Genomic DNA, 288358 nt, shown 5'->3' with positions numbered 1-288358 from the left:
AGGCTGCTTCGTTCCTGTGACCTCTCCATGAGCACCATGGCAGTGGAAGGGTATGGAAAACTGCACACAGAACCTTAAATGCTTTCACCTAGAAATGACAGATCACTTCTCACATTTCACTGGTCAAAGGAAGTCACACGGTCATCACCTAAGTTTAAGGAGTATGGACGCAGAAGGAATGGGAAAGTGGAAGTCTTGGGGAGCATAAGTAACATCTACCGCAGGGATCCATTTGCCATAGGGGGTGAGGGGTAAGTCAGGTGGAAAGCAGTCCAGTTATAGGAGGTAATGAGCATACAATACCAGCTGGAGGAAGGTACTTGGTTGTATGTGGAGTCTTTGGAAAAGCACTGCCATTGTTGTTATTATACAATATTATTATGTAGAGAGACACTTAAAAGTGAAAAATTCTGTCTGTCAGGGTCACTTTATGATTTAGCCAAGGTCAGGCATGATCATCTGAGCTCTTCTGTGACACAGCAGCAGGGAAATATCTTCCATCTTGATCATACCCTGGGGACACACCAACCACTAATAAGTAAGGTTTCATCAGCACAAGAAAATTTGCTGATTTTGCTGAAATTGATAATCATTCTGTGCTTGAGGAGTGAATATGTATGTCTATGAAAATGAAATATTTCAGTAGATCAAATTGTCCCATATTTTCCCCTATAATTGTCTGAATTATGCTTTTGACAAAGAATTTTCTTGTCTTCAAGGGAATGTTAAAATGTAGCCTAATGAGTAAAAATCAGTACATAAACAATCGGAAACAAAGCACTCATATCAATGTGAAAAAAATAAAATCATGGTTTTCAATACTTTTGGCTTCTTTTTCTAACAAGCAGAGATTCTGTCAACTAAACTTGCTTCTTACCTCTCCCAACACTTCATGTACTTAAAAGAGATAAAAGTATTGATGAATGCTGTTAGCTTTAAAATGCTATACAGATATAGAATATTATAATGTGTTGCTGGACACTGAATAATGCTTTTCATCTCAACAATTTTATGTGACTCCGCCCACATCCATCAGTGACATCCTTTTAAAAACATTTACCTCTCATAAAACTGTTCCCAAATAAATGTTTTACATAACATCAGCATCTGCTTAAAGCTAATATTCTGAGAGCCTCAATCATAATTTCCACAGATATCTAACATGAAGTATTAAAAAGGAGAGCCAGAGTTTATCAATTAATATTTTAAACTGTATGCTCAAATACTTTTCATTTTATCTGATTTATTTTTAGCTCAGAGTACTTGCTAAGCTGTGATACCCCTTAAGTATAAATCATAACCTCAAGAGATATGCTGCAGTGAACCACTTATGAAGGTATTGTAATACCATGTAAGACTGAGAGGAAAATGTTTATTACCAAAATATGATAGCATTTATCAAGATGAGTATTAAAGGTGGCATAACAGCTTCACAGGGACCATGGCCTTGTGATGATTCAAGTGTCTGGTCATGGAATAAAACTAATACCACCTTCAAAGCATTGTTCGAGCTCTTCTGAGTAATACTTGTGATTTAGCTAAAAAGTATGTTTTTATAGATGAAGTTAAGAAGAGAGCTTAAATGACTCAACCAAGTCCTAATTTCTAGCTATGTTCACTAGCAAAAACTGCTTCCTATAAGGAAACAGACTAGCAGAGTGAGAATACGCTTATTATATGATATATATTGGTGGATACATCATAGGCTATGCTTAATGTACAGCAAAAGGTGCAAAATGTTACCTTGGCTTATGCAAATCCATTGTGAGATAGTAAGAGTGTGATTTTATACCACAATGAAAAAAAATCACATATAATGAAATTAATTAGACAAATATTTATATATGCTGCTTAGAACAAAGAACAGTTTTAGAAGAACCTACCATTTCTATAATCAGTATTTATATTTTTTAAAGGGTGAAGCTACCTCCAAATTTACCTATTCAGTCTCTGAGGCCAAGAGATGAAATCTGTTGAGATTTTCTATTGCAACTCTATGGAGCTAAAGCCCAATAGCTTTCTGTGGACCAATGGGATCACCATCGTCTCACCTTGGGATCTTGTGGGAGACAATGCAGCCAATTTTTTTTTTTTTTAATATATCTTTATTGATTTCGGAGAGAGGGAGGGGGAGAGAGAGTGTCATCATTGATCGGCTGCCTCCTGCATGCCCTGTTGGGGATCGAGCCCGCAACCGGGGCATGTGCCCTGACCGGGAATCAAATCTTGATCTCCTGTATCCTAGGTCAATGCCCAACCGTTGAGCCACGCCCGGCCGGGCAATGCAACCCATTTTTGAACTGAAAGGTATTCTTGATTTATTAAACATTACTTGCCAATTTTGCATTTTCTTTGCAGGTCCCTATATCCTGTCCATGAGCTGGTCAACCAGTGAGAATAAGAGGTAACTGATTCCCTGTGCCTCTTCAGAATCTTCTAATGGCCTTTGATTCTTCAGCAGGGATTTGCTCTTCTTTGGCTTTTCTAATTTTAAAATTGCTTCAGTCTTTTTAAGTTGTAATTTATTTAACAAAGAGTTTTGTGATGCCTTCCACCAGCACTTTCTTAGGTGCTGCAATTACCCAAATGGTCTTTGGTCTCAAGGGATTTGCAGCATGGGGGAAGATGAATGTGTGCATAGTGTGGCTCCAGGGGTGTTAAAAGATATGAGCAAAGTGCTAAGAGAACACTGAACAGTCAAGAACATCAGCAAAGAGCTCTCATTTGTGTTGGGTCTTGAAGGATGAAGAAGAATGTACCAGGTAAGGATGGTTTAGGGCACAGTATTCCAGAAAGGGAATGTGAAAGCAAAGATATCATCAGAGATTCGAGAATGAGACAATGTGGCTGAAGGACAGGGTGTGTGGAATGGAGAGGTCTGTGGGGATAGGCTAAGAAAGGCCTGGTGTGTCCAGCTAAGATGTTTGGATGTAACACATTGGACAGTGGTCTCCAAAATGGGTGAGAATACCCTAGAGTTGTATGAGATGACACACTGGGGTGTGGAAGGAAAGTGTGAATACTTGGATTTCTATCTGAAAATATGAGGAAGTACTTAGGCTTGACTAATAAGTAACATGTGGACTGACACTGGTGCTCTTGCTTGGTCTGTATGTCAAACAAAGGGACTTATCAGGTATATCAAATCCTAAGGGAGAGCTGAGATCTGTAACATTGAGGGGTTATCCCTAAACCCCTTACTCATCCTTAAAGAAAACTGTAGCTTGTTAGCAGTTTATGTGTACCTGGTTACATGGATTTATCATCTTATCTAGTTTGACTAATCTAAGTCTCACAAAATGGAGAAATTACTTTAAAAGATTGAAGATAACATGAATAATAAAAACATGAATTTTCACAGAAGCCCTTGCAAATTCATGGGTGATTTTGAAAAATGAGTATCACAATTTCATAAGCTCATCCAATGACAGACTCCCTCTGTTTGTATATGTGGTTCTCTCTGAGATGTATTCTGCAGCACTAACAGCCATCAAACCAAACATCAAAACAAACTGCACTTCCTCTTTGGAAAATTTGTTGATTCCCGCCCCTCCTTTAATAAGAGCACTAGAACCAGATTTTAAATTACTTTATCACAAGGTGACAGAAGTTTTAAAAAATGATGGAGCATATTCAACTACATTATTCTCACTAAGTAAAATTTTAGTGATAGCAAAAGATTTTGTTTACCATTAAGAAACAGAATATAAAAGTATGTATTTCACCTTTATCTAGCCCTTTAAAATTTCAATTTTTATAGTACATTTTTTATGTATACAATATATTGATGCAGTTGTATATCTATATAATTTATAAATGAATCTGTATGTGTGGGATAAGAAATGTTTTACTTACAGGAGTGTATAGGCAGAAGGAAGCCAAAAAAAGATATTAGAGCAAAGGTATCTATGATCAGGTTTGTTTTTTGGAAGATGACTTGGACAACGCTGTGGAGTGGAAGATGAGAGACCAAAGTCTGGAAGATTAGCCAGGTGGCTACTATCCTGATTCAGAGGAAAGCTGATGAGAACCTGGTGATGGAGAGATCACCAAAGCATGTGGTTTGGTTTTCAGTAGGGTGTGTGCGCGCGTGTGTGCGTGTGCGTGTGAGAGAGAGAGAGATTGATTGATTGATTGATTGATTGATTGATTGATTGATTCCCAGGTTTGTAGCTTGCCAGTCGGAGCGGATGGTGGAACTGTTACTCAAGATGAGGACACAGGATATTGAACAAGATACAGAGTTCAGTTTAGGATGTGTTAAGTCAGAGGTGCCCAAGGGATTCCCAGGAGATGACTAGTGGATATTTTAAATATAAATTTCAGGTTCAGGAGAGCTTGGAGATACAGATTTTATAGTAGCTGAAATTTCTTGATCTGTAGCTCTTTCTATAACTGCTGGTCTTAAAAAAATATCCTTGCATTTAAAGACAAATTAACACAACAGCTTAACATTTATAATTATTCATAATATAATAAAAATGATTAAGAATTGCATGATGGTATGACATAATCATCAAACAGGCAATCTTAGAATTTTAATTGGACATTTAGGCTAGTTTACTATTTTGTTATTTTTCAAGTGTTATCTAGACTATGATTTACTGTAAAATAGTTACTCTCTCTTATACCATGTTCTGTCTTTTCACACCTAAAACCTTATTGTTCAAGCCAATCATTTATTTTCTTTTACTACACTGTAGAAATTGTGAATGTTTTCTAATTCTGCTGTATACACATGTCCCTTCTTCAGGAATCATGAGCACTGTAAAACCGTGGTGTAATGTCCTCCACGTTATTTATTGACCGACCTGTCAAAGCTTGTTCTTATGAGGATGCTTTTCATGCCATGCCTTTCATGCCGTGAATGGTATGAAATATCCATTCATTGTCTTTAATGAAGGGATATCATACCTACTGAGAATCTGAAGATAATTTACCAGTTTAATTTTCAAGTTTCATACAATTCTATTTCTAACACATTTATCTCATAAGATACTGTAATTAAATAATGCTAATAAAATGCTAAATTAAATTTGCAGTTTCTTATATCATGGTTTTGTGGCCCTGTATTATCACCTCAAGCACTGAAGCAGTCTTCTGTATTAAAATGGAATTACTTTAAGTGCAGGGGTTTATCTCTCTCCATTTGAATGGAAGCCCCATGAGGGTAAGAATTTTTGTCCATTTTGTTTACTGTTCTATCTCCAGTGTATAGAACTGTGTCTAGGACATGATAGATTATAAATAAATATCTCTGAATGATTTAATGAATACATAAATAAAGGAACAGAAGAGACTCGTGAATGTCTTAATTTGCATCATCTTCCTTTCTATATTTAAAAATTTAAATCTTACTTCTCCAGGTCCATCCATACTGTCCCAAAGGGTGCGAAATCCTCCTTCTTTACAGCTGCATAGTATTCCATGGTGTAAATGTCCCACAGCTTTTTTATTGACGCATCTACTGATGGGCACTTGAGCTGTTTCCAGATCTTAGCTATTGTAAATTGAGAAAGACAAATGTCACATGATTTCGTTTATATGTGGAATCTAAAGAACATAATAAACTGATGAACAAAATAGATTCAGTGACATAGAAGCATGGAAGAGACTGATGAATCTTAGAGGGAAGGTGGGGGTGGGTGGGTAGGAAGAGATTAACCAAAGAATTTATATGCATATATGTGCAACCCATGGACATAAACAATAGCGTGGTGAAGGCCTGGGGCGGGGAGTGGGTGAGGGGTGGAAGGGGTCAATAAGGAAAAAAGGGGACATCTGTAATATTTTCAACAATAAAGATAAATTTAAAAAATACTTCACAGAAAATTTTTTTAAATCTTACCATATTGTTTTATCTGTAATTTAGCAACTCCACATATTTTTTAAAACTCAGTTTAATATAAGTTTATTGTAATATAGTTAGTTTGTTACATACATAAAGTTTTACTTTTGCCTGGCTGGCATGGCTCAGCTGTTGAGTGAGCATCAACCTAGGATCCAGGAGATCACGGTTCAATTCCTGGTCAGGGCACATGCCCGGGTTGGGGACTGGATCCCCAGTGGGGGCGTGCAGGAGGCAGCCGATCAATGACTCTCATCATTGATGTTTCTATCTCTCTCTCCCTCTCCCTTCCTCGCTCTGAAATAAACAACAATAACAAAAAGTTTTACTCTTTCAGCATCTAGGAGAAGTCCTTTCTTCTTTTAGCTTACAGATATAGGAAAGGCCACAAACATACCTTATATGTATCCTAGAAATATTTAGGTAGGAAGCTTTAAAAATAAAACCCAGCCCGGCCGGGCGTGGCTCAGCGGTTGAGCATTGACCTAGGATCCAGGCGATTGGGGTTCGATTCCCGATGAGGGCACATGCCCGGGTTGTGGGCTTGATCAATGACTCATCATTGATGTTTCTATCTCTCTCTCTCCCTCTCCTTTCCCCTCTGTGAAATCAATAAAGATATATTTAAAAATAAAAAAATAAAAATAAAACCCAGCATTCATAAGCAAAAGTCCTCTTTAGACTATGGCAAATAAATCATATAAATATATATTAAAATAATAGAACAGGAGACCTAAAAATCAATTTCTTGAAGACCATAACTATCTGTACCAGTGAAGCACTAACCACATGCTACATTTCAAGGCATAGCTAAAGAAGCATTTAACCAAATCTACAAATTCTTGCCATTATTATCACCATTTCACAGTAAGTTTTATCTCCATCTATATTCTGAGAAGAGTAACTGGGGAAAATGCCACTTAAGCATCTCAGAGAAATCCAGCTGCTGGGAGTATCTACTGGCTCTGGGGACTTGGACCAGACCTCCTTACATAAGGATAATGGATGGAAAGTGAAATCTGCAGTGGTGGGAAAGTCAGGCCCAGAAACTCCCCAGACAATTGGGCTTGGGAGAAATGCTAACATGGTTTGCCATGCTCCCATGTGTTTCTTTGTTCCCCATGAACATCCATTCTGTTCACCACTCATGAGCACACATTTAGTCTTACCTCATAATTAGAAGTGTAAATGAGTAAATATAAAAATGCAGAATATGCTCCTATTGAGAGTCCACATAGGCCCCTTCATAACTCTTTTCCCTCCTTCTATTTTCTTTGTTGTGGTTTTTTCACTCTTATGAGGGCCCTTATAGGATTAAACAAATTTTGGACAAGTCACAAACATTTCATGTTACCAGAAAACGAATGTGTGTTCCTAATAGTGATAATGACATAGGAGCAGGGACCAGGAATCCATATCCCTGCCACAAAGACCTTTACGGTGGGTACAGATCTTCGTAGTTATCTCCAGAATAGTGATTATTTTTTTGATGCCAGGTCAGACTCACTGTGGCTAAAGACTGAATTGGCAACATGCTCTTTATTCATAATGAGCTCTAGCCTGCATCAAGTGGAACCAAGTGCAAAACACAAAAAATTTATGTTTAATGCACACAATTTGATGAGTTTAGAGATACTACTTTTGATTCTGACTGGCTGAGATCTCAGATGCCAGAGGCAGAGCCCTGCTGGCTTCTCACATCAGAAGAGAGGGCTGTGTACTACTTAAATAAAATGAACTCATTTTTTAAAAAAGCCCAGAGACAGTCAAATAGTTAAACAGATTATGGTTTGGTTATGTGATGGATTTTTTGGTACCTGCTGAACAAAACCACATTAATATATTTTAGGCTATGGAAAAATGACCACTTTAACATATTAAGGGACAAAGACAAGATTCAAAAGTTTTGAAATCTTATAATATCCAGGATGATGTCATTTGAGTAAAATGTTTCCATATGTTTCTATGCATAGAAAAGTAAATAAATAACGTTGGAAGAAGTATTTTAAAATGGTAGTATTCCTGAACTACAGGAAATTTCTGTTCTCTTTTGTATGTATCTCTGTCTCTGTCTCTATCTATATATCTAGGGAGAGGGCAAGGGAGAGGGAAGGGGGAGGGAGGCAGGGAGGGAGAGAGGGACTTTAAGAAATTAGTTCTTCTTCTTGTAGGATGACTGTGGGGGCTGACAAGTCTGAAATCCAGAAGGCTGAAGGCTGAAGAGTTGAGGTTGCAGTCATGAGGCGAATTCCTTCTTTTGGGAAACCTCAGTCATTGCTCTTAAAAGCTTCAACTTATTGGATGAAGCCCACCCACATTATGGAGGGCAATCTACTTTAATCATATCTAAAAAATACCCTCACAGTAACATCTAGACTAGTGCTTGACCAAACAACTGGGCATCATAACCTAGACAAGTTGACACATAAAATTACGTCACAGGTTTCAAGCAATTTCCCCTCCTATCTCTTATTTCTAGTAATAGGCAGATTTTTCATTTAGGCATTAACTTCCTTCCCTGTTCAGTCCATGTACTTTTCAGGTATATTTTCTTTTCCTCAGCAACAGTGACAGTCCAGGTGAGGTGAGATGAGATGACCTGGACAATCTTAGCAGTGCAGGTGACTTTTAGAATTCTTGCGTGGAGTGCTGGGTAGAAGCCCTATTTCCAGTGTAGAGTGGGTTACAGATGGAAAACCTGGACCTGATCCCACAAAAGCAGCTTATCTTAGGAAGGCTGACACCATGGAAGGCAGAGCAGAGACAGAAAGAAACTGCTCTTGAGATAGCCTTTAGTCCTTGAATTAAACCCTAACCTCTGTCCTTCCTCTGGATTTTCAGTTACACAAACTCTTATTTTGCAACCACACTTCTTCTAAGACACAGTTTTTCCCCAGTTTTTCAATAAATAGGAATTACTTTTTTTTTCTTGCTTCAACTGTCACTTCATTGCAAGATGGTAGAATTAATTATAAATTTAAACTATAACCTGGTAGTCTTTAGTCACGTACCAAACTTCATTAAAAGCAGACTGCTTATTCAAAAGTGATCATGGAACAACACAAAATGCAGAGAAGAACAAATATTTCACTGACCAATAGATTGTTTTAATTCTCTCACTAGATGAAACTCAAGCTTTTCATTTTTATTTTTCATTTTATTTTCCATCACCATTTATCGCCCCTATACACTCTTCCACCTCCCCCAACCTCCTTGCCCCCTGCAATCACCACAAGCTTTTCATTTTTAGGTGGGGCAAACTAACTCCAGTAGACGGCGATACAGGAAGGTTGTGTCACACAGCCTAGTTTCCATTTAGTCAGTCTACTATTTCTAGTCGGGATAGATGCATTTACAGAACTGGCTGTGCTTGAGTCTTCTTTGCAGCTTTAGATCTGCAATGCACTTGGCAACTGTCTCCTTTCCCTGCTGTCCAGAGATGCTCTGCATCATGTGCCTCTCTGCCCATTTCATCATGTGCTCTTGTTCCTTTCGATGCATCATATTCTGCACAGAGATATGACAGGCGATTCTTTTTTACTTCTTTGTATAATCTATGCAGCCATTCTAGTAAGTAACCTTCCAGGTCATAGCAATGTTACTCCTCTGGACAAGAAAAAAGAATTGGTACTTTTGAGCTGGTTCCTCTGTGACTTCTCCAGATCAGTTGTATCCTGGATGTTTTTCATTGGAGCCTGTTTTGCCTCTTCTAGTTGGGAAATTTTTTGCTCATTGAATTTATCAGCAAATTTCTCAATAGAGGCACCATATTTTTTAATTACATAGACAATCAACCCTATTGTTGATATGGCAGAGATAGTCTCTGGAGTAATCACATATATTTCTTTGGGTAGAAAATATAAGATAAGCCCAGTTCCAAGCACACAGGGTCCTGTTACACCATTTTAGGATAACAGAACTGAAAGAATTCCTCAGGGATCAGCCCATGATGAACTTTTCCTCCAAATTCAGGAAGAGGTGGTACAGGGGCAAGACTTGGCTGCCCAGTGTGAGAAATTCTTGGTGCCTGCAATACCCCTGGATTGAGGAGGGCTGCATTAGTCACAGAGGGAACTTTCTGTCGTGGTAGAAAGTACCACCTGAGATAGCATGGTCAGCGAGGGTCTGCTTGGCGATCTTGGTGTCCCAGTGACCTGGATGGGGCAGGAATAAGATGGTCACTCATAAATCTTTAGGGATTACTTTTTATAATAAGAAAATAATTACTATATTCATTGATTCTAAGAAAAACTTTTTTTTTTTTTCATTTTAAAATCTCTGAAATTAGATGTGTCATGGTATGTCATAGTTGAATAGAACTTATTTGTAGTGTACATAAAAATGGTATATCGTATTCAATAATGTTTTAGACTTGATGAAAACATGTTTTAAACTTGATGTTATTTTTTAAAAATATGTTTTTATTGATTTTAGGGAGAGGGTGAGAAAGAAACACTGATGTGAAAGAGAAACATCTGAACTGGCTGTTTCCTGCACACCCCTTAGAGGGAATCGAACCCAGGAATGTGCCCCGAGCGGGAATTGAACTGGCATCCTTTTGGTGCATCAGATGACGCTCAACCGAGTCATACCAGCCGGAGTGGTAACATTTATTTTTAAGGAAGATGGAATGTAAATGCCCAGGATCTTTAGAAGGATATGACATATACTCCTGGGACTATGTGGTGACCTGGATGCCCCTATATATTTTGAATGGTCCAGGAAGAAATCGATAATCTAGAATGTGGCTTTGTTGTACTATTTAAGACTCATATAAACTAGTCTGATGTAGAACACTTAGTTCTCCATATTGAAAATGGGAGCAAATCTTTTCAAAGAATCTGTAGATCATTATTTGAAATGGCCTAGCAATGAATGAGTTTTTAATGTCTTTCTTTTTCTTGGGCTCTATGGTTTTGTATCACTTTGTTTCAAATGGCTTCAAAACCAACTCCCCCAATTGTGCTATTAAAGGCTCTTGCACATGAGTATTACACTGACAATAATATCATGTATTGTCTATATGTAATACTTTAAAAAACTTTCAAACATTTTTAGATCTACTATGTGATTTGATTCCCATAATATTTATGTGGGTTAGGCAGGTTATTATGAGCCTTTTAGTATTCAAAAGACTTACTTGCTGTCATGGAATATACTTAGTGGTAGAGGTGAGACTTCCAGCGGACTAGAAAGGGCTGATAAATTAAGTTTTACTGAATGAATTTATGATCTGTGTCATTAGCAAAGATAGAATACAATTGAAGAGTCTTTGAACCCTGGTTCAAGGTTATGGTGATCGATTCATGACCATCTTTCTCTTCACATATATATTCCTATCATTAAAAATGGTCATTGGTGAACTGAGGCCATTGTGATAAACTTGTTTTTAAGAAGCCTTCTTTATTTTGTGCTAACTCACACCATGCTGTAAATAATTTAACAATGAACAACCCCAGGAACTAAAGGCTAAAGCATGATTTTATTAGCTTGATCTGAATTTTAAAATGGTTTTGGATGTATCTCACATTTACATTTTCCTGAATTACAATAGGTGCAAGGTAAAGACAATGGGTAGGGGAATAATTAAAAATTACAAAGTAGTTAGACTGCATTCAGGGTAAAAACCCAGGTAACTACATCTTTTGCTTTCACTTGCTTTTATAAAGGGTCTGCTCGCCCTGGGAATTACAGTCCCATCTCATTCAACTACATTTACTATTTTTGTTTTAATTAATTTTTTCCACACCCTCCTCTTCACTGGACTATGCATTTCTGGTGTTAATATAAAATAAGAATATTTAAAGACTTTTTAAAACAGAATTTTAAACAGCCAGGCTGGTATGGCTCTGTGGTTGAGCATCAACCCATGCACCAAGAGGTCGCTGGTTTGATTCCTGGTCAGGGCACATGCCTGGGTTGCAGGCTCCGTCCTCAGTAGAAGGTGTGCAGGAGGCAGCCAATCGATGTTACTGTTTGTTTCATTGATGTTTCTCTCTCTCTCCCTCTCACTTCCTCTCTGTCTAAAACCAATAAAAATATATTTAAAAAACAAAACAGAATTTTAAACAAATTAAAATTTCCAAAATTGCCAAAGCCTTTTAAACAACTACAAGGCATTTTCAGAGTGCTGGATAATAAGTGTGAATTTTCCAGATAAGATAGATCCGCTACGCTGACCTATTTAAGCTAAATTACTTATTTTCACTTCTGCTAATAAGACTCCAAGATATAGATGTGAAGAAAAAGAATAGATATCCTTCTTGGATTGCTAGAGACAGGAAAGACTATGAGTCATGTGCACATAGACAGTGAGGGATCTGTTTATATAGAGGAATTAGCACTGTGGAGCATTAATATACCTGTTTTAGAATAAGTAAATGATCTAGCATTGAGGGCTGGGACTTTTCTGGTACCATGAAATAGTAACAATGAAAACAGAAACATTTTATTTTAATATTTAGCATGACTGAATTAAGTTTCTTTTTTAAAGAACACATTTGGTAGAGATTTAAGAAGATTATTACTGATAATATATGAACAAGGGTTGGTCTTGTGTTAATATGATGACCATACTGAAACTTCTGGCTATCTAAAATTCTGTACACCAAAGTCTAAAGTGAGGAGCATAAGTTGTTAATAAAACTTCTTAAAACAAAATTTTATGTATAAGTCACTTTCTAATTACACACATAGTTAAAGATTGGTAGGAACGCACAATTAACTGTGGTAAGGTATTCTAACTAAATAGCAGTAACAAGATATTTTCTTTTTGTGTAGAAAAGCAGAATCAGTTCTTCTGATTTCCAAAATCACTTGGCAATTTTCATGATCATATATAAAGCATTAGGTTTTATATTTACTGAAATTAATGCTCTCCGTTGTCATCTATTATGTGCAGTATTATTCTGGGCACTATAGATAACGCAGCCAAGTTCCACAGTTGCTGCCTACTGGTTGCTTGTGGACCGATACGAGAGAAGACTCCAACTCAGTTATAATACAATGGTGACTTTTCAGATCTTCATAGAGAGATGTCGCCTGTCTTCAAAAGTGGGGCTAGTGACTCCACCATAAAATTAGGTGCTTAACAAACCTTTACTGGCTGCTGAAAGAAATGATTGGCTGTGAATGGTTAGAAAAATGAATGTGAACCCCTGAGAAGAGCTTCTGAGTGGTCCTCTAAAATATGAAGGCTGCAAGATGGATACATCCCAAATGGAGTCCTCTTAGGCAGGCAATGCTTTTTTTCATTTGGAAAGAAGCTAGCCTCCCTTTCACAGCATCTCTAAGTGGCTGCAGATGTGGGATAGAGATCCCTAAGAATACTCAGTAACACTGAGTGCATTTTGGCAAATATAAACTCTCTGAAATGAATTGAGTTTCTGCTGATCCTTGGTCTGCATGAGACCAATTTATATGAGCCATTAGTTGTGATTACAGTTGACTGTCTTGGCCTAGTTGCATGGTGGTAAGTGGACAGACCTGCTTTATTATCCATTTTCTCAGATCAGTAGAACCACTGGGGAGTCAGTAGTCCTGTCCAGCTCTGTGTGTGTCATGATATTAAGTAGGTGGGCAGCAAGCTTGGAGGAACTTCTCTGTATGGTCACCAAAGTCACCCTGAAATCCTCTTTCTGAACACAATCCAGATCTAAGACTTACACTTTCCGTTGTCCCACACAGAACCTTAGAAAGCAGAGAGCAAATGGATCTTACTGAACAGGCTTTCAAAAGAGTGATAAACAAAGCTCAACCTGATTCTAAGTAAAAGCTAACATTTGTTTCAGTTCAGTTTCTGGGTATGAATTTTTTTAAAAGGCAAACACAAAACCCCAAACCCACACCATAATTGGTATTTGTGCCTTGACTGTTAGATGAAACCGGCCAATCGGTTAGTACATTCAGGGCAGAAGAGAGCCAAACTATTAAATTGATGAGTCTGTTATTCAGATTAGAATAAACTAATTGGTGTAAAAAACAGGACCAATATATTTTAATTTTCACTTGGAATCAAACCCCGGAGCCTATTTACATCTTCAAATAAACCGATGTGGGTCCACAAATTTGAGATGGGTGGTCTCCAAATACTCTTCTGCTTCATATGCACTGACATTATTGATGTGCATTTGCCTCAAGCTGGTACACATTGGGCGAAACAGATGCCTTGTGGTCTGCCTACACTGTCAGCCTCTGGGCCATGCCGGACAGGTATCACCTTCTTCTCCCTCACAATGTACGTATTCCTATGGCTACTTTGCCACATTGCTATAATTAACTGTTCATCTACTGTTTAGGAAAATGTGCTTGTAGCCCCTACAAAGTATGAGGAAGAGTAAACCATGACAATACACTGCTGCCTTTTTATATTCTATGCATATTTAAGTGCACCTGTCATTCAGAAAGTGGTCTTCCCAGGTCAAAGATCAAAAGTTTAAATATGTGCGGCCCAGTATGTTATGTACTTAGGCTTTTAATGTTGATTTAATAAACTTAACTGCAGTTTAGACAATATCAGGCATGTATATCAGACTTTCCTGTGTGTAAAGCACTATATTAATTAAAGTCATAACCACATCATTCTGTACTTCAGGATTTTAGATAATTCTCTTGTTTCTTTTGTCTGCTACCAGTTTTAATGTAGTCCACTGATAAATGTTTAAGAACATGTGCTTTCAGTGTTCTGATAAAAATAACCCTGAAAATGTTAATATACTCTGCAATTCCTACATATTACATTAGTCATTATTACAGGAAAAATGTGAATAATTTATTGGTGAAAAGTTTGAATTAATCCACTGCCAACTTAAATCATGCTTAATAGTTCCTAAGGGTATGAGGCTTTGGGGAAACAAGCCATGCTCTTTGTTAATAAAAAGAGTGACTCCTTGAAAGACCAAGAAAATTTCACCTCCTACAGAAAAAGTCAGCACACAGCATCTATTTCCTTATAGTATAATCATCTTGGGTAAACATTGCTTTTCCCATTATATTTATAGCTGTTTGGTATTTTTAGTTATACCAATGTTATGTGGATTCACCCATACATACGTAATAAAGTAGCATAATTTGTTAAAATTTTATTTTAAAATGCACTTATTTTTAAAAGATAAGGTTTAGATAATTACATTTGAAAAAATATTTGGAGTAAGAAATAATAACCATTAAAAAGTACAAGTTATAATTGGATTGTTTTTTGGTGCTGAGTTTTAGAAATTCTTTATAAATTTTGCATATTAAGCAAATATGTTCTCTCATTTAGTGGGTTGCAATCCAAGGGAGGCAACCAATCAATGTGTCTCTCTTACATCAATGTTTCTTTCTCTCTCTCTGCCCCCTGCCCCCTCTCCCTCTCTCCCTTCCACTCTCTCTAAAAACATCAATGGAAAAAATATCCTTGGTGAGGATTAACCCAAAGAAGTTAACATGTTTAGGTGGTAGGGACATAGGAGTCTATAATTTTTTCTATTTTGTAGAACATTTCTGTATGCTAGAAATGTTTCAAAAATAAAATAAAAATGAATAAAAGCCCTTAAGTTGTTTACTTGCAGGTTAAGAGACACTAAATATTTATGATCTTTACTATTAAATTACACTGAACTGGGCAGTCAAAGGCAGAGTGCCCCACCATCCCAGAGATGGCTGAATGATGCTCTTTACTGTTTAAAATGCACCAGTGCTTTTATTAATAACATAAAAAAATAAGAGAGTATAATCTACCCTGAATGTTTGGGTAGGTGGTGGATGGAAGATGAACAACATTTTCCCTAAGTCTCTTTATAGGCATGCTGTTCCTTGGTACATGTGACAGAATGAATAAATGACCTGTATGGCAATTTTGAAAAATTTCCCGATGAGTTTAAGATAATAAGAGCAGGCAAGTGAGCTGACTGGGAGCTATTAGCTCAGCAGGTCATAACTGCCCTTCAGAGTCAAGTCACAAATTTTATAGGTTTTCTGGGTTTAGTTTGCTGATGGGTGGATTACATTTAATATGTTCCCTTTTCAGACCTCTTGGTCCCTCTCTGCCACCTGATTAGGCCCTGGAGACTTAATATTGAAGTATAAATATTAATAGGTTCTAAAAGTAGAGGTATCTGTCAAAAAGGTACAGCATTTTAAATTTGTACTTTATAGTGGTGTTCATGTATAAAGTGAAGCAGAGAATCAGGGCAACCATTTAGATTATTCAAGAAAAATTTTTACAAGGCTCCAATTACCTGGACAGTTCAGGGCAAATCTATTTTTGGTACAAAATATTCTTATAGTTACTTCATTTTGCATAAACTGATTATGTCAAATTGGACTTATTTGTACCCTAATACACACTTTTACACATACATTTTTATTCCCCTCTGTAAAAATAAAAGCAATACTTTTGCTTGGAAAATTTCCCTAATGTTGGAATCTTATCTGATCTTGTACAAGCCTCTTAACTATCTCTGGATCTCCTTTTCCTTGGCTCTAGAATGTGAGGTTTGGATTTTATGAACTTTAAGCTATTTTTTATCTTCATGCTTTTAAATAACAATCCTTTGAAGTCCCCTCTTCCTTTTATAAACAAATAATTTTTCTTAAAGCAGTTAGGTTCACAGCAAAATTGAGGGGAATGTGCAGAGATTTCTCATAAATCCCTGCCTACACACATGCCTACTGCCCCCCATTATCAACATCCCTCACCAGAGTAGTGCATTTGTTACAATTGATGAACCTAAATTGATACATAATAATCACCCAGAGCCCATAGTTTACATTAGGGTTCACTCTTCGTGTCATACACTCTGTGGGTTTGGACAAATGTATAATGACATATATCCAACACTGTAGTATCAAACAGAGAATTCACTGCTCTTAAAACTCCTCTGTGTACTGCCTACTTATCCCTCTCCTGCCCTCCTCACAACATCCAACCCCTGCAACCACTGATCTTTCTACTGTCTCCAAAGGTCTGCCTTGTCCAGAATGTCATATGGTTGGAATCATAAAACAAGTAGCCTTTTCAGATTGGCTTATTTCACTTAGTAACATGCATTTAAGTTTACTTCATGTCTTTTCACAACTTGATAGCTCATTTCTTTTTAGCACTGAATAAAAATCCACTGTCTAGATTCATATTTTTGCATGTGAATGTTGTTGTTCTAGCCTTATTTATTGAAAGGACTGTCTCCACTGTATTGCCTTTACTCCTTTTTCAAAGATTAGTTGACTATTTCTGGGCTCTTGATTTTGTTCTACTCATCTATTTGTGTATTCTTTCACCAATACTACACTGTCTTGACAACTGCAGCTTTATAGTAAGTCTTGAAGTTGGGTAGTGTCAGTCCTTCAACTTTGTTCTTCTTCAATATTTGTTGGATATTCTGAGTCTTTTGCCTCTCCATATAAACATTAGAATCAGTTTGTTGATAACCACAAGATAACTTGCTAGGATTTTGATTAATGTTACACTGAATCTGTAGATCAAGTCAGGAAGAGCCAGCATCTTGATAATCTTTAGCCTTCTTGTCCATGAACATAGTCCATCTCTCTATTAAGTTCTTCTTTGAGCATAGTTTCTTCATATAGATCTTGCACATATTTTATTAGATTTATAACTAAGTACATCATTTTTGGGGATGGCAATATAAATGGTAATGTGTTTTTAATTTAAAATTTTACTTATTCATAGCTGGTATATAGGAAAGTCATTGACTTCTGTATATTAACCTTGTATCATGGAACAAATATAAAAGGTGGGATGCCTTTTCATCTTAGACTAGAGGAAAGGAGATTAGGGAGTAATCAGATGAAGAAAATTTGAGAGGAGGATTGGGATCAGCAGAGTTGATGAAGGCCAAATTCAAGAAGGAGCTGAGGTCATCTACTAAAGATGATGTGGGGGTTAGTAGAGAACTCAAGAAGAGTGAAAGAGTTTTAGAACAGCCACTGAGAGGAACTCAGCCTGAAAAGCAAAATGGTATTTACAGTGGAGGAACAGGCACCATAATTTTAGTTTATGACTATTTTCAACTAAGGCTATGTATAAAAGGGGGGTATATAAATATGTTCCATGAGAACTATTATACAGCTTGTTAAAAAAGGTAGAATGTTCTCAAAATAATATTATTTTCCCCAAGCCTTAGCCCAGCATCTAAATTGAATGTGTGGTGGCAGAACTATCATTTTCAGGCAAAAATTTTGTGTTCTTGATACTAAAATTGTTTTTGTGATTTTCAGGTACCAGTCCTTATATTGTACTTTTGGAGTTATCCCTTTAGCAGTAATTGACAATTATTGAGTTCTATTAGGTGACAGGAGCATGAAATACATAATAAATGAAACATAGTCACTGCCATGAAGAACCTTTCAGCTAGTGGGATATATTGGGAAGTGAAGGACAGGGTGGAATGGGTCATTGGGGAGAAAAAGGGACATTTGCAATATTTAAAAAAAATTTTTTTAAAAAAGAAGAAATTATGTGCTGCAATGGGATAAGTGTAATTGTCCTGGGAGCAATCAGGAAGCCGCACACCCAATCCTGGAGGTTTCATGACAAATAGAACTTGGCTGAGACAAGCTGGCTAGAAAAAGCTGGCTGGAAGGGTGATACTTGGTGGTGCAAAGGCCTAGAGATACAAACTACATAAAATTGCTTGCTAAAATTAATATTGAAATATCTATTCTATTATGTGTTGCCCTCCATTTTTAAGGCCTGTGTAAAGTTTTATGGCACAATTAACATAACTGTCATTTAAAATGTCTATTAAAATATTTTAGAAGCCTCAAAAAGATGATTTAAGAACATATTTTGTCAGAGAAAACGAATTTGGGGTGAATTTTTATTTAACATCATTATTTACCAACTTTTCTGAAGTGGTTTTTGGTAATTCTTGGGTATTTTTTATAAGCTGTTATTTTTCTCCCAGGCAAAGCTGTTAGAAAACTTTCAAGTAATAGCCTTAAACTTAAGTATTCTGGCAAAATTTGACATTATATACAAATATACTTTTTGAGGAATAGAGCTTTTCTATAAATATTCACTCTGGATGACTACTCTTCTTGGAAGTGTTTATTTCAACTTAAATAAAATTTGCATTGGTTTATCTGTCTTTTGTTTATGGAATGGGAGATATAAGTGGTTTAAGATGTGTTGGGAATTTTTTTTTTGTTCTTCAACTGATTTTTACTTAACTACCAGCTACAGAATACTTACTTGCAACTAGTCTGTTTTGCTGTAGGCCAGTTTAAAATAGTCTAAATGCTCCCACTCTCCCGATTTATTTTTTGAAAGCAGTTTGGGGCTTTTTAGAGAAATGCACACGAGTTATATGGTCACATATTTCATATTAAATTAGTCATTTCTCTGACCTGTGGACTGGAAGTGTGTTGCTGTGAACAAATGGAGAACAGTATTTTAAACATATGGTCAAAATAACATTTGGTAATTATAGGAGCTTGTTAAGGGATTTTACATAATATTAGATGTCTTTGCTAATTTATTGTTGATTTAAGGACTATCATCATGAGTTTTTTTAAAGATAAGCTCTTAGAATTCCTAGAACTGCATAAGAGTGTCATAATTCATAAGAAATGTGTTATTAATGTCAGAATATTTTTACTATGCTGCTGTGGTTTCAATTTGATGACATAACAGTCATAAATGAGTGTCTGGGATAATATTTCTTAAAGTCATTCAGTTGATATATTTGAACTGAAGTGCTCTCTTTTTCTGTTTGTTATTTGGATTGGCTGCAAATGTTTGAATTGTTGGTAGAAGGCATTAGGTTACTTAGTTTCAAGAGGGTGAATGGGATGTACTATTAATGAAAGAACTTAAGTTATTTTTAATAAGTAGTGTCTAGAGGAGAGAGAAAAACTACCAAATTATTATCTTGATATTTTAGATGTGAATTATTAAGTGGCTGAATATGAAAAGTTTATACCACAGAATTACAGCCAAGAGAAAAATTATATTTGCTTTAGACCAAATGTAGCAGAAAATGAGTTTCAGAAATATTCACCACAGCTTACCCAGAGCCATGATTCCCAACCTTTTCTGTTGTGATATCCATGCCATTCACATATGTGACTGTTTCCCATGGGATTACCCAGATGTTAAAGAAATTCTCAGTATTTTCTCACACATCATAGTGCATAATTGGTACAACTATTAACACTTACTGCCATGGTGGAAAACTGTGCACTGCTAGTTAGGATAAGTTGTGGTTATACATGGTCCTCATATACCTAAAGCAAATGAATGAGAAAGACATTGGATATGCTTGAATTCACTTTATATTTTATCTAAAAAAAAGAAAATAATTTTAAAATGTTGATACTTTATTGTTTGAGCAAATACACTACAGCATGCCTCATGCTTGACAGTTGCACACTATGTTCTGATAACACATTTGATGACTGCTAGCCTAGAGAACCCTGGTTATGGAGAATACCCAAGCATTATGAGTTAATAAGATTTTACTACTAGGGAAGTAGAATTCAAGACCTGAATTAATTGCAGCATACTGATTCTATTGGAGTGAGCTGTTTACCAACAGCACTATTGATTATGTTTCTGAGAGAAATGCTATGATGGAATTTTGAAATCAATACATCTATTTCCATTAGGACTTTAAATCATTTGTCATTTTCATGGAAGTGATGGTGACCCATCTGGGCATCTAACTTGATAAATTATGGATAAGAATAATGAATGGATTTCATTTTCATCAATTAGGATTTTTCAGCAGCTCTGATTGGCTATTGTTTCTGGAGAGTCTGGAGATTTAGAACTCAGACATATTTGAATAAATATTATATGCCAGACATTGTGCTTAGGCAGTCTATATACATCTTTGTTAGAAATAAGAGAAGGGAGAAGGATTGTTTTTCTTTTGCAACTAAGATGCTGTTAAAGGTTGTAAAGGTGTAGTTATATGCAATGACATCAATTACAAGATAGGCAAAATGGACAAGGTAAAGACATGAAAGACAGTGGCTCTTAAGTTTTTCTCCTGTGGATAAATAAAACAACCACAAAAGATATTTAAAGTGGACAAATGTTATTTTTTTAAGAATGACTGAATTAAATATTTTCCTTTCATGTTAATTAAAATTTTACAAAAGCAGGGAACAATAAACCAAGGTAATGATATCATGTAAGCTTTATTTGAAGCTTTACATGAAGAAATCATGTAAGCTTTATTTCTTATAAAACATCTCTAGGGCAAAAAGAACCTTTTAGTGAGGCACTAAGAAAGAAAGGAAAACCCTTGTGTAGATAAAAGTGATGTGTTAGGTAATTTAATGTACAGTGTAGAGACGCAGAACTGGCTTGTTTTGTAAACAATGAAAGAACTGAGTCAATCTGATTACTGTTCTCTCAGGTAATACCTCAAATAATAAAATGAATTTATCTGTATTTCTAATAAAATCAATTTAATTACCAGAATGGAGTTCTGGTAGCAGACTTCTGGGCTGTCTTGCAACATCATGAATAATCTGTACTGGCTCTACCTAAAGAGTACATCCATCCATCCATTTATTTATTTATTTAAGACCTATTATTGTCAGCAGTGGTACTAAGTCCTAGGGGAGCACCAAAAAAAAAAAAAAAATTCAATGATTTCTCAGTCTATACTAAGAAGAATGAATCTAACTAGTAGAAATCATTCAAAAGGGGAACATATTGCAATAGCACTTTCCCCAAAATTAAGTTTCTTAAAATTAAAAACAATTATAATATAGCTGAATACTTATGACTGTGCAGAGACACTGCTCTTCAAATATACATATACTCCCACAAATTCCCAAATACCCATATAGTTAGATAAGGTCATCTGACTAATTGTGGTCATTGAGTTGTGAGAAGTAGAGTTGATGTGGGTCACTTCTAGGTCAAAGCATTTACTGACAGGTGTGTGACTCTGCAGTTCTTTCTTTTCAATTGTGGTGACCTGGAAGCCATGTGTTCTAGAGGGCTTAGTTGTAAGGGGGAATTAGACTGTGTCCCCAAATCACCATTTTGAAGGGAGCTGCCTGAACAGCCTCTAGACTCTTGGCAGACTTGCTATGTGTTAATCAACTGAGAGGTCATCATTGGTCTTATAGCATAGTTCATCCTATGTTGATTAACAGCCAGTATCTGACATTCCATTGCTACAGCATTCAGATATCCTGAGATGAAACTCCTAAGGCACATTGACTTTGTTCCAGAAAAAGTTAATGCCAACTTTTCCCCTCCATTCTTCAATTCCATAGCTTATGAATGAACTATAGGGTTTTAACCTTAATTTCATCTCTCTACGCCATTCTCTTATTACAAAGTTTTTACTTATGGCCTAATATTTTAGTGGATAAAGAAAGTGTGCTAGACTGGAGTAGGTTAGGTGATCATTATTCATGCTTTACCTTGGTGCTCCTGGATTTTTATTAAATAAGACCTCTGAAACTTGAAATGAATCTGTTGAAACTAACAGTAACATCAGCACAGGCAATCACCACCTAAGAGAGACTGAAGCTGATAAGCACTCTGATGGTGCCTGTTGTCTAGATCAGGGCCGAGGAACATCCAGCCAGGGGCCATAATTTTTTGGTCTGACCCTGCTAAGACAACTGCAGGTGGGACTTGAAATTCAATAAATCTAGGGGCTTTTTTCATAGCTAATTTTTAAGTCAATAATTTTGCATGGCCAACGAATGATGTTATAAATATCCAAATGGCAGAAAAAAGGTTCCCCGCCCCTGGTCTAGAAAATGATGACAGCGTTGGTACTACTAATATCAGCTAACATTTCTATGACACTCACTGTGTACCAATCAGCGGTCTAAATCTTTTCTATATTTTTACTCATTTAATTATTTTATTTATAATTAATGATTTTTTCCATAATTTCTACCTATCTTACTTCTACTTGTGAATACCCACCTCATTGGAACTTTAATGCAATTTTTACTGCAACAGGTTAAATTCAGGATCACTGATGGGTACTCGGACTTTCAGGCAAAAGGAATATCTCATGAAACAACAATTGAACATTCCTTACTGTACTGTCAACTGGAGCAGCATGAAAGCTCTGTGACCCTGTCTAAAAAGAAAATAAAAATTTTTTATTGCTACATTTAGTAATAGTAGTAACAGACATTTACTGAGTCCCTGCCATGAACCAGGTAAGCTGCTAACTCAGTACACATTTTACCTTTTTAACTCCATCCAGCATCCTTTTGAGAGTTGTTCTATTATCTCCATTTTACACATGAGAAAACTAAGGCACAGGGAGGTTAAGTCCATTGTCCATGTACATATGTTCAGTTATTAAGTGATCCTAAAGCCCAGTAGTTAACCTGTACACTACACAGGCTCCACATGAACGGAAATGTGGTTCCCCTAGTTCCACCCCCCTCATTATTTCTGAGGTTAGGGGACAAGCTGGATTACTGCAGGGCTCATTCCATTTAGCACTTTTCCACCAAAAAGACTTTTCCTCAGTCTACTATGGTTGGTCAGGAGGCTTGAAAAGCACTACTTTTTCTGAGAATCCTTCACAACCCGCAACTCCAATTTGTGTTATGGCCTAAGGTTGGGAAGTGGGGGCTTAACTACTCAATTCTCCCTATTCAAAGAGGAAATGTGAGCTGCACTGCCCAGATATCTCATATATAAATTTTTCATGATTCTCTGTGTGATGACATTTTAAAGAGACCACATGTTTTGAAGCAAACATTTCAAAAAAGGAAGGAGAGAAGGAAAGATGGAAGAAAGGAAGGCAAGCCAGCCAGCGAGTCTGGATTTCTACTTAGGTTTAGTGAGTATCTGGAACTCTTTCCCAAAAATGCTTTCATCACATGTGGTTGGCTCATATATATATATTTTTCAACAGCTCTTAGGTGCTTATACAGAACTATATAGAGATTTCACCTTTGTGGTAGATATAAGTAGGGAGCTCTACAACTATCTGAGTACTGATTTGTATCAATAATAAAAATAACAGATATTTTGTAACTAAATTTTGATATTATTTATATAACTTACAAAGTATTTTTATTAGTATATTAGATTTATAGAAACAGTTTGTGAAGTACAAAGAGTGGGTGTTCTTATTAATTCTTACTTTATAGATTAGGAAACACTCTCTCGTTAGATTAAAGGACTTGACCAAGACAGCTGGGGACTCACATTTTATGCTCTGATCTAAATCTCATAGTTGGGGTATTTTAGCACTTGACCTTTTAACTTCCGTGATCCAGCTCTGTGGCCAGACTTATTAGCAGATGAAGGAGAATGGGAAGAAGTGGAGAAGAGGGCTAAGTAACATTTTTATAAATAACTGAAAGTTAACTCATGGGACATGGAACCTTCAAGCGTCAGAAACAGAACTGACATAACAGTTTATGGTGTAGTTGTTGAATAGTTCTACTCATCTGGCTTCAATGACTGAAGGCTTTCAATTTTCTCTCTCTCTTCCTTTCTGGAATTTGCTTAGCTATGGTGACTCATGATTCATTCAATAAATATTTATAGTGCTCTAATCCACTTGCCTGAAAAATCTTCTTCCCCTAATACCAACCTGGACCCGTCTGGATTCTCACCGTAAATCTGAAAGGAGGAATTACAGCCTTGTGTATATTACTGTTAGTTCAGTGCTACCTGGTTCATTTGCTGACTTAATTGGCATTATAATTGGAAGCAAAAATTCACATTATTGTACATATGCTATGGGTAAGGCACAAGCCTTTGGGGTGAGTAGAAAATAAAAACGCAATTAAACATTTTTAAAGGAGCTTTTTATCTAGTAAAATAGTTTCTAGGACTAAAATCATGTGCCAACTCATAGTTTTCCTCTTAAGCAATACAGACTATTCAGTATTCAAGACTTAGTATAATTAGGAAAAAAGATGTATTCATTTATTTAATAAACAGTGGGTGCCTACTATGTAATCAGGCCATATCCCAGGCCCTGTGGGTGCAATGTAGCCTGGGACCACCTTATCCTTGCCTTTATTCAAATGGCGAAGTAATTTAAAAAGTAAACACAAATATTAATAAAATGGTGCAAATTGTGTTAAGTGTGATGAGGCAAAAAAAACACAAGGGGCTAAGAAAGAGAAAAACAGATTTGAATAGAAGACCTTTATGTTGGATGTTCAGGAAAGCCATCTCAGAGGAGGTGCCATTTAATCTGAGATCCAGGGGTGAAAGGAGTTAGTCTTATGACGAGAGAGGGGAGGGGCATTCTAGGTAGAGGGAATAGCATATTTGAAAATGCCAGTTCAAACTAAAAATAACTGGAACTATCTAATAAAACTACGTATGCATTTAACCATTTATCCAGTAATTTCACATGTAGGAAATGACTCTAAAGATAGCTCTCCAACAATATGGATATACATGTGCAGAAGTTTATTTATTGCAGTATTATTTTAATTATAAAACATTGGAAATCATCTTTCTCTTTTTAAATTTTCACTCAAGCTCTGATCTTTGTGACTCAGTTGATTGTTGTCCCATGCATTAAAAGGTCACCAGTGCGATTCTCACTCAGGGCACATGCCCAAGTTGAGGGTTCGATCCCCGGGAGGCAACTGATTGATGTTTCTCTCTCGCTCCCTTCTTCTCTAAAAAAAAATCAATAAAAACACATTTAAAACAATTTAAATTTTCACTCAAATCTAACCTTAAGTATCTTGTGATTTACTCTTCATTTCTGATATGATTTTGAATTTCTTCTTCTATTTCTTTCCTGAGTTCAATCAACTCTCATTTCATTCCTTCCTTGCCTGCTCCATTTCTTAGTTTTTGTATTTGGTTCAATATTTTTTTTCATATTTACAAATGGTTGTGTGAAAATACTTAATTTGGTTTGGAGGGCTGTATATATCATAATTTCTTCAGCTGTGCAGATTTCGGGCTAGAATTTTTTATCAACTTAAGTGTGTTAATTTTCTAAATTTTAAAATAGTTTTTCATGGGTGTGGTCTGCTATTTCTGTTCCTATTGATTTTGTAGTCATTACTCCTAGTTTGATAATTCTATTTTCTGAAAGTTCTGCTTTTGTGTGTTGCTTTTATGGTTGGTGATGGTAATGATGTTGGCAAGGTGAGATGTGGGTGTGGTTTGTTTCTCTATTGTTTCTCTAATTATGTTTCCTTTTCATTTCTTACTTCCTTCTTTTCCTTCACTGCTATGTTTCCAAGGATTGCATTTCCTTCTCTGTACAACTTGTTTCCCCCCTGAACAATGCTTCAGACTGCGGATTCTGGTCCCACCATCCTCAAGCTCCTTCCCTGTAGCTAGTGCTAGTAATAATCAAGTTCTAATTTGTGGTCATTGTTTGCTGTCAGACTTTCCCTTTTTAGGGATGATTTGGTTAATACCTGTATAAGCCCTCTGTACCCCTTCAATATTTTTATGGAGTCTCTTAAGACCCCTTCCTCCACTTTTTGCACCCACAGCCTTGCAGTGTTGAGTAAGTAGTAGGAGCTCAGCTGAAATTTTATTTCTCAACTTACAGGTAATTTAAGTATCATATTTTCTGTCTCACAGTACGATTAAAGGAGTGGGTTATGTATGATTTCTATTTGCTCTCTTTGCTGGTTTCATTTTTACCTGGGGTGGAAGGTGAGTGGATAAATTCAGAATCAGCCAGTCACCATTAGCTACTTTTTTTCAAATTTTAACATCTCCAAAATAAAAATGTATCTTACAACTGATGTAATGAGAAAGCATTGTCATAGTCCAAATGGTATGTTTTTTTCTTTTGTATATCAATTGTGTTAAAAAAATATTGACGGTTTCAGAGATCTGATAAAATATAGTATGTCTTAGAAAAAGATAATTCTTGCTGCTCTGGGGAGATGGTTTGTAAGGAGCAAGTGTGGAATTAGGTAAACTGGTTAAGCAGCTTCTGTAGCAATCTGGGTGAGATAAGATAGTGGTTGGTATTAGGGAGACAGAAAATAGAAGTGAACGGAGAGGAAACTTTTTGGGGGGAGGGTTGGTAAAGTCAATAGGATTTGCCAATAGGAAGTGAGGGGAAGTAAAGAGTAAAAAATGATTTGAGTTTTTGGATTTGAGAAACTGATGTCATTTGCTGCGACAGGGAAGATTAGCAAAAGAACAGGTTTGGGAAGGGAAAATCAGGCATTCTGTTTTGGCCATGTGAAATTTGAGTTGTCTATGAAGTTTTCAGATGAAGCTGTGAAGGAGGCTTTGGTATGTGGGAGTCTGGAGCTCAGAAGAGCAGCTTCAACTCAAGATACAATTTCAGGATCCTCAGCATATAGCCACTAGAAAGGATAAAGTTGTCTAGAGAATGAATGTGGTGAGAGAGAAGGTTCAGGATGGTCTTAAGGTGTTGCACTGAAAAACATTTGGGTAGATATTGAGAATTCAGCAAAGTAGACTGAGAAGGGGCAGTGAGAAGGTGGGAAGATCAGGAGAATGCCATGATGTGGAAACTAAGAAAGTAGACTATTTCACTGATTCAGGGGTGGACTCTCAAAAAGATGCTGGATAGCGAGAACAATGGACACAAAGACACAGATGTGTACTCTTACAACTCTATCAGTTGAAGATGGATTTGAATCTTGAAATACTGGAGAGCACAAATAAGTTGGGAGAGTATAGGGAAAATAATGTCTTGTGGAGCTATGCTTCTTTGGAACCATTTTCAGAGAACATTTATTTATTGCTTTATCCACAAATGTCCCTGTAAAGTGGCAGGTCAGGTATTGTTATTACCATTTCATTGATATATAAGCAGAGGTTTGGTGTGGCAGAATTTAGCAGAAATGTTTATAGCAGTGTACCCAGAATTCACACTTTCCCTGGTTGGACCATATTTCTTAGTCCCTAGCTCCTGTCCTTGCAATCAGGCATGGGTACATGACTGGTTCTTGACATAGGAGTAAGGGTAGAGATGAGATGTGTCACTTGTAGGCCAGACTATTACAAAGTGGCTGGGACTTTTCTATATACTCTTTCCCTTTCCACTAGCAAGAAGCACAGAACTTTAATTCCATCATGGATGGAGGGGTTTTAAAAAAGGATGAGCCTGGATCTCTGAATCACCAAGAAAGCTGTCTGATGACCAGGAATATTTGCATTGAATTGTCCAATGAGCAAGAAACAATCTTTTATCACCAATGAAATGTTGGTGTTTGATACATGACTAGTGTTAACTTAACTAATATATATCTGGAAATATTAAATGTCTTGCACAGTATCCCATAGTAAGTTAACAGTAGGGTGATGACTAGACCCCAGATCTCTTAACTCCTTGTTGTGTTCTGATGGTCTCTATTGTATATAAGGTACCATGGGATCTGGGAATAGAAGACGCATTTTATAGAAAACTCTAAAAGTAGGTAAGTGAGTAGTACACCAAATGTTCATTTAAAAAATGTTTGAGATTTTGAAATAGGTAAAATTAATATATCCATCCTGGTTTTCTTATATATCTTTGATTTACTGAGAAATAGCCTCGTTAGTCATATATTTTTGTGGTACAAAACTGAAATGCACTTCTAACAGCAGACACCAACAATGTGCATAACATTTTATCCCAGATGGCTCTCTCTTTTGCCAATTTTATGTGGAAATCAACAGCTTGTCTGAAAGAATGCCTAAATGCTCTTCCCAGGTCAAAGTTCTCCTCCCATAACAAAACACTCATGTGTTTTTCCCTAAGAGGAGAGCTGCATTGTAAGGCTAGAATCATTCTAGATGAATATAATTAGTCTTTTCTAAAAACCCCACAAAAACCCCATTCTAACAAAGTATTAGACTTCCTTACTCAGGGGTTGATGATCTTATTCATGGATAATGATCAAGAACTTATTGTTACCAGGCTTTTGGTTAGTGCTATTTTGGTTAGTACAATTTCTAATATTTTCTTTTTAAATAATTATCCATCACTGGAGGAAATGATGCCAAAATTTCTACAAGTAGCTTGCCATTTTAAAAAAAGACTTTCCCTGTTGGCTACTCTCTGTCCCTATCAACAGTTTGCAGCTCTCTCTTGTACACAGCAGAAAACTGTTGCTATTTTGAACCCGATCCCGGGAAATAAAGTTGGAGATTTTCCTTTTAACTTGAAAAACCTCTCAGCAGGTTTTCCGTGGTAAATTTGGTGACTTGGGCAGCTCTCCACAGCACAGAGAATGAGTGGGTGCACAGAGTGCAGCAGAAAAGCAAGTGCAGTGTCCTATGACAACTTCAAGAAATGCTCTTGTCCAGTCCTACAGATACATGCTGGTGGTTCCTCCTCAACTCCTTATTCCTCTGTGGTTACAGGTGCTTTTAAGTGCAAAACCACATCTTCTCTTTGTTGTATGAGGCAAAGTCTTTCCTTTGCATATGGAAGGGTCATGGTGATGAGCACTATGCATTTATCACCCCCCTCCTTGCAGGAGTTGGGGAGACTGAGGCAAAGTCTATCGAGCCCTGGTGTGTGTATGTCTGTGAGGTTAGAAAGGAAAGCATGGAGTCCAGGGGAGTTTGTTGGGACTGGAGGAACAGGCAAAGTCAGAAAGGGTCCAGGAAAGTTTAGGTACAAAACCTGAAAAGAGTCAGAATGAAGCTAAGATCAAAGATGAGCACTGAAGTTAACTGTGTGAAATCAAGTGCTCAGAAGGAGGATACAGTATAAGCAGAGCAAAATTGAGACATAAGCAAGCCGTTGCTTAATTACCAAAGTTAATTTGCCTATGTTTCTAAATGATAGTTTCTTTAAAAAATTTTTTTAGAGTTCCTAATTCTCTTTAAACTTGTATAGTCTCAGTTTAGTTTAGTGAGTATGTGTGCAGATATTTCCCTATAGGGAGTGAGGGGGCAATGGCATTTGCCACCCCAAAATATGCCTGATTTGAATACTGATTATTTTAAACTGGTTATTTTTGAGAAATAGAAAAAACAACACCACACCAAACCTTTGACCTCCCCCATAACTGTTTAAGAGAATTTAGATAAAGGACCTGCTCCAGGAAGGGAGCTATTATCATGAATCACTATAGTTTAATATGACCTAGTGTGTGGCAGACAGGGAGGTATATAGCAAGGACTTTTGGATCAAAATACTCTCTGCAAACCATTGTTCAAGATGACCCAGCAAACATTTATCTACCAAACATTTACTTTTCCATCTCAGTGTGAATTGCCTTCCTGCCCTTTGAAGTCCCAAACTACTACCCCTCCTCCTTCTCCTTACCTCAAGATGGCATATAAACCTTAACTGCATGATTTGTCTTCAGGTCCCATATTCTTACAGAACACACACACACACACACACATATATATACACACATATACACATATATATACACACATATATATGTATATATATATACACACACACACATACACACACACAATAAATTTGGTTGTCTTTTCTTGTTAATCTCATGTCAATTTGATTATTAGACTATCCAGAAGAATTTAGAGATAGAAAATTATTTTTTCTCCCCCACAGGAGACTCTTTCAGGGTTCCAGAGTGAGATGCCAGGAAGCACTCTCTCTGACACAGACAGGGCCAGGATTTGCTCTGATATCCCTGGTTCCTTCTTTTGGCAGTGGGATCAGCTTGGGCAGTTGTAAAGCAAAGCACTGAGGATTTGGGAATGAGGAACCAAAATTCTGATCAAAGAAATGCTTTCTGCAGTTGAAGAAGCCCTAGGAAACCGGGTAGAAGAAGCTCTCTACAACAGACAAGTCTATAAAGGTAGCACAGGAGATTTTGAAATTAAGATTTGAGATTGCTTTGCTGAGGGTAGTGTCTCAGAAAGGAAATGAAATTAAAGGATCCTAGTCTTAATTAGTTTAACTTTCTTATCCCTATATGGCTACCTGGTGTCAAAGAAAGAAACATCCAGACCTGTATAGAATTTTTATGTTTATTTGAGCCATACGGACAGCAACTGACTGGAAGTAAAATCTCAACTGATTGAGAAAATACTCTGAAGAACGGAGTTTTGCGGCTTCACACATTAGTCAATGGAGGAGGAATAAGGAAGGTTACATGAAATCAATTGGTGGTAGGCTACGGGGGCAGGAGAAAGCAAAGCGGAAATCTCTGGGACTGGATAACAAAATGGAAAGACACATACTTCTTTTACATTGGTGGGTACAGGATAGTAATTAAACATTTACAGCACACAGAGGTGGTATTCAGGGAACAAGATAACAATGAGGGGTTCTGTGGTCTCCTGCTTTGGTGTGGTGGGGGTGCCCGGAGGAGTCTGGAAAAGATTACTCTGATATTTCAAAGGCATGTTATCTTAGACGGAAAAAACAGTAGACAGGCTCACTTAAGGTAAAGATTGACCTTTGTCAAGGAAGCTACAGGCCTAGGACATGACTCCCCACCATGACCCACTTTTAGTTAGGAATTTTTATGTTCAGACCATCCTATGTGGCTACTTTCAGTCTCTGTTTGTAGGGCTCACCATGCTGGCCTACCCTGAGCTCATCAGGTTTAGTATATGGCCCCTTTTTCTTCCACACAGGAGAAAAAAAATTTGTTTTATTTAACTACAGGAAAATCAACCCCATAAAGTCTGTATCAGTTTCTACCAGTTTTTTGCCTAAAAAATTCATTAACCGATAGTACTTGACAGAGCAGCTCAGAGCATAAACAGAAGCTGACTTCAAAAATGATGATACTTGACATGACTGGTTGGGCTCATAGGCAAAGGGGCAGATGGGACATGTAGGGGTTTCTGAAGAGAATTCCTAAGAAAAGAAAGATAACAGAAAACTGGGGGAGGCATGACTTTCCTGTAGGGAACACTGGGAAGTCTGTGATCCTATCCAACCACCTGATTTACTTCCTTGGTTTTTGAAACTATTTACAATCAAGTTTAATTCAATTTTACTAGACTATTGTGTGTGGGGAGAGAGGTTAGTTGTACAGGGTTCTGATTTTACTGTTGTGAATGAACAGTTAATATAAACAACACAGATCACCTGGATTTACACTTTAAATTTGTGAGAACAATTTTGGAAGAGACATGTTGACTTTCTAGATTATGTTTTTCACCACAAAATGATACTTAAGTGATATTCCTTGCATCTCCTAAGTGAATGTTGTTCTCAAGATTTATCCTTTACTCTTTGCTTATGCTTTTCTATTTTCTTTAGTAAGGGCAAAACTCATAGTCAAGCAAACAAAATGAGGCCTAGTCTAAAAGGAAGTGTTTAGAAGAGTTCTAATAAAAAAGAAAGTGATGGTCTCACCAGTTTCTTTCTTCTTCAGATTATTGATGTCATTGCTTGAATTGTGAATTGTTACCCCACCCTGTTAATTACAGGACACACCTAAGGAAAATTTTGTTGACTTAAAGGCCTAGGCCCAAAGATGTATTAAACCTACATCACCAATGATGACAAATCTAGCAAACATTCAGATTTTTTCCCTCTCATCCTCTCCTGACATTTTGTTTTGAAGACTGGAGTTTTATCTAATGTGAAGTTTATCTACAAGCGATAACTTGTCCCTGCTCAGGCCTTTGAATACAATTAAATCTGAGGAATCCTAGCTCATGGCTGTGGTTTGGGGCCTGTTTTCTTTTGTTCAAATACTGTCTGGGGAACAATAAATGGAGAAGTCATAAAATGTACACAGAAGAATTCATAGTACAGAGGCTTATAGCACAAATAAGAGAAAAAAACCACGTTGTTCCTAATATAAATGACTAAATAAGCAAATAAGTAAAAAAGTGAGTGATTAAATAGGTAAATAAATAGTATGCTGAGAATGATTTCAGATAATTCTCACAGTGACCCAACTCTCATACTGTGAATACGTAAGGAGCTATAGTTTGGCATAAAATAGCTGTTTGAACTTGAAGAAAAATAAATGTGTTCTTAAGCCTCAATAAGGCAACACTATGTCCATGTATACCAGGTGGTTTATAAACATTGTATTTTTCCTGGTACTCATATAGCATACTTTACTTAAATGAACATTAGATTCATAATAAGGAGACATGGGCTTGAATCACAATTTTGCCACATTATTAGCATGGAGTTAGTAAATCACCTCATTTTTCTAAGACTTAATGTTTTCATTTATAAAATGGAATGATAATACCCTCATAAAGATGGTTTTGGTGATTAAGACTAATAAGTCACTAAGGTGTACTGTGAACTGTAAAGAACTACAGAAATAGAATTGTCAGGTGTTGTAACCATCACTTTTTTCACACAGATAAAATGTTCATTTCACATTGAGTGGCATTAAATCCATTAGGTTACTGTCACTAATTTGGAGGTGACAGAAACCTGGTAATGAATACCAATATATTTATGCTTAACTAATTTCTCTTAATAACTTACAACACTTATCTAAGCAAATAATCAGAATTAGAAGTGTTATAAAAATAAGTTAAAATATTGGTATACAATTTTGAATCCAATTCTTCTCATTGAGGTTAAAAATCAGCAAAGACCACCTTTGTGAGATTATAAGGAAAGAGTTAAGAAATAAGTATCCCCAGTGTTTAAATGCTTCTACAACAGAACTTTGCAATCCTAATGTGGAGGTTCAAAAAAGACAATGTCTAGGGAGGAAGTGAGATCCATGACCAGACACCTTCTTATTTCGGTGGCTCCTATGTCTACACTGAGATAATAACCTGTGGAAATACCTGAGATACTCACCTATGTTAGAGAATTTGGAAGCTGTTTTAACTGCCAAACAGGAAGGAGAGTAAAAAGATTACTAGTTTCATCTAGTAAAGTCAATTACTGCTGCCCTTAAATGACATAAAGGCAAAATGATAAGTACCAACTACAAAAAATTAAACCTACAATGAACAAATGAAGTAGGTAAATCCTCAGTCCCTCGAACTGAGTCCATTACAGAGTGCACGATTAAGCTATTGTCACTCAAACAAGTAGATACCACTGAGCATACCCCTCATCAAACTACCCTGGGGCTTGGTCTGCAAACTGAAAGTTTCATATACCACTCCTCTAGCTTCAATAAACAGATGCTTCTACAGCAGTAGGCCAGGAGGGGAGGGATGGCTTGCTCTCAAACCCAAAGGGGACACTAGTCTTGCTTGCAGAATGAACTGGGCTGGGGTGTGGCGAAGAAGGCTCTGCTCCTAGTCCTGGGGCTCTGGCTCTGAAACACTGAGACCATTGTCTGTAGAGACAACAAAAGGGGTTGTTGAAAAACCAAGCTTTAATAGAAAGCCAAAAATCTGTGCTTGTCATTTTGTGTTTATTTGGCACTCAAGTATGGTAGTCATTCTCAGCTCTTGCTGCTGTTTATATTTAAAGGAAGCCCCATATCCATGGAATGGGAGCCAGTTCTCAATATCTCATTCTTAAAAAAACAAAAAAACCTCTATCATTTCTATTCATAGGTCCCTTGAGTTCCTGTCTGAACCTTTGGGGCTAGTGAATGGCAGGTCAGCAGGCTCTGTAACACTGGAACCTGCTAACCCTCCTGGACAGTTCTTTCATAATGAGATACACATTTGCATTTACTTGGAAGAGGGGGACAACATTCCTTTGACATTGAGTCAGATTTTCCTGTGCTATCAATATTGTGTGTGTGTGTGGTTTTAGTTGGGCAGTTACTGTCTAATTGCAAGAGGAGGGGAAATGTAATCATTGTGAAGTTTGTTTCGGCTTCTTGGTTAACAGTTACATTGGGTTTCTGTTTTATGGGAAACAAAGCTAACTTAATCTTGAACATTAGAGGGAACTGCTGCAATTATGTAACCTTTACCCTGTTTAATTGAAATGAGAACTGGAAGGGAGGGTGATGGAGTGGTGCTGGTCACTTGGCAATAGGCAAGGGTCACTACCATGTTCATTGGTATCTACAGAGCAGACCCGTTTTTCTATGGTGATCAATTTAAGAATATTGCCATTCATTGAAATGAACCAATGCCCTTGACTTCTTAGAAGACATGATGGGAACTGATCACAGTAAGTTGTCTGAACATTAACTAAGATAAACCACTTGAACTGATGTGTGTAATATCAGTACCTTATATTTGAATGGTAAATTATACTTTTTCATATGCTTTTCATTCATATTACTATAAATTACTTTATGGTTATAGTAATTTATATTTCATTATATCCCTTTATTTGATCATCACAATGAATCTGTAAAAGAACTGAAAACAGGCATTTGTACTCAGTGAGAAGTTTGTTGAAAATAAGTTAAGTGATTTGCCTAAGGTCAAATAAACCAGCCTACCACCCAGATCTCCTGATTCCTAGAGCCGCATTATTTTTCAGAGTATCATCTGACTTCATGAAATGTTGATGAATAGTCAAAACATAATGATTTAACAACTGAAATATAATAAAATGATTACATGTCATCCTATAAAAAATCTCTAAGGTACATCCTGGTTTTCCAGCTCACCCAGTTCTGACATGGAAAAAGAACAAATGCTGGGGAGAGTTGTTACTGCTTTCTGTGTGCCCGAGTAATAACACATGGCCCGTTCCTCTCTATTCTGCACACTTGCCCCCTGAGCCTGTAGCCCCCCCTTCTGTTTTTGGCCATTAAAATTGATTTCACTTGACTTCACTGAAGCCTTTCACTTAATTCTGTTTCGAATTAATTTAGGACAAAGTCTCCTTATCCATCCACTCTTAACTTCAAAAGAGTTGCCTTTCTTAACCCATTGTTTTGTAGATTATAACCAAACCCAAATGCCATCTCCTTCTATTCATATTAAAAATGTTCACAATAATGAATCACCTCAGTCAAAAGTGGTTGTTGGAGCTGCTAGCCAAGGTAACCCACTCAGAATCTTCTCTTAATCAAATTTCTCAAGACCCAATGAAAGCCGATGCGCAGAAAGTAACTACAGTATCCTATAAAATTCCAATTAGACATCTAGATGTCTGAAGTATAACTTCTGTGAATAATGTGGACCTGCCTTGCGTCAATAAAGAAAGAGCTGGTGGCTCCCTATACCTGAAAAATTGGTTATTAAATAAATATCTGTTGATGGTAAACAACAGGACTGGAAATGTTTCTTTTTGGAGTTTTATTTTCCCAAACATCTTTACAAATGGCACATTTTGTGGAATGTTGAATATAAATATTTAAAAGACTCAGTAAAACTAGTTCTGAGTACTTCCTGCTTCCAACCTTTTGTTTGTTTTTTAGTGAGAATGTATAGTAATCCATTTTAAACTCTGGCTTGTGTGGATTTAGACAAGGCTCCCCTGGAGGTAGGAATGCCAGAGCAAGAATTAACCAGACTGTACTCTTTGTGCCTGGCAGTCTGACATCACTTGTAAACTCTGCCAAAATTCCTTCGGAAGCAGATGTTCTTAGAGGGGGAATGGTAATCATTTATCCTCTTACATTTGTTCAGTAAATGCTGACTCGTGGGAAATACAAGATTTAGGTTATGGTTACAAACAATTCACTAGGGATGTACCTTTTCAGAGAGAATAAACATGATTATTTTAAAATATTTTTTTCCTCTCTCCCAGCATTTTTCATGTTTTAATTCAAGCTTTCCCAAATATTTACAGTCGGGAAGGAGTTGTCATATATTTGCCCCACTTCCTGCATTAGCTTCTGTGTTAATCTGTGGGTAATTTACAGATCCTAGTAATATTTTCTAATCACTGGTCTAAACATAAACTTCAAGTCCTCCTCCTTATTTTTGTAAATTATCTCTTTCAGCCAGAAAAAGTAGAATTAAAACAAAACTCCAGCCCGGCCGGGCGTGGCTCAACGGTTGAGTCGACCTAGGATCCAGGCGATCGGGGTTCAATTCCCGGTCAGGGCACATGCCCGGATTGCGGGCTCGATCAATGACTCTCTCACTGATATTTCTATCTCTCTCTCTCCCTCTCCTTTCCTCTCTCTGAAATCAATAAAGATATATTTAAAAAAAACACACAAAACTCCAAAAAGGCCAAGTTTGTTGATGACTTATAAACAAAGAAAACTGTGGGCACCATGCCAGCACTGTGATTACAATGGCCTTTGGTTACTATAATGAATGGGTATGTATTGATATGTGTATCAGGAGATTATTGCCTCTGATATAAAAATAACAAGATTTTTTTATTTTTGCATTCAAGAAATGAATGCTATTTGGTACATAAAGCTGAATAAAACTGATGCAGGACTGATTTATACTTGCCTAAATTTCTAGCCAAAACTTACTTTATTGGCAGTTACTACTGACCTGAATGAGTAATCAACTACTGGTAAGTATGAAAGTTTATTCAGAGGTGAACTCTTTAGGTGGCTGCTGGAGTATCTTACCAAGGAAGTTTGGGGACCTTTTATGTAATTTGTGGTGTGTTCTATCGTTTTGCTGGGTCACCAAAATTTGCTTATTATGCATTTCAAACCCTGAATTATCTAGACAATTAAAAAGAAAATGTGTTAGAATAAGTTTTCTCCAGAAAATGCAGTGTAGGGGCATTCTATACTGTCATACATAGCTATTCCAGCAATATGAAGATGGTACTCTTCTTTGGTCATTTGAGAACACAAGCCTTTACAGCATGTATTCGATTCAATAAATGAAAACACCGCTAAGGGCCAGATTGTATGTTCCCTTGAGGGAGTCCTAGCTTACAGTATATGTTTCTTTCCAGAATCTGTTCCAATACCCCATAGAAATCATAGTGTATGAGAATAGGCACTGGATAGAATACTGAAATAGTAAAAACAGAGCTGAGTCACAGCCCCTCCCTCTTTGAACTCTTGTTTAAAGAATTTGATTCTGCTCTTAGATGAACTGAATAATGTCCTCTCTGCAAAGAAATGGGAAGGCAAGTTAATGACCTAGTCAAAATTTCTGAGGTAGCCTCAAGAATAAATTCTCATAGTTAACCACTATCTTAATTAAAAAAAGCTCAATATCAGTTATGCTGAAATTCAACTTGATATTTGAAGACTCTCTTTAGCATCTAGATGTTTAAACAATTCTCATCCACAGGTAATCTCACTGTAGAAACCCCAAAGTGAATTCTGCAGCTAATATCATCCTGGCAGGATATCAGAATGTCTCCTGCTAAAAGTTAAACTTTTGATTTCAAAGATACATTCATGGCAGAATAAGTATTTTCTGTTCTCCAAAGTCCCACTCTAGAGTAATATCTTACTTGCTTTCATGCAGAATTTACCTGAGATTTGTTACCTACCGGAGAGCTTGAGGGTCTCTGCTTGCTTTCTGGGGGGCAACCAATCACTCTGGTTTGATGGGGACTGAGGCATTTCTCAGGACTCAGGGCTTTCAGCGCTAAAAATGGGTCATTCTCAGGCAAACTGCTGAATAACTTTCTGAGAAAAGTCTCAGCTCTGTTATCAGGTATTTTTGTAGTCTGGAGGTCAGAATACAAATCAGTGTCGCCACTTGTCAGAACAAGCCTCACTTCTACCTAGCTTTGGAGCAAATGATAGCCTCCTCAACCTCCCACTTGTAGTGCTTACCAGAGTTTATTCCAAATAGACTTTTATTTATTCCAAAGCTTCCATTAAAAATTCTGATTGTGACTACTGATATTTAGAAGAGTAGCCTGAGAAATGGTGTGTTCTCTTTATTTTCTTCATTTCTTCTATATTTATCGCTCAACCACTTTGCACCAGGTATTGGGTAAGGTGATGTTCTAAATGAAGGCAGACTACAGCTCACCACAGGCTTAGAGTCTGGTAAGGTAAGTAAGTAAACACACCATTATTTACAAAGCTTTGTCCCTTCCTCAGGCCAGGCCAGGACAAAGCTATTGCACTGAAATAAACTCTGTTAGCTTTACACTAATTACGGTCACAGACTTGCAATTTAGCATTATGCTAAGTGGTCATATGCAGAATGACTCTGTGCTTTTCTAGAAAAAAAAAATCTAAGACTATCCCATACACCATTCAATGCTTATAATAGACACCTTCACAATGGTTGGAAAAACATGTTTCTGCCACTGAACAAGTATACTTGTTTGTAGTGAACAGTGAGAGTCAGGAAGCTGAGTTTTACATTAGTTTTCAATATATTTTCTTAGCCTTGATTCACATTTTCTGGTGAAATTATTACTCTTCTTATCTTGTTAAAATATTTGTATCTCTCTCTATCAAGGAGACCTCTTGGATCTTTTTGCCATAGAGGGAAAATATTTCTCTCTTCTCATATACTAACCCCCCACCCGCAAAAGGCAGCATTTTAAAAAAAGCGATAAAGGATTTTGCTTTTCAGAGGTCCACTGCTCCCAAATTGGCTATGAACCAGGGAAGAGGTTCTCACCCCCAGCTTCTCCAGTGTTCTAAAACCAGACCTGCTCCATTACTCCTGACTTATGCTGATAAAGTCTCAGCAGAATATTCTGGGCAGGGGGTAGTTCTTGGAATACATCACATCCTTGCTTCAAGGTCTGATGTCTTAGGAAAAAAATTGGTACTGAAAATCTCTTTTCACCTTTCCATAGCCTCCAAGTTTTCCTTTAGCAGTTCAAATAATGTTTAAAACAAAAAAATTCTAAAGTGTAATATGTGTTGCTAGGGCAACCAGAAGACAGAAGCAGGAATTAAATCAAAGTCAAGGAACTGAGCACAACTCCTTGGATGAATCTTAGTGCTGGCTGATGCTGGATCTAGAGGGGCACACTGAAGTCCACTTATCCCTGGATAGAGGGAATAGCCTGCTTTCTGCAACTCCTCCCAGAAGCACACCATTTTTTTATAAGTTCGAAATTTCTTGTGTTTTCTTTTCTGTGTCTTGTTTGATAGCATGCCCCATCTTTTTCCCATTTCAGCCTTGTCTGCAGGTTTTTTGTTGTTGGTCCCCCCCCCCCCCCCACAGAAAGGACAACTCTCTAGGTTATTCTTCTGGAAGATTAAGCATTCCTGAAATGGGTATTGTGAGGATTAAATGTAAATAAAACAGTTTTTGAAAGTTGTACACAAGGATTACACAAATGTTAGTTATTTCCCCCCAATATCTGGAATTTGGGAGGAAAGAAAAAAAAGAGGGAAGAAAGGGAAGAAAAGGAGAAGGAAGGAGAGGGTTATGGATTTTTTACCTTAAGATGCTTATAAGTTTGTGGTTGGAGAGGCAGAATAAATGACCTGAAATGGTCCTGAAAAAGGGGGAACTTCAAACATATAGTTAAGGCCCCGCTGAGTGTTCTAATTACTAGTCAAGTCTGCCTTGAAGTGGTCCTAAAAATTACAATCCTTAAGAAAAAAAATAAAAATGTAAGAAAATGAGTGGAGGAAGGCTATATCTGGTATTTTTAAAAATAGGATCCAAATACATGCACGTTTTCTATCAATTAGCAAAATAATTTAACCTTTTGAAAACTCATCTCCTGTTTAAGTAAAATACAGATAACAATTAAAAATTTTTCCCACTACTTAAAAATTCCAGTTAGTTTAAAAGCATTTCACATTTGATTCTTACAACTTTTGAGATAGAAAAACATGTAACTCCAAAACTACCTAATATTTCAATCATAAAAGTAACCCATATTTATTTCAGATTATGCAGAAATACAGATAGGAGAAAGAATATTTTAAAAATTGCTCTAAAAAGCCACCGCCCGCTGGGCCAGCGTGCTCAGTGGTCGAGTGTCGACCTATGAACCAGGAGGTCAAGGTTCCATACCTGGTCTGGGCATGAGCCCGGACTGCGGGCTCCATCCCCTGTAGGGGGCGTGCGGGAGGCAGCCGATCAATGACTCCCTCATCAATGATGTTTCTCTCTCTCTGTCCCTCTCCTTTCCTCTCTCTGAAATCAATAAAAACATATTTTAAAATAAATAAAAGTCATTAACCAAGGACAATTACTGTTAACACTTTAAAGTATTTCCTACCATTTTTCTTCTTAAAAATAAAAATTATGCTTACTGAGTCTAAAATAAGTCACTTTCCCTAAATTCCCTTTCTCGGGAACAACTCATTTTTAACTTTTCTTTTATAGTCTATTCCTTCGGTAGTTACCTCTGAACAACATGTTGTATTCGCCGACTGACTGCAGAGTGTGGTGCTCAGCGCCACTGGAGGCCAAAGGGCTCTGCCCCCACGCCGCGGCGGCCCCACCGCTGACCCCCGCTCCAGAGGCGGGGCGGCGGCCGGGGGCCGTACCCCTGGCACTGTCTAGGGCTGACTGCCAGCGAAGGCCTCCTCAGGGGCAAGTCGTCCCCCCTTCCACCCCCGCTGGCCCGCACAGGCCTTCCCAGGAGGCACGGCTGAGGTAAGCGTAGGGCAACCCGTGCGCCGGCCTCACCCGGCTCGGCCAGACTTTGTGCAGGAGCCCACCATGTTGCGTCAAGAAAAGGCAAAGGCGGCCAGGCCAGCACAGCACAGCACAGCACACAAACACACCCCGTCAGGAGTGACACCGGCGCTGGCCGCCAGCCAGCCAGTCCCGGACCCCTCCCGTTCCCTCCCCGCAGGGGCCCACAGGGCACCCAGCCCTGCGCGGGCAGACGGCGAGCCTCCCTTACCCACTAGACTCCTGCTCCTCAGTCACACCACCTGGCTGAGACTCGAGGGGTCGCTGGAATCAGAAAAGACACCCTGCTCGGCCGCGAGCACTCGAGGGACGACCGGAAGCGCTCCGGGCCGCCTCACAGCCCCAGTGGAGACACGCCCACGCGCCAACGGCCCGCGTGGCTGGGCGGCCGCGCCTCTCTCCCTACAGCTCTGAGTGTTTCTCGCGAGAGATGGCCGAGAGGCTCGCGAGACTGCCCGCCGCGAGAAGAGCGGGGCCTGGCCTGGTGCGGCGCAGGCCTGCCTGGGCCAGCGCGCCGCCGCCGCGCCGATGGCTTCTCGTTTTTAAGTTTTAGGCGTCATCTAGGGAAGATGAGTTAGCTCTCCCCCCTCCCATGTCCATGTTCACGGCCCATCTGCTTTGTCCCCGATACAGTTCTGTGTGGCTTCGGTTGATCGGGGTTCCTGATTTTGATACGCAAGCCGCGGAGGTGAGTCACAGCTGAGCTGCTTGTCCCGCTCCAGGTGAGAGGGACCCGAGTGCGTGGCGCACCCCCCCCTCTGCTCGGAGGCCCGCACACACTGACGCCTTCTTCCTTAGCCTCTCGCCCGATTTTGCTCACCGCCCTGGTGGCCGGGAAAGGTGTTTGCCAAGGAGAATTCCAAGGAAAGCAAAAGTCAGTTTCTCTCTGAAGCCGAGAGCCGGTCGAATAGGCCCTTCCCCAGATATTCTCAGGGGGTAGCTGTTTTTAAGCAAGAGCAGCCTCTACAAAGAGACTTCAAGACAAAGCGGAGCGCCGGAGGGCCGCTTACCTGGAGCCATTTGTGTCCCAACAGTTGCTCTTGCTCGAGGCGCGTGTGGTCGCCGGCCCGCGGGGACAGCCGGAGACTGGCCAGTGAGGGAGCCGGGCGCGGGGAGCTGGCGCCGGGTGACGCGAGGCGGCAGCCGCAGGCGCGGGGTGCGCGTGGCCGGCGTGAGTGGCCTGCTTGCTGCGTTTCTACCCTTTTGTTGTTGTTTTTACGGTGCCCGTTAGGGTTGGGAGGAAGACCAAATAGTCTCATTATTTAACTTGACTCATCAGCCTCCAATATTTTCATTAGGTTTTCTTTAAAATAAAGCAAGCGAGAAACAAGATGGAACTACAACCAAGATCGCTCTACCCAGCGAAGCTAGCATTTAGAACGGAAGGTCAGAGAAAGAGCTTCACAGGAAAGAAAAAGCTAAAGGAGTTCATCACCAGCAGACCAGCACTACAGGAAAAGTTGAAGGGTCTTCTTTAAGAAGAAGCTAATGAACAAAAGAATCTGATGAACTAAATAGACCCATGCAAAAGACGATCATATTTCAGAGGGAAGAGGGAAGGGGGGTGGAGGGTGGGAAGAGATTAACCAAAGAAGTTATGTGCATCTATGCAAAACCCATGGACATAGTCAATAAAGGGGTGAAGGCCTGGGGAGGGGTCAGTTGGGGGAGGGGAAATGGGACACCTGTAATACGCTCAACAATAAAGAAAAAAAGAAAGAAAAACAAACAAAAATAAAATAAAATAAAGCAAGCAAACATGTTTCCCAATGCTCTTTAGAATAATAATGCCGCTGAGCATCTCTACAGGCAAAAAGAGAATCCTTTGTTCGCTGAAGGCACAGAAAATTCTCATTGTGAGGCTTGCCCTTCCAAGATGTTGGCCAACTCAAGCGGCCTTGTTACCAAATCAAAGAAACTGTCCAACCCAAGTGTTTCGTATCCATCCACCCATCCACCCATCAACTCTAAATATTTATGATAGGGAACTTGGAATAGAGTAACATGATAAAGAAAAAAAAAATCCATTATCCCATGATTTAGGTAATCAACTTTTGGTATATATTTTTCTGGGTATTTTTCTGTGCCCAGTTACTCAAGTATTTATAGCACTTGGACCATTCTTACACTTTTATAATCTGATTTTTGGGTTGACATGTAAATATCTTCCATGTTGATAAACTTACCTCTGTATCATCATTGTTATGGCTTCTTAGTATTCCAGCCTACCGTATCATGGCATACATAGTTTAAGTGCTCCTACGTTATTGTCCATTTAGGCCAGTTCTAACTGTATATGTATCCTTGGGGTTTCAAGTGTGTGTGTGTGTGTGGGGGGTGGGTTGGGGTGTGCTTCATCCTAGCATAGTAATCCCAGTGTAATCTGTGACATCATAGACCCAGAGGGCAGGATCCCATGTTCCCAAGGTGCCCACAGAACCTCTTCCTGGGTGCCTCAGTAGCTGATATACTCTGCTGGAATGATGAATCTGAAATGTTGGCAGTTTCTCTTAACCCAAATTGACCCTATCTATCCCCTTTGTCAATCTGCTCTTCTGTGGACACTAGGTGAGTTTACTCCTAGAGGAGACAGAGACCTCAGTTCTTGGAGCAAAAGCTTGTTCTTTGGCAGAATCCTTAAATCCAACTGTTCCAGTGCTCCTGGTATAGTTTAACTGCTACAATGTTCCCTGAAAGGCCCAAGACAACAGAGCTTCCATCATGTTCATGTCCTTAGACTTGAGTATCTTTATTTGCTATGCACAGGAATCCCCAAAGGTTAGGGATAGATTATTGGACCTTGTTTACCAGTAAGAAGCTCCTCAGAATTTGTCTCATTTAAAAGAACTTTATAGCCTTGCACCTCAAGTGTTGTCCTCAGACAAGTATCAGCTTCCCTGAGAACTTTTTGAACTGCTTATCTTCTTGGGCCCCACCCACCATAGAGTCACTAAATCAAAACTACAAGCTCAAGAAGCACTGCACTATCCTAGCTGAAATAGCACCCCTGGCTTGTTATTCTGTTCCCCAAGGACCCAAATGATCCTAATTCTGCAGAGCTACAATTAAAGCTGAACTCCAGGTCAGAGCTCCTTAATAAGGTGCACACAAATCCCTTGGGGATCTTGATGAAATGCAGATTCTGATTTAGTAGTTTTGGTTTGGAGCCTGGGGTTCTGCATTTGCCACTTGCTCCCAGGTGATGCTAATGCTGTTGGTCTCTGGATCACATTTTGAGTAGCAAGGGAATAGCATTTCCTAAAACGTGTCAAACCGTAAGTATCACCTTAAGCACTTATTAAACATACAGATTCCCTGGCCCTACTCTAGACTTGTTATATCAGAATTTACCAACTCCTTGGGTGACTTTTCCAATTAGATAACATTGAGAGATGTTGAGAGAGGGAGCTCAGAACTAAATGTGGTCCCTAAGAGAAGAAGGGATGAGGCACCGAGATGCAGCTAAAAGAAACTGACAGGCATCGATGGACATGCCCTTGTCTCTCACCAAAGGGAAGGAGGATATGTGTTTGCTCTAGTAGTCACATCAGGTCAGGGTTTGCCCCTGTAATTGATGCAGAGCCTCTTAGGTTTCTTTCTCTGGTGCCTCTTATGTACAGCATTTTCATGGACTCCGAATCAACCCAGACTATGAGCACAGACTTGCAGCACCACTCCAAATCAGAGTTCCCCAAAATGCCATTCAGGAAGTGTTGGAGCCAGACTCAGGTTCTGTTAATGGTTCTGTAAAGGAATTGACTTGTTGAGCAAAGAAAACACACAACACTCCATTGCATGGGAATCACTGAGATTCTCAGAGGAAAACTTAGAATGTAGGGAGTGGCAACGCTCTGTTTTTGTCCCTTTCTTGGAACTCTTGCGTCTGTTGCTATCATCATATTGACCTCCAGGGCATGCTGATTCTCCTTTCTCACTAGGTCTAGCACAAACAAAACAAAAGCCACTAATTCATTCATTCAACAAATAATTGTTGAACATGTGATATTTTCCAAGTACCTGGTTAGACGCTGCAAATTCAAAGGATCAAGTGAAGTAACATAAAGTGCTTATCTTATAACAGTGTCTGATATAAAGTAAGCACTAAATATGTTAGCTGTTAGTATCTCAAACCCACCCTCATACTGACCATAACAAGGCTTTCCATAAAAAAAATTGTATCCCCAAAGTTGTGATATTTTGCCTCAGATGCTTAATACTCAATCCACAGGTCCTGCTTCAGGTTGCAATTACTGACTTGTATTTCTCCTTTGAACAGACTGACTTCATGTTACCTTAGGAAAGATTCATTTAAACAAAGGGATAAAATACACAAGATATAGTGTTTTTAAAAACATTTTTTAATGAAGAAATAATTCCATTCCAAAATATAGACACACAATTAAATAGTTTAATCACTTCAAAATATAACATGTCCCCAGGAGGTTCCAACACACACACATACACACACACACACACACACACGCACACACATACACACAAAACAATACTTAACAGCAATACAAAAACCCATACAATAGTAGTTTTGTTACAATACCAATGAATATTGTGAAATCTTTAGGGTCTCTGAATTGGTTACTTCAAATAGTGTCAAATTACAGTAGTCACAATTAAAAATGTTTTCTAGTTAATTAGCCTCAAGATGTAACGCTTCTGATTTTTTTTTCCTTTTTGGTTAAAAAGTAAAAATGCCCTTTCTTCTGAGGACACAGTGGAGTTCTTGTTTGTGGCTCCTTGCGTGGAATCGAACCAAGGTGATTCCAGCAACCAAAAGTTGCCGTATTTACGTTTATCTACAGTTAACAGCCAAGAACTAATCAGGGTGGACAAAGATGACCAAAATAAAAGCAGACATCAGTGCTAAATTATGATGCAACAGTTTGGCTCATGCATATAAGAAAATACATAGTATATCACAACAAAGGCCACACTCTTATGCAATTAAGTTCACATTACTACTTACAAATGAACCTTCCCTGCCTTGTCATTCGAGAATCCATTTTTCACAATCTCCAGCACATCTCCCTCTGACCAACCGAACTTACCCCGACTTCCGTCCTGACCAACCACAACTGATTCCTGAATCCCGTACAGTAGATTTCCCCCCTCCCCCTCCATGAACATGGTGCTGTGGAGGAAGGTTGGCTGTGTTAGACCAGTGCTCATTAACAGGCCATCCTCTCTGATGGAGATGGATGTGCAATTCATCGTGGAACAAGAAAGAAACACCCCCCGCAAGATATAGTTGTATCTGATGGACAGGCCAGGTACAACCTGCTGGGTTCGCTCTTAGAACAGGCCCCAAAAGTAAATTTGGAGAGCCAAGGAGAGAAACCCACCAAAAACCACAAAAGCCCAAAACAACACACGCCATTTTGTCTCGATTACAGGACAGGGGTGCTTGAGTCTGGTCTCAGTGCTGACGTGGAGCTAAGAGAAAGAAAAGGTGGCTGGTTAGTCAGGAATTGGTCATTGGCAGCAGTTTCCAGAGTCCTTGCAATGGCTTTGTACCATGGTAGGGTATCAACAACTGTGTGACGGAGTTGGCAATGAAAGCTACGACAAGGGGGAAGATTATCAGCAAAACAGTTCAAACCCTAGACAAACATTCTAATGTAGAAACACAAAGTGACAACAGACGTCAGCTCCATCCAGTCAGTGGCTGCATGCCACTTGCAGGGTCAGAGTTCTGAGTTCAAGAACTACCTGGCTATGATTTAGAGCTGACAGCAATGTAGGTAGCTGGGATGTAGTGGTTTTAAGTACTGAGTATGAGGCACCAGGGACCACCTGCTCCATCTAGAGAGGTATGGTTTCACAGAAGATGGGCGGTGGAAAGGAGATGAACATTAAAAGATAGCAACAAAACCCGCAATAAAATCCATCTGTGCAAAGAAATCTGAGAACCGTGCAGTCGTGCCACTTTGGTATCAGCCTGTTCTCAGGGACATTTGTCAGGCTGGTTCTCCGGAAGGAAGTATGATTAAGGACATCGATGGATAGAATGGGCTCCTTACTAATGCCAACCAAGAGCTTTACATCCCCAAGGCAAGTGATTTTGTTCTCAAGGGCAGCCAAGGAGATGGTTTCTGACCAAAGGCAGAGATAGGAACATCTTACAGCCCTCTGGAGAGGGAGCTGGAAGATGTCAGGATGTCTGTTCTCAGCTGGGCACCCACCAACTACCAACTATGTGGGGTGGGAGAAGGCTTCTGCCAGCCCTCGAAGCAAAATTAAATTGCTGAAGCTTTAAGGTTGACACAGAACCTTTCTTGTTTATTCTGAATAAGGCTTTTTCAGAGATTTTACTATTCAAGTTTATTCTAAAGCAGTGGTTCTCAACCTTCAGTGTGCATCAGAATCACCTTGAGGGCTTATTGAAACACAGATTGCTGGGCCCAACCCCCAGTTTCTGATTCTATAGGCCTGGGTTGGGGCCCCAAAATTTGCATTTCTAAATAAATTCCCAGGTGATACTGATCATTTCTGGTCCAGGGAACACACTTTGAGAAGCACTGTTCTAAAATGATGTTCTCTTCTTTCTTTTAAAGGAGAAGCGGGAATTCCAGAAAAGCTGCCAATTTAAGTATAATGTATCTAATATGTTGCAGGATTTTTATTTCACCAAATCTTGAAAAAGATAGGTTATTTTTTCATTTCCCAGGAATCCCTAAGGGAGGTCATTAGCAATCCCCCAAAAGGGTCCTTATAAAGGACCATCAACAGAGTCTTTTATGCTCACTTCTTTGACAATTCTTTTGCACACCAGCTTTTCCCTGAGTGCAAAATCCCAACTCAACTTAGAAGAGCCTGTTTCCTTTCACATGACCACAGAGGCTGCATGCAGAACACTAAGGCAATAAACATTCAGAAATCAAAGGAGAGCGGGCGTTTTTTGCAAGCGCACTTTAAGCCTGTACAATTAAAGCTGAAGGCCTCCAAACAACCTGATAGGGGAACTTGTGGATGAGCGGTGCTGTTAGAGACATGCTCCCTAAAGCTAAAATGAGAGGAACAAGACCATGGAAGAGCAGAGATCACTTTAGTCCATTTGGGGATCTTATGGCACCTGTGGTTTATAAACAGCTTTAGTAACGAGTATTTCAAAACATAGTTCACAGTTTTAAGAAGATCTGTGCTGATTTTAAAAACTAGATTCTATATAATTTGAATGTTGTCTTTTTTGAATATGATTATCTATTTGGAAAAAATATTTACACTAAATTCTATGGCTGATTTGCTAGAATATCTTGAAAGAAAACAACCTCAAGTTGGAAAGAAGCCCCAAAGACTGGATTATCCTGGTGTGTTTGGTTCAAGTCACTGCTCACAGAGACTTGGAGACAATGGCCGACAGTGCAGGCCAAGGACCTCTGAGTCTGTACACTCAGGAACCAAATCCTTCGGGGCCAATGAATAATTGCAAGTGGTTGTTTTTCCCCAATTGCTGTGGAAAAAAAAAAGTACATTGTATAATAAACTGTTTTGCTAAAATCTCAAAGAATTCAGAAATCAAACTTCTAGCTATAAACAGTATTAATATTGTCATTGTAAACTGAACAGGTTCAATATCATGTGCAAAGGTTTAAAATGCTTATTAATACTGCCCTCGTGAGTAACAGCAGCACGGGTTTTCAGCCTGTGGTTTTTCTGTTTGTTTTGAACCAGGGATGAGCCATGTTACAGAAGATGTAGCTGATAAGTTAGCTTTGAACAGAAGTCTTTTTTTTTCTCCTTCTTAAAACACACACCTACGAACTACAAGTCTTAGAACAAAATGTCGGCTGCACTACAGTCAGCAGCACGTGTCTTGGGGGTGGGGTCTGCCGGGAGCTGCTGCGTGGGGTGGGGTGGCTCCTCTCCGGCGGGGCTGCTGCCAGGCTGCTGTCTTCTCCTCTGTGTGGGTGGGTGCAGCGCTCCCCGTCATCAGCAGCTCTCCTGTTACTTTCATCATCTGTCTGACTATAGTTTGCCTGGGAATAAGGAATGTGTAATATATTTTTTTTAAAGATGAAAACTGTTCTCTAAATCAGTATTAGGGAGCTTAGGACCCCCCTTTCCCCCCGACACACACACACACACACACACACACACATACACACACACACACACACACACACACTCTCTCTCTCTCTCTCTCTCTCTCTCTCTACTCCCTTCCTCTGACAATCAGGAATGAACGTCCCGGGACACTGTGTGCTATTTATTTTACCTTCTGAAAGAGAGGACAAGAATCCTCATGTTGAGTCTCTTGCTCAGTGGGTACCTGAGGCATCTGGAGGGTTAAAGCAATGCAAAACGGTCCTTTCGACAAGGAGCTAAGAGCACTGACTCACCATCAGAATGCCATGCTAATTAAAAAAAATTTTTTAAAAAAATCCACTTTTTAATTTCAAATCCCCAAATTTCTGAAGTTAGGCTGTGGCTGGCCAAGGAAAGTGAAATACTATGTGGCCAGAGGGATGGAAAGGGGACAAATCCAAGGTTTGAGTGGGCCAAAATGGAGTTTTGGTGGACTCTTAAGTTGAATGCTAATCCTCATGTATACTGTTTCTTTGAAAGTGGCTAGTTGAAAAGCAGTAAACCAGGTTTTATTGTTTTTTTGTGTTAATAAGTGCATACTTGTCTTCAAATAGGCCTAAGGCTCTTTTTGAGCAGAGGTGGGGCTTCCACACCTCTGGTGTTCCACTCATGTAGGGCTCTGTCAGTAGGAGCCTAATTAACTTTGAGCTAATGAAGTTGGCTAGCTTTAGGACCCTTGGATAAGAGATACATATACTTTGGGATAACTTCTGGTCTTGCAGTACAGTCAGAAAGTCAAAGAAATAGATTTGAATACCATAAAATGCTCTACAGTTTCTTGGCTACATCAAGAGAAATTACAGTAGGATAGAACTAGCTGCGAAGAAAAGCCACTAGCTTCTGCAGGGTTCTATCAGGTTTTAGATGAATTTTGCCTAAGTGGCTGATTTAGTGACAGGCTGGTTCATGTTTAGAGTCCTATGGAATGCCAGCTAGGTAGGTACAGGGTGCATTAAATGGCAGAGGCCTCAGCTGTGCTAAATTTTTACTGCCAAATTTGTAGCAAAGATAAAAAATTGCCTAAGAACTTTCAAAGTACTGAAATATTTGGCTTGTAGGTACAAGAACCAAATACCACTTTTTATCTGGGTTTATGTCAAGGACAATTTATTAGGCTTTTAAAAAATATATTTTTCTAAGAAGTAACTACTGATGTTTAAATAAAGTGCAGAACAAAAACAATCAAATTGCTGGAGCTAAGAGAAAGAAAATGCTATTAAAGAAAAAACCTTGCTCCCTTGGGACTAGTTTTGTTATAACTGGAGCGAATATTTTCAGAAACAGCTCCTGAGAATTTTTTTACTGTAGTTGTAATGTATCAGGAGAGCCTGTGGTGTAGCATTCTTCAATCCAAGGGTGGCAGAATGGAACTGGGTCAATAAGATCCTTCCTTTCACACCAAAAGGGGCTCACAGCTCCAAAAGCATATTTTAATAGCAATTATGCCATGATTTTTATTTGCTTAATCTTAACCTGAGGACTGAGACAGGAGGTGTGTAGTGTTTAAGCTGGAATGTACTCTTCACTAATTGATGACATTTAGGAAATACATATATATTATATCCCTTTTTCAATTTAGCAGCCTGAGTTGAGTTTACTATCAACTGCACTATAGACCTATGGGATTCCACAGTTGGAAAAGACTGTATAACTACAGTAGATACAAGTCCTTGGACCAGTGCAGCCAGGTAACTATGAGAGAAGTATTAGCTTCGAACCGTAATGAGGAACATCTAAGTGGCCATTAGCTGGAGCCAGAAAAACCATCTAGACTTATGGGACAGTGGAGCTGAAGATGTATCGAATCATTGCACATAACTGAGTCCTAGCCTTGTTTATAGAAAGTAGGAGGAGCAAGCTAGTTCTGAGTCCCAGGGCTTCCCTACAGCATAACTACAGCAGCTCCCAGGGAGTGAATCCCTTGTAAAGCACCGAGCATGGTGCCAGGCACATTATGAGCGTGCTCATTAAAATTATAGTGTGCCTGCCACTATGTTAAGATCTTTAAAAACTGTATCTCAGTGAGGACAACTCCTCTATGACGTAGGAATTATCATGTATGTTGTACAGAGGGAACAGGGGGTCATAGAGGTTTAATAATTTGTCCAGGTTATGCTGCTATGATTTGCTGAAGCTCTTATTTGAAATCAGAGCCTACGCTTCAGACCACCACACTTCAGTGGTCCTGCCAGTCAAATGCTGTTCTCTCTCCATTAAACATTTACTGAGGATTTTCCATATATGTAGGCAGGTCCTTGGGGGGAAAGGATCACGTGCCACATAAATGATATTTTAAATTGTTTAAAATATTCACAAAGGATTTGTGAATTCCACAAAGGATTTGAACTAGCTATTCCAAAAATGAAAGGCTGCAGCAGTTTTCCTGTATGTTTTGCTTCTTTCATTTTTGCTTTTGTTTCGGTTTTGCTTTCTCTTGTTAAGGACACCTCTTTGAGCTTTTGGGCCCTGAGCACAGCATGACTAAGGAGCTGACCCATCTCTGGAAGTGCTGAGCCAGCCTGGACTGTTCCTTCTCAAGTGATAGAGAAGCTCACACTTGGGTGCTGTTACGGATTGGTGATGTGGCTTTATAGCCACAGAACATTTCAGGGGTATATCTAGTGTTACAGAAGTTTCTGTGCCATTTCACCTCATTAACAGAGCTAAAAAGTCAACTCCCAGGGCTGTTTGCCAAATCTCCACTGGGTTGTAATGGAATGCCCCATAGATTGGGATGATTCTTTCACAAAAGCAGGGAAGGAGGATATTTTCTCACATAGAAACACCTAAGAAAGAGTGATTGTGAATTCAGGTTACAAGTTATGAGAATTCAGTGTATAGTGCCCACATTTCCTCCTAAATGAGAGGGTACTTACTTGAGAGGAGAGTGATAAAAGGATATTGTATTCAACCTTGCAAGCTGACCTGTGGGTGACAAAGGACACAAACAAGAAAGGTGACATGTCAAGTCTGTGATGCAGTCAAGCTGGTGAATTATTTGGTTGGAAGCCATGCACAAAGACAGAGAAAGAGAAAGTCCGATGAATGACAGTAAAGCGTTCTGATCCATCAAACAACCCTATGCTCACAGAGCAGTCAAGGAAAACCACCTCAGTGCTCTCCAGGGCATGTCTTGAGTGAGGACACACAAGCCTGTTATATTCTCCTTTGCCTTTCCCTTGAAGACACCAGGCATGGAAAGGAAAGGAGAGAGAGAAGAAGCTTAAGATTTACCGAGATGGCAAAAGCTCCAACTGGATCTTAAGCTATTATTAGAATTTCCCTTCATTTTATTCATATACAATTAAATTCCTAATTCATGAAAACAAATAAAAATCTAATATTTTATATGGAATGGCTGCCTCCCTTTAAAATAAACCCTATAATTTCAGCAACTCTTGCCACCCAAACCCAGAAACTGATATGAGTTCCAAGAGAGAGACCTAACAGGCACTTCTATCAGCATGAACCAGAATATTGATCATTTAACCATATCTCTCTGTCCCTCTATGCAGCAGAATCAAATGAGATATGTGTAGACCATCCCTCAGAGTTACCAGAGACACTCTGGCAGCTTCATCCAGGCTAATTTCCTTCTGTGGATGGGCACACAAATCGCAAAGAAAGAGCCTTCTCCATGGGTCTGTACTTTAGGCGACTTTGTTTCTGCAGCGTTGAAGCATGGCATTACACATATAATCACTGTTTTGGCTGTTCTGTGTATGACTAGACCAACATTTTACTTGCTTCTGAAATGTGGTTGTTAAACCAAAAGGGCAAATGGAACATTCCAAAGAAGCAAAACTTTAGTTTCATAGTGTCGGGGGGGGGGGGGGGGGCTGGTGGGCTTCCATTTTCCTCCTGCTACATTCTTCTTGGGAAAATATTTCAAAATTTAATCTATAAACACATGAGAAAAGAATATAATTTATTCTCTCTGCTTCTCTTTCTTTCACTAACAGAGTAAGAGAGAGCCACTGCTGACCTAAGAATGTGGAAAAAGTTCTCTGGCCATTGGACAGAAAGCCTGCCAATAAAATAACCCACTGGGGCTGGGGGCAGCAGGTCTCAGACAGGCAAACATCACTGAACTCCCAGAAGCCCAAGAAAACAGGGTGGGTTACAGGGAAGGGAAGCCTACAAGAAAGACAAACATAGCTGTAGAGCAGCCTCCACAGGGGAAATGCATCCACTTTAGGATGAGTTACTAATTACATTTATTCCCAATTGTATGTTTTATGGTCAGTGAATTCTCAGATGGATTAATATGGTCCAGTATATGTGACAATCTGTCCATCCACACTCTGCGGAACATGGGGCCTACAAGTCCCCTCAGCATTTCCCGGTGAGGTCTGTCACTTGTTTATGATTTACATTTGACATGAGGGAGGTGGTGAGGGAAACTGAGGACAGGTGTTTCAAGGGAGGAGAAACATTTATGCGCATTCAATTTCCTTGGGCCTTGTTCTCAGTATCTTTTCTCATCTATGAGAAAAAGCATCTTTGCTGGTGATGTTGGAGGAGCGTGGACTTTTAATCACCACGTTGCTGCTACTGTGACAAGGCCTCTTTTCACTTCCCGGGTCAGAATTTATAATACAGGGTGAGTGACAGCTACAAGAAGTACTGAGAATTTTTAGTGTCTAGAATACGTGGACTGAGTGTAGCCAGAACATTCCCGAAAGGGAGGGTGGAAGGAGGGAGAAGGCTCTGATTTTTTCTAGTAACGTAAAAGACCCAGCTGCTCCTCGAGGGGCGGGAGCAGCGCAGGCGGGCGGCGTGGGCCTGGCGCCCGGTACCTGATAGGCTTCGTCCTGCAGCTTCTGTTTCAGGTATTCCTCCATCTGGAGCTCGTTCTCCAGCTGCCGGACCGAGTCATTTTCATAATTCTCATCTTCAGGCCGCACGTAGGGATCCCCATCTTCTGTAACCCTGGGGATAAACCACAGACGGAGTTTGGGGTCAAACCCTGAAAGGAAAGTCTAAGTGAAATTCACGGGTTAGCTGCAGCGTGGGGGGCACATTTTCTTTGCCCTCCAATTCACTTCTTCATTTCAATTCACTTCAATTCAGTGTTTTCTGTTACCTAAAAGAAACTAAAAAAAAACAAAAAACCACACAAAAAACTTCAGAAGTTTAGGGAAATATATGGTCAAGGTATTCTCACATGCGACTTTTCTATGGCACTCCGGTGATCACTGGCCAACTATATTTTTCTATGGTTTACATTCACAGGAATGAGTTGCCCTTTAAATGTTTGTCTATCTTAAAAACAGGCAGGCTTATCTTTCAGGTGGATATGGTTTTCCCAGCCTGAGGTTTTGGTTTTTCTTTCTTTTAAATGGAATCCAAGAACACTTTCTACAAGGAAAGTGAGCCCTCTAGTGAAATAAAGATTAAGGACATTTGTTCATAATTTAACCCTCTCTGTGTTATGCACGTGTGTAGGCATGTGCACCCATGTGCTTTATTTCTATAGTGGAATCAAGTCTCAGAATATCAGCTAATCAATGTCAGGAATACTAATACTCTAACCCATGGCTCTTGATAAAAATATATACTAGCTATAAATCTAAGAAACCCATTTAAATTGTCCAATTTCACTATAAAATAGATAAGAATGACCTCATTCACTAATGTGTGACGGTCTCCATCTATTCATCCCAATATGTATAGAGCTCTCAGAGCATAAGTTCACTACCTATATTATGGGACTAAAATATTCTCAGGGTAAAACATAGGACATGTTTAGATAGCACAGATATTAAAATATCCCCTAAAAAGAAAAGAGCGGTTAAGGAGAAGTTTCTGGATGGGAACTTAAATGCCATTGTTCATGTTTAGTTATATCTGTACAACATGTTCTTGTTATTTTTAGATGTTTGGGGCCAGCATAAATAGGTTTCTGAGGCCTCTATGAGCTTTCTCCCCCCAATTCCTACGCAGTGTTGGTAGCTGGAACTGTGGCCAGCATACCAGGGACAGCAGAGGGGGGGTGGCTTTAGCTACAGCCTTGGATCTTAGGATCAGAACAAAAAAGTATTAAGTAACCACCATGTAAACGCTTAATCATAGAAAGTCAAGTGGATGTGTTTACCAGGCTAAATGGATGACAATTATTACTTCACCATTTTGAATAACAAAAAAATTAAATAATTCTGAATTATAGTGGAAAGGACAAGAGAGCAAACGAAAATTAAAAGCAGCAGCCCACTGCCATGTTAAATTACATTATAACTGTTTTGTTCTGATCTTCTCTGCCTTTTCACAGCTGGCTTTCAAAGCATAGCTATTTATAATTCCCCGTTATGACTGGTCTTTTACTCACTGCTTGGACTGGGAGCCAAAACACCAGAAAGGTCTCTGTTTAGTTTCTTCTTTGAGTCTTTAAAATAGCCAGTTTATTTTTGTAGACTAGCCTGGGGTACTTTTTACATTAAGCACCATCACCCTTCTGTAGTTTTTTGAATGGTTAGCAATTCCCTCTTCCAGCCTTTTGGCGAACCTCTGCCCACATTGCTCACAATTCCGTGAGCCTGACTCTCCTAAAGGCCCACATTCTTACCTTTGTTTCCCTCCCAAGCTGGGCTCTGCAGCTCTGGCCTAGCTTCACCTTTGTTTCTCAGCTTTGGTTTTCTCTGCCTGACTACTCTGAGTAGAACCAGCTTCACAGAAAGTCTTGTGGGGACATCACTGATTCTGCTGGCTTCCATCAAGGTACAGAAGTTTAACTGGGTGAAAACCTTTGCAAAATGTCTTTCGAGGGTCAGATTTATACATATTCAATAAGTCAACCAAATTGGATTTCTTTATACTGAGATTTTATGCATTTATAGTCATGCGTTGCATAAGGACACATTGGTCAAGGACCAACAGCTTATACGACTGACAGACTGACATCGTAGCTGTTGTAACATCAGAGTGCAACACATTACTTGTGTTTGTGGTGATGCTGGTGTAAACAAACCTCCTGTGCTGCCAGTCATATAACAGTATGTAGCACATATAATTATGTACAGCACATAATACCTGATAATGATAATACATGACTCTGTTATCAGTTTATGCATTTACTAGATGTTTTAGTGTTATCTTGTACTTATAAAAAAAACTTGCTGTTAAACAGTATGCTGAGTTATGGTGGCAGCAGCCCCAAACATCTCGTGTTTCCTTTGTATCTTGATTGCATCAATTCTTTTGTGCTTGATTTAATCTGATGTTTTCTGCAGTGACATGCAGTACAGGCTTGTAGCGTAGGAGCAGGAGGGTACACCATCTAGCCTAGGTGTGTAGTAGGCTAGACCATCTAGCTTTGTGTAAGTACATTTTATGATGTTTGTACAATGATGAAATCACTTAGTGATACATCTCTCAGAACATATCCCTGTTATTAAGTGGTGCGTGACTGTATATATTTCAATTCCTGTTGCTTATATGAAGTTGATCCCATTATGAACAGAGGCCTCCAGCATCATGGGGTCCTTCAAGTGCAAATACAGAAAACTCAGAAGATAGGGTAACTTATTTCCTGAACTAGTCTGTGAGTCCTAGAAGGCTGGGAGTGATTTTTTAAAAGTACTATTTTATATCAAACTAGCCCAGTGCCTTGGGTGAGCCAGGCTCTCAATAAGCACTGGTTGGTTTTGGTTATTGACACTCTCTGGAAATTGTGAGGGGGGGAGTCGCAATGCCAAATTCAAATGTAGCACCTTCCACCTCTTCTGTCAGAAAAGGAGGATGCATCATCTCTTTTCAAAATAAAGAATGAAACAACCATGTTTTCATTTTCCTATGCTCCCTACAGTGTCCTGTTACTGAGAAAATACCCCCAAGCAGAAGATACTCACACATCGCTGCGCATGGTGCTTGGGGTAGCTCCACCGTGAATGTACCCGGGTTTCCGGGCCTGGATTTGCGCTAGAAAAGCCTTTTCAGAGGTTGGCGATGGAACCAGATCCTCAAACTGAGTCCTTGCAAACTCAGAATCCACATTACTCTCCGTTTCACTCCCCACCTCTATTAGGTACAATTGAAGAAATAAAGAATGAGTTGTTAAAGTTTTTATGGTCAGCAAATAGAGGGCTAGACTCAACATAAACTAACCTGCGCTGCATAAAATATTAACCAATTATTGTATGCAAGTCAAGTGTTTATTTCAACTCTTAATGAGAATTGAAACTTGGCATGAATTACTATAAAACTGTTTGGTATATAGTATTGTCTTTTTTTAAAAAAAATCTCAGTAATGTTATGAGGAATCTTTTGTGTCTTAATAGATTAAAACTCCTGTTTTTGCTCCTTTATAGAAGTCTTCAGTAAAACTGTCACTTTTGCTTAATATTACTTTAATTTAGGAAATACAAACTGAAGTATTACATTCACTTAATATTTCAAAGTATTATAAGAGTATAAACTAATAGTACTTGAGCCTTCTATAATAATAATGACATCTTTAGTAATCACTTGCTAAGGCAGTGGGTACCTACCATTAACCATGGTGTATTAACTACTGTCATTTTTATCCTATTTAGCAATCTTAATCTAAAATAGCAACAATTTTCATTACTTTAATTCTTATTATAGAGGTTGTAAGAAAGTTTTTTAAGAAATTTAAATCCAGATTTTTAAAAAATATTGAAGTTTCATTTCTTATAGTTGTAATCTCAACTACATGACACAGTCCTGCCAGGCAAATACTTGCTAAATGTGCTTTAAGGAAGAGATGAGATGCATTAATAAATGGTAAGATAGTTATTTGAGTATTCATGCTGTTCAAATTTTTAAAACTCTCTGTAGCATTATTAGGATAAAGAGACTCTCACAATTTTGTGCTATTTATATTCTGGGCAGAACTTTCTTTAGAGATACTGTAAAGGTAAATTTCAGGTAAGCCTCATTCAAATAGCCATGCATTCCAAATGAACAGAGTCTAAATTAGTCAATAAAACACTTGACCTTATGAAATAACTTCAGCATCATGGGGCATTGGATCATGATAGCTGTTTTTTTTTGTTTTGTTTTTTACAGTGACACTTTTTACTTTTTCAATAAATGAGATACTCAAGCCTGTGCTGGTGGCCTCATTGCTGGAGACATGTGCCCGTCCCAGAGGGGCTGGGCCCGGGGCCGGGGCTGGGGAGCAGCGCAGGGAGCCCGGGGCTCTGACCCTGTGTCCCTGGCCCGCACCGGCTGTCACGTCCATGATAACTGTTAACAGTGACTATCTTTGGCTACTTGAATGATAAGTCAATTTTAATATTTTTCTCTATTCTTTTCTACATTATTAAACTTTCTGCATTAAGTGTGTATTAAGAGTCTTCTCATCAGCAAATATAAGCCTTAATTATAAATCTGAATATACCAACAAAATATCACATTGATCTTTTAAAAAATCTTTTCAAATTCGACAATGAGCAGATCTCTAACAAAGGTCCCTAGTACTTTTGGGTTCCTCTGTAATGAGCAGACAAATGAGAGGGGACCAGGACGCACCGGAATTCAGCTCTTTCACGAGGGAGGACATGGTGTTAGTGATGGAATCCGCTGCCACTAGTAAGTCATTCCTTAAATTTCTTCTTGAACCTTAAGAAGAAATGACAATAAATAAAAAAAACCCCAAAGCTTCTACTTTTCCCAAAATTTTAGGCTTTTATCTAAAATTTTCATTGCCATTTTAAAGCAAGAAAACTTCCAAGACTTCTCCTTTTTAGACATTCTTTGGTTCATTTCCTGAAAAAAGTACACTGTGCTTAGGGCAGTGGCCTCTGACGTAGGAAGACATGGCAACTGATGGGGGTTCATTGAATTGATTGTCCAAATTGGGAAAACTCTGTAAGTGAAAGGGGGAGGTATTAATAAGACTGGTGACCTGGCATAAATGGGGCTGCTACCAGGTAAACCAGTACATGTGGTCGTCCTTCTTAATAATAATCTACACAGATGAAAGTCTGCTTTTGCCAGGAGAGCTGTGCCTTCCTAGCTGCTACTATTTCAGCCATTACCTGCTGGCTGAGTCTATCTGATTCTGATCTCTGTCACCAGAGCCCAGGTCCAATCAGGCCTCCCAGAGCTCTCCCTCCCATTATAGGTACCTCTTGGGAATGGGAATGCTGTGCACTGAATGCTCCCAGAGTATGGAAAAGAGGCGAGGATTCTTGCTTCAGCTGCTAAGACATGGGCAAAAGATGTATGTCTGGTACCCCAAACTGGAACTTAGACCATGTTTCTTCATGGTAGAGAAAGATTAGTATGTTTCGGGCACTCTAAGGGTTGAATAGGTATTTATAGGATGGCCCAGGAACCAGGCAAGTTTGAGATGGAGCAGGGGGCTAATCCCCATAATCTTTGGAAAAAAAGGGCTCAAGGTTCCAAATACCTGACTTACAGATGAATTTATGCAGCACAAGCTCTTTGTGAGCTAGGTGACATTTCCTTCTGTCATTTCTCAGAAAGTAACACTAAATAAGTAAACTAATAAATACATGAAAATTTAAAACATCAAAAGAGTTAGATAAAACAGTAATTATAATACAAGGTTCAAACTGATTTAAAATTTCTTTAAAATAAGATTTGGGGAAAGGACATTCTTCCTTCTAAAAATTTTTTAAAAAAGTTATTTTGTTAACTTAAATTACTTTCTTTTTCAGAAGAAAAAGCCTATCATGGATTTTCCCTTTTCCCTCATAACAGACTCTCTCTGTAAATTGTAAGATCTTGTCCCCCATACACAATAGGTGAGAGGGCCCGTTTCCTTATACTTTTCCATATCTGGATATTACTGATGGTAAAAAAGTTGCTCTTTAAAAATCTGCTGGAGAAAAGGTGATATTTATTAAAATTTGTATTTCTATAATGATTTGTTAGATTGAACATCTTTTCATACTGTTACTGGCAATTTATATTTCCTCTCTGGTCATATCCTTCACCTGTGTTTATTTTGGGGATGTCTTCTTACTGATCTTTAAATGCTTTACGACTGAAATTATGAAACTGAACGGCCACATATGTAGGAAATGGTTTACTTGAGTCTAGTTTTGGTGTCTTTTGACTTTGTTTATATTTCCTTTTGCCTTCAGATAAATTCCCAGAAGTGGAATTGCTGTGTTTCTTTTTTAAAACTAGTAGTCAAATATGTCTCTTTACCTGAAATCTATATATAAGGACCTGGAAGAATGCCATGATAAATTGCCAATTTAAACAAAATGCAAATTACAGACCAAAATAAGCATGAACTTATTTGTGTGAAAAATAAAGGGTATGTGTTTGTAAAATCACACTTAAACATATATACTTATATATAAGCAAAAAGTTGAGAAGGACCAAATTATTAATAGTGTTTACTTCTAGGAATGAGATCGGCAGGGTGAGGGTCTGCAGGATTTTTTTTTCTAATTTTCCCTAAATTTAAAAAATAATGGCAAGAAAAAGTTTTAAAAAGTGTCAAAATATTCCCAAATGAGTAAAATCACTTGCCTTGAGATAAGCCCATCCCCTCTCCCCAACCCTGTGTGTGTAATGGGAGAGGCAGCCTGTTGGGAGAACGCTGTTTGTCATCTTCCTTGGCTCTTTGCACTCCTCTGTTAACTATGGAGGCCTAACCAAGTAACCCCATATTCTGGAAGCAGTGATTCAACTCTTAAGGGCATCTGTAAAATGACGAATGGTCCTTTTTGATCAGCTCAGGCTAAAGAGCTGAATTGTTTAATCTCAATCTTGAGTTTGCTTTCATGTAAAGAGAAGCAGGAAATAAGGTCTTTGGGAATTTTAAAATGGATTACATTTATATTAGTGAAAGGATTTCCCTTCCCTTAATGAGCAAAGACTCAAAAAAATGAGGCAGGGCAACAGAAGCCAAAGGAAGGTAAGATCGGTGAGCCCGGGGAGTTTCTGAAACAGCTCCTGGGCCAGGCTCCCACAGAAGCCACGGAATAACCTACAATATCCACGGCTTTAGACCACTCAACAGACCGTGGTGACTTATCTGTCACATAAAAGCAGAACACAACAGAAAGGAAAGCCACTTACTTTGTGCAAAGGCCTCCTGTACATCTCCCCCTACCCCTGTGAGGGAGTCCTGAGGAGTGTGAGTCGGGGTGGAGCAGGCTGACGCCGACCGCACGGGCATGGGGATGGGCCTGCTGACGGTGTGGCTGGGGGAGGAGCGAGGAGAACCTGCCCCCTGGGTCTGGAGAGACAATGCAGGTCATCAATTTGTTTTCCCAAGAAAAGGCCAAAGGCCATCAATCCCCACTACCTCAGTCAAAAGTTAAAAACAGTCACAATGAAATTTCAAAGCAGGAGGAAATCCTAGGTCATTGAAATGGTCGTCCTAAGCCTGGGGTGCAGGTGCAGGTAATTTAGGACCTTATTTTACATGATCTGAACTTCCTGTTACATCTTGAAAGCTCAGAATATTAGTAGAGCATTGTTCGATAAAATACGAGATGTGTCCCCTGGTAATGAAGCTACTGTTAAGCTGCGATAATTACAAGGCGTGTCTATTTTCTCTTTGAAGAAAGTTCCACGTAGAATAAAAAGACATCTAAGGAGAAAATTTTAAGTATAAACTAGGAGACTTCGGGGGGATGGGGATGGGTTGTATGCTTTCTAAATGTTCAAGCTGTCTGTCCTGGCATCATGTGTAAAGGATAATTTATAGTTAAGTCATGCACGCAATATTGTGCACAATAAGTCTCAAATTAAGAACCAAAAGTGGCATACATTTTTTGATCTCTATTTTATCGTAAAATTTGACTTTGTCAAATTGCTCTGTGCATCAGAGATTCCAGTGGGGGAGAGGAAAAAAAAATCTTAGTTTCTAATTTTTGGCTACTATTTTCCTGTAGGAAATGCCTTTCTCTTGGTCTACAAAACAGCAGTATTCTAGCAGTAAGAATAGTGGGATTTAAAATGAGTGAAGAAGGCCCGGCTGAGCGTGGCTCAGCGGTTGAGTGTGGACCTAGGATCCAGGTGATCGGGGTTCGATTCCTGGTCAGGGCACATGCCCGGGTTGCAGGCTCGATCCCCAGTCGGGGGCGTGCAGGAGGCAGCCAATCAATGACTCTCATCATTGATGTTTCTATCTCTCTCTCTCCCTCTCCTTTCCTCTCTCTGAAATCAATAAAGATATATTAAAAAATAAAATAAAATGAGTGAAGAAAAAGGTAGAAAACAACTAAAAGCCATTTATCTCCGAGACTGTCACACCTTGAATTTCACACCTTTGTCTCTACAGTGAGGTCCCTTGGAAACATTTTCTCTTTTTAATAATTAGTTTACAGAGGAAGTCAGTCACTCACAAATAAGAAAATGCAAGGAGACCCACAGTGCATACACAACACATTTAGGTGCTCACATACATTCCACTTCAGTCTGTTGGGTCTGGTCACGAGAGTGAGAGCTCTGCCACAGCAAGGCCCAGAGAGTCACCACCAACCCATTCAAACCCCGAGACCTGCACCATGAGAGCAGTGCTCTGGGACATTCGACTTAGATCTGTGCTGTGGGTTCAGCTGCTTGCAGTTAGAACACACAACATCAATCCTGTAAAATGCCATGCTGTTAGCTTTCCCGGGCTCAGTATCACACATACAAGTCAAATCTATAAATTGAGAAAAATCCAGAATCACAAAAAGAGGCATAACAGAACAAAGGACAGAAAACAACTTATGTGATGCCCAGTGGGCTGAGGATTCCACGCTTTCACTCTCAACAGTACCTTGGAATGGTCTGTCCGGGCCCAAGGAAGAGAAGTTTGCCTGCTGGCGATGCTTTGCAGCCTGCTTGCCCCAGCCCTCTTGGGATGGGTCGGGTTTTCCCCAACAAACTTTGGCAGCTCAGTCCCATTACCACGAAACTTCTGCTTCTGAGCTATCATGGTATCCCCCTGCTTCTCATGCCAATAATAAATGACTTCCCACTGGAGTTGTGCTTTGCCACGGATCAAGGGTTTTCGTGTATATCCTCACTGGTTTCTCTCTGTGACCACTGCAGTAGGTATCATTACTCTAAATGTGCAGTTGTGGCTCCCAGTGCTCAGAGAGATGAAAAGAACTGCCCTGGAGATGAGGCGAGCACGTCTGGGCTGGTGTCTGAGCCCAGGCGCTCTGCCTGCCCTGGGCTGCAGGAACCTGAATGGGCTTTGGCTAAGGGAGGGCCCCTCAGAGGAGGCAGGTGTGGGTTAGGTGCCTTGAGGGCTGCCTCCCCCTCGGAAGCCCTCTGGCGTCAATTTCTAGAGGGCCCTCAGCAGGGCTCCTGGCCTTTCTGCTCTGTCCTCTTTGCTAAGGAACCAGTCACAGCAGAGAGGAGGGACTGGAGAAGGGAAGTTGAATAGAAAGGTTGAAGAAGGAAGGCTTCTCTTAGCTACTCAGCATGGGTTACCCTCTCAATGCTGGGAAGCCAAGTCCTCTTCTGGGGTAGGAGGGTCACAATAATAATACAACTCCACTTTTGTATGTCATTTACAAAATAAAGCACTTTACATACATTTTTTGGTTTCATTTCCCTGATAATCAGTGTTATGAATGATAAGCTTATATTCAAATACAATTTACAGTCTATAAAGCACTTTAATCCCAACTACTTCAATGAATCCTTCTAACAACCACATGAGAAATATATTCCCATTTTTCAGGTTAGCAAACTGAGGCTTAGAGGTGATAATTGGGTTACCCAAGATCTCTGAGCTAGTGAATGGCAGAGATGAAATAAATCCCCAGTCTTTAGTTTACAAGGCCAGGCAGGGTTTCCCCATGACACCACAGATGCTTCTCAGGATTGTGGGCACTGTGACCAGCTGTCACATGCTTCCATCCAGGCTTCACTAACGCAGAAAGGTTTAGCACCCAGAAGGCTGAGAAGGCACAACACACAGTGAATTGTGTTGGAGCAGAGGCCTAGGGCTTCCTGCTGGGCCAGGTAATAATCTTTTAGTTGCTGGATCATGGGGAGCCATGTGAGTTTTTCAATTAGTACAGAAATACAGGACCACAATCTCTTATCTGCAAATGTGAAATCCAAAAAGCAACACATGTTGTTTCATAACTGATGTGAGGCTATTTATATGGTATCTGCACTGTATTGTATTTTTAAAACTGGAAAGATTCTGAAACATTTCAGATACAGGGCTGTGGGCCTGCATTTCAGTATTTTAATGGCTACACTGTAGTTGTACTGTACACCAGCCCTGCTTACACTTGTTCCACCAGGCTCTCCAGTATGGGGTGCTCGTGGGGCTGCCCCCTCCCCTCTGGGCACTACACCTGGCCTTTCTCCCCTTCCTAACTGTGAGTCCCTTACCTCTGACAAAGTTCCCCCCTTCTCCTCAGGCATTGAGCTTTCCCGCTCATTGTGCTTGTCTGAGGCATTCCCAGCCCTACCTCTCCCTGCTTAACGCCTGGTCTCCAAGGCCAACTTTCCCTGCTTCTTTCAGCCTGCTTCCTTTCTTCTAAACTCCTTTTCGTGGTTCTGTGTTAAGAGAAAAATAATTGACTGTAGCTATGCATTAAGGGAAAAACAATTGGCCGACTCTAAATTACACCAATGTGTGAATGACTAATTGCACCTATCTCCCAAATGAATCTCTAATTGGTGCAATTTCAAGCAGTCTGATTATGTGAAGGATTTTAGTGGAAGATTCTGTGCTGAAGAAAAGATTCAGCGGCATCTTTCCTGCACTTAGAAACACCCAAGTTTTGTCCAGTCTTTACCCAGACTTTTGGGCGTAGGACCCTGGCTCCTTGACCCAATGTCTCCTTGTGAGGACAGTGTCCAGTCTGATGTGTAGTACCTTCCTAGGACCTACTGCTGAGAAGGCCAGCTCTGCCTTTCTTTCTATTGTCCTTGTAGGGCCACTAGGAGAGAGTTGGTGCCTGTTGGCATTGGGGTCGATCCGCAGAACAGATCTCGGGAGTGGCCTCTATAGAATGGTGGCCCCTGGCCTAGTCATGAAGCATGGTTGTCTGCTAACAACTTTAGAAGAGTTAGAGTGAACAATCTGTGAATATATTTTCCTGGAAATTACTCGATGATTAATGGAGCAAAGACTTAAGGGACCATGGTCCATGCAGATCAATATATAGATCTAAAATTCCTGAGAAGGGAGTTGATTTATGGAAGGAGGAAAACATACATCATACTTGGAAAATTTAAAATAGCTCTCTTCCTAGAGAATAAATGAAAAATTCATTTCTACACCCCATCCTCTGAGTCCACTCAACCTGCTGTTGTATCAATTTTTAAAAAGTCTGACAAGATCCATAAATTTTCTATTTTTTTCCCCAGGAAGTATTTTGGATTCCACTCAGCGCCAGAAAGGAGGGGTGCTTCAAGGAAGGGTCCGAATGCCTAACTGTGGAACCAGCACTGTCTGGAGAGATGGCAGAGGATGGCCATGAGGCGTCAGTGGGCGGCACTATGTCTCCCCTCCTCTCAACCTGAAAAGTCTACCTCAGGCTTGGCAGAGAATACAGTCTAGTCAGGTTTTACTTAGGGAAGGTAGAGCCTGGGAAGGTAGAGCAGAGCAGCATTTAGCTACCTTCAACCCTCTTTGCATATTTTCTCCCAATATACGGTCACTGATTGTCATCATAGGGACTGTTGTGTACAGAGTGTTATGAGGACACAGATGAGGTGGCTGACTCTGACTTGTCAGGCAGGAGGCATCACAGGACTTGGGTCTTAATAGTGGAGATTTCCAGGCAGAAAAGAGGAAAGAGAAAGTATTGTAAGAAGAGAGAAGCATTCAGACCTTGGAGTACCATGAGTGTGAGGGATATTGCAGACAGAATTGGGGGTCAGTGTGGTTAAAACACCAGGTTCACTGTGGGGAGTGGGCAGAATGAAGCTGGGAAGGGGGTGGAGCCAGGTTTGGGGGCTTCCAATGTTATAAAAAAGGCTAGATTTTATCTTGAACTAATTTTTACTTTTCTAGAAGGAATTAACCAGTCCCTAATATTAAAAAAGGATGTGTGTTGTGTGTGTATGTGTGTGAGAAAGAGAGAGAGAGAGAGCAAGAAAGACTCGGGGAGAGTATGTTTTGAACCCTAGATGTTAGCCCTTATATTGCAGTTGATTAGTTATGATAAGAATTGTCCATGCCCCCCCCTTGATTGCTTCATTAACCCACAGAATACCCACTAGAGAGGAAGAACACGGGAAATAGAGAAAGGAGGAATCTAAGCTGGTAACATTTTTTATTTCTGGCCTGTTCATATTCCATAGCATGTTTGGAAGAAGCAGGAACCTGAGTGACTGATTTCCTGAGTTAATTGAGCAATCCAGTTGCAAAATAGAGAGGAGAATGGTAGGAGAAGATGACATTTAGAATGATGTTTGACTTTCTTCCCCTGATTAGCACACTGTTAGTTAACTGTAAGGAAGAAAGTGAATGCGTGAATGTGTGTGTGTGCATGTAAAGTATGGGTGGAATTGGAAAGTTTACATATATCCATGTGTATTTGTGTGCATATACACATACATTCATACTTATAACTGACACGCATATGGTATTTTCCAAAGTGCTTGCACATCATATTTTAAAAGTCATACAACAACCTGGTGAGCCATGTGTTATCAGTATGTTTGAAATAAATTACCAGGAAGTTAATTAACTTACTCAAGATCTTCCACTGTAGGAGAAGAGCTGGGACCACTATTACTGTTATTCAGGTCTAACTCCAGTAGTATTTCTAAGAAGTTATTATTGAGATCTTACTTTCTGAACTCAAAGTGAGGGTGCTTGGTTTTAGATGGGGACACAGTATTTGGAGCTGGAAGTATACCGGGGACTCTGGAACATACCGTCACTGAGATTACACCCCAGCTGCCTTCATTATTAAACTTTTTATGAGTGTTTTTTTTTTTTTTTTATGGTGCCTTCAATAAATCTTAAATATACACAAAAAAGAAAGAGGGTAGGATAATTTCGATTCAAGTTTTGTAAAAAAAATTTATTGCTTCCCATATCATAATCATTGTATTATATTACAGGCACTATTTTTTTTTTTTAAAAAAAATTCATGTTCTTTCCTCGAGGGGAATAAATTCATGCATTACCTCTAACAAGAAACAGTATAAGTAGGAATTATATATACCAGTAATAATAAAATACATTGAACCACACAGACTTTTGATAAAGCAAGTAGAGGTTATTGAATCAGCACAATTTGTTGTGTGCAGTGTCTTAAATCTGATTTTACAAAGAGAACATCCCCAAAGGGGAATGGTTTATAAATAAAGACAGAATTTAGAAGCAGATGCCAGACTAAAACCTCTAAATTCTCTCCTTAGATCTTTTTATACTGTGAGAAGTCAATATATTTGCATGGCATTTGTTTATTTCCTTGTAAGAACTGCCTCTACGGGATTGGGACATGTGGGGTTCTGTCTGTATTTTTGACTGAAGGTCAGTATAAGAAATAGTCATATGAAAGCTACTATTGTATTTGTCCATTTTATTTTTCAGTTCTCTTATAAAGCTCTAAGTGAAGGCTTTCTTTTTATATTTTATGCCAACAGAAATTTGGTCCCCTGAGAACTAGTGTCTCTGTTCTGATAAAACCACCAATTATGTTTTCCTTTATTTGCCTCATTGTCAGAAAGCTCAGAATAATACTCCTGTCCCTTATAATTAGCATATTTGCATTTTTCCTTTAGTTTTAAAAAAATTTATCTACTTTATGAAGTCACTGTTTATGTTATTTGTTGTAAGCTGCTTCGGGTCCTTTTAAAAAAGAGGCTTGAGCATCAAAGCAAATAAATGAGTAAGACAGGCAAACTCTCCCCCCATCCAGACAATGCACTGCTGACATCTGGGTGTTACCAATAATGGCCTTGAAGGACCTACGCAGCAGTCCCACTGCTGGCTGGTCTTCAAGGATGCAGCAGCTGGGGGAGCAGGAGCGAGAGGAGGCAGCGATGCTCTTGTGGCACTGCCGTGGGCTGGCCCCCGCATCCACCTGTTTATGAGCTTCCTGGCTCTCCGCATCCATCAGTTCATGAACTTCCCAGGCCACTGAGCCCTTTCAGGATGCGCTGCCTGGGAAATGGGAGAGGAGTCCCAGAGGGAGCTGCACAGAGGAAGGCTGACTGACTACCAGGAGGAGGAAGGTTATATCGGACCCTTACTTCCTTTTTTTATGCACATGCTAAGTAAGAGAAGGAAAGAAAGGAGGCTGCTTGCAAAGAGAAGTGCCACAGCGAGGCGTTTTTCTCCGCCGTGATCTAAGTGTGCTGGGAGTACATAGCAACACCCCACGTATGCATTTATGGGCAATTACACAGGCCGTCAATGTCCCCTTCACCCAGGGGCACTGTCTCTCATTAAAATCGGACTAGTAAAGTAATTTTTTTCACAAAATACAAAATAACGTAATACATTATCTTTATTGTCTGACATTACAGATTAGTTTTACACTTTCCTTTTTTTTTTTTGTTTTTGTTTTTTACAGACCAGGGGAATAAAGGGTAGAAATATGTCCAGCATTTTGCAAACATTCTTTGTTACACACAAACACACACAATGAATAATAGGAAAGAGAATACAGAAGAATTAAAAGGTAGGTTGAAATCGGACAGGCTGTAGTTCTAACTAATCCATGGAAAGAATGTGAAACTTTTGGATAACACTGGAGGGTGGGATATATTGTCATCCATAGCTTGGTACATGCACTTGAAATGAAAGCTGCTTTTATTTTGCTTCCAGTTTATTATTAGTGTTATTTTTTGAGTACGCTGCTCCCTCTGCTGGCTTCTGAACCTGACCACAGGGTCAGATACAGGATTTCAGTTTAGGCTACAGTTAAGAGTCATAATGCCCCTATTTCTAGAGATGTATGTGAGGACCTTGAGAACTCCCAGAGTAGAAAGGTTCTCAGTGATAAAAGAAAGGCTGAATGTTACTTATTCTTTTGAGATTATTGTCAACCAACAGTAGAGATTCTGCTTGGGACAAACGAAATGCTGGGGCGTGAACAATGGCTGATGCAGACATTCTCTTGAAGACTGAGCACATTTGGTGAGCAGTGGGGAGTTGGGGCTTCATAATGATGTAACAGGAAGAGAGGTAATTGGCTAATTTTTATAAAAAGAGGTTCCACATCTCTTCAGTACAATGGGAACTGTGTGGAGATTCACAGCATCGAAGGATGTCAGGGTTAGCTTCTGCGTGTGTGGGTTTTACCTAGTGTAACTTGAGTGGCCGTGATGGGCATCTTTCTATTAAGAAAAGGGTTTGATCAACAACCCAGAAAAGCATGAGACTGGTCTGAAATTTAGACCCCAGGGGATCTAAAAAATGTCCAACAAATTATAACTTGTTCCCTCTTCTCAAGGATGTAATAGCTCTTCTTCTGATGCCGACGGTAGTAATAGTTATAAAAAATGCTAAATTTAATATATTTCAATTCAAGCACTACATTGAAAAGGTAGCAAATTAGTATGATTTTTTTCTCTTTCCAAACGGAAGCATGAACATACATTAGAGGCAAAAGCAATGAGAGAAACAGCAGGACGGCAGGCCCCTCCACTGTTAGTTAAGACCTGCAGTAGGGAACATAACTTACTCCCTGTTTCAGCTCTTCTTCCTACAGAAAGATGGAACCAATAACAGTTAGATTACCCAGGGTTCCAGCAGGAGCCCGCGCACGGTGACGGATGCAGGGGGGGACAGCGACACAGCTGGAGGGCGGGGCGGGTCTCTTCTACCTCAGTCACTGCACGGCTAAGTCTGCTTAGGGGTTTGAAAGTCTAGACCCATCTCTCTTCTCCCCGCGTCCAACCATCTGTCAACAGGATCTCTCTGTCCTGCGTTTGCGCCTCCTGATACCCTGGCCTGCTCAGCCGGCCGCCAACACGGCCGGGGGTAAAGGGGCTCCCCCCATGCTGTGGCGACAGAGGCTATCGGGACAGAAGAGGGCATGCTTTCAAAGCTGCCTGCCCTTCGGCGGAGGGGAAGGTGGGCTCGACCTCCTTTATTTGGTATATTTGGAAAGGAAAGCAGAAAGAGCTTTTCTGGATCATCAAATGAGATAACAGGCCAGAAACAGCAGTAGGCTATTAATGATCTAGTCCTGCCTTGGCATATCTAGGACAACAAACGCTGAATTCTACCCTTTACATGCCTAACATACTGAGAGCAGTGTGGCTAAGGTAAGGCATTCCCAACACTGGTGGCAGGACAAGTCGACTAAGGAATAAAAAAGAATAAGGAAAAACGAAAGAAAAAAGTGTTAATGTGTAGCAGTGCCTGGGACACAGTAGGTCTCAACCAGCATTTGTTAAATAAAAGGAAGGAAGGAAGGGAGGGAGGGAGCAAAGAACAATCCAGAAACAGTAAGTGGTGGTGTGTCAGGGATGTGAGGGGTCTAAGGACCAAAAGTCAGGACATCTTGTGTCACAGTGAGCTGCCCCAGGGACTGCGCCTTTGTCATCTTATCAGTTCTAGTCCCTGCCTTTGGCATGTCACAGCTTCAGTTCTACTGCTTCATGCTTGTTTATCTCAGGAGGGATGATCACACAGCACTGACACTTCTGCTGGGCTGACTATGGGCATGTGGCCATCAGCAGCCTACTTTCAACTTAAAATGTGACTGAGTGTATACTGAAAACGGGAATAAGGGTTTATGAAAGGAAGACTGTCACTTCCCAATAAAGTAATAGATTGCAGCACTCTGCAGAGGACTTCTAGAGATCATCATTTTAAACTCTACCTTCAGAAAAGTAAGGAGGTCAATAAAATTTTTTTAAAAAGCTCAACTTTATGAAACTAGATTTGTTCAGGAACTTCTTTTTGGCCTAAGGGATTAATGTTTCTCAGGCAACAGGATTAAAAAAAAGTAAGGAGATATTTTCACTTACAGTTTGCATTTAAGACCCATAGAACTTATGTGACTTGCTGCTAAAGCCACACAGGTAAGGTAAAAAATTTTACTGAAATTAATAAAGTTACTCCTTTTAATGAAACTATTACCACCAAGGCTATTTAACTGCTATATCTTCATTTTATGAATTAGGCATTAACTGCTGTTCTGTTTAGTTAGAACTACTGAAAGCTATTAAAGTAAAATATTTCTAAATAAATCCAGTTTTATTACTTCTAAAGACATATGAAACTGGAAATAAGCCAAGAAGAAGCTGTTCCATGAAGGTCCTCAGTAGTCTGGTTCCAGAAAATGGATAAGAATAAGCCCTATAATTGACTGCTATCATGTGATGTATCTAAGAAAAGATCCTTTATCTGAATTTAAAACCACATTTTTGGGGAAATCACACATAGTAATTGTAAAAACTAATGCATATCACATGCAAAAATTTTTTACAAATGCCAACGTCTTACCTTTAGTAGCTTCATAAGACCTTCTAACTGGACCATTAGCTCTCTCCGGCTCTCCTGGAGAGCAGACATTCTCTGTTCCAGCTCATCCTTGCGCTGTCTGAGAAAGAAGCAGTTGTCATCAGAAACAGCATTCAACTCACCGAGTTAATCACATTTCCCAATCTTGTGGGACTAGTGGACCACCAGAACAAGGGCATCTCTGGGTGTTTGATATGGTTACTAGGCAGGGAAATGTCCAATGATTGAACAATTACAGCTTGAGGTGTACATTTATTTGTTAGAAGTAAAACTAAAACAGAATTAAAATCCTTTAGACACTTCCTTCTATGCTGGATTAGCCAGTTGATGAAATCTTTTCTGAATGCTTACTATGTCATGGCCCCTGTGCTATGCCATTGGGTTTCCTTGACACAAGAAACAAAAACCAAATCATCACCGAAAAAGGTCAATCCCATAGATCCTCCAAACCCAAAGACCCTTTTGTAAATCTCACAGAAAATACTCATTACCTTAATATCTGGAAATTGGATTTGGAAAAGTACATTTTTCATCTCTTCCATCCTTAGCATGAAAGTAGTACCTACCTTTCAGAGGTCAAATATTAATGGTGCATAGTTATTATAGTTAATCTAAATTTTTTGGTTTGTGTTTCATTTCATAAAGTGAAGTCAGAATAAAGAAATTCCTACATAATTGTTTTAACTGCAAATAATTTACATGGTTTGTCTTTGTTTAATTTTTGTTTTGTTTTGTAGAACTATTAAACTGTCAGCAAGAATGAAAACCAAAAAGGACAATCTAAACTCTTATCATTGATGCTGACACTAAGAGGCATCAAAAATATCTTCAAGAGGGGGAAATAAATGAAACAGTATGAAGAATATTAATGGTTCACATTTCTGAGGTATATGTATATTTTTCAAATCAATTTCAATTTGACTATTTTATGACCATTAGTGAATAAGTAATATATACATTTTTTCTTGCCCCAAAGGCTTCTCTGTGTTTGAAATATCGAAACATATTTGAAAAATTTGTTGATGTTTTAACCATATATGCATTAATGTAGGAATGGATATGCCTATTCTCAATGGCATAGACACAATATTAAGTGGAGCTATAGCAGGGGCTCTGAAATAAAAACTGACAATATAAAAATGTCATATTGAGTTTGGTCAATGGCTCAACCAATTGAAAGATATTTTGTGGGAGGACAGGTTATAGATATAAATGAGACATATCTAATTTGCTTTCATATAGGCTTACTCTATAATGAATGATGAATTTAAAATTTATAAACATAGCTCAATCCTTTTAGAATATATTTTCAGCTTTTATTGCCACTTAAGGCTTACTACCAGAGCAATCTTTCCTTTGATTTCCTTAACAATTGCCTCTTTTCTGAATCCTGTGGATAAGGAATATCATAATTTTATAGACTTGAATGGTATCTTATTTCAGCCTTTGTCTTCCCGGACTACAGATTCTAATTTTGAAAATCTTGCCTCATTCAAAAATATTCTTCAATGACAAATCTATTAGCTGTTTTTCCTTCGACCTTGTCTGTTCATGGTGTTCAGAATACATCCAACAGGAGGGCTTTGTAGAAGGGTAAATAATATTTCTGATTTATTTCCATTTCTCTTCTAGATAGTGCTCTATAATTTTTGGCCTTTTGGTCATAGGGACACTTTGAAAAGAAGGTTGAAACAGAATTCTAATATCGTAGGCAAGAAATACTAAGAAAGGCATCTAAGAGCTATCAGAAAAAGTTAACTATTGTTAGTTTAGAATTAATCACAATTAAAAAAACTTATTTGTACATTTATCTTGAAGTAGTCATCTTTCAAAACATGACATTTACTCTTTCATGCATTTGATTGAATTCAGTTTTTTAAAAAAGTATTCATTTAATAATGTCTTTATTTAATATTCTCTGTAAGTATCTACACCAGTGATTGCCAAACGTGGGTCTGATAACAAATCTGTAGTGCGGCTTCTGCTGTTCCAAGGAGAAATTAGAAAACAAGAACTAAGTAGTGATTTCATTTTCACAGAGGTAAATATATTCATCTCTAAAACAGTGTCTTTTATTCTGAAATGCTGTCAGGTTATCTCTAGTTTTGCATGTGCATTAAAACTTACTTTCTTTTAGGACAGTCTTGGAACAATAGGCAAAATTTTAATATAAATTGCATATTGGATAATAATAAATATCAATATTAACTTTCCTGAATTCAATAATAAGACCATTGTTATATGAGAGAATATCTTTTTTTCTTAGGAAATATATGCACATAAATATGCAGGAGTAAAGGGTTATGATGTCAGCAACTTACTCTCAAATGGCTCATCAAAAGTGCACATTTAATTTATATATAAACATATATGTATCTATATGGAGACAGGGAAGGATGTGGTAAAATGTATGCAATCTGTAGGTGAAACAGAAGAAAATTCATTGTTATATTCTTACAACTCTTCTGTAGGCTTAAAGTTTGTTCAAAATAAAAATTAAAACATATACTATCATTCATGAAATTGTTGTGACAACATATGATGGAAGTTTTAAAAAATGTCATTATATGGTGCACAAAAAGTACCCAACTGCCTGGCCGGCGTGGCTCAGCGGTTGAGCGTCGGCCTATGACCCAGGACTTTGAGGTTGGATTTCAGGTCAGGGCTCGATCCCCAGTAGGGGGCGTGCAAGAGGCAGCAGATCAATGACTCTCGTGATTGATGTTTCTCTCTCTCTCTCTTCCTCTCCCTTCCTCTCTTGGAAATCAATAAAGACATATTTTTAAAAAAAGTACTCATGTTTTTGTTGTTTGCCAGAAACAATTAAAAAACTAAACTGGTCTATGAAATTCATGTCTGGAAACCACAGACCTGCATCGGAGATTACAATTCCATTTTAATTGGTCAAACAAAGAAAGTCACTTTATATTAACAAGTTGTCACAAAGAATAATTTTATATACTTTGAAGAGTGCAATTTTGGGAGCATATAATACGATGCTTATTTTTTAGGCAAGGGATAGATATGGAAAATGATACTTGTTTTTCTTGAGATTTGTGGTGTGAAGTTAGTTGTTTCACAGTGTTAAGAAATGTTCTCTTCATTACAGAAGATGGCATTATCTGTGCATAGTTCTTGAGCTGTCTCCTAATGGTTCTGCAGTTTATGCATTCAATCCACAAACATCTATTCGGCACTTTAGTTTTAAGATACTGTAAATAAAATAACTAGTAGGATACAGTTTTTGTCCTTGGGTGAGATGTCAGGAGACATGAAAAAGTTCAAAACAATGATGGTGAGTGTTAATAAAAATAAGAACAAATTGCTATATATGGTAACACAGAGGAATACGGGCAGTTCTATATAGTTGTAGAAGTTTAGGGAGGACTCACTAGCTCACCTTACAAAATTTCCCTGAGAAGCAACATCCAATGTGGGAAGGAAAGACCCTGGGAACCACGTGAAATGTTTCGGACCTTTCTCTGCTTCATCTGTGTCTCTTAGTTGTCTGTATTTTTAAAATTACTAGTAAAGCTCAATACTGGAGTAAGATTTCTGGTTCATATGAGTCTGACTTGACAATCAAATGTAACTCTCGGCTTCCTGTTGAAGGATTAATAGCGGTAGCTTTAAGATGCTCTGAAAGACCACGGAATCATGATCTATCCCTACCTACACCTTGAGCTCCATCTCTTACCATGTATCCCTTCATTCACTGTACTCTAAACCTACAGGTCTTTTAGTTCCTAAAAAAGTTCCAAATTTTCTCCTGCCTTTTGGTCTTTGTACATATAGCCTGTACTTTACAGGAGGACCCAGCTGTCCCACAACCTCACCCCCATCCTTAATCCCGATTCCCTATGTTCCATTCTTCATACTTCAACAAAAAATCCTTCCTTTTGGTAGCCCTTTCTGACTCCAGGAAAGTGCAGGTTTGATAATTTTTTTCAAAAGGAAGATTCCTGATAGCACTTATCTCAGTTTATAATTATCTTATGTGTGTGATTATTTGACTTATGTCATTTTCCTACTAGGCCACACATTCTGTGAGACCAGACACAGTACCTTTTCCAACTCATCATGGTATTGTGATGAGAAAAGTTCTGGGCACACTGCATTTTAGAAGTATTCATTGAATGAATTAAATGAATAATAAAATGCAGAAAGATAATTCTGACCTGATAGCAGTGTAGATGGACCAGAGGCTGAGAATCAATTAAATGCTCCTTATAGTAGTTCAGGCAGGAGATACATAATTAAGACCCAAGAAAAGGAGATGGAATCCACCTGTGCTATTTATTGTGCAGGATCTTGGGCAAGTTATTTAACTTCTGTGAATCTCAGCTTCTGTATCCATAAAAAGAGTACAATAGTGCCCATCTCCCAGGCTTGTCACCACAATTATATGGAACAGTGAATAGTGCATAGGAAGTGTGAGATTAGCTCACAGAAATGCCTCTCATACAATCCTAGTCAGTTGTTGGATCTGGGTTGCAAACTTGGCTTTCAGTTTTTTTGTGGCTAAAGTGAAAAGGAAAGTAAGATCATTTAGAAAGATCATCGTGCTCTTAAGACAAAAATACACCATGAGTTCATGAGGAGCAAAGCTCTGCTGCTTTCTCCCCTCTCCTGTCCCAGAGCTAAAAGAACTTTCTCCTGTTGGTTTCTCAACAAAAGGCCCTGGGAAGGAAGTAATGGAATGAGAAGACCTCTATCAAAACTACAAAAAGGAGTTTCTGTGGCTGTTTCACATGGCTACCCCTCAATGTGAGCGAAGGACAAAGTAACTACGCAAGAGGTGACTTTTTTGGTGTGCTTTCAAAGACTGAAATGACTAAAGAATAAAACTTAGAGCACCCGGAACTGGGTTTCTTAACCTGGGATGTCAGGATATCTGTGAAATCCACAAATTGTGAAAGTGCTTAGCACAGAATAAGTGGTTTATAAATATCTAGAGAAGTAATCTTAAAGGGAGGGTATTTCTTCTTCTTCCAGGCAGACGATATCTGTAGACTATGGAGGCAGGCAAAGCAAATCAGCTGGGGTTTAGGTGTCTCAGGCCTCAAGCCTCAGGTGTGGGGCACCAGTCCACAGTGAGGGCCAGAACTACATGAGTTCTTGCAGAGCCAGGCTCCTTTGTGTAGCTCTGGGTTCAGCTGGGGCCATGGGAATGCCCACAAGTCAGGGCCAGAGGTAAGAACTGTCAGTTGGAAAACTCATCAACAGTGACCCAGGCCCATCAAGATGCCTTCCCAGACTGTATTATTCAAATGAAACCAAATACTTTGGAAAGCAAATGCTAACTGGTGGGAAATGATGAAAATGCTAATGACAAATTCCTAGTCACCATTCCTCCAGTAGAGAATGGGACAACCAGTAGAAGAGGTATATACAGAGCGTCCCCCCAAAATGTACACACTTTGAATAATTATTAATTCCAATGGGTTAAATATGAAGAGAAAGAAACATCAATTGAGCAATCAGTTCTAAAGTGTGTATACATTTTTTTGGGGACACCCTAAAGAACATTTCAGGCAGTGAAAAAGTACTCTGATGTGTAGATGAATCACCACTCTGTGTCCAAGTTGGTTTATTACGTATATTTCCATATACATATTAAACTTAATTTTAACTTTTGAGTTTGGAGGGCCTACACGATCCTACTTGGTGAAAGATACTTTCAGTCATTTCCTTTTATATGCCTTTGAGGACGAGGAGGATGTGAAACATCACTGCACCCTTCTTTTTATTTTCACCCCTTCTGGGTGACGGGGTAGAGCTTGTGCAAGGATTTCCAATACGCCTCTCTGAAGGTAGGACCAGAAATCCCGTAGGTTGAAAAAGAAGAATTTCTCTTCTTCCATTAAATTATTTTGTTATTCTAAAATATGATGTGCTCTTATACTTTAAGCAGCCCTGCTTTCCATAACTCAAGCCTTTGGAGGGTCGGTCCCTCGAGCCAGGTGCGCGGGCCTGGGGAGACTGGATCCCAGCCGAGGGCAGGCAGGTCCTGCGGCCTGGGCCAGGGGAGCTGCAGTGCTCAGATGTCCACATGTCCGAAAAGCAGGGGTAGAGTGGAACCCCCAGAAACTCCAAACACAGCCATACAGAGCCTGCTTAATTTAGTCTCTTTGAATGGAGAAGATACACGGCCCTGTAATTCTGACAAGGGTTTCTGAAAAGAGGCATCGGTATATTCCAGTCCCACTTAACAAGGGGGATGTGCTCTGCAAAACGCACCATTAGGCGATTTTGTTGTCGCGTCAACGTCACAGGGTACACTTAACAAAGCTACATGGTCTAGCCCACTACGCACCCCGGCCATATGGACAGCCTATTTTCCCCAGGCTACAAGCCTCTGTAGCATGTTACTGTACAAAACAGCACGAGATTAAATCAAGCACAAGAGAAAATGAGGCAATCGAGAGACAAAGTAAACACAAGATGTATGAGGCTGCTGCTGGCGTAACACGCCATACTGTTTTACAGCAGCCTTTTTTTATACGTAGAAAGAGTATACACTAAAGTGATAGAAAGTATAGTACTGTAAATAAATCAACCAGTAACATAGTCGCTCATTATCAAGTACTATGTACCATACATAATTGCATGTGACATGCTTTGGCACGCCTGACAGCTCAGTGGGTTCGCCCCAGCATCACCAGCAATGCGCTGTACTACTACGTTATGATGGCTATGACATCACTGGGCAACAGGAATTTTTCAGCTCCATAATAAACTTAGGGGACCACCGTCATATACGTGGCCCATTGTTTATTGAAATGTCGTTATGAGGCACATGACTATACTTAAAAAGTATGCCTCAGTGTTAGATACACCTGGAATATCCTTGGCACCCAAACTGGAAGATGGAAACCATGCTATACTTGCTAACTGAAAGTGCTAGTGAAATATGACATTTCTATGGCAGAATGTCTTTGAATTTATGTTTGTTTTGTTTGCCACACAAATAGGTTTAAGTACGTGCCATACTCAAGGCATGGCGGGAAGCCACTTTGATGTAGAGCCCAGGCATGGCCTCCTCTCGCCCGTGGGTGCAGAGGGAGCCACTGCCAGCCTCATCCACATCCTGCTGCTTTTTACCTTTCCAACTCTAAGAGGCGCACTGAAATTCAGGGGTTGAGCAGGATGACCTTCTAAGGTCCTTTCCAACTCAAATGCTTTATGATGACAAAGTAGGTAAGCCCAGGTCTTTTAACTCAATTGCAGAACAAGAAGGTATGGGGTCCATTTCTTAAGGTCTATAAGTAAAGCTATTAGGGACCCAGATTTAGAGAAAATCAGACTCCCTTTTATGAGATACAGGTACATTTTTAAATGTAAAAATGTTTTGATCACTTGTATCATAAACACACTGTTGATGGTGCAAATAACTAAAGAGATCTGAGTTAAACTTTTTCCAGTAAGAGATTTTGTTTCCGACCTAGAGAACTGTTTCCTTTTCTTTGTATCAAATGAAAGAATAACATATAAACAGCTTCTTCCCCCAAACCCCAAATATCAGCAATTAGATATGCACAATTAAAAAACAAACGAAGGTCAGGAGCTGGCTAAGGACCAGTTTCTGGTAGACACTGTGAGACCTTATCGGCGATCTCAAGCACCTTATCCCTGAAATGCCTCGGGCTCCCTGTCTTACCTGAGGAGCCGGAGCTCTGCCAGCAGAGTGGGGTTTTGCTGCGCCTTCTCTGGAGTGGGCTGAGAAGCTTGTTCATGCTCTAGCCGCAGCCTCTGGATCTCCTGTAAGATTTCTCTTGGGAGAGAGGAGGAAGGTAAGAAACCAGGGTCAGTTAACTCTCAGAGTACCCAGGACCTAACATCTGAGCAGAGCAGATCAGGGCCACCAGAGCCAAGAATGGGTCATCCTATGTTTCTGGGCAGAACTAACTCTCACTAAACCAACTGTGTTTATAAGGTGTGGGCTGTAGCTAGCTGGCTGCTGTGGAGAGAGCTTTCTGACTTCCTCTCCAGTATATCCGAACCATGAGCATTCTGCAGTATGTCGTTGGAGCCTTCAAACTGACTGTTCTCACCAGGACCTACTAATCTCTCTAGTAGGGAATATAATGCCATGGTAATGTGCTCAGCTTTGAAAAGAGCACTACTAAAGAGACAAAATGTATCTTCCTATTATTTATGATCATACTGACACCATAAAGTAACTGCAGCTACCAAGTAAGAGGTGCTTGGAGGGGAAATGAGAATAAATGGAGCTCATTTCACAAAACTAAATAACCCCATTTGCTCATTGGATGAAATTCCTCTTACTGAATTTATCTGAGGAGGCCACGGTTAGGCAAAATTCTTTCTTTTTCTTAACATTTTCAGCCTTAACAATAGATCTCAGTGTGAGTAGCCTTAGAAGGAAAGTGGTTTTAAAGGGATTCACTGTAATTGAGTCTGTGACATAAGAGTGCTCTTGGTGTGACCTCTGTCAGGGGTGAAACACGTCAGTCTGTTATTGATGTTGGGGCCTGGGCTGCCCTGCACTGAGGTGAACATTAGGCCGACCATAAAAGATGGGCAACCTGTGTAAGGCAAATTATCCCTAAGTGAGTTAGAAGCCATTAGCAAGGTAACAAGTCATATATTCTTGGGGGAGGGGGTCAGTCTCCCACTCAACAAAATGCACAAGGGCCAGTAAGATGGAAAAAGCGCCAAGAATGGAAGGTGAACTTGGTGAGCAAGGGGGATGGCTTTCTATCTGAAAAGCTGATTTACAACTGTCTGCTTCACCAACACGCCAACATCAAGAAGCTAATTACCAGTCACTATATATTTCATGAGTATGGTGAGAAGGTTGGACTATATAATTCAACAGTTTTCAATCTTTTTTGGTCCCCCTTTGTGTTCCATGGTGAAAACCTTTAAAGAGAAATATTCCATGGAAACCCAGTATGTCAAAGAAAGGATGCTCCTAGTCCTTTCTGCCCCCTCTTTAGGGACCTCTACAGAGGCTCCAGGGTCTCGTAGAGCTCAGCCTGAAAATCAGTGTACTGGGATTTTGAAGATCTCCTCCAGGGCTAACACCCTGATAGTCTATCACACCTACTAGTTCTCCCTGTTGGTTGTAAGGACAGAACCATGACAGAGCCATTGCAGCCCAAGGAGGAAGCAGCTCTGATAAAAAAAATAATGGTAAGATATGTAGTGAGCATTGAGTGGTTAGTCTATATTGAGGAACTATGCTGTATTCTTTAATCTTATTTTATTCTATTATGTATAGGTACTATGATTTTCTCTTTCATGAATGAGGAAATCAAAGCACAGACCATTTGAAAGACTTGCTCAAGTTCAATAACACAAGAGTGGTAGAGGTGACCTAAACCCAGGCTTGTTAGCTCCAAAGCTCATACATATCAGACTCCCTCAGTCTGTGGTACTTGCTCTGACAGGTCCAGCCGAGGCAGGCTCTGACTTCTACAATGTAATGTGAAGAGTCCTGTTACCGCAAATACTAACCCCAAATGGCTGCTCCGAGGGTTCTATAAGAAATCATTACTTTCTAAAGGTCATTGCTGAAATGTCCATGAACTGCCCGCGGTAGTCATGAGGTGAAGTGAGAAACTCTACCCTCCCCTGAAGTTCAGAGGCCTGATTATTGGGTTATTGTCACGTTGGAGAATCTGGGACCCCTGGGGTAAATTTCCAAGGTGCAGAAGTATGACCTGGATAAGCTTCTGTGATGTCATTCTAGGGTCTTTGGAGGGCATGAGGCCACTGGCTTAGAGAAAGTTCCAGGTGAACCAGGTGCTCATCAGCATGGGGTGGGGAGATCTAGGGGCCATGGAAGTACTCAGGAACAGGGTGGAGCTCTTTTTCTGCCATCTCATTTCCACTTCTTTCTCTGGTCTTGAAAACATGCATTCAGAGAGTACAATCCAAAAACGCCCCAGAAACAAGCAGGAAGAGTGGTACCATGGCACAGCCAGGGTCCTTAGGACATTCATGGTGCTTCCTGCCGATTCTGGAATCCACATGGAGGCCTCTATCCCTGGGGCATTTCCTTGAAGGAAGTCCCTATTTCTTTCCCTTCAAGTACGCTACCCCCATGTTGAGTGGAAGCAGAGGATTGGAAGGGAAAACAAAGTGCTTTGGAGAAATGGGACAGTAGGTTAATGCTGCAACCAAGAGAAAATATATGTGGACTTGTGAGTTTTCACTTTTGTCTTTTTTCTTTCTCAGAATATTAGAACGTACCAACTGAATTGTATCTTCCCTTTAATTTTTTTTCTGTATAACTTTGAAGAATACTTTGACCATGTATTCTAAAATTCTCAGGTCAAACTCTACAGGCATGAAACAATGGCCACAACCTCCTCTTTCACCAGCTTGATCTCAGAAGTGACATCAGTGTTAAGAATGGGATTAAGTGTTGAGACATTTTGGTGCTGTTCTAAGAAATATAAAATGTCTAAGTTGTTCCTATGTTGGGCTATATCAGCACTGAATTTGAGATCTTACTCAGTTATTTATTATTTTCTCACTCTATCTGTATTTACTGAGCTTCTACAATATATCAGACATAATTCTGGAACCCAGGGGCCATTTGGCATGGCCTCTGTTCTCAAAGAACTTCCATGTCAGTCAGGGAAGACAGACAATAAACAAAGAAACAAACACAGAAGTGCAATTATTTCAGACAGTGATATGTCACAGATGCACATACCCACACACACGGCTGTAATAGAGAGTGGTTCCTGGGGTAGGAGGTAGTGGGCAAGGTTAGCTAGGTGGTCTTTAGAGCTAAGCCCCGAATCATGAGAGGACGCGATCCATGCAGAGACCCTGAGGAAGAGCTTTCCAAGCTGAGAGAACAATAGTGTAAAGGTTATAAAGAAAGAAAGAAGCAGGATTGTAAAGAGCAAGATGGGCTGAGGCTGGAAAGGCAGGCAGTAATCAAGTCAGGTAAGACCTTGCAGACCACGGTAAAAGAGGTGGGTTTAGTCAAAGTGTGATGGAAACCCATCAGAGGGTTCTGGACAGGAAATGACATGATATGATTTATGTTTTGTAAACTGGAGGTTGGATTGAGTGGTAATGGCAGAGATGAAGTAGACAGTTTGGGGATACGCTGTGGGTGTGGACTGTGAATCTGTGTTGAATAAAGAAAGGACCTGTGGATGGACTGGACATGGAGATATTTGGCTTGAACACCTGGGTGATGGTGCTACAGCTCAAATGTCTCTTTTACCTTGGGTTCCTTACAGGGGCTCTTCTTGGAGAGCCTTCTACTTGTCTCTGAGTGGCAGAGATAATTTCGTCCTATTACTACTCAGGAAGGTCCTTCTGCATTGGACAGCTCCTTAACAAAAACAAGTGTGCCAGAAAAATGGAAGTGAGGCTGCCTAGAGAGAAAACATTAATTGCATTGAACTATATGTATATTTTCTCATGAAGCTTCTGAAGATCTAAAATCTAAAGACTAGCTTCTCAGAAGCCACCATCTCTGGCTCTAGATGTGCTCTTAAACAGTCATACAGGGCAAAAAATATGGATATTTTAAAATATGACTACAGGTTATCAATGAACTCACAATGATCAAGAAACCAACACGTCTGAGAAGCCATACCTGTTCTTGTTTTCTAGTTCTGCAATGAGCTGCCTCTGTTGCTTATTTGCGTCAATGGTGAAGGAGATGTCAGGAGCACTTCTCTGCTGAGTTGGCTGCTGTAAAACATGTGGTTTACACTATTTAATATTGGGAATGGGAACCCAAGTGTGTTTGAGAAAACAGGAATCATGAGATGTGCAGACAAGAAAAAAGAAGCAATTTCTATCAAAACAAAAAAAGCAAATATATAACATTAAATCTCCATTCCTCTCTTGAGGGCCAACTTTTCTGCGGATCTGGAGCACATCTATGCAATATAAAGCAGAACAGAATTCTCTGGCAGGCAAATAAACAAAACATAAAAAAATTGTTTTTTAACTTTCTGATTTGAAGTATTTGGGGAGCTATTTCATTCTTGTCATGCTGTTCCCATTGCAGCTATCCTCTCGGTATAGGTGGATAGAAAAAATATGTCATTGTTGTAATACTCTCTAGAATTAATGTTCAGCCACTGTAATGTGCAATTAGAAATTTCATAGTTTTAAAATCATAGTTAATATGACTTTCTTTTCTTCCTTTGGTCAACATACTTTTAGTATTTCTTTTATGTAATTTAGTATATACGTGCACACGCGCGCGCGCGCACACACACACACACACACACATATATGATTTCCTCTACATTCATATCACACCAGCCCATCATTCTTGGTCACACAACCAGCTTTAACAACTGGTGTATATGCAGTCATAACTTTCCCCATTCTTATAAAATTATATACACATACATACACATAAATTAACTCCTAACAAATTATATATATGTTATATACAAATTAATCATTGATTAAATACACACACATACATATATGATATATAATCATATGTCCATATGCACATGTATTCATGCATATATGTAATAATATACCATATATATGTGTGTATATGTGTGTGTGTCTGTGTGTGTGTATTTAGTCAGAGGTTAATTTGTCATTGTTCTATAAAAACAGGGTCAGATTATGTACACTTCCCTTGCTTTCTTTGCTCTACAGTATGTTCCAGAAATTTCTTGATGTCAATATTTACTGCTTTTAAAACAAATTTAAAATATCACAACTAATCTTTCTACCAAAGAATGCCATGCTTTTTAAAATGACACTGATAGCCTAAGCCCAAAGACATGAAGAAACTCAGCCTGCTTTTCAATGTCCGGAAGGATAACTATAGGAAAGGTTAGGTGTGGTAAAGGTCTGGCTTTCGTAAAGCTTTTCTATAATTTTTAATTAGCACTTCTTTTAACAGAGAAATGATTTGTGTTGCTAATGAAGACTTTTTATATCCTAAATGATTTCTATAGCTAAGTCTGGCATATGGCAGCTCTGACCTGTGACCCAGGCTTTTCTTCTGATTTCATCACACAATTTTCTTTCTCAGATATATTTTACACACTGATAAAAGCAGACACTTACCTGGGCCAGTTGTAGATCTCAGTCATTGCTTTGCTCTTTCTATTAACTGATCAGGAATTATCCAGAGAAATCAGGTGTTAGGCTGTTTCAGCAATGTTGTAATAGACTATCTCAAGCTATGATCTATGTCCCACCCGAATGACAGCTGAAAAGGGTAGGAATGCAAGTAGCGGAAGGCAGACCAGTTTTAGGCTTTGCAGACCACACAGTAGCAACTCTTGAGCTCTGCTGCTGTAGCACGAGCTGTAAGATCCGCAATGAACATGACGTCCCCTCACTCAAACTACTTACAGACGCCGTGGACTCTGCCGCCAGCCTCGCCGCGTACCTGGCAATCAGCCTGTGCTCTTCGTCCAGCCGGTTCGAGCTCTCGAGCATACTGTCGGGAACAGAGCACGGAGACTGTTAGGCAATGAGAACGATGGATAGACTCACATTAGCACTAGGGGGTTTGCTATTTTAATTTTTCAGTGCAAAATTTTGAAAGCTATCTAAAACCCTGTTAGGTTAATGATCTCAGACTTGGATTCATGACATGAATCTGTAACATGAATCTAATATGTGGCCAGGAGGGTCATTAATAAATCCTGTCCTCACTCAATTCAACTGTCTTACTAGGAAAGCTCCAAACAGGAGTGACTGTTTTGATTAACATTTCTGATAAAAGAATAATTTCTCTTTAATTTTATTGGTTTTAACATTTTTATTTCCTTATTACACAAGCAATACATGTTCAAAACAGACATGTTGAAAATATGAAAGCTAGTTTGAAAAACGACAACTGTGGTCAACCTGTAGTGAGCCCCACCTCCTGGTATTCACACTTATGTGTAAGCCTCTTCCTTTAGCATTGGCTAGACCTACTGACTTGCTTCTATTGAATATATTATGGTAGAAGTAATGGAATGTCACTTCCAAGGTTAGGTTATAAAAAGACCATGTCCATCTTGCACATGTTTTCTTTCTCTTAAGCCCTTTTGGATTGCTTGCTCTGTGGAAAGCTAACTGCCATGTCATAAGGTGGCCTGTGGAAAGACCATGTAATGAGGAACCTGAGCCAACCTGCACCCTGTGAATGAATTCACATGGGTGGAGCCTTCAGATGAGATCATACAGCTTGATGGCAACCTCATGAAAATCTTCTTGAGCCACACAGGCTCAAGGGTGTGTGTATGTGAATCTGCATTTCTAACAAGCTTCTGAGATACACTGGTACTGCTGGTCCAAGGACACTTCAAGAAGCAAGTATCTAGGACATCTTGAAAATAAAATGGAAATGAACTGCAAATGTAAACTATATAAAATAGATCATTTTTCATGATATCCATACAGTATGTGTGATATTTTACAAACATCCCTTATGACAGGAAATTTTAGGATCTCAGGCTGACATATATAGTATCAATCCCTGTGGATTGAGAATTCAATTAACATACAAAAGACTTGCAGTAAGAAAATAATTTTAATAGCAAAAGGAATTAGTTCTGGAAAACTGATGCTTTAAAGCAGATGTTTGTCTTTATAACACAATCTGTGTGCTTTGCAGTGGTTAGAAACAATAACTAAACTTCTTGTCGGAGCTTGAATGAGAAAGGAAGTTACACTGCCTTTGCTTTAAACATAAAACTACCCACAAAGAAACAACTGAATTTGATTTTAACATGTTTTATCATTTCTGACTGGTGTGTTAGTGACGATAAGCCTAATTAAACACTGTGTAGACAACAGGGTGGTTGCTCCAAGTCCAGGACAATGATTTGTTTGACTGCCTGAAAGTGACTTTGTCAAAAAACATTTGTGAGTGTTTTGATAAATAAATAATAAAAAACCTTGATAAAAAAACCTCATGGTAAAAGTGTCTTTTATCATGAATGACCAGCAAGTATAAATAATATGAAGGTTACATAAAAAAAGCCTCCTGGAAATGTAAGACGTGAAGTTATGGGATTCTGTCTAGTAAGCTATAATTCATACTTCCATGCTGTTCCTCCCCCCTGCACTGGCTGAATGAGGGGTAGAGTGATATATTACCCCTTTGTGCACACAAACGATTTATGAGTCCACATGTGCCATTTCAGTATGTTCAAATTATACAAGGGTGAATGAGGCATTTCTCTGATAAATTCCATTATTTCGAGACTTCAATTACAAATAGTTGAAAATGAATGGCCAATAATCCCTAAATCATTAAAGAAATACTGATTCCAACACTTTCTCTATCCCTGGCTGTTCTTTTCAAGACTTTATAATCAGTAATCTTGTTACAAGACTATGATGAATTAAAAAGTGGCAGCTGTGTAGACTGAATCTTGAGTGGGAAGATCTATTATTCTGAAAGCTCTCCAGTTTCTACCTTAAATACATGGCCAGTGGCTGCGGCTAGTGATTTGAAAATGGCATTCCAGGAAACTCAAGTGGTCCCAGCTAAGCTATGGCTTATTAAATTGTGATTTAGCAAAGACTTCTTGGAACTCAGGATTTATTCACATTTTTTGTTTGCTTGCTTGTTTCTCTGCAGACCTGTTCTGACGTCCAGGGTGAGAAAGTCAAACAAATAACATTATCCAAAGGCCGCCGAAAATGCTTGTATGTTTTCCCTTAATATTTTTTCCATTTGTCGAAATGGTGATGGGAATTTTACCACTAGAGGTTAATTTTTAAGATCATTAGGCCTCAGGTACTACTCTTCTATTAAGATGCAAACAGCTAATGGGAGGATTACTGCCTGAGAAGGCATTATTAATTGACACTAAATGGAGGATTACGTCATGAGCTTCTATCCTATATTTTGCAGTTGGTTGAGAGCAAAATGCTATGGGATAGAGCCCTGTTCAGGCCTTTAGGAGTCAGTGAGAAGAGTCAGGGTGGAAAAGAATGAAGTGATACCAGGGTCTAAGGAGTGATTTTATGGGAATGAAGATCGGGGAGGGAAGGGAACAAACTCTCAAAGCTTCAACTGTTGGCTCTTTAATGATTGGTTTGAAAGGAAAAGACAGGAAATCATGAAATGGCAATCAGCATTGGTAATAACAGCAAAGTCAGCATAATCATGGCTTCTCTACAGGGACGCCTTCCAACTCGTTTACTGAGACCTTGACTTTAACAACCCACCATGTTATAATCATCTACAAGGCCCTGCCTTCTGTTTTCTACAAACTCGCAAATTCCTCCACCTCCTTCAATCCAACTGCCACTGACGTGTTCCAGGCCACGGTCCTCTTTGCCTGAATTAGTGTGAAGTCCTCTCAACAGGCCGCTTTGATTTTAGACTTAGTCCTCCCTCCAATTCATTTTCTATCCTGCAGTCAGTGATCTTTTAAAAATGAAGTTGGCCGGAACAGTCTTACGCATAAAGTCCTTCAATCGGTTCTCATTTCCGAAACTCCTAAATAAGATGTGTAAGGTCCCACATGACTTAGCTTTATCTTTTCGCCGGTTGCTCTTGTAGCCTTACCAAACTTAAGTTCCTCGATGGACCATCTTCTCTCTGCCCTGACCAATCTCTCTGCCTCCCCCACAGGTCACCTGGCTAATTCCTCTTCATCCTGCTGTTAGCTTTGGCTGCCATTTCCTACCCTCAGCTCCAACCTCCAAGGTCAGGCTCACGGCTTCTCGTCTATTCCGTAACAGTCTGCACTGCACTGCCCTTATTGTAGCTGTTGTCCATGTGCACTTTAATTGCCTTTCTACTTGTCTTTATCCTTCAGTAAACCGTAATTCTTTGAGGGCAGAATGGTTTACTCTTTCCACCATCAGATCTTGAGTGTTTAGCACAGTGCTTGGAACATAGCAAGAGCTACCTAAGATTTAGCTGGACAAAGAATGCATAGGTCAGCTCTCTTAGGCTGGTAATGTCATAGTCTTTGGCCTCCCTCTTCTATGTCTTTCTGGGCTCTTCATGCATTCTCAACACTCTGAGAAAACCAGAAGAATACAGATGAAATCCTGTACTTTAAAAGTAGCCATCTAAAATCGAACTGGGCAGAGTTAAAAATTGGAGATACGTTGTATGACGGCATACTGATTCCTGATCTGCTGTGTGTTGGTGCTAAAGTTCACAGAAATGTCATTATGCTCATTCATATTTATCAACATCGGATCTTCCCCACCCCCAGTCATGGCAAAGTCTCTTTCGGTTCACATTTTGTGGTTGTTTTAAAATTAGGAAAGCAGATGGCATCTGAAAGGAGTAAGATCCCACTCAAAAGAAATGCTTACTCTTAGAAGGGGTGGGTAACTGGTAGGGATGTTATAAAAGAGTGGGTGGGAGGTTGGGCTGAATCATTTCTGGATTCAAACCCAAGTCCTCTCGCTTACTAGCTGTGCAACTCAGGGCAAGTCACTTACCATCTCTGTGCCTTGGTTTTCTCATCTATAAAGCAGGGACAGAATGATAACTTACTTCATGGCTTCTCAGAGGGAATACCATATAAAGGCGTCAGTGCCAGGCACAGGGTAAGACTCTGAGAGAATTCTTTTTACTCTTTCCTCTAAAAAGCAGGTAACGCTGTCTTGGCACAACCAATGGACCATAACTTCCTTATCTATAAATTAGCTTTCTGCTCAAGAATATGTAATTGGTTACTGTTCAGTGTTCTAGGTTCTACCAGAAAGGAGAAAGCTGAGTTGACTCAATGAAGGAGTTTACAGATGCAATAGGTGGCCTTTATGTCTCTGATTTCCTATACAAAGGGAGAAGTTAGCTCAACAGTGAGAGTCTTCCCTTCTTTCTCTTTGCTTCTGTAAGCAAAGCTGCACACTGCCATGACTTTTTAATCAAAATGTCCTTTTGGTACAATTTATTAAACAACATATGAGACCATGCCCCATTGTGAATTCTTTATTTGAGCACATTTGGAGAAAGCATACTCTGAAGTTCATCCATTCAACAATATTGAACATACATGAGCTATCAGTTTATTTCTGCCATATTATAATGGACAGGTTTTACAAAATAGAATTCTAAAATCAAACTTTTTAGATGCCTTCAAAATCAAGGGAGGTACTAACATTTAGTTATTCCCATATGCCCAGTACTACTCTAGCTAATATAAATCTATAACCTCATTAGATTGGTAGTGTCACTCATTTTCCATGAAAACTTAAAATGTATTAGAATCTAGTCAGGGACGGGAACACATCTTACAATCAATTTATCATATGATTATGTTGAGAAAAACCTCCGTAGATAAAACACAGCCAATATAAATATGTGACATTCTTTGGATTTATATTTCTAGCATTGTGAGGAAATATCTTTCTCGGAAGTCTAGTTCTATAACTGAAGCTCCTAAACATTTCACTGAAGAAAGGAGTAGTGCTAACAAGGACATGGAAACTCATATAAAACAGACACTCTCAGTGTAGATAACTTTGTTTTTCTTTCAACAGGTTGCTATAAACTTCCATTTTTCAAAATCAACAACATTTATAGAAAAAGGTCAATCAAATCATAGCCTATACATTAAACATATTAAAGGCATATGATTCAGTGAACTCAGTGTTGGACTGAATTGTGTCTCCCCCAAATTCATGTGTTGAAGCCCTAATTCCAGTACCTTAGAATGTGACTGTGTTTGGTGATAGAGCTTTTAAAGAGGTGGTTGAGGTTAAATGAGGTCATAAGGGTGGGGCCCTAATTCAATTTGACTGATGTTCTTATAAGAGGAGGAGAACTGGGGTCTCTGTGTATCTGCACAGAGAAAAGGCTGTGTAAGGACACAGGAGAAAACAGCCGTCTGCAGGCCAAGAAGAGAGGAAATCAACCCTGCCAGCACCTTGGTCTTGGACTTCTAGCCTCCAGAACTGTGAGAAAATAAATTTCTGTTGTTCAAGCCACGCAAGTGGTGGTATTTTTTTACAGTAGTTCTAGCAAACTAATACAAAATGAAAGAGACCAGAAAGCATGAAAAAAAAGTTTTTAATTTAAAAAAAAAAATTTTTTTAAAAAGTTTTAATTTTTGCCCAATATCACTTTCACTTTTTAAAAATGTGCCCATGCTTTTCTCACATCAGTGAATTACTGGTGCTTGTCTTTACTCATGTTCACCACCTCTCTCTACATCAAGCTTAATACTTTACTTTTTCATTTACTTTATACTCGTACACTAAAAGTTTGATTTAAGGGCTAATTTATAATTGGTGATATTTTAAATAGTAAAAAGATTTGTTTTACTAGTAAAAAATATTTTCTGAGGACTCCTAACAATTTTGCTTAGTGTGAGAGGGAATTTTATACTTCTAGCACTATCGATATTCTACAGCATTGACAGATATTTATTGGGCACCTACTATGTGCCAGGCACTGTGCAAAATGTCAGAGATATGGTGGTGAGCAAGTCAGACAGGGTCCCTGCACCATAAAGGGGAAGACAGATACTAAATCAACCAACCAACCAACCAACCAACCAATGGTTGCAGTTATGATAAGAATGAAATAAATAGTATGCCATAATAGAGACTAATATAGGAGATCCACCTGAGGAGGTGCCTTTAATCTGAGACTGGAAGCCAGAGTAGGAGCCAGTGCATGTGTGTGGAAGGAGAGGGCAGGGGTAAAATGGGGAAAAATGTTCTAGGCATCGGAAAGAACTAGTATCATGACCTTGAGGCAGTTTTAGGAATTGTTTTTAGGAACTGATCAGAAGCTCATGTGACTAAGTAATGTGATTGAGTGGAAGAACCCCATGACAGCGGAGGCTGAGAGGTGGGTAGGCAGGGCTAGTTCACACACAGGCTTCTAGGCCATGGTGAGGGGTCTGGGTCAAAAACTAAGTGCAAAAGGAATCTATTAAAAGGCTTCAAGAAGGCAAGCCAATACAAATTTAGACCTCATATATGAATCCTAGAAACAGGTATAAAATGTAAAATTTCTTGTACTTGAGAAAAAAACATATAAGCAAAACAAAGTTTAACTTGGTTATGTGAGATCAGGGGCCTAACTAAGTGACAGCAATTGATCATGACATCAAAGTATAAACCGTAGCCTTTAGTTGTACCCCTCCCTCTTTTACACAGGGGACTTTTTTAGAGAGAAATATGCCAGAAGCTTTCGAATGGTAAGTATCAAGGATATAATTATGGTTTTGGAGTTCTAGGCTGGTTTCCGATCCTTTGGTCTGCTTGCGACGGTCAGTCCTTATAAGCCACCAGCAAGCCCCGGCACTTGATAAGCTTTAGGGCAGGGCAGTAAAAGCCCTCGTTGTATTGCATTTTGAAACCTCTCCTCCCCCATTGGAGAAGGTGCTTGAAAACATTAATGCTTTTACGATTTCACTGAATTAGGAAGACAGCAGAATTCCCCCTTGAGCTACTGACTATTTACTTGGCTTCTCTGACATCAGAAGCAACTATGACATGTAAGTGCATCTTTAATTTAGCAGCAGACTGTTTACAAATGAGTCGGTTTTTCATTGTGTTAAGCAGTTAATATGAAGTAAAAGGTGCCCACACAGAATTAATCAGGAGCATACATGAATAATTATGAAAGCTAACCTTTTAACCAAGAACAGCTCTTAGGTTCCCACTTATAGAGCATCTTATGGAAGATGCACAGACAGGGAGGCCGAGGAATAACTTGGACTAGAGATGGGACCCGGTGTCAGAAGACCCGTGTGCAAGCCCTTGGTAGCGTGTGACTCTGGATAAGTCACTTAATGTCTCAGAGCTTACATTTTCTTATCAGAGAAATGGAAATAATAATATCTAAACGTATAGGGCTTTGACAAGCAAATTAAATAATACATAGAGAAGGGCTGTGCCATTTTTGAAGCGCTTCATGTAAAATTTGTCCATATTCAGGCTGCTGTGATGAGACCCAAGAGATGGAAGGCAAAACTCTTGTCCCTTTGAAGCTTACAATCGAAATGTGAAATCACAAGGCACAGAGCTAAATACATAACCTAATCAACAACCACCATTCCTGTTATTAGGATGTGCTCACAATATTTGTTAAGATAACAATAAAGTAATACAGTGGGATATGCAAGTTTCGGAAATAGACATGTGGGGGATGCAGTGTGTAGAAGTGTCCAGGAAAGCAGACGCTTACACAGGTTTTCTAAGAGGCAATGTAGCCTAGTGGTTATGAGCTCAGACTGAAGTGGCCAAAGATCAAAATCCCTGCTCCCCTGTTTCGTAGCCATGTGACTTTGGGGGAGACAGATAACCCTCATAATTAATACCTTTACTTATCTATAAAAGGGGATGATAGCATTTACTCTATAGGCTTGCTTTAAGGACTAGGGGAGATTATGCAAGTAATTAGGTAATTTATATTTATGTAATTATAAGTTATGTAAATAATTTATGTAGTATCATGTAATTTGTGTTATTATGTGATTTATGTAATATTGCATAAATAAAACTTTTGATACAGTGCTTAGCATGAGGCAAGTACTTTAGAAAAACAGTAGCTCTTCTGACTATTACCATTATATATCTCACCATAGTTGAATGACCGTAAAGATTATAGCTATAATGATGATAAAGGGGGAGAGTGGTAACTACATCACTTATATAATCGTGGCTGGTGTGGGAGATTGTTAGGATCTCATTAAGCAGAAAGGAAAGAGAAGGAAAAATGAGAGATTTGCAAGATAAGCTGGAATTTTTTAAGGACAGAAAGAAAGTCATGAGAAATACAGGGAGGGGGGCCTCTGGGGGGAGAGCCATTAAAAAGGAGTCGGCTTCGTCCATTAATCTTAAATTCTGCTTTGTTTTCAAAATACAAATCACACCCAGCTTTCATCGAGTGGCTGTGCGGTGTCTCTGCTGAGGCGGTTTTACGGTCTTACGTGACCATCAAGTCAATGTGATTAATCACTTGAGGGGGGAAGAGGGCTGGTAGCAAGGCACTCTGAGTTTCCTCTTTGGGGATTTCTCTGTTCCAGCTTTAATTAAGAAAAGGTCAAAGAAAAGTGATAGAAATAACCAGAGTACGCTTAGAATTATGGGGGAGAGGACACGGTGTGAGATCACATCGCTGCCTTCAGACATGATTAAATCTGTATCGACTATGTTCTTCTTTAAAGATTACTCATACAATTTTTGTTCCTTTTGTAATTCAGTATTTTTAGTTTTATTGTTTCAGCCACCATACGACACTGTGGAGCCAAACTCGCTGGGAATAAGATGAGAGTAATCACTCTTTCCTCTGGTAGTTTGGAGAGGCTGAGATGTGAGAAAGAAGAGGAACTGTTTGATTACAAGCTTGGAAAAATTTGAACAAAAAGATGGGCTTAAGCAGGACAGTCTATTTTTATTTCCAAAAAGAGTAAAATTAAACTAGTATGCTGGTTTTATTTAAAAAAATACAAATTAAGATAAATATGTACCCATTAAATACATGTTCAATGAATCACCTGAAATTGTCTCATGTACTAATCATGCAAAAAATAATTCTAAGGCATCAGAAGCAGGAATAGGAAAGAACTTTGGAAGGAGTCAAGGGGGGAATGTTCTAGAAACAAAGAAATGGTTAATAATACCGAGTGGTGAGGGCAATGAGCACTGTTTGAGGTATGCTTCCTATAACATAGTAGAGATAAGGGGGACCAGCTATTTTAAAGGCAGTTTAACCCACTGGCTCCCTTGATAGCTATAACTAAAAAAAAAAATCTATGGGCCCTTAGTTCAGAGAAAATTAGAGTTTTTAAGCAAAGTTGAAATATTTCTAAGGAAATGGTTTGCTAAACATGTTTGTAAAGTACTGGTCTAAACTAGCCTGAAATATATATTTATATAGTCTGTCCATTTATTAGCATTCAAATTGCAAATGTACAATTATTCTTAAAGTCATCAATGGGAACAATCTCTTATATCACAATTAAAATAAAAAGAGAAGAACTTTAAGAATGCCTTCATCCCAATACATAGAGCTATCTGAATCCACACATTTTACACATCTGAAAGGAAGCTTTGCACAGTCTGGGACTTGAAAGCAGGCTTTATCAGAATGGCTACCCAGAAACATTTGTAAGTCAGAGAAAAGTTGAGAGACAGTCATTATTAAGGAAATGATTTCCAGGGTCTGATCCCATCCCATAACTTTTCCTCTTTTTCACTTCTATCTTAAGTGAATGGAGCACTATTCTCCAAATCAGCAGAGACATACATGTCCTTGGAACAAGACAAATTCTTGCATCACTGCTGTGCGGTAATTTGACAGGGCACTTGTAACACAGAACCGGCTGCGGGCCCTACAGTCCTGTATCCACCTGGATGCTAACACTTAGCATGGCACCATTTACACAAGCTATCCCCTCAGCTACGATATAAACAGGGATGTGAATTCTATGGCACAGTAATGAGCAATATCCGAAAGAACATTACAAAGACACTTTAATTGACTCAGTTAAAAAGTGCTTTAGTGACACCTCAGGTATCCAGTGACTTTGCCCCTTGCTGAGACTGCCTGTCAAGAGCTGAGACTGTTCCCCTCTCTAAGGACAGTCAAGCAGCCAAACCTGCACTAACCATGATGGGCTGTTCCGGAGCATGTTGACATACAACCCGATGAGAACATGTTCATCAGCCAGCCTGTCTGCCACATTCAGGCTGTACTGTATCCTGAAACAGGGCAGGAGGAGAGAAAGGGCGCTGTTAGGAGAGAGAGGCAGACAGAAACAAGCAGAGCAGGGAGGATTGCTTCTGTGGCAAAAAAGGCATTTTGAAAACCAAGCAAGTAAAGGAAAAATAAGTGCTGTTCTTTGAAAAACAAGCAAAACCCAAGCAATAAAATTCACAGTTGCGTTTCACTAACTTTAAAAATACAGACTTCCATTTAGGTAAAGCAGCTTGTAAGAAAACAGATTCGCATTCTTCCAACCGCTGAGGCCCAGAAATTCAACCACACAGTAAACACGTTGCGAGCAAAGATTAAGCAGCCTTTGGAAATTCAAACCTGGAGCTTAGTCAGTTTAAGAAAAAGGAAAGGGAATCAGGGAAAGTGAATAACAACGCAGATGTTTCTACTCAAAATAACTACTTGGTGCTGTTAATGGAGTTATAATGGAGCTGCTTTTACTAAATCAAAGATGGTCTTCCAAACACAAAAAAGAAATCTCCATTTTTAGTTTTGTTAATTCAGAGTTCCAGGACACTCTGGCTTTAACTTACCCTTTGCCCTTCAGAAAAGCCGGAGCAGCCCTAGCCAGCATTTTGTTCTGCTCTACTTCACTGTCCCTGGGAGGAGAGCTGGTTAATAAGATGAGAAAGCCAAGAAGAGCATAAACACGGCAATGCACTCAGAAATAGAACTGGCAACAGAAACGCCCAAGTCTAGAGCCGAGCTCCATTTGGACAGCTCTCTTATTATCTTGAAATGTTCAAGATGTTTTCAGATTTCCACAGAGTTGAACTAGGAGTAGAAACCTGGCCTGGGAACCACAATTACCATTATACAAGCCACCATGATCCCAGATTTGACCTCTGCTACTTGCTTAACAAATAGATGGCATTATGCCTGGACGGAATGAAAATTCATTCAACATTCATTACAGATGATCATGTAAACAGTCCCATGGTCCACTCAGTCCTGCCAGCCTTTATGTCTCAGTCAAGAAGTTTATTTCTCCAGCCTTCCCTATATTCTCCAGTTGTTTGTGTTGAGTAGACACTTGAAAATTACCTAGTTAGAGATTGCTGTCTTATTAGAACTGCTTCACTGCTTTACACACAAGTCACCTAATCTTGGCTTGAAGCTGCAAAGAAAACTTTCGGAGAAACTGAGGAAAAAACCTTTGAGTCTTATAAATATATATTCATATTGCTTGCATCTATAGCTGGAGCATAGAAGCCCATCAATATAGCACATTCTTATCATTTTTAGATTCATTCTGAGGAACACTCATTTTACTTAGTAATTTAAATGGCAGCTTTAAAAGTTTAAAATATAGTTTTATTGAAGGACAAATAGAAATATAAATAATAATTTATAAAGTGTGGCCAAGCCAAAGTCACCCAAGATCTACTGTAATGAATACCCATGCTTCATTGGGAAATATGGCACTGATTTTTGGTATTACAAATGTACTTGTAATGTGCTTAAAGAGGGTTTGCTCTTTTGTAGGTTAAGAGTTTGCCCTGAAACACTGGTATAGCTAAAACTACCCCCGCCCTTCATAGAGAATACAAAATTAACTGTCTGACCTTGTTGGAGTACCAAGCTTTTAATTCCTGGGATTAAAATGATGAGGTTTCACAAACTTTCCCACTTTCCCATAAATCATATATATGTATGGCTTATAAAGTAGCTAAACCTTTAAAAACCTTAATTACAAGTTTTAAGGTTTTACTTCAATGTACTACTCTTTCAGACCATGAAATACAAAAAAATAAAAATTTATAAATATTAGAATTATGCACATTATAATGGGAATTCTTATTTTATAATAGTACACAAGATTCCTTAAACAGTGAAGTTTCGGGTAAATTTGAAATCAAATTTGATTTGTAAAGAAAGTGTCTGGCAGAGAGTAGGCACTTGTGTTTATTGAATGTATGATTTCACTCAGCTTTACAGGAATCCCCTATTACACAAAGTATTGCTATACTTAAAAAGTACAACTGCACACAAAATTGACTTTAAAAATGAAATGATTAATGTTCTAAGAGAATTCCCTTTCTTGATGAACTTAAAGAAATTTTTCATCATACTGATCTCCACTTTCTAAGACTATGAAACCTGCTCATCAGGGCAAAGAGGCACTATAAGCCATCATAGTTGGTGTCTTCCCATCACCCCACCAAAACGGCACTTCAAACCTCGTCTCCTGAAGCATATCCCTCTACGTTCATTATCTAATAACTACAGTCTCCCTGCTGCCCAACTACCTCCCCCAACTTTCGTTTTTGTAACTCAAGATCGATGTACCTACTATATAATTAATTTAAGATTCCTGCAAAACCACTCAAAACACTGTGTGCTAAATCAATGATTCTTCCCTCCAAATTAAACTATTTCCCTGTCTTGTTGTGCTTTCCTGTCCCTTGACTCCCAGAAATTGTGGTGATATTTCCTAAATCAAAAGTTTAATTATAATTACACCAGTACAACTTCTAATATTGAATGTACAAGAAAAAAGGACCAGTAGAGAAAAGAAATACAAGGAGGAGCTAATAGAGGATGTGTTTGCTACAAATCACTCTGGTGAATCTTACGGGAGGAAAGTAATGTGTGAATAAAGCCCAGAAGTGCTGTCCCACCGCTTGACCACTAACATGAGCTCTGGGGGAGCCTTGCTGACATCAGTATGATGCAGGCGCCAGGGCCAGGGCCAGGGCCAGGGCCAGGGCCAGGAAGGGAGCAGCCACCCAGGTTTTCCTTTGGTGGCCTTATTTTTTCTTTCTTTTCAACTCCTTCCTCTACTCCATTTATCTGTCTCCCATCTTCTTTTTCGTCTTCTTCTGAAGTCCCCTCCTCCCTCAAGGGGATGAGCAGATGTTCTCTGTATACATATCTCTTTCCCTCTTGCCGTCATTTTCTTTGCATTGGCCCAGGCCAGTACTGGTTTAAGTCCTTTCATGTTCCTTTCCTTCCCACATGAATTCTTGGAAATCAGTTCTTGGAAAATGTGGGGATGATACTATCTGCATTTATGAGTTTGTGGAAAAAATCATTTCTTTTGTTTTGCTACAGCTCTTAATGTCTAGTGCCAGGAGTACCTCTGGGTTTTGGTACTCACTGTCCACAGAGTTTCTGTGCTTCCAAAACGCAGCCTTAAATTCTGTTCTTCATGACTTATTTCTGGGAAGCCAAAAATATGACCATGTAAAGAGGAATTCAAGTGCATGACAAAAAGAACAAAAAAGCAACCACTCTTTCAAAATGAAATGGATCAGGAACTTAGAGAGTTGATGGGGAAGCAGGTTTCACTTACAACGTGGGTCTGTGAAGTCTTCACCAGAATTTCTTTTGCAGCAACTAAGGAGCTTGGGGAAAGGGGGCAAAGTGAAAAAATTTTTCTCCTGAGTTGTGAAACTAATGATAATATGTAGTTTATTATGATCTCTCTAAAGCAATGTATGCTCATATTCTATAGAATAATTTAGATTTTTGAACTGTCACTTTGTAGCTTGGTTGGTTGTTTGCTTGGAGAAGTTAGGTGACAGGTCCCATTCATTGTGGGCTTCGGGATCAGGCACACTGGAAACTACGTTCTTACCAAGAAATGAGTGCTTCTGGCATGTCGGTGGTCAGAATGCAGCCATGGCTCTCACATCAACGTAATTCTGAAACTCTCGAGCCTTCTCTATGCCCTGTCTTCAAATCAAAATGCATCCTTCCTTTTAAGCTCTGAAACTGGAACTGCTTGAGGCTCCCCTGGACTATGGGTGAGAAACCTTATCTAATCTGAGTCCCAAGGAGAAACAAGACTGCCATCTCTAAAATTGTATGTATATGTCTCTTTTTTCTTATTGTTGTCATTTTCTTTTCACCAGGCCCTTGTATAGGCACATTCCTTTGTGCACACATTGTCATTAATGAGTGTGGTGACACTCATACCCTGGAGGGTATGACAGGGTAAATTTTGAAGTTTATGTGTTCTGCTGGGGGAAAAAAAAAGGTGGCAGAAATATTCCTTTAGACTACTTTTTCTTTCCAAAAATTCTCTGTTTTTTCACCAATTCCTTTTTAGACCATTGGAAAATAGCATATATAAAAATAAATGCCATTCTTGCCAAGATTTTTCACATTGGCACGCGCGCGCACACACACACACAGAGTTACGATCATTCTGGAAGGATAGAGCAACTTAAAAACATTTCATATTTATTTATTTAAGTTCACCCTTTAGTTTTGAAGGGTCACAACTGACACCAGTAGTTTTGCTTAAGTGCAAACATTTTTGGGGTATTCTAGATAACAAAACTACACACAAAGGTTCCCTGGGTTTTTGTTTAAACCTGAAATATATTTTTAAAAACCACTTCTGCTTATGTTGAATTACTATTTTAGCCCTGGTCAAAAAAATTTTTTTTTCTTTTATTGAGTCTGAAAATAAAAGGATTTAAATAAAAGTCCTGGCTGCAGTCTCATAGAGCAACAGGGTTGTAGAAATAAATTATGTTATGTGCAATAATCATTATAACAATGGTTAACAGGAAAGTGATACTGAACCATGGCAAATTAAAAAGTATTCTCATTTTTATTGATTTTAAATAACTGATAAACTTGTGTGGTTTTTGGACTTGTGAAGAATAACTTGGAAAGTTGGCTACCTCCTTGAGTAACTATCAGTGTGAATAAAATTTTGCTTCTCACTGTAATTAACATAGTCTAGGTATAATAGAAAAGAGACCATAAGTCAGTTTTGTCAGGAGATGATTTCCTGAAAAACTGTGTTTCCCTTTGCTATTCTAGCTGTCAATATCGTTGATCTGAAACATAAAATATCTGCCACATGCAAATCAGCAAACAAGCATAAAAAATAGTTGTGTCTCAGTGGGGTAATTAACTGTCATCAATTCAAACTGGCATGAAAGTCAAGCCATCTTAAGCAGGTACCATGGAAGAAATGCTAAGAATCCTTAGCTTATATTGGATTCGCTACATTTACTGTGTTTCCCCCCAGATAGCATCAAACCATATCAACTGTATTTTTACCAAGAGAGTCTCTAGAAAAGTTTGCTGAGTACAGGGCACACTCAGACAACAACTAAAGCAACTCTAATCGGAGAATAAAAGTCATTCAAGTGAAGGAGAAAGGTGATGGCAGTTTTAATTATGCACGAACATTTTAGTATAGGGAATAGAGTGGAGTGTGAAGACTAGCTTATTTCAAGTTTGAAAAAATCTAGCATATTAGTGGCACTCTGGGGCTACATGAAAAAAAGAAATATCAGTAGAGAGTGATTATTTCATATTTCATAAAATTTCAGACAACATGCCCAGAAAGTGTGTAAAGAGTAAACAAATCCTCACGATAGCTGATTTATAAATTCATCTGTCTTATGATGTTGATTTATAAATTTATCTATTTTTTTTTTTTTTTTACTGAAAAGGATGGGCTGTAATCTTAGAAAAAAATGAACCATGAAGAAAACTTCGATTTTCAGATCAAAGGCTGAATTCAGCACCTCAGTTTTATTTTTATTCACTTTTGATTACCAAAGCACAAATGCTTGAAATGTAGTTTGAACATTTTCAGTCAGATTAATAACCTGGGTTGTTAGGTAAAGAATCTTTGATTAAACAACGTGTTTGAAAAAACTGAAAGACAGAATAATTAGCCTTTCTGAGGCTGAAAACCCAAACCAATCAATCAACTGACCAAACTAGTCAACCACCAAAATAACTCACAAAGGCTGCTCTACTGAGCAGAACCAGGATTTGGGAAGCACTTGGGGTGGGTGGTGTGCCTCCTCCATACACACTACTGAGCCTAACACAATATTAGGTAATTAACCACATGTTACTGTGACAAACCAGAAAACAGCACATTAGATTGTATTCAACACACTCTATGACTGAAGCAATTTTCTAATATTTGGAAGAGCGGTAAGATCTGGCTAGATGCTGTATATCATAGCCAACACGATCTTCTAAGTGGTTTCTATTATAGAGACTGCATCTCCAGAAGTATCTGTGAAAACTTTACAAGGCATTTCTAGTAATGGGGGTAAAAGAATCTATCTTTTTAAACCTTCAGAGTGTCCTAATGTGGCTAATGAAGAAGACAGCCACAATTAAAGGCATTTATTTTACAGAAAAAGACTGGTTAGCTTTCTCCCATAACCTAGGCAAGGATTTTGGCAAGATAATTAAGATTTTCACAAACGGGGCATCATAGCAACAAAGACGGCAGGCACTCAGAGGCACAACGCTGCGGGCGGTGAAGGGCAGAAAGGGCCTTTGGGGCCTGGCTTTGTGCCAGGGCTTGCAATAATAATTGTAACAGCGATGGGATACATTTCATAAGCTTACAGAATGTTGCTGCGCCACCCTATGTAGCCCTTGGAGCTCTTTTTTCCTAGTGGTGATAATAGATTTCCATTGATCCAGCCATTTTTTTCCTCTAAATTAATGCATTTATAAGAAAACAATCTAGGTTTAGGGGTAAAGTTATGATCAAGAAAATGAAGGAGGTGAATTAGTCCATGAATTATGTTATTTGACCCATATTCTACCTAATTGCTAACCAGCACTGATCACACACACACACACACACACACACACACACACACACACACACACACTTCAAAGGGCTAAGGGAGAGTGCCTTGGAGAATTCCCTCTTTTCTTTTAAGTAAGGGAAAGTGAGTCCAGTATATAACTGGGAATGAGTGTAAGGAAAGAGGCCGCAGCAGATGGTGGTGGAAACCAGGGTTCCACACGCTCGTAAATCCCTGCGAGTCAGATCGCGAGGATGTCAGAAGACTTCAAAGATGTACCCTAGCGCCCTTTGAAGATCAAAGTAGGTGCCTGTAAAGGACTCTAGGTTGAGTAACGCCAGGAGTTTATGGTGAGAGTTTTGAAGTGGAGATTTCAATTCATCCTCAGTCTGCTTTATCTTTCTAAGATCTGTCACCAAAGACTGCAAACTCAGGCTAAATAAAATATCTGCGTGGCAAACTTCCCTACTTGCTTGACACAGGTCAGCACGTTCTTGGCGTGTTTAGGTTTTATCTGAGTTTAAAAGGGGAAATTGGGGAGGAGAAGGAGTGAGGGCAGGGCTCTAGGTTACATTTATTTGGTTCAGTTCCAATGACAGGAGGGATAGGACCTTTAACTTATGCCCACATTTGGCGTTATGGACTTCCATCAATTTTAGTGTATGGATATGCTTGAGAAGTAAACTGTGGGTCACCGCTAGCATTATCAAGTGATAGAAAGTAAGCACTAATAGTATGAAGTTGGTTTTGAAATTGCTACTTCAATAGGAATCAGAACGTTCTACCTTAGGGAAAAAACGGCCAGGCCCAGTAGGACAGAACGGTTTAAGTCCTCAAATCTTTTACTGCAATATGGCCCAGCCATGTGATGTGGTCCTGGCCTTACCCAGTTAGTGCTAACGATCATTCCAACAGACTTTTTCATTCAAGAGTTTAAGAAATCACCATCCTGGGTCTTGTACAAAAGCAGAGAGTCATCCAAAGAAGAAAATCCAGCTTGGTACTCTTCACAGATATGCATTTTACATATACTGGTATGAGGCCATGAGGTCAATAAAATAAGTGGAAAAGAGAGGAAATAGCTGAGAAATCCAGCTCAAGTTAGAAATTCTCAATGGAATCTTTTGAAGCCCCAGAAGACCTCTATCTCCACCAAGACATATGACAAGAGGATTTTAGTGATGGAGTCGGACTAGCAGTCTAGCTATGGAACTACCACTACGATTAGTGACTCAGGGCTGGGATACTGACCGTGCGCAGTGGGCAAGCTGATTTACACACAGCTTTATAAGCGAATGCTCCTCAGCCACAGGGCTGGATGCACTTATCCCCTCAGGTAACCTGAGGGAGTCAAACAATGAGACTTCATTAAAACCTCCATGGACAGAGCAAGGCCCACTCAGAGAGGAAAGAAGTTCAGTGTACACAGCTTTATTGAACAGCACCCTTAAAACAGACACAGAGGCCAATCTTGTGGTGATAGGAAGAACTGCAAACTTTAAACAACGTGTCTGTGGTTCACAGGGGACATTCCAAAAAGACTGAAAATGGGAGAAAAGGGAAATTATCATATTTTGGGTTAATAGGTACCATGCACCCTGGGGGAACCAGAACAGCTCAATGTGTTATAGGAATATTTTAGAGTAGAGGAAGCCATGTTATCCATCTAGACGCATCCACCATAAGCACCGTCCGAGCTGAAATGATATAAAATGACCTTCAGTAAGGATGGAGTCTATCTCTGCTTCATATTTGCAGAATGCAGAGCTTCCTAATAAATGCACAACATCTTTCTTAAAATCATGCATGATCTTCTCTAGGTAGACGCACAGGCCTGTGTCCCTTATAGACTTTACAGTTTATGATTTTGTTTCAGAAAAGATGGTTGAGTTTGCTGGGGTTCTGAAAAGGAGTACTAAGAGGAACACACTAAACCCTATGATTTCACTATGGAGGTTCTGTATAGTTCAATTGTGCTCTCATTTCCACTTGTTGAATAAAAAGACTTGCTTAATTTACAGGAAGGAAATACCATGAACTGCCACATTCCGTTTATTCTGCTAATTCCAATTATGGGGAATATCTTCACCTTAGGTTCCTGCTGATGGGCAAGTACAGGAATGTGGGGAAAAAAAGCAGTGTTCTGAGTCTCACTGTCTTCAAATCCTTACTAGTACGTACCAGGATATTACAGTGAAACTGGTATCTCAGGAACCTCTTCAGGGAAAAGACTGATTAGGTTCGTTTTGTAAAACACGAGACTGCTCAATTTTTCCCCCTACTAAAAGGCATTTGAAAATCTTATGTTCAGTTACTCCAGTTATCCTTACCTTTGTTTCTGCTTTCCTGTGAGCCTTCTCTGTTGTTTATAAAATAATTCTTTGGTGCTTTATTTGTGATATTTGATGAAATGACTTAGAGCACCTCATGCCCCCTGCTTGTTTGTAATGCTAGCCCTAAAAGAAGTACTGGATTCACCTGGTCTTTGCTCATAACGGGAGTGGTACTTATTAAAAAAGATGAGACATATCCACCTTTGTTTAAGTCCTTGTTATTATCTATGAAATATGGTCACATGGCTGGACCATATTGCAGTAAAAATTGTTTGTGTGGACACTACATTTCCAAGTTTGGTTGTCAACCTCTAGTGTCAGGAACTCCAGAGTTCCCCAAGAAGAGGGTTCTTTTATACCTGGACCTTTAAATTAGGAGATGTTTCAGACTGTATATAATAATTTCCCATTGCATCTTGAAATTCCAATTTCCTGGCTCAGATGGACCTTTCTAAGTGCTATGAAAGTGACTTCTCAATGAAAAAGAATGCATGCATGTCAGTAATGAAATTTAAACTTATTCCACATTCTTGCTGTGGGTGCACTGTAAATGCAAGTTTCCAGAAGAGGACCCCAAAAGCCATCCCATTCCTCTTTAAATGGACTGAAATGAATGAAACTGAAAACTGTGTGACACCTATTTACATAACTAACTTCTAACAATAGTCTTCCGCTCTTGGCTTACACTAGAATATTGTTCTTTCCACAGAATCAAGGCTCATTACCAAAGAGAGGGCTCATTATGTACGAGGATTGGAACTTACCTCCTGGTAATGAAAGGACTTCCTGAAGAGGGGACAGAGTGGGAGAACAGGGTGTCATTCATGCTGGTTACAGGTCTGGGTGGCCTAAAACAAAGTACAGTGTGGATGGAAAGTTAAAACAAGTAAAAGTCACAGGTCAAACACTATCTACCATCCCTCGAGGAGAGAGGGTGGGAAGACCAGAGTTCTCTCTTAACCCAGGATCAACACATTTTCCAGTTTCCAATTAAATTCTTTAAGTGTTTCAAAGTTACATTTATTTGTAAATATAGACTCTCAAGTAAAAATTATGAGGAAGATCTCTGGATACCACAGGAATGAGATTTGAGCCTTGGCTTTTCATTGAGTCATAATCTCGAATGAAGGGAAGGTTCTGAGGCAGCCTTACATTTACTGCCTTCTAAAGGGAGACACTCTGAAAACTTGATAATGATCGGAATCTCCACCTTCTTGCAAAGAGGAGGATTTCCGAAGCTTTGGAAACTTCCTCCTGTTTCCCATGAACATGGCCCTCTCCCAACATGCCCAGTCTGGCAGGACCCAGCTACAAAACCATCTCATGCTTTATTTGCTCTTTGTTGTAAGTGAAGATGCAATTAAGCACCACAAGTATTTACTGACTTTCTGTTGATCCATTTGATAGGGCACAATGGTGCAAGGAATCCCACAAACTTCACTTTTTTTCATATGATGGGAGAAAAAAACACAGGTCCAACATTCCTCAAAATTGTGCATGGCCCCAAACAACTGCATTCGGTCTGTCATCCCCTGTCTTAATTTCCATTTCTTCCTGTCATTCTTTCCTCATCACTAATGACTTAGTTCAGGTAAAATGACAAAGCTCTGATCCCTATCTCATCTCCAAGCAGTTTGTAGTCTGATTTTAGGTTCATTGTAAGATAATCCATGGTAAAATGAGATGGGATTGACAGTTCAAAAGATATGGTATCATTTTGCGTCAGAAGAGCTTTTGATTTCATTGTAATTCTATATTTGAGTTTGACAGTATAGAATTATTTGAAGATAAAAAATTAATTATAGCCTACAGTGTCTACTTGTGTTAGCTTGACCAAGAGCCAAGTTTGTAATGGTTTAATTTTTATCTTAGGGAATCAGATTTAGTTTGTATTCTATAATAAAGAGATTTTAGGAAAAAGGTAGACTTGTTTATTTCAGTTTATTTAATGGGAATGAATATGATGCTATGCAGGTTTTAAAATGTCAGCACTATATGCAAAAATCCATTAAAACTGTGGTTTCCAGTACCTGGTGCTAAACTGTGTTCTGAGATTTTGTTAAGACATATTGTTTGTTGGATGAAGTCAAAACAGCAGGTTCACTATTTGATCTTCTCTAACATGACAGCCAAAGTTCTGAAAACCTTAGTGTTTTGCTTTGCTTATCTAGGATGTATCTTTGATATCTGAGGCTAGTTTAAAACTAATTCTGCCTTGAATAGAACACTTTCACTTTGTAAGAAGGATGCTAATTTTACACAAATGTCCTTTGTGAATTTTCAAAAATCAGGAACATTAGATTTTAAAAAAGTAAACAGAATGAAATATCTTACATTGCAGCTTTGCAGAAATTGGGAAAAAATCAACTAGACCAACACTTCTGGTTTTCTTTTCTTTTTTTTTTTAAACTTTCCCATCTCTAGGCAAAGAAAAAACAAGTAGATTTGGTGTGCTTTTTAACTAGCTTGGTAAATTTACTTTATTAAACATGGTCATTTCAAAGCTGAAAACTGTAGTTTATTAGTAAATGGCTTCATGTTTAAGGTTAATCATAAAAATGTTGAATTTGGGACACAGGATGGCTAACCTTGGGGTCAAAGGGTGGCTTTCAAAGAGACTAAAGTTCCCATTTCCTCCATAATCAAATGGCAAGTTACCTCATCTAAAAATAGATCCCACTGAGAATTTTAAACATATTAACTCTTATAAAAAAAAAAATAGCTCCACAAGATAAAGCCACGGGGGTCTAGTGCAAGATTTTCTTCCTGGACAAAAATCTTCGTAGAGGACACTTTTATAAAACTGGCATTCTTTTTGTAAGTAGGAAAAAAAAAGTGTTCAGCTCAAGGCAGAATTAGTTTTAAATTAATCTCTGGTTACTCACTTGTTTTGTGTCTCATAACCACTTATAATTATGGTTACAAGTCTTTATAAGTACACTGGGGACTATTAAACTACTTACCAAGTATCACTTTGGGCAGCAAAGAATTGAATAGAATAGAGACTGTTAATCATGGTAACATTTGCCAGCAATACAATAGCTAAGCACAAATGTCAAAATACCAAAATGTCACCCACTTAAGTGGCCATTGTGTGCTTATGATAATTTAGAATAGCTAAATGAACAGCGTGTTTTAAAATTAGAAGTCTTAGGTATCCCCATTCAAAAAAAAAAAAAAAAGATAAATAAATAAAAAGAAGACATGTCTATTCAGGCCACTAACATTGGAATAACAAATAGGGAGAAAAATGTCTAAAGCGAAAAGGAGAAAACATATTCTGTTCTAATATAGACCGAACAGTCTACACCCAGAATTTCTTATATGTTATTTCAACAATTAAATATTTTTCACCATTTGCAAATTAAGACATTCACCCTGGAAAAATATTAACAGTGAGGATAGATCAGTATTTTGGTTCAAGGTCTATTTTGAGAATCTGATTCAATATATAGAACATTTCTCAGAAAAAAGGGCATATTTTGTGTAGAATTTTAAGGGAATCCTGAAACTTTCCATGGAACTCAAATTGTATAGATATTGCCCTCATTTAGTTCAGTGAATAACACATCAGATCATATTGCCACTATAAATTAAAGTTAAGAAAATTTTACTCAGCCAATTAAATCTCAGCCCCGCACACCCACACCCACACCCACACAATCCTGAGCCAACTGAGTACAAGTCCCTGTGCTAGGTGACACTGCGGTGTGATGACTGTGAAACTGACCTTTATCTCACACTGCCTCACCTCCTAATTCTTCCTTGAAGTGGGAGGCAGCATCCTAATTCCGTTCAGCTGCAAAGCTCTTAAGAGTCAGGCCATTCACGTCCCAAACTCTCTCTGTCCCTCACAGCCAGCGGTTCTGATTGAACGCTGCGCTCTGGGGGTGAAAGTCCTGGGGGGTCTGGTAGAAAGTGACTCTGTGGCAGAGCACAGAGAGCACAGACTTGCCGTCACCTTGTTTTGTTCATTCATTAACAATTTAGTGATTGTCTCTGGCCATGGGAAGGACAGTTCAGACCTTAATAAGAACAGCTTGTATGAGGTCATTTTTTAAAGTGGTTGGGACTTTGGAACACTCTCCACATTTATTTACACCTTGATTATTTTAAGACTTATTTTAGTAGCAAAATTTCCAAAAATAAGTTAACCACATTCTACAGAATCCATTTACATTAGTTTTTGGGTGCTTAGCAACAGGAGCCTCCAGACTGTGTATTGCTGAGGTCAGTGAACCTTCAAAGCCACTTGGGACCAAACCAAACAAAGCTCTGTAGCATTTATCCCAGCTTCACGGACATGCCACAGCACAAATAATTTGATGGTACTTGTTTGGTCCATCAGGCAAAAGAGTTACTACTTTCATAAGGGTCTCAGGCCCACAACAGTGCTGCTTTGGGGTCCTGTTCTGAACTGCTGGAAGCATGAACTTGGCATTGGTGAATTCTAACTGAGCCACTCAGCCAGAGTTCATTCAGTCTTTTTTTTTAAATTAAATTTTAAAACTTGGTCCCTGACAACTTATATGAACTTGCTTTTGTATGGATCCAGACGTGTGTCAATGAAGAAAGATGTCTCTTAATGTGGAGGGCAGAGATACTCACACGATGTGGGCCAAGTTGAGTGGCTTCTCAGGCTGGTCGGGAAACATGGGGTGCAAAGGTTCACGGCTGGAAGCACAGCTCAGGGACTTGCTTAACGCATTAGTCAGCTTCTTAGCAGGTGATTTCTGGAAAGAAGATAGAGGTGATAACAACTACATTTATGTAACATTTTATCAGATGATTTGCTTTCATAGTACATGACCATTCATTCATTCACTCATTCAAGAAATCCTCTTTGAGTATCTATGTACTCAAGTCAGGGGTCTGCTCAGTGGGAAACAAGCCAACACGGTCCCTGCGTCCTGCTGCGCAGTGTCAGCAAACGCTGTGATAAATGGGAGCGCTCACTGTGCGTGGGTCACCTGAGCTGGGACTTAACGGACCAGTAGGAGTCCGTCTGACAGAAACTAAGGGGACTGGGCAGGTAATTCCAGATGGAGGAAGAAGAGGAGAGCAGGAGGCAGATCGTTAAAGTCCTTATGGGTCACATCAAGGACTGTGGTCTTTATCCCAAATGCAGGGGGAGGCAATGAAGTGCTTAAATCACCGAGGTGGCATCAGACTTGATTCTGGAAGGACTGCTCCCACTTAAGAAGGAAGGAGATGAGCAAGAGTGTTTGCAGGAACCCAGGGGTAAGATGTTCTGGGTGTGGCAGAATACATCTAACTAAACGTAAAAGTAGAACTTCCATCTGCGTGTTGAGAACTTAAAATTCATGTTCTTTTCAGAGCGTCACGCTACCTCCTTTTCATTTAGATTGGTGGAATGTTTACCTTAAAATTTCACAGCCAAAATTACCGAAAATAATTCACCACATATAATAAATCTTTACCCAAGTTTTTCCTTTCCATGAGAAACCATTCATAATTTTTTCACTTCCTTTTACACATAGAGCCCATAATTGGCAATATGATGGTGTGACTTCTGTCCTCATTATTTAAAAGCTAAGTAGTAGTAGTGCTGGTTCAAGAAGTTCCACTTTGGTTTTTGCTAAGAGATGTAATTCTTAGAACACTTAAAACAGTAACACAATACAACTCTTCACCCCATTAACATTGGGGCTCCTTTAACTTCTTGAGGAGTCTAATCTGACTTTGTAAAGACATTGCCCTGCCAAGTAATTTTAAAGTCCTCAATCCCTAAGAAAAAGGCTTCTTATCTGATTTTAGTGTTTACATAAAAGAACAATGAAAAGTGATTAGTTTTCAAATACCAACCCTCCAGAAGGTGGAATAGAACAAGTTTGAAAACTGGAAATACATTGACAATAAGAAAGTAGAAAGTGCTTTCTTCTATTTTCTCTACTAAATTGTATCTCATCGCCTGTGTCAGTATGTCTGTCCTCAGTATATGACATGACCAACAGTGACAGTGGCCTTAGACCTGGCATGAAGCCCTCAGCATATAATGTCTTAGTAAAGAACTGTCACTTGAACTCAGAATCTGATAGGTGCTAACCAGTTAATACATTTACACTGAATATCAGTTCCCAATAATAATTCCTAGAAACAACACTCTGATTTAAAAATGCATATTCTAAAGATTTTCTTTCTTTTTTTTTGTTTTTAAAAAACAAGTTATTCTTTAAGTAAAGACTACATGTTGAATTGAAATACATTAAAATATAGAAAAAAACTCATAAAAAGTTTGCATTTTCTTGTGGAAGAGCTACTTCAAGAGGGGTTGGCAGGGCTGATGGCATATCCAATGAAAACCAGTCTGTGCACAGAGCAATGCTCTCACAGAGCACAAGAACAGCATCACAGGGACCGGTCTTTGAGTTTCACTGAGGCAGGGTCAGCAAACTAAACCCATGTGAATAGCAAGCTCACTGAGTCAAATTCCTTCCATAGACCAGTGCTATGTGCTCCTAAGAAGGCATCCATCACAGGGGCAGACACTCACAGGTCACCTCTAGCAAGCTGCTCACTTGCACTATTCATGAAAAGATGATGTGCTGATGTAACTACAACATCCCCTTCTTCCAAAAAAAGTAAAATGGAACAGCATCATTAAGCCTGCATGCTCACATGTTTTTCCTTTATTTTCCAGTCATGCACTTAAGAGAACTCCAGAATCTAAGAAAAAAGACCCTAGTAATCATTTTAAAGCAGGTCCCACAAAACACACACACACACACACACACACACACACAAGATAAAAAAATAAAAAGCATCAATAGTTGAAAAGAACCTTGACTTACTGTGAAAATGAGATTATGTTCCAGAAGGTACTTACTGTTTGGCTGTTATCTAAATTAGTACTGAATTATCTATATTTCAAGAAGTAATGTAGTTTGAGTCTTCCTATATTTCAAGTCTCAGGAAGCTACATTGGGTTCAGATACAATACGTAAGAGATTCCAGTACAATGGGGGGTGGTGGAGGTGGGAGGGATGGGGGAAACAAGGGATGTTAGACTACAGGGCAAGTTTGCTCCTTAATTGTCACCATCCTTAATATTCCCTTGCATTCTGGTCACACTCACACATCCAACTTTTAGCATTGCCTGGACGTTGCCTTACCCATGACGTGTACTCTTTCATTTGGTGCTGGTTGCTATGGGAACCACCAGCATGTCCCCTCCAGAAGCAATCCTGACAGAGCTGGTAATTGTGACACTGTTGGCATCGGTATCGAAATCCCATCATACTCTCACTGTGGCAGAAGGAACATTCAACTGGATGGAAGACTAAAGGAACAGTAAATGAAGAAAAAATGAGAAAACCAAAGGATGAGCCAGAGCAAGGAAAAGCACAGCCTAAGGGGAACTGCATTTTTCTGCTGTGTGCCATGCTTTCAGGCGATAGTTTTGGCTGAAAGAGGCATTATGTTTTTTTCCAGGAATCTCACTGTCCTTTTTAAGCACGTGGGAGAAATGGAATGAGATGGAGGATAGGTGTTCTTTTAACAACACATTTCTGTAATGCCATTTGCTCTTTGGACTCCCGTCTCTTACACTATGAGAGTATAAATGACCCAGACTGGCCTGCCTTTCCCCAAATTGCTCCCCGTCTCCAGGAGGCCAGCACAGCTCACTGGAAGACTCAGAAGCACCATGGGTGAACACAGCTGACTATCCAGTGGGTAGAGAGCAAATAGTAGAGAAATGGGACACGAGAGGAAGGGAAAAGAAAGGGAAATGGAGGGAGGGTAGAAGATCTGGATGAGAAAATTGAATTAAAAAAAAATGAAGTAGCTAATGAGCTTATTTAATGAGTGACATTGCCTCCACTTAACAGATTTTTTTTCTTTCCTAAGAGACAGATGGATAGGGCCCAAAGAGATGTGTAGATTATCTAATTCAGACAGCTCAAGAGACACAACTTTCTTTGGCAGAAAATCTGAATTATAAAACAGGCAAGGTAAAATAGGTGAAATTTGAAGCTGACAAATGACCAAATCCAAGTAGTTGTCTATACCCTGTGAGCTAAAGATTGTAAACAACAACGGCAATTCTTGCCTTTGGTTAAGTTATTCTCTGGCTAAGCAGCCGGAGAAAATAAAAATAATGTAAATGGGAATACATGAAGATAAAAAGCAAATTATAAAAACAAAGACATAACCTGTTCTGGATGTACTGCCTTCTGTATAAGCATCATATCCTCCCTTCTCTGGCTCTTGGGAAAGGCTGAGTGAGAACTGAATTTGGAGACAACTGCTCCGGGACAGGGCCTAAGAAACTAATTTCCTGCAACAGGAAATCCTGAGCTAGAGGAATGAAATTACAGCTTCCTGATTGGAAGATGACTCGTTCTGGGACTGTGAACAGTAATAGGAACTCAGGTTGCACGAGGCTGGCCTTAATGGCTCTTTGCTTCTGCAGATGAGTAAGAAACATAAAAAACAAATCTATGCTTAGTAGTGATCACAGAGAATCTAGTTAATTCATTCTTTAAATCTTCCCCATGAGCAAACAGGATACATTTATAACTTTTAACCAAGAGAGATAATAAGGGCAGATGCTAGAAGTTCTGAATGGGAATTTCAAATTAAGCTAACTTTACCTCCAATGTATAGTAAAGAAATGTATAGAAGTTAAGATTCTAGTAAGAGATATGGCATAATTTATTTTCTATTTAATCTGGAGAAATCTCAGGCTTAAACTGAATAATAAAAAAGAACACCTAAAGATCAGAGGAGGCACTGAATTTTTCTGTGTTTAAATTCTTTAAATCTTGTTCTGAACTGTGTTTTACATTTAAATTTGGATATATCCGTATTTACTACTTTTATCCTAGACATAAAAAAGCACATTACAAAAGTTTGCATTACTTGTATCTTTTACATAACTACAACCATTGAAAGCTTATAATCTGGATCATATAACAAAAGATGAGTAAGGTTCTCTCATCCAATTTATTTTCCTCTCCTCCACCTATTCCTGGCTGAGTGCCTAGGAAGAAACAGTCAGTGCCAATGTAAGCCAATATTGGAAATTCAGACCTAAAACAAATACTAGAAAATATCACATTCCTTGTTGAGATTTCTCTGTTGTATCAAGTCTTTAAGGCACATCTGACTTGCAACTGAGAGATACACAGCGAGACTAAATAAGCCTTTAGAACTGACAGTCTTAGTTTTGCAGTGCACCTATAAGGCCTCATTGATCAGGGAGACTGGTTAGTTCCATCCTAAACAAAGCTCAGAACAATGAAACAGATTTCCCTAAAACAATGACCTGGGCTTAATAATTATAGACTTGATCACCTAATTTCAATGAATAAAAAAACTGCCTTAACTCAGTAGTAACTACTCACCATTTTCTACATTTGCCAGCCGATGCAGAAGGGGCAGCCAGACCAGACACTGAGGGGGAGGATCTGACATGAGCGTGTCCAAGAAACCATTTAATGTGACTTTTTTCTGCATCAAACAAAACAAAAAAGCCCCACAATAATTTAGAACAGAGAGCAAGCTTAATTTACCTGCTATGCAACTATCATTTGAGATGGAAGGAACAAGACATTCAATTAACCTCTAATATATGAAGAAACAGAACTTGAAACTAAGTTTGGCAGAATTTCAAACATTGATTGTGTTTTGTACTTATACACAGAACTGAATTATCTCCACTGAGGCTGAGTCAATTTTATTGCAAAGAGAAAAATAATTTTGAGAGCGTCACTTTTATATATGAGGGACAGTATGAAAATGATGCAGAAAGATGAACAGGCACTTCCATAAAGTTTTACCCAGTCGTGTGTCATGGTACATGCCACAACCCCCATATCAGTTTCTACGTGTGTAGAATAAGCTTCCTCGACCTCCTTGAGCACTAAACATTTCAGTCAATGCGAATGGTTCTGCTGTACAAGTTTAGGAGGGAATGCTGTTAAGAGGAAGCACTCCTCCCTGTAAGGAGAGAATAGCCTATGTTAAAATAAATTCTCTCTTTATATATCTTTTCTTTGAATTCCATCTGCTTCTGTCTCATACTGGTCCCTTCTGATGTATAAGATGAATGTATTATAAGTTTCTTTCAAAATAACAAAAAAAGAAGTTATATACATATTATTTTCATAGAATGAATGACAAAAAATTACATGTTTATATGCAAAAAAAAAAAATCACCATTTTATTTGAAATTTTGAATTAGAATATGAAGTTGGATGAGATAGTTTTGTTTTTTTAGATAAGAAATCAGTCCTGAAGGACTCTAATGCCTTTTCAAAGGCTATACCTTACACTAGTAATTCACAAGACAACTGTTTTGGTACTCTTTAACAATTTTTTTTAATCAGATATTTACAATTTTAGCCTTTCCTTATAATGCTAAATACCTTAAGCATTTTGTAGGATTGATATAAACACTAGTATAAGTAATGAGATAGTATATTTTAAAAGCTCCCACAATTTATATACCTAAAATAATTCTGTCTTTCAAAACAATCACTTGGAGTGGCTTGTACTTTTTCCAGTGAAGCAATTAAAACAATTTTGGAATTTCATCATTCAAACTGCTATTATAGCCAGTTTATGAAGCATAAAAATAAATGGGTCTTATTATTTTTATTTGCTGCCTCTTTTTTTCATTCTCACCTGAGGATAAAAAAAAATATCAATATGTTTATTGATCTTAGAGAGAGCACAAGGGAGACAGAGAGAGAGTAATAAACATCAATGTGGGAAAGAAACACTGATAGTGCTCCAACTGGGATCAAACCCGAAACCTATGTGCCCTGACTGGGAATCGAACCCACAACCTTTTTGATGTACGTGGCAATGCTCTGACCAACTAAGCCACCGGGCCATGGCATTGGCATTGTCTCCTTTTGTACTTCAAAGGATCTTATCCATTTTGACTATCATACTGGCAAAAATCACTCTGGAAATTTCAAAAAATATTCCGATTTCAACATGTATAAATTTCTCCTCATTGAGGATACATAAAATATTATATGATGGGAAAGTCTATAGGATATTTCAGAAGGAATTTTGAGCAATGGCAACCTCCTATATAATTCTTTTTGAATATATAGGTAGAAATTTTAAAATCCTATTATTCCAGCTATTTTTTAATGTGAAATATACTGACACATTAATATATTTACTGAAGATTCCATAATACACTACCTAAAATCAACAAATGTGCAAACAAACAAATTCAGAGGCAGAAAGATCAGTTTAGGGCTTAATGCAATAGGCAGACAGTAGGTGGTAAGGAAAGAGATCTGAGAAACTCGTAGAAAGTAAAATCAGCAGAACTTGGTGAATGGATCCATTCCGACGTCACGAACTCGAAAGGGAACTTGAAAGAGGACCATGGATCTATTCACCTAAGCCTCCTTCTGTACAACTTCATAGCTCAGAACTTCTCATCAATTACCAAATCCTGCTGGGGCAGATGTCAGGCACCCAAGTTGGCCTTGGGGTGGGGGCGCGGGGTCAGAAAGGCTTCCTGGGTGAGATGTGGCAGAAGAGTTAGCACATGCTGTATCAAACCATCCCTTCCCTTCTTGATCACATGGATGTGTTTATGATTCTACACAAATTTACATAAATCATGACTGCAGGGATGCCTGAGGCACTTTTGACTTCCTGGATCACCAAGGAAACAGAATGATGAAGTTTACTAGCTGGACAGTAAGTGTAGTCTTTCAGTGGCTGCTATGCACTGATTTCTTATTTAGGGGATCCTTTTAGAAGACTTTCTTGATTAGTTTGAATTTTTTTAAAAAGTATAAAAAACCCTTTAATTTATGGATTTATAAACTACCACTGTGCTGTGCTGGAGAATGGTGCTAGATATGGAAACTTTCTACATGACTGGAGAGATATACACATGGAGTGTCCTCCAAACTAAGCAGCTTCCCTGGACTAACTTGTACCATCTTCAGGTAAAATATGTCACTCTGAGCCTCAAATGTATCATGTTGTGGAAGATTTAGGTAGACATGTCTCTCACATTTTGAGACTCCCACAGTGAGATGGGGGATGTGCCCTATCTTTCTGTCTTCTTTACTAAACACTGGTGAAACTTGGTGATGGGCCAGACTTGTGTTTCATGTGAAGCTAAGTGATAATTCAGCCCTTTCGATAGTATAGTGAGAACAATGATACTGAAACTATAGGGTTGTTGTAAGGATTAAATTTGACAATGCAAATAAAAAACTTAGCATGGTACCTGGCACATAGTCAGCAGACATCTCCTATTGTTACTATCCAGGTGTGTCAAGTTTACTTACGGTCGTTTGTCAGAGGTTGGAAGATATATTACAGGTTATCATGAAAAAGAACTGTCTGAGTAGTGACCTGGAGTGACACACAGAAGGAGAGCAATGGCTGTTTGAAAGATACTTCCTTAAACACGTTTTTTCCTACCTGTTGAGAGAAACAGGATCTAGCTGACTGTTCTGTGTAACCAAATGAAGGACCTTCAAACACTGCTGTGGGTAGTTTGAGAACTTCCCGCAGGAATTGATCATATCGTCCATAAACCATCACCCCACTGGAGTCAGAAATCATTGAGAAAATATCTGGAGGAAGAAAAAGAAAAGATTTTTAGTTATCATGTAAACATTCCCCACTGTTTCAGTTCAACATATCTGCTTCAAATAACAAAAATGTGGCAGAATAAATAATATTTATGAAAGAATAATATAAAAGCTAATTTTTATGCTGAAATATTCCTGGCATGGCGTTTTCTTTGGTGTCTCTTTGTAGATGATTCTGGCACATAGCATTAACTAGTAATTTGGATAAAATTAGCATATTTTGATAAGACAGAGCACAAAACATTGTTATTTCGAGGCCAACTGTTAACTTATAACTCAATGGGAGGAAATTTAGTATGTGTGAGAAATATGCTGACCTTGTTTGAAACACACAATGAAAACTGTACTAAAGCACTGAGGTGTGTGTGTGTGTGTGTGTGTGTGTGTGTGTGTGTCTAGCTGGATAAATATTTACGCATCCATATTATCACTAAAATATTTGGGTTTTGGTTTAAGATGCTGAAAAATGAAAGACACAATGCGGATAAGAAGGTAACGAAAACCTTGATTAACTCTCTACAGAAGCAGAAAACTTTCTATAAATCATAGTGTTCTGGGTGGAAGGCATTTGATTTACAGGGAAGGGTCTTTTGACTCATGCAGTCAAGAGGAAGCCTGGCCTTGGGGATGATCAATGAGGTAAAGTCAGGGTCTGAGATTATTCTCAGCAGAGCCTATGGCTTCATTGAACCTCTGCTCTTCAGCTTCTGCCACTATGTGCGCTTAATGAATATTAATGGCATAATTTCCCAAGGTACTTTATAATTTCTCTGTGGAAAATCACTATTGGAACGAAAGGGTTTGCTATCATATAGTTTGTCACCATGCTAGATTGTAATGAGGCCAGCACAGCTGCTGTAAATTCAATGTGCTACCTCTGTTCATTTTGGGTTTAATTTTTCAAGGTTGAGATGTAATCTGGAGACATTCTTTTTATACTGCAGTCAAATGTTAACCACATTACAGACTTTTATTGAATTATGTGTTAAGGATGTGAATTGGCTCTCATTTTCTTTAAATACCCCAGTTACAAAGGATTTCTACTGTGTTTCAAATAGTTTATCAACTATGAGGCTATAGAAATTCTACCTGAGCAACAAGATTAATATTGTTCGCATCCACCTTCGCAATGTTGTTTACTTAGTGAATTTTATCTCTTATGTTTCATTATACTTAGCCAAAAATAAAAAGGTTGCCAAAGGCAGAAAACTCAATATTACAGCAAAAAACTCTTATGCAATTCCAAATATAGAAACTCAAGAATTCCAATGAAAAGAGGGAAAAGAAACCTAGGAAAAGTAATGGACTTGCATAGTAGAGCTACCTTTCTGTTTCATTTTGTTTGTTTTTAGGCAGGTTGGTTCAACTATAATTGGTCCATTCTGATGATCTTCTAGGCTTGGATTTTCTAGGCCAGGGCACATTCTGAAAAGTAGACTAGGCCTTTCAGATCTCCCACTGAGAGAATTTAGACAACATCTCTAACTAGAGCAAAAGCAGAAGGAGTACCAACAGTGACCTTTCTCAGACTTCAAGCTAATATTAGCCTCACTTATGCGGATGAGATTAAGCAATAGCCAAACTGGGGCTCAGTCACTGGGATTATAGGGAAGTGACTGTTAATGCCACTTAGGTTTTTTTTAAAAACTGAAGGGACTCTGAAGAAGCTATCAAAATATGTGTTTATACCTTAGTTCTAGGCTCTGTTTTACATATATTATATATACACACATACATATGTAATATGCTTATAATATGTAATATATATGTATGTATACCAAATAGAGAGCTATTTCAAGGATTAAATTAGTTAACAGGTGAAGAGCACAGAGATATAAAGCACTCAAATAGTACTTGTACCTAGTAGACAGTAATTGTTAGCTATTTTTATTATTAAATTCATATCACTTTTTTTCCTGTCATTTACTTCATATAGTTAGGCTTTGCCTCTCCATTGGGAATGTTCTGCAGCGTTCCAAATGATACGCTAAGCCACCATTTATCTCCTATAGTACCATACAATGATAGATGCTGTAGAAGAATTTATATTCACTCATTCATTCAACTAAAATTAACAGTGCATACTAAGTGTGAGTAATTGTGCTAAGCAGTGACTATAGAGAAAAATAAGGAGGTGCTAGTCTTGCCCTCTGGGAGGATGATAGCAACATGATTATATCATGCATCTTATGACATCACACATTGTATGTAACATGGTGGCATGAATATGGGACTAGGAGAGTGTACAGGATGCAGCAGGAGCTCAGAGAGAGTTCCCAGAGGGAGGAGTGGGTCAGGGAAGGTTTCCCTACAGAGGTGAGTTCTAGGCCAAGTGTACAGGACAATGAGGGGTGAGTCAGGCTTAGGAAACTGGGTTGGGATGTGCAGAGCCTGCTCAAGCATGATGCACTCAAAGATGTTCAGTAGTTCATTGTGTCAAGAGCCTGCGGTACACATGGTGCTTGGTGGGGATGGGGTGGAGATAGGAAGAGCTTCAGAATCTCAATGAAGGAGTTTAGATTGTGTCCAGAAGATGTTGGGGGAGATCCCGAAGAATTTAAGGCAGGCCAGTGAGTTAGAAATATTATGCTAGGGACAGGTGTGGAGGCAGAACCACCAGTTCAGTAATAGAAGCTCAACAAATAAATGGTGCTTCCCATAGTGCTACTCTTTTAATGAAAACAGAACAAGCCCTCCCCAGAGGCTTTAGAACAGCACCTGGCATTCCAGGCTTCCAGCACTGGATTCAGAATTCCTTAAGATCCTTAGGACTATCCAGGAGCCCTGAGCAGAAACATAAACAAGTGTTCCCTCTATTAAAACAACAGGCTATAATCAGACCAAGGACAATTGGACAGAAAGCATGTATTAGGTCAGTTTATGTTTAGGTTGCTGAGTCCTATGACTGCAGGGGGTGGCCCCATACCCTAGGCTGCCTGGAGGTGTACAACGAACACCCTGCATATTGACTGGCTCCTGGTGGCCCTGAGTATTGGAAATTGTGGTAAAACCTGGGTTTGTCATCCCTTTTAATGCATTTAAAAGCAGTTTTAAAAATAGCTTTAAATTTTCTGTGGTTATCTACTTTTTTGCTTTTTAAAATTTCTAATTTATTTTAAGCCAATTACTCTTGCCTGGTGCTCTCCAAAATTAAGGGGCCAGTTGGAACAAACAAAATATCTTTCATCACCAAGCACAAAAATAGAAAAATTGCCAAATAAGCACAGCTAGCATACTGGCTTAAAGTGAATTAGAATATAAGAAAGGAAGATAAAACTTCAAATCCTGAAAACGTCCATATCCTTTCATTTTACTATTTTCTTATTCAAAATAAAAGCAATACAGAAAATCACTGCTTTACCTCTTCTATTATTAAATGCAAGCCAGCAAAAGACTAGTGAAAGCACCCATAATCCCATTAACCAAGAGTCAGCTCTTGCTGTCTGTGGGCAGATTTTCTTATGTTTGCTCATTCAATCAATAATTATCACTGGTGACTAAGAATATAAATTTCTGACCAATTAACATTTTGGAGAGATTCTTCCAGCAAACTGCTTTCAGCTAAATTTTTTTTGTTCAAATTGCTTTCAACTGACTTACCTGGAAACCACTTAAACCACCTTCTTTGGGATTAACTCTTCTAAGAGTGACTCTTCAGTCAGAGAACTGGGGACACATTAGGCTGTGATTCAGGGCCACAGCTCTGGGAGAGGGCGATGCGATACTACATCGCGATTACACTATCTATTTTTCGACAGAATTTGTGACACTCTGAAGCTTATTCCTGGAGAACACAGTTTACTTGCAGTGAGACTCATGCATTTGTTACTTCTTTCGTGGTACTGAAGGGGATTTACTCGGGCCACGAGACAGCATGCAAGCTTGCTCACTGATCGTGGGGGGCTTGGTGGGGATGGGATGGGGTGAGGAAAAGCACTGCAGCAGTTATATTGCTTGCTTTGAATTCCTGGACTTGCAGGAGAGCTGCAAGGGTTTTGACAGTTGGTTAAGATCTTCTCGAAAACTTAATCATTATATCTTGAGCTTTGTAACTGTGCGGACAGTTATTGCTTAGCTAACACTCATTCCCTTCATCTGTATTGGCCCCAGATTTCTTCCCAGGCTAAAGGAGAGCAGTGGCCCTTCCCAGGCTAGGAGGTGACAGTGGGTCACTCCATGCCGGTCATAGTCATTCCTGTTACAGTAACTGGTGTAGTAACTGGCCCATGATGGCTGGGCAATGTGACTTTAGGGCTAGGGCCTCTGGAGTGAGATGTGGCTCCTGAAAGCGCCATACCCACTTCTCCCCCAGGAAGAGATAAAACCCAACACTGAGGAAAGCTGAGTAGAAAGATGGAAAACACCAGCGTCCTGGATGGCACAGGATGAACCTGGATTGGGAAAGGCTCTGAGGAGTTCTGAAGTGCAGGAAACTATTCTCTCCGGTTTTCCTCAAACTTCGTTTAATATGGGGCCCTTTCATCCAGGTACCTATTAGTATAACATTGAATAAGGATCTGGAAATACTTCTTTAGACTTAAAAAAACCCACGCCCATTTATCAATGTCCTCAGCAAAAGTGGCCAGTTGTGATATGAAGTCAGCAGGCAAGACCCTCAGGAGTTTCTTCCTCTGCCCTGGTTCATTTGCTAAACTTTCTCTCCCCAGCCTAACCCTGCAGGGGATGCCTCCTGGGCATGGCAACTGTGCCTTGGAGCAAGTGGGGGGAGATTCCAAAGGAACGAAGGGCTTATTTCTGTATCTTCCTTCATTCGCCCCCTCCTGCTGCATCCGGAAGCAAGAGATCACTTTCAGGAGAGGCTGTGGGTCACAGATGATGCAGCCAGGAGGGACCCACAGGCGTCTAACAAAATCCCTGAATTTAGGATGGTCAAGGAAGCTGAGGACTTAACAAGTGAAGTAACTTCCACAGGATAACCCAGCAAATTAGTCACATAGCTGGGCTTACAACCTGGGACTCCTAGTTCCCATCACGGTGCTCTTTCTCATTCAATGTTACAGCATAAACTCCTAATATTTAGGGTAAGGGAGAGGGTTAAATGAAAATTTTTCTTTTAAACAGCAGCATGTACATAATTTTAAACTCGTTAGATGTGAAAATTCTGCCGGGCCTGGCGTGGCTCAGCGGTTGAGCGTCGACCTAGGATCCAGGCGATTGGGGTTCAATTCCCGGTCAGGGCACATGCCCAGGTTGCGGGCTCGATCAATGACTCTCTCATCATTGATGTTTCTGTCTCTCTCTCTCTCCCCCTCTTTTCCTCTCTCTGAAATCAATAAAGATCTATTTAAAAAAAAAAAATTCTTGTCTCCTGCCCCCACCCTAGGTCCACTGAATCAGAAATTCTGGGAGTAAGACTGAGAAATGTATGTCTTAAAGCACTCCAGGTGATTCTATTACATTCTAAAATTTGAGAACCAGTGGTATAGGGAAAATAGTCAGGCTTCAAATCCTGGTGCCATTTTAGCTATGCGATTTAATTTAACTCTCTGAGTCTCAGCTTCTTTACCTACAAATCAAGTAACCAAAAAACCTTCCACTGTTTTGTTGGTTTAAACTACCATATTTAGTGACAAAAGGTACATAAAAGCCCCATAATCACTCAGTGTACTGTGCCTATCATGTTTTTATTGGCATCCAGTTAATTATCAGTCTGTAGTGTCTCTGTGCAATTACTATGCCCCCTACCCTGGTAGTGTTTACTTTGGAATGGTTAGAGCTTCTAGTGATTTGAGCAGCACAGGCTGAGAAGAATGAAGAACTGTGCTGGGAGCTTGGCTTTGGATTACCTAAAAAAGGAAGGTGTCCCAACAAGGCCTTCCATAGGGCAGTACAGTACAATGAACTTGAAAGAATGTATATCTTACTTTAATATCACAAAGTCTAGCTGGTAATACTCAATGGGTTATAAATAATAATAACCTGTAAGTAGAAGGAAAACATTCATTTCATTAACACTTATCTAATATTTCTATGATGAAATCCAAAGGTCAATGAAGATCAATAAAGATCATATTGCAAACAACTGTCATAGAATGAGCAAAGTCACATGAGCGGGGGGGGGGAGGGACGACATGGCAGGAATGAGGGAGAGGGAAATGAGATCTGCAGGAGAGATACGCAAAGGGACACAGGAGTAACTTACATCTTAATTTGTCCATGATCTTCCCTCCACACAATGTGGCTAAAGCCATTTTGACAGCAAATACTGAAATTTTGCCATGGCCTTCCCTGTTTAATGATAAAAGAAAAAAAAAGATGTCATTTGGAGACCTTCCAGTAATAAGGTTTGACATTTTCTGTTCTGTAGAATTTATAAGACAGCTGTATGCATTATGTAAACAATCCATTTTAGCAAAGGTTGTGAATACAAGTCAACACACATTTCCAAAAACTGTCTAATCAGTGTTTCCTTTTTTCAAGGGCTAGCAGACTCTTCAAGTTAAAATCTGTATATGTCAACTTGCTCAAAGCATGGACTGGTAGCCAGAGGGATATGTGCCATTTAATGACATAGCATGATTAAAATGACATATGGATAAAAATGACAGAACATGATTTTCACTTTGGGCTTCATAAAATAGTTTTATGTATGATGATTCTACCATTTCTACAATTTATTTAAACACTGCTTCAGGAAAAAAAAAATTTTTTTGTCAGAGAATTCCTGAATTTTGTTAGAGTAAGTACGGGGACTTTCACACATTTTTTTTTCAACTATCATTTCCTTCCCATAAGCCAACTGCACTTATATTGATACATTTACTTTTCAACGGGAGTTGGTATTTTAAAGGGGTAAAAGTAAGAGCTCTGTTGGAATAGCTCTCCTACCTAAATGATACCAGAGCTGCCAAATCTCATTGATTTCTGAAGTATAACTAACTTGCCCTTCACAAAATGTGATACAAAGGGCGTAAGAAGCATAATATTCCAGCTAAATGATTTTCCAGTTGGAATAAACTGCTTATTCCTATATACTTGGAATCAGAAAGTGTACCATATTAGTAATTCATTGCTTTGATAGTTGCTACTCTTAAGAACGATCATCTTTGTTGCTGTCATTCTTAGCAGAGTATCTGAAAAGCATCTAGTCAGAATGCAAAACTGACTGGACCCTATGCTAGTGGCTCCCCTGTTGATATTTCTAAGCCTGACCACAAGCCTTTTGTAATTATTTATTGAAAATCTTCACTTGGATACCCCATGTCAAACCAAGTGTGTTCAAAATAGAACTCATCACCTTCACAGAGCTGTCCCATAACAGTCGAGCCAATCCTACTACAAACGTCCCCTTCCTCCTACTGTCCTTCTGGTTGGTAGAATGACCATGCGCCTAACTACCCAGAAGTGAACCCTGGGGTGGGGTCACCCTTGGCTTCTTGCTCTCCCTCAATGCACTACCACCCCAAACATATGTTGAAGGGACTCAAATATACCTCTTACCTGTATATCGAACCCACCCTCTTTCCATTCCCATCAGCTCTTGCTTTAACACTGTGATAACCTCTTAAATGATCTGTTTGAATGCTCATATCACAAATTCGACCGTATTATTCATTACATAAAACCCCCATTGCCTCTGTTTGCTTAAGGATTTGGTTTTAGCTTTTTCTGTCTTCTCCAGTCTTACCGGCTACCATTTCTGTTGCACTTCACACCACAGTCCCTCTGTTTAATGTCCCTGCCTTCCCAGCACGGTCTGCCCAGGACTTCCCTACCCATTTCTCAAGACCCAGCTCAATAGCATTACTCACTCTGCTCTGAAAATAGGCCCCCTCCTCCCCCAATGTGGAGGCAGTCTCTAGCCCTGCTCTTTTACCTATTATGTGGTACCTACACCATGTGACCTTGATTTGTTTATTTACATGTACGCATTCGACTCAGCTCCACCCTGAGAGATCCTGGGGGCAGAGACTGCTTCTGAGTTAGGTGAACTTTGGTGCCTCATACTTTGTCTCACACAGAGTTACTGAACAATGAATTTCTTATATTAATTAATGACTATTAATCATTATAATTGGTGCCCCTAGAATTTTGAATAGTCTCTCATTATGTTGTTTACTAATTTTAGAGCTGGCAGCTATAATAGAAATGCAATGATCTTATAAAACCACCCTATTTGAAATTTCTCCATGTCCCCTGCATTCCCAATTGCATCGACAAATGGAAATATCAAAGCTTTTATTTTAGGAAATAATTAGTTTCTTTTCCTAAACCGAAACATGGTTCAAATAATGAGAACAGGAAAGTCTACAGTATGGAAGAAAGGAGTGATATAGAGATAAAGTAGTCTCCAAAATGCAAAGAAATTAAAGAACATTATATATGAGGCTTCAGGAGCAATAGGAGTTTCTTTCAGTGAACCAGAGAGAACAATTTAACTCAAGAAAGAGAAGAGGCCACAGATGACGTGGAAACAGAGTATTCTCCAAAGGAGGACACGGTGACAGCTCCGGGTGAATCCTTAAACCTTAGGTTTTAATGCAGAAGATGGCAGGGAGATGGCCAGTCCTGTATTGTTCCTGGAAATGCAAGATTAATGCTATTAAATCCAACAGTGGCTATATCAGAGCTATTCTGCCAAATTGACATAATAAATCTAGATAAATCACCGAGTGGAGGGCAGCTCAATGAGAGTTTTGCAGGAACTCAAGGGTGAAATTAGCTCACTGGAATGTATTGTTATGCAAGCGACTGTGCCAGATTGCAAATGTGACCCCTGTCAGGAAGAAGGATTCAGGGGTGGCTGAGTTCAGACCTTGCTCAGTCCTGGCACCGATAAACCTTAAAGGAGTTCGAGGAGTGAGCGGAGATGACTGACTCCACAATGGAGAATGGGGGCTCTTAAAACTGTTAGATACAAATGGATCTTTTTTTTTTTTTTTTTTTAAGAACATTTTCAGTAGATATAGCAGGGTGAAAAAAAGGGTTGGGGGGAGGGGAAAGTAAGATTTTCTACAGGTCTTTGACAAGATTCCATAACAAAGGCTATTACTTAAGGCCATCTTGGCATCAGGGTCCTTATTTTTGTGTGACAAAAGAAACAAGGGGTAGAGAGAAGCTGGTTGCATCCCAACTGGAGAAATGTAAGAGCTATTCTCTTTGGAAATGGTCCTTAATCGGGGCGGTTTGATTCACGGACAGTCAGTGAAACTCCTTCCACGTCTAGGAAGTGGGAAGGCAGGCTCTGGAGGCTGGATAACGGGAAGCTTTCAGGAGCCTTGTGCAAATGGGCAGGAAAGTGGCGTGCGGTTCCGAGGCGAGTGTGTCCCTGCAGCGCCTCCAGGAGCCAAGCAGGCCAGCCGGACACCCGGGATGCTGGCCGTGGGCCACAGCTCAGGAAGCAGGCCTGCCCCGGTGCGCCGAGGAGAAAGAAGGGACATACATTGTCCCCCGTGCTGCAGCCGGCAGCCCCGGCAGGGCAACGCGGGGAGAGTGCTGCGAGAGGTCGGTGTTCTTCTCTCGATTTTAGAGAACGCCGTGGCCGCGCACCTTCCATCTCACGGGCGGCGCTGCCGCCACCTCGAGAAAGACGAGTCACAGCCGGAGGGGTCTGAGGCTCTGTACTTCACTGAGGATCAGTAATCAGTGACATGACCACATAAGCTTTTCTTTGTAAATAAAAGCTGCTAGTGCAGCTGATGTTTTAATAGTGTAAAAGATACAGCAAAAGTTTTAAAAAGATACTATTAGCCTGTCATTTTTTATTAAAAGAATAATTTAATTTTTAATGCAAAATTTTTACTTATTTTAATATTTTCTTTTTCAATGCAGAGTGAGAACACAATGCATAAATCATACTTTACTGTTCCCCTCCCCCACTATTTGTATTTTGGCATAATGGGATATATTCCATTTGTAAGCCGATTACCCTGAAGGTTTTGCTTACCCAAACTTTACTTTCCTGTTCTAGCGTGATATAAAAAAATACCCAATTATATGGTTATATTGGTGTTTAAGTAATACCTAAAAGGGCGTTTAAGAGAACCAGCAAATTATCAAAGGTACAAACTGAAATTGCTTCATAAATCAATGTTTCTTTAAATCTTTTATTTCCCTTTATACTTTGTTTTCTCACTCTGAAAATTTTCAAATTTTTCTGAGGGGCAACTAATTGAAAATGGAAACAAAAAAAAGCACCACCCGGCCGGGCATGGCTCGGTGGTTGGGCATCGACCTGGGATCCAGGAGATGGTTGTTTGATTCCCGGTCGGGGCACGTGTCCGGGTTGCGGGCTTGGTCCCCGGTCCGGGGCGTGCAGGAGGCGGCCGATCGACGACTCTCTCATCATTGATGTTTCTGTGTCTCTCTCTCCCTCTCCCTTCCTCTCCCTGAAATCAATAAAGATAAATTTTTTAGAAAAGAAAAAAGCACTTAATTTTGGGTTACTATAAAGAGATTTATAGAGTGTCTGTCTTAAAAGCATGGATTACTTCAAAGTTTGACTCATCATAAAAAAAAAGTGAGTAACTGCATTATGCTGAGTTTCCCATGAGTTTATAGAGACAAACTGATTTCTTCTAACTAAGAACATATTACCTTTAGGGCAAAGTTGACGGGGTGGGAAAATCTGCTTTGACAAGAAGGAAAAATAACAAATAGATGTGGCTAGGTCTGAGATGCTAGACTGAATCCAAAAGAGAATGTACATTTTCTCCAAATTGCTAAGAGTTTCTCCAAGTTGAAATTAAAGAATCCTATTATAAATTTCAAGTCCTCGAAAGTGAGATCTGAATTCTGACTGATTTTTTTTTTTTAACAAGCTGGAGGAATTTTCTCTATTTAAGAGCTCAAATCCCGAAGCTCTTCTACCAACACATTTTACAAAAACATCAGTGAGCGTTTTTGATAAGCAAAGGCACAGCACTCAAACTGCTCTATCATGTCCTCCTCTGGCTTCTTTACCTGGGAATTATTTGTTCACACGGATCACTCATTTAGTGACTCAAAAGACATTTATTGACAATGCTTAAGAGGCTGGGGCTATTTACTCATGGTCTTTTGGGGAGAAAAGTGAAAAACAGTTAATTTTAATACAACACCTTTTCATAAAGGGCAGGGACCTCGTCTTATTATTCATCCCCAGCCTGTCATAGCATCTGGCACACAGCAAGCTTGCGCTCGCGCTCTCTCTCTCTCTCTCTATATATATACACACACACACACACACACACACACATATAAAATTAATGAATGCACTAGTAGGAAGAAACTTTCTGAATTTCCACTTAAGTTTTATATTGAGAAATTCTAAGTGTTTGAGAGGAATTGCAAACATTGACTTTAATGGCCTTAATATTAGATTGTACAGTCAGTCATGTCATAACTTGAATTTAGAAGTGATCACATACATAATTTGGGAGAGATCACAGAGGTATCTCTTGCTCTTGGGATAGTGAAATTAACATGTGAACAGAGAGAAACCCCTCACTTGGTCCTGGCATCCCTGATGTTAGCAAACTATATGGGAAAAGAATTTCTCATGGCACTGGGCCAGGTGAGTTAGCCAGGAGTGTCTCCAGAATGGAAGGGGCCAATACTGTTGACATTGTCTCCCTTTCCCCCATAAAATCCCATCTGCCACTCATCCAAAGTATAAGTCTGACAGATGAGTGACATTAAGGATGTTCAATTTATTTATAATTGCGAAAAGTCTTTAGAAAGTAATTCCATTTTTAGCAACATACAAGAATCTTGGGAAAAAATATTTTCTACCAGAACAAAAATTTTTAATATGTTTTTAGAGAGAGAGGAAGGGAGAGGGACAGAGAGGCAGAAACAATGATGAGAAAGAAACATCATCGATCGACAAGGATTCAAACTGTGACCTTCTGGTTCCTGGGTCAATGCCCAACCACTGAGCCACACTGGCCGGGCACCAGAACAAAGTTTTGGTGACTGATGAGGATGCTCTATGGCTATCTTGAGTTTAAGATGTGCTTAGAAAAAAATCAAGCCAAGTAAGCACTATTTTAAATATCTAGTTTTAGCCATTTAGATAATGAAGAAAAAAAAAAGGAGAGAAAAAAACATTTGGTTTCATATGATTCTTTTTCCTTTGTTTCAAAGTGAACAGTAAGTTTTGTTGTTGCACAGAGAAATGGCTGTGTACTTGGTAGCATGTTTTGCATTAAACATCAGAATAATTTTTAAAACTCAAAAGGCAGAAGGATTTTGGCAGAGTTCCAGCATTATTTCACGTCCATCCATCTTAATAGTGTTGTGGTTCCTGTCATAGTGTCGGGGTGGGGTGGGGGGCTCAGCAGAGGGGACGGATGTTCAACTGGCTCAGCGAGGTGCCATATGTCAAACAGAGAGGAAAAGACCAGGACTTTGTAATCTGTATACTCTATGAAAGACTACTATACAATGGATTTGGAGTTGGCTGTCATAAAACTAACTCTAAATCTACAATGTCTAACTTGTTAAGTCCAAATATATCTTTCACATACACTCTGTCAAATATGTCTAAACACCACAAACTGAAAAGGTAAGAAATGTGAGTGTAATAATAGTATCCAGTAATAAGAAGGGTTACCCTGGGGAAAAAGGACATTTATTCTCATTTACAAAATGAAACAGAAAGCATGAATAGAACTGAACTTAAATTGCTTCCCGAAACAAAATGATTTTGACTTTTTTTTGCATTTACCTCATCTAGTATGAAGCTGTATGACCTGTAAATTATTTAAATTCTTGTCTCAGCTTCATCACTCACTCAACCTGGCGAATTATAATGATATAGTGCCAAATCAGTAAGATTGTTGGCACACAGTAAATGAGGAGGATATCTTAGCTATTATTGCAGTTATTATATTATCATCATGAGAGAATTGGCCTTTAAGGATGTAGCTGAACCCCTGAAAATAGAAAAATCACTGTTCTTGTTAATATTTATCATTGTCCTACTGTGAGTTTTGAGCGGCTGAATATATGTGAAAATAATATTTGCTAAAAACAAGGCCACTGTCACATGATTTATTTTATGAGGAACTATCCTAAGAAGATTCTCCTTAATTAAAATGAGATTAACAGACTAAAGTGATGTGAGTCTTGCCTAGGGAAATTGGAAGAGAGTAATATAAGTATATTGAAGTCTTTTGTGAAAATATAGGATCACGTGCATTAGTGACCATGAATATCTGATTTTCTTCTCTGTGGAGCAGAAGTAAAAATAGATGGTATGAATCTAGGTGACAGAGCAAACTTGGATCACTAGTCTTGGTAATATATTGGAGATTAAGGAGAACTTAATTTCGGAAAAGGAATGAAATTAGTGTGACAAGAGCTAAGAAAAGTCAACCTTTGATTTTTCATTCATTCACTCTGCGATTCATTATGAGCTGGGTATTGTATCCGGTGCTGTGCATACAAAGAGTAAGACATGGCTCTACTCTAGGTAGCTTGTGGGAGGCAGTCAGATAACCAGGAAGACAGGCACTGTAAGAGAACAGCAGAATCATGTGAAAGGAGCCGTGGTACCTGGGGCAGGGTGACTGAATCAGCCAGGAGAGGTGAAGGGCTCTATTGTTTATCAGACTTTGTGACCTTACCTCTCAAAGGCCACACTTTTAGGAATTAATTTTAAGGTAACAACTATCCTCAATAAAGCTGTTTAAACGATAATTATTTTCATCTTGTAACTTTCTGCCATGTTATTTTTCTTTTGTACTTTCAATTTTCTAAAAAATAACAGTGAAAGTCCTTAAAATACTTCAGAGAGATCCCTCCCCTGCACCCTGGGACAAGGACAGGAGGTGAGAGGAGCAGCCGCTGCCAGTTTGTCAGTGGATTCTGGAGGAGGGAGCCCCAGGTGGAAGGCTCCTGGCAGCAAAGAGGGGAAGGAGGCAGGCCAGTTCCTGAAGAGCACAGAAGGAATGAGACAAGAGGAGACCCGCTCCGGTCTCTGGCTAGTTCCTAGTATTCTCCTTCCCTCTCAGCCCCTGCTCTCCCCTTCTCACACCCCCTTTCCCATCCTTCCCAGTATACCCTCCCATTTCCCTAGAAACCCTAGAGAAGTTTGCTTCTGGGTAAGGAAAAGGTCTGCTTTGAAGTTGGTCGGTAATGTCACTGGGTGACCCTCTCTCAGAGATACAGCCATTTTTAGAAGGAAAGTCAGGAACAACAAAAGTCTTCCAGACTTAGAGACTGCCTGTTCAGTGGCAGAACGAAAAGCGTGGCCATAGGTCACTGGTGTCAAATACTAAGTCCGAACACACTGCCAATCATCCTGTGTACACAGCTATGTCCTGTGTCTCCTAAGAGGCTGGCTTGGCTAAAGACCAGGGTACTAGGAGAATGTTTATGGCCTGTGCTAAGCATGCCTGTGTAAAAACTGAGGTCCAGGTGTCTTTTGGGGGAGAAAAGGGGGAAATGCTATTCTTGAGGTACTGTGATTATGGGAAGGCAAGTCTGGTTCCCAGGGATACACCCAAGTGAAGTGGGCTTTGATCTTCATTTCAGACCATTTTCTTGGCAGAATCCACCTGGTTGGATCTGGTGAATTTTAAGGCGCCACCAAAATAATGACCACGTTTCTTTGAATCCAGGTTCTTACTCCTCCTAAGTTTAAGTTGCTGTAATGTCTTTCCTTTTTCATTTTTTACATCATCTCTTTAGAGTCCAGGTTCTTAAGTTATCTCTAAGTTTTATTTTTGATTTTATGTTTTTTCTTAATCTGTTCATATAAAATACAGCAAATAAAGGAAAATCTCTTAAATGTTTCAGGGATTCTATAATAGCAACAGCACATCCTTGATCTACTAGTATCAGGCTCATTCATGGGATAGGTGATAGGAGGTGTTATCAGGTTTCCATACTGGATCTCATTTGGATAAAGAGTTTACAATGATAAGAAACAGAATCCAGCACTCATTTTATTCTTGTTTCTCTTCTTATATTCACTTCTAAGTTGTATTTTCAGGTATTAGTACTTCTTGATAGCTTCTTTCTCACCTTGTCTAAAATGTGAGAACCACCATTGGGAAAATTTGAGTATTAGTAGAACTGCATATACTCACTTGCTATGTCAAAGGACAGAAAGTGGGAGTATCTTCAGACTGGGGTCTCTACGTGAATGTGTCTCTACATCTCTACAGTGAGATCTCTCCAAGTTGTAGATGTGTTTATAAATCTACTATGATGAGATCAGAGGCCTTCCTATCTGTAGGAAGGAACCCAATAAACATTTCTTCTGAACATTTGTGTGAACTGTTCCTGACCTCGGCATAGTCCTTAAGCTTAGCATTTATCAATCTTGAATAATTCAGCCATATTATCATAGTTATTTAAAAAACATTTATAGCTCTCATTTTTGAAATGATCTCCCCAATATTTCTAAACAAAAGTGAAAAATCTGACCCTGTTAGTTTAAGTCCCATATATTTCATCAAATCCCCCTTCCTTATTATTAAGTGTTCCTGTTTTTCTATTTATAGAGTAGGTCTAAATTATTTTTTTTACCTTCAACTCCTTATGAATCCTCTAGCAAGACTCCAGGAGTTAGCAGGAAATTATATTTCTCTTTTTACATTTTCCATTGTTAAACTTATAACAAATAAGTCCCCTAAAGACTTGAGTGGCAAGCCTGAAAGCTGCCATGCTTTTGCTAAGGGGACAGGATAGAAATGCCATTACAGAAATTCCATGGCCTGGTTCCATCCTGCTACCTGTCATGTGGAACCACCGCCTCTTTACCTGCCCTGCTCAGTTACCATAGTGATTACCCAAAGCAGTACATCAGATCTGAAGTCTGTACAGTCTAAGCATAAAGTCTATCACGCTGGACTGCTTGCTTTAAAATTGTTTACTTCAACTTGAGAATTTCTCAAAATATAAGTATCATAGAAACAATAATATATACTGGTCAAGCTGAGCACAAAGAATTCTGTTACCACTCTAGGTTGCAAAGTGACAGCTGGTGACTTTTTAAGTCAGTGGCATAAAAACATTAGCTTGGCTGGATCATCTCCAGTACCGGGCTTAAATATTCCCAACCATTGGCCAGACAATAAAACTGAGAACACTCTTCTGAGAATCTTAAAGTGTGATTGCTAAAAGGTCAAGTTAGTAATTTTCCTTTTTAATATTCAAAACCAGTAGTGAAAGTGGAGGCGTTGATAGAATATCTAGACCAGGGGCTATTAACAAGAGCTCCTTTGAAATTTTAGGCTGATAATGTAATTCAGGGGAGTTTTTATATTTCACAAGGCTGCCACATATGCCTTGGAAAAGAAACCTTAGCTGAATACCTAAGTACCCACTCTGCCACTACCGTGCTGAGAGGCACTGGACAAGTGACAATCTCTTTGTGCTTCAGTTCCTTCATCCATAAAATGAGAGATTTGGACGAACAGTCTTTAAGATCTGAGGCAGCTCTGAAATTCTCTGATTCCATGAGGGGAAATTATAAGATAACGGGGCTGAGTTTCAATGGTGGTGTGTGAATAGCATCACTGTTTTATGTGGCACGTTACCGACCAGTCCATTTAATACAAATCATAGCTACTTTCACCGGGCTGGTCAAGAAACCCTTTGTAGTCTCTCCCTGTTTGCTGTAGGGTCTTGTCACTTCACCTCAGAAACACTGTCTTAGGCCATTTGCAAAGAAGAGAGTTAAAAACATCCTTCCTCTTCATGCTTCATTGAGTCACTTCACAGGCATGACATCACGCAACACTTTCAAGAGTCCATAGCTCCTAGAAAGCGTGGGATGCGTTAACTAAAAGGTCAGGACATAAAATACAATCGTACTCCTTTCCCTAGGGCACTGTTTTACTCTCTAGCCTTTTCCACTGCATTTAAACTTTATGTTAAACACAGAGAGACTGTATTGAAATAAGTATCTGACCAAGAAAAAAGACGCAGTAGGTTACTCAAGAAAATCATTTGCAGTGAAGACCAAGAAGGGCCAAGCGGAGCGTGTATCAGTAACCGGCACTCGGAAGCACTCACGGGTCGAAGGCCGCCAGCAGGAAGTTCAGCAGCAGGCCGATGGACTGCTCCACGTGGATCTGGTGCGTGGTCGGCATCCGTTTGTTGAGCTGGTAAAAGATGGTGGAGAGCACGGCCTCCAGGCGAGCCACGCTGAGCTCTATGCTCGGGTCCAGGTTGTTGAGGGCGTTCTCCCGCAAGGCCTCTATGACGTTCCAGATGTCCACCAGGTGCACTGCGGAGATTGAAGCAGAAGGGAGAAAAAGGGACATCTGTAATATTTTAAACAATAATAAAATTAAAAAAAAAAAAAAAAAAGCAGAAGGAACGCATCGGCCCGAGGGGAAGGGAAGGCGAGTTGATTATTTTACACGCCCCCCGGGCAAGGCGCCTCACAGGCTTCTCTGTGCTTTGGGCTATTGTAGGGGTGGCCACGTGCACGTACAAAGCGCGTCATTTCAGAGGCTCTGATGTACAGTGGATAGGAGCAAGCAAATGATTACCCCAGCAGATAGTTACTTCTGGTCTAAGGACCCTTGAAACACAGCTATTATCCCTGTATTGCCTGTGAGGAAACAGAATCAGGCAGCTGACAAAAACAAAGGAAAAAGTCTAGTTAATGGCAAAACTGGCCTTCAAATCCAAGTCTATCTGGCTTCCTTAAAAAAAACTGACATAAAATTGACATTTAACATTGTGTAACTTGACAGTGCATACTGTGTTGATTTAATAAATTTACATACCGCAATCCTATTACCACCATAATGTTGGCTAACTAACACCTCCATCATGTTCCATAATTATCATTTCCTTTTTTGTGTGCGGTGAGAACACTTAAGATCTAGTTTCTCAGCAACTTTGAAGTAGATACTACTTGTGATTATAGTTAACAAGTCTATCTGGCCTAAAAGCATTTTCCCCGTTGTACATTATTTTCATTTATATATTTTTAGTAGTATAAGGTTTGAAATAAGAAAAAAAGTGGGCAGGGAGACTGGGGGAAAAGGGAAAGTTACTGCTATAATGCAGCAGCAGAACTAAGTCACAGGTCACTTAACTATACTGATCAAGAACAGTTTCTTGGCTACATTACTAACTAGCTCAATTAACTTAAGTCATGGTTACTTTCCTAGGAGAGTCAAGAAATCCATTTCTACTTCTGTTTGCCCAGAGGTCTTGTTATGACATCTCAGAAATCATCACCACGATCAAGATAATGAACACACCCATCACCCCCAAAGTTTCCTCGGGCTCCTTTGTAATCCACCCCAAACCACAGATCTGCTTCTGTCATGATTTTCTAGAATTCTATATAACTGCAACCATCCAGTGTGTACTCTTTTTGGGGGATCTGGGTACTTTTACTTAGTGTAACTATTTTGTGAGTCATCCATGTTGTTGGATGTAGCAATAGTTTGTTCGTTTTTGTTGCCGAATAGTATTCTGTTATATGGATATATCACAATTTGGTTGTCAACTCACCTGTTGACAGACATTTGGGTTGTTCTGGTTTTTGGTGATAAAGAATAAAGTCGCTATCCACAATCACATAGAAATCATTGTATAGACATATGCTTCCATTTCTCTTGGTAAGTACTTAAAAAGGAAGTGGCTACATTGTATGGTAGATGTGTGTTTAATTTTTGAAAAAATTCCAAAGTGTTTTCTAAGTAGTTGTATTATTTTACATTCCTATCAACAGTGTGTGAGAGTTCTAGGTTCTCCACAATTTCAACAAGTTCAGGGTTCACTTTTCATTACACTTTTGCATTAGAAAATAAATGCTGTCTTTGTCAGTGAAGTACAGGTTTCAGTTCCTGAGAAATGTACACTCCACATACACGTCTCCACCACCAACTCCCAAGTTTTAGTCTCCTGTACATGTTCGCTAATTTCTGACACTATGTTTAAAAAAATAAACTAACATCTATTGACCTCCTTGGCTTGGAGTCCAAAGCAGTAGATTTGGATTTGGAAGACTTAGGTTCAAATCTGGCTCTTCTACAAGTACATAACCCTCTGAGCCTCGAAGACTTAGACCCCCACTTTCCTAATTTATGAAGTGGATGAGATGTTCGTTCAATAGGAAATGCATACATTCAAAGCAGTAGTGCCTGGTATACAGACACAATACATTATACATGAGTAAATGAACAATGTGTGTCATGTAAAAAAAAATTATTTTAGCATATCTCTGTTTCCCAGCAGAGGAATACAAATCACTTTTCAAATGAATTACTTAAATGTTAAGTTTAGGTAAATTCAGATTTATGGGATTCCAAATTTTCAACCTTCTCTGTGTATCACATAATAAGAAAATTATTTGTATTTTTTAATGTTATTTATCCAATTTTTCAACTTAGCAACCACGGCATTCCCCCCAAATTAGAATTTATAAGTTGAATTTATTTATTCAATTTTTTTTTGAGGAAAAAGCCCTGGGATTCCTACCTTTATTCCCTACATATGTGATGTATAGACCTTCTGGATCTAGTTACTGGGGATATACCAGGGTGCAGGATACAAAAAGAGCAGTGATGAAGAGATCTCGCCTGTTATCCTGATTGGTATCTGTGCCCAGGTTACCATGGAAAGTAGGTTCCTCATCTGGTTCCTGGCTATGGGTCATTGGAGAAGAGGTGTTTGAACTCTGAACCTGAGCATAGGAGGGAGACGGCTACAAGCCAAGAAAGAGAAATGGCTGCTGGGAGAGGAAGGGAATCTGGATGTCTAGGTCTCTCCTCGTGAGTCTTTGTAGGGCATAGGGAGGCTCTCAGGATTCCCAGGGGTGGAACATACAGGTCCACAGAAGTGGCCAAAATGTCCATAGGTGTGTGTAGAAGGATCCCTCAGGCACTTCAGCCTCTGAGTGCCCAGCCTACACTCATCTCCTCTCTGCCAAACCCACTTTCTCTGGGGTTCCCTCCCCTGATGAAGGGCCTCAGCCCCTTCATTCTTCCCCTGCTCCAGCTAGAATCTGGGTTTCATTCCTGGGTCCTCACATCTCACATGTTATCAATGACTGAGTCTTATAGACTCTATCTCCAAAATATCACTTTAATTCCTCCATTTCCACAGACCCTTATTCCCATCACCCAATGTTATCACCATTATCTCACTGACTAAGTCAGTTCTTTCATCTTCATTCCACCCTAGTTCTTTCTAAACACTAACCAGGGTGATATTTCTGAACTGCATATCTGACGTGTCACTTGTATGCTGCTTAAAGTCCTTTAAAAACTTCCCATTAAGTTGAAATTTCAACTCTTCAACATGGCTTGCAAATTTCTTTCTGATTTGGCCCCACTTCTCATTTATGTCTCATCCATCAGGCCTTAGTGTCAACCCCACTTCTTCAAGGATGTCTTTCTGGATCTTCCACCTCTAGGTTTTATACCCCTCCTACATGCCACCGTAAGACCCTGTTTCTTCCCATTAGTTTGTGGACTCTCTGTGCAGACCAGCTGGTTGTATGCTTACCCTCTGCACTATATGTGCCATAGGAAGAGACTGTCTGTAGTGATACTGTTCATACCCCCAGCCTCACATATCATAGGAGCTTAATAAATACCTGTTGGCTAAGTAAGCACATGACAGGAAAATGACTCACCAGTGAAAATACATTTGATTGCTAAAGAATTGCAAAAACCTTGGTTTGATTCCTAGGCATATCATATCTGTCATGTTACTTGGCTTCTCTGAGTCTTCATCTTAGAAAAGTGAGGCTGGTAAGAGCATCTACCCTCAGGTGACTACTATGAAGGTTAAATGGGGTGATGCCTGTTAAATGCTTGGAATAGGGCATGTAACATAGGAAATAATAATATGCACAAATAAAATCTCTAAAATTATGTGAAAGTTATTAAAAATAAATATATTCTATATTTGTGTTTCTACACATTTAAAGTCTCAATATAAGGAAATATAAAATGCTAATTATGGGTGTGAGACTAGATAATTATAAATGCCATGTAAAACTAGGTTTCATAATTATGTGCAAGGCACTGTGGTAGGGCTTGGGGACTCAACGGCAAACTACAGATGGGGCTCCTGCCTTAGGGAGCTAACAGTCTGAAGGAGACACAGACATGACTCACAGTCACACAAACATAACCAAAAATTATGACTTCCTGTGATATACAGGGCGATAGGTACAAAACTGGGTTATGTTATGGTTGTGAAGGGGCCAGAGTACAAGATAAGGCTGCAGGAACACTACAGCCATGAGAAAGGATTCAGCTCTTTATGCTGAGAATGTGAAGACACAGGTTTTTAAATAGGAGAGTAATATGATCAGAAATGCAGCTCAAAACTATCATTTCGGACTGTAAGGGAAGGAAAGAATGGAGCTGGACAGGCACGCCCGTGGAAGTAGCTGCAGCTCATTGCTCCAGGGCAAGGACGAGCCGGCGGTGTTTCTGCACCGGGAGTGGGCAGTACACAGAGAAACGCATCATGCACTTATCTTCCAGCAGTGGCAAAGCACAAGGGGTTCAGAGTTTGCAATCATAAAGGCTGGAATTTCACTCCGGGCTTCGCGAATACCTAAAACTGTGAGCAAGTTATTTCACTCTATACATTTTATTATCCCTTTTTAGAAATGAGGAAACTAATACCATCCTGAGGAAGTTATACAAGTGCCGACCACAGGGCTTGGCACTTAACAGGTGCTCAACAAATGATAGCTATTAGTGTTAAAATAATTAAACACTCTGAACTACAGCCATCCTATGCTATTATTAATTTACAAGAGTTGTGAACCCAAACCTAAATTTTATCCCAGTCCTCCAAATTCAATAAACTAATCAACATATAATTATGAGCATATATTATGTGAGTTCTATAAAAGAAGCACAAACCACATCTCACCCACCAAAGCAGATACTTATTCAGGTTAGTTGTCGTAAATTCTCAGTTAGTGGAGTTTGAACTGGTTTTACTGTATTTGATAATTAGAGACCTGGTGAGGAAGGCCCTCTTTCAAAAAGGTTTCTTGGAAACGTTATTTTATTGGTAACTGCTTTGGGAGGTGCAGATCACAGTGCAGAACCGTGCAGACTCCCAAGCAGTGAGTTGGGTTTCTACTGGTTTCCCCCACTAACTATGATCTTGAGCAAGTCGCTTAATGTCCTTCCGTAAATTTCAGTTTCTTCATCTGTAAAATGGGGACAATAATAGTTCCTCTATTATTTGGGGATCAAATGAGGTAATCATACAGTATTTAGTGCATAATATGCATAATTCAGTATCTACTAATTATTGAGAAAGATAGGTATCACAAATATTTTGCTGAATTAAACAGGAACACTAAGAAATGTGCTAAATTGAGAGTCATTAGGAAGTTACTGAGACATATGTTTTAAAGTCTGACAGATGTAGAAATATGCTGCTGACTACTGAGTTATCAAATCATTTCAGGAAATGAGGACATCTAGGTATGCAACAATGATGACAAGCCGCTAGATGGCACTGCACACATTTTACTAAAGAGTTCTCAAGCTGTAACTGTCCATCGTAAAGCATCTGCTACTAGGTACAGGTGTCAAGAAGTGGAGTTTCCTCATCAATATAACTGTATACATGTTATACTAACACATATACAAGGCAACAGTTTGCTTAGCGAAATTATTTAGTTAACATTAACCACATCAAGAATAAACAAAAGGTGTTTTTAATTCTGAGTTAGTGGAGTTTGAATTGGTTTTACTGTATTTGGTAATTAGAGACCTGGTGAGAAAAGGTTTCTTGGAAACATTATTTTATTGGTAACTACTCTGGGAGGTGAAGATCACAGTGCAGAATCGTGCAGACTCCCAAGCAGTGAATTGGGTTTCTACTAGAATTTAGTAGTTCACAGAATCTTAAAAGCATTAGTGTTAATTGCAGACATTAATTATGAATACCTCACAGTAGTTTGTCTTTATAAATAAGAGGAAATAGACAAAACTTAATAGTTTGTCTTACATCTAAGAAATCTCGGGCTGAAAAGGGCTAGGTCAGTGTGGTGCAGGGGAAGGGTTGCGGTGAGGGGAAGGGTTTTCACAAGGGGAGAGAAGAGTTTGCGAATCTCAAGCGATGTTGCTGACGTGTCACACTATTTTCATAGGAGATGGACTCTTAGTTCATAGTTAGAGATGACTTAAATCCAAGTGTTCCAGGGGAAAGTGCCAAAATGACAAATTCATGTATAACTAAAAGAAATGATTGATGTCATAAACTTTATCAGAAGTAGTAGGATTGTATAAACAGGATAAAATATGGAATAGAGGGTACAGAAAGTACAGGAATGTCAAAAGACAACTTCAGGATTTAGTCTATCTCATGAGTGAGTCCAGGCCAGCCTGCCCTAGACCACATCATAGAGACTGGGTCCAGATCAGTGAATCTAAGCATGATGTCTTCCTAAAGCACCTGGAGATCTCTTCAAAATTCCCAAGCCCAGACTCTACCACTCACTGATTCCGAAATTTAGGAGGTGGGCAACGGTTTTGACAAAGCTCTGCAGGTGATTCTGAAACCACTCATAAACCTTTAGAAGGCCCTAAGAGGGCTTGCAGCTAGGGAAGGTCAATAAGCAATCATCTTACAGTGATTTCACTTCCATCATTTTGGGGGAGTGGTTCTCAATTGTGGTGGCATATTGGAATCACCTACAAGGTTGGAAAATGGCTCCCTGGTGATGCTGCTGCGGCTGGTCTAGACCATACTAGGAACTGCAAGAGGTCATGAGGTCTGCTAGAAATGCAGATTCTCAGGCCTCTCCCCCTGAGACCTAGAGAATCAGAATCTGCATTTTAACAACATCCCCCGTTTATATTCACATTAAAGTATCAGAAACAGTGCTAGAAATCAGAAGTTTTCATTCCTCTCACATCAAGACAGCTTGCTAGGTTGTAAGGTGTGTTGCAAGAAGCTGGTAATTATCAATTAATTTCTGCAGTTTAAGAATAATTTATGTAATTATGTATATATACATTATTTTAGAGGGGTTCAAGGTTTACATCTATAACAAGGTCACTCATTGCATTATGACCTGCTTTCTTCATTATTCGAAAAGGAAGTTGCAGTTAGGCTGGGAATTGATGATTTGTTGATATGTAGCTGGGACTACACACGCTACTGGGAATATATATATTTTCTAATGTGTACACTGTGTGTGTGTACTATGTGTGTGTATTCATGTACACACCCTCTCAACCCACACCCACCACTGCTACTCATGTTTAAAGAGATAGTGACCAGTGTCTGAGTCTTTGCTATGACTTGTTTTCCCATTTCTGAGACATGCAGGTAAACGCAAACTTGACTTACTAATCAGATCACATAACAAAGGAGACAGGCTGTTTCTCTTGAAAACTCATCAATTCTCTCTTCCCTACACCTATGTTTCCTGACCTTCAGGGCACTATTTCTAGGTGGAGTTTCCATTGTAATGACACTCTTCAGAGTACGAGAACCAAGTTCAGTTGATATTTCTGATTAGTTTATGCTGTGGGTTTGAAGTGCCAAATGGTGTTTGTTCACACAGCATATTCTTAAAATATGTTTGTTGGCTTGTAGAAAAGTTAATTATGGTGACTCATTCTTTTAGTTATCCAATAAAGTTCTGATGTCCTTGGATCTAAAAGATGAACACACTTACAAGCGTTGTCTTTTTCCTATGACAGCTCGCAAACGGAAATTTCATTCAATGTTCTAAATGCCAAGTAGACTTTAAGTAAAAATGCTTTGAAGGAGCTTCACCCGTGGGCCAGGCAGCCCCAGGCTGGGGTGTGAGGAGGTGGGGAGAGGAACTTATCCCCTTGTGTCAGAATGACTCCAGATTTCTCTCCAAACTCATTACCCTAAGCCAATAACTGGCTTTCTTTCTCAGCCTTCCACTCCAGAGACTAAAAACTTCACTCACAAAACAAGCATTTATTTAGCTCTTATTATGTGGCAGAATTGCATTGGGTTATAGAATTAGCATGGAAAAAATAGACAGTTTCTGACCACACAGAACTTACAGGTGATGGGAATAGAGATATTTAGCAAATAAATGCATTGAACGTGCTACAATAACAATCTATTTTCTCTTATAGGGAAAAAAAATGGGAAGTGATAATAGACTTAAATTCAAGTGTTTCTTCATTTGTATAATGGGAATAACAATATTCACCTTTTTATCTTATAGTGTTCTGAGGAAAAATAAAAATTTACATGGAAAACATTAATATGTAAAACACAATATACATTTTAGATATTCTTATTTTTGAGAGAAAAGAGGAATTAAAATTTACCGTCACATTCAGATAAAATTATAAAACTTTTATAAAACTTATAAAATTATAAAACTTTTAAAAAAATTATAAATTCTTTCAATTCTTTACTTTGTTCTGTCAGTTATAAAGATACAGTCTTTCTTCTACAATTTCAGGTTTGTTTTCTTCTTAATGAATGTAATAGATAATAAATCCATGCGAGATGATATCACAGTTATAACTATTTTAGTTCGCTTTCAGATCAAATACTTCTCTTGAAGTTCAGAGAGCCTCAGCTCATGAGAAAAAAGGGTATGTCAATGTACCGCTGCTTACCACGCACCTATTGCACAGTCTAGGCATTAACATGTGGACAAAGACTGCCATATGCTTCTACATAGAGTTGGGAAAGGAAGCAAGAAACGAGATTCCAAAACACTTTCTAAAGAGATTAAATCCCATCAGTAACTTTAAAGATTCTATAATACATTATTCTTGATGATACAGGTAATTTAAAATATGAAGAGTCTGGCCATAAAAGAGGTTGTAATTCTCATGGAGAGAGACACTCAGATGGCCTAACTGAAGGTCAAGGTAAGATAAGGAAAGATGAGACACTACATTCTAAAAAGCCCACATTCATAGTGCAGATTTAAATAAAAAAGCTACCGGAGCTCAAAATACAGGGATGCTATTGTGGGCTGGAAACTTGGGAAAGATTTGGAGAAGAAGGGGAGATAGGGCTCAGGGTGGCTCCTGAACCTAAGCAGGAGATGAGTGCATGTTGAGGGGGAGGGGAGGGGACTCCAAGAAGAAATCCAACCACCAGAGGCACAGAGTAATGAGTGAAGATGGTGCCATCAGATCTTGTAAGGCCTTGACTGGGCCAGAGGAGTTTGTGTGGGGGCTTATAGGAAAGGGTCTGGAACTAAGTAAACTTTTCTGTTGCCCATTATTTCACACTTCTTTGATTTTTAGTAAGCAAATAGAAAGATTGAGAATTTGCAGCCTGTAAAGCTTAATGCTTAGTTTCATTCTTCAAGCCACCACGTCAGCTAATTCCAACGGCCATCTACAGCCAACCAATCCAGTGGAGAAAACTAGAGGTGATCTTTAGAGCAGTGAGTGGGTCTGATTCCACAGGTCTGGGGTGTGGCCAGGGCATCCCTAGGTTAAGCACCTCCTTAGGTGATTTTGAAAGACAGTGAAGTTTGAGAACCACTGCTACGGGTATGGCTTCAAGGATGGACTTAGACAAGGGACAGGAAGAACATGAGAATCTCAGGAACGTTGTGGTCCAGTTGTTAACATATTCTCAAATGAAATAATTTTGCAAGCAACCAGGCCTTTTATTGTGACAAAATAGTGTTTAGAAAGCTTTTGAGAGGGGGAAGAACTCAGTTACATATGCTTTGACAGAGTCAACCAATGTATTTCGATGTCATTACACTGACGATATTAGCCATCACCTACATTAACCAAATGCTGAATTGGGAAAGAAAATGTTAATAAAAGCACAATTTTCAGATGTGATTTCCACTAGTGAGTCATATTTTTCTAAACTGTGTCTAAATATTTAAACAGTGCATCAAATTATCTTATGCTTCCAAACTCAGCATCTTTCTTGCTCCCAAAGTATGCCTTTATCACCAAGCTAGTTCCCTTTGCTAAGGCTCCTAGGAGAGATACATCATATCTTATAAAGATAACATTTTAGTTTCACTTTAATTTCCTGGTTAATATAGATGATGTAATAAGAGAGCTTCAGGAAAAGGTCTATAACATATTTTTGGTATAAAATCAAATAGAATATCATGCTAGTCCTCAAAGGCTCTGTTAGTGCATCCATTGTCTGCTAGGAAAAAAGTATTTTGTGTTGCTTAAATTGTGTTTGTAGACTAGAATCATTATTCAAAATGAGGTATAATAATTGTTGGCTCAATAGCTGTCATATTGTAAATTAAATTTAACAAAATTCAATTGAACAAGCATTTAGTAAGCCTATTATTTTTCAAAGTACTGTACCAAGGATTTAAAAAATAATAAGAGAAGGTAAATGAAAAGAATGATCTGAACAATACCAATTTCTCACTGCCAGTGTTTAACTTTGTTTAGAATATATTTAATAACTTTAGAAGCAAGGGAACCTAATATCTTATCACCCCTCTGGATAGTAATTTTAGACTTCACTGAATAACTCTGTATAGGTTCCTTCAATGTGCTCTTACCATTTGCTACATTCTAGCCTATTAGTTTGGGCCTTTACTGACTTCTACTGAGATTTTTTACCAAAAGCCTCATCACTCATCTCCAGTTTCTGCCCATTTCCAACTATCCTAAGAAATATTTTAAGCTCTGGTCATACCATTCTCTATTGCCTATTGAGTAAAATCCAGTTCTAAGCATAAAAACCAATGTTTGGACTTGAGTCTCCTAATCTTTAGCCTTATCTCCTGATCTCCAGCTTTTCCTGAATCCTATGCTCCAGTCACACTGGGCTTCTTACAGTTCCAGAATATTCCCTCAGCTCTCTTGTATGTGCCTTTACTCAGCCTGCTCCCTTCATCAGCTACACCCTTTGGTACACTATCTTTCAAGGTACTGCACACATGCATGTCCCCAAGGAAGCCCACTCGGACGCCCTCGGGTGGAATTACCTTCCCCCTTTTGTTGCTCCCAGATACCTTCATATGTCTGTTAGACCATTTATGATACTCTGCATTTCCCACAGTTATTAATCAATAAGTTATCTCTTCCATATTTCAGATAAAGCCCTGACTGGACTTCAGGGGAGAGGAGGCTCTTTGAAATGATGAGCTAAATATTATGTTAAGGGTCATGTGTGTTTTCAGGGAAAAGGATCAGTGGTTTTCAACCAGAGCCTCCCAAAGAAACATGGAAAGAGAAGCTTAAGAACCACAGCCCTAAATTATGAGCAACCTGAAGACATGGACTATGTCTTGTTCATTTTTCTACTTCTCATGGCTACTCATATAATGTGTTGTTCAAACTGGGTGCTTAATAATGCTTAGGGAATAAAATAGACTGCCTGCTGTTTGCCAGAAACTACATATAATCCCTAGAATCTAGAATCTTTCCCTTTGCCTCATATCCTAGGACAGCTCAATGAGACACATTAAGCAAGGTTTCCCCACAGTGCCTTTACTATTCCTTGCATACCATGTCTTGAGCAGATGGCCAGAATCCTAAATGCCAGAGGCTGCGTTTCAAGAGGAAGAGCATCCACAGGGCTAGCAACCATGAGGACTATCTTCTGCTTTTCCTTTGTATCTGTTATCTCAGTGACCCTGCATCATGTGGCCATCTGGCCAACATGAACACTAATAGACAAAGTACCCAGGGACACTGAAGAGTCGATAAGCAGCAATCAGCTTGGAAGTGTTACTTTTTTTCCTGCACTCACCCTGTTCTGTTTAAATATATAATTAATTGTCTTTGAGCAATGAGAGTAAATAATATGATAGAAATTAGAAAATGCATTTTACTCTTCCACTCAGAATAGAGCTATGGCCCAGTGTCCTAGTGCATGGAAAACTGTTTGGGAGATGTGGTAGGATTTGGGATGAACAGATTACGAGATGGCTAATCTGCAGTATAGATTACAGATATCTCAAGTGAGGCCAAGAATATGGGGAGTATATCTTTTGTAGAAAAAAAAAATCCTTTTAAAAGTTAGTAGGAAATACTGATGAGGAAATCTCTAATGCGGAAAGCCAACACACATAACAGGTAATGTTTCAGCCCCTCTGTGTACCATTTCAAAATCTTGGCTCCACCTCTTTCCCCAGCCCTTAGAGAGTGCCCATCGGCGGCAGATGCTGTGACCCGCTCTGTGCAGCTGCAGCCGAAGCGACTGGCCTGAGGCCCTTGCTGCGTGCCTCCCGTGCCTCAGCACGGACACCGGGGCCTCCCTAACGTTCTCACACGCGCGGCCCGGAAGTGCAAGCGTAGGCCACCCTCGGCCAATGCAGGGCAGAGCGGCCGGCTCAGTACCTCCTCCTTTTGTCTCCTGGGTGAACAGTTCTGGGGTGCAGAAGGTTGCACAAGGTTCCTTAGCCCTGCATTATCTACTGCTCCTCCTTTCTTGTTCCAGTTCTGCTCTGAGTTCAGTGAGACACACTGAGCGTGGTTTCGCACCATGCTGTTCACAGGAGGTCATGTTTCAGACCCTTCTTTGTACCATTTTAAAATCTGAGCTCCAAATGAACAGCTTCTAAAACAAGCCTTGCCATGGAGTCTGCTTTCTGGGGGAAAAACAGGCGGAAGCACTGATTCTAATCAAGTCCTTGTCTACCACTGATTGAAAACTCCCAGAACAACAAATGAAAAGACGATGATTATGACCATGTTCAGATAGGTTCTCACACTGTTTGGTCACATAGTTTTTCCTCAGCGTATCCTTCCCCACAATATGATATCAGTGTCATTCTGCAGTGTCGAATTTGACAAATAAAGTGCATCACACTTGATCTTACATTGAAGTTCATTATTTTTCTGAGAAACTAAGAGGCTTAGGGCTGGTGCCATTACTAGGAGGCTGAGGGGTCCACATGCTTGTTGCCTCTTGAGGACAAGGCTTGACAGATGTTGCAGGACAGTGACACTGTTTACCACTGCACTTGGCTCATATCTGAAAGTCAGAAGTTAAGTTCTCAATTATATGATTTTATCTGATGTTTATCTAAGGGGAGCCACTTAATCATGCTTCCCTGGAACAAATAGAACTTTTCAATTCCTGATTGGACAGAAGTCCTAGCCCAATACCATGAATGATTAAAGATAGTTACAGACTTAATTTATTTCAATAGCTATATACATATTTGATTTCTTTTAAACACCATACTTATAAGTAATTTTTTTTCTTTAGAAAATGAAAGTTTGCTGAGGGGACTAAAAGGCCGGATATAAGTTTATATAGCAAGGTTTTAGGGTATATCTACCACTTGATATTACAAAATCAGAAGCTTTATAATAAACAGAACACATTCATTAGATTCTAAACTTGAGGTTATTCTAATACTAAATTTGTACACTAAGGAATATTACCACACTTTTGGTCCCCATGGTCTTGCATAACGCTTGGCACACAGTAAATCTCAGTCCATATTTGCTGAATGATAAATAAATGAGTGACTGATAATAACAATGGCAAATGCCAACAAAGCCTCAGGAGTAAATCAGGGTGGCATCAGGAATGACTTTCCTGCAGTGTCACAGGTGTGGTATGTGGCAGAGGCCACTGCGTCAACCCTGTCCTCCACACTGTCTTCTGTTTTCTCTCAGTGTTCCTCAGCGCCCAGAGATCCTGGGAGCCAGGCGGGGGGACAGCACCCTCTGGGTATCCCTTCACTGCTCTGACGACTGGCTCTGGGCCGATCGGCAGGCTCCCAAGAACATAGCTTGGCAGGCCACTCGGGAAAGGTCATTGAATCTTGCCTTGGCACCTGTCAGATGGGGTTGAGGAAGCTTGAAACGCATTCCTCTGTATGTATCACTCTTTCTCAAGTGACTGGGACACTTAAAGATGATGCACTTTCCTAAATTGTGAGAGTGAAAGTGCTCAGTTGGCACAGCTTCCTGGCATAACGCAGAGCAGGAGAAAGGGAAGGAAGCTGATGTGACATCCAGATGCCTAGAAACAAGACTAGAGGTGGCGCTTAGTTCACAGATTGGGCGGTGGCAGCAGTTTGATCAGATAAAGCTTCTAGCACTCTTTAAAAATAAAAGTACTAAGAAGAAAACAAAACCCTGAATTTTTAAGATCTTAAAAATAAAAGCAATTAAAAGGAATTGAGTGAAGCCATTTTAAGTCAATGGCTTCAGTCAAGGAAGAGCAGGAGTTTGCTCTGATTAAGGGGAAACAATTTCCACAGGTCCAGGGTGCCCAGAGAGGAGTGGGTTTTCCACGGCTAAACCCCAGTGGAAAACTTTAATGAGATGGTTCTCCTGCCGCCACCAGCCTCCTCACAGGGAATTTTTGGGAACGCTGTATTCTAGCAATGAAATTTTCTTTATTCTAAATAAGTGTCTAGAATGATTCAGCATCAGGAATAAAAATGAGCATCAAAAACATTTGAAGCAACACAAACAAAGATAATTGTGCTCCAAGGGTTTGTCATCTGCCACTTTATTTTCCCAGCTAAAGATTCCTGCTCTTCCATCCGACTCGTTTACTGGAGGGAGTCCTTCTATCTTTCTCATTTAAATACTTCTCTTTTGGGGGATCTATTTCTCTGCCTGAGATTTTTATTTTATTTTATTTTTTAAAAATATATCTTTATTGATTTCAGAGAGAGGAAAGGAGAGGGAGAGAGAGAAACATCAATGATGAGAGAGTCATTGACTGGCTGCCTCCTGCACGCCCCCGACTTGGGATGGAGCCCACAACCTGGGCGTGTGCCCTGACGGGGAATCGAACCGCTATCGCCTGGATCCTAGGTAGACCCTCAACCGCTGAGCCACGCCCGGCCAGGTGAGATTTTTATTTTAAACTTTATTTTTTCATCCAATGTTCTATATGCCATTATCTGGAAAATAGAAAAGTCTATGGTCTTGGGCAGTGCGACAGGCAGAACCCTAAGATGTCCCCTAACCCCCACCCAGATTCTTAGCCCAAGGTGTTTACCTCCTCTCAGTTATTCAATCAAACGCTCCTCCCGGCACTGCTGTGAAGGGACTGTGCCAGCGTAAGTAAGGTCCCGAATCAGTTGACCTTAAGATAGGGGGATGATCTGAGTGGGTCTGGTCTAATCACAGGAATCCTTTAAAAGTAGAGTTTTCTGTCACTGAGAAGGAAGAGGCAGCGAACATCCAGGCTCTGAACGGCCTGTGGGGGCCAAGTGGCGAGGACTGTGGGTGGCCCTAGGAACTGAGAATAGTACCCTGACTGTCAGCAAGGAATGGGGACCTCAATGCTTCAACCACAAGGAAAGGATTCTGCCAATAGCCAGTCCTCTGCAAGAGGATCCTGAGCCCAGATGAGAAGCACGGACCCAGCGGCACTCTCATTTCAGCCCCACGAAGGCGTGAGCTGAGAATCCAGTCGTGCTGTGTTGGATTTCTGACCTACGGAAACTGAGATAGTAAATGTGGGTTGTTTTAAGCTGCTACGTGTGTGGGAATTTGTTATGCAATGGTAGAAAACTGATATAGGCAGCCAAATATCCACATGCTTAAAAATGAGGCAGAGAGGAGGAATGTGCTTGAGAAAAAAAGAATGGGATATTAGTATTTATTACTAAGAAATACCAAATGCTACTCCTGCAGCATAAGACTAGTCACCTGGGTGGTGAAAACTGAATCTAGTGGAGCCTATTCATAGAAGAATATATATTCAGGTTTTACTACATGTAATGCATTCACTTGGGTTAATTTTGTAGTGATAAAGAAACCTTTAGGTAAATATGTATTTGCATTTTCTTTGGTTCATAAGAGATCCTGAAAGTTTACAGCTATTAAAGACAAAACCATGTGTTCTAACCTTAAATTATACCTGGATGAGGGGTAGTTTTTAAAATGCTTCAGTTACACCAGAGAAAAGATATTTTGAGAAACTGAAAATTCAGATACAAATATATACCTTTTCATCTTTCCTTTTAAACAAAATTTTAATTAAATTTTAATTGATATGAGTGATAGGAAAATTCAGATTGTAGCCAGAAGAACTAAAGATGGTGCAATGTTCCTTGTGGTTGTGGGTGCCTCCTTACTTTTGTTCCACTGTTAAACAGGAGGGAGTAGATTTTTGATTTATTTCTCTTATTGCCTTTTGTTGTTCATGAACTTAAGGTTGTGTTTCATTGACTTCAAAGTAATTTCTGAAAAAAAGATCTGCTGACATTACGGGGTATCTGGATCATTAACCATGTCAACGCTGACTGAGGAAATAATGTTATAGCAGAAAAGCTATTTGTTTAAGATAAAGGGAGAAATGTTACCATTTGCACACATGCTTATAAATGGTATATAGGGTATTTATTTTTGTGGAAAGTTACCAGGAAATCTGGAAGTTAAAGAGAAGGCTGTTGATTAGAAAGGAATATTAGGAATATATCTATATTCTCCATTCTGTACCATTTCTGCTAGAAAACTTGTTCCCTAATTTTTAGAGAGATTTATTTTATTAGAGAATGTGCTAGGCAAGGCATGGGGAGGGATAGTATGACAGGGTACAGAGATGAATGGTGAAGGAAAGAACCTGATTTAGAAAAAAAATCCTATGGAGGAAAGTTGAAGGAATTTTTTTGCCTTAAAAAAAAAAAAAAAAAAGATGGGCTGCTTACAAATTTTCTTTTATAGCAGAGGATGGTAAATGTTTTTTTTGTGGACATAGGGGCATCACCATAAAATGGATTAATATTATGTGGCTATTATGTTGGCATACACAGGGTGGGCAAAGGTAGGTTTACAGTTATTTGTATGGAAAAAATACAATAATTAATAAAAAATAATACAAGAATAAACTGTGTTTTATGTACTCACAACTGTAAACCTACTTTCACTCACCCTGTATACAACAAGAGAGGAAAGAAATGCCTACAACATTTTGATGATAAAATTAAAAATATAATACATGAGTACAGTTTTTTTAATGCTGGTCTATCAATACACAGACTGGAATTGTTTTTTGCACGAAAAACATTTTGCTTAATTGGGGTTACAAATTAGTTTTCCCTTTCCCTTTTTTCAAATCGGTTACAAATCTTCATCCGTAAAAACTATTCTTAGTTCATAGTCTATACAAAAATAGGTGCTGGGCCCACTTTGTCCACAGGCCACAGTTTTCTGGCCTCTTATATGAAGTCTTTTTAGAACACTGGGGATCAGTTATTCTCAGCATCCATCAGGAATTGCATTAGAGGAAATTAGCATGGGTGTCACTGATAGGGATCAATGCTTTAGATGGGACACTATAAACAGAGCAGGCAAGGTTGTGGGGAAGAAAATATGGGGAATTAACTAGCACTTCTGATCTTTAAATTAAGATAAGAAAGAAATCTCATAAAAATGTATATACTCCATGCTACATCTACACAATATTTATTTTTTCTAGGGGATGACTTTACAAGTGTCAGTTTTAATGTTTTTTAATTCCATTACACAGTTTTTAAGTTTAGTTCTGATAATACACAAAATAAATTTTACCTGTCAATAATGTCTGGACCTAAAAATAAACAACCCATTTTCAGTTAAGGTCTATCAATTTCTATGAAGTAAACACTGCATAAGAATTTCCAAGAAATCAATGCAGTTACAAATACATTATCAGGATTTTTTCTTATTTCTTTTATTGTAGAGTGAAACTCCATTATAAGGTACCATGATTTATTTTGGGCTCAGTTTTATTGCAGACAACAACTTTCTTCCTCTAATACAGAGGTATTTAATATTGACAAACATATGTCACATAAACACTATTGCTTCTGGTTATCTTCCTAAAAGAAAGGCTCTAACTTCCATTAAAATAAGCCAGGCTCAATTGTGTGGTATTCTGGAAGTACCTCAATATCACAACTGTTATATTTATTGTCAGGAAGGAAAACTTAGCAACACATATAGTATTTGCATCAATGTAGAAATAATTTGAAAAAGAAGTTTAATTTTGGCAGAGCATTCAACATACGCTTGTATTTCTTCTTTGAACCTTAGTTTTGTCTAGTTTGTATAGAATGTAATATCTTTTCTCATCCTAAAATGTATAAAATTTGTAAGGTACATTGTAAAGCAAATAACACCTTAACAAATTGTAAAGCAAACTGCTTACTGTCTACCAATTCTGTAAGAATCAGCCCATTTATCTCCCTGGAGAGGAAACTCCTCTCAGTGGTCCCCACACCCAGGTCAGGGCACGGCCTCCTTGGTGCTCCCACCACACCAGGTACATATTCCTGTCATTACACTTCCACACTGTTTCATATTTCTGTTTACAAGTCCATCTACCCACTTAGACTTTGGGCAACTTCAAGGTAGGGATGGCATCTTACTCACCATCGCTCTGTCCCTGGTACCCAGCACAGTGCCAGCCACAGAGTAGGAGTTCATGATAAGTTTACTAAATTAAGAGCAAATGAATGGACACACTGAGGGCAAGTGGTCAGGTATGAAGGTTCTCTTTTCACCCAGGGATGGGCTATCACTATTTTCCAAGATAGTGACTGTTCTCCTTACTGTTTTCCAAGAAGGCCAGTGTGACTATGGCATAATTCTGGATGTAGGGTAAGGATGAGTGCCAGGAAAGAACAGCAAGAGGAGAAAGGATGCCCGAGAAGGAGAAAGGGCTTTGTCAGAGAGCAGGAGGAACGGAATATGGCCCGTGGGTGGCTGGACCCAGTTAGGGCCAACAACGTGTGCCCTTGGTAAAGCTGGCACAGGGCAGACAAATCACTATGAGCCATTCTTTCCCCCTCCCTCCCTCCTTTTTCCTTTATTATTTATCTATTTGTTCATCATTAACCATTTTGTAATGTAATTTGGAAACTCCCTACTTTTATTGAAAGTAGCCTACGGAAGGCTCTCCTTGGCAATGCTTTGAGGAGACAGAATTTCTCTCTCTGCTGCTTCTCCCTTGCCCTCTATTTCAGGGCGACTGGTAATGAGGTAGAAAAATGATGGAAGGATCCCATTAATTTTTATTTTTGCTGTAAACATGGAGACTCTTCTCTTTGTTTAGATGTGAATGATGAGGTTGGGGGCGGGGGAAGCTTTGCTTCGGTGGGAGCACTTTCCCTGTCCTTCAACACCAGGCCTGGAAATACCCTGGCCTGCAAGTACAACCACAGGTTCCTTCCCCCACCCAGAGCGCTCTTCTCACTGAGTTTTTAGGGGAAGGGGAGCACTGGTTTAGCTTTCTGTGAGAAGTCAAAACATGTCTTTGATGTTTGACCAACCTATGTTTTTTTCTCCATTCCTCTCCTGCCCCAAACTTCAGCCCCATTCTTCTGGGGCTGGACAATAGCTGCAGATGAGCGACAGGAGGAATAGATGCGCACTGCCCATCCCAGAGTCATGATTAGCCGTAAGCCTAGAAGCGTGGGGCTGGGGGTGGCCTGCCCAGTGCCCCAAGAAACATCTGCTGGAGACTCTGGGAGGGTAGAGATGTGGACACTGCTGGTTCCCATGTTCACCAAGTGTCTAATCCTCATGGCAGTTATTCAAGGGCTATGTGTATGTGCTCAGGATAACATGCTTTTCATTTTTTAATGCATCCAATACTAATTAGAAAATGAGAAGAGTTATTAATTTTTTATAGCAGTCAGTTTTTAAAACAAAGTAATATTTTTTTCTAAGGGATAATGAATGAGGAAAATGATGGAAGCAGTGGCCCAGCAGGGAACGTAAATCTGCTCACTGTAATCAGTGATCCAACTTCCTGCTCACATTTTAAAATCTGGGAAAAAGCTGAAGCAAATTCCTTTGTTTCTTTAAGTATTTCCGTCTCTTCTCTTGCTATTGTCTGATGCAGGCAAATATAGTCAATACTCTGATACAAAGGGTGAATTTTCTAGTTTCAGAAAGAAACTTGATTGTTTTCCAGGAGATTACTATAAACATTATCCTGTAGTACTTGTAAAGGAAACACAAATCTAAGGAGAACTTAATGTTTGATATTTTATAAAGTTCTTGGAAGCCATTTTGATGGCACTGCATTGACAATACTAAGGCCAGAGAAAAGAAGGAAAACATTCATCCAGATTTAAACCATTCCAATGGCAGGATGGGACACCTTAGCAGTTTAGAGTAATTAAGCATTCAGAATTACTTAGGGACGGTCTCACTACCATTTGCATATCACAATACTCTTTTCATTGTATTAAACATATTTTTGTCAATTCTTGCAAGAAAACCTAGTTTTAATAAACTAAGTAATGAGTATAAATTATAGGATTCATGAAGGTAATCAGTCCAAACAACTGGCGTACTTACAATTGCATTTCTTCTGAACAAACCTAAGCTTGCATGCTGTTCTGTAGGTGGAGAGTCGGATGCGATCCAGATCTTGAGCCCCTGGGGGGGAAAACGTACACATATGGTATGCCATGTGTGTGGAAAGGAATTTATAACATTTATAAATAAAACAACTATAAATATAACCCATGCACTTAATTTTGTTATTAGAACATAAATATAACTTTAAGACTTGAAAAGGTCTATCCTGTCTCTCTCAGGTTCTAGGGGAAGAGAGCACATGTAATCAACACTGAAGATCAGGATGTCAACCATGTTCACCAGCCAAGAAACACAACCTCAGCCCTGTGAGTCTGCCACTTCGGAGAACAATCTGCTCGAGCTGTTACTTAAACAGCCAGAAGACATCAGATAGTAATATCAAATAATCATTTTGAATGTGCTGTTATTGGTCATGAGAATAAGGTTGTGAGGTGAGCACATGCTGAATGTCGGGCATTTTTTTCTGCTTGACCTGAGGCCAACTATTTTTGGAAATCCTAGTTATCTCCTCTGGAAGAGAGGGATGATGATAGTACTGCTATTCACTTCATAGGCTGTTGTCAGGATAAGTGAGTGACTATACTCAAAGCACTGAGAACAATGCCTGACACACAGTAAGTGCTATGTAAGTATTCACTGTTTTACTACTATCTCACCTGCAACCTTTCCTGTCGATCTCAGAGGAGGCTTCTTTTTAAAAACAACAGCCACTCTTACACTGTGGCTTCCAGTTCCTTCCTAACGAAGAGGAACATGTTCCCTATATTTTTGAGCTACTTTCCCTATTTATTCCACTCAGGGATTCAGCATGGCTTATGATGCCAGAGCACCAAGTCTGAATGCTCTCCTGCTCAGAATCCAAGTTCCTCTGAAAGCTCTTTCCATCCTATCTACCCAACAATAGTTCCCACTACTCTATCCCAGGTCCTCTCCCCTGCAGATGGGCTGCTTGTTACATAACCCAAGTTTCCTCTGAATGGGTTCATCTCTAGACTGTTCTAGGACACAGCAGACTTTCAACAAATGCCAGTTCTCTGCTTCTAAATGTTTGGCTTTCTTGAAGCCCATGTTTATGGTTCATAACAGATATAAAGGCACATAGCTGTATTTTTTGATATGTATTGAACTTTCTCTTTACCAGTAAAAGTGCTACATAAATGCTTCTGAATATAATAGCTAGGGTAGCAAATAAATGAACAGGCCTAAAAGTAATATATTAGGAGATCATTTAAGTGCTTTCCAAATGAAACTCAATATGACTAGCAAGTGTCCCTCACTGAGAGTGGTTAGCACTCCCTCAACTCAAACTGATCTCTTTAGATTCATTTAAAAATACTATAAATACTCCTATTACTTTGTGGTTTAATAAGGCAGATAATTAAACATTAATTCTTATAGAAGTTTATTACTTGATAAACAAGTTCATTGATACTGAGTACCTGAAGGATGAAAGTGGTAAGGGCTTATACTCTCACACAATCAAGAAATTTCCTTCAACATGTTCTCATTTTAGCCAATAGCCATGCCAATAGCCATGGAGGACTATTTGCAACAATAGGGATGATTATAACATAGTGAACATAAATGGACTTGTGTGAAGTTTGCCATTTTTATCTGGTGTCCAAGTTCCTCATGTGCAAAATGAGGATAATATCAACTTTATCTGCTGGTAACCTCAGTAGCTGGTACCTACTGGGAACTTAACAGCAAGCAGATGGGCCTCCTTAAAAGGCCTCCTGTGCCATTTCTGAGCAGCAACAAGCGATAGAAATTTCTTTTTTATATTTGAGCTTTAACTTGCCTTTCTGTGACTTCAATCTATTTGACCTAGTTTCCCTTCTGAAGCCACATCTTTTCTTCCTGGCACTTGATAATTTATTTTTCAAACACTGGGAAGCGGCTATCATTATCATTATTAGCATCTTCATTACCATCTGAAGATCATGTACAAAAGCCCCTGTCATCGTGAGTTTAGAGTTTAGCTGGGGAGGAAGCTTCTCCTTGACTTTTTAGGTCAAAGAGGTCAAGTGCACAGCCATTTCAAGTACAATGTCTACCACTGAGCACGGCACACAATACGGCTTCAACACATGGATGCGGCTGTTATTATCCTCATTATCATCAGGCAAGGATTTGAGGCCCTAACTGTTCTAGTTATCCTGTTCCACAACTGGCTAATATCTCCTTGAAATGAGATATACAAAATTAAACCAATTGCCACTGCCATTGCTTCACCAGTATAGAATATATAGAAAGCAATTATCATCATCACCTTTGATAAGGGCACTTAGTAATGCAATTCATTCTTTGGGCACTATTAAGCTTGTAGTTCATTAAAAAGCTAGTTTTAAAAAATCATATGTACTTATATAAGTCAGACATTTTTCTACTTTCTATTTAAAAGCTTATTTGGGGTGGGGGCTACAGGTAGGATTTCATACTTATCTGGTTAGTTTTTTAAATTTTTACCTCATGCTTCTAACCTTTCTGATTTCTTTTTTTTTAAATTTTTGATTTTGTCACTGGCATTTCAAAGGGGCTTCCCAGTTTCGGGTCCTCTGTAAAGCTGAGAGGCTCATGTGGGAAATGAACACTCTAGGTTGCCAGATAACCAGACAGAACAACTATCAGAAATACTCTGAAAGCTAAATCTGCCTTTCTCCTGGCTGTGGATGTAATTTTATTGATGTGGAGTTTGGCTCAACAATCAAGAGAGTCTCAATATCTGTAAATAATTATTTGAAGAAGACATTAGGGACACAGATTATTTGTATACACTTTTTAAGAATAATGATTTAAGCCCCAGGTATAAAAGGACTATGATGCAGCACACAGTTAAATTTCTTAGTTCCAGCAAGATCTTAGCCTCTGAGAACAGAAACCCTGGCTCCTCCGCACCTCCCTCTCATAGAGTCCTAGGGGCAATTTGGCAAAGGTGCTTCTCTCCAGGAGCAGGACAGAGGGAAGTGGAGATGATACTTGGGGACAGGAGTGCCCCGACTGCTCACCTATCATGATGTAGACTTAACGGACCCTCTGTTTTATTTAAGAATCTGGAAGAGGTCTGCAGGTCTGTCAGTGTTTCTTATTTGTGTAAGTTCTTCCTGGCTGTGGATGTGAGGCCTCACTATTAAAAGGGATGTGGCGAGCAAAGAAAGTTAGCTTTTCAGATATAGCAGCACACTACCTTGCAGAGATAGTGTAAGTGGCAACCAAGATTCATAATGGATTCTGGGACAACCGCCCCCCAAACCCTCGAGAAAACCCTGACCTGAAATACAGTGTGCAGGCTCTTGCTCAAAATAAATTTGTCTCTGCTCCCATAAACCATAAACTTGATTCAGTTTTACACGTGTGGTCTCTTCTTGAAAGTCTGTAAATTCATAGCCTACCTGCGAGTAGTTGCATGTCTTCTGTGTCCAAGTTACTGCTTAAAACCAAGGACCTGAACAGGGCCACAGAAGAGTCTTCCAGTAAACTACTAGAGGCTGTCCTCCAACTTGACTGGCCCATTACTTATCCTCCAGACACGGTCACAGCACTACCTGTAAACATGCCCAACTGTAGGGCGATCAGCTCATGTTTCTCTAACATATGCACAACCGAAGAGACTCTGTCAGTATCTTGCTGAGATTAAGGTCTGTTTTTATCCTATGATATTTTCCTGAGCTAACACTCTAGTAGCCTTATGAAAAAGGGAAATTAGCTGACTTAATTCCTCTATATAAAGAGATGGAATTTGAATAAATAAGGCAGTGAAGCCAATAAAGCAATCCTTGTTCTCTGCATGTTGAAATGTCCGGGGTTACCACTATCTTTTGTTCACGATCTGAAAAAAGTTTCAGTTTTATCATGAAACCTACATCACATTCATCCCCTAGGCTCTCAAGAGCCTGTATTCTCCCTCTTTAAAAATGAGCACAGCCTTTCCCTACCTTTTATTTTTTGTAATGTCCTCTTCATTATTTCTCAAAATCATGAATAGTGTTTTTCCCCCATTATTATTATATCACTGGTATATAATTCTTTAAGACATGAAAGCTCAACTCATTTGAATAATATCTGAGCTTTGCTTCATAATAGTACGGCGAGGGCTGAGGGTAAACAATTAAGGATAGATATGAATACTATTTTCTCTACTTTGGTAAACATTTGAAACTTTTCGTAATAAAAATTTAAAGCTAATCATTGAAGGCAACTCGATGCTCTTGCACCATCTCCTCAAACCTCTCGTGTCCATGTCATAGCTGGAAGAAAGTGATAAAGATGAAAGCAAAAGTACAGTAAAAACAGCGACTTTCAACCTTTTTCATATCATGGAACACAAACCAATCTAATTACTAAAATTCTGTAGCGTACCAAAACAATAAAGATTTTTTGCTGATCTGACAAAAAAATAGGTATAATGTTGATTCGTTTCCATCAGATGGCTATGATTGTGTTGGCTGTTGTCATTTTTTGTTTGACAATCTAAGGGCAAAGAGGTCAGTGACCTGACTAAATAGGTTTTGCATGTTTTAAAAATTCTTGCCACATATCAGTGTGCCTGCCGCAGCACACCAGTTGAAAATCGCCGAGTGTGTGTGTGTCTGTGTGAGAGAGAGAGAGAGAGAGAGAAAGAGAGAGAGGGAGAGAGAGAGAAAAAGAGAGAGGGGAGGTGTTTTGAAGAAGTTTGGGGTGAAAGACAAAGCTCAAATTTCTACCTTAGACAACTCAGTGGGATGGTAGATGGGTGACCCTCACTGAGCTAAGGTACAAACGGAGAAATAAGTTTGAAAGTGAGTGAAATGAGTTCAATTTGGGGCTTAACGTGTTGGAGTTGCTTGTGGGATGTCCAAGTGAAGCTGGATACATGGATATGGAAGCCCTGACTATGGGATGCATTCTAGGAATGATTAACAAACATATAAAATGTTGCAATATGTCTTGACTGGGCCAAGCCTGGAATATTTTTCCAAGAGGAAACTGTGTGCACAAGTAAGGCTATTCCAAATTCTAGGTGACAGAATGAGGCACACAGCTGGGAATAGCAACTTCCTCCTCACTTCCCACCAGTGCCTCGCTGTTCGGTAGTTGATCAAGGACTGCACGACTTTGAAAATATTGGAAAGCAGAACCCTTGGCGGCGAGATTGGCTTTTTTGTATGAAGGGCACTATTAATACAGTTCATGGGGAGCCCACCTTAAGCTGCTTCATCAGTATAAGCTTTGACTGTGAGGAAGAAAAGCTGGGAGGGACACTGTGTTTATATGCTGACTATTCCAGATAAACTGGTTCATGAGAATATGGGAAGTGGTTTTGAAGGAATTTTTAGACATTTAGAGCCATAATAATAATAATGGTGAAGCCTTGAGAGAAAATCAAATTGTATATGAAAAGAATTGGTCAAGAACAAAACTTTGGTAAAATCTGACTTCAGGGGGTTTGGAGGGTACTAAGAGACAGAAAAAGAGAAGTAGAGTGGTCAGGAAAAGCAGGGGACCAGACACAGGGTGGTAGTGACATAAGAGAGAATTTTTGGGATAATGACCCATGGTGTTAACATCTTAAAGAGGCTGAAAAGCACGAGAGATGAAGATATAGGTAAAAATAGTCACTGTATCCACTGTGGCCTATGGTAGTGAAACCATTCATGTCATTTTTCTGAATTTTGAAGTCAGTTTTTCTAAAAATCATAGTGTGCATTGCAAAATCATGTTCTGGGTTCAGTGTTACCTATTTACCTGCTGCCTGCAGTGAACATTCTGAATAAAGACTGCCTTCAAACAATTCGACAGTGTTTGTTGAGCGCCTGCATTTACCTCCCTTCCATTTCCGGTCCCTCCTTCACTTAGAGGCCACTCTGCTTTCAATCTAAGACCTTTCGCCTCCTGTTGGGCAGCCTTCCAAGTCCTGAAAGAGTGTTTTCCAATAGTTTTCTCTCATTAAAACCTACCTATCCTGTGCCCCGGAGGCTTTTCAACCAACCTTGATTCAGCATCTAAGGTGAATGGATTGAAGGTAAGCGTCTAGGGTCTGTCCCTGCGGAAGAGTTCATGATAGTGAGTGACATGGATATATTCACAAGCACGTGTCATGTGAGGCAGAGTAAATGTGCTCCGAGAGCAGGAAAACGGAGGTGAGTTTAATTCCAAGAACAAACTATTTATTCTGCTAAAATCCAGCATGATAAACTTGTTTGAGCTGATAAACTTGTTCAGTGTCTGGAAAAGCCAAGGTGAGGATGACATTTACATTTAACCAGTCTTTTCAGCTTCAATGTAAGGTACTAGATAAGCTGATCATTAGGCCATTCTATTGAAGGTACTTTTTGGTTTAAGAGCAACTTGCCCAGAATGTCTTTAATCAAAGCAGGTGGTCATGGAGTTGCTACTGTTGCTGTTTTATATATAAGGCTGTTGCTTTTTGCTCATTTGTGAGTCTATGGTACTCTTATTTTCATTTCTTTGCTGTTTCTTTCTATGTTCTGCTTTGTGGTTATGAGCTCAGAGTAGATGTTTATTGCCCATGTGCTGTAATCACCTGAATCTGGCAAAATTTCTTATCAATTATTCTTCTTATTAATTGTTATTTTCTGTTCTTGGCCTTTGTGAAAAAGCCAATATGCCTTAATGTTCCCCTCAGCTTGACTAAACCTTAGTCAGGCTTCTTCCTGACTCTAGGCCTCTGACCTCCCTTTTTTAAAGCATTTACTTTAGAAAACTTTCCATTGTAAATTCTTTATCTGTCCCATTGAGATATAAATCTCCCAAGCTTCTGGCCAGTTTTTCAGCCCAGGAATATTCTTCCCAAGGACCATCCCTTTGAAATGTAATCATTGAAGTAGCTCTCCCAATCTCTGTGGGAGGGTAGAAGACTAACTTCCCAATTGTGACGATTAGCAAACACAAGGGACCAACTTCCTCACCAATATCCTTCAGTACTTTTATGCTGTATGAGCTCTTCCTAGCCCTCGAAAACCATCCTGCCTTTCTTTCCAGTGGATTTGAGTTCAGTCTTTCTACCTTGTTGCAATAGTCTGGAATAAATTCTCCCTAGACTTCTTAAATCCTTCATACGCAATTTTTCTTTGACTTTGTAATTTCCAAAACAAAAAAATCTTTTTGGCATTTTCTTTTGCTGTTTTTAAGAAAATTATTTCTAGATAATACTTAGTTGACCAGACTTACAAGTTCTTCCTTCTTTTTTTTTAGCTCTTTTTTTAGACATCAGGATTTTGGGAGGAAGTTACTTTCCAAGTCTCTATGTCAGTCTTCTCTGATAATAGTTTTTCTTTGGTGTCTTGCTGACAGAGCTGAGGTAGCCCATATATTTTTCAACTATTTAACACATTCTCAAAGAGATTACCTTTCTCATTTGTGTGATAGCCTTCCTATCAAAATAAATTCCTTCCCTTGAAATGAGCCAATTGTTTTATCTGGCAGAATCCTACTTAATTATTGTGGATGTGTCCTACTTAGTGTACATATAAACATGATGCCCACTGATGGATTATTAAGATCAGGTGTGTTTACCTGGTTTTGGCCAACATCTGAGTCTATTATTTAGCATACTCAAGGAAGAAAGACACATGTTTGTGTGCTTTTAAAAACTATTCACTAATCAGGAGAACTCATAATATGATTTAATAAAGCACATGACAACCTTGAGAAGTTTCTATAAAAGATAAAGTTACAATTGGGAAAATAAACGCACAATTTCCCTAAGTGCCTTTAACTTGAAAAATTTAGAGCTCTGTCTCTTTCTATAGTTATAAAACTTAATGCTGATTTTTGGGTTGGACAACTTTAATTCAAAAGACATGTGCGACATATGTATTTGTGCGAGGCACTGCACCAGGCATAAAGTACTTAAACACAGATAAGTATTTTAAAAATCATTAAATAATTCCACTTTTATAATTCTTACAGTGTGTTAGCTGATATGGTCTTTAATGTAACAATGATAAATTCAAACATTTCCCCTAAGACTTTACTGCTTTTTATGTTAAATATTATTATTTTTCTTTTTCTGTCAAAACACTTGGCACATGATGCACACGGCTCTTGCCTTTTCAGTCTAAGAACCTATGATACGGGAGGATATCTGTGCTGCTTTATATTTTGATTAGATGGGCCAGTAGTAATGAGGTTCCTCGCTCCATTAGATTTATATCAACAAGGGCATAATTCCAGGTGACCAGCCATGCCAGAAAGGAAGATACAGTACCCAACATGGCCTAGGAGATTGGAAGGTCATGGCTGAAACACTCACAGGCACTTTAGACATGTTCCTAAAAGTGGAAAAAGCGAGGAGTGTGATTGAGATTCCCCACATCAATTTTAATTTTCTTTCCTCTTTGTTAGTTCTAATACTGCCTTGGTGCCACCAGATTATTGGGAAATGATAAAGGAAAATATGAATCTTATTATCTGGGACTTTCTTTTATCAGCTCTGACCCTCATTCCTGTCAATCAGTCCCAATCTTCAGTAGAAACTTAATTTTGTCTACTGCCTTCTCAGGGAAAAAGGCTTACGACTCACTTCTGTTCATCCTCGGATTCCTTATTCAGGGAAAAAGAGAAAAAAAGACAGTAAGAGGACTGTACTTTTCTCTCTATAACATTTAATTTGAGACGTGTGTTTTCCTCCCAATGTCAAGTCCTTCTTCCTTATGAATAAGAAACATGGTGTATAAGGGAGACACGACCAACCAATTATTTACGCAGCAACCATGTATTTACATAAACAACGGCGTTTATTTTATGGGTTCTCCACTGCAGTCAGTCTTGGTTTGGTTTCCCTCTTATAGCAGGTCACCTCGGAGCTCTTTTTAACTTTTGTTTAACTTTTCATTTTTTAGAAACTGGTTTGTAGGACAGATTCTCCCCCTCTGCATGAAGTCTAAATGACAGCTTATAGTTTGGTCTGGTGATCACGCACGACTCCTCTTTCCCATATAAACATATGCTATCATTTCGTAGGTAAGACGTTCAATGATTCATCTCACAAATGTTATCAGCGCTTTCAATATGCTGGACACTGACAGAGTGTAGAGAGATGATCGCGGACTTTAAAGTTCAGTGGACTGTATTAATGCCAACACTACATAGTGTTTATGAAGTGTTTGTGTATATATACATTTAGGAACATGAAACTTTTCCTTCATATAAAATACACAATGTAGTAACAAATTATGATGCTTCGCTGATTTAACTTTTACTCTATAGGAGGTAAAAATGCCCAAATTTACATTTTATGCAAGAAATTTAGGATTTTAAGTAAAAGTACACAAGTCATAGGGTTGCATGTGTATTCAATGGACACTGTGGGGTCTTCCTTAAAAGTTCCATACTTACTCATCTCTGCAAACAGCTGTCTTCTTTCTGCCATGGTATTTCCTCTCTTCCCACTATCTTCAATCATTCTATGAGACAAAACGGGTGCAATGTGCGTTACACTCCTGCTAATGAGGCAAACCGTTATTTCTATATAAACACACTTGCTGTAGTTAAGCCATAAACACAGAGACAATATTTTGTCTCTATATTTTGAAACTATATTTCAAAAGGATAGTTTCACTTTTACTAACTTGAATTGCTGCACATATTTTTTCATATATAATGTTGTTGTAGTTGTTTGAGGGGGGTATACATTTTTTATTTTCAAACACAAAAATAGCTACAGTAGCAGGTGATTTTGTGTTATAAATAGACAGTCATCTCCAGTCTGTTATTACACATATAGCCTCTCTTATAAGTTTGGGAATGCCTACCAAGAATATAAAGCAGATATAAAGCCTTTAGTTCAACAAATGATGAGATTGAGAGTCTCATGAACTTAGTGAAGTGAATGGCATAGACGTTTGGACTCCCAGGCCAGTATGCCTCCCACCACATTCTGCTGCAAATTGTCCCTTGGGCACCCAAAACCTCAATTTAGAAGCAGGTGATTTTCTAAATGTTCACTTCTAAGTTGAGTGGAACCTGCAACAGTTTTTCTATACGTAAGTTCATGCAAGGTGGTTAAGTTCACATCTCCCCACTTCAATAAACATACTGTCTACAGTGGAACTACCTTAAAAAATAACAACAGTTAAAACAGAGAATGAGAAAAGCTACAAAATTAAAATTTGACTTTAGGAAAAAGAAAATAATGAGAAAGTTAATGGAAATGTTTAGTTTGATAGAGGACTTGGGCTAAATATGAAGGGTTTTATAGGTAGATGGAGATGATTTTTTATTATATCTAATTAAACTTTAAAAACTTAAGTTTCATTTCTTAGATATACATATGTCCACACATTTATTTTCATCCCATTATGTTTTGATTCTTGGGCATGGTAAGTATAAGGCACAGCTGACCTTTTTACCTGTCTTTCAATGGACCCTGCTCTTTCTCAAATATGGGTCCATATTATTATTTTTTTGGTCTGGATTGCCCTCTCCCTATGCTTACCTAAGGCTCAGGTTAAATAATAATCAGAAAAAAAGCAGAGTTATTAATGAAGCTTTGTTAACAATTCACCACCGAACACAATCAAATTCTTTCTTTTCATAAGATTTTAATTATGCAGGTATGTTCGTATTTAGAGATCTGGAGGAAAACACACCTTTCCTGATTCACATAATTCCATCTCCTCTATTCCATAGGAAAGGGGTAAATGAGAATCTGACATTCTCAAAATAGTCTGAATATAGCGCACAATTATTATTTCAAGAGGAGCAGAAGTAGAGTCAAAAAAGGGGTAGGGGATAGAACCAATGATATATTCCTGCATCTGTCTATATGCTGGAACAAGATGAAAAAAGCATTAGAAATAAATCACCAAGGATGGCAGGCTGGAGAGCTCCAACTGACAATGTCAGGGGCGGAAAGTCTGGCTCTGGAGCCCCCGCGCTTGCTGCCTGGACTCCGCGTTTGGGCCTGTTGGTAACATCTCTTTTGCTAGTTAACTTTTTGAGTGTCTCTCTTTAAGGTTTGGAGGGCAGCAGTCTCAAAAATTTTAAATTCTTCACAGTGCCTGGCAAAACCCAATCAACACATGCTATGTATATTTATTAAAAGAATAAATAAAACAGAAAAAACGAGGAAAGAAGAAAATTGGTGCAACAACAAAAAGAAAAGAAAAAGAGGAAAGAAAAATAAGAGCTAAGTGTACTTTCCATGAAATGGACTTTCATTATATTCCTGAAAACTGACTCATAGAAGAGTGAAATTCAATTTGCACTAGTTTCAGGCATTAATTATTTGAAGTGAGAAAAGCTCATTTATATCTTTTATACTCTAGGACCATACATTTTAAAGCAAAATCTTGTCTTATGAAACAGAAGTTGAAATCAAAGCAAACTACACTGATGTCACCTTTTAGTCTATTCATCATGTATTTTGGCTCATTAACTCATAAAAGAACCATCATTACTTATGCAATAGGTGTTAATTCTCGCTTCTAAGTAAAACGTGTACCTTATGAGGAAAAGAGGGAAAAACTTAGTGGTGTGAATAATAGAAAACATGGAATATAATTATAAATATAAAAGGAAAAATTATACACTTCTCATTTCATCCCAGAGTTTCTTGGGAAGCAGCACGGTCAGGTAAAACTGAGAATACTCATGTCTCACCCCTTGATTACAGTCATAACGTGAAAGGGGGGCGTGCTGGTTTACAGCTTACACCGCAATAGCGGGGCGCTCGCACAATGTAAGCTCCTGAATCCCAACAGGCGGGAGCACCACTGTGGGCGCCTTGGTTTCCAGTTTAACTCTGACCAGCAGGACTCGAGACACATAATGCCTGACCACATTCTCATGGCTTTAGAAAAGAGAAGAGCAACACTTTCAGGAGGAGCAGGAGGGAGGGATTTTATAGAACTTTGCTTCTGAAGTTGTCAAACTCTGCTTTTTATGAATTTCAGTATAACTAGAGCTGCCCAAAGTCATATGGAGGAGATGAAGGGGAAAATAACCCATCTGTGGTAATGTGGTCACAAGATACGAGGCTCACAAACAGGCCTAATTTGGTCAGTTTCTGTTGCTCCTTCAACTAGACAAGAAGCTTACGATCTTAGAATTTACCCGAAGGTTACATAAATGTCAAAAAAGCAAAAAAAGAACGAACAGTGATGAGCCCCATCAGATATTTTCTTTATTAGAGCTCAGTCCCACGAATTATACAGGGTTTGTGCTGCGGTGTACATTGTTTTCACTTAGAGAATCTATCCATTCATTTTCTGAGGACATGCTTACAATGCTGTTATAATTTGTCAGGCACTCTGCTAATTTCTCTGAAAGGGGCATCAAAGAAAAGGTGACTTTGGAACAGTTTTAAAGCTGGAATAGAAATTTTTCAGATAGAAACAATTAAAGGAAGGGCAATTATAGTTAGAAGGAATCATGAAAAGGCATGGAACTTTAAAAAGCATAGAAGGTGCAGCTGGGATTGGGGATATTCAGCCTTGCTGAGCACAAGTGTGTGTGGAGATGCTGGGGGGTGAGCAGGCATCAGGTCCAGAGAAACTCACTTGTCATATCTAGACAGCACAGGGCTTTCCTCTAGGGGACCGGTGCTATCCAAGGTTTAAGTAGGGAATTGATGTGTACAGATTTAGATTTTGTCAAGATTACTCCTGCTTGGTGAGTGAAGGAGAGACTGGGTGCGAGCACAGGATTAAGGGGAACAGTCCAGTTAGAGGGATACTTCTGTGATTCAGGAGCGACAATACTCTGTTTTATGCCGAAGGATTGATTTGAGAGAGATTTAGGACACATTCAATAGGACTTGAAGATGGACAAGTCACATGGAGAAGAGCAGAGAGGACCTGAGCTGCTTTCCCACATAATAGGAGACAATCTGTGGTCCTCTTGGTAGTAATGAGTAAGTAGGAGGTGAGTTCACTAAGCTGCCTTGTCCCAGCCAACTCATTAAACAGGCTGCAAACTGGACAGGGGAGTTCCAACTCTTTGCCCTTACATGTGGGGGAGGAATGAAATAACAGAGTAGAACAGTGCGGGAAGCAGCAAGATATAAAGAGTAAATCTAAATGTAGGGCATGATTTTAGAATAAATGTGAATTGTATTTTGGAACAGTAAGAATAAATTCACATTGAAATATCACGTCCTCAAGCTACTTCCTTCACATCTTTAATCCACCATCATCCACAATATACATTTCTATCACACATGACACAGACGGCATTTTAAAGGTAGAAGCTTAACCTAATGGTGTCTTATATTTGATACGTTTCCCAGGATTATAAAATGCTTTCCCTATAACCTTGTGAGGAGGTAGGGAAGATATTTTCCCCAAGTTATAGCTGAAGAACTTGAGACTCTGACAGGTAAAATGACTGCCCCAAAACATACAGTATTTTCTGGCAGGGCAGGAAATGGAATCCATCCTTAGGCCAGTATGGATTCTAATCACCAATCATTTTATTCCAGACGCCACTGCTCAATACAAATTAAGATTTTCTGAAGCTGGTAAACTATAAAGAGGTTGATAGAAGCTGGTGACTAACAGGCCAAATGGGGAATGGAGAGGAAGGGCCCACAGTTCTCTCAAATTTCACTGAGTAATTCTTCTGTGTTACTTAGTGGAATTCTCCTATTTTAAAACATTGTTATACTAGAAATAATCATGGTGATTAAAATAATTCCCAGCACCCAGACTTATGTAAACCCAGACACATATAAACACACCAATTCACACACTGATTCACACTCTCAGTTTCAATCCACAAAAGCCAACAGTGTTTTTAGAAATGTCTGGCTCTGCTTTGCTTCTGCTGCACTTTAGCAAACAATTTAGGACTTGCAGACTTTAGTATGATGAGACTTTGTTTAGTATGATGAGACTGTTCCCATGCTTTATTTTCCTCCGTTTTGCTCCAGGTGGGTGACAAGAAGGTGCTGGGTTCAGCAATCGCCAATGCCGCACACTCCCCGGAGTTAATAATGCAATGAAGACCGTTTCAAACTCCTTTCCTCCTTTAATTGATTCATTGGTGGCATATAAATGCCTGTTTCCATCTCTGTTAATGAAAGAGGCCTCTGATATGACTTTCTCAGAATTATATTCGAGACCTAATCTTTGGCAATATAATAAAAAAGTATTCAGAGCTCTTTCCCGAGGCAAAGTATAATTGCATTTGCTTTTACTTCCTAGTTCTTTATTGAGATGAGCCCCTGAAAGTACAAAAATGCCACTTCTAAAATAAATGTCTATAATGGGTTTCTGACTTTGCCTTTTACTCTGAACACCATCTTCTGCTCTTGGAACTTGGGTCTTGTTTTGTGGGGGCAGGGGGCATGAGCACCCTATTTTAGTGTAAGGACCAGCTGGATGTGTTAGTGATTTGGTCTTTCCTGGAAAGTGTCTGTCATAGTAGCTGTCAGCTGTGGCTGCCCATCGCACCAGCCTGGAGAAAGTATCAAAAATGCAAATACGTGGATACACTGAGTCTGGGGTTGGAGGAGAGCATTTGTGCTTTTTAAAAGCACCATAGGTGTTTCTGATACACGGCCAGATTTGAGCTAGAAATATGATCCTTGTTGAGTTTGACCATGAACTTAATTGCAGAATATTAAGCTGGAATTCTTATGTTGCTTTGTGATATGTTTCTTTAGCTTGTAAGACACACTATCAAATCTACTTTGAACCAAGGGAGAAGATAATTAATTCTCTGGGGAATGTAAATATACAGAAACATATACATACATTAATATGGATACCTAATGAGGCAAATTTTTAAAAAACAGAAAATGCCATTGAAAATGAGAAAACCATTTTTATTCTGGAAAGAACTACTCTGAGTGGTACTTTCAAAGTCAGGAAGGAACCTGCTGTTCTTAGGTAAGTGTACACGACGTTTAAGGACATTTGGTTTTGTTTGGTTTCATTTGGCTTGGTATGAGGCTAGAACTCCTGCTCAAGAGCAGCTGGTATCACTCTCACCTCCCCCTTACTATTGGTAAGGGATTAAAGATTGCAGAGGGAGGCTGGGAGCATCCTGGCATGGGTAAAAAAGAACATTTTGGAAGGAAGATGATAGAAATTTGAATTCTGTCATGTGAGTTCAAAATTATAAGAATGTCTCTGAAGGACTGGGGAACCCTGCCTAAGAGCCTGATCAAAGGTTCTCAAGGGTCCCTAGGGAAGACTGCGAGTAGGAGGGGGCGGTCTCAACTGCTTGCCTCCAGCACTGCACTGGGACATAAGATTTTCTTAGGGAATCATGTTTTATCCAATATGATGTGGCTGTGGTACAATGTTTTGTGTGTGTGTGTGTGTGTGTGTGTGTGTGTGTGTGCGCGCACATGCATTTGTATTTCTCAAGAGCAGTAACGTTACGGGTATAGGCCCACCTGGTCATGGCAGAACTATGCCGACCTTATCGCTGGATGAGAGTCTTCCCTGCCCTCCTGCTGGGATTGCCCAGTTCTTAACTTTCAGGAGGAGGGTGTTAGGAGATGACTGCCTTTCGATTGTTTGAAACTTTCTTGATTTAGTGTAAGATGTCACTGTTCATACACACAGGTGTCTTTCTTTTTCCTACATATCTAATAAATGAAAACAAATAAATAATCCCTCCCCTCTGTAATTAGAAGACTGTTTTTCACTAATCTTGCAATAAGACAACTCCAAATTTTGTAATTGAATTTTTGAGCCTCACTTATCTCATTACAGTGAGATTATACTATATATACATAAACATTTATAAAACTAAAATATCTTAGAAAACTTTAAAGACCATAATTCTATTTTTCCCCCCAAGTGACTGAGTTAAATTTTGCTTCTCAGTGAAAGACTGTGATGAGACAGAATGTATTAGCTGATTAAGAAGAGCCAGGCTGTCTAGTCTGTAATTTCTTTTAAGGTTTAGACACTTTTAATGATTTGATTAAAGGTATAGACCTTTACCTACCAAAATGTTCACGTCTATGGATACACAAGTAAAGGAATTATAGTTCTTTGCATGGGCTGGTTTAGGGGAAGAAGGCCAGGTTTAGTGAGAATCAAAGGTAGCTTTATTTTATAGATAGCACTAACTCTTAGTGAAAGGCAGCAGCCAGTTCCAATGGATGCATCTACAGAGCAACTGCCCAGGGGAGAGGTTAAGATGGCTGGTGGTGGCCTCATAAAGCCAGGAAAACAGGAGAGATGTGGAGGCGGAACAATGGTAATGGGAGAAGGCAGTGATGGGTTCCTCACATGGTAGAAACCAGAGTGCCTGGATATATAAACTCAATATTCATGTGTCAGGCAGCAACTCTCTGGGAAATCCAAAGTGCTTTAAAACATTACTGGCCTGACTCCTGGCACTTGAAGGATTCTTCATGGGCCAACTGTTATCTCAGCTTCTGGGAGTGGGATCTCTGTGAGGAGAACTGGGAAAAGGAGAGTGAAGATAAAAGTATAGGGCAGAGCACTGAGGATCAGGATGTAGCCAGGGAGGCTTGCATGATTTAGTATTTCCACATTTTTTATTTTTTAGGGCCAGGGAGTGTTGAGTTTGGAGAGGTGGAAAAAGGAAAGGGAGGCAAGTATATTGTTTTCTGCAATAGGACAAGAAAATCTGACTTTTTCTTGGAGAAGAAATAATAATAAAGATAAGAACAGTTATCACAATTTAAAACAATTACCATTAAAAAAGCTTACTATGTTCTAAGTACTATGCAGAAATTTTTTCATTATGTTCTTATAAAAATACCATAATGCTGGTATTATTATTCCCATTTTACCGATGTGGAAACCAAGCTTCAGAGAGATTAAGTAATGCTGAAGGGCCTCTAAGAAAGACCAGAATGGCATTGTATGCAGTAAGACTCATTGGAACCGCTCTTTTTTCCCTAAGGGTAGTGATGGTGGGACAATTGCCAACACATATACACACTGAATTGGGCTAAAACATAATTTAAGACAAGCATTAGAAGACGCCAGTCTTCCCTTCTGGTCCTCCACTTTCTTTCCCAAACTCAGCTCCTTTATTCATTGTCTTCATTTCTAAGTATATTAGGGAATTTGACTCAAAGTGTCAAAACAGATAGTTCTTAGCTTGAGAAATAAAAACCAGGCAAGTATAGTGGGGAGGGGAAAAACAGTTTTATGATGAACAAGTTCTGAGGATCTAATTAATTGTTAGAGTGGTGACTGTAGTAAATAATACTGTATTTTAAACTGGAGTTTTGCTAAGAGAATAAATCTTAAGTGTTTTCACCAAAAATAAAAAAAAATTTTAAATTAAAAAATTAGACCCTGGTTGGGTAGCTCAGTTGGTGAGAGCATCGCTCTGATACACCAAGGTTGTGGGTTCAGTCCTTGATCAGGGCACATACAAGAAGCAACCGATGAATCCATAAATAAATGGAACAACAAATTGATGTTTCTTTCTCTCTCTCTCTCAAATCAATTTTAAAAAATTAAAAAATTTAAAAAAGGTAACTATGTGAGGTGATGGGTGTGTCAATTACCTTGATTGTGGGAATCATTCCACAGTGTATTGGTCTATCAAAACATTATGTTGTACACTTTAAGTATATTACAATTTTATTTGTCAATTATATCTCAATAAAGCTAGAAAAAATTAATTTTATGCTCTTAAAAATGCAAATTTCCCAGAGAGAATCAGAAACTTCACCTTAGTGTAATAAATTTAGTTATCTTCTTTTTAATGCCTGATTGACATAAACACAGTGAGGACATGGCAATTTTGATTGACTGGGAAAAGGAAATAATCATGGCTCTTGAGTGTTTCCTGGGGAGGTCATGTTTAGTATGTCCAGAGGCCACATGAGGAAACTGTCCTTTGAGATAAGGGAGATGGGAAGGCAAACGGTGGAAGGGGGCTAAGGCAGGTAAGTAGAAAGACATCAATATGACTGTTATTATGGATTCAGAACCAATAACATAGTGTAAGATGAACACAGGGTCCAAATGCAGTCCATGAAGAGTATAAAAAGATCATAGGGGATGTTTACTAAATTTAAAAAAAATCCCTTTCTTCCCTTACTAATTCTTCTGGATGTCTCTGAAAATTTATTTGCATCAGAACAAATACTTTTAAAGGGTAAATTTCAAGAATTCTAGATTGCTGAAGGAGCTATTTTGTTCCCATCTAAAGTGAGGACTTAAGGAAATCTAAATTTAACCACTTTCAATCTAATATGTCAGTAAAAAGTGGAATAGAGATCAACCCATAGTTGAATATTAATTAATATCATGCTATTTTTTCCCCTTTCCCACTCATACTCTCTCTGTGGAGAATATCTCGGGCTAATACAATACAAAACAACTTAGAAAACAGCAATGGCATTGTAGGGATTCTGATGAATGCTATCCAATGCAAGGACAGCCAAGTGTATGGAGTTAATGAATGCACATGCCAAAATTAAATAGGCCACCTGGAAAAGAAACAGGCAGAGTGTATGAGCAGCCAAAGTTATGGCTGCAAGATCCCCAGCAGTAAACAATAGCATTTTGCACACCACAGTCCTTTCCCTGAGACAAGGGGTGAGTGGCATGACAGGCATACAGAGTGGAAACAGAAGAAACAGAGGCAGCCCTTATTTCTTGCTTCTGGATCTGTTTTCTATGAATTATAAGGCTCTTAATTATGTCCCTTTGACTGAAGAGAATTTTGTCAGAAATTAAGGAAAGACCAGAAGAAGTCTCTGTTTCTTGAGAGAGCCATGGCTCTAAGTTGGTGGCTGCCAAGAATTTGAGTGGGGAAGAAGAGCTGGTGGGAATGCGCCTTCTTTTTCAGTCTTGACTCGTTCAGGCCCTCTGAATCACCCTGATGAAGCAGAGGCATGAATGCCTGGGTAATGTAGCAGGAAGGGACTAAAGGATTCATTCACTGATAATAGCAATAATAATAGTTAACATTAACCAAGTGCTTACCATGTGTGGGTAGGCATTTTACATAAAATATCCTATTTATTTCTTATCCTAACTCTGAGATAGGTCATATTATACTATTCTGTTTTACAGATGAGGAAACCAAGGCTGATGAGGTAGAGAGAATAATCCCCCCCCCCCCCCCCCCCGAGATGCCCACATCCTAATCCTTAGAATTTGTGAATCTGGTACCTTACGTGGCAAAGGGGACTTTGCCGATGTGATTAAGTTAAGAGTCCTGAGATGGGGAGATAACCCTGGATTATCTGGGTGGGACCACTGTAATTATAAGAGTCCTTATAAGGAAAAGAGAGAGACTTTGAAGATGGAGGAAAGGCCCACAAAACAAGAAATGCAGGTTTCCTCTAGAAGCTGGAAAAAAGGCAAGGAAATGGATTCTCCTCTAGACCTTGCAGAAGGAAAGCAACCCTGTCGACACCCTGATTTTAACACAGTCAGACCCATTTTGGACTTCTAGGTGTCCAAAACTGTAAGATAAACAATATTTGTGTTGTTTTAAGGCACTTAATTTGTTGTTGCAGCAACAGGAAACTAATACAGCTGAGAAAAGGTAAGAAACTTTCATAAGATCACATTGCTGGTAGCCATAAAACGAGGATTTGCAGCTCAGAAGTCTGTCTAGAGGCTATATATGTAGACATCACACTGCACTGCCAACCTATTCCTCTTCAACTCTTTTAGCTCCTAAATATAATTTATTTGTTTATTAAGACCTACTATGTTGATCTCAATTTTTGTGATCTCATTTAATCCTCAGATCTGGTGCTGCTAGTATCCCCATTTTACAGATGAGGAAAGTGAGACTTAGAGATTTTAAAGAGTTGAAATTTAAACCTAGATCAGTCTGACAGACTTTCACGCCAAGCTTTTAGCCCCTTCACCCTATTGCCATATACATTTGACCAACATTTATGGTGCATCTGCTAAATGGCATGATAAAACAAACTCAAATTTGAGTATTTACACCCTTAGTAATTCTTGAACACATCTGGATGGCTCATAGAGGAGTCACTCTATCAACTACACTCCAGAAGGTTCGTGCTGGAATTCTTGGACAAAAAGTTACCATTGACATAAACCCTTTCTATCTCAAGGCTTCCTGATTAGAATTAACCAAGCTACACTCTGATCCCATCTATATCAATACATTTAATTAGCTCTCATTGCTTAATTAGTATGGTCAAATTTAATAGAGGTAAATATGGTAAAGAATATTTTCGAGCTTTTGGTCAAGATTGTGGTATAGGTAAACACAGTACTCAGAACCTTCCACAATCACATCAAAATTACAAAATTAAACTACAGAACAACCACCATTCAGAACCACCTGAAATCAGGTTGAACAGAAGTCCTACAACTAAGGATATAAAGAAGAAGCCATGTCAAGACTGGTAGGAGGGGCGGACACCCAAACAGCCTGGTCCCACACCCACATGTGGTACTTAAATACCAAGAGGGATATGGAAGCTTCAGAGGTTCCCCCTAAGAACCCAAGGGTCCCAGCCTCACACTAGAACCCTCAGCCCAGGGTTCCAGTGCCAGGAAGAGAAGTCCTTATAACTTCTGGCTGTAAAAACCAGTGGAGATTGTGGCTGAGTGAGACAGAGGCTGTTGAAGCCCCAGCTGTTCCACTTAAAGGGCACACACACGGACTTACTGGACACACTGGCTCTGAGCTCCAGTGCTGGGACAGCAACTTGGAAGGTGGCAGGGACATATGAGGAACTGAATTGTCTGGCTTTAGAATGAAGGCTGGAAGGGCAACTTTCTCCCAGACAGAACTGCTGGCAGAGGCCATTGTTCCTTTGCTGAGCCTTCCCTCATAGAGCTGGCAGGAAGGCACAACATCTGCGTCTCCATCAACCTGCTAACACTGTTGGCCTGCCCTGGTGACTCCCTGAGGCTCTGACCCATCCAACTTGTTGGCCACTCAAGCCCTTTTCAGTGGCTTTTCTATACAGAATGGCATGTCTTGGCTCATGCTGCTGACTTTCCTAAAACCTCACAAACAAGCAGCATCTGGTCTCAGTGTACTGTGTACCTCTTGCTAAATGGCCCCAGACCCTGTACTAGTGGCAGCTGGCCTTGGTTTGCAGCTGGGACTCTCCCAGGCACCTCCAAGCTCAGCACAAGTGGCAGCCATCTTCAGATCACTTTGAGCTCATGCCAGGTGACCCAAGGAGAGCACAGGTGGGGGATGATTTGGCCTACACCTCCTGAGAGACCCCAGAGCCAACACATCCAGTGGACAGCTTCAGATCACACGGAAGCACCACACAAACACTTCCACACTCAAGGGGTGGACTTGGAGGGTATCTGAGCCCCATTGAAATGAGTTCTGCTTCGTGGGGTTAGCCTTTGCAAAACAGATTCTCCATGGTGGCCATGGCCAGTTCTTGCAGCTGAGTGGCCTGGGGATAAATCCCTCCCATCAACATGCCAACAGCAATAAAGGCTCAACTACAACAGGAGGGTGCACAGAGCTCACAGTGGGGGGGGCATATCTGGAGTGCCCAGCTTGGGTGACTGGGGAGACTGTGTCACTGGATCCTACAGGGCACCTACTACATAAGGCCACTCTACCAAGACCTGGGGACATAGCGCCTCTACCTAATACATAGAAACAAATACAGGGAGGCAGCCAAAATGAGGAGACAAAGAAACATATACCAAATGAAAGAACAGAACAAAACTCCAGAAAAGAACTGAATAAAATAGAGACAAACAGTCTACCAGATATAGAGTTCAAAACACTGGTTATAAGGAGACTCAAAGAATTTAGAGGAAGGGTAGAAGAACTTAGTGAGAACTTCAACAAAGAGATAGGAAACATAAAAATGGAGTTAGAAAACATAAAAAAGCAGCAGTCAGATGACTACAATAACTGAAATGAAGAACACATTACAGGGAATCAACAGTAGAGTAGATGAAGCAGAGGACTGAATCGACCGTTTGGAAGGTAAGGAGCAGAAACATCCAATCAGAACAACAAAAAGAAAAAAGAATCCAAAAAAATGAGGAGAGTGTAAGGAGACTCTGGGACAACTTCAAGAGTACCAACATTCACATCATGGGTGAAAGAAGAAGAGAGAGAACAAGAAATTGAAAACATATTTGAAAAAAATAATGATGGAAAACTTTCTTAATCTGGTGAAGAAAATAGACATACAAGTCCAGGAAGCGCAGAGAGTCCCAAACAAGATGAACTCAAAGAGGCCCACAGCAAGACACATCATAATTAAAATGCCAAAGGTTAAAGACAAAGAGAGGACCTTAAAAGCAGCAAGAGAAAAGCAGTTAATTACTTACAAGGGAGCTCCCATAAGACTGTCAGCTGATTTATCAACAGCAACTTTGCAGGCCAGAAGGGCCTGGCATGAAATATTCAAAGTGATGAAAAGCAAGGACTTACAACACAGATTACTCTACCCAGCAAAGCTATAATTTAGATTCCCAGATAAGAAAATCTAAAGGACTTAATCATCACCAAACCACTATTATAAGAAATGTTAAAAAAGATAAAAAATATGAATAATAAAATGCCAATAAATACATATCAACAGTTACTTTAAATGCAAATGGATTAAATGCTCCAATCAAAAGGTATATGGTGACTGAATAGATAACAAAACAATACCCTTATATATGCTGTCTATAAGAGACTCACTTCAGATAGAAGGACACAAAGAGACTGAAAGGGACAGGTAAAAATATTTCATGAAAATGGGAATAAACAAAAAGTTGGGGTAGCAATACTTATACCAAACAAAATAGACTTTAAAACAAAGACTGTAACAAGAGACAAAAAAAGGACCCCACAACTCTACTTCTGGGTATTTATTTGAAGAAACCCAAAACACTAAATTGGAAGGACATATACATCCATATGTTTATCATAGCATTATTACAATAGCCACATATGGAAGCAACCTAAGTATCTGTCAATAGATGAATGTATAAAGAAGTGGTACATATATAAAACGGAATACGATTCAGCCATAAAAAATGAAACAGTGCCATCTGCAACAACATGGATGGACCTAGAGGGTACTGTGATGAGTGAGATAATTCAGACGGAGAAAGACAAATGTGGAATCTAAAACCAAAATAAACAACAAGTGGTACAGAAACAGACGCAAGATATAGGAACATTTTGACAGTTGCTAGATGAAAAGGGGGTGGTGGGGTTGGGTGAAAAAGTTGAAAGGATTTAGAAGTACAAACTGGTAGTTACATAATAGTCATGGGGATGTAAAGTACAGCAGAGGGGACATAGCCAATAATATTGTAAAAACTATGTACGGTGTCAGATGGGTGGATTTATCAGGCGATCACTTTGTAAGTTATATAAATTCTAGTTACAGGGTTGTATACCTGAAACTAATATAATGTATGTCAACTGTAATTTTAAAATAAAAATATTTAAAGAAAAGAATATTTTCAGTTTATTAAAATATGCAATCACACACCTATCACAATAGAAGAATCATTGGAACGCCAATCTATTACATATCAAAAATCATCTGGATGAGATATTACCTTGCTTATGATGGGTCTACTATTCTGAAACAAGAGTAGATAGCTAACCAACGGATATGGAAATGAGGTGCCTGCTACTGGAAACTTTATGACCCCCAAAGCCAGTACTACAATGAATTACATTAACCCAATAAAAGATCACATGCTTTTATTATGTTATGTTATTCTTACAATAATATAAAGGACAAAGTGATATACAACACAATTATGTAGAAAACGAACCTGCCCAGAGAATCAGAATACAAAGCTAATTTTTGCACCATAATCCCCCAAGTTAGTACTTGTAAATGGAACAAATAACACACACACACACACACACACACACACACACACACACACACACACACACACTGTGTTTCTCTGACTCATGAGGCCCATACTACCCCAACTTCACAGACACACCACAAGAAATAGTCACAGTTAGCCCAGCTGGGCGTGGCTCAGCAGTTGAGCATTGACCTAGGGTCCAGGAGATTGTGGTTCGATTCCCAGTCAGGGCACATGCCCAGGTTGTGGGCTGGATCCCCAGTTGTGGGGTTGCAGAAGGCAGCCGATCAATGACGACTCTCTCATCACTGATGTTTCTATCTCTCTCTCTCCCTCTCTCTTCCTCTCTCTGAAATCAATAAAGGTATATTTAAAACAAAAGAAAAAAAGAAATAGTCACAGTTATGCAAAGTAAGAACTGCAGCACTTGAACAAAACATTTTTAGTCAAACAGTATTCACAGCACAGTGAACATACTTTTGAGATTGTAAAAGTCACTCTTGTAATGCCTCCTGTGTGCCCACTCTGTGAATCTGAGAATACTGAAAGCCAGTGTTCCACATTCACGCTTCAGTGTCTGCATTTACGGAGACAAGTGTCCCTGGGACTCATGAGAACACAGCAAAGGGTAATAGCAGCAGGCTCAGTGTCCCAGTCTGAACAGTCAGTTCCTTTTTAACAAAGGCTTTTGCTGAGGGGTACTCAAGCCATTTCCTGATGGTGCTGGGCACACAGACACACCCATCATTTCACTGTCGTATTCAGTGCACCAGAGCAATGATGCATTTAATAGCATCTTAGTGACTTCAAAGACTTAATGAGCCTAAACTACTACCTGGAAATGATTAGGCACTGAGAGAAATAACTGCCAAAAAACTATTTTGTTGTTTTTTAAAAGCTCCACAAAACTGTTGAAAGGGATTCTGGGACCTAGGAAGTTTACAGTATGTGACTAACAGTTACCCTTTGAGCTCATATAGAATAGAAATCCGTCTCGCAGACAGTCCCTTTCAGCTACGAGCTGTTACATTATTAGGCTGGACACATGAATCAGCCCTGTCTCTTTACGGTTACATAAAGTCAGGCCACTTCAAATAAAAACCAGAGCCTGCATAACATTTCAGGGGCAGACAATGATGGTGCGTAAATAAAGGAGGCAGACCAAGAGGTTCCTCATCATTACTTTCCCATTTGAGATGTATGTTTGTGCTACTGTTTCCCAACTTTGTGGTGTCAGCAATGAGGCTCAGAAGTCAAGTGACAGGTCCAAGGCTGCACAGTGAAGCAGCAAAACCAAGACCAGAATATAAATTTCCTCCGTCACGGCTAAGGGAGGCTTTTCAGTCTATCCTACTGCCTTTACGAATCCTTGCCACTTTTTGTCTTTTTGATTTACAGATCTATTTCTTTGAGCCAGTCCCTCTAGTGTAAAAACTCTCTAAAGAACTCCTTTCGAGAAATGGATATGGGATGTTAGGGATGGGAGAGGGGATGAAGAATGAGCACCTTGGAGTTTGCAAGTGATTGTCACAATCAAGAGGGTCCATGGGAGTCCTTTCAAGCAAGCAAGTCATTGCCTGGTGATGCCATGCACCTGAAGTGTTTCCAGTGTGAGTTATTGTTCTCCAAGGTCCATTAATTATCCGCAGAGCAGCCAAGCTAATGAGACCTTGAAATGACAGAGTTCTTTGAAGTCCGGTGTGCCTTTGTTCATCCAAACTTTAGGATTATGACAGTGTTTTATGGAGGTGTGTAGGGGAAAGACTATTTTTGGTACTGAAGAACAGAAAGAGAACTGGACCTCTCACCTCCAAACAAAAAGAAAAAATAATGATACATTTTTAGTTTTAAAATATGTCACTTATACATCACAAATGTGTTTATTTTTAATATAGAGCCTGGTTATATCCTAATTACACGGGATCAAAATCAGGTTCCTTCTGGTTTAAAAAGTTCAAACTTATGACATAGATTTTTTTCTCTGCAAAACTGGCCAAAAGTTATTTGTAACATTGATCTCAAAAACTTTCTCTAGCATAGCTTTCTGTTCTAAACATCCATTAATGGCTCTGGGCGCTCAGAACCAAGACCTCCCAGGACTGTTAACTCTCACAAAACTCTGGATATAAGGGGAGAGAAAGGGGCATTACTATGAGATCAGAGTTTCTTGCTGTCAAATACTCTGCCCTTTCAGACATAGTAGACTCCTAACCATAGAGGGAAGGGATGTGTCAGATCAGAACAGCAGACAGGACAGAAAAAAGAGGCCAAGTTACAGTAAGAGACCAGGAGAGGAGCTTTCGGAGGGTGATGGCTCAACTCAAAAGCATGTCCAGGCTTAGCTAGGTTGACAGGTAATCTGGGCTTTCAGTAAATTGTGTGTTTTGAATGGCAAACAACCAATATGAACACCTTTGTTTCGAAAGAAATCAACACACCGCATTGTTTAATTTCTGAGGTCCCAGTATATCTTCCTCACTAGCTGAGCCTGTACTTCGTGCCTTTCTTAGTTTAGATGGTGTGCTTCCATGACCGCAGCTTGTAATTACAACACTGCCGATGGAAATCATGCTCTTTCACAGGATTGTAAGAAAAGCATTCCATGGACCCATGCATGGGAGATAGGGGTATGGCAAGATGTGTTTGGGTGGGAATACAAGGCTGTTCCTCGGTTTCCAATTTTCCATCTCCATCCATCCCGCCATGGGAAAAAATCCAATCTTGTCTTCATCAAGGCCCAAACAAAGGCCAGTGTCCAGAGTGTCTGTTTCATATTAAAACTTAGTCCTTTGGAGCCCTTGTGGTCTGTTGAAGGCCCCAGTGGCTGCTAGACCCACATGGCTGTGTGTGTTCCTCAGGAAGAGAGAGCCCTCCATTGTCCCCTGGGATTATACTATCCCGGGCTTGGGAAGGACCAGGAGCTTTTTCAAAATAACCAATCGACTCCCCAAGCTTCCCATAGGCTTCTGATGGGTCCATCTCCCAACCAATCTCTTCTTTACCCAGGCTAAACTGATAAGCCTCTATGGTCAAGAGCCTCCCTCTGTACCTTTCTGACTTCTATTTTGGCATGTGCCTACCCCCCCCTCCCCCCATTCCTCACCACCCCCATGCCATCGGAGTGGGGAAGGGAGGGGTGTTACCCTTGGCAGGGCAATGCTGTGACCCCCTGAAGTGTGTGAAGCTGTAGCTTCCTAGTGAAACAATAACGTCTGATTCCCTTTGCTTTCTTCCTTATTGATATCCAGCGACCTATGCTAACAACGTGAGCTAATTTAGCAGCCATGCCTGCTGTGTCTAATGTCCCCTTTAATAATCTATGTTGCATTTTGTAGAATGGAAAGTAAATGCAGGAGGGACTTCTCACTGCCTTTAATTTAAAGTCCAAAATCCTTAAAATGGCTTTGTAGGTCCTGAGCAATCTGGCTCCTAGGTGCATCATCTCTCTGTTCACTCACTGCACTCTAGTTACACATGTCTAAAGATCTCCTTTCTGCTGACTCCTTTGCCTGGAATATTCTCTTTTTTGTTCCTCATGTATATCCCAAGACTCTCAGCCCTGAACCTGGCCAGCTCCCATTACCATCACTCCCTCAGGGCAGCCTTTCCTAATTTTTCTAATCCATTCTAGTTATCTGCTTTCATATTGCCCTCATAATTTACTTTTATAACAGTTATCACAATTATAGTCATAAAATACTTTATTAATTTTTTTTTTTAATGTATCATTCATAAGACTGTTAGTTTCCTTGAATGCATACACCATCTCAGCAATGTTCACTGGAAGCTTTCTGTGCCCAGAAGCTAAATAATGCAGGCAGTAATTACAGAATATTAATCTGACAGTAAATGCACTGGATAAATTAGAGGTGGGGAGAGACTAAAAAGCTTTGGAAGATTTGACCTGGAAGGGCCAGCAGTGGGCCTCACAGATGGAGAGCTGATCCCCCAAACTAGAGCGTGTCCTCTCTCTAAGCAGCCAGTCTTTGGTCGTATATACTGTAAGGGGGGGCCGTGATGGAGATGGCTCAGTTGCTGCTAAAAGAAACTACTTCGAAATAAAATGAGAGAAATCATTCACTTTTATTCTTATAGCTTCAAATATATATTTAAGAATTGGGGAGATGTAGTGAAAAAGAATATACCATCTTAGAATAATTAAAATTTGACTTTAGGTGAAATTTCATAATCATTTTCCAAAATAATTTTGCACACTTATATATTGTTTTACATTTTAAACTGTATGCTGTTTGTGAATGTGAAGTTAGATAACTTCCATAGGTACAATTTAACTCAATCTCTTCAATAAATGTTACCTAGCTCTTTCTTTGATGATTAAAATAGTCTTTATATATATATATAAAAAATGTACTGTTCTTTCACTTAAGCCTCAAATGGCCAATTTTGGGTAACTCAATATTTTCAAAGGAGCCAAATATCCTTTGAATACTAACACTTTCAAAATACAGCTGTTTAAAAATGAATACAATTTAATTTTTACTACTCTTTAGTTTTGAATGGAGCTAATTACTTCCTGAGCCAAAGAAGATGAGATGTGTTGCCTTGTGGCACCTTATGCCCTTTTGAAAAAACTGAAGATGTATCACAAAGTTGGAGATTAAATAATACAAGGAACAGGAAGAGACTCATTCCCTAGATGTTCTCATCTCTAGAATCAGGTTATTTTTAATTTTTCAAAATTCACTACTGAATTTTCCACCATGACTTTCAGACAGGACCTATACTCAACTTGGTTGATCCATTATGTTTTTGGCAAAAACGTACTATGAAAATTTTTCAAAAGCTCATAATGTCACTCATTTAAAAACGCGCAATTCTGAGTAGCCCAAGAACCTGTGGGCAAATGTTTTTTAATCCCAAGATGTTCCAAAGACTTAAATGAAACCAAAAATGACAGAATACTGATTCCTTTACAAAGCTGACTCCATCTTTAGAAGGCTGATTCCATCTTCTCTCAGTCCAGCCTCATGGTTTTAGAACCTGGAATTTAATTCTGTGTGTACGATCTTTTATTATTCTCTCCTTATCTAGGACCCTTAAGATCCATGACACAGTGGCTATGGAAAGTAGCTGAATGCTCCATTTGGTGAAAACCACGTACTATAAAACCAATGGGACATGATGCACGTTTTTAAATGTTTTACATTAAATGTGAATGTAATCATATTCATTATGACTCATATACAATTTATTTGAAAAATATGTCTCCTACGGATTTAGAACTGAAATCTCTAACCCATGGAGATAAATGATAAATAGTGCATGCACACATATGTGCAATGTGCAAATACTATTTAGGGAATGTAACATTTTAGAATTTAATGTGGTTTTGCTCTCTTGTGATTATAACTTTTATCAGTGCTAACAGCCAATCTGAAGGTACAACAACTATGGCATTAGTGGTTATAAGCATTCTCCACATGTAGGGCACTGAACCAGAATTTACAACTCCATGGTATAGATATTTGCTACATGTATTTGCTGCAAGTAAAGTTAAATTCTGTATATTGAACACTATTTTCCCATTGATATCAATTTTAAAAAAATCTACTGATTTCAGAGAGAGGGAGGAAGAGGGAGAGAGAGATAGAAACATCAATGATGAGAGAGTCATTGATCGGCTGCCTCCTGCAAGCCCCCAACTGGGGATCAAGCCCGCAACCCGGGCCTGTGCCCTAATCGGGAATCAAACCGCGATCTCCTGGATCCTAGGTCGATGCTCAACTGCTGAGCCACGCCTGGCCGGACTGGTTTCAGTTTTTAATTGAGAAAAAAATTCCAGAAGTAGTAAGGTCATCAGAAGTAGTCTTTGGGGGTGGGGTAAAACCCTGTATAATATAATAAATTAGGCAGAGATGAAGGTGAGGAAGTAGCTAGTTTCTCATGCACAGTTTTAGTGCCCTTATGTGAAGAGTATACCTTAAAAGTTAGGTCCAGGTAGAACTGCCCCATATGGTTAGCAAGTAGAATGATAGTGTGTTGAACCATGAGACAAAGCAATGAAGTGAATGAATTTTAAGAGATGTACTAATTAATAATAATAACAATGAAATCAGCTTAAAAAAATTCAACTTAATTTATATCTTTATTCTCTTCTTTGTATGTGATGCTCACCCATCCCACCTCCACCCCATTCTCAAAGTGCCTAGCATGTAAGATTGCCAGATTTAACCAATAAAAATATTTTTTTACTCTAAGTATGCCTCAAATATTGCATAGGATATACTTATACTAAGAAATTATTCATTATGTATCTTAAATTTAAATTTCACTTTACATCTTACCTTTTATTGAAATCCTACTAATAGCACTTCAGACTCAGAAAATATTGTTGGGCGATTTAATATACTTTACTTTGCAAAAATCAGCTTGCTGATTTTTATTTTTGCCATGGAATCTTTTCTTCAAATTAATTCCTCAACTGGAGCCACACAGCTAAAACAGATAATCAGGAGGCTGCTCTAGCAGGGCCAGGAGGGCTGGACCCAGCCCACGCAGGCTCCCATCCCTTGCTGCTGTCTGAACTCCATTTCTCTGTCTCAGGCCCACAGAGGTAAATCCAGTGTCTTTGCTTTGAAATATGCTGTCACTGCATATATGGGCAACTACACAGTACAGGAATGAGTTACAGTCCTCAGGTTAATTTATAAGCTTCATTACAGTGCACATTTTCCTGTTCAGAAACTGCTGTAACATTAAAGTTAGATTATTAGATGATCTGACAGGTAGTCCAAAAGCAAAATATCTGCCACAGAAAAATATTAGGGGGGAAAACCAACTTGCAAAGAAATTATGATTAAATAAGTTTTTCTGGACTAATCTGTAAGCCTATTGGTCATGGGTTGTGTTAGTGAGACATGTGGAGGTAGGCAAACAAATATTTTATTGTCTTTTTTTCAGCTTCAGAGAGAATGATAAACCCAATAGGAAAAGGTAGGAGACTAATATGGTGGTGGGGGTGTGTGGGGGTAGAAAATGCACAGAAACAAAGAGTTAATGAAGAAATTGAGGGTCTGCTAATCTTTCCCAAACTCTTAGACAGCTCGCGACATTCCAAGAACATCTTACATGCTTTCACTCTCCCTCATTTGCCCTGTCACTCCTTCCTAGAAAAGTCACTAATTCTAAAGAAAGAGAAAAATCCTCCACACCTATCTCTCTATTTATTCAATTATCTATTCATTAATATGATAAATACGTAAGTCAGACACTGTATGAGGCATTAGTGACACAGTGATAAACAAGACAGAAATAGTTTCTGCCCTCAGGGAGAGACAGACATTAAAATATGGTTGCAAAAATAATTAATGATAATTAGGAGAAGTGATACAGAACACTAGTCACTGCAAACACTGGCTATCTAATACAGAATCATCAACATAATAATTTATTATGCATTTACTTTGTGCAAAGTATTTTATATTCCTTATAGCTAAAATTCAAGCAAATCTTAGAAAGGAGCATGGTTAATATTATTAGTACTATTTTAATTAATTAATTAATATCCCCACCCAAGGGCATTTTTTCCATTGGTTTTCAGAGAGAGTGGAAGGGAGAGAGAGTGTGAGAGAGGAACATCTATGTGAGGTAAACACATAGATTAGCTGCCTCCTGCATGCACCCTGTCCAGGGCTGGAGACTGAGCCTGCAACCAAGGTACATGCCCTTGGTCAGAATCAAACCTGGGACCCTTCAGTCATCGGGCCGATGCTCTAACCACTGAGCAAAACCAGCTAGGGCTATTAGTACTATTTTAAAAAGACAATGGAAAACTTCCCTTTTTCTATTTATAACTTTGACTGTCTTCCGAGGAGATCGTTGGAATGTTCTGCTAGCATCTTGATGTATTTGAGTACGGAGGTTTGGAACAAGAACAGAAGAGCTAAATTTCTCTGCATAGCAAGAGGGAAAATATTAGTCGTTCCCAAGAAACAATCTGGAAGCAAGCATGAGGAGTGAAAAAAAGAAGTAAGATAGAGGTTTCTGGAGAGATGAGAAAAGCTGTTTGCCCCTCACCCCCTGCCCTCGAGGTCCTCCCAGGCCCAAACCTTCAGTGAAGTTACTAGACGTGGGGGAGGGGGTGGATTCTTCAGTGGACATCGGCGAGGGGGCAGAGTTTCACTTGCACTCTCATAAAGGGGGAGATGGAAACCCGCCTTACATAATATTGGCTCCAGAGGAATAACAGGTTAAGGGACAGTAATCCCCATGAATTCCCAAAGGTTGTGGGAAGGGCTCAGACTTTCACAGTGGCTCACACTAACTTTAGCTGACTCCCCAGGGGCTTAGGAAGTCCCAGCCGACAAGTGGATTCTCCAAATGAGAACATGTGGACTCAGAGAGGTCCCAGACCTAGTTAGTGCATGAAAATTACATTTGAACCTAAATCAAACTCCCAGGTCCTTATGCTTCCTAGCTTGCCATCTTTTCTCAGTTTTGTCAAGAAGGGCACCAGGGGCCACAAGGCAATACTTCTCACCCTCTCTGGCTCTGGAAAAAATTAGTTCCAGGCTGAGCAGCGTACAGGCTGTCCATTCTCATGTCAGAGTCCCCAGCAACTGTGTACTGCCTTGATGCTTAAAGTTCAAAGTGCTTTTTTTAACATATTACTTAATGTATGGAATTTTACATGTTTTGAATAAAGAACTAAATAAATTGTGCTATATAAATCTCAAGGGTTTGTTAGTACTTTTTTTACTACAAATTACTCACCCAGCAGCTCCTTCATGGGCATTATCTACTACGTGCAGCTTTGCCAAGCACAGATACTCAGCTGGGGAGCAAATGTGAAAGCTGCATTTGCTGTGCAGCTTGTGGACAGACTTCAAGAGCAACCCATACATCCTGTAGGCTTTGGAAAGAAAACTGGGGACATAACGTCCTGGTTCAAGCAAATGCCTACATTTATTTTTGGAATTATTTCTTGGATGTGGGGAGATGAGTTTTTTCATACAGAACGGAGGACAGGAAACAAGAAGGTGAAGGGAACACAAACCTTGAGGTCTGAAAGCTCTACTAAATGTATCTAGTCTATCACTAGGTAGAGTAAATCCTCAACAGGTATAAACAAACTTAGGTTCCTTTTAGATTGTCTGCTTTGGTGGAGAAACTGCCAGTTTGACAAAGACCATTATTCCAGGGTGCCATTTATGTCTCTCCACCTTGAATTTCCCATCTCCTGTCTTTTCTTCATGTCCCAATTTAGATTATGCTTACTTTTTTATATCGAGAGTGCCTAGTATGCTGTTGAAAATACTCTTTGAATACTAATACGGAATATGCTTCAACTTCTTCAGAAAGTTTAAAAATTTCAGTATGAGATATTTTAATATATTTGAATGCTACATCAGATTTTAATGTATAGAAAGTACCCAACATTTTACCTAAGGCACACGTTCTGCTATATTTTTCTCTTTATTAGCTTTTCTCAAGCAGTGTTCTCAGGGGAGAGAGAAGCAACCAGTCACCTAAATGTGTAATTCGGTAGGTATTAAAGCTTTGGTTTGCCCCTTTGTCATTTCTCACACACAGAAACACAGAACATCTCTCTCTCTGTCCCTTGATTGCATTAGGAGCTTAAGAAACAGCAATAGGAGCTTAAGAAAGACAAACATTTTGGAGGGGACGTCTGGCTATGGTGTTAGAAATATATTAGTTCAAATCTCACTGCCGTGCGCTATCTGTGTGTTCTTGGGCAACTAAGTTTTTCTTACCCTCAATTTCCTTCTTTGAAATTTCAAGAAGGAAATTTACTTTATGTAATTCCGTGAGGACTGATGAGGTAATTTTGTCAAATGTCTGGTATCGTACCTATTAGTTTCTGTTGCTGACATCTGTCATACTGTCCTTTCAATATTCCCTTTCTTTCTTCTTTCCTGTAAACTTTCTTGTAATCAGACATACACATTTTATGAATCATTTTCATGTTTCACATGTACTTTTCTACATTAGAATACTAAGCTTTCTTTGACAAGTATACCATCCGCACATAATACACTCTGTGCCCACGTGGGGATGCAGCACAGAGAGGGTTAAGTTCTGGGCTGCCTTAAATAGGGTTAGCAGTGTCTCCCTTTCAGTACTACAGTGAGGATGAACTGTTTGGGATGCCCTGCCTATAGCAAGTTCTTGCCATGGTTACCGACTACTTATATATTTTCCTTGACTATCATTTAACCTGTAATTTTATTAATGAGATTTTTTGATATGCAGAATTTAAAAGGTTGGTGTTGTCAAATATAACTTTTTCTTCTCTGAACCTTCATTTTTATACTTATAAACTCTTTTTTTTTTTTATATATGTTAAAATTCCTCTAGGTATTTACTCAAAAAGAAGGAAAATATATATCCATTTAAAGGTTTTCACAGGAATGTTCATCATAGTGGCTTTATTTTGTAATAGTAAAAAACTAGAAACAATAAATAAATAATAAATAAAACAAAATGAGCACACTGATACATGCAACAATATGAATGAACCTGAAAAGAATTATATTGAATGAAAAAAGTAGACAAAAAGAGTATGTATGAATGATTCCATTTATAAAAAACTCTAGATAATGCAAACTAATCTACAGTGTCCAAGATCAGACATGTGGTTGCTTGGGAAAGGGGGAGGGATGGGCGGGCTGCATTACCAAGGAACACGGGGAAACACGTGGAAACGCTCACTACCTTGATTCTAGAGACGGCTTAAAGGGTGTACACATTACGTCAAAACTTATAATATGTACACTTTAAACAGTGTAGCTTATTGTCAATTATATCTCTTAAAGCTGTTTTTAAAATTCCTCAATATTTTCTTCTAATTCTTACAGCTCAATTTATTATAAGTATTAAAGTATTATAAGTATTAAGTATTATTATAAGTCTAATCTAGTTGGAATTATTTTGTGCTATGAAGACCTTTTCCTTCCCAGCACCATTTGATTTACTACATAATAATAATAATCTTCCCTACTGATAGGTACTGCTTTTTCCAGCAAATATTTGTCCACACTCTCCATGACTGTGTCTGTATCAACACCCTCTTTAACTAGAGTTCAACTTAATTATAATTATAGCTCTATAATTTATTTAATAGCTGGTAAGAAAAGCTCTCCTTCAATTTAATATTCTTTTCTTGTCTAACCCTAATCCTAAACAAGAGTCTCAGATCTTAGCATTACTGTCAGAAGAGAACATTTAAACCCAAAGGATTATTTTAATACAATTTTAAATACCAAAGGTAATAAATGTTGCAATTCAGAGTGGCTTTCTTACATTAAAAAAAGAAAAGTATTTGCAAAAGGAAGGCCAAAGAACTTCAGTTTAGCTAAATTGGAAAAACTTGTTGCTGACAATCACATGCTCTGGCTTCGTTTCTCCTGCCCAGACTTTAATCATTAGTTCTCACAGACAGTTTGCCAGAGGGAAGAGTATTTTTGATATCTCTAGTAGACACAAAAGATAGCTAAACTCAAGAACAATGTTCGATAAAGGAGGGCTGTAAAGAAGAGAGCTTGTAACACAAAAGCAAAACACACACCTAGGAATGTAATAGGGCATTACATTGGCAAGATAAAATTGTATATACCGTTCCATGGTTGTGTGAATATGGAAGGGAGTAGTTTGGGGGCTCATAATAATTTCTTTGTATTGGTTTTATGTAGGCAAAAGTGTATGCTTTTTTGCCTTTTTGTTTTGGCCATTTGGGTTATTTAAAATCTGCTCACGTAGATGTTAGAGGTTAGATTATTTTCTTAAATTAAAAAGAAACTTGTTTCATGTTTTTTTCACATTAGTTTCTCACATTGGGAATTGTAATTGCTGACTATTCTCTTCAATTCCAAAATAATCTTTTCATCAGATGTGTGAGAATCAGAATGATTACTTTTGAGGAGCAGAGAGAGACAATAATCAGACAGTTAACACTTATTAAATATCTACTGTGTAAGTAAACTGTCTTGACGGTTTTAACAATAAAGAGCATTTAATCTGAATAATCTAAATAAATGCGAGTGCTCTTTATTTGTAATAGCAGTATTCTAAAGCAAATACCTATCACTGAGGAGAGTTTCACTTTTAAAGATGAGAGGGACTTTGAGTAAAGCAGCGTGTGTTAGTAAATCAGTAAGTTAAAATCTATGCTTTGCTTGCTAACTCAGTGCCTCCAAGAAATTCATTTAGCTGGATTTTCCTTTTCAATAAAAAGGGAATGACAATGTCATCTTCCTTGCAGGATTGTTAGGAGATTTAAATATAATGCAGTTGAAATACTTTGCAAACAGTAAATCACAATTCAAATGTTAGGTATTATGGTTAATAAAAGCTTCTCCAGATAATAACATGTAACATTTGCAGAAATGACTTTGGAGACCTTGTGAGATACTAACATTATCAACACAGAGCCTAATAGTTGAAAGAAACTATCTCCTAAACTCCTAAAGAAGTAGCCATCTGAGATAGGAGTGACATAGCAGAGGACAAATATCTAGAGAGAGATTTTCTTACCCTATCCCCCCTGGAGCAGAGTGGTAGGAGGTCTGCTGGTCAGCTTTCTTGTCCTCTAATGGGTAGTCAACTGGCACATTTACCCAATGACATAATTAGCTCAGGCACTCTGAAGTCATAAATAAAGACAAAAGGAGCTATAAGAGTGAGAGATGCAGACGACAAGGCATCTGCTAGTCACCCAGACTTGCTTCACCTTGACTTCTCTCTTTTGCAGTCTCCTGAATCCCTTTAGAGTCCTCACATTTCTGCTCTCCTGAGCCATGGTGTCCTCAAAACTCCTCTACTTGGTCTGCTGCTCATTTCTCAAGCACAGCCCACCATGGTATCATTCTCTCCAGGAATTCCAGCACAACAGAGCTGTTGTTCTTGCAAAGCTTATATCTATAGTGTTTAAGTATTTTTAATGCTGCATCTGTTGAGATTCTTACTTCAGTTAGATTGCAAGTCACCTAATTTGCCATAAAATTCTTTCTGTACAGAAGCTGACAATCCACCTACCCCTAACTAACCTAACCCATATTATAGGGAAAAGAGCAGAACCCAAATTTATACCTGACTTGGTTCTAGGGCAGAGGTGGGGAACCCTTTTTCTGCCAAGAGCCATTTGGATATTTATAACATCATTCTTGGGCCATACAAGATTATCAACTTAAAAATTAGCCTGCTATATTTGGTCAAACATTTAATTAACTCACCCCTAATGTGATGGCTGGAACTGCTTCTCTTTGGTGAGGCCTCAGCAGAGCCAGGCCAAATGATTTTGAGGGACTTATACAGCCCGTGGGCCTGACATCCCCCATCCCTGTAGGGTCTGGTTGGGTTCAGCCTGGAACCTCCCACGTGACCTTGAGGATTCTGTTCCCAAGCCATCCCCTTAAATCTGTGCCTTTCCAGCCTCTGGCCTGATTTCCCTTCCTGGCTGCCTACCTCTCAAGAGCTCTCTTAGGTTATACAAATGTCAGAGCACTTAATTCCCAGTAAGACCACAATGAACAAATTGATATACTATTCGAACACCCAGCATGGAAAGGGAGTACACTTGCTCTCATAATAGTACCGTTAGAAGCAGTCATTCTTTGTCAAAGGTCAAAGCTGTGTAGATGTGTATATGGAACATTTCTATGAAGCACATTCTTAGAGGTGAAAATGTTAAAGTTGTCAGTCAAACTGATTGATAGTATTGGGGTAAAAACCAGGCTCCCTCAATTTACAATGGGCATGCTCGTAAAAAGAGCTTTACTCAAACTTACATGAGAAAAATCCAAAGCTGACCTAAAGATCTTACTATTTCTGAGCAGTGCTGTGTAAAAGGACATAAATACCAGAACACCTTTTTTTCTTCTTTTTTTAACCCTCACCTGAGGATATTTTTTCCATTGCTTTTCATAGTGGAAGGGAGAGAGAGAGAAACATGGATGTGAGAGAGACAAACTGACTGGTTGTCTCCCGCACAAGCCCCAGCAAGGGCTGGGGATCAAGCCTGCAACCGAGGTTCGTGCCCTTTGCGGGAATCAAACCTGGGACCCTTCAGTCTGTGGGCCGACGCTCTAACCACTGAGCCAAATCGGCTAGGGTCCAGAATGCCTTCTAAATCTTATTACAAAATAATCATTGCTAACATATTTAAGAATTTACTAAACGTCAGGTGCTTTGTAAACATTATCTCTTGACATATAATAGACTTTACGCAGAGTAAGAGTAGGATGCCTTAGTGGTTGAGCCTCACTAACTATGGCTCTCTCTTTCACATTAACTGTATGCCCTTGGGGAGATTACTTACCCTCTCTGGTCTTGATGTCTTCATCTGTAACATAAAGATGATAAGTAATAGAAGTACCTGGCTCATGAGGTTTTTGTGAGGGTCAACAGAGAGATTATAACTACTCATATGCATTCAGTGATTCCTGTGTGCTAGGTGTTGCTCTCTAAATGAGGATTCATTAACTTAAAATTAAAAGAGTTAAACAAAAGCCCTCAGAACATTCATATAATGTCCTCTTGCATGCCTTCCTGTATGTTTAGGTTTCCCAGTGTCGTCCTAAATGCTGGTAAGTATTATATAGTCAGCAGGTTCCCAATGGCTGCTGTTCTCGCCTCACTCCCTTTGGCTGGCAGGTATTATCCAAATCCTTCTTAGCCAGGCTACTGCACATCCCCTCACCAACACTCCTCCCCTCCTTTCAGCTTTTTATTGTCAAGACAACAACCCACCTTTTCCACCCTTTTCTGTGCATTATCCCAACACTCTTTCAACCATAGTGATCATAAGACTTTAGAAGAAATCAAAAGTAATTTCTTAGTAAACCGTGGAGGCTCTGATACTGAAAGTATCAGCTTCTACTATCTTCCAATCCATACATCAACCTGGACAAACTGCCAGGAGAAAAGCACCCACCTCATGGGGCAAAGGCAGGAGAATAAGAGTGTACCCAAATCAGACATTCACTTAGAAGACTGCATCCACGATGATAAAGACTTTTCTAAATGAGCTATAATTATATATTTAAAATTTTTATATGCTGGAAAGAAAAAAAATCAGTATTTGTCAATATAAAAAAAATCAGATTGTAATGAAAGGGAAATTTTCATAAATATATTCCCGCCTCAGTGATGTCACACCCCCCAAACAGTATTATGATGTCCCACACCTTTCAAGAACGTAGATGATGCGATGGCACTTGCTTCCAACAGGATGATTTATGCAGGTTGGTCTTGTTAGAAAAACTTACATATTGTAAGATATGCTGTTTCTGTGGCCACAACAACTGTGCTCTAGAGCTTCACACAGGAATTGATGATTTTCACAGAGGCTTAAAAAAATAAGTCAGGTGTTTTCTACCTGACTTACTGTTAAGACAGGCAACTAACAAAATGCCTCTCAAATTGGCTCCTTTTCAAATTCTTATTTCACTCCCTTAGCTCAGAACCTCCCTCATCCCTGCTCTGAAATATAGCATTAACTTCTTCACTTATTTCTGTCCATCTAGTACGATCTATTTTCTATGATGCTGACAACACGAATTTCCCCCTATGGCTTCCCAGTACAAATTCCATAGAAGACAGATGAGAACACTCAGCAGAAGTGGGGACTCAGCATGGCCTGACACCCTACTTGGCCACTATTGGCAGTGCAGTTTTCTCATCAATAAATGAGGACAATACTTGTTTCACTGCTCGTGGCAAGGATTAAATAAAATACTGCATGAAAAGTGTTTGGCCTAATGACAAATGACCAATACATGGTTATTGTGATTGCTACGATGATGTGATGATGGTGGTGATGATGACAATGATGGTGATGTAGATTTGGCTCCTGAACACTTTTTGAGTCCTAACTTACACAACTAACTTACATTTTCAGAGATTTCTGAAGCTCATCCATCCTTGATATTTTCATACTGTTCCCTCCACATAGATCCTCCTGTCCTTGCCTCTACCTAATATTCATTATTTTAAAAGTTTATCCCAGTGCTTCCTTTTCAACAAAGCATTTTCTCACCCTCCCTCTATAATATCTGTTCTGCATCATGAGACTCCTAAGCGTATTCCAAGGAAACTCTGAATCTAGGGACTCTGGCCCATCATTATCTGTCCAAATGTCAAGTATAGTGTCTGACTGTGAAATAACAGAAAAAATGTATATTGGTCTCTGCCTCCCAGTTCCTATGCAGAGTTACTAAAACCCTTATAATTTCCTAAGTGATAAGAGCACTAATGGCATCTTTTGTTTTGACATTTAGTTGTTTTTTAAAAATATGTTTTTATTGATTTTAGAGAGAGAGGAAGGAAGAGGGAGAGAGAGAAACATAGATGAGAAAGAGAAACATTGATTGGCCGTCTTCCACACGCTGCCTCTGACCAGGGATGGAGCCTACAACCTGACTGGGAATCAAACCTGTGACCTCTCTGTGCATGGGATGACACTCAACCAACTGAACCACAACGACCAGGGCCTGATATTTAGTTTTTGTCCCAGGTTCCTGATACAAAGTTCCTAAGTCTTTTGGAATTTTCAAGGTAAAAGGAGTGTCTTTTGTTCTAATGAGGTGGCTCTAGGTTAGGATATGGATAGTTTCAGGATGGGGCTGGTCACCAGTAAAATCAAGCCTTGGTTACAAGCTTGGAATTTTCAGGCCCACTTCCATTCTCCAAGGAGGGGAGAGGAGCTGGAGACTTGGTTAATGATTGATTGTGCCTACATGATGAAGCCACCATAAAAATCCTGAAAGTATGGGGTTTGGAAAGCTTCTGGGCTGAACATAGCCATGTACTGGAAGGGTGATGCATGCCAAATCTATAGGGACAGGAGCGCCTGTGCTCGGGACCCTCCCAGAGCTTGCCCTATGGAACTCTTCATCCGGCTATTCAACTATATCTTTTATCATAATCTTTACTATATAATAAACTGGTAAAGATAAATGTTTCCCTGAGTTCTGTGAGCTGTCCTAGCAAATGATCAAAACTGAGGAGGGGGTTGTGAGAATCTCTGACATATAGCCAGTCAGAAGCACAGGGGACAAGCTGGACTTACAAATGCCATTTGCATCAAAATGGATGGACATTCCACTAAGTGGAATAAGCTGGACACAAAAAGAAAAATACTGTATGAACTTAGCTATATACGGAATCTAAAAAGTCAAATACATGGAAGAGGAGAGTAGTTCGGTGGTTACCAGAGGCTGGGGGGTGAGAGAAACAGGGAGATGTTGGTCAAAGGGTACAAAGTTGCAGTAACATGGGATAAACAAGTCTAAAGATCTACTATAGCCCTAGCCAATTTAACTCAGTGGTTAGAGCATCAGCCTGTGGAGTGAAGAGTCCTGAGTTCGATTCTGAGCAAGGGCTAGCATCTTGGTTGCAGGCTCAATCCCCGGCCCTGGCTGGGGCTCATGCAGGAGGCAATCAATGGATGTGTCTCTCTCACATTGATGTTTCTCTCTTTCTCCCTTCCACTCTCTCTGAAAAGCAATGGAAAAAAATATCCTCAGGTGAGGGGAAAAAAAAGAAAAAGATCTGTACCTCCTGGGACTATAGTTAGTACTGTATACTGGAAATTTGCTAAGAGAGTACATTTCAGGTGCTCTTGGTAACTATTTGAGAAGATATGTTAATTAGCTTAACCATACTAATAATTTTACTATATATATCAAATCATTGTTATACTCCTCAAAATATACAATTCTTATTACAAAACAAAATTTAAAAAAATTCCATCTTACGTATCTCTCAGTTATGGTTACCTCAGAAATGACTTGTACATGTGGCGTATAAAGACCACAGAAACCTGGCTGTATATTGAGTTTCACATACTTCCAGCTCTAATGTCAAAGCTGGCTGATATCTTAGCCCACAATAGCAAGGATCGAAACATCAACTATAGGAAATTGTTTTCATTTCACTTAATAGAAAGGAACTATCTATGCTGAATCATGTACTGGAAACATAAAATAGTGCAATAATAATACCTTTTACTAATTTCATCTCATCCATACAACTCTATTTCTCGCTTTAACCTATTCCTGTACTGATGGGAAAGAAGAGAGTGTGGTTAAGAGATCATTTACACTTTTATCTCTACCTTTTGTCTTTATTTTCTTGTGTCTTCTCTCTTTGTCTCTGTCTTCTTCTTTCCCTCCCTCCTTTATTTTTCCTTTAATAAAAACTGGCTACTTTCTAGCTCAGATATTTTAAGTATTGAGAATTTGACCCTTTAAAATATTTTACCAGGTACCATCTTTCACCAGTTCTTGGGAACTTCCTATTCATAAGTAATAACTTATGCTTGTGAAAATACTTTCTGTTTTGGAGCACAAGGTCATAGCTTATTCTGTATTTAAGCAACAAAGGAAAAAAGGGAAGAATGAATTCAAATACAAGCATGGGCAGTTTATAAATGTTCCATGTTATTATAATGCTTTTGATATCTGTTATCATAGAAATAGTTTTCTTTTTTTGCAGTTATGGCGAAAAGTGTTTTGAATAATGATTATAACGCAGTGCTCACAAAAACTAAAGAGACTAAAGAAATAGCAATGAAAATCACAGAGCATAAATGGACTTAATAAAATCTAAGTTTCTCTTTTTTGAAGAAAGAGTGGCTTACGATCAAACTTGGGATAATTTATTGGCTTTTATCACAATCAGTGCCAATTAGTGGCAAATAATTGATTTTAGAAAGTATTTTTCAAAGGCTTTTTTATATGAAAATACCCTAGTGAATACTGTACGGTGAATATACTTGAATAACAGTGAGGCTCTGCTACTGTTTAGCTGGGTTTTGTCTCTAAAGCTCCCAAGTCAACTTTGTTCTAACAGGAGAGAAGTTGCATAGGTTAGCCCTTGGCTAAAAAATTAAATCATCATGTCTTATGAGAAAACCAAACAACAAACATCAGTGGAAACCATGCGCAAGAAACCAAAATAAGTTATTAATGAAGAAATGTTCTTCTTCTTTAACTTGAGCCTATCAAAGGCTCCCCTTTGGAAGCAAGCTGCTGGGGTGATCAGTAAACAAGGCAGGAGGAGGCTTCTGCGCTCTGGGAATTGATGCTTCTCAAAGCCACACTGAATTGTTTACATTCTGCTCTTCCAGCCTCTAAGCAAAAGAGTTCATTTTATACTAACTCGTATTGTATTTACTTCTATTTTTAAATCCTCTAAGACACAGATGACCACAATGCCTGAAAGAACAGAATACTAATGGAAATAAAATATGCTGTAAAAATTATAGATAAAACCGAACTGTTCATGCTGGATGAGGCTGGCAGTAATATGATGAAAGAGGGGGAAAAGCCCAGACATAATAAATGCACTAAATAACATGCTGGAGAACTTTGTCCTACTGCTTAATTATAGTATAAGAGCCAAGCAGCTTTGGACCAACGCCACTAATAAGGTGTCCTCTAAGAAGAACGAACACTTTCCAAAGGCTAAAACAAGGGAACAGTGCTCAGTTTTACATTGGTCAGACGACACTAATTATTGCATTTTATTACTTCCTTTCCAGCACATATCCCGTCACACACATCACCATAGAACTATAAAAATCCACCACGTTTTAGATTTTCAAATGAAAACCATGAATTTGAAGATAGAGGGCTTGGGGAGGGGTGGGGGAAATCTGTCCTGTGCCCATGTGGGGGTGGGGTGGGGGCGGCAGTGAAACGCCACCCGGCGAGTTATGCCACTAACAGAAGTACGAGTTCAATTTCACAGATTCGATCGTGCCTTACCTGGTTCTGCAGTGAAATGCACCAACATGCCCCTAATTCTTCCTCTGAAGTACTACATATGCTGAAAGCTATAGTATTTGACCTTACACGTTTCTACAGAAGAAACTCCAAAGTAACCTTTAACTTCAATAAAACGCTGTGTTCATTCTTCGCCTTGTACTCAACACCCAGCAATCTAATACACCTCGTCATGTGGTCCGTTACCATGGCAGCAATGAATCCAGCTGCTGAAACACAAAAGACTGACAGAAAGTTGCTTTTTTCCCCTCCACCCACCCTGACAAAGTCAGATTTTTTTTTGTCTGTATGACAAGTCTAATTTGAATATATTTTTGTTGCTGACTCAACTTCGGGAACAAGAAAAAAAGAAAGAAAAAGGGATAATAGAGGTATAAGAATAGAAGGCCTCCAAAGCATTGAAACCAACTAATGAAATAGCTATCTGCAGTTTTAAGTTGCCTCTAATCCCTTGAAATACTGAGCATTATCTACTACTTCTGTTAACCAAGTATTTTTAAAGGCCAGTTACTAACTGAATAGGAAATGCAGTAATAATCTCACAGCCCCTCTAAAATAATCTAAAAAGATACGTTAAATGAGTCGGTAAACACAGATGCTGAAAATGCTACGTTAGTATATGAAGGAGGAGTCTCAAAGTGTTTCTCTAGAGCAAACTTCTGTCTCTAATTCCAGATTAGAGGTGGGAGGTAACTTTTTTCATTCATTTTTTTCCCATCAAAACCCTGTGTTTAACCATTATTTAAACAGATTAGGTTTCAGTACTATTTAAAATGATCACAGCTTTGGATTTGTGGTGATCCAGACTGTTAGAATCAAACAATATTTGGGCTTTTACATTAAGAGTAGAGGTGTTGGAGTGGAGACACTATCAACTCTGAACAATCCTGGGACACTCCCCCCCAATGGCTACAAAATTAAGATTTAAGGAATCACCTACAGTTTATTCCTAGTACTTTAAGGAAGGCTGATGAGAGAACTGGTGATTGGGGCATAATGTAGGGCACAGTGGCTGTTTCTTGGATAGATAAAGCAGGGGATGAATGTTTTACCTCAGTCTAGTGGAGGAAACCTCTATTGTGTTCACAGCATTATCTGCTGGGTTAAACTCATAAGGAATCTGCACAGGCTTTTCCTTAATATTCCACATGCAAAGGGGAACAGAGTAGAAGAACTCTTCAGAAGACCAACTGTGGAGTTACACACACTTGGATTTGAAACCAGACTCTCACCCGTACTAGTTTTGTGATTTTGAGTAGATTATTGAACGTCTCTAAACAGTAGTTGGTCTTCTGTAAAATTCCCACTTTAAAGAGTTATGAGAAAGGATTAAATGAGATAGTACATGGAAACAGTAAGAACTGAGCTTCAAACACACCAAGTGCTCAAAAAACTATGGCTCATATTATTTAGTACAAATGTTTATGAGTTTTGAACAAGAGGGACAATCAGAAAGCTTACTGACACCTGACTTTCCCTTGCTCATGAAACTGTCATTTTCAATCAGATACACATTATCAGTCATACCCTTCATAGTCTGAGTTTGGATAACCACACAATATAAATACAATGACCACTTCAGACAAATAGCTAGGCTTGTTTGCTCCCACCTACAAACCATGTAGGGGGTTCTGATCAGTCAAAAGGTTACACATATTTCCAGTGCAAAATAAATTATAGAAGAGTGTTAAAATTGGAAGCTGATTTAAAGAAGTTTTTAAGTATAAAAGAAAAAGACATTAAGTAAATAAGTTCACTTTGACATTTATATTGGATTCTCAAGAAATAGTCTATTTTTTTCAAAGGAAATGGGGTTTAAGGAATTTTCATCATAAAAAGCATCAGAATAAAAATTACATACCCAGATCGTCTTTTTTAACAATTCACTGATGTTGGGTTAACAGCAGCCTTTGAAAGGTCACCTTGATCTGTTACAAGGGCTGTAAACTGCTCACCAATACAGACTTTTAGCTGCTTTTCTCCACAGTCACCTAACTCAGGAAATTACCTGACACCAAAGCCAATTGCATAGGAAGATTAGCATTAAGATCTCTTTGAAGACTTATAGTGTAAAGCAGCAGCCAGGGGTTAAAAAACAAAACAAAAAAAAACCAGAAAAATTTCCACCCCAGGAAATTGCCAAAAAGAATAAAATGAGTAAAATGCTGTTTGGTACAAGATTTCTCTATGGTTTTTTTTTTTTTTAAAAGCCCTACAACAAATCAGTAGAGATTATTAAAATAGTGTTGTGCCTCAGGATGACACAGCCCTGTAATGGGTGTAAAGAAGGCAGAACCGGCAAACAGGGAAGAAGCACATGCACTGGGAAATCAGCAGCCCTCATCCTCTCCAGAACAGCTGATGAAGGAAAGACTAATAGAGCCACAGTTTGAATAATTCATAACCGTTCTCGTGTATCTAGCTGGATGGAGACTTCCACTGTTTGCTTTCAATTCTTTACCTTGCGCCTTTCCCCCCCCCACAGGTTGGCTATGTATCTAATGGGTCTTCGTTTTGTAAACTTAGGAGTCTATCATTTACCTAGTGAATGTGGACTATTACCAGAGCATTTACTACAGTTAGCAGGCCCCCTTTGTCAGATGTTAAAGGGACTCGTTGGAATCCCCCTAAGCAGCAGAGAATGTGATGTCAGTATATTTGGTTTTGCAAAGTTCTAAATCCCCTTTTGCAAATGTTAAGATTAACTTCTCGCTCAGTGTGAACAAACTTTGTAATGTAATCTGCCTGGTATGACCCACTTAATTTCCTCTGAAGAATCCAATCACCTAGGGAGAAAGAGTTTTTGCCACCTAAAGCTTCAGAATGTACCCCAGGAAGTGGATTTGCAGGGTCCTGGACCGTACAGAGGGGAGGGAGCTTGGCAGGTGATTTGCTTCACTGCTCTCTCTTCAGACACGAGGGCACCTACTTTCCCACAAACCCACGGTAACAAAATGAGCTCCGAGGCCACAAGCTTGAATGAAGTGGCATGGCTACAGAAGAACCTGGCTGCTGATGTTAATACAATTAAAACAACACAAAACAATCTGAACCTCTGCAAATGCAATATTTTGGGGGTCACATTTTAAAATTATTATTTCTTTTATGATACCACAGACCAGTGTTTTATTTTTAGGGCAAATAAGAAAACTTGTTAATAGCAGCAACAACGAAAAAGAGACTGTGATCTGGACAATTTTTGCAAGCACATCGTTTCTTGGGCCACTTTGAGCAGCTGACCTAAAAAAATATTAATTGAATTGTATCTATTCTATTCATGAAAATAGCTTATGAAAGAACAAGGCTGTTGCAAGCTATCTCAATTTACATAGCTCAATATCAAGATATTCTATTTTACCCTGAAGATGTTTTCGAAACATAAACCCCTCTTTTGAATTGTGTTAATGGTGCTATAAATAATAGTTCTTTTGTGATTTCCTACTGTTGATACATCACAGAAAATATTTTAAAATAGCACTGCGAAATTGATGCCTACATATCCTACAGATAACTTACTGTGAACCTTGAATCATTTTTCCTACTCACTTATGAAAATGTATTCCCAAATCTCTGTTTTGTATTTTTCACCTCTTTAAAATTCATAATTATACAGTTATATTCTGGATTTTTCCTTACTGAAAAAAGTACTTGGTTTTTAAACTTAGTAATAAAAAGTTAAACTTGTTTCTTTTCTCACTAAAAGGTAATATCACATGTCCAGTGTAGAGAAGTTGAAAAATACAGAAAGATGTATGAAATAACATTGAAGCACACATGATTCTACTATCTGAGGTAACTGATACCTACATTTTGACGTATTTCTTTTACATATTAAAACTCAGATAATTTTGAATATTGCTTTCTTTTGTTTCATTAATTACATGTAAAATAAACACAGTAGGTATTATATATTCTTTCAAAATATTTTTAAATATTTGCATAAAATTCAATTCCACTATTTGGATATATCAGAATATATTTAGCCATCCATATTGTTAAATATATAGTTGGCTCTTTCCAGGTTTCTTTTTATAAGCAATGTTCCTTTATATATAAAGTTATGGTGATATCTTGGGGAATTTCCTTTGTCTTTTTTTAAAAATAATTTTTTTATTGATTTAAGAGAAAGGAAGGGAAAGGAATAGAAAGATAGAAACATCGATGAGAGAGAGACATTGATCGGCTGCCTCCCGCACGTCCCCTGCTGAGGATCCAGCCCACAACCCAGGCATGTGCCCTGACCAGGAATTGAACTGTGACCTCCTGGTTCATAGGTCAACACTCAACTACTGCTCCACACCGGTTGGGTTTGGGTAATTTCCTTTGAATAGATTCCTGTGAGGGAGGGGTTTATTGAATTAAAGTAAGAAAACCTAAGCACAGAATTTTAGAATTGGCAAGATATATACCTATAACATAGTATAATATTTCATTTTATTGATGAGTAAACAGGCTCAATGAGGTGAAATAACTGGCTCAAAGTCCTGCCATGAGTTCTTTTAGTGCGAGAACAGAAACTGGAGTCCTTTCGAGGTCACTTAGCTTTTTGTAATGTCACCATATTGACTCTAAATGGCAGTTCAGCTCTGAGGTGCTCCCTCCCTGATCCAGTTTGGTATCATCTGTGGAACTCCGCAGATGTGCGCTGGAGTCCAAGGCAGGAATGGTAGTTACTTGGAGGTGGGGGGCACTGGCCTTTCTGTCAGGGACAATCCACATGGTGGCATCTCTAAAGTCACTTTCCATTGGTAGCAAAACCAAGTCGATACTGAGAAGAGGCAAATATATTCCCAGGCCAAAATTTGTCCTGAGGAGGGCAAAATGGAAAAAGATTCCAAGAGAGGTAGGAGGTCAGGGTGCCATAAAGTTAGTGAGTTCGGGTTGATACAGAGCGAGGCAGAGCTCTTCGACGGGCTCCGAGCTCTTTGACGGGCTCCGAGCTCTTTTCTGGCCTTGGATTCTGTCAGGAGGGCAGAGGGCCTGTGTGGTTTGAGTGGCAGGCTGCTGGGTAATTCACAGGGGAAGGGGAATAGTAGTGTCTGCTCTTGCTCTGTGACAAGCCCATATCCAGTAAACCCTGGTGTGTTTGCACAGCCATGATGACGTCTCCATTGAATGGATATGTTCTTTTTTAGCTAGAGGGAAAGCGAAGGGCATGTCTGAAAATCAAGTCTGCCTGTGAAGTCAAGGAAACAAGGAGATTCCCGAGACCTTACTCTTGAAAGAATTCATTTTCTTAGTCTGAATACACAGTACTCAGAGATTATTGTGTGTGTGTGTTTTTGTCTCTTGCATGTGGCTCATCCTAAAATGAGATGAGTTAGTCTAATTCAATATATTTTAATTAAGTGCCTTCTAAGAGCACATATTATACTAGATGTAGGCAAAAAATATAAATGTCCTTTAATCTAGAAGGAGAGATAAGACTATGGATAAAGAAAATATAGCTGTAGATACAATGTATGAGAAAAAATATAATTAACTGACTTGACAGTAGACAGATAATTTACTTAGTTTAGCTTAGGCAGAAGAGTTAAGGGGAAAATCACCCATTTAGGATGCCCTAAGCTTGGAAAGCATTTGCTATAGGGATAGTAGGTGTAGTTTCCCAGATTCTTTAACTTTGTGTTTACAGACTTGGTATATATCAACACAGCAAACATTCTAAAGGTCTATGGGGGGATGCTTATGTACCCTAAGAGCATATTCAGTGATGAAGGTTAGATACAGGATTGATAGAAGCTACTGGTTTCTCCCTTCCTTTGTAACATGCCACTGTGAAAGGACAAGTGATTAAGTAGTCAGTGACAAGGTGAGGGGGAGAGGGTGGACAGTAACTGCCTATCAAGTAAAATATGTATATATATTATAGGTAATGAGACGAAGAGACCAGAAAGCCAATGCAATGCCATGCACCCTGTAGGCCCTCACTAAAAGTTAATTACTGTGACAATTATGATAAGAATAAAGTATATTAGAAAATGAGGCAACTTAGAAAAATTAAGGCAGGACTGTAGGAGAATAAATGATTATGGAAAAACACAGATTAAGAGACAGTTGGAAAAAGACATAAGGTGATTTAGGGGGAAAGATAAAAAGAGAAGCATGTGTAGTTCAAGAGAACACATAGTAAAATTACCCAGAAAGAGTAACAGAAAAAGAACACTGCAGAAATGCACCCTATTGAGAAAGCTGAACTGAGACAAATAACAAACTAATATATGAAATTTCATTCTATACACTTAAATGAATTCCATTATTGGAATGAATGAAAAAGGTTCATGTGGTAAACAGTTTTTATATAAATTGAGCCATAATATTGGGAACTTTGTCCCCTTTTGGCAAATGCTCCATTGGCAGGGACCATTCATCTGCATTTTAGAGGTTCCCATGGTGAAAGTGAGGACTTCAGTGGAATCAACCTGGGAGGTATTACCTGAGCTCCACACTTCATACCAGCCAGTTCTTCATCAGGCCATTGCATTCCGTTTATAGCCTCACAGTGACATGCGAAATGGAGAAACTGGAGAAACCATTAAACAATGGTGAATAATATACAGGAAGGGAAGTGACACAGAAGCCTGTGAAGGAGGCACTAAAGCATTTGAAAGGAGAGCTGCACATAAATAATGGTGAGCAGGTGTTCTTTTTTTCACTGAAGGCACCACAGTATGCTTTTGCCAGGTGACACACTAGGAAGGACCTCCCGATATAATATCAGAATTATGGCTTATGAGTAATAGGAGGCAGAAAGGCATTAGCATTCTATGTTGTTGTTCATCAGAAATAAAAAGTGTTTTTGGAGGACATTAACCACTCATATTCGTTATATGTAAAGACATTTTACAGCCCATTGCATTCTGTTTACAGCCTCACAGTGACATGTGAAATGGAGAAACTGCTGCTCTTATACACACACACTGAGCAGAGAGAAACCCTAAGTTATACATTAGATCCTGTGGTTTGAATTGCCCACCCATGTTGTCATCCTTGTAGCAAAAATATCCAAAGTGCAAAGTGTTAAACACAAACACTATTTGTTTTATCTGTTTCAGGTTTTATAATATCTTCAGTAAGTGTTATAGATCAATTAAAAATAAAAATAAGCAAAGATATTTTCTACTTACTTGTAATTCCATCAACCACAGTTAACATCTTTGCATTTACCTACTTATACCTGTTTCCACGTAAATATGCAGTGCGATTTAAAAACAAATGGTTACTTTTTAAATTGCAGCCTTTTCCATATTCTAAGGGAGGCTACAGGCTTCATGATTATCTTTGAGATTGCTCTTTTTTTCTGGAATAAACTTTAATTGGCCCATTGGTTATATGTAGCCTAGCCTGGAAGACAGAGGCAGAGACAAAAAACTAAGCCACTCAAAAATGCTGTGGACTGTGGGTCGTACAGCTGGAAAATTATGAGTTATTAAACGGGAATGGGGAAGGATGTGGGATGAGATCCAGGGAGAATGAATGTTGAAGTTCTGAACGTGGGCATCAAAGTGCAGGTCCAAGAAAACTCCTACCTGCAGGGGAAGCAGTTTATAAAACACAGTGGTCCAGGAGGAAACAGCCAACATCTGACTTCAGACTTTTCCCCTCCAGAACTCTGAGAGGATAGGCTTCTGCTGTGTTATGTCACCAAGCTTGTAAATTGTTACAGCAGATCTGGGAAACTAATACATGGAGTTCTGGGAAAGGTCTCTTCCCTCAATAAAAGACTCACAGACAGAAACCAGAAAGTTGGTAGAGGGGGAAATGGCCAATGGTTCTGCATGGTTGGGGCACAGGCCGGGTGGTGAGTGGAAGCTCAGGAAGAGCCTGACTAGGTTGTAGGGCTCAGCTCACCTTCAGCGGAATTGTTGAAAAGCAGCAATGATAGATTATGGAAAGGTCTAGATCAAGGGAATTATAAGTCAAGAAGCAAAAGCATTTTCTGAAAAGGGGTTTTTGTTTTCTTTCTACATGCTGTAGATGATGGGGTCCTTGTTGTTGAAGTGCTGGCTACAGTGAGTTGCCTGCTTCGCGTTCTGTGACCAGCAGCATCTCCCGGGGTGCTGCACCGCCCGTGCCTGTGTGCGGCCCTGGTGCTTCCAGCAGCTCAGATTCATGGAGGGGCAGCGACGAGCAGACGAAAGGGCTTCTCCAACAGGAGAAATTAGCCTGCTATCCGCTTTAGACAAGGAGAGCATTGCACCTTCCAGGGATGCTTGCTGCCTCAGGCACTCTCTATTTCATACAATCAAAACTTCGGTGCACAATTTAACCTCTCTACACTGGGGAAGTCCTCTCCTGAAATCCCATCTTCCCCACCAAAGTTATTTTCCAAAGAGGGACTTTTGAAAGTTAAATTTCCCTTTTCAGGAACCCTTTGTCTCCCTTCTAACAATGTCATCTCCTCTTGTCCAGTCCACATCCCTGGAACCCAATCAGTTCACTCTAGACTCTGGGAGGGATGAATTGCCAGGATTGCCTCTGTTAGCATGCTCAGATGACACATCTGCATTTTAATAGGGGCCCTCTGGAGATGGCAGGGGATGGCTGGTGTGGGTGTTTTTGGATAAAGGAGCACAGTGACCTGAGAGAATATAGATCTTCAACATCTTATCTACTTTGAATTCAGGGTCCACTCCTTGTTGACTGCATGGCCTTGAGCAAGTTACTTAACCTTCTGAACTTTAATTCCATCATCTAAAAATGAGTACCTATTTAACAAAAGGCAGTAAGTAGGTAACACATGGAAAATACCTCATGGGGAGTCTGGTACAGAATAAACTGTGGCCCTTAATGTTTTACAGGAGTTTCTTAACCTTGATACTATTGACACTTTGGGACAGATAAATTCTTTCCTTTAGGAGACTATTCTGAGAGTTGTAGGATGTTTAAGCAGCATTCTGACTTCTCCTCACTAGATTCTAATAGCATTCCAAACCTCCTATCCCTGAGGCATGACAATAAAAAATTTCTACAGATATTGTCAAATGCCCCCTGAGGGGCAAAATTTCCCCTGGTTAAGAACCACTTGACTGCTTTAGAGTCAAGTGGGAAGGGCTTTGAACATCTCTCAAGAGATGGCCTTAGATGAATTTCTCTCCTGCCTATATGTAGGGCAGAGTCCACATAAATGATTTTTCTTATGAGTAGTGAAATTTTTCTTATTTAAATAAGAAATCATCCTTTTTTTCCAAGCTCTCAAGTGTGTATCTCATCTGGGATACTTAGACATCTCTTTTGATGGACAGGAGAAGGTGAAGTAATGGCAAGAGGATGGGGTCTGACAGCTGAATTTCTTTCCAATGCTGACATTTCTTTGATGTCTTGTTTTTCACCTTAAGAATTCTCGCTAATTTTGTTTTCAGCTCAGTAGTATATTCATTACTGTTTTCATAAAAATGTAATGTCTCCCTTCCTCTTTGCTTGAGTAAAACACTTTAACAGGGGCAATGTTTCCTCCTGGGACTCCAAAGCCTGGGCATGCAACCAAGTCTCCTGGTTAGAACAGAACGGCATTATAAAGATGCACTTTCAGTTGTTGGTGTTTTCTTCAGGAAGTATCAGGAATTTTTTACTTTATGGGTTAATTTCACCATCCAGCTAAAAGTGCTCTTACTCCACCCATTTTTACTTTGCTTCTGCATTGCTTTTTAAAATAATGGTTTTTCAAAAGGGAGGGAAATGTTTCAGAATCCTTAGAAACCCAACTTGAAAAAGATTATACTATAGAAGAATGAAGTAAGTGCTGTAATATTTTCCTTAAACACTGAACAATCAGAATCATAAGCATTTGGAAAAAGCTATTTAGGAGCATGAGTCCCAGCAGATTCTTTGTTCTGTATTCTGTAAAAACTATATCAAATATGTTAGGGCCCAGTCCCTTTGCTTATCTGATCATTCTCAGGACCCCTACCAGCTATAGGGAAGGACATTATTTTGATGATTTAATGAGCTACTTCTGAGAAAGCTAGTGTTTCACTGGCCCATTAGAAATGTCTGAGATGGCTAGGGCAGAATTAAGGCTTGGGTCACCAAGCTGAAACTAATGTCAATGTTTCAGTTATTCATTGATGTTCTTCAGACCCTCGGACACACCTCTACTGGTTACTAGGCAACCACAGTTTATTGCAGTTAGTATACATTAAGCATGAACTTTATGTGTGAATATGAAAGGGATCTGAATATTTTAATGAGAAGGCAATCATGAGCTGAACTAGATTATTATCTTTGCTATTAGGTAAGAAAAAATATGAGGGCCTTTAACATCTTTCATAAGGTGGATTAATAACATTTTACTGAAAAGCCTTCAGGCTTAGAGATGACAACCCTACACACAACAGCCGCAGCACTGGGTGATATGGAAAATGTCAGAGTCATTTTATCAAATGGAGGAATTCCTGTTAGGAACTGAGTTATGACAGAGATTTACAAGGCCTGCTTCTTAGGCCCTTTCACTCCTTGTACTGTAGGAAGGAAGAATCCAAGAGAGAATGGGAAGGTTTTTATATTAGGGTAATCTATCATTGTGCTTAATGTCTGCAAGTGTTTCCTGCCAAAGGAGAATTCAAGGTGCTGTGGAGATGCGCCAGAAACTCAGGTAGTGGCATGCTCTGCCTTAGGCGCGGTGGCCCCGCTGGCCATGGAGGAGGTACGCGAACCCAGGGGGCTACTCTGTGGCAGTATGTAACGGGGGTCCAGCCTGTCGAACTGAAGTTGTGAGAGACTCATTTGATGTGGCTGAATGGGAAGCATGTAGCCTTATCTGGAAGGTAGTAAGGCTTTTTTCTGTCCAAATGTGCCTTCTGTAGATGCTATAACCCTGGCAAGAAAGTCAGCTTCAGAAGGGAAACCATGTGATACTGGAGTTTATATATATTAGGAAGGAATGGTATAATAATAAAAAGCTGTCCTTAGAAAAAAAACAGCTAGCTTACTTATCTATGCAACTAGAATTGATAGGAAAAATACATGTATTTACCTGAGTCTTAAAGTATATTATAAATATGCTGTCAAATACTCTGTAAAATTTCTCGCCCGTTGTTACGGAATGGCTAGGAATGATCGGAATAGAGGGGTACACTATTTCTCTGCTTTGACTTGAAACCATCAGATTCGCTCAAAGCTTAAGGTTTTGCTAAAATGAACTATAAAGATTTAAAAGTCCAGTTTTAAATGTTATAAAAATCAATTGATGATTAAAATACAAGCTAAAACAATGAGACTGTCACTCATATGAACACACTAACATTAAAGCAATGATTAACTTTTGTAAACTCACCATAATCTTTAGTTTTTGATAGGAAAACATTGCTCACACAGTTTTAAAAATCATACTTACATAAACAGCATTATGCAAACTCTTCTGGGGGAAATAAAGGGGCAATTGACCAACAAAAGACAACTCAACAAGCCTGGGGCATAACCTAGGAATGTGAATGGAATTCTTATTTTTTCTAAGATACTGTATATCTATCTCACTCAAAGATACACACAGCAGTGTACATATGCTCATATACTCATACTTTAAAAAATTCTTTTCCACTTCTGTATTTTTAACAAGTTATCCATATAACAGTAGTAGACCAAAGACATAGCTATGCATCTTTTTGTTTTAATATGTCAAGTATTCATGGAACACAGTTTTATATTTTTTAAAGAAGTAAATATGTTATAATCATTATGCTTGTCACTCCTGGATTATTCTGGTATTCATTCCCATTACAGTGCAGTTTGGGTTTCCACACAGTCAATCATCCAGTCATGCACACAAGACAGTAAGCAGGAGGCGAGCCAGGAAGGTGTTTCTGGTTTTGCTCGGTGCTATGTCCAGCATCCAGCAAAGCTCCCGATATTCACTTAATTCTCAATAAGTACTTGAAGAATAGTAAATTTACTCCTACATATTATAAATAAAACCAAAATCAATCTTTATTTTCTCAGTCTTTTCTCCTTAAACTCAAAACTTCTCTTGGGGAAAATAAGATCAAGAATATATTGCCCTAGCTGGTTTTGCTCAATGGTTAGAGTGTTGACCCCTGGGCTGAAGGGTCCTGGGTTCGACTCCCACCAAGGGCATGTATCTCTGTTGCAGGCTCGACCCCCGGCTCCGGTCAGAGCATGTATGGGAGGCAGCCAATCAATGTGTCTCCCTCACATTGATGTTTCTCTCTCTCCCTTCCACTCTCTCTGAAAAATGATGGAAAAAAATCCTCAGGCCCAGCCGGTGTGGCTCAGCGGTTGAGCATCAACCTATGATTCAGGAGATCATGGTTCGATTCCCAGTCAGGGAATATGCCCGGGTTGCAGGCTCAATCCCCAGTAGGGGGCCTGCGGGAGGCAGCTAATCAACGACTCTCTCATCATTCATGTTTCTATCTCTCTCTCTCTCCCTCTCCCTTTCTCTCTCTGAAATCGATGAAGATATATTTAAAAAATAAAAAAGAATATAGGAGACTATTGACTGGCTTATTGTTTGGTGGAGGGTAGCTAGGTGGTAGGAGCCTCAGATAGGTCTTAGTTGTGGCTTTGTTGCTAATTATTGGGGTAGTACTTAACTTCTCTGGGCCTCAACTTCCTCAACTGTAACATTAGGGGGTTGCTATGGTCTGAATGTTTGTGACACTTCCAAATTCATATGTGGAAATCCTAATGCCCAATGTATTAGGAGTGAAGCCTTTGGGAGGTGATTAAGTCAGGAGTGTGGAGACTTTATTAATGGGATCAGGGCTCTTATAAGAGGCCCCACAGAGCTCCCTAGGCCTTCCACCTTGTGAGGTGGTGTCCAGCTGTGAACCAGGAAGAAGGCTCTCACCAGAACATCACCTTGCTGGCATCTTGATCTTACATTTCCAGCCTCTAGAACCAAGAAAAATAAATGTCTTTCTTTTGTAAGCTACCCAGTCTCTGGTATTTTGTTACAGTAGCCCAAATGGAGTAGGACAAGGGTCTAGGATGGATTCTCTGAAATATCCCTTCTAATAGCTAATTCTGTAATTCTAACCTGCGGAAAATTTAACTAGGATATTACTTGGAATAATTATACCTTATTTATCTTAGGTTCCTAGCACAGAGCCAGTGAACCTAAGAGATGTGTAATATATATTTAAAAAAACAAATGAATGAAGAATCATTACTAATATGTGTGTCCTAAACATAGAATTTTTCACAAAATGAAGGAAGCTTTCTTTATGGATACATTTTTTTCTTTTTGCAATTAAAATGAAGTCAGAAGATAGCTGTTTGAAAATTTTGAGTTTTATTCATATCAATTATTATTTTTCTACATGATACTTGAATAGTATGATTAAAAAAATTTATAACACATTTAAGCACTCTCAGAAAAAGTGCTAATAGTATCATTATGTCTAGGGAAATTGTTATTTGCATCTTAAACAAACCCTTTCTTAATTAGTCATAAATACTCATTTCATAAATAGTCTTAAAGAGAAAAAAGGAAGAGAAACAGAATCCTTGGCTTTAAAGCTCCGAATTCTAGTGGTGGTTCTAGATAACATTCAGCCCTAAAGTCCTATCAGTCTACAGTTTTATACATCATCATTTCCAGGCATATGATCACATCAACAAGTGAGGTTTTTGCATAAATAGGTCTCAGAGCCACAAGGTGCTACATCTTTTAAACTCATTGCACAGAAATAGTGCTGGTTTTAGCATCAACCTAAACATAAACTTATTTGCCAATGAGAAGAAGATTTGTAGACTTATAAGTAGCTTACTCCTCAGGAAATATTTTAAATAGAAAGTTCTAGCATTATCTTACATGCATATTTTTATAGGATTAAATTGGAAGCTCTTTTAGAGTGTCAGTTTGCTGCAGTGAAAGATATGGCTTAGCATTTTTGTTCTGCCACTTACCAGAAATAAGACATTGGCAAGTTACCTAAAGTCTTGGAACCCTAGTTTTCTTATCCAAATAAGAGGGAAAATAACAGCTAATTTGAAGGGTTATTATGAAAATTAAGATAATGTTTGTGTGGGGCATCTGCTTTGGTGGTTGGCACAGAGTAGCACAGATCCTCTCTGTAAGGTCCCTTTCCCCTAATGGACTCTCTTTTTGCTTATAGTGGCTGGAGTGTTATAACCTTCATCACACGGGGACCACTCAAACATATCTCAAAATATAACCCTCCATACTTGATCCAACGGCAAAAAGGGGACCGCTTTGTGTTTGGTACAGGAGATTCAAAGATTAAACTGTCCTTGATGAAAATTTCAGAGGGAGGACAGATAACATGAGAAATTCCAACATAAGCCCGTGAGTGAATGAATGAGATTGCTTTTCTTTCTCTTGTCTACAGTAAGAGCTGATCTTCTAGAAATGACCCAAAGGGTTATGTGAATTCAGAGACAGGACTGATAACTGCTGACGCTGGAGGGGCTTAACAACGACTTCACTGAAACAGTAACGACGACTAGGCTATTGCGAGCCTCTGAAGAGCGCATTCAGTCTGCAGGTGAGGGGACTGGGACAGGGGTGTAGAAGTGAGGAGAGTCTAGGCAGGAAAACCAGCCTGGGCAAAAGGAAAGGCCCCGGGAGCATGGCTCAGAGAAGGCAGATCATGCCTGTGTTAGCCAAGGTAACTGAAGAGCAGAAAGGAAGGCAGTGATGAGACTCAAGATATATATATGTGTGTGTGTGTGTATGTGTATATATATGTATATTATGACATGCTAAGGAATATAGGACACAGACTTTGTTCTGCAGTTGATGGGGTAGCCAACACTGGCTTTGAGATAGAAGTGGAGGGTGTTAATTAGGTCATATTGACTACTGTTGGTTAGGCACCTACTATGTACCAGGAACTTTACTGTGTCGTTTTTGCTGTTTTATGGGTGTTATTTTGTAGTCCTCACAACAGATTAGACATATCTTTTCAGGTGATGAATCTGCGGTTCATTGAGTTTAAGTAACTTGCTGCTCAGGATGATACATTATTAAATTAAGCACATGGAATGAAAGGAGCAATAGGATACTTAAAATACTAATTTCAGAACAAACCATTAAAGAATGGAAATAATGAGATCTGAATGTAAATTAGGAAATTGATTTAGGCAGTAATGTTTTAAAAGGAAAAGAGAGTAGGAACACTGAAAAGAGGAAATTTGTGTTCAAAGCAAGGCCGTTCAAGATTCTGGCAAGATCTCTTAATATAGGTATATTCTGGAATGACTTAAATTTGTTAATAATAAACAATGTTGCCTCTGTGTTTTAAAGTGATTTGATGACTATATTATAGGAGAGACAGTGTCGCATAATAATGAAGTGCTCAGGCTCTGAAACCAGACTGTCTGGATTTGAATTTTCACCCCATCTTACTTAACCTCGGGCAGGTTATTTATCCTTTTTGGGCCCTAGTTTACTCATCTTTAAAAAAGGAGATAATAATATTATATATGTCATGGGGTTTTTAAGCATGAAATGAAGTATATGTGTATACAAAACCGCATTTTGGTATAAAGGAGGAACTCAGTGGGCATCAGCCAGTGTGGCTGTGTGCCTTTGTTCTTACTCACTAATCATTTATTTAGAAATTATCTACAGTGTGCCAAGCACTGGGCTAGTTTCCAGGGATACAAAGATGAATAAAAGATTATTTCTGCCTTTAGACACATTTGATTTTTCCCACATTTTACTATGTTATTCAGCAAAAGTACTGTTGACTACATTTTGGTTACAGCACTTTCCCAGACTATTTGGGCACCAGTGATTTAAAATCTCTACTCATAATGTTGCTCATTCGTGTAACTAAAGCCTCCACTGTTTCTCCCCCCTCTTCCAATAGGACATGTGATATGTCCAGCCCTAGTTATCTTTTTTGAAAGGTGCTTCCCTTGACTCACCAGGAAACATTATGAACTTAGTGAGATTATTTCAGTAGTCTCCTACTTATGTGTACCAAGCCCTCAGAAGCTGAGTGTTTGGACCACTGTCTCAGGAGTCTCTTCCTTGCTAATTCATTAGACTTATAGGTGATGTAGCATCTATTATTAGTAGGTGTATTTCTCTTCCCAAGAGTATTTTTTTAAACACATGACTTTATAAAGCCTTATTTCTTTAAGCTGGAGAGAAATGTTAATGATCAGAATTTTCAGTGCTGTACCAAACTACGGAAGATGTGTTTTGAGGACGTCAGTTATTCACTGCATCTTAACCACACCATAAAGCTGCTCATTCCTGTATCTCCTAATTTTAGACTATGAAGGGGTCCAAGTAATTCTGCTCATAACGGCATTTTCACATTGTTTAAAGGATCCTCAATTAGGCATTGTAGGTTTAACATTAACATTGGTTGAATGGATGAAAACTGTTGGTAGGAGGGACACCATGTCCTTTTGAGTGTACCCATAATACATTAAAATGGACAGATGAGCAGTCACAATGACCTCTGAGAAAAGATTGAAAAGGGAAATGTCTCCATAAATAAATGAGAAGGAAATGAAAATAGCAAGGCACTTGAATTTAAAATAACCAAGCAAAGTGCCAAAATAATTAAGTGAAAAGCCACTTTAATACCAGGGAAGCCCTTTAGCATGAGTGGGATTGTTGGGAGAATGGTGAATTGTTTACCTGTCAAAAAACAGACACTGGCATCCTGATTACTTTGCTTTCCAATATAGTCAGTATTTATTATAGGAAATGTGAAATGTTCACATCATCAGGCATCAAGTGGAATACAACCATTACTGAAAGAGAGAGGTTGCATCCATAATAAAATAGATCTGAAACTTTAGATTTAAGTGTGAATGCCCTAAGGCGAGGCTCTTATATTGTACATAAAGAAGTTTAAAATGTGAATTTTAAAAAAGTAAGAATCACATTTAGTATGTATTTGAGAAGTTAAAAAAATCTTCCTATTAATTTGATGAGCAAGATGGGAATATCAACAGTGATTTTATTAACAGCAACAAATTAACACGACAACATTTGGATAGCTTAGAATATGGCTTTAAATATATTAAGTTAAATTTTTTTTTTCAGTGTAAAAAGCCCAGCTTTACAGTTAACTTTAAATTTATTTCCTGAGAATAATTTATTTTCCTTGGGAGAAACATGTGATCCCCGTTCACTTTTTCTTCCAATGATTTTGAGAGAAATGAATGAAGTGCTGATTGGTTGGTTAGGATCTAACCAAGAAAATATAAAACATTGTAAATATTTAAAGAATTTACTCCAGGGAAATGATTACACAGATGATGGAAGAACTGAGAAGCTAAACTGGGCATGATGAGTCAACCTGGGTGGAGATTAGCAGCAGCAGGAAGACAAAGGCCTCCCCCCCCCCCCCCCCCCCCCCCCAGTTTCAAGGGACAAAGGGAAGGGGCGATATTACTGTAGCTCAGAGTTCAAGGTCACTGGGGGAAGCTGGAGGCGACGGAGGCTGGGTTGGAGACTGGAAACCAGCAGAGTAGGAGATGGACGAGGAATGGAGGGGAAGGGAAAAACAGGTACAGGCAGGCACAGTCGGAAAACAGAGAGTTAAGCAAATAAGCTTTTCATTTTCATTTTCTCCTCCAGAGTAATGTTACACTAGGCAAATTGATTTACTGATATTTTTAAAGGGCACCAAGTTTAGTGCCTGGGAACTGCATTCAACCAACATCTTGTAAATAAATGAAATAACCAATTTAGTTCCACATACACTCCCATTAAGCCAAATTTACACACCCTTAGGATTATGAGAGAATCATCCACTGTCACTCTGAAGTTAATCAAAGTATAACGGAAGCATCACTGCCTTTTGCATTAGATTTAGACGGACGGCGGTGGGTGCTCTGTCAGTTGCATTGTTTTATTCAGAATTGTGAATAGTGAGTGGTATATTCTGATGATCTAGAAGTTGCCATTCTTCAAAGCAGATAATAAAGCCACACTTAGAAAACTAGACCCAGGAGGAGGTGGGAAGACACACAATTTCATCAGTAAGACCACCACCCAATTCCTCCATTCCTGTCCATGCTTCTGTGAAATGACAATGGAATATTGCAGACTAATTGTAAAGCACCGATTTGCTAGGCTTACGCCTTTTGAAGCATTGGGAGGATAATTATGTATGATGGGGTAAAAAATACTTATCCATCCATTTTTGACCAGGCAAAACAAAGCTTAATGTACACATGTGAGCATGTGTGTCTGCTTAATGGTACAAAGCAGTTTAGAAACTGCACTTCACCTACACCATGCCCTACTTTAATTTAAGCATCATAAAATCTCCCCATGGGCAGCCTCTGAAATGTCAGCCTTTTCTCACACACAGACTCGTTAATGATTAAACTGCCATTACTACCATCACATTTTCCTCTAGTTTATGCCATTAAGACATGGTTTTGTCTCATTTTGGCTTATTACTCTGATATTAAATACATTAATATATTTTAAAAATTAGATGACCTTTAGCACAGAATGAAGTATTATGGCATTTGCTTAATAGAAACCAGGAAGGGATGTCAGAGCCATCTCTGTACCTCACACCTCATAGTTCACATGGTTTCGATGATAATAAAAAAATAAACAAAAGGAACAAAATAAGTCTTTCACTGCCTGGCATCTCACTAAAAGTACAAAATGTTGATAATATTTAGCCCCATTTTCTTTTCATGCAGGGAGAGAAGCACTTTAAGGAGAAATATCTGAATGTTCATCTTAAATTCTTTGTCTCAGACACACTTACCTAAAATTCAATGAAGCAGCAGCATGAACTGTCCAAAACCATCTATTTTTTCTTTGGAACGGCAGTTGACTATGGCATTTAAAGACTTCCCAAGCACTTCATCCAGGGAATGGTAAATCCTATTTATCTGCAACAAGAAAACATTTTAATTTACCTAAGCAACTCATACTTACACGTTTATTACAGAAACAGGAAGGCAGAATAGGCTTATCTAGAGTAAAAGACATTTTATAAATTCTCTGATACACTAATAATGATTTGTAACACTCAACTTAGGGCCTTGGTTTTCACTCACTGTAAAAATATTTAGAAAAAGGGATATTTGTGCAAGAAGTCACTTTATACACGAGAATGGTGAGGCCTGGGCAGGGGTGGGTGATACGCAAGATCAAGCAGTTGGTTAGTAACAGACAGTGGCCTTGAATCCCGGGTTCTGGACCTGGGTTGATTAAAACTCCAGAAACAAAAAAGATGGAACCTCCTGTGTTTTCCAAGTAGGTAATTTTCTGGAATATTGTGTCACCACCATTTCTACTAAAGCCAAGGAAATTACAGTTGAGTCAATGTCCTGGACCAGCATTTCCTCTACCCGTTTAAGCTTGAGCAGTTGTAAGTAGATACAGACCTGAATTTATTTAATGATCCATATGATTTATGTTGTGTAGTAATAGCATAGATAGTAAATAGTTCAGAAAATTGCCTGTTAATGTTTCTTAATGAAGCTGAACAATTTTACAAGCTTTTGCCTTCTGAAAGGAGTCACATGTGAGAACTTAAAGAGATTGGCTCTAGATTGCACTTTCCAGTGATTTCCTGTCCCTCTAACCCAGCTCCCTGCTCACCACCTCCCACCACCTCCCACCGGCTAGTCTTTCTCATAATTCTCTCTTCCTCCTTCCCTTCCCCTTTCCTTCCTACTAACACACAGCCTGGCTGTTTACTATCCCAGCTGCTACATGGCTGGAAGCAGCAGGTATTTGAAGCTTAAGGACTCTCATGTTAAGATGAAGGGAAAAAGTGGGGAGCAGGGGAGATCACAGAAAATTAAGGGGAGAAGGCATCTGATGGCAGAAAGGGTAAAAAAGGGACAGAAGGAGCCTAGCTCTGCACCTTGAATTAAGGGTGTAGGTGCCCTCAGATTCCAGCTCCATCCCTCTGCTTTCCTTCCCCAACTGTTTTCTTTAACCCCAGGTTGTCTAAAATGATTACAATAATTATTTAGTTTTCATGGTTTCAGGATTCCTATGATTTTTAGATTCAAAGAGAAAATTCTATTCAATAATTCCCTCTGCCTTACCTAATCCAAGTTCTCAGATATATTCATTATTGCATGAGATTTATTTAACAGATAAAGAAATATTCATGACACTATTAAGCCTTGTTCTGCCACATTAGAATCCAAACATCTTTCCCTGTACTTAGATACTAGGTATATACATGTATTTGACATTATTTGAATTAAATGTATCATTAGCATAGTAGTATTTTCAGATATTTTTTGTTTTCTCAAAATATGTGCTACTAGTTAAAAAAAAATTAAGGTTCCGGTAAATTAGACATGCATCTGGGAATATGTTATATATAAAAAGATTAACCCCCCTCTCATGAATGTAGCTCTCCAAGCCATAGCATCAGAAAATAAATGGAAATCTTACACAATATTAAATGTACTTTTATTTAAGACCATATATAAATATGTATATATATATTTTACACAGATAGATAAACGTATATCCAACTGTATCTGGCAATAAAGAGTCACTCAAGAAATCCTTTGGTAATGGCCTGGGGATATCTTAAGATGATGTTACTGATTGTTGCTCTTTTACCTGGCAATTTTGGGAAGGATGTTTTGCATTCAATTTTTTTTCCTGGTCCCTGGGTCTGAGGGATCTGAGACAGGCTCAGATAGAGACACTGTGTTAAAGTCCCCCACAGAGTGGCTCAGGTTATGCACCTTAACTAGGATCTATGACTCCAATAAAAGTTACAACTTGGATGACATCTTCATTGTAAACTGGCTTTAGTTTTTGCTATTCCTCCTTTGCCAAGAAGTGGCCCCATCCAGCCTGTTTCTCACAGGCAGTGATCAAAAGCAGTTGTCTGATCTACAGGCAGCTCCATCCTTACCCCTCTTGGCTTCTGTCCCCTGGAGCAGGCAGAACTGAATCGTATCCATAATTCTATTCACTCTCGAGCCTCCCAAACTGCCACTGAATTAAAAGCATCAATCCTACTCTCCTCTTGCTGCAGCCCACTGGACACTTGCAAAGCAAAATTCTCATGTGAACAATGGGTAGGAACAGAAATACTTTTCTCTCTAAATTCTTATTTAAATTCTCCATCAGCTATCACACTCTAGTTTGACTAATGTGTGGTTAGATATTAAAATTTAGTGTCAAGCTTCCTAAAGAGCTTTCCATCAGCGAAATGACCAGAGTGAATACCTTGCCATGGAGTGACACGAGAGAAAGAACCTTGTTAACTTGGAGTGCCATGTTTGAGGCATAGGAGTTGGATGGAAGTTGCAGGAGGCAGATTTTTGCTCAGTAAGAGAAGCCCCTTAATTTAGAATGCACCACCTAAGAAAAATAGTAATCTTCACACTAGCGGTGTCAACTTAAATACAGGCTGGATAATCATTTGTGGTGGTGGGATTTGGTCAAGCACAAGGATGGTGTAAGGAGTGACCCCCAACTGTGATTCTGTGGGAGCTGGCCAACTATTAGATTGGGGTGGAGTTAATATTCACATTTTTATTTACACTTATGTCTTTACTGGCCTTCCCATCTAATACAGCACTCCTCCCTCACTCTCTGTCGCCCTGATATTTTCTTCTGCATAGCACTTCCAGTATTTATATTTATTCATTGTACTGTACACTAGAATGTAAGCTCCATGAAGGCAGGAACTTCATTCACTATTGTACCCCTGATGCTTAGAACAAAGCCTGACAAATAGCATGTCTGCAGTAACATTTATTGCATATCTATCTATCCATCCATCTATCTGTGTGTGTGTATGTCTTAGTCTTCTTTTCTTAAAAATATTTGATCTAATTTCCTTTCTTACCCCTATGAGTTTGCACCATACTGAAAATAATTGCATCACACTGAAAAAATGAAGAACCAGAGTAGGCGTTTTATCTCCTTTCATCGTTACAGGAGAAGAGAGCCTCAATGTTAAAAGGAAGAAAGAAGATGAAGCTCTGTAGTACTTCCCTAGTCTCTTTTTTAGTTACCCTTGGGAGAGTGCAGTGTGAGGAGCTAGCTTACTAGATTTCAGAGGTTAGGATGGAGGCCACTTTTGTGAACCAGCTGCAGGCATGCAAAGGGCGCTCCATAGAAATACAAAGGTTCAGAGCCACGCTGCATTCATAAACATATGAAATTTGGTTCTTTTCCGGTGCTTGACACTATCTTTGGCATGAGTTGTAGCAGCTCTTAAGGGAGTTTAGCTAAGAACGATTAAAGTCACCTGAAACGCAACTGCTTATTCAAATAATTTCCCAATACCTTAGCTAGGTGCTGCTTTTTACGGGTGACTCTTTGGTGTCACTTTCACAAATGGCACACAAGGTTTTCACAGCAGTGCTGCAGTTGAGCTCAGGATTCTGGCTACCCCTCTTCGCAAACACAGCATCGGCCAGATCTTCAACCACAAAGAAGAGGCTGGAAAATGAAGAAAACCTACTTCTGTCTCTAAGCATCTTCTTAGGTCCCTGAAGCATCTTCTGGTGTTACAGAAAGAAGACTGAACTAGGATCAGAAGTCTGGGTTTCATGTCTCTCTCTTTCACTAACTAGCTGTGCAAGTCATTTCCTCTTAACTGTGTTTCTCATTAGCAAAATGAGGGTATTTGGTCTAGACCAATGTTTCTCAACAAGGGGTGCTGCCCTCCTCCCCCAGGACATTTGGCAATGTCTAGAGACATTTTCTATTTTGGAGGGAGGGTAGCTGCAACTGGCATCTAGTAAGACAGAGGTCAGGGATGCTGCTGGACATCCTATTATGCACAGGACAGCCCCTCACAAAAAATAATTATCCAGTCCCAAATGACAGTAGTGCCAGGCTAGAAACCCTGGTCTAGAAGGTTCACAGGTCCCATCCAGATCTCTGGGCTAATTCCTCTTCTGAAGTCTCCTCCAATTCTAAAGGCCACACTGAACTCCTTCCAGCACCTTCCAGCTCTATTCTTAGGGCTACTCCTCCATATTTAGACTTCAGTGTTTCCACCCCACCCTTTGAGTTCCTTCATTGTAGCACATGTTACCATGTAAAATTACCACTTTAAGTGCAACTGGAGGGCAGGGACTATTTCAGTTATTTCTTCATCATCTTTAACACGCCATCTTTAATGATAATAATACTCACTAAATGTTTATTTGACTGATGGCAGAACAACTAGCAAACGAAGCTCAGTGTTTTCTCACTTGGTTCCTATATAGAATTGTGGCATAAATTTATGCAGATCATTTCACTGGATTATTAGTTATTGGCCTAAGGATATCAAAGTGGCTTAAGAAGCTATAGGAAAGTGGATTTGGGGTTGTGGCCTTTGGATTAACTTCAGAATCACTCCAGAAAGAAGGATATTAGAGTCAGGGAGAGGACAGCTGGGAGATGGGACTTTCTGGATGCTTTAAAGCTCCAGAAAGTTCAGGGAAATTTGGGCACTCTCTCTGTTCCAAGGATTTGTTCTTGTTGTTGAAGAATTCTGCTTGAGAAGCAGGAAGGTCCTGGATGTCTGCACATATTTCCTATTAAGGTCATAGATTGTTACTTCTAGCTCTTAGGATAAAGAGGCTGTGGCACTGGGACAGTTTAGCTGTTCAGATCCAGTGTGGCCCTAGCACAGAAGGGGAAACTCACAAAATGTGGTGGGCCCCTCCCACCAGGGATTCTGGGCACCCAGGGAAGTGCTGTTGAGACTGGGTGCATCTGCTCCATGCTAGTCAGACACCTCATTTCTGTGAAGCTTTTATGTCTTTGGTCAAATAATTAGGCAAATTAATGTCAGAGGGAGTTAAGTAAAGTACATCTGTAATTTCTTTCCACCAAATTATAGCTCAAGGATTGCAGAAACATGAGCTATACTTCACAATGCTACAAATTTAGGTACCTATACAGGGAAAGTAGTCACTGCCTGCCTCACTTCCCGGTCACCTACTTGAATACTCTGTCATACACAACAGGGCCAGAAGAGGCTATTCGAGCAAGGGAAAGGTAAGAGACAAAGTACTGAGTTTCACTCTTGACATTTCTAATAGACAGGGATAAAAAAATCATATTTCACCACTTAGGTTAAAATAAGATAAAGCAGAGAGAACAGTAACATTTGGACAAATAGCTGTCAGAAGGAATGAACATACACATTTAGCCCTGAATGTAGAATTCTTTTACACCAACGAGCTAGAGGCCGTAGGCCTGAGTAGCCACCTGAGGGTTACCGAATGCCTGACTTATCTCCATCTGACTCACAGAGGACGAGTATCTTTCTAAAAAATGGAGATAAATGATACAGCATTCAATGTGGTATAAGTTGCCATGCCACTTTGGAGTAAAAGAAATAAAAATGATACTATACCCTAGCTCATAGGTTCTCAAACTTTTTGTTCTGCAGACCCCCTAAGAACTTTTGTTTTTGTGTTACATCTATCAATATTTACCTTATGAGAAATCGAATTAGAAATTAAAAAAATATATATTTATAAATTTATTTACATAATAATGGTAAACCCATAAAATGTAACATAGATAATATATTTTTAATAAAACAGAAATATTTTCTCAAAAAAGCATAGTGAGAATTATAGCATGATTTTACTTTTATAAATCTCTTTAATGTAACAGAAAGAAGATAGCTAGGTTTTCATACTTGCTTCAGCATTTAACCTATTGCAATATGTAAAGAAACTCCAACTTTCACATACACAGTTTGAAAGGTAGAGCATTTTCATAGCCTTTCAGATAATTGTGAAACAAGTAGCTGTTTCTTAAAGGTGAGTTGTAATGTGAAATCTGAACCTTATAAATGAACTTTGTATAATCCATTACATTAAAATCCATTATCTGCCTTGTACTTTGTATAGATTTTTTTAATGTATGATTTTATAACATCATGAATCAGTTATTCGGTAAGTATTGGTTCACTGAGTTATGCAGATCTTTCAAATGTTGATTCATCTCATTTTCAATAATAAGTTATATTTGTCAATATCACCATCGATCTCATCAGAAACAATCTTTTAGGTATTAGGAGGCTGTCAAGCTCACAGTGGAAGATGCAAGCTTTCCAAAATTCTGATTTTTACTTCAAAGTTTGAATTCTATCATTGTCAGAAAATACTTTTCGTTTTCTCTGAAGTGAGAAGCTCACTTCATTTATTTTCAAGGAAATCATTCCCAAATACCATATCGAAATAACCACAGTTTGTCTGCCAGTTGTTCTTTCAAGCAAACACGTTGCTCTGTGAGAGAAGTGGCCCGTTCAGTTTGCCCGCCGATCTTACGTCCAGGCGACCACTGTCCCTCAGTGTACTGCAAGGGCGCTTGGTGTACACTTCCCGTTTCCTCACGCATAATATTAAAAAGGTGCGTATTAGAGTTTCAAGATTTAATACGATTTTCTGTTGTTAAGGATGCTATGAATTTTTTTTATTGCCTCCAAGAAATATGTTCTCTCTTATCTTCCTTTAAATTATAAGAGGTTCACTTGGTCATTTTTCCTTTTACCACTTTTGCTATTGACTTGAGTACAAAAAAACCAACCAAGCAAGATCACCAAAACAGCTCTTCACCACAAGAAAATAACGATGCCAGCTTGTTTATAAGTAACACACGATATGTGGTCTCGGTGTTGGAAAAAACTGGGAGTGGTAGTGATGGAGTTGAAATGAAGAGCGTGTGCTCCGTTAAAAGGAAGTTGCTCCCTTCAACCGAGCTCTGCAGAGGCACAGGCCCCACACGGCTATATCTCCCTATTTCCTGCTCAGGGGGAAGATCCAGATTTTTGCATGAAATCTTCAAATTTATAAATGTTGCCTCAAACTGGGTAGGACAAACAAACATGTTGACAGGACTTGCAGGCTGCCAAATTTTGGATTTCGCCAAAGATATAATTTCATTTCCCTTGCATCGCATGGACCAATAAACTGCACTTGAATCATCTCTAGCATCCCTCGATGGGGACCCCAGAATAACAGAGGAGAGAGAAGCCTTCACAGCCCTCTAGTGGTTAGAAGGCACCAAAACAACTAGCTGAGCACATTCATTCTGTTTATGGAAAACTTGCATCTATGTGAAACTCACTAAAATCAGCAAAGCAGACTCTGGCTATTGCGTGTGAGATGCGAACCGCATGGTAATTTTATTGTTAGTTTGTATTAGGCTCCAGGATAATAGGTAACAAAAAATAAGGAGCAGGCACATCAGCTCAAGTAAGGGCTTGAGATTTTGAAGACAAGGGTTCTAGGCCTACCCACCAGGAAAAGAGAGGGGTCTAAAAAGTTGTGCTCTAACAGAAGGCAGGGTCAAAAGTACATGCTGTTGGCTGGAAGGTATATATTGAGTTTTATGCATATAGATGAAAGCAGTGTGAAGGATCCTCTAGCTAAAGTGGTAACTAGTAATTCTGGCTAATTTGATCCCTGCTTTAAGTATTTAATTACAGTAGCTCAGTGCTTATTAATTAATGGAGAGCATCTTATATCCTTTTGTTCAGAAGCTTAACTTGAGGAAAACATTTTTAGGGTGAGAAATTGGATAAATTTTGCAATTTTGAAAAAAATTAAATAGAATTTTGAATAGGTCAGTAATATAAAGCTAATAAAAATTCTTGAGAAAGTTAAAAAATGGCCCTCATTACAGCCCTATTTCCTTTGGACATCTGTGTTGTCTTAGGACACTGTCCCCAAGTATTCTATGCTTGTGGGTCAAGTGTCGACTTTCAAAGATGGTTCCCTCTGGAGATTCATTTCCTTGCTGTTTTGACCTCCTTCACACACTCAGATAATGTAATGCTTTTAGAAGCTTAATACTTCATTATGCTTTTGTTTTAAAAACAGTTTTTGAATTTAAAGAATGTCAGCAAAAGCAACCAAAAGAATGTGGATGTTGGTACAAGGTCAGCTTTTCCGAAGCTGCAGGCAGCGTTACTGGCATCCTGTCAAGCAGTCACCACCGGCAGCAGGGCCATTCATGGGCAGTGAGTCAGCAGCTCTGACAACGCGCAACCCATTAATGTGCAAGATAATAGGTACACATGCTTCTTCAGAAAGCACTGGAAAGACGAAACATTTTATTTTTCAGGTTAATTTAGAAGGAAATCCAGACAGGTCATTAAAGCCCAGATGTTAGTTTGTATATGTGTTCATGTGTGTGTACCTAGGTTAAAATATTTATACATACGAATTTCTTTTATAAAGAAAAACATATTCAGATTGGGGACATCCTATATTGAGTGTCAACAGGCCTTGACTTTGGGTCCAGGAGTGAAAGGCCATTTGTCCTAGTTCATTTAATTTTGTCCACTTTACCCAAGAATGAAAGTGCACTGCCAAAGATGCTAAGAAATGTTTTTCTCCTTACTACTCTTAAAAATAAAACAAATGAGCTCTGTAGCAGTGAACTGGTGTAGCTTCCTGAAATTTTCACTTCTGTTTTAGAGTTAGATGCTCTCACGAATTATTTGACTATAATGGTCAAAACTGTATTATACACACTGGGCTAAGACTTTGACTTAATAAAGATTTTGATAAAAGCAAAATCTGGACACTAATTTGGCTCTTTAAACCAACCAATGAAAAACCATAAAACCATAATTTCTAGATATGCCTGAATGTTGTTGTTTGTTTTTTTTTAATTTGGCACTGCTGCTAGATTATTCCCCTGAACTCTGAGTAGTGTTGAGAAGTTTCTAGCAGCCTTTCTCCAGAACCTTGCTGCATGCTCCATCCCTTTTAGTTTCAGCCCCTGAATCAGCTGCTTCGCCCAATTTCTTTCTTCTTAGCCAACATCCACTTTAAGGACTTTGTAGTCTTGGAGTCGAACAGATGCCAATTTGGGGTTCCACAGTTACCTAGCTCTTATCCTTAAGTTTCTCTTTCAACCATTTTAGCTTTACTGACTTAACTTATAAGAACACAGGTGGAAAACAAACAGCTGAGGAATTTTTGTTAATGGTGGCTGGGCCCTTCTGAATGATTGTCTAATGGTGCAATAAAACGATTGCAGTGTTCCTGGATCCTGCACTAGTTGGAAGAAAGGGTGAAGTTCTTCAAATCCTTCTTCATTTAGGGTCATGCGATGTCTCCCCTTCTCCCAAAGAAATAATCTAATTTTTCCTTCAAATTCAGAAATTCAGACAGGTCTCTGGGGGCACTTCTTTTGGAGACCAGCTCATCATGCTCCCTGAAAACCTCTCTGTAGTATTCTTCCTTCTCTAAATGGAAAGTGATAGATGTGAAATGTAGTGTATTTATTTAAAGTTATGCAAATATTTTAAAGAAAAATAAATAGGTTTGTATTTTAATGATTTTTCATACAAATGCTTTCTCACTAAAAAAAAAGTTGGGTGTTACATTGAGTGTTACACTATAAACATTTTCATAGGGAACAACATAGGTAAACATTTTTACCACTCTTTGGGTTGTTTTTTTAATCCTTTCATTTTGGACGATGAAAGGAAATTGTTTTATACCACATTTTGCTCTTTGACAAATTTTTGTTTTTAAGTCTAAATTCTTGACAGGCATTTCTAAGTAACACCAAAAAAAAAAAAAAAAAAAAAAAAAAAAAAGCATCTATATTTGGAAAATAGACAGGTGAAAGAAAAGAAAGAAAAGTTTAAGGAAGTTAGAACTAGCTTCCAGAATTGGCTGAACAGCAACCTTATACTATCTAATTCCAATGGTTGGGATTAAAAAGCTGCTGAGCAAGGCTATGCAAATATGGGAAAGTATTTAGATAACTGCATTACAGTACTAAACAAAACATTTCAACATCTAACTAGAATTTTACTTCCTCTTTATTTTAGATTTTATTACCAAGACATACAATAAAAAATAAGGAATTCAATTTAAGATTTTATAGGTTTCCAAGGAAACTCCTTCAGAGTCACCACACAAAGAAAGGCCACACCATTGAAGGCTGTGACATCTGTAAAATGTAGTTTGGAAACTTGACAGGATTTGGAAGACTTCAATGGGAGAGTTTTTAAAAAGCAACTTCAGATTGCTCCCTGACCTGGAAGTTGAGGAAGAAAGGGGTTAATGGTGATTGGCAGCTCATTTTAAGTCCTTTTAGCACCCCATCACTACTAACAGAGGGAGCAAAATGGCCCAATTCTCAGACATTTAAAGTAAGAAGAGGCCCCCTATTCTCTGAATGTGATTCCTAGCAGGACAATGTGCTGAAGATAAGACCCAAACTATGAAGCCTTCACTGGCTTAACCAAGATGAATCACTTAAATGAATGGCCTCCTTCACCTTTTCTAGGATTGACAGTCTGCTTAGTTCTCAGACTCTAGCAACACTAAAATTGGAAATAAAATCACGACTATGTCTAGTTAAGGAAATAAAAGGAACTTATGTTTATAAAAGTCACTTATAAACTGTGTTAAAATGTGATAACATAAGCTGTCCTGTAATAGAATTCCTCAACCCACAGAATTACTGTCAAGAACATAAAGTCTATTCATATAATTTGATTCTTTCACTTGGAGCAAGTGAAACAGTTGACAATTAAATATTACTCTGTATGTGTTGTGTCTATAAACAAACATGCATGTGTGTGTGTGTGTGTGTGCGTGTTGTGTGTGTAAAGCCTTCCTTGTTTGCTTATTTAAGAGTAGAATGTGACAGTTGATAGGTTTGAGATTTAGGTAAAATGATGACTTAATTTCTTTGTATATATGAATATTGGCTTTTTTCTCAGAGTCTGTTTACTCCATGACAAGACTATAAGGCTCCTGGAAAGAGCGACTCATTCACACTAAAAGTGAGAGCTTTATTACACTCAATTGCAACAAGTTCTTTGATTAGAAAAATATTTGGGCAATCTAACTTCCAGAAAAATTTATGTTGTTACTTATTAATAGTAAACTTAAGTACTTATAGAAAAGAGAACATAATTTAACCTGAGTAGTAACCCTTTGGAAATTTTTAGAAGTTAATACCTATAAAATTTCTCTCCATATATGTATATATATATACACATATATATACATATGTATACACACACACACACATGTGTGTGTGTGTGTATATATAAGCTTTTCTCATTTTATAATTGTTAATAAAGATGAACATAATACTTAAAAACATTTACATGCATAGCTATGCCTTTAACCACTAATGCCTCTACCAGAGAAAGTTAAGCAAGTAGGATTTAGAGCATCTTTAAGCAAGGAGACGATGTGGGTGAGGGGAGAGGAGTGGGGAAGGGGTGATTATCTGAGTTATGCTAGCATGATGTTCATTTTCCTCCTACTACAAAGTACCACCAATTGCATCAGAAAGGGGTGGAAGTGATTTCCAATAACTGACCTGAAAAGCCCATGGGTGGGTGGCTGTAAAGGGAAGATTATCTCTTGAACCCAGCAGTTTATTTGCCTGCCTACCTAGACTGGGGTTTTCTTTATCACTCAGCTGAGTAATAGAGTATCGTATGTTGCTAGCATGCTACACAGTTCTGAAGAAATTACATATATTAGTAAAATAATTCTTTAATATTATATATTCATATATATCTATAATTCTTTTGGAGTTTTACAGTCAGCTTTCTAAATATATTCATAGCAGATAATTATCCCACATGGAAACTAAATTCCAAAATCTTCTAAATTTTGGATTTGGAATATGAAGTTTGTTTTCAGAATGTGCTCAAGAGATTAACTTTTACAACTAGGCTTTGCTCCAGCTCATATTAAATTTACCTCATGTACTCTGAGTATATGATCCTGCAAGATACAGGATACAGTATAGTGACCAGAGCATGGAATTGCAGCTGTTATTTTTTTTCATCTTTAATACCTCTTCATCTTTAATATAGGATATAATAGTGCTTACCAAGAGTAATCTGGGGGCCTGATTTAGATAATGAATGTGTAGTATATAGCTCATAGCTATCCCTCAATAACTGGTAACTGCCCTAGGGTTATTAACCAGAGAGGGTAAGGAGTGTGAAGAAGCTAAACAGAAATGGGTGTGGGACATTCCCAAAGAGTCATTTCTTAAGTGAAAATCTCCTCCCTGTCAATCGGCAACAGCTCTATGGTGCCAGCTGTTTGAGAGTGTCACTAATCCAGCTGGAGCCCTGTGGTCCAGTCACAGGAGAGGATACGGACCACAGTGACCAGGTGAAGGACCGAGGCCACCCAAACTTGGTAAGCTAGCACCCTACCCAAGGCCTCCTCTCGGAAGAACGGTCTGAATGCTGACTTAGCGGATTATCTGAAATGGTCCGAGAGAGCTGCTCAGGAAAGTCCTCACTCTGTTTGCAGTTTCCAATAAAGCTCGGATGGCATTAGTAAGCACGAGAGGTGTGAGCAGGAGGCCTTGGGCACTGTGTCGTCTGAAGACATATTGTGGGTCTTCAGTTCACCCAAGTCTGATATTTCATTATGGGTTCTAAAGCAGAATTTAAAAGTTCCTTCAGGTGAAGTGTTTTTCCCTGTCCCTTTCTTCAAACAGGCATTAATACACTGAAAGGAATCAGGCCTTGACTACAGCATCCACTGTGGAGACAATGAGGACTCCAGTGTTCACTGTGAATCACAGAACCTGCCAGGAGGATGGCTGGTGTGCCGAGGAAATGCAGGAGAGATCACTAATAGTGCTGGCTGTAAGCCCATGCAGAGAGTTGTAAAACTGAAACGCTAAAGAAGACACAATTTTATTTTGAGCCATCAACAGGTAGATGTTTACTCTGTTTTTCTTCTTTTCTGATTTACCATGATTATAAGAACATACAAAAAGCCTGAGTAAATGCATGGTTTAGAGATGATAGTATAGGTGATCAGTTTTAAGTGCTTTAGATGTGTAATTCTTAATAACATCTGCAGGGTTTTTATTGTAAATCTTGGAATCCTGTAGGAAATAGTGATATTTTAGAGAAATTGTACTAGATTCCAATTTAATGACTTTGAAACAAATAATTTAATTGCTCTGCTTGGCAATGTGGGTCATAAGGAAATACCAAAATAAGGTTATCATTATCCATTTTCAGAAAATGTATTCATTCATTCATACATCTGTTATGAACATTGCAGCTCCTAGATTAATGCAAGGTTATGAGCCCTGGAATATACAATGACGAATTGCACCTGAACTCTGTCCCTTATAACAGAGATCTTGTAGGGGTGTCAGACGCATGAAGTAATTAGCTATGATGCCATATCTAAAGTGGCGAGAACCAGGGGAGAGACACATTTAGGATATTAGGATTTCAGCAGAGGAAGAAAAGTGGAGGAGATTATTCCAGTTGGGGCATCTGCAGACCTTCACAGAAGAAATGTCATTTAAAAGTAGCATGGCTCCTCTACATGTTAGTGCTTCATAAATATTTATAGAGTGAATGAATGGGTGAAAAGACATGGGAGGAATGAAGGCTCACAATGCCTGGCACACACCAGTTATTTGACAAATGCTTCCTGAATGGAACTGCAGAGTTTGAGGAAGGACTATCCAATGAAGGAAATAAGCAAACACATGAACATGTAGGAACAGTGGGCAGGGTTACATAGGGAAATAATAGGAAAGAGCTCAAAATGGGGGATGGGGCCAAGTCATGTGGAATCTAGGTAAGGATGCTGGATGGGATCTGATGAGTGAAGAGAGGCCACTGGCTGTTTCATGGCTCCTGCAGGATCAAGTTCAAGCTCTTTGACACAAATCCCAAGGCTTTCTGAGATCTGATGCCTACCCACTGCTCCAGCCTTCTCTGTCTGCTATTCCTCTCTCCATTTATGCTGGATTTTATCCAGTTCCTCAATAAAAAGCATTCTTCTCACATCTCCAATTATTATACATACTTTTCCTTCTGGTAATCTTTTCACTTTTGCCCTTCTCCCGCCCCCTCTGTCTGGCTAACTCCTACTTACCTCCAGGTCTCGGCTTTAACATCACTTCTTCCAGGAGCCCTCCTTGCCTCCTATACTAGGTTAGCTCCCCCTTCCATGTTCTTCCATTGATTTTGCACTTCTCACAGCTCCTTATTGAAATGACCTATCTCTTATTAGTCCTCCCTGTTTAGGGTAGGCTCTTTGAATGGGGAGGCCTGGCCTATCCGGTAGCTGTATCCCCAGTACCTAACTCCATTCCTAGAATACTTGTTACATGAATTTGTTGAATGAATGAAACAGACAAGATGGGTATTAGGAATGCTGATCTGATTGGAGCATATCCCATATTACTGAATGAAAGGGACCTAGACTTAAAAACTGAAAGTGACTGGCAATGGTGTATGTTCATTAAAATGTTATAAAATGTTAAATAGTACCAATTGTTAACATGTATTGAGTGTCCATTCTGCCAAACGCTGTGCTACTTACTTTTCAAGCATTATCTCATTTAATCCTCATAGTTACCTTATGAGGGAGGTATTGCTAATAAGTGAAACCATAAATACAATTATGCATAAATAAAGGCTGGTTATCATATAAAAACATTGTGCCTATACTTAAATATCACTTGTAGTTCTGGCTACCACAGCTCACAAGATATATATGATGTACTTAAAGGGAATAGGGAGGTAGCCATATAAAGATCTCACTCATGTGTGGAATCTAACGAACAAAATAAACTGATGAACAGGATAGAGCCAGAGACATAGAAGCATGGAACAGACTGGGGATCTCAGAGGGAAGGAAGGGTGGGGGGAGATTAATCAAAGAACATATATGCATAAATGCATAACCCGTGGACACAGACAATAGTGTGGGGGAAGGCCTGGGGGTGGGGTGGATGCAGGGTGGCGGGGATCAATGGGGGGGGAAGGGGACATCTGTAATACTTTCAACAATAAAGATAAATAAAAAAAGACATACTTTAAAAATATGGAGTATTAAAAAGATTTGACATCTATAAAGCTTTGAATGATCTGGAAAAGCTGACAACAGACTTATCCACTAAAACTTCAAAGAGGTAAGTTTAAGATCGGTAAAAGATTATACTACCAAATATTACTAAGAGTGGATTGAAAATAGAAAATAATTTTTAAACATTCAAATGACTCATGAGTCCTAGAGCCATAATAAAGTACTAATGGACATTAGGATTTAGAGGTAGCTTCTTAATCTAAGTAAGAAAAATGACTACATTCTTTCATAACATATCTCCTGGTGCCAGTGTAATAAAAAACAACATATTTTTAACAGGATCCGGAGTCTGATTCAATGCACTATTTTTGTGTTCTTTACTGACATTAGAACAGATATTCATAAATATTCAATTGTAGCCACTTCTTCATATAGGCCTACCATAGTGCCTGTCTCTGAGCTCAAAAATGTTTCTTGAATACTGAGAGAGTGACTAGGGGTGCCACAGGTGAAGAACCTGAATTTTCATTCTATCTTGAAGCAAAGACACTGGGTCCAAATCCAAAAGATGATTAAGAGTATCTAAAAAGGAAGGGATCTAATTACCACCGTTACTATAAAAAGACTGTCTCAAGGGGAGAATAGGAGCAAAGCAGGTGTGTACAAGTAGGGAAAACAACGCGTGTGCACTCATGTGCGTACACACACACACACACACACACACACACACACACACACACCCCTTTCAGTTTTCTGTTGATTCCTATAACTGGAACTTCACCCTTGAAGGAGAATGAAGAGTTCATCTGACACACAGTTTTTCTGCTTAGGATTCATTGTTAGTGTTTTGGCAGTAAATCCAGATTCTTATAAGGTCAACTTTTTCTCTTTTAAACACTTCGCTTTTAGGACCTGAGGATTTTCATTTTCTGTGCCAGATGCCAGAAAGCCAAGAGATCTGCTTGGCTGATCTGGGCAATGGGGAGATCTTAAAAAAAAAAAAAAAAAAAGTAAGATTCCTTTGACTCTCATTCTCATGTGTGTTTGACTTTACCTAAAATTTTGAGCTCTGAGTTTTTTGGGTTTTTTTTTTGTAGGGTAAGAAGTGCTAGTTTTAAGGTAAGTGAAGTATGCAAATACCTGCCTGGAATTATAAGTAACACCTTGGGATGTGAAAGCAAGCTTTAGGCCATTTTTATGTTCTATCCTACTTCCAGATACAAACTATTGTCAGAACAACAAAGTGAATTTACAAGGTTCTCCCAATTTTGAAGGGAGGTCACTACATGACATGAGAGAGCAGGGGGAGACAAGAATAAATAACTTCAAAGATTTTGGGGAAAAATGTTTTAAACAGAATGGGGCATACATCAAAGAGAAAGTGAGGAAAATCCCAATGCACGTGAAATGTAAGAACAAGGTTATAAACATCAACATGCTTGGCAAAAGCAATCAAATATTTCTTTGTAAAAATCATGGTCCCTCCAGTTTTATTCTCCATAGACCAATAGAACATCAAAGAATCCACTAACCTGTAGCTGAAAAATAGTACATTTTGGGCTAAAATTATTCCAATAAACTATTAAGAACTGAAACATTTAACACATGTTAATGTAATTGCCCAAAGGGTTCCAAAAATGAGGCTCTATCTTTAGAATGAGAAAGGGAATCTATTCAAGTATTTCACTGGTTGTGGGTATAATGTGCCTGCAGGAAACCTGCCGGGCTTCACAGCAGTGGGTATAGCCATTTTTGCAGACAAATCAATTCCTAAGACTATAATATTCCTTTGCCCATATTATCTTAATGCTGATTGATAAACACTAAAAAAGCCCTTCTTATGCCTCTGGGAAATCACTATGATGTCCCTTTTCAAGATCATAAATACAGACAGAGATCAATTTGCAAGCCAAGTACAAATGGGAAAGGCTCAGAAGAGCAGAATGGAATTCAGGAGCATCAGATTTCCAGCCTTCTGTACAGAGTGTTCTTATCTCCAAAGGAACTCTAATAAAGGCCTGGACCACTATAACTAACTCTGAAGTAGTAGAACATTGGTTTCAAGGATAAATTTCTAACATTATTACATTATCTGGATTACTTCCTAAAACATTAAATTGAAAAATTAAAGAGAACCAACAGTAGTACCACATTAAAAAGATATTAAAGATGATCCAAAATTTACTTAAAAAAATTTTTATGGGTAAAATATATGAATGCTAAAGATACAGATATTTATACATACACAGTTTTCCTAATTAATTTCTTGAAGACAGGCAGAAATATAGCATAATATGGCACGAGTTTTGAAGAACCCCAAGAATCTAGCCCAAATTTAAATGCCTGTTATTTGACTGACCTTTGAGCAAATCTTTGGAGTTGGGACAAAATTTTTAAAAGAGTCTGAAGGAAATAACATTAAATGTCTTGAAAGGTCTACTTTTAGTGGTAGCACAGTCATTGTAGTGACTTTTCAAAAAGAATAGCAATGCAGTATAGAACCAGAGGAGTTTATTGCTACATAATATGTCCATCTAGTCCAATTTCTGCTTACCTATGACGTGTACGTCACATCCCTCCATCTGCTCTGCCTCCACCCTGTTCTGAAGCACTGCTCTGGTTTGGTCCTCTTATTTGGATGATTTGCCACAGCTTTTTAACTAGTCCCTCTGCTCCTCTTCTTACCCCACTTCAACCCATTCTTCACAGAAAACTGGAATGATCTTTTAAAATAAAAATGTGATCATATCACCCCCTTTCCTTCTTTATACTTTTCACTGGCTTTCCATCCTGTCTACAGGAAAAACCAAAAGGCTGAATCCTTGCCTGGTACAGCCTCGCCTACTTCCACCATTTCTGCCCAGCCCCTCTGGGTTCCTGTCACACTGGCCTCCTTTCAGCTCCTAAAATGTATCAGTCTCTTCTCACCTCAGATCCTTTGAACCTTGTATTTCCTCTGCCTCCTAAATCTGTCCCCCACCCAACTCTTCTCTTTGCTAACTCTTATTCATCCTTCAGGTTTCAATGTCAATATTATTTCTTCAGAATGAACCACTCAAATGAATTTAGATTCCCCTATTGCTTTCTTTCATAGCACCTGCTCTTTTCCATCATATATTTTCTTTCATCCATCCATCCATCCATCCATCCATCCATCCATCCATCCATCCATCCATCCATCCATCTTTTGGCATGCATTTCTTCAACAGTTACTGTTACACCACTACTATTCCAAGCACTGTTTTAGGCGCAAGAGAGGCATGGTCCATACTCTCATGGGGCCTACATTAATTTGTAACTATACATTTATTTGTGTTTATTTGGTGTCTTTTATTTTAGACTGTGAGCTCTAAAAGATCAAGTAGTACAAAAGTTAAAGAGGCTAAAACCTGTAAAATTTTCCACAATTCCTTAGTGGCTAGCCCCAGAAGCCAGTGCCTAGTAACTTAGTGCTTTCCCTCATTTTTTAGGAACATATGAAACAGTAGATATGGCAAAGACCACTAGCTTTCCCCTCTTCCTGGGAACACAGCTATACTACATTTCCCAGATTTCCTTGCAGTTAAGTCATGTAGTTATGTTCTAGTCAATGAGGTATGGATAAAAGTGATATGAGCCACTTTCAGGCTTGCCCCTATAAAGCTCATCTACACATTCCCCCCCTTACTGTTGGCTGGGAACAGAGCACTCTGTAGTCTAGGAGGAAAGCAGTGTCATAAGATGAAATGGGCCTGGTTCTCTGAATCACCACATGGAAGAAAGCTACCTATTTACCAAGAATGCCTACCTGACACTGGTACATGAAAGAGAAATTTTGGGTTTTATTTGTTTTATTTGTAATAACAGCAAGTATTGTTACCTAACTAATTTGTGACATGTGGCTTTTCTACAAACATTGGCATTTAGGGATATTAGCCCAAATGGCCACTGTACATTATTCCCATTTTGAATCCTGGAGTATTCCCTAAAGAAGGCCATTGGATAATTCCCCTTGTATTTACATTCAGTCAAATGAAGGTCAGAGGTCAACCTTAATTCCACTAAGAATTCTGTGACTCTCTTGAGCATAAAAATTATCAAAGTTAAATTGAGGCCTATAAAGAACAATAAATAATTTAAATATGTGGCCTATGCTTCAAAAGAAATTTTAGCATGAACTTTGGTACTTCTGATATATTGCTTCTAACATAAAAGTAATCCAAAATAACTATTTTATCCCACAAATTGACTTGTGGTGAATCAAATAGTTAAAAGGTAAAACTGGTGATTATTATTCAGTAAATTAATGTGCAGTTGACCCCTGCACAATATTGAACTGCATGGGCCCACTTATACACGGATTACACAGATTTTTTTTCAATAGGTATATAGCTGTCACTTCGTATCCCTGGTTATATATCCACAAATTCAACTAACCACGGTTGAGAATCTGTGAATATGGAGGGCCTAATGTTTCAACACCATTTTATATGAGAGGCTTGAGCATCCGTCGGTTTTGGTATACACAGGCTTGAGCCCTGCCCCCGCTGGGGGCATGAGGGAGGCAACCGATCGAGTGTCTCTCTCACATCGGTATTTCTCTCGCTCTCTCTCTCTCTCCCTGCCACTTCCACTCTCTCTGAAAAGCAACGGAAAAAGCGTCATCAGATGAGGATTAAAATAAATAAATAAAATAAGTAAATAAATAATATTTAAAAAATGGATACATCCTATGCAGTTAAAAACATAAACAGGAAGGTTTGGGATGTCTGGAATGTATGTCTTCACCTGTTTCTTGACACCTGGATTAAATTAAGGGAATAGGTGATGGACATGTTCCTAGAGGATATATTAATACATGGGACCCGATATTTCACAAAATAGTTACAAGACTAAGAAATAAGTTAAAGAGTAGGAAATGATGTTAGCTAGCTTCTAGAGTCAACATAGCCCAGGAAGCATGCCAATTATTTGCTTTCCCCCCCCTTCCAGCCTTCCAGAAAAGACACCTGAAAACTCAAAGGACTCTCCATTTGCTCCAATAACACTTACTGCGTGTGTTTTGCTCAAAGGCCTGGTCTAGGAATCTCTCTCCATTGCTGGTGTTGATGCAGCCCCTCCATGCACCATCTCTGGTGTATGAACACACTATAATTTAATCCCTTCTGGAGGTCTAGTCTTTCCCTACATACAGAGACACATATTTGTAGATTATTCTATGAACAGTAATATCCAGAATGGAGAGGGCCTGCTGTATTCTAAAGTCAATACCCCTTTAACTAGGCCTAAAGCAATTTTCCTCTTCCTTCATTCAACAATAATTCTCAATTACCTGCCCACACTACAGCCTTTTCATGAATAGGCTCAAAAAAATCATATGCAAATCTTATTGAGGAAAGAGCACTACCCTAGAGGGTCTATCCAGGGTTTATTATAAGTGCATAATATTGAGGATAATAAACACCTCTAAAATTACACCAGTCATCTAATTAAGTCCTTCATGTAATATAAAAATCTCCAAAGGTCTTCTGAAATGAGAATCTACAGGCTAGAGCCTGGCATTATGATAATCTGTTTCTAAGATGACAACTCCTACATTATGTCAAAAAGCTATGTAATAAATAAGCTTGACAAACTTAGGAAAAGATTGAATTTGCTTCCAGTGTGAAGGTGATCATAATTAATGTATCCAATTCATAATCTCATAAATGTGCACTAAAAACTCCTAAAGGGCAACAATTAAAAGAATGAATTTACCATTTGAAAATAAATTCAACTATTTAGTGTATATTAAAATGTTCTCAAGTACAAGGAATATTAGAAGGAGTGTGACGAGCTGTTTAGAATCTTACGTCTTTTTATATTCACAGTAATAAAGGATTCATTGTGCAAAGGCCTACAGATTCTGGCAAGCTACAGCGACACTAGGAAGCACTAATGCCAGATACATTTTATATCCATATTAGGCTGAAGAAAAAAGACTGGTTGAAGTGAACTGCAAATTATGGTTATCTTTTACTTAACATTTTTACAAAACATCAGTGATGTTCTCTTCAGATTACAATGTGAGGTGCCAAATTGTGTATTTCTAAAATATTCTGGATGATTGCAAGTACACAAATCAACAGTCGCTAAACCATCTAAAGCGAAAATAAACTTAGTTAGAGATGTTTAAGCGGCTCCAAATCCTGGGAGAGCCTTTTAGTTTCCCACTAAGATTTAGGATACATTTCAAAGCCTGTCATTCCAGGAAGTCTTTTGAAATGACAACCATATTTATTCTGGAATCTTTAAAAAGTTATTTTACTAGCTGCCATGTAACTGTTTCTCTATATAACTCAACTAATGAGTACAAAGATTATAAATACTCATAAATAATGAACATTCAAAAAATATCCTCTTGATAATAGTACAGTCACCTCCTACCTGTCCCACGAATCATTGAGCTCTGTGACTAGTTGGACCCTCTACCGCCTTTCTTTCCCTGTAGTTCACTGTATATATGTTTCCACTGCTTATTAAGAATTCCACTAGAGGGTGAACAGGACAATGAGTAGATAGAAATGGACAAGGATCTGTTGAGGGAGGACTGAAACTACTCACTCAAGTGAGGTTTGGCTTCTTTTGAGATTTCAAATATTTGTGTTATTTCTATTTTTTGTTATCCCCCCATTATCACATTGGGACATGACAAGAGTGATAGATAATTTAGAGAAAATCTAACATACAGTTGAAGAAAGATGGATTCTTTGATGAGTTCTGGAAATTTAGATTTGGGTTACAGGAATTTTTAATTTTTATAGATGTATAAAGAAAATGCTTAATGATATATAGGGATTTACAAACCATGTAATTAAGGTGTATACAATCTGATTGCTGTGAACTGTGTAATAATAATAATTTCAATAAGATTTCATATTGGCAACTAATCCTAAAATGTAGAGTAAGAAACATAATCCTAGTTTTTTAAAATGACAGCTTGCATCACTTACTCTAAAATATGTTTAAGGGTAAAACTGGGGTAATGGTCAGATACTTCTTGCCAAAAGCCTACGCAGTGAAACGGTGGATCTCACCAAGGTGAGACTGATGCCAACATTTCTGGTCTGCCCAGTGAATATATCCTCAAAACTTCTTTGGAGAATAATAAGAATAAGCAGATGTCATTAAAGCAATAAAACATGTAGAAATGAAGGTAAATCAGAACTGAGCTAATGATAGATTTTTAGTCATACTGTATTTAAACTCAGGAGCTGGGGCTAAGCAACTGTCATTGAAGAGTGATTCTTGTATATTTCTGTCACAAAATAAGAACATGCTAATGTAAGCCACATACTTTTTAATGAGTGCTAACTTTGAAAATCATGCATTCTTCTAATATTGATATTTCAAAATATCTGCAGCACATGTCTTACCAACCACGATGAGAAACCATGGATTCTGATTGTAGTTGAAAGCACCAGTGGTAAACACTGAAGAGGCCCAGAGGGGCTAAACACCATGACACATCTTGCCACTCCGCTTTTAACTTACATATTCATCCTACCCACTAAAGGCTGGCAATGTCCCCAAGTTAAAAGAATGTTACCAGAAACAGTCACCAAATTCCCTTTTTTCCCTCTAGTCACAGGCTCTAAAGTTTATATCCAGAGATTTTGTAACAGCTTGTTGCTGAATTATGGCATGCTAGTTATTGGCCTGGATTCCAGGTTTGTGTTCAATAAGCTTGGGACAGGGCAGCACTGCTGTGACATTTCTGGGAGGGTTTAAAGCAAAGGGACTTAGCATTGGAGCCAAGGCAACATGATTCCCCAGGAAGGCCAGCCTGGAGGACAGTGGAATGTGCAAGCTATTTTCCTGTCAGGAGACCGAGCTCCCTCTACTAAGGTGGTAGGATTGTGTACTTGAATGGCATTCAAGAGTTTTAAATAGTGAAAAAAGGTGCTCATTCTCAAGTCGGTAGACATTCTCAGAGCCACAGGAATACCAATGGAACATGGTCATTGCCTAGAGACACCAAGCTTCTATTTGGGCAGTACTGAGGGTCGGGACTCCAGTGCAGCTTCAAGTGCCTTTATTCTGGTCCTGGAGCCACTTTTGATTTTGCTCTAGGATGCTCCAGAGGATTCCTAGAATGCCTCAGTGCCCCCCCCCCCCCCCCCAAAGACTCTCTTTTGCTGTGAAAAGGATGTGGTAAGACTTTCATGAGAAAGTTTCTGCCTGTTGCAATATTACCTCATGTCTAGTGGGTAATCAATACATTTTCACTGAAAGGCAGCTATAAGTAATAAAGTAATAAAATGAGAGTTTATAATAATGGTGCAAGGAACAATATTAATGCCTATTTGGTGGGTTATGGTTTGCCAGGACTTTGCTCTATGTGACTATTTTTTCAGGGATGACTATTTAAAACTAAGCATACCTGAAACTAATATAATCCATTCAACTTAATTTTCTGGTACACAATGCTTTTTGCCTTTGCTTTCTGCCTCTTCTCTCCACTTTTCTAGTCCAAGCTGCAGTCTCTTATAGAGACTTACTTACATTAAAATAAAATACAGAACCAAACAGAAAGCTCCCCAGCTCTGTTCATACCTGAAACACAATACTTGGTTTTCTGGGCCACACGTTTCAAAGCATATCTGATGGGAAGGGAGTGGTGGTGGGCTGAGTCAATGGGCTTTGGGAATTCCTCCAGAAAAGAATCTCATGCTATTAGAGAATATATTGATTACATGAATTTTTAGTAATGTTCCACCCGGAGAAGACAAGACTAAAGAGAAATATTGCTGTTGTCAAATACTTAAAGGAATGTCATGTGGAAGGGAGCCTGGGACTGTTTAACCTGGTTCCGGGGGAAGAAAAAGGCAGAGGGTGGAAGAGTCTGTGCATAATAAACTGAAGAACTCATTTGGAGTGGCTCTGAAACATCCTGGGCTGCCCTGGTCAGTGGTGAGTTCCCAGAACTGGAAAAAAGTAATTTTCCAGAATTTAATTATAGTAATCATATGCTTTGCTCATAACAGGGTATACACATTATTCAACAAATGTTAATTATCACATAATTAATAATTATACTTGTTTTTAGACATAGCATTTGAAAAATGACTAATAGCTTCCTGTAGATCTCTGAGATTCTATGATCTGATCATGATCATTGGCTTAGGTTTGCATATCATCTACTCTGGGTTCTAGAAATCTTCTAGAAGGTTTTTATTTTAATATTTATTTATGCTAGTAGCAAAATTTATTATATATTATCACATCAATTATTTGATTATTAATGAAGTCTTTATTATTAGCCTAGAATACGTAAATTGACAATGTCTAATAGAGTTTCAAATGCCTTCCTTAAAAAACAAACACAAACCACAAACAAAACACACACACTAAATACCAAAATGGTCCGTATGCAATTAAAAACAGCTAGAAGTCCATAGGGAAACAACAAACCTTTGTTTGAAGAGCGATTTTAAAAATTTTATTGTGAGAATAGACAATAGTTGTGGGGTAGGATAGGTAAAGGCTGGAAGGAAGGCTTGGCTGGATTTATACAGATGAAGCAAACAATCAGGCTAGGCTTTGGTGCAAATAACAGGAGATATGGCAGCAGTCAGACAAAGAAAGAACTGTGCCAAAGAATCTGGCAATAAGCAAGAGGTCTAGAAAGATTGGTAGGGGTATCAAGGGTTATCTTTCCTCCCTTGGTTCAGTCATAAATTCCAATGCAGACTGCAGTCAAGAAATCAAGACAAGGCTGAAACAGGGAAGGGCAGCAGTGAAAGAATCAGGGAAGATCATCAAGAGCAAAGATGTGTCTGTCGTTAGAGACCAAGGCTAAGATCATTCACAGCCTCATATTCTCAATGACTATGTACACATGCAAAAGTTGGACAGTGAAGAAGACTGATAGGAAAAATACTTGTTCATCTGAAATACGGTGCTGCAGGAGAGCTCTACTGATATCCAGGACCACCCAAAAGATGAACAAGTGGGTCCTAGAGCAAATTTAACCAGAAACACAGTTGGAGGCAAAGTGATAAAACTGATGATATCCTACTCTGGGCACATCATGAGGAGGCACGGTTTTTTGTCTGTTTGTTTTTTTAAAATCCTTCAGAGAGAGGAAGGGAGAGAGAGAGATATAAACATCAATGATGAGAGTCATTGATCGGCCGCCTCCTGCACGCCCCTGACTGGCGACCAAGCCCGCAACCCGGGCGTGTGCCCTGACCGGAATGAACTGCGATCTCCTGGACCCTAGGCTGATGCTCAACCACTGGACCACGCCCGGCAGGGCAAGGCAGGGTGTTTTTGAAAAGACAGTAAAGCTGGGAAAAATAGAAGGCAGCAGGAAAAGAGGAAGGCCAAAAAGGAAGGGGACTGACTCTCCATAAGAAGCCATAGATACAAGTCTACAGGCGATGAGCAGGGCTGTTGAGGACAGAACATTGTGGACGTCACTCATCCAGAAGGTAGCCAGGAGTTGGAGCCAACTCAATAGCACATAACACTAACACACACACACACACACACACGTACCTAGCACTGACCTGGATTCTAGTAGCATTTGATAAATGGTTATAGGATGAATGAGCAAATAAATAAATGAACAAATGTCTGCAACTTGGCAGTGGGAGTCCTTGTCATGGGTATTGGGTCTTCTGGAAGCCACAGTCCCCCAGAACAGAGATAGAGGGTGGGAAATACGACAGGAACCAGTTACTGGACTTGGGGCACCAACACTGAATAAAACCAGGACAATTGCCTAATTATGAAGGAGAGAGAATTATAAATCTCAAGAAACTTGGGTAGGGAGCTGTCACTGTAGGGTGAGGTAGTAAAATGGCCCGCAATACAAAATAGTGTTGATAATATAAAAATATAAAAAGGATTAGTATCTCTGTCCCCCAACTGCAGTTAATAACTATTTCTGACAGAGTTGGAAACTTAGACAAGCAGAAATTTACATCAAAGGCTTTTATTGGGACCTTTACAATATGATCTGTACCTTAAAAGATAGTTTATTTTCATTGGGCTGTGTGGAAAACAATCTCAACTATTATCCTAATTTACCTCTCAGTAAATCTCCGGGGCATGTGTTCAAATGAAAACAGGAGAGAAATTTAACATATCCCATATCTGCAGTTGTTTGGCCCCAAGAGAATTAGTGTGGTTTAGAAAGCTGGGAGACTGGAGCTGGCGCCATCACGCTATCTGCCAGCCCATCTGCAGGCCTTGAAGTCTGCTCTTCATCTCCAAGCAGACAGAAATGCTGAGCCTACGTGGGAGCAGAGTGAGAAAAAGCTCTTGAACACCTCCACCAACTCTAACTTCAATTTAACTTCTATTTCTTTCTTTCTGAGAGCTGGAGTAGGTCAAGGAGAGTCATGTTTATAGCTTGAGCATGAATCATTTCAATCCAAGAAGGCTCACAAAGGTCTTTGTTGGAATGAGTTCTTGCATTACTATGCCATTACCAATCAGAGGGAGTATTGTTTTAGCAGTGTTTTGGGATGTGAGAAAGCTTGAAGGTGAGGTCCCTTACTTAAATAGGCCCTTCCTCCATTATGCTCTATCACTTTACTTTGATATTACCTGAAATCATATTATCTGTTTTTCTCCCCTCTCTCCCCCTTTTTTGCCCAATCATATGTAAGCTCCATGAAAGCAAGATGAGGCCAGTGGGTCTCACCCAGGGTGATGTTGCTGTCCCTCTCCAGGGGACATTTGGCAATGTCTGGAGACATTTTTGGTTGTCACAACTGGGGTGAGGGATGCTACTGGCATCTTGTAGGTAGATGACAGTGATGATGCTAAGCATCCTACAATATACAGGACATCCCCCACAAAAAAAGAAGTATTTGTCAAAATATCCATGTGCCCAGGTTGAGAATCTCTAGTCTAGCATCTCCAGTTCCTAGCACAATGCCTAGAAACTGGTAGGTGATCAATAAGCACTTATTAAAAACATGAATAAATGTCAAAACAGTTCTTCAAACCAATTTTCTACATAGGGAAATAAACTTTTTCTTTTCTTTGTGGGCACAAGTACCACACTTTTATATACTTGCAAATTAAATAAACATAAATGCTTATGAATTAAAGTGATAGTGAGGTGGCCCCACCAAGAACGTAGAAATGTGGGAACTTAGATGTCTTCTGAGAATTAAACTCTAAATAAACACATAATGAACTGAGCCAGGGTATGTGAGGTCCCCTTGAAGATAAAGAATGGAGTCTAGGCAAGTCTTAACCCAAGTGTCAGTATAGAGTACCATCTACGAACATGATTTCTGGAGCTTGACTGCCTAGATTACAAGCTTCACCATTTTCCAGGCAGGTAAATTAGCTAAACATTGAGTGTCAGTTTCTTCATCTATAACATGGAAATAATTATAGCACTTTGTCACAGAGTTGCTATGAGGAGTAATTGAGATGATGTATTAAAATAGTTTAGTAAATGCAATGACTAATACATAGTGAGCCCTCAGTAAACATTAGGTGTTATTTATAAGACTGAACTATAATTTCACTTAGGGTATCAGCAGATCTAGAGGAATAGTGTTAATGAGAAGTGTGTGTGTGTGTGTGTGTGTGTGTGTGTGTGTGTGTGTGGTGGGGTAGTCAGCAATGAAAGCATAGAAACTTTAAAGTCAGAGGACGAGTTAATATTTATTGCTTTCTTATCATATGCCAGGTATTTTATTGTGTTCTGTATCCATTACCTCATTTAATTCCCAGGGGTAATCTTTAGCTAAAAAAGGCTAAGTGACTAATCAAAGGACAGATGGCAGTAAGAAGTGGCATTGAGCTGCCTAGGACCAGCCTGACAATGGGCAATCCCTGCTCTTTCCACTACAGCAGGGAGAGCTGCTCAGTCAAAAATGACAATGACCAATCCACACGGAGAAGATTCTGAAGGCAAATTTACCTTTGCTGGGGAAATATATGCTTGGTTCAATGCTCTCAAATATTTTAATGAGTCCAGCTAATTTCCCTTAAAATGATTTAATCTTATTAAACAACTCTCTGATTCTATTTCCCTTCCTACATCTGCCTACAGGTGGACAATGGGCATTTAGCCCATGAGAGAATCCTTGTAGCACTTACATATATCAGTATAAAATTTAATAAACTGCCTTGTGGTTTACTAAGTTCATCCTGTGAACTTGGATACAGCAGTCTCCGTCGAAGAGAAAACTCTGTCTACATCTGTAGACAGTAGGAGGTCCAGGTCCTGGATAGCAATGTTGTTCTGAGGAAACACCAACTGTCGGACTGAGGACTTTGTGAGGTGGGGAATCAGATCTACGCAAGTTTTTGGCCTAATAGTATCTGAGAGTCAATGCAAATGGCATTTCAATGAACTAATTTATCATATTTATCATATAAAAAGTTGACTCTTCGTATATGTTTTCCTTTTGGGTACTTTGCCTTCTAATTCTGGGTGGAAATACATTATTTTTCCCTGTAATTTCCCTCTTCAAGGGCAGCATTTTTTTTTTAGGCAACAGCAGTGGCTTTACAATTTGAAGGATCTGATAAGAGCTGCTGAAGGGGGGCCATGAACCACACTTAATTAAATCCTGGCTGCTAAAAGGAAATAGAAGAATATGCCACTGGAAGCAGAAATGACTGGCTGTGAGACAATTATATTTGAGGCTGAAGATATCCTTAGATTCTTTGCTCTTGGCACAATATTAGGATGTAATTCCATCAATTTACTTTTGCTTGGAACAATTTTTTGGGGAAATATCAGCAATTAAGTAAGTGGGGCATTGTGTAAGTAAGTATGGTATTTATTTGTTTAGAAGCTCCAGCCTTCTTGGAGGCTACTAAATAGCCAGCAGGTGCCAACTGTTTTCATCCTTTCTGGACTGATTTCAGAAGAAAGATCTAGAAGTTGGGATCAATGACAAAGTCTCCTACTAAGTATCCACTGAACATCAATTTCCTCTACAGCATTTCAAACTGTCATCAAAAAAATTACTAAACTCATTTTAATCAACACCAATCAATCTGCATTTTACCTAACAAACGCATATCCTTATGGCATACTCATGACTTTGGATTCTGTAACTTGATGACTTGAAAGCTATATGTGAGGAAAGAGATGCTTTAAAATAAGACAAAACAAGATAAAATTAGAAAGCGATATTCTGTACAATACTGTTCCTCAAAGTGTGGTCCATGGGCCCCTGGGGGTTCCCCGAGGCTCTTTCAGGATATCCACAAAATCAATTCTACTTTCATAATAATACCAATATGTTTCATGCCTTACTCATCATGTTAGCATTTGCACTAATGGTGCAAGAGCAAATGGTGAGTAAAACTTTTAGCACCTTAGTAAGAATTGAGGGAGTTCAGTCAGACTGCACTAGTAGTTTTTAACTGTATTTTTTAATAAAAGCATTTGCTTCACTTAAGAGTGTCCCTGGTGTAACAGTAAAAATTATTATTGATTTTATTAAATATCAAACTCAAATACATGTATTTTTAAAATTTTGTGTGATGAAATGGGAAATGCACATAAAGTACTTCTGCTGCACACAAAGAATGTGTGTGTGTGTGTGTGTGTGAGTGCGTGTGGGTAAAGTACTTGTGCAGCAGTTTGTGAGCTGGACTAGTTGCTTTTTCAAGCAACACCACTTTAAGTGAAAGACTGACAGGCAAACGATGGTGATTCAGGCTTGGGTATTTCACAAATGTTTTTTTCAAAAATGAACGAAGTGAGCTGTCACTTCAATTAAAACAAATGACAGTATTCGTTGCCAATGATAAAAATGTAGCTTTCAAGCAAAAATTAGAATTTTGGAAAGCTTGCATTTACCAGCATGAGCATGACAGCTTCCCAGTACCTAAAAGACTTGTCTAATGAGAATGATGGTGATATTAACAAAAGTGATTTTTTTTTTGGCTATTTTTTTTTTAAATATATCTTTATTTTATTTATTTATTTATTTTTAAAGATATCTTTATTGATTTCAGAGAGAGGAAAGGAGAGGGAGCAAGAGAGAGAGAAACATCCATGATGAGAAAGTCATTGATCGAGCCCACAACCCGGGCATGTGCCCGGACCGGTAATCGAACCCGATCGCCTGGATCCTAAGTCGATGCTCAACCGCTGAGCCACGCCCGGCCGGGCTAAAATATATCTTTATTGATTTCAGAGAGAGGAAAGGAGAGGGAGAGAGAGAGAGAGAAACATCAATGATGAGAGAGTCATTGATCGGCTGCCTCCTGCACGCCTCGACTGGGGATCGGCCGCAACCCGGGCATGTGCCCTGACCGGGAATCGAACCCCGTCGCGCGCCTGGATCCCAGGTCCACGCTCAACCGCTGAGCCACACCCGGCCGGGCTTCTTGGGTATTTTAAAGTGAAAGGTGTTAATACTTGGAAGACCTGTATAACTCAGTAAACCAGTATTTTCCAAATGACCAATGTGTGATGTTGTAAAATCATTTAAAAAATCTATACAAAGTATAAGGCAGATAATGGATTTTAATGTAATGAACTACACAAAGGTCACTGATATAGCTCAGGTTCCACACTGCAGCTCACCTTTAAGAAAAACCAATGTTGAGTTTATGTATCATATTAAAGAATATCCACAACTATCTGAAAAAGCTAAGAAAACACTCCCATCTTTTCCAGCTACATGTCTGTGTGAGTCTTGACTTTCTTCATATACTTCAACCAAAACAACATATTATAATAGATTAAATGCAGAAGCTGATAGAATTCAATTGTCCTTTACTAAGGCAGACATGAAAGAGATCTGCAAAAACCATGCCACTTTTCTTACTATTTTTTGTTTACAAATTAGTTATTTTTAATAAAAAGCTGTTGTTTATATCAATATGTAAATGGTTTGTTATTCTGGATTGAATTTACAAATAAAACATTTAAAATTTCATAGGCTTTGATTTCTAATTTAAACAAAAGCTCTTTGGACTTCTCAATAATTTTTAAGAGCACAAAGAGAACCTGAGACTCAAAAGGTTAAGAATAGTTAATGTACACAAATGAGTTGCGCAAAGGAAATAAATACTTTAGAGGGGGGGTGACCAAAACACAAAGAATGAAAGATAAAATCTCTGGTGGTTATGTTGTCCAAATCTCAACCTCAAATCCAAAAAGGGGCTTAAAATTCACTAAATAGGTAGGCACTCCCTGTTTTTTTCCCTCTGGTTGGGGGTTAGGTAAGCGCCTCAGTTTCCCCTGGTAATACTATTAACTACCATCTATTGGATATTTACTATGTGCTGCATAGTCTACTATGGATTTTGCATGTCATCTCATTAATCAATTAAATTGATACCTCTCCTATTTAATCCCACAAAAAACAGTTTTAATGATGTCCAAACATTTGGCTGGATTTTAAAGAAAGGCAGGCTTTTCCCTCCATTTATTCTCTTTTTTTCCTAAGCTGGAAACTGTACCACTCTGTAGTCTTTCAGGTTGAGTGTCTTTGGGGCTAGTCCAACTCTTTTATCAATACATTGATAGGTGGTCAGGCAATGAAGTAGAAATGTGGGGTGTGTGAGTCCACAAAACATATTACATTTAGCAATTACAGGAGCCCTTTGAGTATATGACCATCAGTAATGTGTGTATTCAAAATTTTTTTTGCATACCAGCTCTCCCTCTCCCATCCCCACTGTTTCTCAGCTTACAACTTTTTCACTTCATTAAATATCATTCATTATGCCTTGCAAAGTGCTTCATTCAGTCCCTTCCTTTCTACATTAGTGCTGCATACATTTCTTCATTTTATAATTAAATTTAACATTTATTCAAGCAATATCATTCAAGTTTGTGTTTTTTTTTTAAGTTTTGTATTGTTTTATATTTTCCTTGATTTTGGTATTGCAACATTATAGCTTGTACATTGGTTACTATAAATATATTGCATTTCTAAATATATTTAGAATTTAAATAGGATTTGTAATCAGAGAACACATAACAATGCATGCTGAACTCCAAATAATTAACTTGCAGTGAACTTTTGGAACTCAACATTTATAAAGAATTGTCTTAATCCAGATAGCAGAATAGTTACCACTGATTGTTTTATCATAAATGAGGTAAGTTGACTTAAAATTCTAAGTCTTCCTCATTCATAAAATATGGCATAATGCTTACATGTTTAGTCTCCGGAGTGAGATTATCTATATTTCAATATTGGTTACTTATTACTAACTTAGAGAAATTTCCTATCCTCTTTATGTCTCGGGTTTTGTCAGCTGTGAATGGAGATAATATTAGCACCATAAGGAATAAAAATGAATGAGTACCTGGTATATAATATCACAAAGGATATATTGACTCTTAAGTATTATTATTAATTGCAGGTGGGACTGTCCTAAAGGAAAAACAAAATTTCCCCTCCTTGATTAAAACGAAAGTAAGCATTCATGTGCTTTAAATGGTGAGTTGAAAAACAATAGAAAATCTTTCATGAATTAAAATGAAGATTTCTACATAAAGCACTGGGGTAAAGGCTGAAATTCCCTGATCAAATACTTTGCTTCGAAAGCTTTTAGGATGAACAATTAGGGTAAGCTATAGTTGGCATATTCCACACGAACAAAATTTACTAGGAAAGTGCTGAAGGATTTTTGAAACAGCTGAGAAATCCCGCTGATAGAAAGATTCTCCCTGACAGGGGACACGGGTTCAAGCTGAGTTCTGGCATTTCTGCAGAGGACTTTTCCAAAATAACACTAGGGAACTGTTAAATAAGGCACCATGCCCAGAGTTATGTAGGAATCAACAACAAAGCACAGCAGCATAGTATGCAGCTATCACACTAGAAAGAGCCGAGAGGCAACAGGAGCCACTTGGCTTTCTTTCTAAATGATGGGGAGGGAATAAATCCATGTAAATGTGACTAAAAACAACATAATGTAATGGTCATAGAGGGTGGACTTCAAGCTAAAATGAATCAGATATTAAAATAAATAAAATGCGCACAATTGTGAAGCTCCCAATAGGAGTCTAGCTGACTCAATGTGAGGCTAATGCAATTGTCCCACTGCGTTGACGTAATAGGAAATCACGCCTGTCAGCTGTTCCAGGAACAGTCACTCTTGGGTGATGACCAAGTTTGGACACGGGAATCTTTGGTACATAGCTCAGGTTAGGAGCATCAATTGGCTCCTGGTAGTTCATCTTCCAGGTAGTAAAAGCAGCATATCGGTGGCCAGTTTTGAAATCACGTTACCATCATCGAAATCTTTATTGCTGTTTTTCAACCTGATGTGCCTATGGATTATTTTGATGACAACTTAGTTCCATTTAACACAACTAGTCACTCTTGGCTTCCTAAAATTGTTTTCTATTTTTGTTTCCTATAACATCATTTCTTGATAGTAAAATTGATGGGCTACCTGGTTAGCCCATCTTTCAAAAACCAGTTTCAATAGTAAGTACTTCCAGTAAGTAACTCAACCTTTTGTATATCAGTTTATTCAATTGGAAAAATGGGGATAACCACATTTCCCATCAAGTTATTGTGAAGGTTAAATAAAATTATAATAATAAAAATAACTTTTAACGCTTATACAGGACTTTCTGTGAGTCAGGCACTGCTCTATGTGGTGCCTTAATCCTTTTAGTCTTCACACCATCCTATGAGGTTGGTACCCTTATTAACCTCAAGCTTCAGAGGCACAGAGAGCTTAAGAAATGTGCCCAGCAATAATAAGCACTTCCATTATTATTCTTTTCATCACTTTAATTTTAAGCATTCCTTCCTTCTCTGGCCCTGTGATTGACTCTGTCTTCTAGCCTCTTCTATAATGTTGGTGTTCTTCAGAATCTTATCCTTTCCATAATCCAGTCTTCCTGGGTAATTTCATCTACCTTTATAACTTCAATTACATTTATATGCTTATGATTTCACAATCTTTATCTTCTACTCTGACCTTTCTTCTCAGCTCCAAACACATACACTTACCTTTTTTTTGTTGTTGTTGCATGGATTGACTTAGAAATTCCTAAAATTTATAATCTAACTGCTCAACTTTCCAGCTCCATTAATAGAGCTACAACCTAATTAGTCTCCCAAGCTAGACACTCTGGAATCAGCCCCTGCTCTTTGCTTCTTTCTAAATCCAAGAGGCTATTAAATTCCACTAATTCTTATCTCAATACCAAATTCTCATCTCAGTATGTCTCTGGAAACTATTGTTGTTCTCGACCTTCTATGCTGCAGCCTCAATCCAGGCTTCCAGGAACTTCTCTGCTGCCAATGAAATTGACTTTTCACTGGTGTTTTTGTAACTATACTCTCCTGTTAAATTTTCTCAGTCATTAGTGAGCATTTCATTTTCTTATCTCTGACTAACCCTCACAGCAACTCGGTAACATGATTATTTCAGAGTAATATTATTACATATTGCATATGACTGGCAACTGAGGCAGTGGGGTGCCCAACATAGGGTAGAAATGGTGGCTGGGGTTAAGGGGGCAAAGGCCCTGAGCGGCTATAGTTTTCATGGCTTTCCCATCCAGATGTGTTTATCACTTAAGAAGATGACAATTGCTGGGGTTGTGAAGATTACCATGTACTGGCTTCTAAACTCTTCAGTATGTTATATGACAGTGATCAATGGAGGGAGAGAGAGAGAAAGGTGGAACTCACAAACCCCATGATGAGGTCTTTATCCAAGAGTTGTACAGAAAGATCTATAAACCACTTTGGGGAGGGAGGAAAATGCCAACTGCATAATATAATCCTTTAGCAGAGAGGATGGTGTAGAAGAAGCTGCTTTGCCTAGAGGGGGCTGCAGGGAAAGCCATATAATCAGAGGCCGAGAAGGCTTCCATCAAGGCCAGGCGATGAAGAGATGCTTAGTGAAGAGAATGACAGTGTTGTGTGGAGCAGTAGTCCAAAACGGAAGGAATTAGGAGGAAGTAGCTTAGGGTGCTGAGTCTGGTGATAGAAGTCAGGGGAGGAAAAGGGCTGGAGGGATTTATATGTTGAGTTGTGGCTGACCAAAGGTAACAGGTATGAGGGGCATGGAGGACTGAGGAGGCTGTAGGTTTTCAACAGCACTTAGCGCAGAAGCCCAGGTGAAATGGGCATTCTGGGCTACCCTGGAATGATTTCACTAAGACCTATATTTATTGTTTTTCTGAAGAAATCCTAGCCCAGGAAGACAAGTCACTTGTTTAGTGAATTCTTAGGACCAATACTAAAGACCCTTTGTATTAGAGCTGAAAGTATCACACTCATGGGGAATCTGTACAACTATGGCAATAAGATAAAATATTGGTCAGATAAAGGGATGAAGATATAATCAGTTCTGAACTCCCAAGACCCGAACCTACTTACTGACTCTTAGTTCAGGTAATTATGGAAACTCCATCAAGTCAGACGAACAGATTACACTTTGGTAAGTATTGCTTTAGTTGAAGGAGCTCCTGACACAATGCAATAAGAAAATTGTTTAAGCATCAGGAAAAATCCGAGTTGCTTTTTATTTTTATTTTTTTAAAAGTTTATTTTATTATTATTATTTAATATATCTTTACTGACTTCAGAGAGAGGAAGGGAGAAGGAGAGAGAGAGATGGGAACTTCAATGATAAGAGTCATTGATTGGCTGCCTCCTGCACATCCCAACTGGGGATGGAGCCCGCAACCAGGGCATGCGCCCTGACGGGGAATCGAACCACGATCTCCTGGATCTTAGGTTGATGCTCAAACGCTGAGCCATGCCTGGCTGGGCTGAGTTACTTTTTAATATAAATAATGTGGTAAGGTTTTTGTGTCTTAGTTGAAACTGAAATTGAACTGTAATGAGAACTGAATTGTTTTTATATTAATTAAGAAAGTAAAAGAGCTTGTGTAAGCATAGGGGAGGGCTGTTTTATTGTTAAAATAATTTATATGGCATGCCATTTCATAATATAACTAAACATTTGATTAGTAATAAAAATGTAAACTTTTTATGCTACTAAAAATAAAGGTACTAGATAAAATTATTAACAGATTAAAATGAAGAAACATTATATTGTGGATATTACACATTTTAAATAATTGGTAGATTATTAATATAGTAAGGTATAAAGTATCTCAACCAGTTTGAAAATATAAGCTTACCAAGTGTGACAAATAGGTTTAAGTATGAAAAAAGGAGAAGTCTAAACTTGGAAGAAATCAAGGCAGCCAATAATACTTCACACAGCTGTCTTTCTGCATTAGCTGTATCTTTAGGAACTTTGAAGCTTTATATTTACAACAAATAATATTGTTATCCAGGGAATATGCAATTTTGAAACACCAGAAGGTTACTGGAAATTCTCTGATAAGCAGTTCTTTGAAAAGGCATCAAGCAAGATTTATCTGGATCAATGAAAAAAAAAAGAAAATCTCAAAGAACATAATGTAATTTTAACACTGTATAAGTAGAAGCCAAGGGAGATGAGTCTTTCTCCATAAATGGATCACTAACCTGATGGCTAGCTTTCTTTACAAAACTGAGTCATGTCTAAAAATCTTTATGGCAAAAGAAGATCAAAAGAAATCACTGTGTCACATGTGTATGTGAATCCTTTACCAAAGCACTTGAAAACATTTCAGTAGAATTCATTTGGCACAGACCTGTTTTATATCTCTTAATTTTCTGTTTTATTAAAAATAAGATGATGGTTGTCAGAGAAGAAATGCATAAGAATGTTATATGGACTTCATTAGAGTTAGAGAAATGACCTGAAGAAACTCTTGAGTATTTAATAGCGACTGTAGAAGCTTGATTATTCTTAAAGATTAGAATTTATACTTTTAGAAGTAAGATATGGCCAGACAGAAGATGTACCAGAAATTCCCCAAAGTAACTAATGTTAGAAGAAATGCTAGCATTATTAGAAAGTCATTAATAATAAACAGGATGAAGAATTATAAGGAAAATCTTTCATATTTTTCCCCAGGCTGAGCACACATTCAAAAGAGAGGCTGGGCTGTGGGTGGAATTCTCAATAAGCAGAGCTGCACTGGCACAGATCAAGTGCTGCTTCCTTCCTTCCCAGGCACAGGAAGTTGAGGTGGGCATCATATTCTAGCGATGCAAAGGGCAGAGAACATGGCACAGGGCATTATCCAGATGACTGTGCATAGCCTGAGAGTCATTTCATTAGCAGAGATTGAAGAGGCCTTTTTCAGGTACCTATGACATATTAGTATCTGTGGACCTAAACTTAATGTATGGAATACATATGTGGTCACTACCCAGGAGCAGGCAGCAAGGCATAAAGATACTATGAAAACCAACAGGGACCTGGAAGAAGCGGGTTGAGAGGAACTGTGGGGAGCTGGGAGGAATGAGCTCTCCTGGGCTGAAGAAAGCAGTGGAGGTCTCAGCAGTGGGATAAGAGAAAGTAAATACAATCTGCACAGGCGTACCACTTGGTATGATTGTTGGTTCCCCAAACTGCCATATGTTCTCACACAAACATTCTTGGTCTCAAGGGTGAATCAGTTAGTTGGTTTTGACTAATTGAGTGAAAATAAAATTCAAGTCAGTTAAACTATCAGCTTTCTTGGTGTGGTATTTTGAATGAACTGTTAGGTTTTTTGACTGTCAGGCCCATCTGTGCTTATAGACATTTGCTAAGCAGGGTTTAAGGAGATTTTTTTTATTCTAGTAAAGATGGATTTATTTTGTTCTATCATTTTTATCTGGTTCCTCTAGTGGCAACAACTTACATTGTGAATCAGTGGGAAAGAAGGAGCCCAGCTTGTAACGTGACTCCAGGACAAAGTGTATCCTTTACTTTGATAGCATTAGCACGAACCTTTGACCACTGAGTTTATCAGCTACAGAAAAATGTTTCCATATCAATGGTGAGACACTGTTAATCAATAAGTAACATCTCAATATAAATCCTCATCAGCTATGCCCACATGCAAAACCCACAGACTGTATCTGCACAGCTTATGAGAAAGGATGCCAAGTAGAGCAGACACCAAAGTTTTACAAAAATGCAGCCATATTTTAACCTTCCTATCACTAAGATCGATGTCTCTGTCTTGGGCAGAAATTGAATTGATCTGCCCTGATTTTCTCTTCGAAAGGTCTTATTGATTACTACCTACGGTAAGCGCTCTGCTGGTTACTGGCGACCTGTTGAGTCTATGTCTTCTCAGGTATTAAAGTTAAACCAACCACTCTGTAATTTCCAAAGATTTTTCTCCCTTCTTAAAAATTTTGCAAAAGGAAGTTTTCTCTTTTTCAACTAAAGGACACCCTTTGAAGTTCCTAAAAATACCTGCAATAGGTCCTTTTGTACATAAATCTTTCTTTTCATGCAACATTTCCACTTCTTTTTCTCTGACATTGTTTTATGTGAATGCATTGTATTTGTTTTGCATCTACTCCTTTATGGTAGAGCAGGCCAACTAAATGATTTCTTTTATATCTCAGTTACAAATTTCTACAGAACACTTCCTACAAGGGTTAAGGTTGTATACATGCTCATTAGTCCTCTGTATGCATCTAAAGTAATAACAACATTGTATATCTGTCTAATGCTTTATAGATGCCAAAATGTTTAGATGAACTTTACATAAAACAATTCTTCATAAAAGCAATAACTTCCAGACTAATCTTTCTACTGTGTCTTTTTAGCTGCTTTCCACGTGCCACTAGGCTGCTGGACAACCTACAGGAATTTCCTGTTCTTATCAGATCAAGTCTGTATCCCTCATCTTGGAGTTCACAGTGCACCCCCAGTCCTACCCTTTCTTGCGCAATGTCTTTCCAATGCTCTCCAAAGAAGGCTCTCTGCTTCAGCCCGGTCGGCCTCTGAAGGTCATGAAACAGGCTGTAGACAGTTCTGTCTTTGTTCATTGTTTTCATTATTTCAGGTTTTCTCTTCTGCTTCTGCAAATACTTCCAGCACCTCCTAGCCCATCTCATGATCCAGCTTCTCCAAGGTATCATTTAATCTCTCCAGTTGATACCAATTTCTCCCTCTACTGACCCCTCAGAGACTTTCTGATTAGAGACCTTTTCCCCCTTTTGTATATAATTGCACATTTTATAATATTTTTTTATTTATAGCATCCTCTATTTTATGTGTAAAATAGTTAGAGGATGCTTATTGTCCCCAAGGAAACGATAAGTTCCTTGAAGGAAAGGGCCATGTCATATGTTCATACTAGTGTTCCCTGTTGCATCTAATACTACCCTGGTGTATATGATTTAAGAGGTTTCCCCAAGTGGAATTAACTTCCCTTCTCCCTGCCCATCTTTCACCCTGGATGTTGTTTATTCAGCTATTAAAGCATGTTATCACTGCTGTTTCTCACTCTGGGTGAGTTGCAGCCCTGCCTAATTCAACTTCTTATCTCTCAAAATACCTAAAACTGCACTGTTTATAAAAGGAATTTAACAATAGCTGCTAAAGAGGTTTCTATTAAGTTTCCACTTTGTTTAACATGGCAGTATTCCCTGTAGTCCTCTTTCCAAGGAACAAACATTTCCAGTTAAAAGTGATTGTGCTTGAAGAGGTTATGTTGACATTTAGCATGTCAGAAGAAAGGTTTGATGCATTCCTAATTCATTATTCAAAAATAATGTTAGAGTCTAAATTTAAATATAAGCCAGTCAGTTGCGTTGTCAGACCGTCATTATTTTAGAGGCATCTGCTATATCAAAAATGCAAAAATAGATTTTGAACATACAAAGTACTTTTTTTTTTTTAGAAATGTTCATATATAATGTTATGCTGTTCTCAGCATAAGATTTTATATCATTGTTAATTACTTGACTTTAATATCTTTATACATTAACATCTCTGTAACTGGCAAAAGTAAAATGAAAATTATCTTTCAATTGTAAAATTCAATAAAATCTTATGACATAACCAATCAATAACTGATTAGCTCCTTTTTTTTTCTTGCTATCTTGACTTAAATATGGTACTATGTCTTTATTTAAAGGGGAGAGAACTTTTGATGGACACAGACAGTCATGAGAAAACTTTTCACCAGCCCTTTGAGTAATTTTAATTAAAATTCAGTTCAACTCTATTTCTTAAGCTTAGCAAAAGCATCTGCCATGCTTTCTCCACTTAAGAACTTGAGTTGAAAATATGAGCATTTTCTTGTTATGAAAGTGCTGTGTCTGTGTAAAGTTAAAATAGCTTCTGAGGATAATTTCTACACATTTGAAAGAATTATAGCTTTAAAAATGCAACTTTCAGAAAACAACATTGATGCTTCCTTCAGTCATGTGACTGCACTTCTTGCTACACGTAATGCCCTCTCTCTCAGCATGTGCTTCATTCCTTGGACCAGTAGCCTACTCTTAGCCTCTCTGCCTGGCCCCTGGCCAGAACATAGCACACTGCGTGCCACATAACGGTTGCTCAAAGGTATTGATAAATAAATGCATGAATTAATTGAAGTATATAAAAACCTTGCCTTAGTCCCTCTATGTTCTTGTACCTGTACTGACTGTAGTTACTGGTTCTAGATTACGATGTTCTCCTATTATAATGATGCCCTTGAGCTCCTATGACTAATTAGTGAAAATTAGATAGAGAAGCAGAGGATCCAGAAAGATAAAGGCTTTTGTTCAAACAAGGAACAAAACTGCTCTAGTATAAGTTTCCTTAGAAAAGGTACTTCCATCTGCCAGAAAATTCTCTAAAAATCCAACTCTAGGGAATATAGAGTATGAATGGAGCTCCCTTTGTCTCTGTTTATTGTAGCTCCTGCAGAACCAAAATGAAAGTCCTGCCAAGTCTGTCTGTCTGGTTTTACTCCAGGCTCAGATTCCGTTTCCTGAATCAGACTGTTGTTCCCTGTTTCAGTAAAGCCTGAACCTTTGGACTGTTGACCTTATACTCGCAGGGTAATTGTGTTGTGCAGCTCTAATGTATCGCTTGTGAATTGTGCCCTTCGGAGTTCTGGCCCATGGTGGTTCTGTCATAGGCCTCAACACCTGGCCACATTTTTTATCCATGGTAAATTTTAAGAAGAAATGTCTTCCTATTTTCAAGAGAGTCTGAGGTTGCCCCTGTCATAATATCAAACTGGCATTTTGGATTAAACCAGTATGGCTTTGTGATAACAATTCAAGTTCTTTTTTGATGGTAAAACACACTTGTTGAAAACATGGGTTAGCTGTAACATTTTTGCAGGCCTGCTCTGATTTCTTTATTAAGAATGTAGTGCCAGTTCCTAATTTAGTTTTTTCTAAAAAATGTTTTCTGGTGAATGTATATTGTAATAATACATAATGATCTTTAAGAAATTTTCCTTCAGACACTGTATGATCATATGTAGGAGTGAAAGCAGGAAATTCTTCTGGACCGAAGGCTAGCACTGTATCTACCTTCCTTTGATTAAGGAACAATAGCATGTAAAACTTGCAATAAAATGCTCAAGTTTTATAATGGCATTTTCATGAAGTAGCCCCTGAAGCAACTCAGTCACTCCAAATAGGTTTTGCTTTTTAATCGTAATTTTTAAAAAAGTCATAGGCCAAACACAACAGCAATGTGTATCTTGGTTTCTAATAAGTAAGCTATATTTCACACAAATGCTTGTTCTATGGATTTCCCTTTATAAGTCTGTTCTGGAACTTTAATCTAGCAATTCCCCTTTTATTTTCTGGGTCTTCAAATTGTCCACTTTCATGAACTTTTTTCATGTGAGCAATTCAAATATTTTCAAGTCTGTCCTATTTAAACATGGCATTTAAAAAATGTCCTTCAGTTTGAGCTCCCGTTTGGCCACCCTCTCTGAAAGCTGGTCACTTACCTGTCCTTCCTTTCCCATCAAGAAGACCTCCTTCCAGCTCGGGGTTCCCTCTTGGCAGGGAGCGATGCTGGCTTAGGATGGGATGAGACAGGCAGAATGAAGCTGTCTTACTTTCCTTTTCGTGAGGTTTTCCCCATGTTCTTTGCTCCACTGTGTTGAAGTTTCTTAAGGGGACTCCAGAGCTCTCCCAGAGCTGCTTTTGTTCATGGATCCATGATTAATTGATCTTTGTGGGGGAATGTAGGCTACCACGTTGGTGATGTCACCTGGCTAATTCTTTCCAGTGTATCCTGAAGAAGCTCTTCCTCTTCCTCAACCCAAATTACTAGTGTTCACTTGGTTCTTTCTCAGTCTTCTTTTCCTTTTTGTATAAATGACTTTTACATCAATGTCTCTACACGAGACATTTCCCCTCCATTTTTCCAACTGCCTCGTGGACATCTTTACATACCTATTCCACAAGAGCTCCAACTCAAAAAGTCCAAAGGCACTGTGTTCACCCTTCCCATAGGTAAACCTTTCCCACATTTCCTTTCATCATGAATGGCATTACCATCTATCCTGTTGCCAGAGCCAGAACCTGGGAATCATCCCTGACATCTTGCTTTTCCTCCTGCTTCCCTGGCAAATCTCTAAATCATATTGATTCCATTTATGAAATATCTCTTGGATTTATCTTGCTTTTATTTTCTCTCACTGCTATTATCACTGTGACTTACTCAGGAGATTAGGCTCTAATGTTTCTTGCTTGGGGATGGTAGTGTATTGCCTCTTTACTGTTCTTCCTGGTTTGGTGTTCCTTGCCCTCCAGCCTTTCTCAGACTATGGTGACAGTGATTTTTCTAATATTAAGATTGATTATATCATTGCCTGATCATAATTCTTGAATGGTTTCTCATTGCCTCAGTATATATTTTAACCTCTTTTAGTCTTAAAGACCTCTCAAATACTTCTTATTTGTCCAGCCTTATTGTATACCACTTATTACAACATATTTTACGTTTTAGTAATACTACATCATCTCAGTTACCTAAAAATATCATACTTACCCTTTCAATAATTCTCAAATGATGTTTACTCCTTCCATATTATTATTTTGCATTCATATTATGCACCCCTCCCCCCAAATCTGCCTGTCAAAATTAGAGTTATCTTTCAAGTTTCAGCTCATTTACCTTTCCCTCTCTTAATCCTCTGCTCTACTGTGCCTTTTGGGGCTTATGTTATGGCATCTGTCACATGAAATAATGAAGATTTACTTGTTTATATGTCTTACCCTGACACTCTGTGAGCTCCCTAAAGACAAAGATTGCATCCATAGAACTCATACAATAATTGGTATGTGGCTGGTGACCAAAGTAGATGGTGAATGAATGAAAAAAGGAATTAAGAAAAATACAGATTATTTTCATTATCAAGGGTCACTCATTTTAGGAAATGAATGAATGATTTTATGAAAGTGAAAAATGGTAAGTCATGATTGCAAGTAAATTTTTTTTTAAATGTCTCAACACGACATTGATTTAAAGTTCTCTCCTCATCCACAGTGCAAAGCCCTTAAAAACGTCAAAGATATCACTCCCTAACAATGAACATTTTGGTCTAAGCCTCCCAAAGTGACACAGACAGAAAGGAATAAAAAATGATTGAAAAACTGAGAGGACTGTACTGCTAGTCACAGAATTATGTCGTCTGCTCCCACTGTTGAAGGACCTTTTCCATTTGCCTACTCTAGTATAATGATCTGATACTGTGTTTGAATAAAACAGTGATTTAGAGTCACCATTGATTAAAAATGCTTTATTGACCAATTTTTAAATCTTCCCTAGTTTTTCCTCATCAAAAATGATTTCATGACATTGTGGTCAATAATCCAAAGCAAGATGAACTCCATAAAAGAAAGTAGCTTAGGCTGGCAAATCATTATTATAAAAGCCAAAGAAGGATTGTCATGAATTGTTTAAAAGACCCAAGATGTAACAGACCAGAACTGAATTGGGTTTTACTCTTGGCCCTTGTGTTCTTGGACAAAGTTAATCTCTCTAGGCTGTGGTTTCCTCTTCCATAAAACTAACATAAAACTGGACTGAACTAGTCACTAGTTGATGTCTAAGCCTGCTCCCAGCTCTAAAATTTGGTGATTCAGTCCAGAGATGAGCTTCTCTGGAATCAGTACGACATTAGAAAATTATATCATCAAAGAGGTGGGGGAGGTGTGCAGAAGGGTAAGTTTTCAAAAAATTGTGCACACTAGCGTTTCAAAGCCATAAGACTATAGCATGGAGGCTGACTCATTGTAGTTGATATATGCACTGAGAACTCTCCCAATCAGAATTCCTTTTCATGGGTATAGTATCTTCATTTAGATTAATGCATCTAGTGTTTCCTAATTAAAAGGTAAGAGCAAGATGCAATGTGGGAGATGTTTACAGGTAGGCTGTGCCCAACTGAAAATGTCAAAGTGCAGCAATATTTACTGATGAGTGTAAGCACTGTAAAATAATTAACAACCTTTCTTTGTTTGTTGCTCCTCCATATAGCTAAACACAGCATGGGCAGAGAAGATTCCCCCTGGTTCTATTTTTGAAGTGATGAAGTGCTACAGACTATGCTTGGAGTCTGCAGCGTCACATTACTACAGATATACGCTCCCATGTCCTTCAAGAACACATGATTTTCCAAACTATTTCATTGCTAAGAGAATGACACAGGTTCTGGAGAAAGAAATGGATACCTATGAATCGAGATTTATAGGTATCAATGCCTGAGACTGAAGGAAACTTCCGAGAACTTCGCATCACCTCCTATCTGCTAAATTTTCATTACGGGTGAATCTACTGGTCCACAAAGCTGGAGAAGATTTAGCCTAGAGCAGAATGGTACTATTTCCTTAGCGTATATGGGATGTACACTGGAAGGTAAATGTTTGTAAGCAAATAAAACCACACCAGTTCCCTCCAAGAACTGTTAAGATGGAAAAGAAGGAATTTTAACAGGTTGAGAATTATTTTTATGAATTATACATTTTTCGAAGTATATTTTGTATGTGTTTTACAGAGAATCTGTATAATACAGGAGATTACAAAGCAGAAAATAATCTCCTATATTTCAAGACTTAGAGATATCTGCAGTTAATGTTTCCTTCTAGGATTTTTCTATTAGTATGTCTACATAACCATGATTAACTGCTCAATTTTTTGTTGTCCTTGTTATTGCTACATCATGATGTCAGCATTTCCCAAAATCTTTAGCACTTTTCATAGACATTATTCTATTATGTGCAGTATGCTGAGCTCATAAATTCTCTACATGGATTATCTCATAGAATCCTTTCAACAATCTTAGAACACAGCCCTGTTAGTATTCTCATTCAACAGGTGAGAATAAAAAGTCAACATCACACAGTTTACAATTAAGACATTTGATTTAGCTCAGGGAAGAAATGCATAACAAGCTTACATGCATATAAGACTATGTGATATTCTATTGAGTATATTTACCAGAGTTTTCTTAACTATTCCCTTTTGAGTGTGTATTATTATTCATGTCGTCCTCCCCTCTTGGACCTATCCATTTTTTAAGTGTACCTCAAATCCATGCCACTTGCACCATAGAGATAAATGACCACACTCCATGCCTCAAAAGAGTGCTCTGGATGATCACCTCAACAGTGAGGGAATGCTGGGTCACCCTTTTCTTCTCAATATACTGTTTCAGAGAACCTTTGAGACACATCTGAGGAGGATCAGAAGGAGTCCTGGATTAAAAGTCAGGAGACCTGGGTTTTAGACTGCCAATTACACTGATTTTTTTTCTGGTTTTTGACAATTACTTAATCACTCCAGCCTCAGTCTCCTAGATGTCAGACTTCCATGAGGAAAACATCAGCCCCTAGGAGTGATGGTTAGTCTGAGTCATCCCCTGCTCTCATAAGACAGCTTCACAGGCGAGATCCTCTTCAGCCTATAGAAATCTTCTCACGTACTTGGCTAATAGCCTTGGTTGCTAGAATAGGACAAACTGATGACATAAACACATTGTAATCAAGCATGACCTTATTGCTTAACTATTCTGTCAAGAATCCTCTGATGCAAACTCTAAGAAAGTTAAAACTTGCTCAAAATGAGAAGTCAATAAAATAAATGTGACCTAACTGATAACAACAAATATAGACTCTGAGCAAAACTGGAGTGGAGATAAAAGAATATTCACCAAGCTCTTTGGGGAAAAGAGATTTCAAATGCCCTTAAGAAATGTTACTATTTTTATTTACTTATTTTTCTGAGCAGTCTTGTTAGTCATTCCTGATGGTTTAAAATTCACTTCCTATTTTCAGTATTAAAAACATACAAGATAGTGCAAAGTACTGTTAATTCAACGAATACTACTGTTTGAGCCATGACGAAAAACAATGGAGCACTAAGCAGTATCACCTGGGTCAGACATCACAAATGGGGAAAGTGTGAATGACCCTCATGATACAGATGAGTGTTACTATGACAAAGGAAGTAAACTGGGCTTTGCTAAGCTCTGATTAGAAACAAATTCTCAAGAAAATAATTATATCAAGCATTGAAAATTAATCATTAATACAACTGAGCATTTAATTTAGCTCTAAGAATCTAGGCAGTCGAAACAAAAAAAAGGAAATTGATCATATTGTTTTCCTTGTAAAAGAAAGAAAGCTTACAAATTTATCTTGAGAGAGAAATCTTTTCCTGGCACAAAGTCCTGCGAGAACTGTGTGGCATAGAGTCTTATTCAGAAGATACCGAGTAATATTTAGCACAATATTACTGCAGTTATTCAAAGTCATTCTTTATTTTCCCAAAGTACAATATATTATGGTAAATTTCAGTAGTACTCAAGGGTACGAGATTAAACAGTTACTCGGTAATGACATTATATGTGTATGAAGGGTGAAGGGGAAGCATTGAGACAATGAGCTCTCAGTATGCGATCCAGTTTACTATAGCTCTTACAGAAGACGTCTTGCCATATTCTTAGCAGTCAATTCAAGGTTAAATCTTTCGACAGCTGCTAGAAATGCCAATATTCTATGTGGTTGATTAAAGAAAGATCTATATGCTTAAATAGCAGATAAAAAGGCAACAGAGTTGACATCCTGATGAAAAAATTAAGAAGCCTGACATATTCTCACATAGAGATGGCCACTCTTAATACACAAACAGGTGGATATACTTTTTCTAAAAAAGACAAAAAAAGTTCTGAATCTGCTCTTGTGATTTTATAAATTCCTTAAAGCATGCAAGAAAGAATTTGGGCCTAGAAATTTTTATGGGCTGTTCTCACTACAACACTACCCAAATCCCCCAAAGAACCGAAGAAATACTTTTGTCAAATATCTGAATATTTGTGTGGAAAGACATAATGATAGGCCTCTAGGGCATTAAATGCCTCAAGAAGAAAGAAGAAACTGATCTAGTAGGGTTATTTAGTATTGTTCATTTGAATACTAGAGGATGTTGTTTGTTTGTTTTTTAAGTATTTCCAATGTAAAGTCTTTCTCCTTGGTAGCCATTTGTAAAAGACATAGCTACATATGAAGGTCACTCTTGATCGTGATAGGAAACAATGTCTTCATCATAGCTCAGGCTGCTATGTTTCTGTAGGCTGGGGCATATGAGCATGTCTCCAACTCACCTCAAGACCAATCCAGTTATTTATGGCACAACATTTTTAAAAATAAGATTTAAAAGTGAAATTGAATCTGTCAAAAGAGCATGTTTGAACAGCTTCATCAATAATTGAGGACACCTTCTGGGTTCCCATTAATTGGCATTATAGTTACTTAAGGTTCAATTCATAGGAATTTAGAATCATAGACACGTTTAGATTAAGCACTGCTACAGACCTCCATCTCACACTTCACTATTTATTATACAGAGCTATCAGGAAATAATCTTCCTCGCTGAGTATCAAAATGGTATCTCTTTTGCCTCTTCGTAATTCTGTATCTATGTAATTCTGTATCTTCTGAACTACTGATGCTCGATAAGGGAGATTATGTTTGTCAGTGGAGAAATGTCCAGCAAACTCCAAACTTTGAGCACTTATGGAAGATAGCCACAGGATGCCAAGAAGCCTTGGGAAGAGACAGGAGGGACAGTTCAGGACAAACATCTGCGCTAAGAGTGCTGATTACAGTGACAAACAATCTCCCCATCTCTCTTAGTAAGTATTCACCATATTGCAGAAGGGCTGAATTTATGAGAAAATGAAGTGTAGTCTCTTCTTTATATAAACTTTGCTTAGAATGTTCATTATGGAACTAGGCTAGGGATTATTCAGTTTATATCAAGTAGATTTTTGCAGAATTAAACTTAAAAAATATGGGAAGCCCCTCTTCACAGTGATCAAAATAATTTTCCATTTAACTGGGCATTATGGAATCAGTTATGTCTTCCATGTTTTATGGGTAGACTATTGCAATATTGTCTCTCTTCTCTGCCTCTATTGTCTTTTTAAAAATCATCATCCAGAGCAATCAATCTACCTAAAACACATTTCTTGCAATTCTTAGTACCTATAGCCTGCTTCTCAAGCAAGGCAAGTTTGTAATCAAAGGAAATTCTAAAGGACACCACATGTGTTGGGAGAATGAGAAGCTATTGGATAGAGATGGTGCATCTTTCTGAAAATTTGGAAAAACACACTTTTATCCTTTGTTTCAATTTTCTTGAAACAAAGATTTCTTATGGAGTAAAATGCAAATACGCTATAATTTCATATACAAGGCAGATCATTTTGAACTCTGGCTCTAGACCCTCCTGTGAGCATGCATTTATTCTTTTTTTGCTTTTTTCACTTTGGGTGAGGGGTTTGGACTTCAGAAGCACTAAGTACTCTAAGGAAAACCACTTGGAATAACATGAAGAGCCTTCCATGTCTGGGGACCTATTCACCTCTCCAAACCCATCACTTTTCACTCCAGCCTCAAACTAGTAACATCAAATTGTTGATCAGCTCCTCTACACACACCATGGGATTTCCTATCTTTGCTCATTGTAGTCCTTCAAGCTTGAATGTCTGCCCATCTTTCTTTTTCTAGGTATTTCCTACTCACTTATCAAAACCCAACGTAGCTGCCACCTTCTTCAGGACATCTCTGGGCACTTTAATATTCTATTACTCCATATATTAAGTTATCATCATATGTATCTGTCTTCTGGGCAATCCTCAAAGACAGAGGCTTAGCTCAGTGTAGGTCATTTAAAACATCAAAACAGGGTCTAACTCTGATATTTAGGAATGTCTTATTCTGATATACAGGTTGTGGATCATGTAAAGTAAACATGAGTCTTATGAAATGATTATAAAAAATAAGCACATGATTAGTTTCTCTTTTATTTGCTGTGACATTTTTTGTTGTGAAACAGTGAAAGAATACAGAAAATTAAACTTGATTTTCTTTCATTTTGTATTTTGGAAATATATATCCTTGTACGAGCTATAAGGCTACCTAGACTTTATAACATTAAGATTTAAATTTGCTGTGCTGAAGTTTCAGCTATTCAAGTAGATTTCTAAATAATTAAAGTAAAAAAATCTGAGAGCCCTCCAGTGGTCAAAATAATATATGCAAATAGTCAGAGTTTTGACTCAATACTTCTCCCTTTAAAGAACTTAAAATATTTCATTCTTCCTTTTTAAAAAATGCACGCTTTGATTACTTTCTTATATCACTATTATATTACATAAATTGCTTTTTATTCAGCACTACAGGGAAGCAGATGTTTATCCAAATCATTCAAATAAACCACAGAAAACAGCAGCCCAAACCACCCACTTATCAGTAAGAGATTCTGAGTACTTGGTAGAATTAAATCACATAAGGGCAACCCTAAATCTTGTCCAGATATGAGTAATTTAATTTCTTCCATTGCAGTCATTGAGAGAAATGTGGCTGTATATTAAAACCACTCAAGATAAAGAAAGGATCCAGGCAACTCTAGCTGTGTCTGCTACTTCTGTGCTCCCCTTGAGCACAGAGATGGATTTTAATGTGTATATTCTTAGACTTGTAAAGCACAGTGTGTGTGTGCCTGTGTGTGTGTGTATGTGTGTCTAAACTGTAATTTTAATGGTTTGCATCAGAAATGTGTTGGCTTCTTTTCCAGCAAATGCATATCTAACTAAGCCAGGCAGCAGCACTTACATTTGCTTCATCTCTTTTCATAAGATTACCAGCAATGTTTTGGCAGAAAGCCCTGAGTAATGTCTCTGCTTTGGAAATTATGAAGCTCTAACATTTACCCAAATGCTGCAACACTGATTGATGAGGGTATTTGTTTGTTTGTTTTAATTAAATTCTGATATTACCTTATTAGAAAGTAAAGCTTGTTTTAAAAACTCCCCCACACATTTAGATTCATACATATGGTGTTCAATATAGAATTAAGATTCTTTTTTTTTGCAAACATAGAGCAATATACTTAATTATCATATTTTAAAGTCTTAATATGCTACCCCTCCAAACCCATACTTATATATTTTAAAAAGTTAACATCAGAGGAGAAATGCTAAGAAAAAACTGTATTTCCTATAATTTAATTTCTTACTGAGATTTTTTTTGCTTGTTCTCTGTTTTAGACAGAAAGAAAATGTTCACCAGTTTTCTCTTTTGTATAGTAATGTATGCAGACTTACCAATTTAGTCAATATTCCTAAGTTAAAAAAAACAGTCAAGTTCAGTTAGGATCTGCAAACAACCTTCAAGAAATTCAGCCTACTGCAAGAACTGTTACGATAATTCTCAGAAAGCATACTCTCATAGAGTAAGTTATTGCCTAAGACAAAAGCGGGTATCTCTGGAGGCTACATTGTGTCTTTGAGGCCACTGGGGTGCCATAGAGGAGGCTGAAGCAATAATTTACCCCTGTGCAATGAAAAATATAGTGTAACTTCATACCAGGATCCTCTGCCTCATTAAGTTAAACACTTCCCTCATGTCATTTTAAAGAAGAGATTATAGTACCGTACATCTAAGTAAGTTAGATTTATGTTCTGGTGTCTGGTAAGTGGTTACTCAGGATATTTTTCAGCATTCCGAATGTTTTAGGTGCTAGGCAGTTTCAGAACATAGAGATAATTGACTATATAATTTGGCAAAAAGGAGGTAGAGATAGAGTTCTGCTGTGTGGCTATTCAAAGAATTGCAAAGGAGCAACCTTGCAGTGCTGAGCAGAGATCTTCAGATCCTCCGGCAGTGACTTTTTAGAGGTGTAGCTGACATCATTATAGTTTCTGAATTTTATTATAACCCCAGGGACAAATATGAACAAAAATAAATCAGAGGAAAAATTTATGCTAAGAAATTTTGCTACCCACTTTTAATTGAATGATTTCTCTTTCTATGATGCAGAAAGAAGGTATATTTTCCAACTACTTTTCTTTTTAAGAAATGTATTGGTTTATGTCTTACTTTTAAAATGGAGGGAGGAGAAATGAAATATATTGATAAATAAAAAGCAGAATAATACTGCCAAAGTGGACAAGGTGATGAAAGTCCACATGCTCCCTGTCACACCTAATACCCTGTGCCTATAACTGAGCCTAATATCTAGGATTTATTGAATAGAGTTGCTAATGGTATAAAAGTTAATGGGACAATTGGTTCATTTTAAGTGGTCACAGCACTTAATTGAATAAAACATATTTTAAAGAAAAAACTGGACATTTTGTTTTTGTTAGTCTATCACCTTCTTGCACAGAAAAATTCCCATAGATGGTAACTTTAGTAGGTTATCTTTAAATCCAACATTTTCTTTTTCCTCTTTAAGTTTCAAATTTTTTTAACATAAAGGAGGTGAACAAGAAAAGTCAAGAAACAGATGTTAAGTTGAAGATGACTTTTCTCTTCATAAGGTCTTCATAAAGAAAGCACAACTAAGTCTAATGAATTAGTAATGTATAATCATATTATAAAATGGAATAACCCTTTTAGAGTTTTGAATAAAATGCATAAAAGTACAAATCCCTTCTGAATTCTGTGTTCTGATGAAAACAGTCTCTTTACCTGTGAGTGTATCACAAATCATATACCTGAATAAATTCGAACAAATATTATTGAATGCCCTATCAGTTTAAAATTTTATTTCTCTTGGTATTTAAAATCAATGCAATTTATCAAGAGAATACAAAGTGCCCAACAGTAAAGATATTTTTAAATTCTGAGCCTTATGTCCTCAAAGTATTACATGAGCTACTACATTGTCACACTTTTAATTATTAATACAACAAGGGGGTGATTTAAACCAGAATTTACCAAGTGTGTTAAAATAGGATATATATATATGATGTTGATATATATGTTAATATATATATGTTTATATATTCAAACAAGGTGTCCTCCAAAAATATATACAAACTTTAACAGCTGATAGCTCCATTTTGAAAATGCAATGTATTTTAATAAACACTGCCTTTATAATTATTCAAAGTGTGCATGTACATTTTTTTTGGAACACCCTATATATATTCAAAGTAGCCTGAGAGTCACTGGGTTAAAGAAAATTACACACATCTCTTTAGTGTAAAACTTTAAGAATCCTTAATGCTAACGATCACCTAAATCTCCAAGAGAGGAATATAGTATACAGTGATTCCCAAATTCATCTGATCCAGGATCCGCATCTTTTTCCCCCCTTCCATATAGCATTTCCTAGGATTACTGCTCCCAAGAACATAAATTGGATTTGCTGATTTAAATTAAAACCCTAAAGACCTTAAAATGTTGGCTTATTAATTTTTCAACTTTTAAGTGTTTCATTAATGTTTGAATTCCCCGGTCATACCATGTTGTACTTAACACTAAATGCAAAGCAAAAAGAGAGTATCAGAGTGATGGAAATGACACTCAAAACTATGCATCTCTAGCCTATAATATACATCACCGTTCCTCTGTGGCATTTTTTTTTTTTTTAAGCATCTTCCTTTTATTTTGCCTCCTGGGAAAAGTGGGGGCTGGGGATTAGAATTACATTCAATTACCCTTTTCTCCATTTCTCTGCTACACATGATCAGTTTCTAGGGATGGGAAGGTGTTAATATTTTACATTTGCTCTGCACAGTCTATAGGAATTCCCCTATCAAAGGTTCTTTTCCCTTCCCCTAACTGTGAGCAGGACTCCCTGAGCGGTAAGTGTGAGGACAGGTAAAACGCTAGGATTCCAAAGGACTGGAAAAGCTGTGACAGGAAAGAAAGGTCACAAGCACTGGACATGACAAAGATTTAGAGAGCCAAATTATCTCCAGTGCAGATGAGGGTCAAAGGATGTAACCAGATGAAGGACCTTGGCATCGGATTGCAGGTAGCCTGCCTAGATGTTACCCAGCATGGGCCAATCGCTGTTTACAGGTCAAGTCTAGGTCTATGTTCTTCTGGGGGTCTGGAGGGCCTATCGCCCATTAGTACGGAATTCATTAAAATCCGTCATAAATATTTCAGCCCTTTCTCTTTCCAGGCTTTATTTTTTTTTTTGGGTTTTATTTCTCACCCGAATAAAGGTAGATGTGGCTGTGTGGCGAGCTTTGACCAAGGAAATGAGAGTATAAGGAACATGGGTTATTTGCAGAGGAAAACAATGCAGAACAGGGCCTGCAGCAAACTCATGAGGCATAATTCGCATGAGTGAGAAGGACACCTTGTTTTTTCATAAGCCACTGAGATTTAGGGCTTGTTTGTCACCTCAAGAATCCACACGTAGTATATCTGGAGTACTTCCTATGTCTGCATCTTAGTTTTACCATATATAAAAGAAAACAATAACATATGTTTCTTATCTACAAAATAGTAGGAAACACCGGATGCATGTTAGAAGAGAATCTACACTTATCTGAAGTGTTAAAAACAACATCTTTTGATGAGTAAATGCGTAGTAATGAACAATTTAAGATGAGGAAGTTCATATGCATTAGAAGATAAATTTCACTCAAAATTAATCTCTATCTTTTAATAAAATTAATAAAGGTATTTATATCCTTGAACTATGATTAATTCAGTGAATTCATTCTTTCAGCACTCATAAATTTCTGTACTACCACATTACACAGGAATGGAGTACAGAAAGTAATGTGAGAGTAAATGAGAAATAAAAAAAATAACTCTATCACTCTAAAGTACACGGGGTTTTACAAAGCTTTTATGACCCAGGGTGTCTGAGTCATCCTTACACCATTAACAGTACATTTTGCAAGAATGCAAACTGCAGCTTTATTTACACAAATAAGTATACTTTCATTTTATATTAAGATATACAACTTTCTATGTGACAATTTTTTTAATTAGTTCCAGGCCCTTTAAGTTATTTTATAATGAAAGTAGTATCTGCTAAATATGAGACTTAAAGTAATTAAGTAATCCCAAGACTGTTCGAAAACTTGGCTTTCTGAGAGGATAACACTAATTACTGAGGAAAAGCAAAGTGATGTTTTAAACAATTGTGGAGATTAGCACAAATATATTAAGAATATAAATGAAATAACAATATAAATAATTTTTTCAATTAAATCCATTGTTCTAATATGACATACTCGAGTGTCAGTGTTTTATGAAGGGGGCTAAATAAATAATTTCATTGTCTAACAAAGTTAAGGCACAAGGTTGGAGCTTGACACAGATTTGTTGAATTAATAAGATAAATTAGCTTAGTGACTTGGAAACTACAATTTAAAATCAGCCAGTTTTCTTTAAACAATGAGAAAAAATAGGAAAGGCCAATATTACATATTGATATTTTGTGATGGAGTATTCTGGGTTCTCATCTAAATATTGACTTTGAATGTTTAATTATATTCAAAGTGTTTTTAAAGATACATTTTTGCAGTATTCATAATGGAGTTTTTGTCTGTGGCAGAACAAGAGCCCTGTACAAGAGAAACTGTATGCCAAGGCAAATTTTCTTATTTTTCTAAATCTCAGGAGCTGGCATATCAAAGGTATACATAAATGTGTGAAAAACTTACAAGTGATCTAAGGAATATGAAATTAGTTAAATATCTTTAGAATCAATAAGATATATTCTGCCTGGTTCCCATTTTTAATAAATAAACGCAATGTTTCTTTTAACTTAAAATAGCAAAATGAGATTAACATTGCTCATCAAGGCCTGAAGATTTTTGAGAAAAAAATATCAGCCAACTTTAAAATTAAGGTCATAATGTCATATCACATAACCAATAAACTGTTTTCCTTCAAGCAGCTTGCTGTGATCTGAAAACAATCCAGTGTTTTTTGATATTTCAGACTTGGATTGTAATAAGATTGTTTTAATTTAGTTGTGTTGCATTGACTTTTTTTCATTTGTGCTATTTACCATTATAGACTAGATCTGTTGAAACATGTCAGTTTTCCAACTCTATGACTTTCTCTTTTATTATGAATCTCTGAAAATATATAGCTAATTTATCATATTTAAACTTTTATCATGTCTTTTAAAAAATATTTTTTACTGATTTTTTAGAGAGAGAGAAAGGGAGAGGGAGTGAAAGAGAGAAACACTGATGTGAGAGCAAAACATAGATAGGCTGCTTCCTGCATGCCCCCTACTGGGGATGGAGCCCACAACCTGGGCATGTGCCCTGCCCAGTAATGGAACTGGCAACCTTTAGGTGCATGAGATGATCCTCAACCAACTGAGCCACACCAGCCAGATTATCATCTCTTTTGTCATCACAATTGAGTTATACAGTCTCATTTGACAAAAATGGAAATAGATAACTTCCTCCTTCCACAAAACAGCAATAACCAAAGGTATTTTTAACTGAGTCTACCTGACATAGAGGACCATTAATGATTGCTATCTTAGGCAAAGAGTCTAAAGTCAAAGAATGATGACGTTTAGAAAGAAAAGAATAAAGTAAAAAAGGAATTGTTGAGGAAAACTTTCCCAGAATAGTCATTTGTTCATTCCTTCGACGCATTTTGAATGGTTTCTATGTCAGTTACTAAGAATACGAAAATGAGGAAGACACAATTTCTGCCATCAGGGGTTCCCAGGATGGTGGGTGAGCTATACAATTAAAGAAAGTACAGTGAAGGTGACTTTTGATATCAACCTTGAAGAAGAAGCAGGATTTGCTCACAAAGAAGATGAACAATGGGCATTCTGGGGGGGGGGGGGGGGAACTGCTAGACTAGCACAGAGGTATGAGAGTGTACAGAATATTCTGGAAGCAACAACTGTGTGTCAGTAAAGTATTTGTGATAGCCAGTGAAGCAGTGGAGATGCTGTTAGAGAAACAGGTCAAGGCTTTGTGGCAGGCCTTTAAGACATACTAAGGAATTTATTTTGAAGGGAATGGTGAGCCAGTAGAGATTTTTAAGTAGAGGAGCAATTCATTGAAGTCTATGATTTTTAGAAGACGGGTGTGACATTTTAAACAAGTGTGGAGATTAGCACAAATAATCCTCGTGTGGGAGAAGTGTTGGGAGTCTAGAGGCAGGATTACAACTGGGCGACCACAATAATACCCAAGTGAGATGACAAAGACCTGAAGTAGAGCAATTGCAAAGAGAGTGGAAAGGAAGAAAATTTTAAAGATAGTTCTTTAAATGTGGTGATACTGTATGTAGGCAAGGAGAAAGCAGGAGGAGTCAAGGTCAACAGCTGAGAGTGATGGCAGTAGGGGTGGATTAGAGAGACTAAAGAGATTACTAAGGAAAGGGGCCAGCTAGGGACAAATAAAACAACTGTTAAGTATTGTTGACAGCTCATATAAGGTTGGAAAACAGGAATCTTCCAATCGGCATGCATTTATAAATTTCTCCAAAAAGCCTAAACAGATCTGGTCACAACTAAAACAAAATCAGAAAAGCTCCCTGAAATCATCAATGGTATCAGTAGACTGCCTGGTATCCTCTCTAGAATGAGGAATGTTAAAAAAAAAATTATAAAAGCAGTAGGATGAATTTCCATTTCTGGTAACAGTAATGAGATAATTTGGACAGATACTCCCACTGAACTAACTAAAAATATTTAAAATGTTAAAACAGCAAAGAGCTAATAAGAAGGTGAAGACTTCACATAGGGAAATTTAGAAGACTAGAACTCAGAGTAGGAAGCTCATCTTTGAAAGTTTTTGCCTTTGGGCATAACTATCAGAAACAAAAGATTTGAGACACCAGTTACACTTTGGGCAGTCTTATGGGTTTCCCGAGAATATCCTAAACCATGTCCTCAGGTTAAGGCTTTAATAAAGTAACCCAACTTTAAGAGTCGTATCTCCCTTCAGGATAGGAGGGAACCCAAAATAAGCCATTCCTCACACAGATTTGCAGCCCAACTTCTTGCACAGAACTAACTAAGGAACCTTAGGTGTTGCACTTTGACTAAAACGATTCTGGTCTGATAGTGTCAGGCGCCTGGCAGAAGCAAATCAAAGTCTACTCTGGACAAAGATATCATCACCACTAGGCCTCAACTTATTTTATTTTTTTAATCCTCACCAGAGGATACTTTTTCCATTGCTTTTCAGAGAGAGTGGAAGAAAGAGAGAGACAGAGAGAAACACTGATGTGAGAGAGACACATGGATTGATTGCTGGAGCCAGGGATTGAGCCTGAAACCGAGGTACCTGCCCTTGGCTGGAATCTAACCTAGGACCCTTCAGTCCATGGGCCCAGCACTCTAACCACTGAACCAAACCTGCTAGGGCTCAACTTATTTTTAAAAATATTTTTTAAAAAGTATTTCCAGCAGATGATCAAGAATATCCAAGCAACCAAGAAAATAAGACACCATAAATGAGAACGGATAAGAACAATAATAACAACCCAGTAACACTTGAGATATTAGAATTAGCAGACATATATTATGAAACAATTATACTTACTATATTCAAAGAAATAAAATCAGAGCTTGAAAATTTAGCAGAGATCTAGAAACTATGAATGACATAATAGTTACAGAGAAATATTCATTTCCCTTTTTCCTGTCAACAATATTTGGCCACGTGGTTTAAAATTCTTTCATTCTAAGGTTTAAATTTTTTTTTAAACTATCATTATTGATTTGAGAGAGAGGAAGAAAGAGAGAGATAGAAATATCAATGATGAGAGAGTCGTCACTGACCAGCTGCCTCCTGCACGCCCCCTACTGGGGACCAAGCCCGCAACCCAGGCATGTGTCCCGACCGGAAATTGAACCATGATCTCCTGGATCCTAGGTTGATGCTCAACCACAGAGCCATGCCTGGCTAGGCTAGGATTTAAATTTTTTATATTTGTTTTGGTTTTCTTTTGACACACTGAAAACAAACACAAAGCACCACATTGATAAACCTAATATAATTAAATTTATTTATAATTCAATCAGAAATATATTAGTTAAGGAAACAGTAAGTCTACATTTAAGTGTTTGTGTGTATACATATGTGTGTGTAGTGAGCACACATGTGTATGCACACATGAATTTCTGGGAAACACCTATGATCTCTGCCACGCTCACTCCTACTGTCAACAGTTCAGGATGCAGATGGGTAAAGCAAGAACAGACGTTCAATGACACCAGGGAAAATTTTTGAAGATACCATCCACTTGCATAGACGTGAAAATTACCTTCAGCTTTTACAACTTAATGGGTTAATTTTAAGTATTAGGGAAGGCTAACTGTGATTTAACAAAATTGCTTAAACTGTTTGGAGGTTAGGTATTTATACTGAAATGCAAATATTCCTGATGGACTTAGTGCCTTGACTTTAAAACATTCTATAGACAGAGTCTTCCTTGAAGATGGGTCTTGACTACAAGGAAAGGAGGGTACTTAGCAGTGATATTCATTAGGAGCTGAGAGGGAGGAGGAGGGATGAACAGGGAGAGAGAAAATGAACAAAGTAAGGAGGGAGAGGCACCAACACTGAGCTCTGGCAAGTTTCCATTTTGCTAGATTGTTCAGTAGTTGTAAAATCAAGCAACTCTATCAATATTATGCTCATTTTTCATTTTAGAAGCATAATAGTATATTGTCTAGTCTTATCAAAGTTGGGTGAAACATCCATATTAAGTCATTCATTGCTTGAATCTAGTTAAACCAACTTAGTTCATTTGAATCCAGTCTCTTTGACAGAACAAAAACTGGCCAGTAGCATTTAACAACTGTTCAGCCCCACACTCTGTAATAAGAACGTCAGCAGATTTAGTTTCCCCATATAAAGTAGAATTTCCAATTCACACCATGTACCCTGTGACTATTATGGACAGTATTTATCCTGAAGGAATGCTGTGCAAGTTTGGAAAAGCTGTCTCTAGAGCAGAGCTGAGAGGTCAGTTGACAAAACAAGAAACCAAACCTATACATGGTCAAAACATGAAGGGAACTAAAGTTTGTCGTTCTTTTTTTTTTTTTTTCTTTTTAAAGAAAAAAGTTTTGAAATCCTTAAAGCACAGTGTGGCAATAGCAAATTAGACAGCTCTTACCCTCCTCCACTCTCAAGCTCAGTATAATCAGGATGCCTCCCTTCACTTAGCAAATTTCAGCTTTTGGGGAGGAAGAGAATCGGCTTGGAATTAATGAGGCAACACCAAAAAATAATAAATTGTACTCTTCAATGGAAAATTGCCTATTTTGTCTCATTTGTTTTGTTTTTTAAAATACAGAGTATCTTCTAAAGGCCCCTGATACACTTTCCAATCACCTCTTTTTCCCTTCTTTATTTTTATTTAATTAGGAAGTGCCATAGTGCCATGCAAGGGAAATGACACCATCTCACAACAATAATGCAGATACATCCAGTGGCATCATGAACACAGTAACTGTCGGTGTAGTGACATATAACTACTGACATTATAATTCAATAAACACAGGGTGTTTGAGGAGGAGCTAAGAGAGGGAAAAATAAGTAAGGGTAAAGCAAACTGAAGTTCCAGAAGTGCAAGGTAAATTTCAAAACTAAGCAAAAGTAAAATGCCATATATCTCAGGAAAGGTAAGAAAGTTACAACACTGGAAAAAATCTTCATTATCACTTTCTCATTCACACAAAGAAAAAGGACAATTCAACATTAACCTTCCCAGGGAGAGATGCTCCTTAAAACCAGTCTTTTCACTTACCCTAGATTATGTACAGCAGGATCTCTTAAATCCTTTTAATTCCAGTACATCCAGAAATATATGAATTCTTGGCACATTCACTTCAAGGATAAACTTGAACCAAACTGTTACTTACAACAGAGCTCCTAACAGAACCCTCTGAATTCTCAGGGAGAGATGTGAGTTTAAAATCCAGCTTCTAGAGCCTGGTGTATACTGTGGCTATCTTTAACTTGAAAATGATTTGGTTTCACATTCCACTGAAGTCCCACTGGCAGATGACTTTGGTAAACTCACCAATGGCAGGCTTTCAGGCGGCGGCCCTCCAGCCCCTCCTCCCTCCGAGCTTCCGCTGTTGCATCTAAAGCTGATTTACTCAGCTGTCTTTCTACCTGTCTCTGCCCGGGTCCAAGGAGATGCTTTCATTGATGCCATTACGGAAAGACTTGGAAACTGAAGATCAGCCGGAGGACTCACTGTGTTCCCCCCCACTGCTATCCCCTCCCCCTACTTACTGCCAGAAACCAACTGACTTCCAAACTTGGCTGTCTGAAAAAGAATGTTCTCTGATTGGCATTCCTGGAAGCAGAAAGCAAGGCAGCTCAAGTTTTGTTCTATTCCTCAGCTTGAAAAGCTTCCCAGGTATACATAATACAAAGTAAGTTTTCTGGATTTTTTTTTTCCCCTTAACTTTGGGGAGAATGGAGCAAATATTTGGGGACATGACAAATATTTTTGCTGTCTCACAGCATTTAAATTTTAATATTCACATATAATTTTACCCCAAATGGCTTAGGGATGCAGTAAAACAAAACAAGCAAAGTGGTAAATCTTTAGTTAAAAGTTGGATTTCCTTATTTGTAAATGAGCTGGGACCTATTAGAGGAAGCAACAGTCCCGCCGCCTGCTTCACAGTATTCTGGAGGGCAACTGTGGCTTTTCTGTGAGAGAAAACCTTGTTTATAGGCATTGTGAAAACACTGATCTCAGTTGTCCTGTATTATATATTGCAGACAGCAGGAGAGGGTACAAAGATTCCTACCTCTCCGTCAAACCTTTTTTCCTGGAACTATCTTGCAAAATTTAGTGAGGAGTGGGAAAAAATTGTGCGTGTGTGTGTGGTATAAACGCACATCTGAAAAGGGAGAAAAAGATTGAATGAAAATGAGAAAAAATACATTTAGTCAAATAGGTTCTGACAAAGATTAATAATGAGGAACTCCTTTAAATCACTAAATAAACTTGTGTTTAATATTTATTTAATGGTTACTGAGGTAAAAAAAATCTGCTGCTGAAATAATTTACCTCTTCATGATCAAAAGTGTGAATTTATTACAAGCAATTTTATGAAGTAGACAACTTCTTGAAAGGCCTAATTAAAGATTTATAATTTCAGTAATCAAACAGACCACAACCCCAATTGGAGTTTCCAAATTTCAGCTGGCTGTGGTTGCCAACTCTAGGCAACTGTCAGCTGGCAGGCTCAGGGTGGTGGTGTGCCTGCAGCTGCTCCCTGCAACTTGTACAGACATCTCAAAACTATTTGATGGCAAAAGGTTGACTCCAAAAAGAAAGCTTTCTCTTTGTTTGTTTGTGGTTGGTTTTAAATTTTCTGTTCTAGGTGTTTTTTTACCACATCTGGAACAAGAGCATTTTAGGGGATCATGAGTGAAAACATGATCAACTGGCATCACATTACTAATTTATTTCAGTGATATAGTTTGTTAAATACTCACTGGAGGATATGTTTATTGATTTTAGAGAGAAAGAAAGGGGGGGAGAGAGAAAGAGAAACATTGTTGGGAGAGACAAACATCTATGGTTTGCTTCCTGTACAAGCCCTGACCAGGGATCGAACCTGCAACCTAGATATGTGCCCTGACTGGAAAGTGAACTGGCAGCCTTTTGGTGTATGAGACCATGCTCCAACCAACTGAGCCACCCGGCCAGGGCTATTTGGGTGGTATTTTGATATCCCTATAGACTGGCACTCTACCAGCTTACTCACTCCTTACCCTGTTACTAGATGCCTTTAAAAAATGATTCAATAAAGGAGGAAAAGAGGAAGAAACTTTCTTTATTCTTATTCCCAAAGTCGATTATCTTAGGGAAGTTTCAGGCTACATGAAATGCTGATAGAGAAGGGCATCCAAATGACTTCAGAAATAAATAGAAAGAAAGACCCTCTCACCCAGAGAGCATGCATGCCTGTCCCTAAATTTCTTCTTCCCTCTTTCAAAACACTTCTCCTCAGGGGTAATGAATGGTGTCAAAACATGCGAACTAAGCAGAGTGGACAAAGTTGGCGGCAGGCCATCCAGTTCACACTCAGTCACACTGTTTGCTCATGTTGTATTTTCAGTGAACACTAGCACATAACTAACAGTATGAAATGTCTGTTGAAACTGAAGAGCTGCTTGTTCAAAAGCGTATATTTTAACCTGTGAAAAATGGTTATATGTTGGCTCACATTTTAGATAAATATAGCTTGCCTGTTTCTTAATGAAATTTTTCAGAAAAAATTGTATCTCCTTTTAGGCTGTTAACCGAAATATTATATGGAAGGTATATTGGGTTCTAAGCACCTTCACTAAAGCCCTGTCCCAAAAAATCACTGTGTATTTTGGGTCTGTGTGAGTGACTCTAAATATCAACATTGTGAATATTATTAAGATCACTTTAAAAAAAAATCTTGCTGGCTTCCAAGAAAAATAAAGAGAAAGGGAAATGTTAGGTCTTTCTAATATTTCATATTAACTAGTAAAATATAATGATTTCCGTATTACTGACCCTTTCCTTATAGTGCAGTATTCATCAATCAAGTATCTCCTTAGGTTCCCAACTTTATCTCCCCTTATATTTCATCTGTGCCAATCATGGATATTCCAGAACAGTTTGCCACAGTAGTGTAGCATTAGTCCAAGTCTAAGGTTGAATGAACACAATGTGAATTTTCAAAAATCTCTTCTTGCTAATCTTCACAAGGCAATTGATAAGATTTACAATGGCTAGAGCTCAGTGTTTATCATGAGTAAATGTTATTTTTCTCTTTCATAAGCACTAACATGAGAGTTACGAGTTGATCAGAATAATAGCTCTCAGGGCTCACTTCCAAAGAAAACTGGGCAGGTAACAGGCAAATCAAGTGCCCTTGATCTATCATGAACAAGCAGTTAATCTCTGCTCCTTTCTCCAGAAATAGACTGTATTAGCACAGTTCTGTGGATGGCAAATGCGGGTAGCAAGGCTCCTTGCAGGGGTGAACAAGGTGTTAAAACTCACGTCTTAGCCGGCCTATGAAGCCTCCATGTGTATGAAGAAAATGGTCATTGAAAAGCAATGACCCATTATATTTTTCCTCCCTGTGGTCCTTCAGAGACTGGCATAGGGGGTATTCTCAGGGTGATGGTTTTACAGATGAATTTTTTTTGCCTATTGCATAGCTTTTTTTTTTTTTAAAGCCTAAACTATTTGCTATAGACTGAATATTTGTGTCCCCTCAAATTCATATGTTAAAATCCAATCCTCAATGTGATGGTATTTGGAAGTGGGGCCTTTTGGAGCTGCTTAGGTCATGAGCGTGGAGCCCTTATGAGTGGGATTAGTGCCTTTATAAAAGAGGCCCCAAAGAGCTCCTTCATCCCTTCCACTAAGTGAGAACACAGTTCCAAAAGACAGCCATCTATGAACCAGGAATGGGTTCTTACCAGACACCAAGTGTTGCTGCCTTGATCTTGGACTTCCCAGCTTTCAGAACTGTGGGAAATATATTTCTGTTGTGTATAAGCCGCCCAGTCTATGCTATTTTGTTATAACAGCCTGAATGGACTAAGACACTGTTTATGCAAAAATGAAGGTTAGGGCAGGGTAGGTGAATAGAGGCTTTTTTCCTAAGGAAAAATTAATAAATCTAAGTAGTAGTTTGAAAAGTAATTAAAATATACATTGCCCAAGAAAAAGTAGAAAATCTACACACAGACAACATTAGAAAACAGATATGAAAGGGACTCAAAACAGCAGATTACTATGTATAATCTTATTAAACACTAATCAATTTAAAAATTGGATGAAATGGGCACCCGCTGTGAATGTCTATGGTATGAAAATAGCCTTAATTATGGCAAGGGCCATATGTATACAAATACTAATTATAACATTATGTTTGGTAGGGTTAGGGTTGGAAGTTTCACAGTATGACCAAACATAAATGGTTTATCTCTGTGCTTCAAGGTGGGGTGAGTCATAAATAGCCTCACCCATTTTTCCTGGTGGTAATACAATTATCACTACTTTCTTTGTGTTCCATGAGGGTAGTGATAGGAACGACAGTGAGAGAAAAAGTGTGTACATCCTTGACCTACTCTCCCCTGGTCTGTCTTGATTGCCAATTGCTGATTTGGGCTCTGAATGGAATGTTCTCAGTTCCCTGTAGTCTGTTGTGACCAATGGGACTCTGCCAACCTGCAGCTCTGTGGCAGCCACTTGAGCCACAGAGGCCACACTAACAGGCACAAAGGTTTACTACTGGCTTAGCCTGGAGACATGTGCAAGGCTGTGAGTACTACACCTTCAGGTGTGAGCCCAGGTCTAGGACTCAGATTTTCCCTGGGAGATGGTGGTATGGGCAGCTATTATTTGAATTTCATATAGCTAAGAGCTTGCTTTATAAGCATAGGAATAAAGATCTTGACAGAGTGTTTCTTGTTCTAGATTTTAAAAAGTTAAAATTTACAACAGTCTCTAGCATTTTAAGAAAGACAACAAAGCACTGGAGACCTCGTTGATGGAGGCCAGACTTGAAACAAAGTTATCTGAAACGCTGAGTATGCAGGCAAATATTTTAAAATGAAATAGTCCTGTTTTTTATTGAGGTTAAGATAAACTTTCTAAAAAAAAATGGGAAAAATAAATTTAAATATCCAGCACAAGATGAGGTGATGTTTGATATTACAAGGACAATACAGTAAGTGAAGGATAAATTGGAATACATTTAATCCCAAGTGATTTAAGCCAAAGTAATTTAAAATTTATGTTAGAAGAATAAAACACAACTATAGATAGTACTGAAGAAAAGTTTTGATGAAATTCCAATCTTAGAAAAGTTTAAAACTACTTTTATGTGAAAGTAAAAAATGAAAACAAAAGTGTAGTGAACTCAATGATGAGGGGGCAAAATGCTGAAAACTCAAAGGTATGTTTCTCTTTAAATGAGAAAGATCCAGACTCTGACTTGATGAATATGACAGATTTGTTTGCTATACTTGGAGAAGACATAGATGATGGTCACTGTATATACAGTTAGGGAAAGAAATTGGAAACCACTTAGATGACAAGCTTTGAAGACACATGTATGCCATCAAGCAAATGCTTCTTTACAAACCTTTGAAAAAAATTAATCAAATATCTAGTAAATTAGCTAGAGAAGATAAAACACCTTACATATGATATTGAAACTCTTCAAAGCAATTATGCATCTTTAAAATCAGAAAATGTAAAGACTGAAAGTGAGGTTCAAAAACTTGACAAGAAACTAAGGACTAAATTGTATCAAGAAAATGGAATAAACCCCACAGAAAACTAATTGTTCAAGGAAGAAGAGTTTAGAGGGAGGGAAGTGCTCTAAAGAAGAAAAAAGTATCAACCATGCCCCCAAAGAGTCACATGCCTATAGAAAAGAATAATTTTCATTTGATTGTACTCTTTACATAGCAAGAGTATCATACTTGGACTTGATTAACCAGACCAACATAACCTTAAGAGAAACGGGCATACATCGAACAAAAAAGGTTTGGCACAGCAAAGGAACCATCAAGAACAACAACAACAACAACAACAACAAAACACAACCTACCAAATGGAAGAAGTATTCACCAATGATACATCCCATAAGGGGTTAACATCCAAATTTATAAAGAACTCATACAACTCAACACCAAAAAGACCCAAACAATCCAATTGAAAAGTGGGCAGAGGACCTGAATAGACACTGCTTCAAAGAGGACATACAGGTGGCCAAAAGACTTATGAAAAAATGCTCAAGGCCACTATTCATCAGAGAAATGCAAACTAACACCACAATGAGATATCACATCATACCTGTCAGAATGGCTACCATCAGTAAATAAACAAGTGCTGGCGAGGATGTGGGGAAAAGGGAACTATTGTGCACTGTTGGTGGGAGTGCAGACTGGTGCAGTCACTATGCAAAACAGTATGGAGTTTCCTCCAAAAATTAAACATGGAATTTCCTTATAACCCAGTAATTCACTTCTGGATATGTGTCCAAAGAAGCCCAAAATACTAATTTGAAAGGATATATGCATTGCTATGTTCATTGCCACATTGTTTAAAATAGCCCAGATATGGAGGAAACCCAAGTGCCCATCAATAGATGAGTGAATAAAAAGCAGTGGTACATTTATACAATGGAATATTACTCGGCCATAAAAAAGAATTAAGTCTTACCATTTGCAACAGCATGGGTGGATCTAAAGAGTATTATGCTACATGAAATAAGTCAGATAGAGGAAGACAAATACCAAATGATTTCACTTATATGTGGAATCTAAAGAACAAAATAAATGAACATACAAAATAGAAACTGTTGCAGAGAACAGACTGATGGTGGCCGGAGGGGAGTGGGGGTGAGGGATGGGTAAAAATGGTGAAAGGATTAAGAAGTGGAAATTGGTAGTTACAAAACAGTCCACAGGGATGTAAAGTACAGCATAGGGAAGATAGTCAATAATATTGTAATAACTATGTATGGTACCAGGTGGGTACTTGAAACATTGAGGGAATAACTTTGTAAAGTATATGTTTGTCTAACCATTATGCTGTACACCTGAAACTAATACGTAATAGTATTGAGTGCAAACTATAATTTAAAAATAAAATAAAAAATAGCCCGGCTGGGCATGGCTTAGCAGTTGAGCATCAACCTCTGATCCACGCGATCGGGGTTCGATTCCTGATCAGGGCACATGCCCAAGTTGCGGGCTAGAGAGCTGATCAATGACTCTCTCATCATTGATGTTTCTCTCTCCCTCTCCTTTCCTCTCTCTGAAATCAATAAAGATATATTTTAAAATACATAAGTAAATAAAATAAAAAATAGAAGCAAAGAAAATCATGCATTTTTCATGGAAAAATACAGCAGCTAGACACATTTGAAACTTTAAAGGCTATTTTGATTTGTTAAAACCTCTTTTTTCTATAGTTTAAGACTATAGTTGAAGTGAGCTCAAGTAAGATTTTATTTGATTAAAAAATGAATCTGCCCTTTTCCCAGTCCTTCAGCTGGCTCTCATTATGCATATTAATGGTAATAACATATGTATGTGGGGGTGGCAACATATAGCCATGTGCAAACAAAATAAGGTGACAGATGCCTTATTTAGATCAATGCAATCTCTTCTAAGAGTTCTTTAAGCGAGATCAGAATTGGTGAATTTTAGGCATTTGGGTAAATTGGCAGTGGAAGGATGGTGGTTAAAAGGTTTTAAGAGGCATTTTTGTTCCTAATATTTTTAGGGTCCTTAAGTTACCTAGGTAGCTCTCTACTTGATGCCCTTTTCACACACTTTGGCTGCCCTATACAGCCTTTTAAAGACAGAAGTTAAAAGAATCAAGGAAAGCAGAAATGTAAAAGCTAAATAAGAGTTGGTGTGCGCAAAGCTAATTGTGTATGTGGAATGGGAGCAGACTAAAAGGGAAGCCAGCCTCTGTGTACTGAGCACCTACTATATGCAAAGAACCTTTATACATGTCATTCTACTTAATCCTTTAAAAACCCTATGATTTAGGAATTATTATCTCCATGTAATGGATTAAGAAACTGAGTGTTGCCCGGCCGGCGTGGTTCAGTGGTTGACCATCAACCTATGATCCAGGTGATTGCAGTTCGCTTCCCGGTCAGGGCACATGCCCAGGTTGTGGGCTCGATCCCCAGTCGGGGGCATGCAGAAGGCAGCCGATCAATGTATCTCTCATCATTGATGTTTCTATCTCTTTCTCTCCTTCTCCCTTCCTCTCTCTGAAATCAATGAAGACATATTTAAAGAAAAAGAAGAAAAAAAACCACTGTCAAATTAAATTACTTGCCCTAGTCCCTAGGATTAATAAAGGTACATAAATTGATTGTGTATCTGTCTGATTCCAAAGCCTTAAATTCTTTTCATTGTATTGAGAAATAAAGAGATTTCCTTTTCCAAAACCAATTAATCACTTAGTAGAACTTCCTTGAATCCTGAAGACTTGGTGCTATTCCATTGCAAGGCAAACATTATGTGTGTGGAAGGGGAGGAATCTCATGGTCCATATCACCTACTAGTGGGATTGGTGAACCTGTACCAATGTTAGACTCCGCAGAAACCAAGAGGAAAAGGGAACCTGATGGGAGAGCTAGGATAACATAATCTGGTTTATCTCCGGTTTATTACAGTCTCACTTGAGGCTATAAGAGTATGGAGCCACGGAGCCCTGGAGCCAGGCTCTGAGTTCACATTCTATCTCTGCCAAATCCTATAATGAGTTACATAATCTCTCTATACCTGTTTCTCATCTGGATAACGATGAGAATAATATTGCTCTCGTTAAATAGCTGTTGTGAGTAGTAAACGAGATGGTGCTATATATAAAACAATTGGAAAAGTTGCTTAGCACATAGCTAACTCAGAGTTACCAGCATCATTACCATCAACATTATTACAAACGGTAAATATGTGAATCAGAATATTCTCTCACTTAAAACCTATCTTTTACAACAGTGGAAGGCCTGGGGAAGGAAAGAAAAATAGCAGATTTGAATCAGCTAGGGAGCTTTTACTACAACAATGACTGGGCCCAAAATGGACCAACTGAATCAACCCGATCAATCTCTGGAGGGCGAGTTGTAAGCATCTGTTTGTTTAAAAAGTCCTCCTAGATTCTAATGTGCAGCCAGGGTAGAGAAATTCTACTCTATGTTATCTATTTTTATAGTTTTTTCCTTAATCTTTCTTATTGGGGTGGAGATTAAACTGATAATTTCATATACATATGCATCAAAAGACCTGATTGAATTTTGATATGATTTCAGGGACTTGCACAAATGCATTTTATATGACAGGAAGTTAGTGACCATGGACATTAGCTGCAAGTTTTTATAATACAAAGACAAGTGGGTTCCATTTTCCCAAAATTAATAGAACATCTGATGTTAAACTTAGCAATTGCTTCATGACATCTACCATGCCCTGTTTCATTTGTGGTGTGTGTGTGTCCCAGTATTACCTACCTATTTTTGGAATAGGAGAGGATGTATAAAGGCATCAGCTGTGTTATAAAATCCACAAAGGCAGAGTGGCACTGAGCAGAAGCCTTTGTGGAGAGTCAGAGACTAGGTATGGTGCAAACCATTCTATTTGTTCAAAGTAGATATAACTCTCACTAACATCAAAGTGGGCACCTATTAAGAGCACCTCAGATTACCTGGCAAATGTGTGACCACTCAGGCTCCCTTATCTGAATTTTAGACAGATCATTCAAAAACTGATTGAGTCAGGTCTCTTTTCCTGAATGAGAGCAGCTGTGAGCCCACAGTGTGAGGGTTGGCAAATGAAGGGGGATCTATGATGCCTGTGGTAGTGGATTTCAATTCTGGCAGCACTCATGGGATTTAAAATAGCATACTGATTTCCAGGCCTCTTACCTGGAGATTCTGATATAACAGGCCTTAAATGGGGAATAGAATTGGGTGCTTCTACTATGAAATTGTGAAAGAACATAAACTTGGTATCCCCAGATGGCTCACGTTAACTGTACTAAATACAGGAATTCCTAACTACTGGGATCACCTACAGGCTTTAAAAACTGCTGATGTCTGATTCCTACCACTGGCACTTTCTGATTTATAATCCTAGTTGTTAGTATAATTTCTCCACACATACAGCAATGCAAATCTGTGTAAATTTACCAGAATGTTCTTTTTTAAATATTTGGAATATAATCGAAGTAATCAGGGTCAAGAAAAAATACACAGTAAGCATTTGGTAAGTTATTTATCCATTTATTCCTTCAGTAAGCATTTATGGAGCTCTTAATTTGTCCTTGATATTGAATATAAAAAAGTAATTAAGACTCGGCCCCTGATTTCAAGGAGTTCACAATGCCATAAAACTGAGACATAAATTAAATGCAATTCGTTCCCTCATTCATTCATTAACTTTTTATTGAGTGCCTACAATATAGCTGGTGCTGGAGATACAGATGTGAACACCTCTCCACCCCCACCCCCCAGGTATTTAGATTCTAGTGGAAGGCATTAGAGAGGGATAGTCTGGGAATTTAGTTCAGGGTAGCAAACTCCCACCTTAGGATGGGGTTGTGGGAAGGCCTCCTGAGGAGAATATAGGAGAACTGATTCTTAAAGAACTTGGAATTAAGCAACTAAGGGAACATATGTGTGATGATTAATTTTATGTGTTAAATTGGCTGGGCCATGGTGGCTAGATATTAGATCAAAAATTATTCTGGATGTCTCTATGAAGTGTTTTTTGTGGATGTGATTTAAATTTAAATTGGTGGACTCTAAGTAAAGCCCTCTATAATGTGGGTGGGCCTCACCTAATCAGTGAAGGCATTAATAGAACAAAGACTGACATCCTGGAACAAGAAGGAATTTTGCCAGCAGATGGCCTCCAGAGTTGAGCTGCAGCATCAGCTCTTCCTCGGTCTCCAGTCTGACAGCCCACCCTGCAGATTTTGGCAGCCTCCATAATCATGTGAGCCAATTCCTTAAAATAAATCTCTCTCTTGATATATATGCACATCCAATTGATTCTGTTTCTCTGCAGAGCTCTGACTAACACTATGTACTGGAGTTAGATGAATCTTTTTCTGTTCTTCAGACTAAAGTCCCACTTTTGACTTTTCACTGTTTCACCAAGGAAACAGATGCCACCCAACACCATTTCTTTTAATCCTTTTCCATTTATCTCAAAGTTCCCCTCCCTCTGTACTGGTTTAGTCCTTGTCTTCTGTTTCAAAGAAAAACCAATCCCTTTCTTTCCTAAGATTAATCTTTGATTTCTGTTCTATAATTATCTCCTCTCTCACAGCTGCAGCTTCTTTTCTGCTTCCCCTTGAGTTGTGCTCAAGCCTTGCCATGCAAATGCATTTCTACATACATGAGTGTTTGTGTGTACCTTCATGAATGTGACCTAATCTCACAGTGGGCTACATCCAATGGGTTTAGATCCTGTCAGACCATTTCACAAGCAGGTGAGTGCATCGAAAGTGGCTTTTCATTGCTGGAATCAACGTTAAGGGTCAAAGTTTTGTGCTGAAGAGGACATGAACTTAGCATAGCAACGTGAGTTTTCTCAGGCCAATTAAGAGTCTTGATTGACAGTTATGAACATCCTTGAGTAATAAATCACTTAATAAATGATAATTGTTTTGGAGATAAACTTTTAAAAGCAATGATAATAAATGGAGCCCTTTATAATTATGCATAGAGAAAATAAAGGTTAGCTAAAGAAACAGAGAAAATAAAAAAAAATTTTTAAAAGAGGAGGAAAGGAAATCTGGAGACAAAGTGAAGATGAGTGGCAAGTGGGAGCTTTGGGGAGAGTAAGATAAGCCCTGAACAGAAGCACAGAAAGATTAATTCACTTAATACCTGAATGTCCTTTTTCTTTATGAAATGACATCAATTACAAACATATTGCAGTGGCATTCTCTGTCTCAAATTTGTAATGACACATTGCCTTGACAAACCATAGCACTGCGCGCACGCACACACACACACACACATACACACACTGCAGTTTAGAGTGTGGTTTTAGACTCTATAATGCTGAATTATTAGCATTATAGAATGTTTGGTTTCTGATAAAACTATGAAATCCCATATTTCATTTGTCTCAGCCTTATTTTTATAAAATTACCCTTCTTTTAGTGTGAACAACAAAGACTCAGACTCATGTTTAAAGTACCTAATTTTACAATCTGTTGCTCATGTAGGGTATTCCCATTTCTACAGAAACAATAGTTTTTATTTTCCTAACATTTCAGAGAGCATTTTCTCCAGAAAGCAATATTTAAGAAAACTGCATAAATTGTAAACATGTAAAAAATAACATATAATTGTATCCATAAAAAAATAAACCTGCAGAATAAAGAGCTTGATAGTGACATTATAAGTAGGGCAAGGATAAAAGCTTTACAGAGGTCAGAATTCCCTGTTGGGTAAAAGGCTTTATTAAATTCTAATTAGATACATACATGTAGTTTTTGAATATAAATGCTAACAGAGTAGAAAATACACTGCTGGATTCTTCTAAGCTGTGCCAAAGCCTTAGAATCAGGCCTTAATTGAATTTCATATCAAAACAGCAGGAGAATAATAAAAGATCTGTAACATTGTGTGATTCAACTCTAAAATAAAGGTTATGTTTATCTATTGACTTGTTGGTATAAATCCTAAGTTCATAGGTTTTAATATATATATCAGTTATAGAATTGCACAATAAAATAGCATAATCAGATTTTGTATGTATTCCAACTTAATAATTTCTTATTGACTTATATACTTTGTAATTCTGATTTA

The 288358-nt window shown here is 38.7% G+C and overlaps 1 protein-coding gene and 1 pseudogene across 2 annotated transcripts; both read right to left on the bottom strand.

Annotated features, from left to right (window-relative positions):
• Positions 1-9200: 9200 nt before the first annotated feature.
• Positions 9201-9960, bottom strand: LOC107524206 (ATP synthase peripheral stalk subunit b, mitochondrial pseudogene; annotated as a pseudogene).
• A 41087-nt stretch (positions 9961-51047) lies between these two features.
• DTNA (dystrobrevin alpha) lies at positions 51048-275964 on the bottom strand. Of its 2 annotated transcripts, XM_016195949.2 has the most exons (23): positions 275788-275964; positions 215920-216046; positions 163105-163172; positions 153742-153822; positions 133580-133793; positions 122772-122857; positions 116436-116590; positions 113372-113477; positions 111137-111303; positions 108612-108736; positions 104768-104851; positions 95674-95751; positions 95032-95124; positions 84847-84934; positions 83105-83202; positions 79172-79285; positions 71494-71590; positions 69722-69742; positions 61185-61344; positions 58653-58742; positions 57008-57176; positions 53960-54092; positions 51048-52085 (listed from the first exon to the last, which is right to left on the bottom strand). In XM_016195949.2, exons 3-23 carry the CDS (start codon positions 163169-163171, stop codon positions 52068-52070), a joined length of 2244 nt encoding a protein of 747 aa, XP_016051435.1. In that variant the 5' UTR covers position 163172; positions 215920-216046; positions 275788-275964; the 3' UTR covers positions 51048-52067. The 2 variants fall into 2 exon arrangements, with proteins under 2 accessions (XP_016051435.1, XP_016051434.1); XM_016195948.2 differs by lacking the exons at positions 51048-52085; positions 53960-54092; positions 57008-57176; ... (7 more) ...; positions 95032-95124; positions 95674-95751 and adding an exon at positions 103086-103367.
• Between the last annotated feature and the right edge of the window lie 12394 nt (positions 275965-288358).

Source organism: Miniopterus natalensis, chromosome 7 (genome assembly GCF_054644295.1).
Source record: "Miniopterus natalensis isolate mMinNat1 chromosome 7, mMinNat1.hap1, whole genome shotgun sequence".
Lineage (NCBI taxonomy): Eukaryota > Metazoa > Chordata > Mammalia > Chiroptera > Miniopteridae > Miniopterus > Miniopterus natalensis.
This window is presented reverse-complemented; position numbering and strand designations above follow the sequence as displayed.

Bases quoted from the DNA above. Each gene is read 5' to 3' on its own strand.
- DTNA (XM_016195949.2), bottom strand. From the start codon at position 163,171: ATGATTGAAGATAGTGGGAAGAGAGGAAATACCATGGCAGAAAGAAGA. The intron at 133,794-153,741 runs GTAAGTACGCCA...CAATCTCCGCAG, and splicing joins TGTTCAGAAGAAATGCAATT to TGCACCTGGTGGACATCTGG. The intron at 61,345-69,721 runs GTAAGTTATGTT...TTGTCTCTCCAG, and splicing joins AAGAAGAGCTGAAACAGGGA to ACCCAGGGGGCAGGTTCTCC.